General features: G+C 39.1%; 3 protein-coding genes across 7 annotated transcripts; 2 read left to right on the forward strand and 1 right to left on the reverse strand.

Moving 5' to 3' along the window:
- The first annotated feature begins 5980 nt into the window (after nt 1-5980).
- Nucleotides 5981-159794, forward strand: MAPRE2 (microtubule associated protein RP/EB family member 2). Of its 4 annotated transcripts, none has more exons than XM_081262964.1 (8): nt 5981-6055; nt 33765-33826; nt 90880-91007; nt 117849-117994; nt 121267-121480; nt 143184-143323; nt 147949-148107; nt 156696-159794. In XM_081262964.1, exons 3-8 carry the CDS (start codon nt 90887-90889, stop codon nt 156768-156770), a joined length of 855 nt encoding a protein of 284 aa, XP_081119090.1. In that variant the 5' UTR covers nt 5981-6055; nt 33765-33826; nt 90880-90886; the 3' UTR covers nt 156771-159794. The 4 variants fall into 4 exon arrangements, with proteins under 4 accessions (XP_081119090.1, XP_081119089.1, XP_081119088.1 ...); XM_081262963.1 differs by lacking the exon at nt 5981-6055 and adding an exon at nt 7512-7550; XM_081262962.1 differs by lacking the exons at nt 5981-6055; nt 33765-33826 and adding an exon at nt 66038-66297.
- Nucleotides 159795-222525: 62731 nt separating this feature from the next.
- On the forward strand, nt 222526-228633 carry ZNF397 (zinc finger protein 397). 2 transcript variants are annotated; one of them, XM_081262716.1, is made up of 4 exons: nt 222526-222653; nt 224329-224823; nt 225022-225163; nt 226726-228633. In XM_081262716.1, exons 2-4 carry the CDS (start codon nt 224410-224412, stop codon nt 227772-227774), a joined length of 1605 nt encoding a protein of 534 aa, XP_081118842.1. In that variant the 5' UTR covers nt 222526-222653; nt 224329-224409; the 3' UTR covers nt 227775-228633. The 2 variants fall into 2 exon arrangements, with proteins under 2 accessions (XP_081118842.1, XP_081118841.1); XM_081262715.1 differs by lacking the exon at nt 222526-222653 and adding an exon at nt 222660-223225.
- A 2223-nt stretch (nt 228634-230856) lies between these two features.
- ZSCAN30 (zinc finger and SCAN domain containing 30) lies at nt 230857-246630 on the reverse strand. The gene is made up of 4 exons (XM_081262717.1): nt 246583-246630; nt 240314-240824; nt 239899-240037; nt 230857-234639 (listed from the first exon to the last, which is right to left on the reverse strand). Exons 2-4 carry the CDS (start codon nt 240719-240721, stop codon nt 233708-233710), a joined length of 1479 nt encoding a protein of 492 aa, XP_081118843.1. The 5' UTR covers nt 240722-240824; nt 246583-246630; the 3' UTR covers nt 230857-233707.
- Between the last annotated feature and the right edge of the window lie 5229 nt (nt 246631-251859).

Genomic DNA, 251859 nt, shown 5'->3' on the forward strand with positions numbered 1-251859 from the left:
GTGAAAATTTATTAATAGTTATATTATTTGTGCTATCTTCAATTTTAGAAATAATTTGTCCTTTTTGTGAAGCTTAAGTTAATCCAACTAGATAATGTAATACATAAATCCACTTAAGCAAATATATGCAAACTGCTAATAAATTTTAGTTGGCTTTAAGAGAGAATAAAATAGTTAAAGACATCCCTTCCATGTTGGGGATCCTGACTCTTCCCTCAGAATTCCTTGGACCTGGTAAGTACCCCTGTCTGTCTGACACAGAGGTTAAGTAAGGAAGCCAATGTCAATCCATATGTTACTTATTAGTAAAGCCTGGGGCCTTTCAACAAATTATTTAATTATGCCTTCAGAATGTACTGATATAAACACTATGGAATAAATTGATTCTATTCACCTGTTCTGACGAGCATATAAAAAAATATATATCCAACTTATGTCTTGAATATGAGTTTATTTTCAGAGTGTTATAAAATCATAAATACTTCTGTTCACATAATAGCTTTGCATGAATCAAGGTAATATTTTGCTTATTTTGATGTACAGTAAACACTATAGTGTATATCCCAAGATACATAATGTATTAAGCTTAATTTCATGTTTTATCCTATGTTACCTTATGGAGACAGCAGTTTTAGCTAGAAATTGGGACTTGGGTGAGTTATTTAAGCTCTCTTCTGAATTTCATCTATAAAATGATAATACTTTTTTGCTAATTCACAGATATTTGGTCCTTAGAACACATACATGCTTTGAAAGTGGGACTATTTTTATTGTGACACTCCATTAATAGATGCTAGAGTCAATGCAAGGCAATGATCCCTGTGAACCGTCATCTGATGCCACCTTTACCATCCATCTTAATAAACACTATCATATCTTGGTAATGAACAATTCTGTCTCAGTCTAACATGGTATTTCCAATACATTTATAAGTGGTTCACTATAGCATATCTCTTGAGGTTATAATTTATATTTAAAGCAGTATTGCAACTCAGCAAGAACCCAGAGGTAAAAATTAGATAAATGAAAAGGATTTGAGCAAATAATTTACAGCATTAACTGATGAAACCCTACCTTTCCTTTTTAGTTCCTTGCACTAGTTATTTGTGGAAATGTATAATGCAAATTCTCAGACTCCTATCTTTAAAGAAGTGGTCATATTACATAAAAATATTTGGGAATAGTTTTATAAAGAGTTAAATGTTTTAAAAGTGGAGTAGATGTCACTGACATCTGTAGGCTGAGGCAATATAAGTTTTTGAAGATCAAAAATGCTATTCAGTGACCAGTAACATATTATATCTAAATAATATATCTGCATGGCTATTTTAGTCAGCTTATGCAACAAGAACAATTCAGAGAAGAAAAAGTTTATTTGGGCTTGCAGTTACAGAGTCCAAGATCGGCCAACTCCATAGCTCTGAGCCCAACATCATGGTGGAAGGATGTGACAGAGAAAAGCAGTGTAGGACATGGCAATTAGGAAGCAGAGAGAGAGCTTCCTTTGACAGGAAATATTAAGAACAAAAGATGCATCAAGCATCCCTATCACTTAGGAGTTTACATGGGTTTAGCAGCTTTAAGAAACAAGGGGCAGATACTGTATAGATTTATAGATATAGATACAGATAGTTGTCTTACTATATCATAATATAATAGTACATGGGGGGAAATGGCATGGCATGATATTATGGCATGGCAAAAATCAAACCAAAAGGCACACTCCCAGTGACCTACTTCCTCCAGCCACACCCTATCTGCCTACAGTTACCACCCAGTTAATCCCTATTAGTGGATTGAGCTATAAAAGAGGTTAGACCTCTCATATCCTAATTATTTCATCTCTGAATGTTCTTGCATTGTCTCACACATGAGTTTGTGTGGAATACCTCATATCTGAACCATCACAATGGCATTCTAGATTTATAGCATTTATCAATACTTTATTTCTTTTAAGTATGTCAAATGTTAGGAGATGTAAAGCAAGTAGAGTTGACATAACCTCAGCCCTTTGGAAAAAGCTCCCAGTTAATTGAAGATTTTTTTTCACATTGTTATCAGTAATAGCTCCCCTTGTTTGTGGACTGATTTTTACTCACAAAGCAATATTTCAATGTTCTCATGAATATGAAAAGAAATTTCTGTCAAGGGTATAATTCAGATAATGATGAGAAAGCATGAAACAATTTGCTTCTGCTGAATGATTTCATTCTGTCTATGGCCATACCACCCTCAAAGCTTTTGATCTCATCTCAAAGATTTTGTTCTTTGTATACACACATTCACTCCTCAAATAGAGAATGACCACCAGTGTCTTTAAAATTAGAACATTTTCTTTTCTATTTTTTCTTTTTCTTTTTTTTTTTTTTTTTTTTTGGAGAGGTACCAAGGATTGAACCCAGAAGCACTTAACCACTGAGCCACATACCCATCCCTTTTGTTATATTTTAGTTAGAGACAGGGAGGGTCTCGTAAAGTTGTTTGGGGGCTAAGTTGCTGAGGGTGGCTTTGAACTCACAATCCTCCTGCCTCAGCCTCCCCAGCCACCAAGATTACAGGCATGTGCCACCATGAACAGCAAAATGGAGAACATTTTCTTATATTGCTATACCCTTTCTTGTTTAACACTTGGTGTGCTCCCCAGAGAATAATAAAATGGAAGACCTTTCCCAGCAGCTATATCATAGAAGAGCTCAAAGGATCAATGCCTGGAGTAAACTGAGCTTGGATAAGTCATAAAATGACCCTGATAAATTGAAATTTTTTTGCTTTTAAGTGTTTTCTTAATAATATTGCATAATAACAACATTAATGTTTCCCCAAAGATAATACCACCACATGGAATGGTGCATTCCTTGAGCTGATAGTATATGCTTGTCTTAATATAGCTAGACAGTTTTCACTTTAATTTTATCCCTATCCCTCCTACATAAAATGGATTCCTGTGGAAGACATTACTCACACTTACCAAGATTTCTACTTTCCCATTCCTTCTAAGTACATACTTGTTAGACAATGATCCAGTGACTTCCTTTGACCATTGAGATGTGAAAAGTGAACTGTGTCCCTTGTGGGTGGAAGCACTTATGTTTGGTGAGCATTTCTCCATACTTTCTTCCTCTGCAATGGTGCTTCTGTTAGTCAGCTTTTCATTGCTGTGCCCCAAATACCTGACATAAATAAATTAAAGGAGGAAAAATTTATTGTGATGCATGGTCTCAGAAGTTTTAGACTATGGTTGACAGGCAACACTGCTTTGGGCCTGAGATGAACATAACATCATTGCAGGAGGGAAAAGAGTGAGGAAAGTTGCTCAGCCCGTGGTGGCCAGGAATCCGAGAGTAAATAAGGAACCAGAAACAAGATATAGTCCCCAAGGGTATACCCCCAGTGACCAGCTCCCTCCAGCCATGCCCCACCTGCCTATAGTTTTCACCTCCTCCCAGTGGTCCATTCAAATTAATCCATCAAATGGATTAATCCACTGATGAGGTTAGAATCCTCATGATCCAATCTCTTCCCAAAAGTTTCACCCCTGGACTGTACTGTTCTGGGAATCCAGACTTCAACATTCCAGATATAAACCATAACAGTATTCAAGGAGATGTCACAGGAATGAAGCAGGCGAGAATGAAGAGTTCCCTGGAGATTTTACATGAGCAGAAAATTAACTTGGTTTATTAAACCACTGATATTTTGATGGCATTTGTTACTGTGGCATAATTTAGCCTATCCTGACCAATACAATTTCTTACTCAATTCACACTGATCACCATTATGCAGCAGTCCACAGCTGCTGAAGATGACTGTTATACCAGTAAATCATGTTGATACATGGTTGACTCCAGTCACCAAGGAGCAAAGTATTAAAGAAATACTTGAGAATAGCAGGAAGGCAGCTGGGATAAATCATACTGTGTATCCACACTCTTGCCAAGTCCTGGGATTAGCTTGAAGGGCTACTCACAGTCATCTTGGTTTATCACCAAGGAAATATCAGTTTTATGGGAGGAGGGAGTTTAAATAAGACACAGTAAAGGCTAATGGGAAATTCAGTGGAAATGCATAGAAAGTAATTGGAAATGCAAAAAAATGGGACTTAAAAGCAGGTTAAGAAACTGGTATGGATTCAGAAGTAATCTGCACTGACTTTAAAGTTGAACATAAAACATTAATAAAATTTCTGAGGCAAAAAAGCACAGAGGAAAAAATACAAGAAATGAACTTCAGAAAACACTTGTATTTGGGGGTTAAAGAAAGGAGGAAAAGCAAGAAAGGAAGAGATGGAAACTCTAATGACAACACCCATTCATTTTGAGAGCTAAGAATATCATATCTTCATTAATAAATTCATTTAAATTTAAATTTCAAGGTTTTTAATGAGGATAAAAAATGTCCTATTCCTTAACAATCCATTTACTCTCTGATATTAAAATGGATTGCACATCCGGCAGGCAGCTGGACATTATCTGTAATAAAAAGCAAAATGATTTTTAATTCAATGCCTCAGAACCAATTTATCAAGATTTCAAGTAGAAACTGAAGAACTTTTTGGACACATATGATTTTCTCTGCATTACTGTCATGCATTTATTCAACAAATTTGTCCTCTGTGCCTGGCATGCTGTAGGGATTCAGCATTGCTCTTGTGCTAGCTATCTCAGGCCTGTACCCACTTCACACACTGCTCCCCTAACAGGCACTTGGGCTTTGTGCCAGCTTTGTCCCTTCAAGGACAACCTTGAGAATTCTTCTGAACCTGGTAAGTGCACGGGCCACTACACTAGGCACTGTATATGGGTGTTTTCATTTAATCTTAAAGACAATCCTATGAAGTGGGCGTTAGTATCATCCTGATTTTACAGCCTGGGAAGCTTCAAGGTTAAGAAACTTGCCAAAGGTCACACAGCTAGCAAGTGGTGTAGTCATGACTCAAAATAGGGGACCAATGCCAAAGTCTGCTCCCAGCTTTGCTACTGAAAGTTCCAATCCTGGAACTAGCAGCACTGACATTACTCAGGTGTTTGCTGGAAATACAGAATCTCAGGCCTAACCCCAGAGGCACTCAATCAGAATTTGGTTTTAACAAGATCCCCAGGGGATCCCTGTGTAAAGTTTGGGAAGCACCATGTTAAATCACTTCACTATGAAGACTACAGTTTAATAAATACTAGGGGAGATACATCTTTCCCCCTGAGGAATAATTTTGGGGGAAAGGTAAATGTATGCTCTCCAAGGGCTAAAGGAAGGATTCGGAAAACAATGTCTTGTTGTTTCAAACACTGGAGAGTATTAAGAGCAGCAAGGGTCGGGATCACTTCCAAAAGCCGCAGATACTAAGCTGGAGTTTGAAGCCAGAACATTTTCTCAATTCATTTCATTAAAAATAGGTGCTGTTCCAAATGGACAAGTGCCCACATCAGTAATCTTCCGGAGTTAGCTTATCCAGCCCGGATTTTATTTTCTGAATAGAATCCAAATATCAACAGCATCAACAAGCAGATTTGAAAATTCAATAAAAACATACTAATATTAAATCTTCAATCGTGTTATTTAGCTTAGAATTGCTTAGTTTAATTAATGATGTTCACGATATAGCAGTTTGTCCCTCATTATCAGTTCTGCCCCAGACATAAGCGCAAACAGTTGGTGTAAAGAGCAGCTGCACTCCGGTTGATGTGTGGACCCCGGCATGGCATAGCCTTCGCAAGCCCTCTCGGCAAGCCACGCCGGCCTCCTGGCTCAAGATCAGCCCAGTTCTTTTCACCACTGACACCTTCTTCCCTGTCACCAGTTCAGTCTGGCTTCCTAGGGCCTGAACCAGCACTTTCCAGCGAGTCATCTTGGACCTGCGGGTCCTTCCCCAGCTGGGGTCTCCACCTGCACCCACGCCCAGGGGGCGCTGGCTGGACTCTCGAGTGGACTAGCCTGGCCGCGGTGGTGGCAGACGGCTAGTCACGTGCGGCGGTTGGGGCGGAGCGCGCCCGGCCGAGTGGGTGGAGAAAACAAAGCCCCCAGCTGTCAGCAGCAGAAGGAGGCGACCGCGCCGGAGCAGGTGAGTCAAGTGCATTTAAAGCGGTACCGCCCTGGCGCACCCAGACACCCTTTGCCCTGGCTCAGTCCCTCCCAAGCTGGGTTCTAGCCACACCTCCTACCGCCGCCTGGGTCGGCAGCCTGCGGGTTGCACAGCGAGCGGAACTGGGGGTCCCCGAGACCAGTAAGAAGTTGTGCAGGCGTCAGTGTCTTCCCTTCCCGGGTGCAACCCGCGTCGCTCCCGCCGGCGGTCTCTCTTTTGGGGCCCCAGCGCCCCGCACACCAAGAAAGGGGAGGGAATCGGGGCTGCCACGCTGGCAGAAGCAAAGTGGACTAGCTGAGGGGTGAGGGCTGGGGCAGTCCAGGATTAGGGGAGCTGGCGTCGGTGAAGGAGGGGATCCTGCAGGTGCGAGCACGCAGTGAACAGCCTTAGAAGCTGGACAGTTGAGGCGCCGGGGCTGAGAGCTGCAGGGGACGCTGGCAGAAGCTGCGCACTTTGGGACACACCAGGAAGTGCAGCGCACTGGTGCCGTTCGGCTGGGGAGCAACCCTTAGCCCCCAATTCTGCTGTCGCCCCCAGTGCTTCCCCTCCGGACGACAAAAGTCCCATCACTTCTCTGATAGGAGTTCTCGCTCCTGGCACCCGAGACTCAAAGAGCCCTGGTGGGTGGTAAAGGGAGCGGATTATTATTTTGCAGCTAAGTGGTTCTTTTGCAGGGAACACCCCGAGTTAGGGGTGAAACCCACTCTGCTTTGGTAAGAAATTCTTCGGTCTACATTTACAGGGGCTGCGCCAAAGCCAGAAGTCCCACAAAGGGCCAGAAGGAGGGGTGGGCGCATAAAGACCCTCCCCTCTAAACCTGAAGCGTTTGATAATGCAGACCTTTGAGACACCAAAAGAGCTAGTGGTATCTAGTCACCCCATGAGTTACTTTGCCAGTCCAGGGCCGGGGGACGTGGGCGAGGGGTGGGCAGAGCTGAAACCTCGCAGGAAGGGGCGCTGCAGCCATTTGATCAGGAGGAGCCTTTGTCTTAACCTCCAGTCCCCTTCTGCTAGTCCTCGCCGGCCAGTAGCGCGGTGGAGTAATTAATATTCGGAACATTAGTTGTTCCATCACCTCGGCACCAGCCGCCACTGCGATCGTCCCTTCCCTGCGGGTCTTCTCCATCACTTGCTCAGGTCCGATCCTTTTCCAAAAAAAGAAAAGAAAGTGGTCCAGACCCACTAGGAAAAAGAGGTCACTGAAAGCACTATAATGCATTCAATGCAAAAGTAAGGGTTAAGTGTTCAAACCCGGGCCCGCCTGCGCAGGAGGAGTCGCTAGAACTTTCTTGATTAGCATAGTATCTGCCCTGGAGCTGTGCTGCTAGACGGAGGTTCGGTCCCAGACCAGGTGAAGCGTGCAGTCTTGTCTCGATTGAGGTCGGAGTAGCACCTGCTTCTAGAGAGAGGACCCCGTGGTTTACAGCTTTGTGGAGCAGGACACTGTGGGATGAAACAAAACGGAGATCAAAAGGTAACCGAAGAATAGTATCATTTGGTATACTAATTTGGACTCTAAATTTGAGGAAGGTTTTAGCAAGCCAATGGGGGGGTTTTAGCAAGCAAAAGGAGGAGCCCTTGCTCTTGCAAGCGCCCCTCCTGGAAATGCTCCCTTGGGTTGCTGCCTTTCTTGTCTTCCAAACTAAGACATTAGTAAGGGGCTATTGTCAGTAGAGCTTTAAGATAGGAAGGAGCCATGAGCCCATGCAAGGGTTCTTAAACTAAAACTAAATTGACATGTTTCAGACGTATGGGAAAGACCATGGTTCTCCAAACCACTGGTTCCCAAACTTTGCTGTATATTAGAATCACCTGGGGAATTTTGAAAAATCCTGGCGTCTATATCAGCTCTCAAACCATTTAGACCAGACTGGGAGTGAGAACTAAGCATTAGTGAGGGGGGGGGGCGGGGAAGGCCAAAACATTTTAAAACTCCAGGTGATTCCACTGTAACCCAGTTCCATGTAACACACTTTGGGAACCATTGTTGCAAATGCAGAGTTCAATGGCCAGCAGCAGCAAGCATTGCAAGACAAGATGCCAGTTTAACTACTTGAGTGGGTGAGAGAGAAGCAATGAAACTAGGGTGCTGATGAGTAACACCCTGGGACAGGAGACTGTCATCAGGCAGCCTGACTGGTGGTGACACCTACCACATCATTTTTCCCTTACCCACCTAGAGTCTGGTTGTTGTTGGAAAGATCCAAGTTCACTGTCAATGCATGGTTTCTGTGCTGTTGTTAAGGGAACCGGTTAGAAACTTTCATTCCTGTGATGACTCATGTGTAGCAGGCAGCAGGGAAACCCAGCAGAAACAAACCCAGAGCAGCCTGGTGAGTCAGCAGGCTGCAATCCAAAGCCAGTCCGGTGAATAGGAAGCAATTACAGCAAGTTGCTTATTGACACGCACACATGCTGCACTCCATTGAAAGCACATTTTAGTGTCTGATCAGAATCTGCTTGTAAAAACTGCTCCCTTTTTCAACACCCAATCCTCCCTGCTTCATCTAATGCTCTCTGCTTTTAAGAGGAAGATTCAAGCCAAGCCAACTAGACATCTTGTAATTTCCTTTGAGGAAGGCACATTAAAAAATGAAGAAAATGTAAACTGGTTTGGGTTATTTCAGTTATGTGAAGTAGAAAGGGAGAATTTGTAACACATTTTAATACAAAAACGTCAAATATTCTTTGTATGTTCATAGATGATTTAATGGAGCTATTCAACTAGAAAATGGTTATAAAACATTGCATATGGAATTAGTTTGCTATTGACCAAAAATTTCTTGCTTAAAAAAAACTTGTTTAAAGATTCAGTTGAATAAACTTATTATTTTTCCTATTTTTATTACTTTCAGCTTCTTTATCTCTTCCTCTCTTCATTACCATCACTCTATCATTGCCTAAATGCTTTCTTCTGTATCTTTAGCAGTTTTAAAAGAGAACAACAGTGCCCGACACATAGCAAGCTCTCAATATTGTCTGCTATTGAAAATCATTTGAACCTATCTTATAGCACCTATTTGGAATTCTGTTATCTACTAGGGGCCTTCATGTCTGTGTCCCCATAGAACCATGCACAAGACCCCTTGTGATATATATGTTGCTTGTGTGTACTGAAGATTATTCAAAAGAGAGGAAAAACATTGGAAAACAAAGCCTTCTAAGTACATTCAGTTTTATAATTTTCAGACATCCATTCTGGATATGAAGAAAGCAAAATCCTGTTATAATTCTTAAGTGCTATAAAATGATAGTTAATTTAGAGTTCCATTTTTACACAAACTTAGCATTTTGAGTATAACTGATATTTGTTATAACATTTAATCATGCCCTCATGATCAAGGATTCACTTCACAGAACTTCTTTCTCATTATGGAAAAAAGTACATATCCCAACTATGGGTGCCTTGAGGAATTTAGTAGTTTAGGAGTGTTATTGCAGTATAGGTTAATAGTTAAACTGCTTTTATTGGCATCTGCCTTCTGCTCTTATTAAAACAGGACAAGTAGGGACTAGGGAGATAGATCAATGGTAGAACACTTGCCTAGCATGTGCAAGGCCTTGGATTCAATCCCCAGCACAACATCAATAACAATTAAAAAAAAGAAAGTACATTTCAATAACCAGCATATTAAAAAGTGGCAAGTTGGAAGTTAGAAGTTGGCTGTTTCTTGACAAAAAAATAATAATAATAATAAATGTTAATAAGAATTCCCAGAGGAGAAAAATAACAATGTAAATGTATCCATTCTCACATCTGTACAGCTTAGAAAACAGACTGGGGGTACACATATAAAGTTGTTACCCCTTTTGGAGAGGTCTAAGATTTGAAAGGTTAGGTGCAGTCTAGAAAAGCAGGACTGGTAATAGAAACTCGTATCAGTCAGAAGCTCTCCATCAGAGGATGATATGTGCCTAATTCTGTGATATTTACAAATAGCCCAAAGGGGTGGGGCAGAAAGAAAGGGTGTTATCTCAATTTTAGAAGCTCTGAAGTTTTTGAGAACAGATGAGAACCACCCAGTCTCATTACCTTCAATTAATAGAGCCCTTTGGTCTAAACAACTGGGTAAATGATATTCCAAGATAACATAGGGGAAAGTGAAGTGACCATCCAAAGTGGCAATACTGTGGTTAGAATACTAGATTATTGACTTCTTCTCCCATGTCTGTTACATTATATGGGTTTATGTTGTGTCACTTAGAGGTTTTGGCTAGACAAGATCAGTTCTAATTATCTCCTCTTTCCTTAAAATAAGAAAAACTATTCGCATATGTCATATGATTACTGACTTTACTCATAAATAACCTCTGGATTAGGACAACCCCAGTCTGAAACATCTTTAGCTTCTTATCTAGATAACCAAGGTAATATGTTCTTAAATCTTTCCCCAAGTTATAGAAGCATAAACTCTTTTGTTTTAGGGACCCCTAAAGGTTAGTCCCACCATCCAGTGAAATTTAAATGCCTTGTGTAATATCTTCTCTAAGGAGTATTCCAACTTATGCTTGAATGTTTCCCTGTAAACACATTCCAGTCATGGGACATCTCTGCAGAACTTTACTGTTGGAACTTTTGGGAACCGCAAAGAACAATCCAATTCTTCTCCACAATTTACCTGCAAACATCTGAAACATTGAAAGGGTTGTATCTGAGCTCAGTGGAGGAGTACTCACTCATCTGGCATGCTTGAGGCCCTGGGTTCAACCCCCAGCTCTGCAAAAAATAAATGTATTCTTCTTAATCTGAAATAAGAAAAAAAATCTATAGGATTTCAAATCTTAAGTCCACAAAATGTTTGAGGAGTATTCAAAATTATGGTTTGTTATATAAGAGCTTCATAAGATGGAATTACTGGAAAATTTCTTTCCCCAAAATTACTGCTGATGAATTTCATACACAAACATTGACCTTGTATTGAACTGAAACCCAGGGTTTCATCTGTTTCAGGGGTCACCAAACTATGGCCCACCATCTATTTTCATGTGGCTCTCTAGGTAAGGCAGGGTTTTATATTGTTTTAGTCATTAAAAAGAAAATACAAAGAAAAATATTTCGGGACACTTGAAAATTATATGAAATTCAAATTTCTGAGTCCACAATAAATGTTTATTGGGCCACAACCATATTTATTTCTTTACAACTTATCTATGACTGTTTTTGTGCAACTGCAGCAGAATGGAATAGTTGCACCAAAGATTGTTGATCCACAAAGCCTAAAATATTTGCTGAATATTTATGAAAACTTTGCAGGCTTCTAAGTTACTGTGATTCAACATGTTCTGATTTAATATAAGCATTTGCTCACTTAAAGTCTTCATCACTTTTTACCCTTTTAGTGAAGATAAATGTCTTACCAAAGAAATCAACTAAGCACTTATCTTCATCTTCTTCTTGTATATTTACTTAGCAAAACCAGAACATTTCAAAGTAGAATATGGAGTTTAGTGATTTAGTCAACTATAAAACTTCTGAACAAGAACAAGTTCACGATGGCAGAATGCAATACTACCTAGTCATGGTTTCCAGAGTTCTAGAAAATGTGAAAATACATCCTTAAGTGAACATTTAGCAAAAGACACTTCCTATTTCTGCAACCCATGAGGGCATTTGTACACTTACTTATTGTGGTGTGTTAAGGCAATAACTGGGAGATGTCTTCAAATTTAGAAATTTTTCATTGTCACTTTATACACTAAAATTACATTAAAAAACTTGCTTATTTTTAGAAATAGTGCTATTTTTTAAAAAAATATTTATTTATTTATTTTAGTTGTAGTTGGACACAATACCTTTATTTTATTTATTTATATGTGATGCCAAGGATCAAACCCAGGGCCTCACATGCTAAGCAAGTGCTCTACTGCTGAGTCACAACCTCAGCCCATAGCACTACTTTTCTTTTTTTTTCTTTATTAAATTATTCATTTACTCTAATTTGTTGTACACAATGGCAGAATGCAATTCATTTCATATTACACATATAGAGCACAACTTTTCAAGTCACTGGTTGTATACAAAGTATTTTCACTCCATTCATATCTTCATACATGTACTTAGGGTAATGATGTCTAACTCATTCCATTGTCATTCCAACCCCCTTGCCCGCTCCCTTCACTCCCTCCCCTTTACCCTACCCAAAGTTCCTGGATTCCTCCCATGCTCCCCCCCATCACTGTTATGAGTCGGCATCCTCATATCAAAGAAAACATTCAGCCTTTGGTTTTGGGGGATTGGCTTAGTTCACTTAGCATTATATTCTCCAACTCCATCCATTTACCTGCAAATGCCATGATTTTATTCTCTTTTAATGCTGAGTAATGTTCCATTGTGTGTGTATATACCAAAGTTTCCCTATCCATTCATCTACTGAAGGGCATCTGGGTTGGTTCCACAAATTAGCTATTGTGAATTGTGCTGCTATAAACATTGATATGGCTGCATAGTACTACTTTTCTAAAGTATACATTAAACATATATAAGAAGATCTACATATAGTCACTAACATACTACAGGTTAACAGTATGTCATGGGCAATTTAGTTTAAAATTCCCAAATTCAAAAGTAGAAATTCAAATGATAATCTCAAGACTGAAACAATTACTATTAATTAACATTCCAGAAAAATATTTTAAATAATAACTATTTTTATTTATTTTTAGTTGTAGATGGACACTACCTTTATTGTATGTATTTATATGGGGCTGAGGATCGAACCCAGTGCCTCATATGTGCTAGGCAAGTGCTCTACCATTGAGCTACATCCCCAGCCTCAAAGAGTGACTATTGATAGGAACTTTTCTTAATTTTTTATTCTAAGTATCACCTGTCATAAAAGTTCCTTCAGTTGAGAACTTTCTTTTGATGACTCGTTAACGTCATGACTGGGAGTTTGCAAATAAATTTCACTTAAACTAATAGAGCAATTCAAGGATCATCTGGTGTCCCTATAATCCCTTCCAGAATCAGCTCACCTGCAATTTAGAGACTGAAAAAGTGGAAAAAGTTCTTTTTCACTAAATTAAACAACACGTTGTTAATATGTGTTTTGAGGTACTTGATGTTGGCTAAATCATTTCTACAAATAACCATAAATGTGTATAATCCCATTTTAGGACTATTGATAGTAATGACATGTAAATGACTAACTCCTGAGGTGACAACACACTAGCTTTCCTTGATGAGTAACTGAGGGAGGAGGAGAGAAACTGCTGTGCTGATGGGTAAGGAACCAGTCCACATGAAATAATCTAGATCTCCCATTTTTACCAAAAACATTTTGTTTAATAGACTTATGCCATACATGTAGTTTTCTCCAAATTTTTTCTAAAATTAGGAAATAATTCCATTGACCATTTTTGTTAAAGTGGGGAACTTCATAATTGTCGATTGCTTTCCACCGTCTTATAAACACCATGGCAAAAATGACTATTAGTATTTGAAGGAGGTAGAAGAGAAAGAGAATTAGCAAGAAAATGAAGCCATCCCTTTTAATATTACTAGAGTATCTGAAACTATTAATTTGGATGGCATAGACGAAAATGAAATCAGGAATAGTTTATTCTGTTTTAAAATCTGGTGAATCATTAAAAGGGGAGGGGAGGGGAGGGGAAGGGGGATAGTAGAGAATAGGATAAACAGCAGAATACATCAGTCACTAGAATGGCAATATGTAAATCAATGGAAGTGTAACTGATGTGATACAGCAATCGGTATACGGGGTAAAAATGGGAGTTCATAACCCACTTGAATCAAATTGTGAAATATGATATATTAAGAACTTTGTAATGTTTTGAACGACCAACAATAAAAATAAATAAATAAATAAATAAATAAATAAATAAATAAATAAAAATCTGGTGAATTAGCAACTGATAAGCTAGAGATGAGAAAGCACCACAACCACCTAATTTAACTTTCCTCCTTTCAAAGATCATCTCAAATCTGATCAGCTTTGATATTAAAAAAAATATATATTAGGAATGAAGATGTAGCTCAGTGGTAGAGCACTTGTCTAGCACGAACAAGGCTTTGGGTTCAATCCTAGCACTGCAAAAAGAAAAAAATTTCCATGTTTCTAACCAAGAAACCAGTATCTCCTTTTTCCTCCAAGTTTCTTCAGTTCTCCATAAAGTAGAATAGAGGGCACTCAAAAGAAATGCTTCCTTCTTTGCTCCACCTGCCCCTCCCTAGGAACAACCTGTTGGTATAAGTAAGGTTCTCTGTTGGTTTCACTCTCAGCTTGGCTTCAATTCATTTTTTTTCCCTGTGCTGAGGATCAATCCCAGGGCCTTGAACATGACAAATATAACTTTGTAAAAGACTCATATGAGACTAACTTGACAGCCTGTCATAAACAGCATTCTGGCTTGTCCCTGATTAATAACCTATAAATTAGGTGGATCACACTTCCTGGTTTGCAGATCACCAGCTTTGTGCTTCTTTATTTCATATATCATAATTGATATAACAAAATATTTATATGATAAAGCGTATAAATATTGCATTTCTCCATAACTCTAAAACTGGACAACAAGGATAGTGAAATGTGAGGGTCATCATTATGCAAAATACATGTATGAAGATTTGAATTTGGTGTCAACATACCTTATATACAAACAGAAATATGAAAAATTGTGGTATATATGTTTATTAAGAATTGTAATGCAAAAAAAAGAATACATGAATAATGGCATAATTGGGAGTGAACATACTTTATATACAGAGTTACGAAAAATTGTGCTGTATACGGGTAATAATGAGTGTAATGCATTCCACTATTGTCATGTATTTAAAAAATAAATTTAAAAAAACTGGATAATAACTGTCCAGTTTGAGCCTCTGGCAAATTGCAAATTACACTTGTGAAATTTACTTTTTAAATATTTATTTTGCAGGGGGTTACTAGGGATTGAACCCAGGGGTACTTAACCACTGAGCTACACTCCCAGCCCCCATTTTTTATTTTTTATTTGGAGACAGGGTCTTGCTAAGTTGCTTAGGACCTCACTAAGTTGCTAAGGATCATCTTGAACTTGTGATTCTCCTGCCTCAGCCGCCCAAGTCTCTGGGTTTATAGTGTGCACTGCCATGCCCGGCATAAATACTTTTTTTTTTTAAGTAATAGATTATTCTTTATAAGTTTAAACCCTTATTTCTTTATGCCTGCCTGCCTGGGGGTTTTAGAAGTTATTGTATTGTATTGTAGAAAGAATCCTAGAATTAGAGCAGGGCCTTCAAATACCGTGAGTTTTTCTATAGCCAACTGGGTGATTTGAGAGGCATTAGTTAACATCCTTCACCCACATCCTTCAAACTGAGTTACCTGTCTCAAAGGTCAGATAGAGACAATAGAATCATTATCTCGAGAGGCGCTTCAGGATCAAATTATATGTGTGTCTGTTCATAACATGGTCATCAAGTCATTTAGTGATCTGCTTCACATAGAGCTGGCAGTTGACTAAATATTAATGGATGTAACATGCCTAATATGGAAGAAAGGTGATGTTCATCTTAACAGTTGCATCTGTGCACTGGGACAGAATGACAGGGCAGGGCTGGAGGTGTAGCTCAGTGGTAGAGCACTTGCCTAGCACATGTGAAGCCCTGAGCCCGATCCCCAGCAACACAAATCAAGCAAACAAAAAAATACATCTTGCTGGTATGTAGCGCCTCAGAAACTTCAGGTTCTTCCTATAACTGGGGAACAGTGACATGCTCCAGGGCACCAAGCAATGAACTACTTATCAGTTATCAAAAGACACAGTATGTTTTATTTTCTGTCAGAATTCTATACAAACACTCCTTCATTCTTTTCTAAGTTTATTAGCAAGAACAAATAAAATAGCCTTAAAATACATTTTAAGGTAGCTTTTATGACCACATGATTATATAATTGGAATTAATCATTAAGTAGCATTTTTATCTTATCCAAACATATGCCCTCAAATTTGACTTGGCTGTGTGGTCATTTATTTATTAAAAATACCCCAGCACACAGAAAAGAAATTCATTTAACTTTTTTTTTTTTTTGCAGTGGGGGATAGTGGGGATTAAAGTCAGGGGCACTCGACCACCAAGCCACATCCCTAGCCCTATTTTGTTTTTTATTCAGAGACAGAGTCTCACTGAGTTGTTTAGTGCCTCCTCTTTGCTGAGGTTAGCTTTGAACTCGAGATCCTCCTGTCTCAGCCTCTCAAGCTGCTGGGATTACAGACATGTGCAACCATGTTGCCTTTTTGTTGTTTTAATAAACAAAAAATCAATGAAAGTCTGAAAAAGGTGGAAAACAGATGTGAGGGGAAGCTCTGCAATTTTACCGCCCTCATGCAACTATTACAGAAAGTATCTTCACGTTTATGTAGAGCTCTTATTGTCTACATCCACAACAATATTTCACTTAAATGTTCCCTTAGCATTTTAAACATTTCTGTATTCAGCATAGGGTTTCTATGTCTTTCCTGTAGCTTTGCTAGCTTTTCTGCTTGGGATGACTTTCTTCATTAATACAAGCTCAGGCAGGCTCTTATCTCAGCTGTTACTTCCCCTAGGTTCTTGCTACTCAGGAAGTGTGGTCCAGAGACTAATGGCATGAGCTCCACCAGGAGCATCTCGAAAAATGCAGGATCTGGGTCCTCAATCAGAATCTTGCCCTTTCGTGAGCTCCCCAGATGGTCTGTTATCAGAGTTAACGTTGAGAAAGGCTGGCTCTGAAAAGCCTTTCCTAACATTGGCTCTGCCCACTGGGCAGGCAGGCCCACCCTAACCCGTATATAGTAGGTTGCCAGGGACATTTTCTTTTGTGTTTCACGTATTGGTTGCTGGATGTGGTCTGCTCAGCTCCCAATCCCCTAGCCTTAGAACAGTACTTGAGAGGTAAGAGTTCGGTTTGGGGAATTGTTTCCTCATTTTCCCACCTCCTGTTTTGTAGATGAATTATAAATGAAGAGTCCGCTCCTGTGCTAGAAAATGAGGTGCTGGAGTTAGAGTGCAGTTCCTTAGATGTGTGCCCTTCCATTGCTGTTTTTAATGTGGAAAATGTATATGCCTCTCTGCAGATAATATCTGAAAACTCACTGCTAAAACTTTATCACTTCTGCTTAAAATATTTATGCCTGTTAAAATACCAATACCTCTGGGAGGAATTGCACTTTAGGCTTGGTGTGAAGTTTGATCAGTTGGCAGATTTGAGTAAGTGTTCAGGGGAGGAGATAATGGTTATTTCTGTGCCACCGGACAGGAGAAGGTAAAGAACACTAGATTAGAAAAAGATAAATGGCAGAATGCCTGGGAAAAAACTGACAGATGTTAGCTATTTTTGTCTTGAATCATAATATAAGTCCCTTTTTCATTTAAGAAAAGTAAACTAGGTTTTATATTTGTAAAATCTCAGGACATGACTTTGTCACCATGTCCTGACTCTTATCTATAACATTTTATCTAGCCCTGCATTCAATGTGAACCACTCTTGGCAATTTTTTTCCCAAATGTTTGTTTTCAAATTCTAGGAAATCACACCAATTAAAAAAAAAAGTTAATTTAAAAAAATTTAAGTAAAATCATCAGTAACCTGCATTAAAAATAAAATTTTAGGCAGCCAAAATTGACATTTCTAAACTAATATTAAAGCTGAGGCTGGGGATATAGCTCAATTGATAGAGTGCTTGCCTCACATGCCCAAGGCCCTGGGTTCAATCCCCAGCACCACCACCACCACCAAAAAAAAAAAAAAAAAAAAAAAGCATGCCTGAAATCCCAGTGGCTTGGGAGGCTGAGGCAGGAGGATTGCAAGTTCAAAGCCAGCCTCAGCAACTTAGCAAGGCCCTAAGCAACTCAGACACACCCTGTCTCTAAATTTAAAAATATATATATATATATAAAGGGATGGCTAAGCACCTTGGATTCAATCCCTGCTATCCACCCCCCATACACACACACACACACACACACACACACACACACACACACACACCCCACCTGAGACATAGGGAGCTTAATCTTTTTATTGTGGAAGGAGTATTCTGTGAACTTGAGGACAATGAGGGAGGAAGGCAGGCTCAGCTCCTTAGCCCCTGTTTTGAAGTAGTAAGAGGCGGATTAAAGTTTTGGAATCAAGTTGTGCCCAGAAACAAGAAACGTCTGTCTGTCCGACAGGGCTATTGTTTGCCTTCTTTGAAAGGAACGAGAGGCTCCTGGTACTGCTCCCCAACAGCTCTCACAATCAGCCACACAGACTGCAAGACTAAAAGGAGTGTAATTATATTCAAGAATGTGTGGCCTTCTTCCCCCTTTTGGAGTCTAGTGCAGCGCTTGCCCATCACCATGGACACCAGCTGCGGCCGACTTGTGAATGTGAGTGAGGTTCATGTCTTTTGTGGAAGAGTGTATTAGGTTGCCTTTCTGCCCTAAACTGTTTTATCTGAGTGTCTATCTGCAAAGATACCATGCATGGTAATTTGCCCAGAGCTGGAATCTCAGGTGGGGTTTGTAAGAGTCATCTCGACACCTTTAGAGTATACCGATTGAGCAATCTGACGCAAGTGAGGCAGGATGGGCAGAGCAGTCATTGTGTTCTATGCCCTTGTAACATCAAGCTGAGCTCCATTTGAGTCATATTTTCCTGTGGGGATTATAGCCTATCCCAGTGGAAAGAATTTTTAACAATATATTTCTGTGGGGCTTAGTGCTGTTGCAGGGGTTGCTCTTACAATCTGAAAGCTGTGTAAATTTTTTGTTTTTAAATCTTAAAGAATGGCTAATAACCTTGCTTTGTTACTAGCCTGTTTATTATTACCTAGTTAATAATTTTATATGCCTTTGGTGGAGAGACTTTGCACCTTGATTTCTCCATCTGAAAACATATGCAAATGTTTGTTACTAATGATCATGAGTAGGGGCTCTAGAGATTTAAAACTTAACACAGCAGATGAGGGTTGAAGAAATGACAGGGAAAGAGAAAGAAGCAATATGTACCAAAACTTTCAGAAGAAAACAGGAGTTAAGATCAAGAATGGCTGTCCCTAACTACCCTGCTTAGACCAATTTCAAATTTTACTTCTAAACTATGAGCCTCACTCAAAACCTTTTGCAAGTTAGGCATAACATTCTTATTGTCTTATTATTCACAATAAGGCAATTTTGAATGAATTGTCAGGAGACCTGGGGGCTCTAGTTTGTGCTGTGCAAAAAGTGCCATTCAATACAACTTGGTTCACCTTTGACCTCCAGTCTCATCAATAGAATGAGGCTATCATAACTTATCCTCTCTCCACAAAATACCTCAGTGTGCTCTGAAAGGTAGTTGTTCATTCATCTTTCTTATAATAAAATAGACTAGAAAATGCAGTGGGAACTATACATTTTTTTTCCTTTGGAGAATCCAAAAATTTCTTTATATGCATGAGACAAATATGTAGTTTTTGAAAGTCCACTAGAACATTGAATTATTTGGTTAAATTGGATTAGGCAAGGGTACTCACAAGTTTAAATGTCCATTTAACAAATAGAGATTGTCATTACAGCTCCTTAAAATCTGAATCAGTGTGATTTCTGGCAGAGCAGATACATTCTTTAATAGTATCTACTCAGAAACCTTCCTGGGCTCATGCTTTCCTGTCTACATGGTGGTTAACATGGTTCCTATTTCCATTAGTCAGTCTGGGTTGAGAAATGAGGCCGTGTATGCTGGAGGTAATGGAAGACAAGGAAATTGCAGAGCCAGGTCCAGCTTTATGTTGTATGGTGCTGCCTTAAAATACAGGTGGAGGCGAGAGGTTCTGCTTCCCGTGGTTTTCCTGTTGCTTCACAGTCACTGGACATCAGAGCCTGCAGAGACAGACAGAAAATATATGTAAGACACAGGGAGTAAACCAACCTTAGCAAAGCTTTTCTTTTAACCTAATACAAAGACAGTTGTCATTTTCAATATTAGCCAGAAGTAGGACGCATTGCTTCTCTTACTGTCCTCCTACCTGGAAGTTTATGTCCAGCGGCATACCAGGAAGGGATTGTGATAAGCAACTGTGTGGGTCATAGTGTCCTAGCACTCTGAGCTCTGTTGACATACCTCTTTGACACCTTTCTGCTCATGGCAGGAATGATCAGAGCTAGTTGTATTCCACCTGCCTTGAATACCTGACCCAGTGTGTTCTGACAGAGGATCTCATGAAGTCTCTATGTCGTTCTCAGATATATATATGCCTTTCATAATTTATACCAAGTAGAATGAATGTGGTTTAGAGCTGCAAACAATCGTGAAGATCATCTTACTTATTACTATTATTTTCTAGATTTAAAAAAAGCATGGAACTACTATATATACCACTATGCCACCTATACCATTTCTCAGTATTTACCCTGAATAATTAGTCATCTTATTATACATACATACCCATGTTTATAGCAGCACAATTCACAAATGACCAAACTATGGAATCAGCCAAAGTGTCCATCAGCAGATGAATGGATAAAGAAAATGTGGTGTTATATGTATATATGCACCACAATGTCTGTGTGTGTGTGTGCATACACATACACAGCTACAATGAAGTTTTATTTAGCCATAAAGAAAAATTAAGTTCTAGCATTTGCAGGAAAATGGATGGAACTAGAGACCATCATGTTAAGTGAAATAAGTCAATCTCAAAAAGTTAAGATCATATGTTTTCTCTCATATGTAGAAGCTAAAAAGGAAGAGGGAAACAAAGGTGGAGGTGGATATCATAAAAATCAAAGGAACATTAGTAGAAGAAAGAGACCCAGGGAGTGGAGGAATGGAGCGGGGAAATGCTAGGGAGTGATGTTGGCCAAATTATGTTGTTGTTATTGTGTGCATGTATGCTCTAATATGTGCAACTATAATTCACAAGAAGTGGGGAAAATAAAAAATACAAGAACCAGGAACTCCACATTAAAAAAAAAAAAAGACAGCCTTGGAGATTTTCCTACAATAGCTACCTAGTAATTACAAAAGTTTTCAAGTTTTTAGATCATCAATTGTTTTTGGTAGTGTTTGGCAACCCGTTTGAGCTTCCTCTTGGCTCTCAAGTTTGTTTGGGGATGACCAGGGGATGTGTTGGGGATGACCAGGGGATATGTTAGTCATCCCCATGAGGAGCAAAAAAGGATCACCTTGTGGGTTGGGGAAGAGCAAAATATCAAGACAGCAGAAAATCCAGTTTCTCTAGGGTCCAAAATAATCAATAGAAATAAGTTAAACACTGTTAAGTGGAGTGATAACTTCAAAGCATACAATCTCTACAACGATCTTATGAACTCTTGTGAGCTATCAGTCAACAAAAAGCTAAAATAAGAAGTTTCACTTGAGTTCAAAAGATGAAGTGTTGGTTTGGGGGTTCTGGTTTTGTTTATTGCTAGACTGCCAACCTTAGATGGTGAAACGGTGGCTAAACTGTGGTTTACCAAGGCGTCATATGCTATAGGAGGGACAGCAAAGCATCCACAGAGGCCAGTGAGGATCCTGCCCCAGGAACACACTAGGGCCTTTTTCCTCACAGCTATGTCTTCAAGACCTCTGAAAATAAGAATTCCCTCCCATTCTAACTGGGTTTTCCCTGAAGTAGATAATATTTTATTCGTGACCCTTTGACATTCTGTTCCAGTTGCCCAAGGCAATGGGTTTAAATTCAACTGTGTAATAATAATAATAATAATAATAATAATAATAATAATAATAATAATAATAATGTATTTTCCATTTATGTAGAAATTTAGAATTGCTAAAGAATTTTGATTCTCTACAAATAAAACTTTACTGGAAATGATCAAAACTGGAGCCCAGGATTGAAATAGCATTCCCACAGTCACATCATTGGGAAAATCTCAAACATAGGGAATTTTACTGTAGGTCCAATGCTGTTTATACCAGGCAGGTTTACAAATGATAGTTGGATTCACAGGGTGGTCTTCAAAGGTCCTTGTAACCCATAAGGATACTAAATTACATCAGGATCTTAACCTCTAACTACTTCATGTTTCCAATGGAAAGATGCATAATATTTCAAAAACGAGTTGATAAATACAATTTGGGGACATAACCCACCATATCTGAAGATTCCTGTCCTTCCTAATCGCTTCTTTTCTCTCTAGAAATGTGAAATGCACCCAAAGAGGAAATGGTGAATTGTTTAGGAATGTGGTTAGAAAGTGCAGGCAATCTTATAAGTCACTTTGAACCTGGAACTTTTAAGCAGAGTGATGGTCCAAGTGTACTGTACCGTTATGGATGCAAAGTTTCTAAGTTTTTAGTTTATTATTTGCTTCTCACATTTTGAGTCATCTGAACATCCTCCTATCTCAAGTACATTGGATATGTGTGTGATGGCTTCAGCTGACACGGTTGTCTACAAAAAGAAACATCACAGTGGCTTCATTTAGGGTGCTCATGTAATAAGATTCAGAAGTGCCATTCAGGTCAGCAGAAAATAACAAAATTTTATTATAAGCACATCTCTAATGAATTTGCACAGAGTAGTTAATTAAGTTCATATCACCTTGGAAAGAAGAGAACCATTCCTCAGGATCTTGAGCTTTGGCTGAGGACATTACCACTGAAGGGTTATATGTGAAGAGAGAGGAGAGGCCAGAAAATTTTAGGTGAACCAAGGATGGACGTTACCTCCTTAATTTTGGTGTGGGCCATCACTATTTGCAAGGTCTGAGCTATAATTGAGTTTATTTGATTTGAGATCAGCTGAATGGGCCATTTAAGTGCATGTTAGGTTGCCAAAGTAGCAATTTTTGAAAGAGCTCCGATGTAGAAATCAACTCAAGGTGTGGTCCCTAGACCAGCAACATCAGCATCAGAAGTTTTTAAAAAGGCAGAATCTCAGGCCCCACCCCAGCCCTACTGATCACAATATGCATTTTAACAAAATTCCCAAGCAAGTCATAAAGTCTGAAGAGCACTGCAATAGAGGAAACTGAGAAGTAAAATGCTTATTTTCTTTTAATTTTTAGAGTGAGAAAAACATAAATGACTTTCAAACTCTGCATACCACCCAGGATAGTGGCAGTCATAAATCCCTTTTGTTCTTCTCTCCCTGTCACTGTGTCATTGCATCCACAAACTCGGGGTGTAATTATTAACATATGTGCTGTCACCCAACTAGACTTTAAGCTTCTTGAAGGCTGCACTGTGTCCTGTTCACCCTTACAGCCTCAGCATCTGTCATGGCGGTTGGTATTTGACAGGTGTATAAGATGGTGGTACTAAGAGTTCCAGCTGCGAAGTCTGGCAAACCCAAGTTTGAATCCCAGTCCTGCCTGCAGCCTCAGTTCATGCATCTATAAGACAGAAATGGCTGGGGGTGGGTAGTAAATGGGCCAGTGTTTGATGTACTTATCCCAGCACTTGATGCATATCAGCTGTTCATAAGTGATAGCAATTGTTCTTATGTGCTCAGTGAATGGTGAACAAATAGACAAATAGAAACCTCATATAAAAACTTGTAAGAAGTTTTAGCCATAAAGAAAGAAGATCAAAAATGGTATCCTGTTGCTTTAAATATATGAAATTGAGTTTTAATAATATGCAAAGGAAGGTTGATCTACATAAGAGAAGGGAAAAGTAGAATGGGTCAGAATGGATTTTTCACAAATTTTTTTGGTACATATTATACAGAATGATGGGTATCATTGTGACATATTTTTGCATACATAAAAAATGTAAGATCAATTTCATTTCCTAGTACCCCACTATTCTCTCTTCTTCCCTCTAATTCTTTTCCTTCATCCTATTGGTCTCTTAATTTCATTGAGTCCCCTTTTTAACAATATTTTTCTTTCCTGAGTCTGATTTATTCAGCTTAAAATTATGATCTCTAGTTCCACCCATCCTCTAGTAAATAGTATAATTTCATAATTTATGACTGAATAAAACTCCATTGTATACATATATCACATCTTTAATCCATTTATCTGTTGATGGACAATTAGGCTGTTCTATAATTTGGTTATTGTGAATTGTGCTATAATATGTATATTATATGCATATATCTCAAAAAATATGCTGAGTTTATTTCTTTTGAATAAATAACAAAGAATGGTATAGCTGGATCATCTGGGAGATTTATTTTTTAGCTTTTGGAGGAATCTCCATACTGATTTCCATTATTACTATGCTGATTGACATTCCCAGCAACAGAGTGTGAGTCCCTTTTACCCTGCATCCCTTGTCAGCATTTATTGTTATCATATTCTTTATATGGGCTTTCCACTTTCACTGGAGTGAGATGGATTCCTGGTGTTGTTTCGAGTTGCATTTCCCTGATGGCTAAAGTTACTGAAAATGCTTTTCACACAATCATTGGTCATTTGTACTTCCTCTTTTGAGAAATGTCTGTTCAGTTCTTTTGCCCATTTATCTTTTTTTTTTAACATATTGAGTTTTCTGGGTTCTTTATGTAGTCTGGATATTAATCTTTGGTTGCAGTTCTCTTCTGGCAAAGATTTTCTCCTGTTCTGTTGGGTTTTTTTTTCTCTTTACTCTGTTAATTCTTTCCTTTGCTGTGCAGAAGCTTTTTAATTGGATGCCATCCCATTTATTCTTTCCTTTATTTCTTGAGCTCTAGGGATCTTATTCAGGAAGTCTTTGGACCTCTATGTTGAAGTATTTCCCCAATTTTTTTCAGAATGGATTTATAGGAAGAGTATGTGATTTGGAATTGGAAGATCAGTGTCTGGGTCCCAGTTCTGTTCTTTGCTAGCTGCATGATCTCCCTGAGCCTCAGTTTTTTCACCTAAAGGGGGGGATTGATAATCCTCTTTATTTTGTGGAGTTGTGCAGAACATCGTTTTACAGCTTGCTGTGTAGGAAGGCCTGTGCTATTCATGTTTGGATCCCTCCTCTTAGAACAGTGTCTGACTTGTAGGAGGTGCTCAATGATGCTGGTTTGTCCTGCAGGATTAGAGCATGCACTCCCAGATGGGGATGAAAAGTGGCTATTGGAATGGTTTGCGGCCCTCCAAAGCTCCATCCTAACAGACAAAAATCTCATTCCTTGACATTTCATTTCCTGAGAATGGGATGCTGAGGGGGAAGGGACTAAAATGGGGATGGGTAAAGGAGAAAATGATGAAAAAAGGTTTGAAAAATTCTGAATTTGAGGTATGTATCTGCAACTCAGTATACCCGTGAGAGTTCCTAAGGAAAAATCATAACAGAAAGAGAAACTCCTAACTGAAACACAAGCAGAGCAAACCTCCAAAAGAAGTAGCAAAAGAATCAAAATTCTGAGATCTGCATGAGCTGATATATATACAAGAAATCTACAAAGTTCAGAACAACAGCCATACATAATTATGGAAAGAAAAACATTGAAGAAATATTTTCAAATTGGTTACCTTAATCAGATTTCCAATAATGTGTTGATTCCCACCCCCCAAACTTTTCAGAAGTGGATTCTTATACAGGGTAAAGCTTATAGCAGGGACCATAAAAGCAATGTCACTTGTTACATCAGAGTTCTGGGGTCATCATGAGGCCCAAACAGGCAAGAGCTATGCAAACATGCCTACGCCTTTTTTATGAGTTCTGTCCACTTAGTACACTTTCAGTAGACTGCTGAAGATGATAAATAAGAGTGTGAAATGATTTTCACAGAGCATAACACTAAAGGAGGAGGGTCATGTTTTTTGAGGGAGGTCATGAGGTCATAGCCATCCTCAACACAGTGTACTAAAACCTTCTTATCATAGTCAAACTTTATTTTCACCTTTTTAGTATGTTACTGTGTTCCTTCTTCATATGGCCTAAGGAATAATAGACTACCAAGCCAGGACACATGGACAGCAAGGTTTTAGTTTCTACTCTGCCCCAAACACTAAATTTGAATCCTGAGCTCTGAAATTGAACCTGAAATTGAACCTCTCTGTACTACTTTCCTGCTACACAAGCATTCTGCTACATTTCAATATCAATCACACACAGGAAAGGACTATTCTATTTCTCCTGCACTATTTTCAAAGACACATGGTTAAAAATGGATAAAAGGCTAAGCATGATGTATTTTTAAAGTCCACAGAAATATAATGCACATGGTATTATATGTAGTTTGCCGCATGTCATTTTTTTAAAAAAGAATCTTTTATCTTAAACATTACACTTTTTCTTAATTTTAGAAAGGGCAATCTTGAGGTTACAGAGATAGCTCAATGGTAGAGTACTTTCCTAGCATGTGTAAGACCCTGGGTTCAGTCCTCAGCACCACACACAAAATGGCAGGGGGGGGGGCACAATATTAAAAATTATTTTGATTCTGGTTCACATGAGAAGTAGAAGATAGGTAAATGAGGATTCCAAGAAAAGAAGATTAAGCTATGCTTATAGAAAAAGAACTTAATTTATTTTTTATTGTAGATATCATTTTAGGTAGTTTCTTGGGATTATCTTTTATATTTACAGAAACCCAGATCACACAATGGTAAGTTTATAACATAATTATCATTCTCAACATATATCACCCAAATCCTTTTATCAGCAAGCAGTTTTTTAAAAGCCCTTAAATATACAACATGGGTCATTTGGTAATTTGTCTTTCTTAAGGAGAATGAGTCATACCAGACTCAATATCCAAGATTCAGTGTAACTTGACCTCGTTTGCCTGCCAGATACTCTCAGCTGGCTTTGGTTTCCCTGGTGTGTGCTCAGCTCCATGCTTCCCGGCAGCCAGGCCCTGGGTGTCCTTCCACTGCCCCTGGGGAAGGCCGGGAGCCCAAGCCAACACCACTAATTGACACAGAGCCCCGGAGGCAGGGCTTTCTTGATGGCTGATGTGAGTAGGATCAGCTTCAGGATTAATAGCCCACAACATTCTGTTAATGCCTATAAGCAGATTTATTCCTAGAAAGCCCAGACCTCCCACGTTATAGAATATGATCTACAACTGGAGCAGTCCAATACTATGAGGAGTTTGGAATTCAGAATACAGCTCATTTTGAACATCCAAAGATAGTTAACTCCTGAGAGGCAAACCAGGCCCAGGCCCCAGCCTTCTGTGAAGGGTTGGGGAGGTAGTAATGCTGTCTCTTTGTGAAGACCGAGCTCTAACCTCCGTATTGATCAGAAACGTTGTCACCTAGCTACGCCTCAGTGAAGCCAGACTGAGATGTTCTTTCAAAAGCATAGCAGGACTAGAAATATTTTTATCACCATTTTTTTTTCATTCTGATATATCTTTTATGACCCTGTGGTTTTTATGGCTAGACATAGAAGGAACAATCACTTTGGAGGGACTCTCAAGCTAGGACAGATATCCAGCTTCAGTGCCTTGGACATGGGATGCAAGAATTCTGGGTTTGTTCATAGAGAATTTGAAATTTTTTAGAGGATGGACTTTTGTAGAAAAAGATTGTGCTTCATCAAAGACTTCAACCATGTCCTGACTCTTATCATAATAAAGATATTTGGTCTTTTCAATGAAAACAAAAAGGAGTCATAAAAAGCAGCTGGCTTATGGCAGCTCATCTCTGAGGAGCTGCCTAATGCTCAAAACAGCAAAAGATTACAAGTCAGCATGAAGGGACACTATGCAGACTCCCCTTGTTAAAGGTTATGTCCTTATTTATGTGTGTTACAGTTTTTATTTTTGTTAGAATTTTCTCCTTTAAGGTTTTTTATTTTATTTCTATGCAAATAAAATGTGTAAATTATGGAAATTTCTGGGTAGTGTGAACCTGACAATTTTTTGTTTAAAAAATGCAGGGTGTATCAAATTTCTGACTTTGAATTTGAATCAGTATTTTGAATTTTGAGGAAGGAGGTGGGGTGCGGTAAATACAGGAGAAAAATTATTCCAGCAGAGAAGATTCCAAGATAGGTCAGATTGGACAGTGCTGTGCAGTCATTGTTGACAGTAATTTCTTATTGCTAAAATCTCAGGTTAAGATATTTTTCCTTGAATGTGTGCAAAGTGGAACAAGTTCCTGACCCTGTCTTGTCCACTGCCCTGGGGTTTTTGTTTTTGTCTGAAAAAAAAATAGGAAAATAGAAATGCAGTATCTTTCTCAATTCTAGTAGGTATGCAATCTCTTGATTTAAAAAAAACATTATTACATTAACATGTATATTAATATGTAGTTATGAGAAATATTAAGAGCCAATATATTCTTTATCCAGCATCTCCCACCATCACCATGGTAACCTCTTACAAAACTATAATACAAATTCACAATCAGTATATTGACACTTTTACCTTTAAGGATCCAACTGTTTCCATCACCATGAGGAACCCTTATATAACCATGCTCACTTCCTCCAACCTCACCCTCTTTGTCCCCTGGACACCACTTATCTGTGATGCATTTCTATAGTTTCTTGTTGCAAGAATGTATATAATATATAATCTTTGGGGATTGGCTTTGTTCACACAGCATAATTCTCTGGAGGTGCATCCAGATTGTTGTTCCTATCAATAGCTGAAGCCTAAAATTTTACCCATAGCATGTTCAAGGCACTTTAAGTGATCACTAACATTCTCCTTGATGTCCACTGCTCAATTTCAAAATCGTCACCATGTTTCGGTCTTTGTAATGGCAGCTCTCACTTTCAGGTATCAAAATTGATATGAGTAACCTGTTCTGGCTTAATAAATCACTCCAAAATATGGTGGTTGGAAAATGAAAGGGGTGGGGGGGTTGAAGCCATTTTATTAGAGTGGTATTCCATGTGTCTTAGTTCATTTTGTGCTGTCCTAACAATACCTGAGACTGGAGATTTATTTCACATGGTTCTGGAAGCAAGGAAGCCCAAGATTCAGGGGCCCACACCTGGCAAGGACCTTGGTGCTGCATAATCTCTGGTAGAGAGCAGAAGGATGAGAGATTGTGTGTGTGTGTGTGTGTGTGTGTGTGTGTCTGTCTGTCTGTCTGAGACAGACACACAACATAGGCCAAACTCATTCTTTTATGAGGAACCAATAACCTCTTCCCAAGATAATGGCATAATACATTCATGAAGCAATTGAATATCCAGGATTTTTTTGGTTTTGTCTTTAGAAAGCACCACACTGTTTTTCAAAGTAGCTGTACTATTTTACATTCTCACAAGCAAGATGTGAGTTATATAGTTTCATTGAATCTTTATCAGCATTTTGTGGTGTTACTATTTTTTAATCTATTTTGATAAATATAGTGATGTCTTACACTAGTTTCAACTCATTAACCTAATATCTAATGCTGTTGAATGTCGTTTATGTATTTATCTGCTGTCTGCATATCCTAAAACAATTATTTTTTAAAATATGTCATTTGAAACTATTTTCTCCTAGTCTCTATTTTGTATTCATATTACTTCACTTGGGCAAAAGTTCTTAATCTTGAAGGAAATCCAGTTTATCAGTTTTCCATTTTACAGATTATGTTCTGGGTATGAAAAACACTTTGCTATGCCCTGGATTCCAAAGATTTTTCTCCTTATTTTGTTGTTTTCTAAAACATTATAATTTTATAGTTTACATTTAGGTCATGATTCATTTTCAGTTAATTTTTATATCAAAGGGTCAGATTTACAGATAATAGTTGCTGTATTTCTGCCAAGCACCACAGGAAGAAAACTACTGTCTCCCCCAACCCCGCCCACTACCACCTGTAAAAGGCTGAATGGGAAGCCTAGACTTCCATCCTTGCAAAGGTGGCATGATGTGGCCAAGAGAGCAAGTGCTAGGGTCTGAGACTCAATTAAAACCTGTCTCTTTCTAGCTGCATGATATGGGTAAATTGCTCCATTTCTCAGATGCTCAGGTTCTTCATTTATAAGAAGATGGGTTTTTAAAATTTTTATTTATTTTACTTAGGGATATAGAACAGCAGAATGCATTTTGATTCATTGTACACAATTGCAGCACAACTTTTCATTTCTCTGATTGTACATGATGTAGTGATAGACCATATGTGCGGCCATACATGTATCTAGGGTAATAATGTTCATCTCATTCCACCATTCCCTGCCCCCATAACCCTCTCCTCCCTTCTTATCCCTTTGCCCAAAGTTCCTCCATTTTTCTCATGCCCCCCCAGCCATTATGGATCAGCATCTGCTTATCAGAGAAAGCATTCAGCCTTTGGTTTGGGGGGATTGGCTTACTTCATTTAGCATGGTATTCTTCAACTCCATCCATTTACCTGCAAATGCCATGATTTTATTCTCTTTTAATGCTGAGCAATATTCCATTGCATACATATACTACGGTTTCTTTATCCATTCATCTGTTGAAGGGCATTTAGGTTGCTTCCACAGTTTAGCTATTGTGAATTGAGCTGCTATGAACATTGATGTGGCTGTGTTACTATGGTATGCTGATTTTAAGTCCTTTAGGTATAGACCAAGAAATGGGATAGATGGGTCAAATAGTGGTTCCATTCCAAGTTTTCTGGGGCATCACTATACTGCTTTCCAGATTAGTTGTACCAATTTACAGTCCCACCAGCAATGTATGAGTGTAGCTTTTCCCCCAGATCCTCGCCAACAATTTTTCTTGCTTGTTTTGTTGATAACTGCCTTTCTGACTGAGATGAATGGCGTGAGATGAAATCTTAGAGTAGTTTTAATTTGCATCTCTCTAATTACTAGAGATGTTGAACATTTTTTCATACATTTGTTAATCGAATGTATATCTTCTGAGAAGAGTCAGTTCGGCTCCTTGGTCCATTTATTGACTGGGTTGTTTGTTTTTTCGGTGTTAAGTTTTTTGAGTTCTTTATATATCTTGGAGATTGGTGCTCTATCTGACATGCGTGTGGCAAAAATTTGCTCTTAAAATGTAGACTTTCTGTTCACCTCATTGTTTCTTTTGCTGAGAAGAAGCTTCTTAGTTTGAATCCATCTCATTTCTTGATTCTTGATTTTTATTTCTTGCATTTTAGGAGTCTTGTTAAAGACATGAAGAATATTTGGGCCTACTTTTTCCTCTATTAGGCATAGGGTCTCTGATCTAATTCCTAGGTCCTTGACCCACTTTGAGTTGAGTTTTGTGCATAGTGTGAAAGATGGGTTTAGTTTCATTTTATCACATAAGGATTTCCAGTTCTCCCAGCACCATTTGAGGAAGAGGCTATTTCTCCAACGTATGTTTTTGGTGCCTTTGTCTAGTATGAGATAACTGTATTTATGTGGGTTTGTCTCTGTGTTTTCTATTCTGTACCATTGGTCTATATATCCATTTTGGAGATAATACCATGCCATTTTTGTTACTATAGCTTTGTAATAGTTTAAGGTCTGGTATTATGATGGCTCCTGCTTCACTCTTCTTGCTAAGGATAGCTTTGGCTATTCTGGGTATAATAGATATATATAATATTCTGGTAAAATAAGAGTATTTTCCCCCAATGAATTCGTGATTGCTCTATTTCTATAAGGAATGATGTTGTGATTTTTGTAATAAGATGGCTTTGAGGATTAAGTTAAGTATGTGCAATGACTGGTGAAAAAGATGATCCATAAATGATCTAGCTCTTCTCCAAATATATCCATTGCAGTTGCTGAAAAATTAGCTATAGGCTGTTGTGAGAAAACAAAGGGTAATTGCATACAGAAAAGCCTAAATCTGCTAAGGGTTAATTATCTGGTTTATTGAAAATCTAGGAACCTCATACTCCTAACTTGGCCTATACTTTGTGTAGCAACATAACTTCTGGGTACAACTAAAAGAAGGCAGATTCATTCAGTTAAAATTTCTGAAAGATTGGAACACTTAAGACTAGACTCATATGGATGGGAACTGATTTTTTGAAATCTAATTTTTAGTTTATCAGATATCATTAAATTTTGGGAAGATATTAAATGCCCATAAAATTAAATTCTGGTATAAAATATATAAAGAAATTCTACCTGTTTTGTCTAAAGTTAAAAAAATGGAGTTAGTTTTCATAAATTTACTTCTTAGAACCATTTGTGTTAAATCTTCTGGTCTCTAAACAAGTCAAGAAATATAAATTATTTCTGAGCTCCTTAAATACTAAAGGTTGAGGATCCCTCATCTAAAATGTTTGGAAACAGGTGTTTGAAATTTAAAATTATTTGGAATATTTGGAATATTTGCATATATATAATGAGATATTTTAGCAATAGGACCCAAATCTAAACATGAAATTCATTTGTATTTCACCTATACCTTATACACATAGCCCAAGGTTAATTTTATACAATATTTTAAATAATTGTGTGCATTAAAGTTTTATGGTATGTAAATTTCACTGTGGTATCATGTCAGCCCTCAGAGTTCTGTATTTTGGAACTTTTTGGATTTGGGGATTTTGAATTAGGGATGCTCAACCTGAATAACATTAACAATTCAGCTGTCACCTTTACTTTTATTCTCTCAACACTTAACCTTTTGTTGTTGTTGTTGTTGTTGTTTTAACCATCTCTTCTTTTCCTTATTAAAAAAATATATAAAATGCCTCCTACTTCCCTTTAAAAAAAAAAACCTTCTCCCAGCAACATTTCCAGAACTTTGTCTAGAATTAATCATATATAGCTCTGTCACAGATATTTTATTTTTATACAACTGATTTTAAACTATATAAGGCATTTCTCAAATGGTCGTAGACAGAAAATACAGAAGCACAATGTGCAGGATGAGGGCTCAGGTGGAAGGTGGGAAGGGATCATTTCTAATTTGTCTCTTGGGGTGGTGGGAAAGACAGTTCAGGCTCATGCACATATGCGTATCAGGTCATTTTTAGCAGCATCTTGTTGGACCATAAGCAGCCTCTCTGTAACCATCCACCTTTCCTAACACTAGACCCTCAAAGTACAGAGCTCCTGCATTTCTCAGCCTCCAGAATTACATTTTTCCTTCATCAGTTGTATCATTAAGTCAGAACATGTTTTTTAAGAGAATTTTAAAATATTTTTTAGTTTATTTTTTTTATTTTTATTTTTTTTTGGTGGACACATTTTATTTTTATGTGGTGCTGAGGATTGAACCTGCGCCCCCACGCATGCCAGGGGAGCGCGCTACCGCTTAAGCCACATCCCCAGCCCCCAGAACATGTTTTGGAGAGAAATCGTTCATATAAAGAAAGTAAATTTTCTGTCTATATGTTTATTTTGAAGTTAGATCCTGACAATTGTTTTTAATGCTTATCCTGTCAAAATAAAACAAGATCTTTTTTTTGACCAAATCAAGCCCATATTGATACTAAATATAAAACCTGCAAATTAAGTTTGGGGAAGGCAATACTCTGATGTTGACATTTGATATCTCACTAGAGGCACTGCTTTCTGGGTTATCTGCTAATGTGAGTTTCAGCACCTCACATCAGACTTTGGGGTGGGAGTGTTGAAGGTTAAGTATATATGTATACACACACACACACACACACACACACACACACACACACACACATATATATATATATATATATATATATATATATATATATAATGAAATTTCCCCCCAGGACTAACATTACACTAAATCTTCACAAACTATCATTAAATCAACCTAAGAATTGATCTAATGTAGATTGTGAAAATAATTCTATTGTTTGGCAACTTAATTGCTTTTATATGATAGAATCAATGGACTTTGAATATTTGGGGTGTGTTTTTTCTGTAATGTTCTTTTCCATTGCTAGCCACACCCAATGAACTGAATTATAACTCTGTTCCTATGTTTTTATCATATTAAATGATTTCTCTTATTCCTTGCATTTTTACTATCCCAGTGTCCCATTTCCCAGAGGAACCGTTCATCTCAACAGCCAGGGAGAGCGCCTGGATGCTCAAGGTAAGGTTTGAATATAAATTATTTTGCATGACTCCTTGTTTGAAGGTTAAATTAAAGCCAGTAGTATTATTGCCTACATAACATTTATTTTCAATTTCTGGCATACAAATAGACCCAATATTTGAGTAAATATGCTCCACTTAAATATTATTTTTCAAACTATATTCCACTTTGCAACTATACGAAGGGCTAATTAACCACTATTAGCAATTCCTCTTAAACTTTAATTTGCTTGACCATTTTTTTAATTTTGGAGATCTTATTGGTGATAATCAGAGGGGAAGAATATCAAGATACAGTCAAAATGACCTCATGATATTTCAAATTATTAATGAAAAATGATTTTTACTTGATATTGCTGAACAGCAAGGCAACCGCTTTGTTACCTGAGAGAGATCATCTTGTGTCAGGGATGAAGACCCAGAAAGCCCCGCCCCCTGCTTTTTTTTTCCAGTTTGGGATTTGTCTTTGGGAGACAATCATTTGACCTTCAATTATCTCCCACTGGTATAGTCCGTCTCTGTCTAATAATGCCTTAAAGGTTCATCTCCAGCAGCTCTCCAGAACAAAGAAACAATTAACTGAAATTCCACCAGATGGCAATATTTGGAAAGCCATTCAGAGGGATTTCAAAGCTGGGAGCAATTATTGTTCATACAGAGATTAGCCTCATGAAGTTTAATGTGCTAGATTCCATCAAAGGTGCTCTAAACATCTTTCATTTTATTCTTCCTCCCACCACATTGTTATTATTATTTAACTTTAAAGAATAAGGGTGGGGAGTATGTGTTGTTCTTTTGCTTCAAATTCTAGACTGCTAGAAACCTTGTTTTTAAATAATTCTCCAAACATCGTTAGTAAGTATTACAGTCTCAAATCAGTGGATAAGATAACATATTTGCTGTGGTGTGTCATTGTGAGAAATGCTACGGGTGATAGTTATTAAATAACTTGAGAAATCTAAAGTTCTTCCCCAAAGAGTAGCTTTTTAAGAAGTTGCCTTGATATTAAACCAAGAATAACTTGTGGGTACAGAATTCTTATTTGTATTGATTTAGAATGATTCAGGGTTATTTAGATAAGATGAGTAAACTCTTCCCCTTTTTGTTGAATAAAAGTAGAAATCCAAAGCCCTGCATCCTATCCAGTAGCATTCTCCAGGGAGTCAGAGCAGGTTTTAGGGCCTACTTCTCCCTGTCTTCAATGTTGGCATGTTTGAAGAAAAAGTAATAGGAAAAAAGGTAGCTCATCTACATAGGGTGTCCCTTTATAAGTCCCCTTGTATCTGTGGATACAGGATGAATACTTCTTTGTAAACATACAAATAGTAAATATTTCATGCCTTGCAGTCTGTTACAACTATTTAAATCAATATAGGGTGAGAACATCCATAGACAACACATAAATGAATGGGCGTGCTGGGTTCAACCATATTTTATTTGTAGAATCAGACAGTGGGCCATTTTTGGCCCATGGACCAGTTTGCAGACCCTATCAGCTAACAAATTGAGGTGGGTAGAAGATGGTAGAGAACCTAGAAGACATTCCTTTGTTACTTGCTCTCTCTCTCTTTTTTTTTTTTTTTTTTTTTTGCACTTTTCTGCAGAGTTGCGGCTTAACCCTCCCAGAAATTGTCCAAGTTGAGCACCACTTAACTGACATATTTGGGAACAGAAGCATTTTGGATTTCAGGTTGTTTTCAGATTTTGAAACATTTGCACACATAATAAAGATATTTGGGGGATAGAACTCAAGTCTAAACACATTTTTTTTGTTGTTGTTTAATATACACCTTAACATAACCTGAAGGTATTTTTATACAGTGTTTCTAGTGCCTGCATTTGGACTGTGTCTCATCATGTGAGTCAAGCTGGGAATCCTTGTAAATGTCACATCAGAACTCAAAAAGTTTCAGTTTTTTGAGCATTTCAGATTTTAGATTTTTTTGGTTTAGAGATGTTCAGTCTGTTAGTTGATGCTGTCCCCAATCTGCACGGGCAGCTAAACTTAAGGTCACTTGTGTGAATTTCCAGGGACACTTAATAAAATGCAGACACACTTTACCTTTAAACAAGTTTCAGGATGGCTTCTCTGCTATCAGCCTCAGGCTCCCCAAAAAGGAGAGCAAGAAAAAGTCATGAGAGGCTGGCGAGAGAGAGCAAGCATGTTCGGAAGTGGGGCTTTTATTGGGGGGCACTCTTGTTCTTTAGAAAGTTCTATCCAAAAAAGGCCAGAAGAGGTAGAGTTACAAGGGACAGGTGAGTGTAACTCAACCCCAAGGGTGACACCTATATCTGAAGTCATTCCTTTTACTTTTCAAGCTGGGACAATGCCCAAGTCACCACAAAATGTAGTGATTGGTCAGAGCTTCTTGCTTCAGGACTGGAAGGCGTGGGTCATTCAGAGTGGCTCCCCACAAGTTGATAGTTTTCTTGAGTGGGTAATTCCCTCACCAGTTACATAGTTCCTGAGATTTCTTTGCTGGGCCTAGCTACTTCTCATCTAAATCTGTTTCTGCACTGAGTAGCAAGTACCTATTTCTTTATATCTTATGACGTATTTGGGTGTTGCCTGACTCCTGGGGTTAAATACTGAAGCAATGGCTAGTTATTAGTCAATTTAATTTTATGTTTTGGTCTTTGTTAAACAATATAACCATACTGAAGAAAAGTTACCGTTGACTATACCAATTTAAAAAATTACATAATAAAGTTAAAGGGAACTTTTGGGGGAAATAATTTAAACATTACCATCCAAAATAATTTTTCTCCTATTTTTGCCTATTTGCTTTTTCTATAAACATTCTATTTTTCCACAGTGGAAAAACGTTTGTGAACTTTGGATATTACTTGGCATTACTCACAGTGTCTTTCACTTTTGTGGGTCATCAGAACTATAATTAGAATAGTAAAGTAATATTTTATCTTATCAATGCACCAGAACATATATCTTAATTATTACTATCTTACAAATTTTTACTACCAATTTCCATATAGGCTTTGCTGTTGTTTTAGTTGGTTTGATTCATGTCACTTTATCTATTTCCTAAGAACACAAACTCCCAGAGTGTGGAGGACATGGCCACTGAGTTATTATGACTTTTAATCAAAGATAATGTATTTTTCCCAGAAGGAAAAATTTACAAGTGTATGCAGTTCTAGGGTATGAGTGCCAACACAACTTTTATCACAAAGAGCATTTGATTTATTGAATAATACTTATTATGTTTCTACTATCTGCAATGCACTATGCTGATTGTTTGGAAGTGTGTGTATGAGGGCATGACAATGTGCTCATTCCACATTTATTGTGTAATTACTATGAACTAGGTATTATCAGGTCTTGGTGGATACAGGATGAATACAGGAGCAAAATATGGCTTTATTTGACTTTATTGCAGAGCTAAGATTTATATATATATAAAACATAGAAATGAGATGCATCATGGAAGAAATAGTTAAAATATCATGGAAATTTGGGAGGGAGGACTTAAAATATTATGGAGAAGGGTAGAAGAGATGCCATTCACCTCAAATCATGAAGGTAAGTTGGTTTTGGATACTGAGGGTTGATGTTATTTGACCTTCAACTCCATAAACACTGAGTTCCAACTGTTTTCCAAGTTCTTTGCTAACAGCTGGAGATAGAAAGGTGAATAGGACAGAGCTCTTAGTGCATACTGTCCCCTGAAGCAGAGTCTGGAAAATAACTGTGGATGTGATAAGAAGGCTAGTGAGTCTGGCAGAGGATGTATGGGGGTAGCCTGAAATGGGGATTTCCTTTAATGAAGTTCTTTGGTGGCTCTCTTTTGGCATAGTCTTCCTTATCAGGTATTGTCAGAATCTGTGGGAGGGCTGCCTCTGGAAGTGTGCAGGCTGTTGTAGTTAAAGTTGGGATGGCAGTGAGTCCCCTAGTAAGTTCCTTCCTGAGAGTGGACAAAGCTTAGACCCAGGATGACCCAGACAAAGCTTAGACCCAGACCTTCATGCTGGCCTCACCCACTGAGAACTGAAGCAAATCTCTAAGAATTGCAGAGTCTCTGTGTGTTTTGCTTTTCTAACAGTTGCAGTCTGAAATGACCATCTAATCCAAATCACTCATTTTAAAGATGAAACTCCTTGGGGAGGAGAGTTTGACCTTCCTGGGGTCAAACATATGGTGACAGAACCACAGTACAGAACCTTCAGATTGTGATTCTCATAGTTCTATGCTACTGGTTTAATTTTTTTTTCTGCCTCATCTGTACCATACAGGTAATAAGAACCAGATAGAGGATGAGCCTAAGCAATAACTTGTATTTTGCCCATCTCATACTATAGCCAAAATTTTTAATCAGATTTTTAATTTAAATAGTAATGAATTGATGAGTGATGGGAAGAGAAGGAAACTTGGAACACATTCTTAGATCTGCTACTTACCTCCTTCAAATGGCTTCACCCCACTTTCCTTGTCTTCAGAATAGAGACATAATACATCTTGAGTTGTGAGAATAGAGGTAATATAAGTGCTGGCTGTATCAGGGACACTCAGAAAATATTTGTTTTCCACTTTCCTCCTCAGAGCTACCAGTTCTTCATAGAGCTCCATCTGTTTATTAGTGAGGATATCTGATAAAGATTTGAAGTAAACAATGGCGTGAGAGTACATGTATAAAACTCTAGGGCAGAGCTTAATGTTCTCATGTCTGAATTCCATTAATTCTGCTTAGAGAGTCAGATGCTTTTGTTTATGGTTCCTTTCTCCTTCTGTAACTTATATTCTGTGGATGTGTTGGTAGGACTGAAGTATTCATTCATTCATTTTATCTGTGGTTTAAAGTGATTTGTCAAGCATATATAGATGAATTTCTAAGTAAAGAAAATGGCTAAATATTAACAATCACTGAATGTAACTGATGGATATGAATGTGTGCTATACTGTTATACAATTTTTTTATATCCTGGATGTTCAAAATTCCCTAGGTCAAATTTTTTTAAGAATTACATATTAAATATTAATGAAGCTTCTACCATGGTTCCCATTACAGTGCAGGGGGCAGAAGGCACATTGGAGGTTATTCAGGGTCTCAGCCTGCATGAAGCAGGGTCCACTGTAGGAAATATTAATGAATCAAGCAGTTCTATTGTCAGATGCTGAGTGCTGTGGAGGAGAAGGGCAGGATGCTGTGGGAGCCCTGTGCAGGGATAGCCAAGGAAGAACTGGTATGGGAAGGTCAGACGAGGCTTCTGAGTTCATGGACATCAACTCTGAGACTGAAGGGAAGAAGGAGCTAGCCATGTGGTGGAGAGAGTGTATTGCAGAGAAGAGGAAATCATGTGGGTAGAAAAAGCAGCAGCTTCAAAGATCTGGAGAGAAAATATGAGAAGCATAAGGTATGTTGATACAATGGAAAGAAGTTTGGCAAAGAAATGAAGCATCCAGCAAGTGGTAAAAGATAGGGCTGGATGGACAGGAAGGTCCTTTAAGACCCCCTCTCAGGGATAGTGGGAAGCAGTCACCTGGAGCCTGTGGGTTCAGTGACTCCCTAGGAGTTCCACCAGTGGCAGGACTGTGGTGGGCAGATCATTGTGCTGGGTGTCTGGCATGAGAGAGGTTTTTGCTGATATTATTTACTAAGATAGCAAACGTGATGCCATTGATATCCAAGAGGCTGCCTTAGGGATTTGGGATCTAAACCCTAAGAAGTGAAGTATGGTTTTTGGAGTCATCAGCATGTTAGCAGAATGGCATATGTACAGATAAGATTGCCCAAGGAAAGCATAAAATGAGAGTCCAGAGTCCATCCTAAAGATTGCCATCATTTAAATGATAAATTAAGAAAAATGTTCATAGCAGCACTGTTCACATTAGCCAAAATGTGGAAGCAATCCAGGTGTCTTGGACAGATGAATGGATAAACAAAACATGGCACATACAACACTGGACTATTATTCAGCCTTAAAAAGGAAGGGAATTCTGATGTATACTACTCTCAAAGTTCATTAATAGTATAGCAAGTTACATGAAATAAGCCAATTACACACACAAAAAAAGATAGATTCTATGTGATTCCACTTTTACGAGGTACCTAGAGTCGTCAGATTTATAGAGACAGAAAAAATGTTAGTTTCCATGGTGGTGTGGGAGGGGGAAATGGAGATTAAACATTTAGTGTGTAGAGTTTCATTTTAGAAGAATGAGAGTGTTCAGGTCTGGGCAGTGGTGGTTGCTTTATGTGGATGTACTTAAAGCCATAGAATGTATACTTACAAATGGTTATGATGGCAAAATTTTATGTTATGTGTAGTTTATCACAATTTGAGAGAGAGAGAATGAGACTGCTACAGATTAGCTAAAAACAGGAGAAGAACCAGTTGAGTACGTTTTCATGGAAACTGAGGGAAAAGTGTATTGTAAGAATGAGCAAAGAGTCAATACATCCAAATGGTCCACTGAGGGAAAGTGAGATAATGACTAAAAATTTCGATTGATTCAGCAACAAGGAGGTAGCGATTTTGCTGAGGATAATTTCAGTGGCATGATCAGAGTAGAAGCCAGATACAAAATTGAGGGAGAAAGTGAGATGTGGAAAAGGTTGGTTTAGATAACCCTTTAAGGGGTTTGATAAAGATGGAGGGCAGTAGGGACTTTGTGGGAGAAGAGCTGACTCAAGGCCAAAAAGACTGGAGGTCTTCCAATGCTGCTGGGGAGGAGTCAATAGAAAGGACATATAAGGATCTGGCAGAAAGTTACAGACCAGGTCTCTGAGAAGGCTGTGGAAATAGGCAAGAACACACTCCTGCTTTGCCTCAAGCAGGAGAAGAGTATGATGGCTGCCCTTCAAGTAAATGTGTAGGTTTGGGAGTGGGAGTTAGGTTCTGTGCTCATGACTTGAATAGCTTCTGTGAAGTCAGGGAGGCCATCTGCTAAGGGAGGAAAAGGTGATAGGGTTAAGGATAAAAGGAAATGGAAAAGTATTGAAATGGCTGGCTGATGAATAATGACAGCACTGACTGACCAGGGAAACATAGATATGGAAGCATTGAGACCTGCCAGGTTTGGAGGCTTTGAATTTATAGTTATGCTGTTCTTCCAGGCAGCTAATTTTTTTTTCTTCTTTCCAGCCAGGCTCAGCAGTTGACATGAAATACACGTACCTGGCAGATGAAAACCATAAAAAATTTCTTTTGGGGAAACGTGGAAGTACATTTATTGTTTATAAAAAGGGCAATACATTTATTCCAAAGTGGCCTAATTTGGGGGAAAAGACGGCCAGCGTCTCATTGGGGAGTTCTTCTGCCCAAAGGAATCCAAGCAACCCTAAATAGCCACCCTAAATCTTAATATCTCCAATAATTGACAAATAATAAAACACAAACACTCAGTAATATATTTACAAAAGCGAAGCCCCTGATAGATCTAGTCCACATGGGTTCTTGAACTAGACAAAAACAAAATGGCTCTGGTTTATTTATGGGGGCACATCAAAGGCAGGGATAAGGTTTCACAGGCTGTCTTGTAGTCAGCAGGTTGATTGATATCTTGGCAGGTCACACCCATCTCAGGTGCTGTGTGGGGTCTTAGGCAGAGCTTCAGGGGAAAGTTCACCTGAATCAGGCATTCAGTCCCTGTGAGGAGTGCCCCAAGGAGTCCCCAGTACCAGACTTATCCCCTCAGGAGGCTACTATGCACAACATAGTCCACACACAGCCCACAGATGGCTGATGACAACCTAACACTTTACTCAGCCTCAGGGCTAGGTTAAGAGTTGCTGACTGCTTGGTTTATAATGAAGTTAATACTTTTATAAGGATTATAACTAACTCACCTGAGTTTTCTGGCTATATAAATTACTGAAGAGCAGCCTTAAAAATATCTGAACAGATAATTGAGTAGTCTGATGGCATTCTACTACCCCACACACTATCTTCTCACAAACTTTTATCACTTGTCATGGGTACTTGTGGCCCCAGAGGCAACTACCGTGTTGTATAGAGAAATAAAGGTTAACTAAACCTTTGGTAAGTTTAATGCATCATATACCTCTATAGACTTCTGCCTTCCACATAGTATACCAGGATCCATGTGAGTAATTTTTGCTAGCAAGAATTCCACTAAAATTACTGCAGGTGAAATATCAAACTTTTCTTTACAAGTGGGCTATGGTATGTTACTGAAGGCTCACAGACTGGTGCTGGAATGGTTGCATATTTTGAGGCCCCTAATCAATAAATGTTTTCATTTTCCCCACCACACTTCACTTTCTGGCTTTACTTTTCTGGTCTTGAAGATTAACAAGAATAATTCATAAACAAAGATGATAGTCACTAACCTGTCATTCATTTTCCCCATTGGTACCCTAGACTTTCGAGCAGAGTGATTGAATAGGGCTTTCTATAATGATAAACATACTTCGTATCTGTGCCGTCTCATTTGGTAGCCACTAGTCGCAGGTGCCCACTGAGGATACCAAATGTGGCTATGAAATCAAGGAATGACATTTTACATTTTATTTTAATTAAATTCAATGTAAACCACAGGAGGTCAGTGGTTTCTATATTGAACAGCCACTGTAGAAGCCAGATTATATAGAACTGGAATTTTGAACATAGCTTTTGAATATACAATAGAACCATCCCAGGAAGCTCCCTCCTGTCTGATGTGCTCAGAAGTCTGGCCTGGTCGTGTGATCAGCAAGTCGGTAATGGTCGAGAGATTCTGATCAATGTGAGTTTGGGGGAAGGAGTCAGATCTGAAAACCATCTTTAGCCATGGTGCATTCACCTTTGTTTCTTCCTAAACTAACTCCCGAGTCCTGTGCACAAAGGGGAAAATGTGGATGAACAAGCATTATTTGATGCCTACTGCATACTATGCATTTGCTATTTTACATATCTTGTCTCATTAATTCTTCTATGTCCCATATGAAACTTGTTTATGCACCTTACAAATGAGGAAATTGACTTCCAGATAGGTTACTATCTTGTTGTTTAAGACACATAGCTGAGTAAGTTGTAGAATCAGATTAGAACCCAAGCAGGTGTTGGGTTGCTATCTGTACTACTGGTATTCTCAGCTAGATGCTCATACTTAGAACTGCTTAAGAAGTAGAAAACCCCCAGGATTGGACTGGAGGTAGGGTACAGGTAGTGGAATGCAAATAATTTGCTTCTCTGTGTGTGTGTTTTAATTTGAGTTCTCTTAGAAGTTGAACTTGTATTCCTCTCTCCTCTCCCTACTGTTTTCCCTCCCTTCTTCACCACTTGAGTTGTGTTGACTATGTTATCCCTTCATGGAAATGCAATTGTTAATGCCATAGAAAATATACAATTGGGTTAAAATTGCTCAAAACACAAAGACATATTCTAGCATCTTGGTTGCCAGGTAGGCAAAAATCTCAAACCACTTGGTACTTGGATGTGCTTATAATTTATGATAACTATTTATCTGTAGCCATTTAATGAGACATGTTCCAGAATTCAAATGCTGCCCCTGCGCCTTCTCAATGTCTCTTACATGTGTGATATTTTATTCTTCTTTAGTATTTTCAAATTTTTTCACTATGAAAAATGTAGAAATTGTGAAAAGCTTACCATCCTATCCCAAGAAATCATTTGTTGTTTATTGTTTTAATAAATTTTGTTTTGTATATTTAAGGTATACAATCTGATGTTAAAGGTTACATATAGGTAGTCAAAAATTAGTATAATGAAGCAAATCAACATACTTATTATCTCAGTTACCATTTTTTGTTTTGTTTGTTCAATGCTCTTGCAACAAAATCTAGTCATTTAGCATGATTTCCATATATAGTACAATTTTATTACCTAAAGTCCTTTTTTTTTTTTTTTTGGTACCAGGGATTGAACTCGGGGGCTCTTAAACACTGAGCAATATCACCAACTCTTTTTTCATATTTTATTTAGAGACAGGGTCTTACTGAATTGCTTAGGGCCTCACTAAAGTTGCTGAGGATGGCTTTGAACTTGTGATTCTCCTGCCTCAGCCTCCCAAGCCTCTAGGATTACAGGCATGCACCACTGCACCCAGCACCTAAAGTACTCTTGAATATTGGCTCTCTAGAGTTGTTTCCCCTACATATCTGCTACTTGGTATCCTGTTTTATTTTTTCTTTTTCCTTCTAGTCCTCATTCATATAATTTTATGTAATTGTTACCAGACAGTGTACATTTTAGTACTTTGCTCTTTTATTTCATTTTATCTCCAGCAGTTTTCTATGCTGCTGTCTGTATTTGCAATTGTATTTTTAATGCCTGTAACATATCTATAAGGTTATATACCATTATGTATCAAACCTGCCATTGTTACTGTATGAAGTCTATTTTAAAACTAACTTTGGTATGTTTTAAACTTATGGGTTATAACTGACTAAATAATACCCCTGAGGGTGGTCTGAGACTCATGTGTCTCCACATCCCCCTGTGAATGTTTTTTTTTAAACATTTATTTTTTAGTTGTAGGTGGAAACAATACCTTTATTTTTATGTGGTGCTAAGGATCGAACCCAGTGCCTCACACATGCTACGTGAGAGCTCTACCCCGAGCCACCTCCCCAGCCCAGTTTTTATTATACTAAGGAATTCTTAATTGGGTATTACTTTTGATTTTTTAAAAAAATTCTTCACAAGTATAATTTTTATTTTCCAAATACAATGTTCTCAAAAGCAATGGATGATACATTCTATTTTAATTTCCTCTCAGACCGTTGGCATCATCTGATACATACTTTCTGTGTTCTGTATAGTCTGTAAAACCAGCATGGCATCAGGTTGCCTGGTTACTTGTTCTGGGAGTGATACAGATTATCAGCATCCTTTATCTCAAATATCATTCTGCTTAAAATGTGTGCGCTGACGTGTCTGCCTCTGTTCTAAAGTTAGCAGTGCTTCATTCGTCAAGAAAGTAATTCAAATGAATCTAGATTATCAGGCTAATATTCAACTACACTAGGGAGCTTGAGTGGTAAAGGTCAAGATAAGCTTCCTAGTATCTCCCCAAAGGATTTGCTTCTAGGCCTGCAGATTTTTTAATCTTCCAGCCAAACTCTAAACCCTGCTCTAGATGCTGACTTGTTACTCAGTTTTGGTTTTTCAAGGAACAACTACACTCTGTGACTGCTTGTTAGAGTTTCTCCCAGGCACTCTTGTGTTCTCATCATTGTTTTTGCTCTTGGTGAGTGACACATTTCAGGCCTGTGTGAGTTAATGCCCTTCATGCACCATTACTGAACTGAACTGAACCTTTAGCATTCTCTTCCAGTGCTGGGTTTAGAGAAAAGGTTTCCTTGGTTTGTCCAAAAAAAAAAAAAAAAAAAAAAAAAAAAAAAAAAGTTTTGAATGCTTAGAATGTTGTGTAATGACATTATTGTCTCTAGCCAGAAGAACCCTATTTCTATAATAGCATCTTAGGATGAAAATATCCAACCACTCCTGCTTAAGGAAATATTTCCCCTACAATATAAAATGAAATAGTAGCACAGGTACTCACAGCTACTTTATTTATTTAAAAGGCTGCATCTCAAAAAAAATTTTTTTGATGTTTTACTGTATAGTGAGATATCAAAACATGAAGCATTTGTTTTTAAATTTTAATTCCGTTTATGTAAAATTATTTTGAATTACATAAGAATGATAAAGGAGAAAATTCTGATTGGAAAAATTGGCAGTTCTGGTTCAAAGAACAGAATCATTTACCTGGTTCGTATTCACTAGATGCTTTTTTTTTTTTCTTAAAATATTTTTTAAGTTGTCAATGGACCTTTATTTTGTTTATTTATATGTTGTGCTGAAAATCAAATCCAGTGCCTCACACATGCTAGGCAAGCCCTCTACCACTGAGCCACAACCCCAGCTCTCACTAGATGCTTTTAACTGACAGAACTTTGGATATTTTAAGGTGGTCATAAAAGGCTTCAGGAGAAGTCAACTTTGAAAAGTCTACTTCTGTAAAATGGAAAGTTTAAAAAAGAGAGAAAAGACATTCCAGGCGAAGAATGGAGCATAAACCTTCTCAAAGGGTTAGGAAAAGATTGATTTTAATGTAAACAATGGATGATTAGGAGAGAAAGATGAACAAGGGTCAAATTGTGCAGAGGCCCAAATACCAGATGAAGTATGAACTTTATATTTTAGACTTTATATTTTAGGAAATATTGAATATGAGGCAATGTTCTCTAGAAAAAAAAATCAGTGTATAAATGCCACATTTTTTTATCCATTCATCTATTGAAGGACATCTAGGTTGGTTCCACAGTCTAGCTATTGTGAATTGTGCTGCTATAAACATTGATGTGGCTGTGTCCCTGTAGTATGCTCTTTTTAGGTCTTTTGGGTATAGTCTGAGAAGGGAAATAGCTGGGTCAAATGGTGGTTCCATTCCCAGCTTTCCAAGGAATCTCCATACTGCTTTACAAATTGGCTGCACCAATTTGCAGTCCCACCAGCAATGTACGAGTGTACCTCCCCCCCCCCCCCCCCCCCCCCCCCCGCATCCTTGTTGTTCGACTTCATAATAGCTGCCATTCTTACTGGAGTGAGAAGGGCAGCAGAATAAAATAGACACTAGTATTGCTGCATGTATAAACATGGCTGTATAACCAATGTGATTCTGCAACCTGTACACTTGGAAAAATGAGAAATTATACCCCATTCAAATGTATGATATGTCAAGATCATTGTATTGTCATGAGCAACTAATAAAAAAGAAAAAGAAAAAAATCAGTGAGTTTTGGCGATCTAAACAGTTTTGCTACTACCTTCTCTAGTTCTTCAATTAGATTTGATTAATAGTACCTTAATCTAAACAGTTTTGCTACTACCTTCTCTAGTTCTTCAATTAGATTTGCACTATATTCATGTGTGGAAATACCTAATTGAGCCACATAAGCATGTATAATTAAGGCATGTTGGTAATAAAATATTTTTTAAAAAATAAAAAGGGAACCAATCTATGGCAGTTCTGGAAACCTCAATGGGGATCACAAACTAAAAAAAACCTAAAAAAACTTCTAGGAGGGGCTGGGGATACAGCTCAGTTGGTAGAGTGTTTTGACTCGAATGCACAAGACCCTGGGTTCAATCCCCAGCATCATATACACACATACACACACACACAAAAAAAAAATTAGTAAACTTCTAAAAGATGGAAAAGGGATAGGATTATGTGATAAGTTTTAAAAAGAGCAAAAGAAGAACAAATATAGGAAGCAAAAAAAAGGGAACAGCTCATCTAGGTGAAATAAGAGAATAGAAGAAAATAAAAAATTATAATGGTTTCCCTAAATAGATAATGTTTTGCATTCATTAAACTCTACTACTCTTTCCCCCATCAAAATAAGTTGGTCAAAATAAGAAAGTATAAAAGTTCTTGCAAATTAAAATGTAATTATCAAATTAAAAAATCATTAGGACTTCCAGAGTGAAAAAGGTGAAAAAGGTGAAAAAATGGAAAATATGAGAAAAGTATTAAGGGCACAGAAGAAATATCTAGAGGGTTCAGCAGTCTTTAAAAGTTATTAAAAGACATAGCAAACAAAAGCAGAAAGATCAGATTAAAAGAGGCCATTAAATATGGAAGAGGGTAAATTAAAAAAAAAAAACATCTTCCTGGAATTTAAGAAGAGATCTTAGAGCTTCTGTGGTAGAGACTGTAGAACTTCTTTCATAGTCCTGAGGGAAGTGAATAACTTATAGATGAATTCCAGAAAAATATTTTTTAAAAGAAATAAAGGATAGTATTACTACTTGTTAAACTATGAAACTATTGGAAGAACCCAGTTATATAAAAATACAAGAAATTCCAGCCTAAAATTGAGAGTCAATGGCATTATTCCTTGGACTAAGTTAAGAAATATAATTTTAAGAATGTCACTTAAAAGTTGTAATGGTATGTGCTGACATACCAAAGGAATTAGTCCAAATGAAATAATAGGTTCCATGAAGAATGTCTTAAAAAAAATAGCCAAAGCTATTCTAAGCCCCCCAAAAAAAAGCAATGCGAGAGGCATCATGATACCTGAATTCAAATTATACTACAGAGCTATAGTCACAAAAACTGTGTGACACTAGCATAAAAACAGACATAGACCAATGGTACAGAATAGAAGACACAGAGATAAACACAGAGTCATTTGATCATTGACAAAGATACCAGAAACATACATAGGAAAAAGTGGTGTTGGGAAAATTGCTTATCCATGTGGATAAGAATGAAATTAGACCCTTATCTTTCATCCTGCACCAAACTCAACTCAAAATGAATTAAAAACTTCAGAATTAGGTCAGAAACCAAGCAACTCCTAGAAGAAAACATAGGGTCAATAACATAGGGTCAATAACATAGGGTCAATAACATATAGGCACAGGCAATGAGTTTCTCAGTAGGACCCCTGAAGCTCAAGAAATAATTCCAGTAGTTAATAAATGGGTGGTACCAAATTACAAAGCTTCTGCACTGCAAAGGAAATAATTAAGAATGTGAAAAGAGAGCATGAGTATTTTTTAATCATAAGATGATGATATATGTTTCTTCAGCCCCCCCAAAAAAAATAGTTAAAAGCTCTAGGAAAACGAAAATATATATGTCGAGATTCAGATTTACTTAAAATGAAGTATGCTTTTAAATAATTAATGCCATATGTTACAAAGAATCTGTTTGACTTTGATGCTTTTACTATAATATTCTTTTGATTGTGAGACTTAAAATGATAGAATTTTTTCTTCCTTTTGGAAGGTAACACCACATGATTCTTGAAGAATAAGAAATTATGTAGTCATAAATGCTGTTTACTAGATTTCACATTTAGAAGCAATCTATAGACAAAACAAAGACAACTGTAGTCATAGATCAGAATGTAAATGTTAACCTTTTATAAAGGAAATACATATGCTAAAATCACACAAATTAAAAGTAGAGAAGCCTGGGAGGAAACATATAATGGAGAGTCAGTGGCACTGTTCCTTGGAATAAGTCAAGAAATTTTTAAAGAAAGTTTCTTAAAAATCGTAATGGGGTTTCAAAGCCAGTCTCAGCAACTTACTGAGGTCCTAAGGAACTTAGCGAGACCCTGTCTCAAAATAAAATTAAATTTAAAAAAAGGCCTGGTCATGTGGCTCACAGACCCTCTCCTCTGCCCCCCCAAAAAACGTTGTAGTGGTAACTGCTTTAAGGACTAAAAATATTAATAAAAGTGAGAGAAATGGGAAGTAATAAAAGTATGTTAAATTTCTTTCATAATGGGAAATAGATACTATGTTAAAATGTGAAGGATAGATTATATATGAATTTTTTTTAGAGAAACGATTGTAACCATAGAAGAGCTATATACAGAAATAAAGCCCACTAATTCCATAAAATGAGATTAGGGGAAAGGAGACATTTATTTTTCACATTATACATTCTGCTCAGTTTTTAAATATGTGCACATTACCTTTATAAACTACAAAAATTTTTTATATAGGATGACTTGAAAGAAAAGGAGAACAGAGACGGGGACTCTTGGAAGCTATTCTGCTTATCTACGTTTTAGGCATATGAGTCTGGCAGAAACAAGGTTTGGAGTGTTGATTTGGAGGTTTGGTGATTGGATACTTGAACAGGATGAGTTTTATTTAAAAAAAAAGAAAGGAAGGAAGGAAGGAAGGAAGGAAGGAAGGAAGGAAGGAAGGAAGGAAGGAAGGAAGGAAGGAGAAAATAAAAGAAAAGAAAAGAAAGCAGAGTAATTTTTCCAGACTTACTGAGGGGGTGATCTAAACTGAAGTTATTGACAAAATGATGCCCAGAATAATATGTCTATTTTTAAGTTACTGATACCTTACTGTTTCTTAGTAATATTTCTCCAGAAAGGCTGAAAAGTCAAAATGTAGCTAGTAATATTTATAATAATGTCAAACTTTTGTTACAAGAATATGATAGCCCAAATATTTTTATCTAATTACAAGTATTATATATCATAGTATTAACTCATTACACTAAACGTATTATACTAAAGAACCGTCATAGGCCATAGTCAACAAGTTCAATAAGAACAATATCATATTATTTTTGGTCAAATTTTTCATACATAAAACAAAGCATTGCTGCTTTAGGCTCACTCTGTTGGGTATCTTTCAGTAATTTAATTTGTGACACAGGGAAAGTTTCTAGGTTGCATTAGAAGCAGTCACAGGCCAGGTGCAGTCGTGTATGCATGCCTGTAATCCCAGAGGCTCAGGAGGCTGAGGCAGGAGGATTGCAAGTTCAATGCCAGCCTTACCAACTTAGCAAGGCTCTAGGAAACTTAGTAAGACCCTGTCTAGAAATAACAATAACAATAACAATAATAATAATAATAATAATAATAATAATGAAGGGTGCCTGGTAATGTGACTCAGTGGTTAGGTCTCCTTGAGTTCAATCTCTGGTAGCCTTCCCTGCCCCCCCACTCCCCGCAAAAATAGCAGCACTCACAATTCCAGGGCTATGAATATTTGTTTTCAGTTCCACCCTCCTCTGGTACCATCAGCTGAAATTTTTGTAAACTTCCTGGTCTTGGTAACTATTTACTAAAGGTTTTAAAATTCCTAATTTGAACCTGTGAAAAACATAGAGAATCTTTTCCAACCCATTTGTAAGTTTCAGATTCTGTCCTTTTTCTTTTTTTTTTTTTTTTTGAACCTGAACCCAGGGGCACTCTGTTGAGCTATATCCCCATCCCTTTTTATTTTTTATTTTGAGACAGGGTCTTTCTGAGTTACCTAGGACCTTGCTAAGGTCCTAGCTTACTGAGGCTGGCCTCAAACTTGCTATCCTCCTGCCTCAGCCTTTCGAGTCACTGCAGATTACAGGTGTGTACCATCACACCCACCCTCTTCCTTTCATTCACATCCAAATCTCTTCCTCCTCTCATGGAATATCCATTGCAAATATTTGCTGAAAGCCTTTTGACTATAAACACCATGTTTTCTAGAGTGAAACAGAACAAAGCATGTTTTTACAAATAAAAATATTTCAATTCTACTGACAACTATATAACTTGCTTTTCTTCAGCAAACAGAAACAAGAACTCTGAGATTCATAAAACTTACTAAGAGTATCTGCAGAACAGAATCCAAAAGTTCACTTAACCTCCATTTCCCATTTTAGAGAGATTATAATCATGCAGAAATTTGGCTCTCACATTTGCCTACTGATTTTCAAGGGGAATCAAAAAACATCTTTTAAGTAAATTCAGCATGTATCTTTATCCCATATGGATGGCAACATCTCTCTGCTATAGGGTAGTGTCTTTTGCCAGCTAAGTCAATACTTAGAAACTGAAAGAACCAACTGATTCTTTTAGTTTGCTGTAACTTTTTTCCTTCATATTGTGAATGACTACAGTGATGAATTTTAAAGGATGGAAATAAATGATCCTTTTGCCTCAAGGAAGAGGAATGGGAAAAATAAAATATGAAAAGCGATGTGGATTAAATATAAATCTTAGGACTGCATAATTAGGAGACACTAGGGAGTTATTCTTAAGTCGTTTTCGTGAAATCCAGCTTCTCACCTTGATTAGTACTAGCAAGCCATATTTCTTAATCGTAATGTGTCCTTCATAGAATATCTGTACAATGCATGACATAAGCATGGATTTGCAGCTGTTTTATAACCACTGTGAAGTTTTCTGGCTCTGCTCCATGGCACTGTGTCCAAGCTTCGGGAACTCTTCTCAAGTACTGTAGATGAGGGAGGAGGCCACTTGCACAATGATTTACTTTACCCAGAGTCGAGTGTTTTGTGTGCAGAATGTGAGGCTGCTGTTCCACTGGTTATGTCCAAAGTGACCAGCCAAAGAAACGTTTTTTTGAATTTGTCATCCAGCCTCAGAACTTTCCCTCTGTGGAACTTTGGATGTTCTAATCATCAGTAGGAAATAGCAGCGCTAGAATTCTTTATTTCTGCCACCTGATAATTCCCTATGAATTTTTAAACCATTTTAATTTCGCCTTTGATGGCATAATGTGATTGTAGTCAAAGCAGTTGTAAAGATGAGATGTGGTGGTTGAATGTTCCAGACTCTCTGTCCTCATCCTGAAGGGACAGGGACTCTCAGGAAATAACTCATATCCTATTGCATTTATATCATCATCATTCATTTGACTACATTGCTGTCCTCTTCCTAGCTTTTTAATGAAGCAAGCTGAAGTTCTTTCTAAATGGTACTTAGAGGGTTAGCACTCTCACTGGACACCATCCAATAGGATATTGAGATGGACAATATATCTCTATAAAAACTTTTGTGAAGGATTCAAAATAGAGGAAGCCTTTGCTTATCCTGATACTTAGAAGGCAGAATTAATATTTTAGGGTTGGGAGACAACCAAGTGAAATCTCACACTTATGGTAGGGGTTAAATTTCTTAGATTGTATAGGCCTATGTTTTAATCAGTTTTTTTCACTGCTGTGACTAAAAGACCTGTCCAGAACAATTGTAGAGGAGGAAAAGTTCATTTGGGGACTCATGGTTTCAGAGGTCTCAGTCCATGGACAGCTGTGCTGCATTCCTCAGGGCTCCAGGTGAGGCAAAACAACATGGTGGTAGAGTGTGTTGGAAGGAAGTGGCTCACAGGATGATCAGAAAGCAGAGACTCTGCTCACCAGATACCAACCATATACCCCAAGGCATGTCCCCAATGACCCACCTTCTCCAGCCACACCCTACCTACCTTCAGTTACCACTCAATTAATCCTATCAGAGGATTCACTTACTGGTTGTGTTAAGGCCCCCATAACCCAATCATTTCTCCTCTAAACTTTCTTGCATTGTCTCATGTGGGAAGCCATTCTGACACGTGATTGGGTGACTCCCGTTAAGGGCCTGAGGCGCTTTGGCTGTGTGAAGCTTTCCCGACCCTTTCCTGATGAGAGAGCCCATCCGTGTGGGGGTGTGCCTGACCACTGACCCCGGGGACCCAATCACTGACCCTGACCTTGGAGTGCAGCCCCCCCTCAACCTTCATTGGATGGAATTATCCCCTGAATCTCTTGTTCCCCAATAAAAGGCTACTCCCCGGGAGTGTTCACTCTCTCTCTCCTGCTAGCCCTGAGTAATCCTTGCTGCCCTGCTGGGCGGTTAGAGGGGGGAACCAGAGAGGGGAGCCGTCTCGGACCTAGCAATAGAAATAAGGTAACTGAGTCTGTGTGTTTTATTTCCATCTCTTCTAACTAACTTTATGCCTAGAACCTCATTAATGAAACCATTGCGCAGGCCGCGTGGTAGAGTCTCAGACATGAGCTTTTAGGGGCACCTCACATCCAAACCATACAGGGTATAAGTACCAAAAGTGACACTTGGAATTTTTATCCTGAAAGTGATAGGGAACCATTGAAGTATTCTGAAAAAGCAAGGAGAGAAGATAAATCTAGTAGTGAAATGTCAGATTCTTTGAGAAGCAGGAGAGGAAGAAGGAAACTTCTTTTGAGAGACTCCTGAGCTAGGTATGAGGAGGATGTCTGAAGTAGACTGTGATCTGTGGAACAGGGAGAGGAGGGTCATGCATGTTCAGACTCATTTAAAAGAACAGGTGTGGTGATTGAATCAAAAAGCTGGCAGGGAGAGGGAACAGGGTTCTGAGGATTCAATACTGCATGCTGATTATGGGTCCAGCTCAAGTAGGAGATGTGGAAGGGGAGCCAGGTAGGGGAAGGGTTCCTTGTTAAATGTACTGCTTATTGTCCTAATCAATGCCACCAATCTAGCATCTGCCTCTGGCCTGCTTATTGGGTAAGCTAGAGAATGTAGTGATGAATATAGACACCACACGACAGGCCCACATTTCTCCAAGATGCTTCTGGAAACCCAAATGGAGATTTGATGTTTTGAGTTGGTCTCGTGCATCTCTCCCCAGGGAAACTGGCTTAGTCAGCCAGAAACATCTTCTGATATTTTTGTCCCTACCACATGGGGCCAGGTTTGTTCTTTCTGTCTCCCCAGAAATATTTAGTAGCTCTACAGAACAACTGGTGTTGTCCAAAAAGCCTTTCATTTGTGCCCCGCTGTCCCTATGCCATAATGGCCAGGAACCTCTTCGTGACTTTGGCCTCTGGATCTAAAAGGAAACAGGCTCCCTCTACTCTCAAATTCCCAAGCTGACCTGGGGTATGGTTGGGGAATGAGGGAGAGAGCAGGGTCCCTCCTAGGGACACTTAACAGGCCCTAACACCAGTCTCCAACCAATCATGAAGTCTTATGATGGGAACTTTGGATTCTGAGTCTTTGAAGGATTTTAAGCTCTAGATACTTGAAAATCAGATTTTTGAGGCTCACAACTTTTTCTTCCTTGGGTTATTTATTCCCTGCCATGAATAGACTTGTAAAAGTCTGTTTTAAAACTCAATACCTGAATACTGAGTGTTTCCTTTTTCTCTTGCATTTCTGTTTAATCATGTTGAGGACGTGGGAATTGAGAGGGTAGATGTGTGTGTGTGTGTGTGTGTGTGTGTGTGTGTGTGTGTGTGTGTGAATGTATTTTCTAAAGATGGCTTCCATAGGGTCTTCCATTCCACATGTTTCTCTTACAATGTGAGACTGACATTCCTCCTATGTAGGATATAAAGAGAGTCAGTCTGGGTGAACCATTGTAGCTACCTTGATCAGAGATGTTGAAAGCAGTGCTCTGTGATTTCCAAGACTAAGTTTTAAAACTGCCATGCTCTTCTGCCCACTGTTTAGGGGCAATTATACTTGGAATGCAGTTGTTATACTGTGAGGAAATCCAAGTCTCATGGAGAAGGTCTGTACAGGTATTCCAACCATAGCCCCAGCTAAGGTCCCAACCAGAAGATAACATCAGTCACCAGTTATGAGACTGAGGAAGCCTTTAAGATGACTTCAGCAGCAAGTCCCCTTCAGACTACAGTGGCATGAGAGACACAAGTGAGAACCACCTAGCTGAGCCCAGTCAACCTCCAGAATGACAAGAGACAATAATAAACCAATTGCTCTTGTTTTAATCTAAGTTTTGGGGTGATTCATTATGCAATAGAGAACTAACAGGGGGGTGTTGCTGTTATCAATTGCTGCCTAATGGACTACCTCAAACCCATTAACTTAAAATAAACCTTTTGTTGTATCTTTCGGTTTCATGGATCCAAGACTGAGCAAGGTCTTGACTGGGCAGTTATCTCTGATCTGTATAATGTCAACTATGATACTGGGGCTGCAGGAGGTTCTTCAATCGCATCTTTGGAACCTTGATGCTCAGTGTGATCCCTTCCCCTCTGCATGACATCTCATCCTCTAGGAACTTTCCACATGGCTCGTAGTTTTCCATAGCATGGTGGTCCCAGGCCAATCAGAATTCTCTCAAGCAGAATATACCAGCCATTCATTTTAGGTTCTAGGCCAAGAACAGTCAGCATCATCTCTACCAAAATCTATTCTCAAAGCTGCTAGAGGGCCAGCCTAGATTCAAGGGAAAGAGAAATCCAATTTCTTAAAGGGATTGTGGCAAAAAAATGGTGACCACAGGGAACAAAGCAGAGCCTACATTTATATCTTAAAATGTTACTTCCTAAATTTCACACCTCTATTCTATGGATGAAGAAGATGAAACTAAGTTGTATAGTTGACCAAGGTTCTACAACTTCTAAGTACCAGCACCTGAATTCAAATTCAAGTTTGTATCAATCTAAACTGAACTGTTTCTACTTTGCTTTTCTTCTGTGCAAAATATAGTAAGGATACACTTTACATTGTATTTTAAGTCTAAATTACAGTTGTTAATAAGGAAGACTGGATCCTACCCTCTACCCCAAACACACAAGTTGCAGCTCAAATTGTAGAAGATACTAAAGAGATTGGAAATGGCCTGGCTTGGGGGATAGGCCTAGTTCAAAATCAACCCTTAGGGCCAGAAGGATAGAATATTGTAATTGGCAAGCTCAGTTAGAATCACGGGGTTTAAAAAAGCTATTCCATGAAGGAGGACCAGGAAAAATAATATTTACATGCTATTTACCCTGCATGCTGTTACTTCTCATTTATAATGATTCTGTTGCATTCTGGAAGGCTGAAAGGATCCTCCTTGCGAAGATGGGAATTTGGGGTTGGGGAGATGGGTATGAGGACATCTACATGGCTCCCATCAGCCCATCTGCAGACTCACTGTGTCTCCATTAGATGTTAAGGCTGAGGTCCCTTTGGATTTCCTAGGGGTCTGATTCCTTTATATAGAAAGCAAATGGAAGCTTCTTGAAGGTGGCACTGTAAGCGAACCCTTCATGCTCATGTCTTACAGACGTTGAATAAATGGGAATTGAGAACATGAAAATACCTGGCATTCTGAGTGCTAATTAAAGCATTTCCAATGAGGAAACAAAATATAAGCTCTAATTAAAACTTTTTCTTTTGATGGAAATTTAGTCTTTCTTCATGATTTTCAGTTGCATTCCTTTTTTTATTCCCCTAATGAAGTAAGCTGCTTTAATTTTCTTTTTAAGAATTTTATTTGGATGAGGTCAGAAATGGAGGAATTTCTCTTCCATTACTCACACGCCTTCCCAGCTGCTGGCCTCGTGTTCCCTCGACACACTCTAGGGGAGCCATCCGCCAGCCATAGCCCTGCTGTGGTGCACACCAGACTTGACAGAGAACCCCAGACTCTGGAAGCCCCTACTCGCCAGGGTCCCTGATGGCCTGGGTTCTAAGTGACTCTGAAATTCTGGAGGCTCCTTATCCCTGACGGAACAACATTTCCTCTGCCCTTTTCTGGCTTTGTATTAAGGAGTCTCTGCACTCAGTTTGGACTTTTCAATATCAAAGTCAGCACTAAAGCCCAGTGGTTTGGTTGACATTTGAGAACCCCTAAGGAAATCTTCTCTTGGAAGCCTCTGAGTCTTCTGGAAGGGTATTGATCTGTTAATGGTACTTAGCGTCTTGTCTCTTCATTTTTCTTGCCACCCAACAGAGCCCAAGGTGCCTTTGATCCCTTTTTAGGTGTCCTACCCAGTCACATCATCACGATGCATTTTTAATGTGGAAATAAAAGAGGAGAGGAAAGGAATTTCATAAATGTGGACATAGACACATTTTAGTGAGAGCAGTCAAACAGGCATGTCTGTAGCTGGATGGTTGAGCTCCAGCAATCTTGGCATCATGTAAATGAAAACAGATTTTAGCTCTGACTACAAATACAAAAGAAAAAATGCCTGCGTCCCTTCTTCTAGAAGGCATCAAAGAAATGGACCTCGATAGCTGAGGCTTAGAAATAAAATTAATAATCACAGTAAATAAGGGTAAGAAAATTATCTTTCTATCATATATCCTGCTAACCCCAAATCCTTTTATTTCTTCCTTTTCCATCAACATAATTTATAATTCTCCCCTCCACGTCTACTCCCTCACTCTGTGAAGATTGCTCTCCTGGGCAGCCTCCTACCCCTCACTTCTTTCTGTTCCCTGCCTCTCAGCCTTTCCTGGCTTTACCGCCTTGCTCCCTACAGGGAATTGCCTTGGTGTTGTGGCCTCTGGCTTCTTTCCTGCCATCTCCTCTGCCGCCTCCCTACCCAGATTCTGCATTCCTCCTCCCAGGTTAATCAGACTCTAGGAAGGCAGGCTGACTAGCAGAGAATGAAGCCTTTGACTTCTGGCAGGTGCATTCATGCCCAGTTCTGACACTTCCAGGCTAGTGACCTAGCCAAGTTACTTAACTAGTTACTGCCTCTGACAAATGGGACTTAGCATAGCCCCTTTCTCATACATTTCTTTTAGGACTGAGACATCTACTCATTGTAAAGCCTAGCACTGGACCCATAAAATGTGCCCAAATATTAGGTGTTGCTCTTACTGTGATTAGAGAATAGTTCACATCTGTGCCAACACTGCTAACACTACTACAAATGAATGGTTTCTAACTTTGGTTTTCAGCCAAAGTCTTTACAATGGTTTTTTTTTTTTTTTTTTTTCAAAGCCCTACACATTCCTGGTCCTTCTGTAATCTTTCTGACCTCAGCTCCTTCAGACTATCTCTCTGCCCCCTGCAGTGTGCATACATGCAACCCACTCTGCTGCAGACTTCCTTAAACAAGTCATGCTCCCACCTCAGGGCCTTTGAACTGGCTGTCGTCTCTGCCTGGAACATTCTTCTAATATCCACATGGCTGTTTGCTTCACCTCCCTCAGGTCATTGACTCAATTTCACTATTTCAGGAATGTTTACTCTGGCCACTCCATTGAAAATTATAACATCTTTCTGTGCTCCTTGCCTCTCCCTTCCTCAGTTTATTTTTCCTGTAGAATTTGCCACCTTCTGACACACTGTATTTTTAAATTATTTTCTGCCTGTTTCTTCACCCTACTACATACACATGCTTGTATACTCAAGTGTAATGTCCCACAAAAGAAAGGAATTGTCTATTTTGTTCACTTCTGCATCTCCAATGCCTAGAACTAGTTCCAACACATAGTAAGTGCTCAATAAATATTCACTAAATGAATGATGGAACCCTAATGCAAACATTATTACCATAGCAAATCTTTTCCGAGTTTCCCCAAGCATGGTTAATTTCTTTTCTGAATTCCTACGTACATTCTTCAATTATAGCATTTATCACGTTGTGTTTTTATGGAAAACATATTTAAAGCTCTTAAATTTAACCAGATGGTATAATTCAAAAGCACATTTTTATTTCATAGACTGAACTTCACGTAGCCCAGATTTGATTGAATTATTACAAAAATCATAATGCTCAGTGTTTTTAAACTGTTTTTAAAATGCACTCACATTGTGTTCTCTGAGTTATTCCACAAAATTAAATCCAAGATTATGGAAATCTCTAAGAAATAGCAAATTAGAAAATAAATTCCAACATACAGAGAATTTTACCTTATCCAATGGCATGGTCTGTGTTTTGACATGACCAAAACCTTGCTATTTTGCTAGCACTTCAGGAGGAGACTTGCAAAACTCTGCCTCTGAACATATCAGCATAGCTATCTATGTGGCTGATAAAGAATCTCCAAAGTCAGGGAATGTCAAAAGTCAGTCCTGGAAGGATATTCCTGTGTAGATTTTTTTCTGAAGTGGGCCTTCTTCATCTGGGAAAAAAAAAAAACATTATTCATCAATGTTTCTCAAATAAAATGCTATAAATGGAAGAAAGAAAGAAAAAAGCCAGGAAGCATATGTGTCCATAAAATTCTCATTAGATCCAGAGAAAGAACTAGAAAATCATCAGAGGCCTCTGGAATAAAGGTAGTGAGCAAGGATCAATATAAAAATAAAATAAATACATTTATATGACACAGATATAATTTCAGAGCCAATATCACTGACTGGCCAATCATGTCATTCATTGCTGTCATTTTGGATGTGGTGCATATTTTAAACCATTGATTGATAGCCTTTATCTGCCACTTCCCACTGGACATTATCTTAGGACATATGCATGGGAGAAAGGACTTTTCCCAGGGGAGCAGAACTGACTGCTAAGTGGAATCTTCTGTCTGTATTCCGAGGTGATAATGACCTAGGGAAACCTCCATCTGAGGTGGTGTGCCAGCTGTGAATGCCTTTGACAGTGATTATAAGCTTCAGTGAATACACTGTAACCTGGGAAAGGCATTCTTGATGAGTAGGGGCTTCTGGGATGGAACTAGGATTAACATTCAGTCCTGGCTAGTAAATTTCATATCTTTTCTGCTATTATATTTGGATTTCTCCAACGCAAGACAATGTAAAAAAAAATCCCTTTCCTAGATGAACCTTAAGTGTTGGAGAAGTAGAGAGAGAATGATTTCTGCTGACATGCAATTACTGGAGTTCTCTGGCCCAAGTTCTAGAGAAATGTGATTGTGCCATATGCCAGGAACTCTTAAAGTTTAAAATTTAGATTGGGGTCCAGTTTGGTCTTCCATGATTGGACCTGTGTGCTGGGACCTGTTAATGGCTTCCTTTGGGGCTATAGGTCTCATACCTATGGCTCTGTGTCCTCTGGTCTGGTTTCAAAATCCTACTCTGCAAACATCCACTTTAAATATTTTTCTTTTCTTTCTGTGTGTGTGTGTGTGTGTGTGTGTGTGTGTGTGTGTGTGTGTGTGTGTGTTGGATCCTGACCTCATGAGAATAGGGACTGAAAGGTAGGATCAGTTTGTCTACTGCCTAACAGGTGCTTAGTAATTAACATGTTGGCCCTTTCTAATATTGCTGGGAGCATTCCAGTGCAAATACCTGTTGATTTCCATTAGTTGCTGATTCTAGACATGTGACCCATGATTTAGTATCTCCCCCTTCCTTGAATATCTTTAGTCAAAAAATTCTTGATTTTTGCAAAGAATTGGTTTTCCTACTGTCAAAAGATTTCTTTCTTTGGTGATTATCGATGGGTCTGATCTGAAATCAACCTCTTAAAAATATCTTTGAAAAAAACTTATCAAATCGTATAAATACTTCTTTGTTCTTATCTAATTCAAATTTTCAGTGGCATTTGGTCCTAGAAACACCTTGCCCTCCCCACATGCACATGATCCCCCTCCCTCCATGCCTCCCTCCCCTTCCCTGCTCCCTCTCTCTCTTTGTCTCTCTTTCTCTCTCTGAACCTGCTTCTCCCCTGGGTCCACTGAAACCACTCCTTCTTGTGACTTGTTCCCCTAACCAAAAATCTTTCACAGACTCCTTTTGTACATTTCTCTTTTGTCACTCAGCTATTAAAAATTCCATCCCAGGTCTTTTCTTTCTTCCTGAATGAGAGTAGCCACAGATTCAGTGATCAATTATGAGATAATTACCTCCAAATAATATATATCTCCAACACATCTAATAAGTTCAATGCCCCTGTATTTCCTTATTCAAGGAATATTTAATGATCACTTTCTACATGTGAAGCCCATTGGCCACTAGGATTTCCTATTGGCATTTCTCTATGTCCCAAATACATGAGAACCCTTCTTCCAAAAGAACAATTCAATCTGTATTCCTAAGCTTAATAAATGGTACTATTATCTACTTGGTCAACCAAGCAATATACTTGGGATCCATTTAAGATATCACTTTCTCCTTCAGTACCCATGGTTAACTGCCACCCACTGCCATCCCCACATGCAGTCAGTCCTAACAGCTATGTGCTCTGACTATCTCAAATTTGTACTTTCTTCTTCACCCCCTTGACCTCCATCTTGGTTTAGGTCTCCATCAGTTTTTGAGTTACTTTAATCTTCAATTTTTTTTCCACACTTCTGCCAGCATCAAACCTGATTGATGCATAAATTTCACCATTAATTTCTCTTCCTGCAACACTTTTGTTTCTAGATCATCTTCAGAATTAAGGTCAAGTTCCTTAGCTTGGCCATAAGACCTTTCTCCCCAACATTGTTACTTACTGCATACTCTGCTTCCTGTCCATGCCGAACAGCCTACTGGTTCCAGTCACACCCTTTCCTACCTCTATATCTGGGCATATCTGGTCTATCTTTCCTCTGCACTGTCATTCCTCTTTAAAAGTGGCATTGTAGCCTAGTGGATAAACATGAAATTTTGGGCAAGAGTCTCTGATATCCAGTCTTGGACAAATTTCTTCTCTTCTTTAAGCTTTAATTTTATCCTTTTGGTTGCTGAAAGAATCAAATCTGATATGGTTGAATAAATGAATGAATTATGTATTTATTTAATGCCTGCTACCTGCCAGGCCCTGTTCCAGTAACTGAAGATACAACAGTGAACAAAACCGTTGAAGCCCCTTCCCTAAGGGAATTTATATTCTATCTATTGCATAAGAAGTGAACAAGAAAGGTTACTGTTATTACTCATCCAAAGTGGTATCATCTATCTGGGGGAACATGTCAGACTAATCCCAATTTCCATTTGGACATTGACACTCATTTTCCATGGTCCTGTACTACCATATATGATATCATTATTATAGCACTTGTAATCATTAGAATTGCCAGTTATTTTTACCTTACTCACCCACAACCCTGGAAGTGGTCAGAGCCTGAGATTATTTTTTGTTTGTTTTACTAGCTCTGAATACATAAGAAAGCCAGTTATAAGTGTTAAGTAATGAATGAACATTTTTGGGTATGCCCAACATATTATTTTAAAATAATAACATCTACTACTAATGAGAATTTGCTGCGTGCCAGCTGCTGCTAAGAGCCTAAAATGCACTATGTAACTAACCCCACAGCAGAACTATGAAACCAGTATTAATACACCTACTTTATAGATGAAGAAACTAAATTTTTGAGATGCAAAATAACTTGCCCAAATCACACAGTCAGGGAGTGGTGAGGTCAAGCCCAGGACCAGGGTATACTTAAGTCAGAGTTCCTGTTTTAATCATGATACAATCATGGGCAATTGGAGATGTAGGACAATGGTTTACAAACAATTTTAAGTAAACCTGTGTGCATAAAACAAAGGTTGAAAACACAGACATGCAATGAGGTTTTAGCTACCCCTTGGCCTCTACCGTAACCTCTGTAACTTCTTCACCCTGCCGGTGGCCAGAGAACCAGAAGCAATTTAAGACTGTCCAGTTCTCAGTGTTACAGCCTCTTCCAATTTTGTCCATCTTTGGATGAACCTCTCTTAGGTGAATATTTTGCCTCTAGATGTCTGTCCTTTTATAGCTCCTCTACAAGATGGGTCTGGAGGACTGAATAGGGACGTGGGGCTTATAGAAACACAAAAGGTAAGGGAGAGTAGGGGCCTCCTAGTCTCATGCTGGTTCTTAGGTTTGCAATGTGAGTGTGCAGAGGAGAAGCTATTCTGACCCCCTTCAGGAGCATTCTGTTGGGGCTCTGTGCTACACTCTTGAGCTGCAGTGTCTTCCTGCACAGGCCTAGCAGTGTGTAACTTCCTCAGAGATGGCTATTTCTCTTTTTTTCAGCTCTGACTGCAAAGTTTCACCCTATGGACCTAGGTTAAAATATCCCTTTGCCTCTGTTGTAATGAAGCCCCCACTGCCACCACCACTGTCATAAACTCAGCTCTCTGATAGCACCATCCATTCAACCTCCTACTTATCCCCTACTGGGCAGACAGAAACTTCTAGATACCTGCCACAGGTCATGCTTCTCCACTTCAGAGTCAAACTCAAACCTACTCTCTTCCTCACCATACCAAACCACCATGAACCTGCACCTGGTTGGAGAAGAGAGGTCTGTACTATGAGGGCTGTACATTGTTAGGAAAGATGGGAGGGGGGGGTCTTACTGTAATGGGCTGCAGCTAACTTGGGGAGGGAGAGAGTTGCTGACCCATTTTTTTCAAGGTGGTTGTTTCCTAGATTCTCAAATATGGAAATGAGGTAAAAGAAAGCCCTTAGTTTTGGCTTGGCATTCAGCCTATTTTTTTTTTTTTTTTATCCCCAGCCCTATTTTGTATTTTCAGAGACTGGGTTTCACTGAGTTGCTTATTAGTGTCTTGCCATTGCGGGGGGCTGGCTTTAAACTCTCAATCCTCCTGCCTCAACCTCCTTAGCCACTGGGATTACAGGCATGCACCACTGTGCCCGGCCCAGCCTGTTTTTTTTTTTTTTTTAATTTTTTAATTTTTTAGTTGTAGATGAACACAGTGCCTTCATTTACTTATTTAAATGTAGTACTGAGGATCGAACCCCAGTGCTTCACACATGAGAGTAAAGCACTGTCCCACTGAGTTACAACCCCAGCCCATCTTCAGCCTATTTAATGTCTCCCTTCTAAAGTAAGCCTGGTGGCCTGTAAATGGGAGAACACTACTCTTCTGTATACTCAGTTGGGTCTGGAAAGGATGGGATCCCTCCTCCCCTTTCCTGCCTTTTCTATGCTTTCTATATATCTACACCATCCTCCTTCCCATTCCCAAACTAGAATTTGCCCTCCTCTTTCCCCCTGGGCTGAACTTGAGAATGGCTGCCAGGTAACCTGATTTATGGGGAGAGGAATGAAAACACATCTGTTTAATATTTTCAAATTATTACCCCTGTTACCCCTGCATCTCTGAGGGTAATCATTGGTCTCTGGAGCTCTCTGGGTCCCTTTATAGTAGTGTGGCTCAGAGCAAGCATAGAGGAAGATTTACAAGGGCTCTTAGATACCTCCCTCACCTGAATTAATATCCCTCCCTTTCAGCCTATCAACCAGATTCTTGGCCATCATCTCTACTTTCATGAGCAGCCTAGAAATAAAGTGGGGGTATTCACTCCACAAAATTAGTGGGTATAATTAATGAACTATAATGAATTCTGACAGATTTAGTCCTTATGATAACATTAGTTATGTCCAATATATTACTTAAATAGGGGATCATGGAAAAGTTAGCCAAAGATTCCTAATCGAGAAGGCATACCCAAACATGTTGAATATTTGATTTGTAGACTCTGCCTTTCAACTTTAAACTGTCCCCCCAAAAGGGGAAGCTTTTGTGAAAGAGAACCAATTAGTAAGGAAATTGACAACAGTGGTAACAGAAATAGTAAGAGGAAGCATGGTTGTCTGCAGTAGTGAGTGCATTCTGTGCCCCTTTAGCTCATTGTGCAATGTGAGACTTGGTATGTATCTCTTGTATTTAGATTTTTATTTGGGTACCTTGTTAAGTCTTAGGTCAGACTGGATCCTGATTGTATGAGAAGTAAAAAAAATTCTCATGTAAATGGGGATGTGCATGAAGGAATCAACTTGTGCACTGTGAACTAACTGGAGAAGCAGAATAAAATTATTAAAATAATAGCCTAAAAGGAGAGAATAAAATAGAAATAAAAGGGGCCCCCCTTGTTTGAAATTATCATTACCATCTGGTTTGTGAAACATTTGATTCCAATTCCAGAAGCTTGATACCAGAAATAACTTATAACCAGGGACATATGCCGGAGAATTGTCAGGAATGACAGAGTTTTTACTTGTTTTTAATATCTGTATCACAAAATAATGAAGCTGATGAAAGTCTACAATATTGGGGAGGAATGAACCATACATATCCTAGGACTTTCTGCCATACACATTCTTGCTGTGTCTTTCATACCCAAATTCTTCTTCCCTTTGCACCCCATGAAAGTTAAAACCCACTTCTGATAAGTAGATAATTCTTCGGACTCTCTTCTCTGGAGGAAAGTACTGGACACATTTGGGGTCTATTCAAAATCTACAATCCATGGATTTTGCACAATACTTTGCAGTGCTATCACAGCTGTCTTTCACAGTGGTCATATTGGGTGTGATTCTTGATTCTTACCTCAATATATAATATTGGAGTAAACATAATAGACAGATCACTACTATTTAGTCCTATAAGATTAAAAGAAAAAAGCATGTCACTTTTAAGTTCCAATTCACCCCTTCCTATATGACCTTCAGCAATTTACTTAAATCCCACTAGTTTATTCATTTTAAAAAATGGCTAAAATTAATACTATCTTACTCATGGACAATGCATTGGAAAACAACATTTCAATGACACAGAGCAGCTTGAATGTTAAGAGCTTCCAAATACTAAATGAGGTGATCGCTTATTTAATTCACATGGAAATAAAATAAATGGCATAGAATCAATGATCTGTAGCAGAAGGCAGTCTAAAGAATTTGAATTTGAGGGTCCTGGGTAACTGTGATCTTAAAAAACAGTGGTTATTTTTAAAAACCCTTTTTAGGGATTCTTTATACAAAGAATCTCGTAATTTATGATCTTTGATCCTCACATCATTAAAGGCTACATTGATTAGAAGGAAATACAACTTATTAGGCTTTCAGATTTTTTGCTTGAGGTGGTTGCTGCTTTGAAGAGTAAGGGAGGAACCTAGACATTTTTTAACCCCTCTAGTCGGAAGGATACCTTTTCTCGAAGCTGGCCACTAGATCTTTTTTGGATTTTTTCCTGAAACATGCCCAAGTTTAGTTCTGATGGCTTAAGAACTTGGTATTGAAGGAGTTAAAGGGTCTCCCACACCCCTTTGCATGAATCCTTCTTTTGTGTACACAGCTGCAGTCGGAGCACGGGTCGGAAAGGAAATGGTTAGAGGAAGAGCTGGTTTTCAGACAAGGCGAGTCTGCGAGGGGGGCTGCGGGGTGGCCTGGGGTTTTACATGCCAGATGTAGGCCTGCCCCGGTGCCTGCCAGGAGCGGCTGGCGTGGTCACGCCGCGGCCCTGTGTGAATTGAGGCGAGGTGATGAGTTAGCGGGTTGCTATGGCGACCGGCCGGTCACGTGACCCGGGTGCTGTGCCGGCGCTCTGACGTCAGCGGCCGGGAGGGCGGGACGCAGGAGGGCGGGGCGGGGCGGGAGCTGAGCGGGGAGAAGCGGGCGAGCAGGCGGCAGGCACGGTCCGTGTGCTGAGCAGGCGAGCGAGCGGGAAGACGCAGCCACCTTCCTCACCAGCCAGCCCACAGCGGTTTGTTCCCTTACTTGGGAGTGCGCCAATGCCTGGGCCGACCCAAACCCTGTCCCCAAATGGCGAGAACAACAACGACATCATCCAGGATAACGGGACCATCATTCCTTTCCGGAAGCACACAGTGCGCGGGGAGCGTTCCTACAGGTAATGGGGCTGGCACCAGGGCAGCGCCGGGGCCGGGGACCCTGGCTGGGAAGCAAGGAAATCCGGCCGTTATATAATGGAACAGATACTGCCCGCCACCCGGGCTGCAGACGTGCGTTTGTGAAGGCGGTTGCAATCATTTGGTATCTGTTTTCGTGTGTCATGTTGGGTATGCATCGAGGCTTCACGATTGCAGATGGGAAGCATTTTGTGAATAGGTTGGCTGCCTGCAAGGGGTCTCCCTCCATCTCTTCCCTTCCACATTGATAAAAATGCATGCTATTTCCCCCCCTTCTCCAAAGGGAGACGGGCTGTAGCACTTCCTTTCCTCTTTCCTTTTTAGATTTTAAAGGAGCCATTAGGTAGCGGTGCCTAAAGGCAGAAAACAAATGGGTGGGTGTCGAGAGGAAAACGTTTGTGCTTAACCTGGAGAGTGTGCGGGAAAGATGGAATCCTCTAGATTAAGCTGCAGTCTGTGATGTTAAACCGCCAGATTGATGGAGCTTTGTAAGAATTCTGCTCGCTGATTGGTGCAAGGATTGACAGCAGAGGTCACAGTGTCAGACATTCACCAAAATTTTCTCCATGGAACCCTAGGTTTATTAGAAAGAGACTAGACTGCAATGAATCTGAAAAAAATGTGGGCGCTGTTATGTATTTTCCTAGGAGTTTATGGCCTCCGCATGGGTGGGGGAGCCCTTCCTTCTTATTGACAGTAGAAAGGTAATTCCTGGTATTTTGCTGAGGTCTGATTTGAGGATGGGAATGATCTTGGTCATTGTATTGTGAGCCTTTTGATTAATGAGCTTGCCTGTATGGTTGGCATCGTTTTTACATTAACATATCTGGCAATATGTTCCCGTAGATAAGCTCATTAAAATTGTTTGCATTGTTTGATAAGGATAACAATGTAATGGAGAATGCAGCTAGGGTCTTAGGCAGCTCAAGGCCAGACTTAAAGAGAGACTGATAGCTTCAGTCATATTTCCTCAGAAGTTCTTTTGTACTGGGTTAGTTATTTTTAAATGTTACCTTGATAACCGCTAACAATGCTTTTGCTTTGAAGCAGAGCACACATACCTCTAAAGCGCATCCTCTCAGCTAGAGAGCAACAGGAAATAACTCTTTTTAAAAAAAGACTTCATCTAAACATTCAGATGGTTTTACAAATGGAATATTCGGTGTATTTGAACATTGTGTATCATAAAATAGGGTCAAAAGCACCCCACTCCCTTTCTGTTTTACCAAAGATATATACTGTTTGTTGACTCAAAGAAAAAATTATAAGCAACCTTTGCCCTGTCATCTCTGGCAGTTACATAAGTACTTGGAGTTAATTTTGGCTGTGCCCATGAGGTCACCCAAATCCCATGCCTTATGGTTCCAATGAACGTGTTGACATGGTATCCTTACAGATTTCAATGCTTGTTATTCTTTTACTGTAAACCAAAATTGGTCCAAAACTTCTAGGACTCTCCTTTTACAGATCCAGTGGTTGGGATGTTGGGCACCTTCTTACCTTTCTTCTCTGTGAATATCCCAAAGCCTAAAAATTGAATTTAAAAACAAAAACTTTCATGTGCATTTAAAAACACAATCATTTAAAGTTGTCTTATAAGTAATAAATTTGATGAAGCCCTCACTTCTTAAATGATTTAATTCCTGCTATGTTGGTAGCAGTTGCTTTTTAAGATGGGGTTCCAATTTTACCACGTGGGCCAAAGGAAGTTGCCTAGTTGGGTTTTATTACTCATATGAACTAATTTGAAGTGGCAATGGAAAATCACTTGACAGAAAGGTTAAATGTAACCTTCTTGTGATAAATTATTGCTTAATAATACAATTGCATTTACTTCTTTAATTCAATCTGTTAATGATTTCCATTTCCTGAATTATTTCCATTTTGCTTGATGTGTCCCAATAACAGTATCTGAGATTATATAAAAAACAAAACTAAGTTTTAATTATGACTGATTGAGCAGATTCTTAAATCAGAGCATCATTGCATTTGTATTTTATATAATAGGGTTACTGGATGCTATAGCAAGAGATGCTATAAGTTAAATGAAGATGGAAGCCTCCAAAATTGCATTTGTATTGTTATTCAAAGGGTGCGCTTGGAGACAAATACACTGGAGAATTCTGTATATTTGTTTTCTTCTCTTTCAAAGTGGATGACCAATGTAATATAACTACCACTTATTTTTTTGGAGAGTCATAGGGAAGGAAAAATGTGACACTTTTTTTTTTTTTTTTTTTAATGAAGAAAGCATTCCATCATTATTTTGGCATCCCAAGACTGGAATGATATAGCCATTTATTTGTTGAGGAAACTTGGAAGGCAAGTTGAAAACCATAGTAGAAATTTAGCCAAATAAAAGTTTTACTTTGGCTATAGGCTTGGGATAGCACTCACCAATGAGATGTGCTTGGAAATTCTCTTTGGTGTCGCCAAATTCTGTTTCTTGGCTGCTTTACTAAGTCCTAGGTAGGTTTCCAACAGGCCCTTTATCTTAGGCTTTTTTATCTACCTTTGCTTCTTACATATAAGGATATGCAATCCCATTCTTTGAGATGTTGTGAGGTTGACTTCAAACATTAGAAACAAAGAATCTCTTAAAAGAGCTATGTAAATATGAAAAGAATGCTGTTATTACTGAGAAGTGATTCTTTTAGGTACTCTTGGACAGGAACACACCTTACCTTGCTGGCAGCACAGATGAGAGGAAACGAGAACAGGGCAGTGCCCCTGAGCCCTCATGTTGGACTAGTGGTCACTCTTCTATTTTTATAGCATATGTACCAGATTGTTCACAGGTGAAAGTCGGATATGGTCCCTGACCCAGATCTTGGAACTCAGGTGTCGGTGTAAACAGAACCCATTTTCACAGCTTAGAGTAGAATAGGAGGCAAATCATTAAGGAAGCTAGTGTGCATTTGATGAGAAAAGCAAGTTTCCTTTATAAAATGACTCCTGAATTAGTAATTTCAATGGAAAAGAGCCAAGTGCCAAAATGGCCCAATCCAGTCGAGTGCATATTTTCCCGCTCATGTCCACTGTCATGTTATCACCTTCTCGGTCCCAGCTTCCTCATTGTACTGAGGAGCATTAGAAAGCCATATATTTTAAGAGTTGCTTAAAAAATAAATGTGGTGAGGGGCATCTGAGGCGACACTGTTGAATTCACAGAGTGAATGAGTCGTGCTCTGAGTCTCCCTGGAGAGGATCCTCCCCATAGCTCTGTTTCGTGCAGATGCTAGTTGAAAAGGAGATTTATTAACTGGCCCTCATGGCATCTTTGTTCACATATTCCAGGCTTTTGAGAATGCATGTGTAAGGCTAGAGGACTGTTTTAAAATGGGTGTTTGAACATGTAACTACAATAGCATGTTTTCTGAGTACGTAAGGGGGAAAAAATAAAAAGATTACCTGGCCCCAGGGGATAGACTGTAAAGAATGGCAAAACAAGCTTAAAACGTTGACCTAAAACATCAGGCTATGCCAATAAGAAAAAAAAAATGAGCTGTTTCTAAGGAAGACAGAGAACTGTCATTTGTATAGACATATAAAAGATGGAGGCATGAAAATGTGTTCCACTCACTAGAAGCTATCGTAACGTGGCTTACTTTTACCAGAATATAGATTTCAGATCACGTTCGCCCAAAGCAATAGCTATAGACAGCCAAAGTCTAACTTCACATGCGTCCATTATGTACCTATTAGTACCATCTGGGTTTAATACTGCCAAAGGAGGTTTCGGAAAATATGATTTGGTGTTTAATATTTTTCTTAGTGTTTGTAAAAGTCAGAGAGTTACTTGATGTTTTGCTAGGTGCCCAACTTTGGAACTGCTTTTCAGGGTCCTCGTCAGAGCTTTTGTGAATGGGATGGTCTTTGGTGCACTTGTCCTTGGGGAGAGGTCCACCCCTGCTCTGTAGCTTGTTGTCCTAGTATCTGTTTACAGTGCATGATCTTAGCAGAGCAGTTGTGTGAGATTATACTCTGGAATTAGAAGGTTGATTTCCTTATGCAGCATCTTTTCTGTGTTTATAGGTCTCCTGTCGAAGCTGAAGTAAGTCCTTAGATTAATTAAGTGGACAGAAAATATCAGGTCTAATCTAAATATTCCATTTGGGTCAAAGAATTAATTCAATAAATGTTTGAGAATATACTCTGGCCAAAGTCTGTGCTAGATGCCCCTTAAGGACCTTGAATTCTAGCAAAGTCAGATTTAAACAGCTCATTTTGTGGCAAATTTACATTGCTGTCAATATTTTGCTTAGTGTGATAGCAAAAGTGGTTTGCATTTCCTGTGCTCACAGTGACTCAAAGTAAGTAAAGATATTCTCAAGGAGAGTATGCGGTAGGAAGCTAAAAGTTGGTGTGGGAAAACAAATATATTGGTGAAAAGAGCATAGGCTATAGAATCAGAGTTTTCTCATTGGCCTGGCCAGGTGCATGGTGGACAATGGTGGGGAAAAAAGGCAGGAGCATTGAAAGATAGACTGGGTAGTGGGAGCCTAGAAATAGGAAACTGCAAGTTTATTACCTGATGGATAGGATAATGGGGACAGAGGTGTGTTCTGGAATGGTCTGCTGTTTTGAAATGAGAGTTAAAAGGAAAGTGGAGTCTACCAGTGTTCATCCATTCAGAAGGGCCTGGAATTACTTAGGGAATAAGTAATTCTCACTGGTATTATAAGAGAATTCCAGACCCCTAGTGTGCAGGGATCAGGATAAGGTAGATAGATGGATGTTCCCTGGCTCAGGACATCTCTCCCTGTGTAGAAGGACTTCATAAAGGCACTGGTACTTAGGTCAGACAGTGGCTTTTAAGGGGTGGCTAGTGTGGAACACTTACACTGTTCTGATACTCCCAAACCCAGAAGCAGGGTGTTTGGCACTTCACTTTGAAGGATTATGTCACAGGAGCTACAGATGTGGCTGGTGAAGCTGCTTAGAATTCTCCATAAGACCCTGGGCCAGTTCCTCACAGTTAGAAGGTGTATGACTTTTGCCTTAATGAAGCAAATACAGTTTTGTGAAATGTATCTCCAAAGATATTAATTTATTTTAATGAAAAATAAATCATTAGTAAGGTAAAGATCAAGCAGTGTTTTATAGGCCACTAAGAAATAATTTCTTTATAGATTACTTAAAAAAAATACTTGTACATTTTCAGTTTCAAATCTCCCTAGACTAATCAGGATTTTACTCACTTGAATCAGGACAGACTTGCTTAAAGTATTATTTTGCTTTTGCTTTGTTGTGTTTTTAAAGGATGTTGATGACATATACCTAGAATGATGGAGCTGATGGCTGCTTTTAGTGATGGTATCCTTTAATGCTTAGCTAAAGAAGAAACTTGTTCAGCAAAACCTCAGTCTTTCTATTGTTTCTAGGCCTTGCTTGGTTCTGGCAGGTAAAATGATTCTGCCCATCAAATCTGATTTTGGCCATGATTTTGGAACAGAGAAGGAACAGGCCAAGCGATCTAAGAAGGGGGAGTACAGACATTGTGTGCATAGGGCACATACACCTGTGCACTCGCTGGTGGAAGTCTATAAACTTGTGATCTTTTTTCAGCATGTCATTTTGATAGAGATACTGTACTTCCTAAAGGCCTTGTGGCTTCCTATAGCATTTCATAAGGCAGACCTTGTGCAGATTTGAATTTTAACAGTGCACAGAGTCGATCTTGAAGTTAGTGGCCAGTTTTAGTTATTGCATAGCCTAAAGGGGCAGTGTTCTTCTTGGGAGGCACACTTTAGATTTCTGTAAACCCATTTCATTTTCTTAGGAGTAGTGTTTGTTTTGTTTTGTTTTGCCTTAAAGACATTAATTCCTTGTTCTTAATTTAGTGTTGGCCTACCCTGGCAAAGCCCTGGAAGGTAATTCATCAGAAATGCTACAAGCATTGACATCTCTGGGAGGCTTTCATGTTCACAGTTATTCTCTGATTATAAACAGTGGTATACTTCATTTAAGAGCCCTCCGTGATTCCCAGCAAAGTTTGCATTTGGTGCCCCCACAAATTGGGAGAAAATGGAACTACCAAAATAACAGGGTATACCCCTCCTCCTGCCTTCCATCTACTTCCTTTTCAAAATGACCAAGCATGTTTCAGCTTGCTAAAAATGGGAATTTAAAAAAATTCCCACTGTTGGAGTTTAGACCATTATCGTTATATGTAAAATTCAAACCACAATTGTTCATTCAGCAAACTTAATCGAGTTCCTTCTGTATGCTAGTCCCCATGCTGGGCCCTTGGAATACAAAGAGGAATGCAGAGCCCTTCCTGGAAGGAGCCTCTAGAGGCCTGGGTTCGAGGCAGAGTGCTGGTGGGAGGGGTCTAAGAGGTGGGGTGCCCACACCTGGCCAGACAGTACCCAGAGCCTGTCTGGGTTTTTGGAGTATCGCTGTTGTTGATTCAGAAGTCTTCAGTTGGTGTTCACTTGTCATAATAAAATAACTTTGTGATTACTGTGCCTATACCTGGTAAGGGCAAAATTATCCTCCTTTAATTTTCCAAAAGCTTTCAGAAACAAAGCAGATAAGGATAAACTATGTTTGTGTTGTACACCCTACCATGGCCTCTATATATGTTTTATTAACGTAGACTTGAGGTGCAAATTTGAGCATTGTTGAATGACTTTTGTAGCAGAAAGGTCACATCTCCCTTACAGAAAGTCACTTGAGGTAAAAATAAAAGACTTATCTATTTTGATCCCTCAATTTTTATAATTTTTATGAGATGTGTATTGGCCACCACTAGGTTAAAAATAGTGCATTATTGTTTACTGACTTGTGTGTAAATAGGAAATTGAGACTATCTCCATATTCACTTGATGTACTGCCTAGAGAAACTGAAAACATAGAAACTTATAAAAATGGGAACTGGGCAAATTAGTTGCTAGGTGCCTTTTTATGTGTTCTTTTTTTCCAAAAAGTTGAAGATTATTTATATATATATATGCATTGCCAAATCAATAAGTGACGTGTTATTTAAATTTCAATGAGTTTGAGTTTTAATGAGTTATACATGTTGAACTGTTAGAAAACATCTCAAACTATTCATGGACTTGGGAAATCACATGGAGGATAGTAAACGTTTGCCTAATGCAAGGACCATTCTTACATTAAAGCATCATAAGTCACAGATGAACTGTGCTCTCCCAGCATCTGCCCCGTGCAGCCACTGAGGTTTCACACATCCCTGATGCACATTTTGTTTCCTTCTCCCCAGCTCACACACTGGAGCGGCCTCTGTTGTTTCTGGTGATGTGTCCAGCCTGCTTAGTATGCTCCGTGAATCCTGCTCTAACTGCAAAATAATCCTCTCTGAGGATTATTTTTCAATATCCTCTTTGCAGTTTTATTTTCTTCTCATTTATTGAGCACCTGCTGTTTGTCAGGTAACGTGCAAGGCCTTACCACAGTGAGATTACAGGTAATTGCTATTTTTTAGACACTCTTGACTGCAGCCCCTGCCTCCTGTAACTGGCCTAACCTCCCTTCTTAGTGTAGTTAAGGAGTAGTATTTGCCCTTCGTGTAACCCTCACCCCCAGATCCTGTGATGATGGCCAGGAAACCAGCCATCTGCATTCACCATGCCTCCCCATGGCAGCCTCCTCACCCACCAGGCTGGTAAAGTCTGCATAGACCCCAGGGAGACTGACCAGTTAGGGAAAAACAAAGAGGAGGAGAGCTTCGCATACATTATCCTTGTTGTAAGGACCTGCTCATAGCAACTGTGAAATAGAGACTTGTGCCTGAATGCCTCTTCTAGAAAAGGAGGAAGCAGAAGATGGGGTCACTGGTGAGGGTGGAGGCAGGCACATGCTTCCTGCAAGAGAGTTTCTTGGGATGAATGTGCCAACCTCCCTTCTCCTCATCTCTCTCTTTCTCTTTGTTCCTGGGCAGAGTAAATCTGCCATTCTAACCCTTGTTCTTCACGGAAGGAAGAAAATGATAAGTGCTATGTGAGCCTAGGCAGGGATCTGGTGACAGGAGGAAATGGGACCAAAGAGGCCCTCCCCAGTCTCCTGCTGGGGACTGGAATGCACAGGAAGCAGGTTTGGTGTTTGGAAAGCTGATTTTTCTCTTCCTGGAAGTTGACAGTTAGAATTGTCATCCCACTGACTTTAAGGTGTTCATATTAATTACTCAATTTCCAGCCTGTATGAAGAGCGTCTTCCTCTCACTCCTGTTTGAAGGTGGTTCTGGATGGAAAAGATGGTCTGGAGCATCCAGCACCTCCTTTGCTCTTTCACATGATGACCTAAGATAAGCCTAATTTTCCTGCCATGTATATGGAATAATAACAGCACCAACTTCACATGGTTCTTATGTGGATTAAATGAGATAGAGAATGTAAAATACACCAAGTGGTGTCTGGGTACAAAAGAAATTCCTTAAAGAATGTTAGTATTATTGCTTGTAGTTTAAATTCTACTCTTTTACCCTGTCTTTAAAGTCATCTATGATTTTTGTGTTCTAGTTACCTGATATGATACCTGGCATATAACAAATGTTTATTAAATATCTTGGTCAAATCTGAAAAAATTCAAACATGTTTTATATTGTAGTCTTCCCCCCATCAACTTTGTTAAGAACTGATGTCAGTATTGTAGTAATGCATCCATTTAAAGTGCATGATTCAATGAATTTTGGTATTATATGCCCCCGTGTCATCACCAGTCAGGATATAGAATGTTTCCATCACTCCACCACCCCAAAATTCCTTGTAGCCTTTCTCTGTTCATATCTCCTCTTTCCACAGCCACAGGAACCGCTGACCTGCCTTCTCTCACCACAGATTTGATTCAGTTTTTTTTAAATAAATGAAATCATGCAAAGTTCATGACTGCTTTGACTTGGCTTAATGAGTTTAAGATTCAGACATAGCAATTTTGTCTGCAGTCCGTTACTCTTTATCGCCGAGTAGTATTCCATCGTATGGTAGTGCCATATTTTGTTTATCCATTCAGCAGCTTATGAACATTTGAGTTGTTTCTAGTTTTGAGCAGTTATGAAGAAAGCCTCCATGAATATTCATGGAAAAATCTTTGTGGGGACATGTTTTTGTTTCTCTGGGGTAAATGCCTGAGAGTAGAATGATCGGATGATATGGCTGGTGTTGAATTTAAGAAACTGCAAACAATTGTTCAAAGTGGTTGCGCCATTTTAGAGAGTCCATTCCGTGTCTTTGGCAACACTTGGTATATCAGTGTTTTGACTTTTGACTGTGTTTGTGGGTGTGTAGAGGTATCTCACTGAGATTTTAATTCGTATTTTCCAGATGACTAATGATGTTAGTCACCTCTTTGGTGAAATGTTCAAACCTTTTGCCTATTTAAAAAAAGTTATGTTGTCTTATTGTTATAGGAGGTCTGTAAAAATATATTCTGAATACTATAATAGAGTTTTGAAGTAAATTTTAATATATCTGGGTCTTATATTCTGAACCTGAATATAAACCTTTCCAGAAAAAGGATAGTTACTTCTACCTGGTCTTGTCCACAAAGACCTTTATAGTAATTAGGTCACAGTCTAGTAAGTTCCCTTGTCTGACATGCTTGGGACCAGAAATGTTTCTGATTTGGGAATATTTCCAAAGGTTTTCCTGGCAGAGCCCCTATAATAGATGTTTTGAACATCATATCGATGTTCCAAAAATTGGATGCTTCCTCATTTTTATATTCTGGAGCATTTCAGAGTTTAGGTTTGGGGATAGGGATGCTCAGTCTATACATACTAAACAATTGTAGTAAAATATGCTGCAAAGTAGTAACAAAACAATTATTTTAACTCAGAAAAAAATTATAAGTTCACTTTAAAAGTTTCATATGTAAGTTTTTAATATAGGACCTGGGTTTTCTTTGGGGCTTTGATAAATATGAAACACTCTTTTAATTTTGTGGAGAACGCTATAATTATGTACATGTTCTTTTCTTATTTCATGTCTTCTTGATGCTAGATCAAATGTCCCATTATTAAGTTTAAGAGGAAAATGTGTATAAATTTTTTTTTCTTTAAATGTGACAAGGAACAATTTCATGGTTTTAAAATCTTACCCAGGATAACTAAGCATTGAATGCCCCCTCATTTTTAAATTCTGAGACAGACATGCCCCAAATCTACCTGTTTGCATTCTGTTTAAGTTGGTGGGCTTTTTGTTCTTACAAGAGTCTCTTAGTAGGTTACATGAAAGGATCTACTGAGGGTCCCTGTTATCTTGACAGAGTGGCCTACTTGTTTTCAGAATCTATTTGGGGATCTCTCCAGCAAAATCCCAGTATCTTAACCACATATGTTTCAAAAATCTAAAGATACTGTAAAATGTAAATTCATGTATGATTTCACTAACGGTCTGGACTTACTGAGTAGATTTTGTGCATGTAACTTATTTCCTTTATCATTTATCCATAATGACTGCCAAAACCTTCAGGCCAAACTTCAGGTGAATTACTACCTTCCCTGAAGGCAGCAGTCTCTTGCTCTCCAGACTGGTTGGTGATTTTCTGTGTTCTGGTTGGAACTGAGCAGGCCACAGCCACTTGAGGATCAGAGGAGAGTTGAGACTGTTCTTTTGCTTTAACTGAGGAGGTTCCATGAAAGGAAGCCAAATACTATTAGACAGGACATCCTGTGATTCCCTTAGTTTACGATGTCCAAGGACGGGACTTTTTAAAAATAAGATGATTGCTTGCTTCCTTTCCTGTTAACTAGGGAGCCCCGACTGAGGATGTCCTTTTGGGATTTAGGCTCTCTAGCAAACAACTAACCCCCATAAAATCACTTGAAGACTCATACATTGGAAAAATGTCCATGTCTTTATATGTGAGCCAGTGATCATTTGGTCTGTTAGCATTTAAGCAACCACCAATCCTGTTGTCTTGAAGTAATAATCCAAAAGAAGGGACACGATCAAAGTAAAAGTTCTTGAAATTAACCATGCTAAAATAAAATTCGAGAATTGGGTATATTGTGGCATGCCTACACAATTAAGTACAGTACAAACATGTGAAGAAGATATGAGAAATGTCCACAAATAACAGAAACAATCTGATTGCTTCAAAAGTATGTATGGATTTTCTTAGTCTCCTAGAGCTTCCATGACAAATTTTACAAACTGGGTGGTTTAAAATGCATCCTCTCTGAGTTTGACTAGAAGTCTAAGACCCAAGGTATTGGCAGCGCCATGCTCCCTCTGAGGGCTGGGGAAGAAGCCTGTCTGTCTCTTCCTGCTTCTGCTCCACCATGTGTTTCCTGGCTTGTGGTCTCATCACTCCAGTCCCAACGTTTCATTACCCCACACCTTCTTCCACTTGTGTTTTTACACGGCTGCCTTTCATTAGGACACCCACCCCCATCTAACATGACCTCATCATATAAGTACATCTCTAACAACCCTGTTTTCGAATAAGGTCCTATTCTGAGCTTCTAAGTAGACATGAATTTGGAGGAGATGTTCCTCAGCTCTGTGTATAGCTATATATGTAAGTAATGGGTCCTTTTTTAATATGTGTATATAAAAAATACATACATATACTTCCCTACCACACACACAGGAGAGGTTTAGAAAGAAACAAATGTGTTAGAGTAGTGTAATAATATGGATATTTTTAAATTTTTTTGTATGTTCTACTTTTCCTATAGTGAAAATGCATAATTTTAATATAAAATCTATTTCTTAAAAAATAAAAAGTAGCACCTCAACATGTTTTTTATTTTTAATTTTTTAAAAAAATTTTGGTTGTAGATGGACACAATACATTTTGTGCCAGGCAAGCACTCGACCACTGAGCCACAACCCCAGTGTTTTCTGTTTACCAGCATCCTACCTTGAATTAGTTATTTCTTTGCCTTATCAAAGCATTATGGAGGGCTGGGGATGTGGCTCAAGCGGTAGCGCGCTAGCCTGGCATGCGTGCGGCCCGGGTTTGATCCTCAGCACCACATACCAACAAAGATGTTGTGTCCGCCAAGAACTAAAAAAAAATAAATATTAAAAATTCTCATTCTCTCTCTCTCTCTCTCTCTCTCTCTCTCTCTCTCTCCCTCTCCCCTCTCTCACTCTCTCTTAAAAAAAAAAAAAGCATTATGGAGATAATCTAACCTTAATTTTAAGTAAAAATTAATCCTCTATAGCATATATGCACGTGTAAATATATGTAATGAGTCATTGGATGTATTATGGTATTAAATAAACATTTATCATGCTTACTATTATGATAATTATAGCAATAGCTAAGCCTGGAATAACATAAAGTAAAATAGTATTTGAGACATTGAGTCAACCCGTGTGATATCAAGTTTTTAGTTTAAGTTCAGAAAGCCAAAAAATGGATATGACTGTTACTCAATTGCTGAATGGAAAGCTAATTACTATAATATGATTTAAATACTCTAAGTCAGATTAATCCTAGGAACCTAGAAACGAGACATGGCAACTGGATGGAGGCACTTTACCAGATTTATGAATTTCATCTGTTCAAATTGGCTCAAATACTGAGTACCTTTTAACACACATCCACTCTAGAACGGACTTCATCTGCTCCCTCTGTGTGTTCTTGAGACAGTTTTGTCTATAATATCATCTCTAGCTATGTAGTCAAAGATAGTCTTCTCATAAGTAATTTCCTTTCTCTTAATTATCTTTGAATGTTTTCTTGTCAATTTTCGTCTATCTTTAAGAATCCCAAGTTTAATAAAGCACTGACTTCAGTGGAGACCACTAATCCCCCACATGTTAACTACTGCAGTCTATTAAATGTCGTCCTCTGCTCCCTGAAGTCCTCACACCACAGAGCTGCAGAGTCAAAGGGAGGCTGCAGGGCCAGCTCCTCTCCTTCCACTCCTCCCCAAACCAAGGGTCTTACCGCATGTCCGCCCCACTGTGGTTTCTGTGCTTGATTCAGTTTGAACACGGCACAGTTCTTGAGTGTTCAGTTTCTGCATTTCCCTTTGAGAATTGTAGTGCTTGTACACTAATGCAGGAAGTGTAACTTTTGACCAGTAACAAGACAGTGGGGAGGAGAGCAGATAAGTACTGCAGCTTGAGGCTGTCTGCAAGTATGCATGTGCACTCATTTGTGTATAAACCAATGTTTGTCAGGGGCTGCTACATACTTAAGATGCAAAAATCTATCAGCCTCTATTCTTCATTTCAGCAAAGTAATAGGAAATGAATGTATTGATTTTAAAAAAAGAAAACAACTCTTCTTTCATTCTAGAATACAAAATGGCATCTGGTTTCCTAAACAAGAGTACAAGGGAAACCTAGTGATGAGAAAAGAAGGATGAATTCTAACCCTGGGGTGAAATTATAGAAAGTTAGGGAAAATCTCTGGCTGAGATGAGAGAATCATTTCGTCTGGGAAAGGAACTTTTGGCAATGATGCCTTGGGGAACTAGATATGAAATAACGCTGCTGATTTTTGTTAGTATTTCCCCACAGCTACACCAGTTTGCATGAGCATCACTAATCTTAGCTATAGCAATGATCAGAATTTCCATTTGCTATTCCTCAATATGAAAGAGAACCCATTTTGTAATTTTTTGATTGTTCCATGAGGGTTTGATTCTTAGAAGATGATTCGTACCTTGACAGCTAAAGGTAAGAGTTGAAAAGTTTAATGTTACACTGTTTCCCAATTTGAAATTTTCATTTTGGTTGCATATCAAGTCTACTGTGGAAAGAATTAAGCATAGAGGGTATAGATAGGACTAGGGGGATATGGATGTATTTTACCCAGTTTGGAGACAAAGGTCACTGGAATATTTTTTAACACTGGCCTTCATTTACATCACTTATTAGTAGGTTTAATTTTATTGATACTTCATTTCCACTTCAGAATGTCTTTATGAATTTGAAAGTGAATTTTACCACAATATAAATACAGACCTTTGGATAGGCACCAGTCTGTAAGAGGGGATTTTTTTTTTCCTTTTTCAATGAAATAGATTGGTACATAGGTACCAATCTGAAGTCTTTTATTAGCTTTGAAAAAAATTATAAGTTGTAATATATGTGGTCCCTGTCCACTTTGACTAATCTGCCACGAAAAGCAGATTGGGAGATTTGGGTCCAAAGTATGCAGTAACTAGAAAAGTAAAATGTGGTGATTCCTAAAATATTAGCATGGCTTATATGTTACAGCTGGCAGCTTTTCTGGCCAAAAACTGTTCCCAGCAATGAACTGAGTAACTAGTCCCCCAAATCTCTACATTTTAGGCTTTTCTTCATGGAAATGTATGTTAAAAAATCAACGTGGTTAAAATGTAACATGAAGCCTTGGTAACAATTAAAAAAGGAAAACATGGTTTTATGAGGGGCCACACCTGTGTCCTCATTTGGAGTTCTTTCTCCTTCAATTTACTGTCGTGATGTAATAAAGACAGAGATCAAGGAGGGATTTGGTTGACAGCAAGAATCCTAGAATCAATACCAGACCCAAATCCCATGTCTGCCACTTAATAATCTCAACTGGGCAAGTCATTAAATCTCTCTGACTCTGTCTTTTCCTACATCATGGCCTAACATGCTACCTATTGTGTTGACAAAATGAGAAAGGGCATGTTAACTTGTTGACCCTTGTACCAGGCGTGTGGAAATTTCTCAGGGAATGCTGGCTACTGTGTCATCTAATCTAGTCCTTCTGCTTTACCACTGGAGACAAGGAGGTCTCAAAGAGTGGAGGCGCATGTGTGCAAGTAGACCGACTGCGTGGTGGGAGCTCTGGGACTAGAAGCCAGTGCCCTGGATTCCTGGGGCAGAGGTCCCACAAAGCTGCACAGCAACTAGTAATGAGCCTCTCATATCTGGGTTCCAGTCATAAAAAATGCCACATTACTCACCTTTTTTTTTTTCCCCTAAATGAAGAAACAAAGTCCTTTAATCTACTCAACCCCCAATTTATTCCCTCTGTCTTAGCTCACATGGTGGTCGGGCATGTATTGACACTTGCCCCCATGGTATGACTTTGGGCACTCTGTCTTCTCCCCACAAAACTCTCCCCAACTCACCTTCCTTCAGCACTGATTCAGTTTTGTGTGCCCACTGTGCCAGACATTGCCCTAGAGCCCAGGAGATATATAGTAAATAAAATACGGGTAAAGTACATGTGTTTCCTAGAGCTTGCATTCCAGGGGCTGGAGTGTGTCTGCCCAGATAATAAATAAGGTAATCCCTGATGGTGTTGGTATGAGGAAGGAAAAGACAGTGTGCTGTGGGGATAATCAGAGGAGGCCCTTCCTAGAGTGGGCAGAGAGGGCTTGCTGAGGAGTTGATGTTAGAGCCGGTCCTGAAGCCTGAGATCCCAATGTCAAGTGCCAGAAAGAGGTCTTTTTCTTTGCATGAGCTCTGGAGCACCCAGTTATCCCTAATGATTAAACTTGAAGCTGTCATCCATCGTTTGTTTCTCATTATGAGAGCAGGAAGGTGTTGAAGATGCTGAGTACCTGGGGAGAAGCCAGCACTGCTAAGAGCACAGAACCAGGAGCTGGGTCCACCCCAGGACTTTGCCTCGCAGCAGCCACACGCTTTTCTGCTCTATCTTATGCACCTGATTTTATGCAGTATATTGACTAACAGCTGAACATGGTCACCCACCATGGTGGCACCAGCACCACCCATGTCCTGAAGGGTTGACCTGGGGCCATTCTGGGCGTGGGTGACTTGGGGCCTGACTAGAACTGACTTGGGATCCTGGGAGAGGCTAAAGGTCAGAGTGAGAAGGAACAAGGCCAAGTAGGGCTGGGAAAGTAAACAGAAGGCATATGGTCGTGGAGAAGTGGATGTACTGCAAGCCAAGAGAGGTAGGCGGGGTGCTGAACAGAAGTTGGTGCCCTGAGGAGACCAGCCAAGCCTTGTGGCATGGGAACAAGCTCCGGGTCATTGGAATTATTTTCAGAGCATGGATGAAGCCACCCACTGCTTGAAACAGATGGACATTTAGGCAAATATAATCAGCTGCATTTCTGACCATATGAAGGAAAATATGCCCATTTTGTGTGTGTGCTTGGAACCTTAGCCTTTTACACTCTCGTTATGTTTCATTCATATCCAGGGGACATTATGAATGCCACAAAGAACTTTTTTAGAGTTCCAAAATTCCCTCAATTTGTGGATAAGAGCCAAGTTTCCAGTTCATGTAAGGGCCTTAACTATTGACTTTATACTGAGTTAATAATCAAAACAAACAAAAAAAAATCCACCTATATTTGCTGTCCTGAAAGTTTTATTCTTTTTTACTGCATCAACGAGTAGCCAAACCAAGACTGCATTCAAGGACCCACCTTATGGAAGTACTTAATGAGGTTAATTTAGACAATGAGGAGCTATTTAAAATGAGGTTAGATTTTCAAGTTTTGAAGGAAAATTTTGGAATCTCATTTTGCAGAAAGAAATCTGCATTTTAATCATATTGTTACTTTTTAAAAATTGAATTAGAATGCTTGGTAATGTGACAAGAACTTAATTTGTTTTAAAAAAATAATAGCTAAGGCATCGTGAAAGAGTGGTATTTTTCTGTTTGTCTCTGGTGGGTGGCAGTTATTGAAACTAGGACTTCTGTTTGTCAGACTAAATGGAATTTTGTATCTACATTAAAAGCATTATCATTAAGCATGGATGATAACGAAGTGCACATTAACACTGTAATGATAGGCAGTCTAGAAAAAGAACCTGTCATAGAGCAGGTTACCCAGCCCTCTGATAAAACTGAGGTTTATCTAATTTTTCTCAAAGCAACTAAGCATGAAAGTTCCTTACATTGGTTTTGTTCACTAGTTTTGAATTGCAGATGCTTAATTGTGAGTGAAAAAGTGTATTTTAAAGTCCATGTTTTAATAAAATGTGTATTTTTTCATGGGCAGTGTCCCAGTGTTTCTCTGTCATTCTTCTATGAAGTCCTTACTGTGTTCTGACCTCTGATTCCCCAGGAGGCCCTGCCCAGAGGAGTTAGTGTGGCATTGTCTGTCTAATCCTATCACAGAGCCATGGAGCCCTGTAAAAATAAAATAGATGCAAGTCTGCCCACAGCCGACTTATGTATATTATTACCTGGAGACAAGATGACCTCTCAAATTCCCATCGCAGCCCTTGAATCCTTGCATATATCAATTAGTTCACAAGTGAAATGGAAGCTTTAATACATGAATTTAAATGAGACTTCCCTAGTTTCTATAACCTCTCCAGGGAAATTTTATCTTGAGAAGGTTTGTCTTTCAGTGTTACCCCTTGGACTCTTTACTGCATCCCTGTCTGTCCTCAAGCACTTTCTGTCTGCCCCCACATTTGAGTCACAAATGAGAAAATGATCAATTGAGAATGGTCTGGCAATATTCTTGGCGAAATGTTTAAATCCCACCCCTCGTGGTATCGAGTTTAGAGAATGAATTATGCACAGATGAAAAGCAGGGAAGTTTCTGGTTCAGGGGACACATTTATACTGTCACTCCCTATGGATGCCCAGTTCATTATTAGGGAGGCCTTGGGAGATTGAACATAAGCCTTTTGTTAGAAGGAGCTAGGAAGGAGGCACCAGGCAGGACCTGTGTTGTTCCAAGGCTTTTCAGAGGAAAATTCTCACATTTGAGTTAGACTGAAGCTCTTCATTACCCCTCAGGTTGACAACATATATTCTGAAGCAGAACTTGTCTTTTTGAGAGCAACTCTTGGGGTTTCTTCCTTTGACTCAGTATTTAATCTGTGGATATAAGTGTACTTTTTTTTCCTTAAAATATTTACTTTTTAAATTATTTTAGGAAGATGTCACTTGTAAGATAGGAAATACCCTCTTTTAAATGCTTATAATATTTGTGAATACTTGGAAGGGCTTACAGAATGGCTGTTTCTATTAGAATAATGTAGAAACAGTTCTTTCTCAGTAAAAAGCCATATAGACATATAGACATATAGACATAAAGACATATAGACACCTGAAATAATGTACCTCCCCTTACCTCGTTAGTAGGAACTGGTCAGTTTTGATGATCATAAAACTTTAAACAAAGAACACTCTGTGGGGTGGGAATTAATAGTGTGGCCTTGACCTGGAGGTATGAGTCCAGCGGTTGGTAAAGGAAGGGGATTGCAGGTGCCTCTTCTGTCTTGGCATATGTGGACCCATGGCATGAACAACTGAGATGCTTCAGAAGGAATTCTTGACACCTGGTCAGCCTAATATGGTTTCCAGTGAAGCACTGCTATTTTTAAAAAGAACTTAAGAAACCATGTGGGTTGCAGATTCTTAGAAAACCCTCACAAAGTCCAAGCTCAAAGAAGTGTCTCCCAAGTGAAGGAAAAATAATATTCCTTTGTATTTCTTTTCCAGTGTGCACTTTGTTTCACTTATGTGAAATTGAGTGAAAAGTGTATTGCATGAATTTTTTTTCAGCTGTTGGTGGTGGGTTACCTCTCCCAGTGATGGGAGAACATGCTGAAAATAGAGATTGTTATGAGAGAAGAAAGACAGTGATAAATATGGGTTTTGTCAGTGCAAAATATGTGAATGGAATATCTTGGCATAGAGTGGGCTAAATTTTCAGAACACTTCATATTTAACATGAAGTTTTCAGTTGAATATGGACTCCTTAAGAGAGTGACGTAAAGAAGGTAACTTAAGTCCAAACTGCCTTACAGGTTCAACCTCAGACTGGTTTAAGGTAAATCTAAGCCGAATGGGGCCTCTGTCCAGAGCAGCAGACAGGAGATAACCACACATGGGCTGTTCTTCTGCAGATGGTCATGTCTAAACTTGGCAAGCCTAGCAGACTCAGACTTCAGTTGTTAAAAAAAAAAGTCAAAATCAAAATAGGTTCCACATGCCTCATTCCCAAAATTAATTTCTCAAAGCCTTTTTCTTATATCCACATACCCAAAACAGGTCCAGAGATAGGATCCTGGAATACCTGGCCTATCATCTGCCCCTCTAGGGGGGAAAAAAAAAACCCAAACACTGTATTGTCTTCCAAAAGGAGTGATTAGTGAAAGTTTGAAGGAAGAAAATGAGGAAAAGGGGCCTCCTCCACTTTTGGACAATTGTGATCATCTGTTTGTCTGGGTTGGAGTGGAAAGACAATGAATTACATAAGAAATCATTTCAGTTAGCACACACAGTGCTACTATGACATTTTACGTATTTATCTAATTTTGAAGAGATATTCCTCTGGAGTAAGTCATGAACATTGCCAATTTTTTTTTCTTAGACAAAATTGTAGAATATTTGGCAATTGGGGATAAGGCCCAGGACTGGTAAGGCTGTAGGAGTCATGTTTTGGTTTCCACAGTTTGGGGCTTGCCAAACCCTTATCCAGGCTAACTTTGCTCAGTAGCCTAACTCAAGTCGCTTTGACTCACATAAAATTCCTTTTGTTTTAGTAAGCAGAAATGCAATGTCTAATTTGCTCAATAATTGCTACAAAGCATAAATTTGCTGTGCCTCTCCACCCCACCACCAACAGATGTCGCATACAGGATGAAACTGAGCAAAATCAGCACATTGGTCTTCAGCCTCAGCCTGTCTAAAGCCTATCGGTGGTCACTATTTACACAGGCCAGAATTGTGACTTTGCTTGCTGGAGTTATGAAGAGATTTCTGGTTTTATTTCTCTCTCCAGTTTGCAAAAAAAGCGAAAACCAAAAAAACATATTGCCACCTTCCTGGAAAGGTATTCCAATAGTCACAAAAACTGTGTGTAAATATATTGCAATTTTTAATTTTATTTTCAAGTAGGAATAATGAATGCCCATCCATTTTATAATGCAGTTTAAATACAATATTAAAATATGGTGACTTAGGAACCATAATGCTAAGAGTTTGTCCCCCCATTTATTTACTTTGTGTCATTACTTTGTGTCATTACTCACCACATAATGATCTGGTTAAGATTCTGACCAAAAGCTACAGTGTGAGGACAGAGAAATATTTATGTACCGGAGGCCAGGTGGCAGGTCATTTAAGAAGAAAATGTTGACATGTAAAAGACATGCTGAAGATTCAAACTTGAGAATAAGCCTTACACAGTGCAATGGCTCTTCATTCTGTAGCAGTTGATATCACCTTACTTTTCATAGCCATTCATTTTTCTTGATTGAATCTTTAGAAATTAGTAAATTTAAAAATTAATATTTCAAATCATTATTCTGTTTACCTTCAGTAGGATGTCCAGGTATTTGGAAGTTTTCTCGGGGACTAAGAATCCTGGACTAAAGTTGGGTCTCTCAATTAACTGATTATATGACCTGTTAGGTCATACTCAGCATCCTTATTTGTAAGGGAAGAATATAATTTCTGTCCTGCTTTCCTCCCAGGATTCTTTCAAAGATCAAAATGGGAGCATGGGGGCTGAGCACAGTGGTACATGCCTAGAATCCCAGCCACTACTCCTGAGGCTGAGGTGGGAAAATCCCAAGTTCAAGGCTAGTCTGGGCAATTTAGCAGGAGGTTGTCTTAATAAAAAATAAAAGGGATGGGGATATAACTCAGTACTAGAGTGCTTGCTTGGTATATGTGAGAACCTAGGTTAGATTCCCAGTACTGCAAAAAAAAAAAAAAAAAAAAAAAGCAAGGAATTCTATATCTATACTGTGATGTCCTTGTGTTATCCACACAGTGTTTTTGCAAAGTAAGCATGGAGAGGTGCTGTTATCTTTATTTTGCCACACAGATTAAGACCCAAGAAATTATACTGAACTCTTAGAATTGTAGAGTGAGTGTGTTCATGGAAGGCTAGTGCTGTATTTATTCTCCCTTGCCTGAGTTTAATATTTGGAAAAGTATAAGTTAACTTCCTCGAGCTTTTTAGTCACCTGATAATTTAAGTTTGAATATACTGAAAGTTATACCTGCATAAAAAGAGAGGGCTGAAGGAATTGCAAGGTGCAGGGACATGTGGCAGGCCAGGGACAGGATTCTCTTTACTCTCTGGCTGACACCTGACTTGTTGGAGGTTCAGAAGGGCCCTTCCCCTTCTGTGGAGAGGGCTTCAGACCCAGAGGCCTCAAATCACTAGGCCTGGCATGTTTGGGTGGGAGGCTAGCAAAACAGCCCCAAAGTCAAATGAATGTAAAAGTATCATGTTGAAACTCCGAGAAGATGGATTATAAGAATATTCTAATCAGCATGGGTGGTGAATAGAAATTAACTATATTGATCCCATAACTATTAACTTGAAAAAGGTAACAAAGTCTGTTTATTGTGTTGCCAGTGTTTTGATTTAGGAAATGTTAATACTTGTTAATACTCCTGGCTTTCACTGACTTACCCTCCTCTTGTTCTGTCCTCTAACCTGTTTTTTCCTGCAAGTCCCTACACATGGCGGTCCCCAGTGTGGGTCTCCCAGGGACTGCACCTGTTGACTGGAGAGCAGGCAGTGGTGGAGGTTAGAGTGGCAGTTCTGGTGACTTACTGACCTGAGTTCTGAAGCACAAATCCAGAGCTGTTTTCCTTGTTTGCCAGCTTTTCTTAATGAGCTCCTTGAAGATATACAGTGCCCTTATCTGCCTTTATGAAAGGACAGTTGTCCTTAGGTGAATGTTATCAATAAGACCTGGAGGAACAGGTGATTCATTGACAGACTTCAGCCATTGACTTCTTTCTTCCTTGCTCTCTTGGAGTTTTAAACATTCCCATAACTCTTCCACCTGTCCTTTTGTTGCGTATTTTTCTTCCCCTTTGTAGCCATAGAACGTTTTACTTGGATATAGATTATCTTTCTAAAATAGATCTGAGTTCAGTTCTGCTTTTAAATCATTATGAGCAAACATTTTCTTCTTGAAACTTGGTAGGAAAATCTTCACATCAGCTCCAGTGAAGCTCAGGGGGCAGGTTGGCTGGCAGAACAGGTTTCACTTAAAGCCAGCTTTGAGGAAGAGAGAAGATACTTTTTTTCCCCCCTCATATGTTCATCTTTAGGGACTGGAGTGTGAAGAAAGCTCTTATAAGGAGGTGGGCACAGTGGCACAGAAAAGCAGGAAATATGCATCGGTGGATGCAGCTTGGCTATGTCAATCTGAAGCATGGCCCATTCTCTGTTTCCTGGAGCCCTTCAGGGTCAAGGGGCCCTCAGTCTTCATTCTCAGTATGAAGAGGTTCAGAAGTTAAAGCAATTTGGAGCTTTAAATTTCAAAGGGGATCTGTTTCAAGCTCAATTTGGTTTGGTGCCATCTAACATAATTCTGGGCCTTGACATCTCACCCTCCATCCGAACATTGCCTGGAAGTGCAAAAGGTTCTCATTACTGCACAAGGAAGAAGAGATTAGAAAAGTACATCAACTGCCAACAGTTATGCTGTAGATGAAAACGACGTCAAATAATCCAAAATATTTTATGTTTTGAATTATTTCTCTTAAGGTTTTACATAATTTATATAGATGATAAAAAATTGATTGGATTTTTCAAAAGCAAATGGTTTTATTTAATAAATGATAGACTTAGGAAAATGGTAGACATTATTAACCAAAAATATTTTAAAACCTTTAATAATGGTATGGAAAAGCAGTACTTATGGAATTACATTATCTGTGATTCCAGTGCTATGAAATTTTTCAGGTTTTTAGGAAAAGAGAATTTATAGATAAGGATGCTCCTGAGGATGGGTAGATGGATGCTTATTTGTTTTCATATGTATTTATAATGAAATCTTCATTTAGCACTTTGAAGTAGAAAGCAGATTTCTATTGCTTTAATGAGAGTAAATAACTCCAAGCACAACTGTTTTATAAATATAATGATTTTTGTGTGTAAAACTTAGTCTATAGATACTGATATCCTTTCTAGTCATGATTAAAAATATTATTTATGTCTCTAAATACTATTTGCCGTTGAAAGGAAACAGAGCCCTTGGACAAATGACTGGCTCAAACTGAGGCAGGAAAGATACAAGCTCATTCTGCAAAATCTTGTCATACCAGAAAGCAAGGAAGTTATCAAAGACTCCTAGGATCTTGTCAGAAGAACTTAAAAGCCAACCTGAATATGCTCTTGTAACCCTATATCAATAAAGATATAAATGGACTGAAACATATCAAATAATTTTCAATCGTAAGTTCTTAATTATACTTCAAAACATTAAAACCTCATTGGCCATGTTTGGAGAGTATTAGGGACTACCTCAGTGTTTTGAGAACTGGCAAATAAAGAGACAGATGTCTACTCTTCTTTCCTATATAATCTGAACCTCGGGGTACCTAAGAGGGAAATTTCTCTTTATAGAATTATTCCAGATAAATCAGGAAAGAATGATATATTATCACTTTGAAGTTTCTAATGAACCATTGGATTGAGACAAATGCTAATGGCTCACAGTATAACAGAAAGTCAGATGGTGTGTGCCTCCTAATGGAAGTTCAGACTCTGCATGAACACTAGAGCTTGAGTCAGATCAAGTCTCTAGATCGTGTCAGCAGTTTATAGGAATGCAGAGGACAGAAGAACCTGTCAAGTAGCGTGTTAATGCACACTAGTGGTATGCAGTGAGTGAAGTCCCTATTTGGAAACTACCAAACAACCCAGTTTCTTCAACATAAAAAGCGTTCCAAGGAAAGACTAGAAAGACTAAAGAAGAACCTATAGATAAAAGAAATTTTTAAAAAACGTATCACAGAATAACAGAGTTGAACTTGTTTGAATCCACATCCAAACAAACAGAAAAAAAAATTGTAATGCTTGTTTGATTGTATTAAATAATTATTTTAATTTTAGGTGTGATAATACTATAGAGGTTTGGTATTTTTAATGTCCTTGTCTTTTAGATTCACACACTGAAATATTTACAAGTGAAGTGATATGCTTGGCATTCATTCCAGAATAATTTGGCTTGAGCAGTCAGGGGTGGGATTGTCAGAGGGGAGTTAATGGGATCATAAATGAAACAGGATTGGTCAAGTATTGATGATTGTTGAAGCCAAGAAATAGATACAACTAGTTTGTTTTTCTATTTTTTCTTCTGTGTATATTTGGAATTTCCAAAATAAAAGTTAATGTATATGTGTCATATATATGTATATTTATGTGCACATACATATAATATATATGCACACATATTTTACAAAATTAATGAAAACTGCAAAGTTGTATCCAGGTTTAAATATTAAAAATACTTTGCCCATTCTAACAAATGTATACTCTGGCAAACTCTGAGACACTTAACGTTTGCAAGTACTTGTAGTGAAAATACTATGAAATATATTCAACTAAAAAATTACTTTGCTATACACTGCTATAGACCTTATAACTTCTTAATGATTACACGTAGACTTAAGGTCAAAAGTGAAACTTCAGATTGTGCCCTTAGTTAAGAATCTCAGATCCTGAAGACCTTTTATGTGTAGTTGGGGAAGATGTACAACAACATTGCATGAAAAAAAATATGAACTGTAATCCTAATATGGCAAATATGTAAACTGGAGGGAGAGAAAGCAAAGCTAAAGGGCTTAACCAAAGCAGGACTTTTACATTCCCTAAAGCTCCACTAGGGATCCTCTTCCTGAATAGCTAAGTGTCTTTTATGTTTCTCACTTAACTTTTTCCTTCTAGGTAAATAAACTTGTTTTTGTTTGTTTATTCCTAGTTGGGGAATGGCAGTCAATGTGTATTCTACCTCGATAACCCAAGAGACTATGAGCAGACATGACATCATTGCATGGGTTAATGACATAGTATCTTTAAACTACACAAAAGTGGAGCAGCTTTGTTCAGGTAAGAGAACATCTTTTAAGTATTTGCCTTAAATGTTTACTGTCTTGTGGAATGTGATTTTTATGAACCAAACATGATACATTTGGGGTAGAAGAAACATCTATATCTACTAAAGGGAGGAAACTCAGGTATAGCTAAAGAACATATGGGAGAAAAATATTTATCAGCATCTAAAAGCATAGAACTACCCTGCTGAGTATCATGAGTAGCTTGGTATCTCTAGCTTGGTCTCTATAACAGCTTGCATTTCTGTGACCTACATGCCTGACAAGAACAACTTAGAACAAGGAACGTTCTTTGGAGATCACTATTTCAGAGGTATCTGTGTATAGTCGGCCAAGTCTATTGCTCTGGGCCCAAGGGAAGTGGAAGGGCATGGTGGAGGAAGGCTGCTCACTGTTCATCAGCCTGGAAGCAGAGGGAGAGAAGGGGAAAGGGGCCGCAGGGAAGAACAAGCCTTCCAAGGGTGCCCCTTCGTGTACTTCCTTCAGCCGTGCCCTACCCGCCTATAGTTACGACCCTGTCCTTCAACCAGGATGGACTGATTAGGTTACAGCTTTCACAGTCCAGTCATTTTACCTCCTAGCATTCCTGCATTAATACAGAAGCTTTTGGGGGACACCTTGTATCCAAACCATAATAGTCTTCTAGCCTCTTCTTCATCTTCTGCCTGCTACCCACATTTACTGCTTCAAACAGAGTGAGTTTTGCAACAACCTTCCTTAAAAATCTTCAGGGCTCCACACTGCCCTTCCCACAGGGTAAAATTCAGACTTCACATCACTGATAAAATCCTTTCCCTTCTGGCTGTGACGTACCCATCTTCTTAATTTCATCCATTACATCTTCCCTGCAAAACACTGTTTCACAAAACACTGTTTCCTAAAGACTCCTTCCCTTTGCTATCCAGGACTTTTTTCCATACTCCCTTTGTTAAGAAGGTCTTTCCCCTCCTTTTTGTTTATGATAAAATCTTGTTCACACTTTAAAGTCCAGCTCAACTGCCACCCACTCTGAGAAGCAATACCAGGCTCCACTGTGTTCCTGAAGCATTGTGCCCACCCCTCCAGAATAACACTTGCTGTGTTATAACATCTAACTCCTGCTCAGTCAAGGGAGTTCTTGAGGACAGGCCTGTCTTTTTGTCCAATGCCTGTGACATCCCTTATGCCTGATACCAAGTCAGTCTACAAGAATTAACTGAGTTAAACTTGTTTGGAAAAAAAAATATTTTAAAGATATAGTTTCAATAAGTGGAATCCTGTTGTAAATTAAAGTGAAATGTGTGAAATTCCATGAGACAGATTAGATAACCAAGGAGTCATCAGTTTTAGCTGATGCACTGGTATTGGACATTCTCCTCTTTCCCAGTGGATCATGTGTTAAAAAAAGATTTCATGCAGTGTAATCAGAATTTGGAAAGCCCTCAGTAGTCACTTTCAGATGATATCTGAGTACCACCCACCAGTTTTTGTACTCTCCCTTCTCCAAGTCTGTATTTGATCAGAATATACTAGAGGACTAACTTTCAGTACTCTTGACATCTCTTCCTCTTGATCATTATCCCAACCAGCAGGCAGTGAGGTTGGCTAGATCCTAGGGATTGCCTCATCCACCTATCTGCCTGCACCTCAAATATGAAGCCTTGTGACTTATGAGGTTAGGAGTAGGGACTAATTAACCAGTTCTTTGCCATTCAAAACAAGCTAGAGAAAAAGCAGACTTAGGATGATATACTAAGTAATTAGAGAAGAAGAGGGTAAAGAGGGAGTCCATAATGGCAGGGAGGGTTCCTGCCTTAGGTCCAGCTGCTGCAGTGGGTAATAGCCCATGCCACTTTTATATTGCAGTTGTTTGTGAAGGTGTTCATTTCTCTGCAGTGCCTGACATGTAGCATTCCCTCCGCAATGCTCAGTCTAGAGTGAATGAAAAGCAACTTGCAACACTAGGAAGCAAAGACAAAAATGTGTATCCTACCCACAAAATGGATGTGTTTACATGTGGATAAGGAGAATGGGTTTGGCTAAAGAGACATGAGAAGGAAGGGAATAAGGAAAAGAGTTAGAAAATTTCTACTCATGGGCCTTAAATGTTAAAGGAACCCATAAGGAGCTTCTGATAAAGAGTTCATTAGTAGCAAATGAAATGAGAGCATGTGAGCAATATACATAATCTTTGTAGATCTTTAAAACTTCCCAGATGGCAAATTTAAAAGAATTTCAAAAAGCATGGGTGAAAGATTCTTACACAGTTATCTTAGAGCGTTGAGACGTTTGTCACCCATTTGCAGCTGCATTGCTGCTGTCCAGTGTGGCTTGATGAAAACCTGAGGGTGCCATTTTGATCACTGTTGAACAGTTCAAATTTCCTTTGAGATGACATGCCAGCTACCTAAAGTTACAAGGCTAATGGTTCAGAGAAACAGATTTAAAGCTTCTTTTCTACTCTGGAACATGTTTCTTACCATAAGAAATGTAAACAGATGAACAGGCATGTTCATCTCCAGAGCAGAGAGACAGGTCTTTTATTTCAGGCAGTGGTTTTCTCAGAATATAAACTGTGGACCCAACACACATGTGGTCTTCTGGGGAGCTGCTTAAAATGTGGATTTTTGGGACTCTTCACCTTCAAGTCAGTACCTCTTTCTTAGGCATGAAGCCTAGAAACTTGCATTTTCAAGAGCAACCCAAGGACTTTTGTCTGCAGCCAAGAGCTTGCAATACATTTTTGAGAAACCCCAAACTAAAAGTGAAGTTAAATTATCTAAAAGTTACCTGGCACAGTTCCCTTATTTATTATTTAATCTGTGACTTTTGTCTTCAGCAATGGCATTTAACAGGAGGAAGCTATTGTTCTATTTATTTATTTATGAATTTACTATTTATATCCTTCGTTGTTCTGGAAGACATTCAAGGCAGTGCTCTAAGACTAAGAACAAATCCGTATATTGTTGACCTAAGTGAAGTATCCTCATGAAGTATCCTATATGAATAGTCAATTTGGGGGGGGGGGGTAATATTTTTTTCTTCAGTTTATTTTAATTCCTTTTAACTTACTATATAGGATTTTATTTTAATAGTGTGCTCTGGAAACACATTCACTAAATTCCTTCACATATGTAAACTGATTTTTTTTCCTTGTTCAACATCATTTCATACCCTTTCCTAAAGATTTATGCTCCAATGATAACTCATCCCTTTCGGCTGCTGTTGCATTATACTATTCCCATCTCCCCCCTTATTTTTTTTTTCATTTCCAGTTAAGAGATTTCTCCTCCAGCTCAATATTAAATTATCATCAGCTTTTCTTCTGTTCATAAAGAGCTGGAAAATACTGGCTTACATTGAGTTGTATTGTTTTTCAGAATTTTCTGCCTTTATATAATTATCATTTGTTTCCACATAAGCATTTTTTTAAAACTCTTTAAAGGAAAGATGGTGTAACAAGGTAGAACACTTGGAAACATATTATCATAAGTTACAAAACAAGGAAAATAACTCACTCTTCTATTATTTTATTCCAAAGATATAACCTTATGAACATTTTCTCTGAACGTTAAATCTTGGTTGTATTACATGCATATTTGGTCTGCATTTATTTCCCACGAAAAGGATCCATTAAATTTTGAGTAAAAGCATGGACTGTATAAATGGAGTTTAGAATATCAGTGGATATATACATATCAGTTATATACAAATCGTTGTGGATTCTCATCATGGAATGGAGGATAGAACCACATTATTTGCATTCAGTTGCTTAATAAAATTTATAGGGCTTGAGGGGGATGAGGACACAGATTTTTTTTTTTTAAGTCCCAGCTCAAACCAGTTTAAGAGATGTTTTAGGACATAGTAAAGAGGGTGAATGCACAGTATGGTGCTAAAAGTCCTAAAAACAGCTTTAGCTGATTGTAGATGATAGAAAAGATAGTGGGCAGTATGGAGCAGAAGATGCAAAAGAAATGGAGACAGGAGCCTGATGGGATGGAAGGAAGGACGTCTTTCCCTTTCCTTACCCCTGCCCTCAAATACCAAGCCACCTTTGAAACTTTTTACTGACACCCAATTTTCTGTGTCTGTATCCTCTCCCCTAGGCTGGCTTTAAATAGCAAAGCCAGCATCTCTAGTCCTGACACTCTGCCCTGACTGAGAGAGAGAGAGAGAGAGGGGATCAGGATTTGATTTGGTTTCAATTTGTGCTTCTCCAAATTGGTTCAAGCTTTGTCTTAGACCAAGTTTCTGGTATTTTCTTCTCCAGGAAAGCTTCTGAATCTAGCTGATGATAGAGTGACATTTATGGTTCTAGGTATGTGCGATGGCACTGTGTAAGCGGCTAGGAGGTTCGCACAGGTATGGCCATCAGGCATGCTATGACCTTGGGAACATAGTCCTCTGGGGTTTGTCCTGTTAACAGTCATTGCTGAGCCCAGCAGAGTATTCTTTTGTGTCCGTTTTTGGCTATAGATGTGTGCCTGTTAAATAGGTTGATCCCAGCCTAGCATGGTGTCCCCTGTGTCTCCTCTGTTATGTCCGCAGAGACCTCTGTCAGGAGAACAGGTTAGTGATGAAATCAGCTCAGAAGCTAAATTTAGTAGAGCTGCTCCTGCTGGGTCTCTCATATTGAAACCAACTAAGGTTGTCTGTAAGCCTAAGAGTTTACTCAGCTTTATAAAACCATAGATGGTGATTTTTCTATAAGAAAGTTAAGCCTTCTCAAATTGTGTTGCTGTTGTTAGAGAGGTAATGGCACTAGGGAGTTATTCAGATTTAGAGATACTATGTAGAAGGGTTTTTTTTTGTTTTTGCTGACAACTTTTCTCCATGATTTTATTTGAATTAAGCTAATTTTGAAATCAGTTTCCTTAGTCTCAGCAGACCAAGTAATTGGAAAAGAAGAGAGCCAAAAGTGAGTCTGGTAATGGCAGGAGGGTCCTGCCTCGGGTCCATGCACTGCAGTGGGCAGCATATTCAGGTGTCCACAGGTGCACAGGCTGAAGGCAGGTAATTTTTTGAGCAGAATATAGGTGACTAAGGGTAATTTTCCTTATGAATTTATATATTTACATGTATATTGACACTTGGATACTGAAGATGAATTGGAGTTTTTATTGGGATTTTCTATTTTCTACCTTTTGTAATGCTACACACCATACTAGGGGAAAGTGTGTATGCATTCACCTTCACTTACCAGACTGTCGCCACACATTGTGTCTTCCACACATGGATGATCCAACTTTGCAAACAGTCACACACGCCTTCACTCATTATTGTGTTCAGCTCTAATAACAAACATGTTTCAAGCCCTTCCTCGGGGTAGGCCTTGGGGACCAGGTGATAAGATGTGGCCATTGTCCTGGAAGCCTTCACAGAACTCAAAGGAGGAAATAAGTGAAGGGAAGTGGGGACAGGGGTCAGTGAAAAAAGGACTTTCATTCAGATTTTTGGGAGTGGCTAGGTGCTCCTGGATGACAGAGTGCCAGCATTCAGGAGCCATCTCAGAAATGCTCTTCTTCCGCTGGAGATAGTAAGTATGTAAAGAAAACGTGTTGGGTCTTGAGTTTCTTCTACTGATAGACACAAGTTAGGGTAGCCTTTGTCTTCAGACATGGGGACTCTAGTCGGTAACTAAGGCATTTGTTTTTGTAGATACAGCCCTTAGATAATACGAAGTTGTCTTTTCCAAGTGAAAGGGTTTTCCTGATGATCTCAGCAGAGTAGTATGTGAAAATTGATTTTATTCTACTTATTTGAAGCAACTATGCATACATGTGGGATATTCTCAGGAAACCATAGAACTGCTAACTTCTTTGAGAGGAATGCAACAGATATTTTAAATTCTGTTAACTGCTGGGGTCTCTTAACTGGGTAAGTGTCCTGTGACTGCATTAGCATTTAGGAACAGACTTACAGCTACAACCCAAATCCTGTTCTCCCAGTTTCTGCAGGGGTTCTCCAGTGGTGCAATAAATACCATAAATGAGGGGAAATTATTATTATTTTTTAAAAAAAAAACAGGCTAGGGAAGAAAAACAGGGTAGGGAAAATAGATCACCTGGATTGTAATTATTTTGTTAAAAGTTGGCAGTATATATACTTTTTGTTGTTGTTTTAAATAGTAACACATGACAGTACAAGGATCATGACATATCATACATTTGAATCAAATGGGTTATAATTTCTCATTTTTCTGAGTGTACAGGTTGCAGAATCACATTGGTCATGCAGTCATGTACATACATACAGCAATACTGGTGTCTATTTTATTCTGCTGTCCTTCCTATCCCCCCTTCCCCTCCCCTCCCAAAATCAAGAGCTCATAATCATAATGGACTTAATATAGTTAACAAGAACAAAGCAAATGGGTAACATTATGAGGCCATAAAATGTCGTTGCCTTTGTGTATTCTTAATAAGATTATAAAAATTAATAATTTTAGAAATGTATCCTGTATTTTCATCTCGTATTACTTTCCCTTATCTGGGAAAATTCCCAGAGGACATAGATAACCTGGGGGCTTTTGAATGTATCATGTTGCTAATTCACAAACTCTATGCTCTACCTGCCACAGTAAGTCCCTTGTATTTCTCCTGCCCCTAAACAACGAATGGATGTAATTGTGAGTTTAGAGATGAGAACTGTCAAAGCTTGGGATGGATCATCAAAAGAATGGGGTGGGGGTGCAGTTCAGATGAGGAGGGTACAATGATTCTAGTATCCGAACCTCAGCAGCCCCAGAATGGACTCCTTAACTTCAGAACCTGCAGCTCTGACTCCAGGCTCCAGGGATCTTCCATGCTTCTAAGGTTAAGACTCATCTGTAACTCAATTCTAATTACAGATACCGTTAGAGCCCCTTCTCTTCTGATTTCATCTCTGTTTTATAAGATGCTTACTTTTAAAGCACATGATGGCATGCTTATTTTGAAATCATTATCCGAGATCTATAAAAGCTAGTTTCTCAGCAAGAAAAAAAAATGTATGTTCTAACATATTGAAAGTTATTTTAATTTTTCTCAAGATGTCAGTTACTTCACATGATGGATATGTTCGTTACAAAACATTATTTTGAATTCATATTGCTAATTTTTCTTTCCCTTTCCTCCCTTTCAGTTCAAAACATCTAAAGTCTTTCATAGGAAGAGTGTAAATTTTGGGGAAAATAGTCACTTCCTTTTATAAATGAATTTATGATGACTTAAACACCTCATATGTTTGTCTGAGGAAAGACTTAAGAACTGGAAAAACCTTCAAATGTTTTCAACAGATAAACGAGGATCTTAGTCATGTGTTCCTACCCTTCCTTTGCTAGGGAAGCTAAGGACCTCATTTTTTTCTTTGGGTCTTTGTCCCTTGAATCTAAAACATACATTTTGGAGATTTCACATTTCATCTGAAATAGTCCAAAAACCCAAACCCACTTGTTTTTATAGCTCTGATTATCCTAACCAGGCACACAATACATTCCTTTACACTTAGGGGCATAATGATGTCATAAAACCTCAGTTTTTATTTCTTTCTCTCCACCAACCACTTTCATTGTGCTCTTTATATGTGTTATTTCTTGTAATTCTTAAAACAACCCTATAAGGAAGAAGACTAGGAATGATTTGTTCCTATTTTACGTATGAGGGCAAGAGCTCCCGGAGGCCAGGTGTTCCCAGCCTCTGGCCTTGGAGTTCAACCTGTGCTCTCAGTTCTGTGTATGGCAGCATGCTTGGGGTAGAGGGCTCACTGTGTGTGCCCACATGGATGTATTTCTTATTGTTCTAAGTCCATTTATCAGGAGTCCGTTGAATACAAGAAATAGAGAAGTCCTTGCCCCCATTCTTCACGTACTAATGGTAATTCTTCTAATGACAAGGTCTTGTCTTAATCCTGGTATTACCATACCAGGATTCTAGTTTGGATATGAAGTGTCCCCTAAAGACTCATGTCTCCAAGGCTTGGTCATCAGGACAGCAATGTTCATAGAGCTTTTAGGAAATGGATGGATCATGAAAGCTTTAACCTCATCCATTTGATGGATTAATAATTTGAAGGACTCCTGGGAGGTGGTGTAAACCATAGGCAGATGGGATGTGGTTAGAGGAAGTGGGTTACAGGGGCCATGCCCCTGGGGGCTGTATCTGGTCCCTACCCTCACCCCACCGCTTTTTCCCTGCTGCCATGAGCTGGGCAGCTTTCCCTCTTGTACACCCTTCTGCCATCATGTCGCCTCACCTCAGGCCCAAAGCTATGGAGCCAGCACTCCATGGACTGGAATCTCTGAAACTGTGAGCCAAAGTAAACCTCTCCTCCTTTAAGTTATTTACGTCATGTATTTTGGTGACAGTGACGAAGATGAATAAGAACTCTCAAGATGAACGTGCTTACCAAAGGAAGACACACACTAGTAGAAATACATAGGTGTTTGTTTCTAGTCTTACAAAAATCCTCCTTGTTCCACCCACCATGAGTACAGTGGGAAGGAGCCACTCTTTCTCTCTGCCTACTCTCCTGGCTCCTGCTTCTGCTCTAACTCTAACCCCTTTTCCTCTAAACAAGATGAGGTGGCTCTGGGACTTCACCACTCACCTCAGAAGGACTTGTCATCTCTCAGAATTATTTCTTGCCACAAAGACTAACCAGGAGAATGCACATTCTCCTGGAGATTCACACATGCACATCAATATATGATCTACCACTTGTACCCCAGGAGTGAGGTCCTTATGCTAAACCCAGGCTTGCTCTAACAAATTTAAGAGGACTTCACATTCATATTTCCTCCTTTCTGTGCTATTTGGGGAAATAGACATGTTCTAGAATAATTTGGGTACAAGATTGATCCCCCAGAGGATTTATTCATCAATGTATCATTTGTTTTTCATGTATTTAATTCACTTCAGGAAACTTAAATTGTAGTAGCTATCTTAAAAGGCTCCACTAGCTTCTCCAGGCCCTTCTTTAATATGAAAAGTTGATGTTTTCTTAGTCTTATATATAAAAGGATGTGCTAATGCTGCTACATCTAAGAGAGTCACCCATTTTTCATCTATTTCTTTTTTTAAATATTTTTTTAGTTGTCAATGGACCTTTAATTTATTTATATGCAGTGCTGAGAATCAAACCCAGTGCTTCACACATGCTAGGCAAGTGCTCTACCACTGAGCCACAACCCCAGCCTGCCATTTCTCATCCACTTCTATCCTGTCATTTCCATAGCTTCAGGGTACCATGTTTAAACCTTTTTCACATAGGAATTCTAGAAATGCCAGTGGTTATAGTAGCAGACACTGGTAGCACAGTGGAAAGATGAGTTGGGCACCATCTCTAGTTGTGTTAGTTAGCTTTCTGTCACTATAACAAAATACCTGAGATAATATATAAAGAGGAAAGGTTTATTTTGGCTTACAGTATTAGAGGTTCCCAGTCTATGATAAGTTGGCTCTATTTCTTTTGGCCTGTGGCAAGGCAGCACATCCTAATAGGGGCATGTGGTAGAACAAAACTGTTCAATTCATGGCCAAGAAGCCAAAGAAAAGAGGACAAGGAATGGGCCAGGGTTCTGCCCTCAGAGGTATGCCCCAATCACCTAAGGACATCCCATAAGGACCCAACCCAGAGGTTCTACTATTTCCCAATAGCACCACATTGGGGGCTAAAGCTTTAACATCTGGGTCTGTGGGGGACATTCAAGACCCAAACCATAGTACCAGTCATCAAAACCTATTCACCAACAACCACAAGAACTAATTAGAATGCAAGTCAATCTGTTATTGAGCTCCCAGAGTTGGTATAGTGATTCAGTTCTGTACTGGGAATAAGAAAAGCATCAGAAAGAAGGTGATGATTGGACTAAGCTTTAAAGAACAAGAAGTTTCTATTCAAATGTAAAAGGCAACAAAAAGGACATTTTAGGTAGAAAAATTTGATTAGGGTAGAGAAAAGGTGCAGTGTTTTATGCATGTTAAATGCATGTGTAAGGTGTCTATAATTTATATATGAGGATTCAAGGCAGCCAAAGAAAAATACTGGTGCTTCAAATTCTAAGTATTCCTAGTATTCAATGAAATGAAAGATTATTCCAGTCTAGAAAAAGCTCTTTGTCTTAGCCTTGTTTGGGCCTTTGGCCAAATAGCCATGCAGATTTAGTGAATGGTTAATAAATATTATGAAGTTGAATCCGAGATGTTATTCAAACTAGGTTTTTAATGCAGAATAGGATTCAGGCTGAGAAGAGGAAGATGGTGATTTTAAATAAAGGCACCATTTAGACCATTTTTATGTTGTACACATTGCTTTACTTATCCCTGCAATCAGCAGATATTTACTGGATACTTGGAACGTGTCAGAGGACCAGGAACTAAGGATCAGCAGTATGCATAAAGCAACACAGATTATACCCAGCTGGGACCTGTTCCTTCACTCCCAATGTTCTCATTGAGATGTCTCTATCCAGAGCATTCAAATTCCCTTTTTTCAACTTATGCAAGTACAAAGCAAAGGTAGAATAAGATCCCCAGACAAAAGTAGGCATTTAGCGTGTCTCACGGTTGGACTGTTTGGAACACTAATGAGCATGTGTGCTCAGGATTGTCTGAAATATTAGTAGACCTTTTCACTTCTATACAATAAAGATCATCAAGCTAGCAACCCAAAATTCTGTTGATCTTCAAAAGAAAACATTTACTCTGACCTACTTTTTTTCTGGACTGTTTTTAAATTCATAGTTTATCAGACAAGTAGACACGATGTGGGGAAAAAGAAAGGAAGTGTCAGAAATCTCTGGCAAATGTTTGGGCATGTTGGAATCGCATACCTTAGAGTCACCATCACTCTGCAGATTGGGTTTTTCCCATCCTGAAACCATGACATAATTCTGACAGATAGCAAGTTACCTCTCTTTATTTGTCCCCTCCCTTCCAAGGGTGTGTTCTTCCTCAAGTATTCACACTTAAGCTTTTATGACCAAATTATTTGACAATAAGAAGCATGTAAATATGCCACTAAAGCCAGCTCGATTTCCCAAAGTTTCTTTTCACATTCTCCGGGAGGATGATCATCCTCCACTTTAATTTTTTCTAGATTACATTTCATGACAATTCACGGAAGAACTTTACAGAACTATAGAAGGAACCAAATTTTAATGAAAACGTGTATCAACTTTAAAATTACACATAATTGTGTTAGAATCCACTGTTGTTTTTTTTTTTGAAAAACCGAAAGACCTTTCCCACCTCTTTCTTTTTCCTAAATTATTCCATTCTTCTTTCATTTCTACAGTGTCATATGATTAAATCCCTGAAGCAAATACTGTGTGGTCCTTATACTAATTTGAATTCCTTCTCATACTAGAATTGTGCTTAGAAATCAAAGATTTCTGGGATTTGCCTGGTAAATATAGAGAAAGCAACTCATTACAGAACAGTATTCTGTGGTGTATCGCAGTCTGTGTGAATGTTTTGGGGTAGCTGTTTCCGAGTTCTCTTCTAATTATAGGGGGCTTCCTTTTGTTTGTGCCCTGTCTGCTAGACTTGCTTTGGTCCTAGACCCATTCTCAGGGAGCAGTAGGGAAGAAATACCCTCCTTGGGAAGGAGGCATTTGGGGACATCGTTGGCATGGATAACAGCTTGTAGACTGGATTGGGAGCAGTGGCAAAAGTAAGATGTCCTCACCTGCAAGCCTGAGGGTAGAGGGCAGTGAATCGGCTTAGATCCGGAGAGGAACCCTGAAGCTCCCGGTCCCAGGGACAGTGACCTCTACCACAAAAAAGAAGAGACCTGAAAAAGAGGTTCCTTGTATAGAAGTGGACTGTGGGTTTGTGCTGACCCATTCCTAACCTCTGTACCAAAAGCCTGTCCAGGACCTACCATACCTCTGTCCATACAGCAGCCTGGTGTGTAGAAGTGTTGATAGAATGATGTCAGGAGACATTCCCTAAGAACACAGGAGGAGTGTCTCTGCTTTAGGTTTCTTACCCTTAATTAAATTTGCCCTTAAAATAATTATGTCCTGAAAATTGCAGCTTAAAAATGGCCTTGTGTGGAAACTCTTCTCTAAAGACACTGGTGCTCAGAAGTCAGCATGGGTTCCAAATTAAGCCAAGCTGCTTTTGCATTTGAGCAGTGAGCATGGCTGCAGCCACCTTCCCAGTGTCAACTCCCACAGCCCCCCTGCTTCCAGCCTCCACTTGCACAAATACACCTTACACTAGCTACTCTGCTTGGAATGCCTCCTTTGAAGGCCATCTCAAATGCCGCTTCACCCTGTCTTCCTCCTCACCTTCAACAAGGTGTAAGCTCACCAACTTTTCAATTCGCAGAGCTTTACTGAGTCTTGGACTCACTGAGTACTTTTAGGCCTTGAGTGTTAAGGTCAAGCTCCTTGAGGACCCTAACAATCAGGAAAGTTTGATTTTGCTGTATCTGTTTGATAATATCGATTACTCTTTCTTGGATTTTTCTTAGGCAGCTCTCTGAACTAACTCCTTTAGTATTTGTCTCTGCCACGTAGTTTAATTTAACGTTTACAGTTTTATATTTCTGCTAGTTTTTTCATGTGTATTTCTCTGGCTTCTCAAAACTGAGACTTGGTTCTTTAAGTGTAATATCATATTGATAAGGATTTGATGTTATTTCATTAATTAATAAAGTGACATCCCACTCTGCCACTACAGAGAGCATTTCTTTGAGGTGACCTGTAATCACAAAAATTAGACAGGGACTCTCATGTCCTTTCAGACTTGAGAATTTCTTAATTTAAGTCTTCCTGTTTTACCTAGTCTATCATGTATTTCAGTACTTACGAAAAACTTTATTCATTAAAGTAGAAACGTAATTCAAGTAAATGTGAAAATACACAAGAACCACATGGAGAGAAACTGCCTCCTGATGTCACAACTTTATAGAACTTTCTTTTCTCGTGGCCCTATCAAGAACCCTGAAACCCTTCAGAATGAATTTCACATGTACCTAACTTGTTTTTCATCTGTAATAAAGGCTTTTTCTGTCCCCTTTCCTCCTCTGTCTGGAATGCCAAATTCTAATTTTAGCTCTATTCTCGGACTCTGGCCTCTGGGACATCTTGCTACCAGTTTCAGTATCAGGCTCCCTGGAAGCCAGTGACATTTCGTTCTGTGCACCATGCCTCCCTTCTCCAGGGCCCCTCCTACTTCCTCTTTCTTGACTCCCCTGTAGAAGCCAAATCTAACCTGGGAGGCAGTGTCTGTTAGCTTGCTCAGGTAAAATCTGATGAGCATGTTACCGGAAGGGAAATCAGTGGTGTAGGAACCAGGAGTAAAGCTGAGCGCCTCAAACTTAGCAATGGACAGGAGGCATTCAAACCAGAGAGGTGACTCTTGTCCTGCCCCTTCTTCACTCCGTCACTTGTCTGAATCTTCTTCTCTATTACAAGGTTTGAAGTTTTGTACTCTCTTGCGAAAACACTAAAACACAAGTTTAAGCACTACCACATTACAGGGTGATTACAATTTAGCTGAATAAAACAACTGTAAATAGACCAGTTACATTTCAGTGTTACCAGCAATGTTCTAGTTTTCAGTGCAGAGTTACAATCATTAATTTCTACGAAAATTATTCTCACAAACACCTCTTAAAATATCAACTCTCTGTGCATATTGTATATTTCTATCTGTTATCTCTAATTTATCTTTAAAAATTATTTTTAATAAAAGTATTAATTCCTTAATCTTATTCAAAGGCTGTTTGGCATTTGGGTTTTTACTTCATTGAAATTTCCTTTTAAAAGAGGAAAATATTTTTCGTTCTTCCATGATGTTTCTGAGATGGACTTTTTAATTCAGCTCAGTACATTGATCTTAATACCTGATTAGTTTGTTACTGCAGGTCTTTTACTATTGTTCTGCAAGTCTCTATACAATTCTGATCTAAAGGTAACAACACATTTTTAAAAGTCTTCTTGGTTCTTGAAGGAAGATTGTAAACAGAGGATGCTGATACCAGTTTACTACAGCCATATAAGATTCTTATAAAGGTTTTCTAGCATACAAATTAGTTAAATGCCCTCAGGTTGTTTTTTGTTTTTTTTTTTTTAATCAGATGAAACACAAGTCACATGATTGGATAAGGCCTTTTAATTTATCTCCTGATACTCTTAAAAATTCATCTGCCTGAATAATAGTTGCTAACTTATTGCATTTTCTGTAAAAGGAAAGAGAGGAGAATGTTCCTGGACAGCCCACTGCATGTTGAAGGGGAACGGGTAGGGTGGTTTTTAACACTCTCAGCAATTCACCCAAGCTCCTCTGTCTGCTAGTGGGTATTGACATCTTCTTGCTGGTTAATGCTCCTTTTCCTCTATGTGGGACCATTTGGAACTCCACTTGTCTTGGGGACTTATTTGCAATAGGAATGAAAAGTTTCTGACATAACTTCAAGCCGTGGGATGAAGTGGGAAGCTCAGTTTAGGACCCTGGGAATTCAAAGGAAGAATCTCAGTTGAAACCAGATTTTTGAACTCTTGATCTTTATTTTTGCCTTTGTGACTCTGGGGCAGGTAAGGTAAACAGTGTCCTAAGTTCATGTTAACAGAGTGAAATAATACTGTGTGTAACTGAAGCTGTCAAGCTGCTCCTCAGTGCCAGGAATGTGAAAGATGCCTAGAAAAACAACCTGGAGCTCCTACTTATTTAATTATATTTTTGTTGGATTGTAGTGATAACAGCTGAACTTTGGGATTTTTTGAAGTTCTTTAAAATGTTAATCTTTCAGAGCCATTAAACTCTTTGAAACCTTTGCTTTGTGAAGGTAGATATCTGCTGATATGCTGGGAGTCTGTGACCCTGTGTATTTTGCAACCTCACTTTCCTCCTCAATAAGCCTGATTCCCCTAAGGGGATACTGTCCTCCACGTGAGGTTTGGGCTTTGGCTACATGAGGTTCAGTTCTGCAGGAGCATCAGCACAGGCAGTGACAAGGCTGAATGCAAAAGGAAAGCTGGAATGATTTGGTGATTATGGTGGAAAACAGTATTCTAATACAAAAGATACTTTGAATTGTTAATGTCCAGCTGTTGAAGATGCCAGAAAATATTTATGTCATGACTATGTGAATGTCAGGAGCTCAAAGAGGAGTCGTGAAGATAAAGTGACCAGAACTGTAATCTGGAGAGTGAGTCCCTGGGGACTGCACCTCAACTGCGGCAGCATGCTGGTGTCCCCTTTCATATTAACTATGACAGAAGACGGTGATGGCTAGAATCGAGAGCCCTGGCAAACATCTTAGTCATGAGGATGAAACGTCACTGTCTCCTAATTAGCAGAAACACTGAGGGGCCCTTAAAAGAGAAGTTGGTGACAGAGAATTAGACTATAATCTAATTTTAGAGCTTGGAGCTCTATCTAACCCCGACGTTTTGCAGATGAGAGTACTGTTGACTAAGAAGAGTGTGATGACATGTCACAGCCATTCAGATGGTGAAGGCTCAGATCCAAAGGCCAGTACTCCAGTGATCCTCTCCCATCCTCATTGATATTAGCTGGAGAAAGCACATTTTTACAGATTATTTACCTCTGATTCCTGTAATGAGGACTATGACTGCACAGATGTATCTAGTAAATTAAAGTTGTCATCCTTTTCTTCTAATCCTTCATCAATACCAAATAAGAGGATGGAAAGTGGAAAGTTGTAACTAAATCCCTTGATGATATTGTATAATAGTTCCTTGGCCTGTGAGAAAATCAGATGGGCAATTTGAATAGCTCTTCATGGCAGAACCCAATATGCCTTGATGGGTTCTCCATGGATTATGTCGATTTCTGGAAAAGTACTGAGATTTGTTAGACAGTAGTAAGGTGTGTGGAGAGAGAATATACATATGAGCAGTAAAGTTATGAACATAGAGATAAAATGCTTATTTTACATATATAGATATACACATGTGAATATATATATATATATATGAAAAATGAGATTCATAGATATGTGTGTATATATATGAAAAATGAGATTCTTATAAGTATATACATACCAACACATTAAATCCTAACATTCAGGTAGATCTCTGCTGATATGCTGGGAGTCTGTGACCCTGTGACCCGTGTATTTTGCAACCTCAGGTTAATGATCCAGATTGTACTATGAATGTATAAGATATAACCAACATCCTAACATCAGTCCAAGAGATTCATATGTCCTTTTTCAGTTTTCTTTGTAATTCCTTTTTGAATTATAATCTGGAAAAATTTCCAAACTCTCATTAAACCTTTGAATTTTCACTTGTATTTGCCCATAAGCAGCACAGAGAAAAACAAAACCCTTTATAAAATTGAAGTTCAGGTCAAGAGTTGAAAATCCACTCTCCTGTTTATTACCTGGATGACTTTCTGAGCCTTTTTCCCAAGTTTTTAAAACAGGATAATGCAATAAAATTATCCTCCAAGGATATCGTGGGGTCTAGAATGATAAAAATAGAAGTGAAAGCTCTAACCGATTTTATACGAATTTGAGTGTTTTTGGTTTTTTGCATTTCTCATAATAAATTTATTATTGTTGAGTGATGTTTTCTTTTGTCTGAAAACTTAAAAATATTCACTTTCTGATATTCCTCTACTGTTAAAGTCCCAGAATCTAATGAAAATGAGTGTCATCTTGACTTTTTCATCATCTGCTAGACTGAAATCATGTACTCCCAAATCTGCTATGTGAGTGTTCATTTGAGTTTTGCCTCCCTCATACAGTTACCCCAACTGTTCATTGTGTTCCTGCCCCCAAACTTGTTAGCCCCATTGTGTCACTTTTGATGTGTACAAGTTCTTAGGGCTTTAGGCACAGACATAGCATGGCACTGTAGAACGAATAGCTTCCTGTTTTTCTCTGTGCTTATTTTCAGAATCTTGTCACTTTCATAGCTACAGGAGTAGCACCTTGAGCTGATGAGCTCAGAGTGTAGCCCATCATAGTCAGCCTTCTTATAAACACAGTATCTTCCCATTTGGATTGTTTTGAGTGCATTATCTTATATTGATTAGTCTTTTGAAGCTTGTCTCACATTTCTGCAGACTCAGGCTCCAGAGTGGTTCTTAGTTTAGGGTTTTTGATTTTTAATTATACCCCTATCAAATCTTAAAAGAATTTATAGCAACTGTTCTTATAATGCATCTTACTTGGGAGGTTTTTAACATTAGGGTTTGCTATTTACCAGCCCTTGTTGAGGTTCAGCTGCTACAACTGCTGACCTTCATTCATTAACCAGATATTTATTTATGCCAGGTACTGTACTAAATGCTTAGGTACAAAGGGGACCGAGATAGATGGGGTGCAAGAACTCTTGAAACTCACATTCCATAGAAGATAAACCACAAACCAATATATGTATGAACAGTAAAATGCCAAACATGAAACAGAACGAGGAGGCAAGGAGAGACTGGAAGGCCACTTCAGATGGCATGTTAAGGGAGGGCTTCTCTCAGGAAGTGGCAACTGAACTTTGATCTGAATGGCAAGAAGGAAGTAACCATGTGACATTCCAGATGAGACAGTGTGTAAAGGTCCTAATGCAGGAGCAGATCTGAAGTGTTCAGGCACAGCAGGGAAGCCAGTGTCAAAGGAGCTTCCTTGAGGGAAGTTGAGCAAGAGGCCTAATCACAGGGCACTGTAAACCAGGGAAGGAGTCTGAACTGTGTAGTGGTTTCACAGAAAATGACCATGGTGTTCTTAGCAGGAGAGTTACATGATCAGAGCGAAGGCAGCGTTAGCGCAGTATGATGAAAGTGGGATCCGTGCAAAACATAGATCACGTTATTCCCAGGATAATGAAGTAACTCCAAAATTTGTATACTTACTGATGCACAAACTGATTTGTGACTGAGACTTTTTGGACAAAGGCAGTGCATCCTCAGTTTTCTAGTTAGTTGGCACCTATTTTGTCTGATTAAGGAAAAAATTGTGGAATTTGAAGAATGAAGAAATGGTCAAAGAGCCAAATACTAGGAAGACATTGAGTAAGATGAAGACAGAAAGTGGGTAATTTGATAACAGAGATGAGATGCTATGGATGATCTTGACCAGAATGTGGTAAGGTGCATGACAATTGAATTGATACTGAATTGAGTTGGATGGCAGATGATGCAATGTAAGCAGGGACAGTTTTGTCCAGAAGCGTTGCTGTGAAAAGGAGATAAATAATATAAGAACTGAAGGATAATGAGGGGTTGAGGAAAGTATTTTTGTTTTACTTTGTCAGAATCAAATGATACCATGGCATTTTTGCAGGCTTTATGGATAGTCTATACAGAGGGAAATTCACATGGTGAGAGAGTGAGGGCAATTGCAGGGATTGGTAATGAGAAGGTAAGAGGAGATGTTATCCAGAGGGTTGATAGCAACCCAGAATACTTTGATAACAACCAATCTCAGACATTTCCCTTAAAAGATCTATGGAACCAGAAGCTGAAAATGCCCAAATGCACATACCCAGAAGCAATAGCAACAGGCCTTCAGCATAGTCCCAAAGATCAGTAGGATATTTCTTAAAAATTCTCTGGGACTTCTTTAACTCTAGAGAAGATGACATATACAACAACACTTAAATACATAATATGCCCTTCAGTGGAAATGCCAATGTGATCTGCCCTTTCTGCATTGCTTCTTAAGTAATAGCTATGCAGTTTTAAATGAAAGTGTCACAGTTCAGATTTTAAACCTAAAGGAACCATGCTGAGAAAAAAATTAGGACACAAAAATTAGGAGTCTTACTTATAAAAGAATCACAAAGTATTTATGAATCTGAACCAATTCTATAGTGAAAACTGAGCAAGCATCACAAAGTAGGACTTACTCCAGGAATCCAAAGAAGATTTAGAATTGGGACATCATGAATTTCACTGATCATATTAATAAATCAGAGGAGAAAAGTGTTTTTATTATCTCCACGGCTGTTGAAAGGATAATAAGATTCAGTATCCCTTCCTGATAAGAAAGACTCTTAGTAAAACATAAAAGACTATTTCCTTAGTATCAAAAATCCGTGGCCAATAACAGACTTAGAGGAAGAACACCAGATATTCTCATTAAAGAAAAGAAGTGTGAATATATAAATATACACATATACATATCATATGTGCAACAGATACATCATTTTTTACATTATGATTTATCCCTAAAAAGAAAAAACATCTGAAAATTAATTAGAACTCGTAAATTATGAAATAAATGTTTAAAAAATCAGTTTACAGTAACCTAGATGAAATGGACAAATACCTAGAATGATGTAAACTGCTGAAATTGACTCAGTAAAAAAGAAATAAAAATTTGTAATAGACCTATATAACAAGAGATTGAATTAGTAGTTACAACAGTAACCACAGCCCAGTGCAGTTGGTACACACTTACAAACCCGGTGGCTCAGGAGGCTGAGACATGAGGATCGAAAGTTCAAAGCCAGATGAGCCTCAGCAATTTAGTGAGGCCCTAAGCAACTTAGCGAGACCCTTTCTCAACATAAAAAGTACTGGGGATGGGCCATGCATGGGTTCGGTGCACCTATAATCCCAGCAGGGAGACTCAGGCAGGAAGATGGAGAATTCAAAGCCAGCCTCAGCAACATCAAGGTGCTAAGCAACTCAGTGAGACCCTGTCTCTAAATAAAATACAAAATATGGCTGAGGATGTGGCTCAGCGGTCAAGTGCCCCTGAGTTCAATCCCTGGTACCACCCCCGCCACACACACACACACACACACACACACACACACACACACAAAAGGGCTGGGAATGTGGCTCAGTGGTTAAGTGCCCCTGTGTTCAATACCAAGTAAAAGTAACAACAGCTCTCCAAAAGAAAAGCTCAGGTCTAGAAGATAACTTGAATGGGTGAGTTGTACTTAGTATTAAAAGAAAATTTAATAACCAGTCCTTGAAAAACTTCCACAAAATAGAAGCAGAGAGAATACCTTCCAGCTCATTCTGTGAATTCAGTAATGCTCTGATACACAACCAGAGATATCACAAGAAAACTACAAAGCAGTTATCTCTTATGAATATAGACCAAAAAATTTCTCAATGAATTATTAGTGGAATAATTCAGGAGCATATAAAAAGGATTCTACAACCTGATCAAATGGAACTAATGCAAGTTGGTTTGATGAAAATCAACCATCATAACACATTACATCTGTAGAATAAAGGACAGAAGCCACAGGACAATCTCAGATTCAGAAAAAAACATTTGACTAAATCCAAATGCTAAAACCAATTAGCAATAGAAGAGAACTTTCTCAATCTGATAAAGCTATGAATAACCTACTATTAACAAAATACTTGGTGGTAAAAAATTAAATGCTTTTTCCCTTAAAACCAGGGAAAAGACAAGGGCACCCACTTTTGCCACTTCAATTTATAATTGTACTGGAGTTTCTAGCCAGAGAAACTAGGCAAGGAAAAGAAGCAATACGCATTAGAACTAATGAGTTAATTAAGATTGCATGATATAAGATCAGTATCCAGAAACCAGTTGTATTTTCACATAATAAGGAACAATCTAAAAACAAAATTATGAATACACATCCACTTATACTAACATCAAAGAGAACAACACACAAGGACTGCATTTTAACAAGAGAAGATTATTTGTGCACTGAAAACTATAAAGCATTGTTGAAAGAACAAATAGAAAGACATCCCACATTTATGGATTGAAAGACGATGTTTTTTAGAGGGCAGTACTTGCCCTGATCTACAGATACAGTGCAATTCCTATCAAAAATCTTAGCTGCCCTTTTTATAGGAATTGAGTCGTATGAAAATGCAGGGGATCCAGACTAGCTGAAACAATCTCAAAGAAGGAGAACAAAGCTGAAGGATTAGTTTTCATTTCAAGACTTACTACAGTGGCATAGCAATCAAGACAACGTGTAACTGGCATAAGGACAAGTAGAGAGAATTGAATTGAAATTCCAGAAAAAATATAGCTAATTGATTTTCAACAAGAGTGCCAAGATAATTAAAGGGAGATAGGATAGTCTTTTAAAAAAAATAATGAGGGCTGGGGATGTAGTTCAAGGGGTGGCGCCCTCGCCTGGCATTCGCAGGGCGCTGGGTTCGATCCTCACCACCACATAAAAATAAAATAAAGATGTTGTGTCCACCAAAAATTAAAAAATAAATATTAAAAAAATTCTCTCTCTCTAAAAATAAAAAATAAAAAAATGATACTGACAGAACAATACAAATATAGTAAATATAAATAATATACTATAAACATGATTAAATGGTATAATAAATATAAATAAGGGAAGTTGGACTCAATCTCATATCATATACAAGAGTTGACTGGAAATGGATCATAGACTTAAATATAAGAAATAAAACTGGGCTGGGGATGTGGCTCAAGCGGTAGCGTGCTCGCCTGGCATGCGTGAGGCCCGGGATCGATCCTCAGCACCACATACAAACAAAGATAGTGTGTCCGCCGAAAACTAAAAAAATATATATATATTAAAAAATCCTCCCTCCCTCTCTCTCTCTCTCTCTCTCTCTCTCTCTCTCTCTCTCTCTCTCTCTGTCTCTTAAAAAAAAGAAATAAAACTATACAATTTTTGGAAGAAAGTGTAAGTGTATATCTTCACAACCTTGGATTAAGAAGTGATTTCTTTCTAGATAGGGCAGAGGGGTGGGAGGGAAAGGAAGGGGACAGGGGATTAGCAAGGATGGTGGAATGTGATGGACATCATTATCCAAAGTACATGTATGGAAGGGCTGGGGATGTGGCTCAAGTGGTAGCACCCTCACCTGGCCTGCGTGTGGCCCGGGTTCGATCCTCAGCACCACATACAAATAAAGATGTGTCCACCGAAAACTAAAAAAAAAAAAACCTTAAAACTCTCTCTCTCTCTCTCTCTCTCTCTCTAAAAAAAAAGAATTGTTTACAAAGTACATGTATGAAGACACGAATTGGTGTCAACATACTTTATATACAACCAGAGACATGAAAAATTATGCTGTATAAGTATAATAAGAATTGTAATGCATTCCACTCTCATTTATTTTTTAAAAAATCATTTTTTAAGAAATCAATTTCTTAGATATGACAATAAAAATACAAGTGAGGGCTGGGGATATAGCTCAGTGGTAGAGTTCTTGCCTCACATGCACAAGGCCCTGGGTTTGATCCCCGGCACCACCAAAAAAAGAAAAAAACAAAACAAAGCACAAGTGATAAAAGAAAAGATTAGGCAAATTGGATTTATTCAAAATTATCTTGGTCCTCAAAGGATACTATCAAGAAAGTGAATCCACAGGAGAGAATGAATATCTGTGAATCATATATTGAGAAGATATCCAGACTATAAAAAGAATTTTTACAACTCAGTAATAAAAAGGCAATTCAATTTAAACATGGGCAAAGAATTTGCACAGACATTTCTCCAAAGAAGTTACACAGTTGGCCAAAAAAACACAAGTAAAAGGTACTCAGTATCATTACTGATTAAGGAAATCAATCTACAACAACAGTGAGATACCACTTCATATCCACTAGGATCGCTAGAATAAAAATAACAGATGTCACAGCTGTGGAAAAATTGAAGTTCTCATACATTGCTGGTTGGAAAATAAAATAGTACACCTGCTTTAGGAAACAGTTTGGCAGTTCTTCAAAATGTTTAGTACAGAGATATCATATGACCCAGCAGTACCCACTTCTAGGTATATGGCTGAGATATACCTACAAATTCCACCAAGAATTTATCCATGAATGTTCATAATAGCATTACTTAAAATAGTCCAAAAGTGAAAGCTACCCAGATATCTATCCACTGATGAATAGATCAATAAATTCTGTGATATTTATGTAATGGAATCATTTATACATATTATTATTCAACTATAAAAAGAAATTTCTCTTCATGCCACAACATTCATAAACTATGTTTTCTTTCCTGAGTGAAAGAAAACAAATACAATGTTGACATATTATTCCATTTATATGAAATCTGTAGAATACGCAAATGTGTAGAGACAGGAAAGAGATTAGTGATTGCCAGGGCAGAAGGGAAGGAGAGAATATAGAGAGGCTGCTAATGGGCATGAAGTTTCTTTTAGTGGTAATGAAAAGCTTCTAGAATTAGACAGTGAGTAATGGATGTACAAGTCATTGAATATATTAAAATTCACTGAATTATATACTTTTAAAGCTTAAACTTCACAGTTTATGGATTTCAGTAAAGCTGTTATTAAATAGCAAGCAAATTACTTATGTGTTTAAAAAGCTATTATTTTCTATGTGCCATGGATAACAAATTAAAGATTACAATGGAAAGAATAAATGTATGATGAAATTTAAGAAAGCCTTGAGAAAGAGGAGAAATTTATACTACAGATAGTAATACAACGTATAGAATTTAAATAAGAGTTTAGAGCTATCACAGGAACATACCAAAAAACTAAGTCAAGAAATAGTCCCAATCTCACGTATTAGGAAAGTAATACATACAGAGCCACATCAATGTTTATAACAGTTCAATTCACAATAGCTAAGCTATGGAACCAACCCTAGATGCCCTTCAACAGATCAATGGATAAAGAAACTGTGGCATATATACACAATGGAATATTGCTCAGCATTAAAAGAGAATAAAATTATGGCATTTGAAGGTAAATGGATGGAGTTGGAGAATATCATGCTAAACAAAGTAAGTCAATCCTAAAAAAACAAATGCCAAATGTTCTCTCTGATAAGTGGATGTTGATCCATAATGGGGGGGGGGGGGAAGGAGAGGGCCATGGGGAGAATGGAAGAACTTTGATTGGGCAAAAGGGAGGAAGGAAAGGGGAAGGGATATGAGGGCAGGAAAGATGGTGTAATGAGATTAACATGTGGTGTGATTCTACATTGTGTACAACCAGAGAAATGAAAAATTGTGCTTCATTTGTGTACAATGAATCAAAATGTATCCTGCTATTATGTATAACTAATTAGAACATTTTTTAAAGTAATGTATAGTACAGTATGGATGGATAGTGCTCCTCATCAGTGAGGCAAGTGGATATTACCTTTATATGATGGTGGTTGGGCTGGGATTGTGGTTCAGTGGCAGAGTGCTTGCCTCACATGTGTGAGGCACTGGGTTCAGTCCTCAGCACCACATTAAAATAAGTAAGTAAGTAAGTAAATAAATAAATAAATAAATAAATAAAATGTTTTTTAAAATGATGGTGGTTAACACCTACCTGGTTTTATCAGTTGGCATTTGGGTTGAAATAGCAGAAATTAATCATGATCGGATTAAGCAGAAGAGAGATTGGGTAGCTCAGAGTCAGAGGAAAGCCAGGCCCAGAAGATGAGGGAAGCAAAGGATGCTAAGGAGCTGGGAATGCAACCTTCTTTGTGCCACAGGAATAAGATGGTTAGCATGTCCCTATTCTGCTTTCCCTGCTCAGGACTCTAGACACACCACTGCCACCATGAGTAGTTCTATTTGTCTCTGTGTATTTCTATCACTCCTTCCACAAGAGACCTAGGCAAAAACATCCAAGGCAGAGCCCTGGTCATGGGCCTGTGTCCTTATTGCTGGATCAGGAAAGGGAGGCCTGCCCACTTTCAGCTTCTGTGGGACCTCTCCCTAGGTAGGAAGGTGCCCAAATGCAGGGGAGCCAAAAGTGACAGATTTCCACTAACATTTTGGATGACTAAAATTAGAATCATACTTTATATCATAGACCAAAATAAATTTCACTTGGATTCAGAATTTAAATGTAGAACTTAAGATCATAAAAGTACTTAAACTACATATGAATATTTATATAATCGTGGTTTGGGAAAGTTGCTATGCATGATATAAATATCAGAAAGCCATTAAAAATATTGATAGAGAATATTCAATGACCCAGAAAGGGAATCATGATTTGTATAGTTAAAAATGTACATAAAAATGATATATGATTACATTCTAAAGTATTATCACACTTAAAAAAAAATAACCTCTGCCCAATGATTAGATACACCATCCAGTGTATCTCTTGGATGGTCATCTTAAAATTGATTTTTTTCTTCCTTCCCTCTCTCTATTGATTATTTTTTCTATAATCTGGATTTTCTTTTTAAATTTGAAAGATCAGTGATTTGGTTGGTTGGTTTGTGAGAATATAGAATATCTGGGTCTCCATAGGTAAATTCTATGCTAAACACTATAAAAGTGAAAATAACTTACAGAGCGGGTAAAGGCAGTTAGTTCAACATTCCCACCTATGTAAAGTTAAAGTGGCTATTGGAATTTGCTCCATCTGGTGGTACTTTAGAAGGCAGACTGAATAATTGGATTATAACTATAGGAATGGTCCCCATGTCATGATCTTTCTTTTTCTACCTCCAATGTTTTGGGGTTTGGTTTGTTATATTCTGTTTCTAAGAGAACCCACCTGCTTGACAGGAAACTGACTCGTTGGTATTCAGGGTGTTGGCATCTATGGAGAGCCAGATGCAGGCACTCTGGAGATTTGATTATGGCCTGCATTTCATCCCTTTATGCTTTTTCCTACAAAATACGAGTTGCCCAACATTTCCTGTTCTACAACCCTAGATTGTGGTCTTGTTCCCACGTATCTGGGATTCCTGTCTCAGTAAAGGATGCTCCACATCTGTTTGGCAGGAGAGACAGAGTGGGTCTTTGCCATCTGAAGGCAAATCACTCACATAGAAGGTAGTATCCTTTCAGAAGCCTTGATGTTGTTAAAGGATAAGGGAGGCCATTCATGTTCCAGAAAGTCTGTCAGCTGTACATTATAGAAACAGACCAAGAGATCTGGAGATAGCAAAGAAAGAATGAACTTAAAAATGGCTACTTATGGGGTTGGGGCTGTAGCTCAGTGGTAGAGCACTTGCCTACCATGCAGGAGGCACTGGGTTTAATCCACAGCACCACATAAAAATAAAAGTATTGTGTCCATCCACAATCAAAATATATTTTTTAAAATGGCCACTTGTTCAAAGTCTTGCCATTCAATTGCTTTTCTTTCTTGTAAAAGAAAAAAAATCATTCTGACTTTGAATTTCTTTAGCTAAATGCCGTTCGTCTTTTGCTATTAAGAAGAGATGTACAAGTAAACATGCTCTTGCTGGTATTTTCTAATTGAGACTCATGTTCTAAGAGTTCCTCATATTAAAAAAAAAAAAAACTTTTCCTATGACTATTTTGTCAGGGGACTCATTGAACATTTCTGTCATGTTTATTTCTCAGTCATAAACAGCATGACTCTGAATTTCTGTAAGTCTCAAGGTACCCCTGTCTTCATCTTTCATGTTAATATGGGCACCCTGTTGATTGGTATACAACTGTTTGGGGCATTCAATGGCTTAGTGAGGCATTTTTCATCCCTGTTATTTTGCAATATGGCTATAGAACAACTTCAGCATATGTATATTTTTTGAGCTATGCATTTTGTAAAACTTCTGTAGAATTTTTTGTTCTTTTTCCTCTTTTTTGATGACATTGATTAGGTAATATCTAAACAGGGGGGAAGTATGTTCCTTTTCTCTGGTGGAAGCTAGGAGGAGTTACTCTTAGGCTGGCTTCCTCTTGACTTCAGTGTATGAGGTTGTCCCCCTTGGTCTTGGGCCCCTGATGCTCTGGTACATGCAGTGTAGCACACAGGGTGAGGAATGGGGAAGTGGCAGGCACTTCATCACTGAGGCAATATCCTGTCCCCCTAGCACCTAGTCCCTGTGGACAGAGAAGTGTAAGTGTAGTGATTAGAAGGACACACATGGCCATGTAGGCTCTGCTTTCAATGATGGTACCTACAAGCATGTTCACTTTCTTGCTTACCAATCCTTTGTCACATCTGGGTACAGCCAGTCTCACTTATATACTTTTCTTGTCTCTTTCTAGGAGCAGCCTATTGCCAGTTCATGGATATGCTTTTTCCAGGCTGCATTAGTTTGAAGAAAGTAAAATTTCAAGCGAAGTTGGAGCATGAGTATATTCACAATTTTAAACTTCTGCAAGCATCATTTAAGCGAATGAATGTCGATAAGGTAGGAGACTCACTTGTACCTCTATAAAATGCACTGTCTTTTCCTTAATGTTGTTTTTGACTAGAAAGAACAAAAATCTGAGAACGTATCAATAGGATATATGTCTTGCTACCTTGACAAGTTGGGATCTATGCATAGTGTAAAGCATCAGTCCAACTTTGTATGTTTGTATGAGGTTTTAATTTCAAAAGGTTGTCTAAACTTGTAACCATTGGACTAAAAACTCTCACAGGAACCACAGATGTTAAAATTGTTATAAGGTTATGTTTTTGTTTGCCAGATGTTTCTGTGGTTGTGCATCTTATTCCTTTGGAAAAATAAGTTACAGTGGGAATACCATGGGTTTGAATCTCAGCTCCATGACTTGAGCAAATTATTTAAATTCTTTCAGCCTGATTTTACCCATCTATAAAATGGAACTAGAAACCTCACACCCATATTTATAGTTAAAATAAGAGAATGCATGCAAAAAGTATTCAGCATAGTATATGCCCTCAGATTCTTGGTGTCCATAAATTTTCCTTTTCCCCCCTTTGAATTATAATTTATTCCTAAAATGATACACAAAGATACTGAGTACTGTTTTCCTTATTAAGAGACTATTGCTAAAACCTTATTTTTCTGTATGTTTACTGTTATTCAAAACATATTTAATTCATGTCCTATACTTAGGGTATATCTCTTAGGATGGTTAAGCTTAGAAAAAATGAATTTTTGAAAAAGGGAATAGAGATTAACCAACATGGGAGAAATGGAAAACTTTTCTTTGCATAAATAGTAATAATAAATAAGCTATGGCAATAAAAAATAAAATAACTTATGAATTATAATAAATTATGAATTATAAGAGAAGATAGAACTTTAAAGAGTTTGAACTATATATATTTAATTAAATATAATTAATCTCTTTCTAAGTAAAATAGCATTCTTAATCAAAATGTTAAAAAATATGGCTTCTTGTTTTCTCATAATTTTTATTTCAAAATATACACTCTGTAACATTTTAACCTTTTGGAGTATTTTCAACCTACTTTATATCCTTTGCAGTGGTTAATTTCCAATTAGTTCTTTCCAAAGATATTTAAAACCAAAGCTATATAGGTTCTCCTTACTTATATAAGTTAATAATGCCACTTGTGTGATCTTCATTAATTTTTTAAGCTATGCTGCTACAGTCAATGAAAAAAAAAACCAAAATATCTGTCCAAGGTTTATTGATGGAACCTGCTATATATCAAATAGTGGGCCCATATCTCTCTAGAAGTTTGCAGAGAATGGATGAGAAGTTGTTAAGAATGTCCTAGAAAAATTCTTACAGTGGAAGAAGACTGGAATTGATGGACTTGTTAGACTTTCTAGTTTTAACATGTCATAATTTGATTAAAAAAAAAAAAAAGTCCTATGAGGGACGGTGTTATGTACCCCTGTTATGCCTATCACAGTGCACCAGTATATCAGAAGGTGCTGAGCAAAGTTTTGTTTACAACCTCAGATTTCGAACTTATGCCCCTGAAACTTTTCATTTTGGCAGAAAATGCAAACTGAAGTCAATAGAATTAAGGGCCTTCTTTTAACCACTAATATACCACCATCACATAAAACTATAAATTTGCACGTCTGGCAACAAAGTACAGTAGGGTGTTAACTAAAGACCTTAGCTGTAAGAAGTCTCTTTCTAATAATCCATATTCCCATGAACAAAACTTTGAAACTCATACATAAATAAAAGGTAAAAATTCAGCAAACTGTCATGTGTAGAACCAAAAGAAGTGAGAAGAGAACAAATTGGCACCAAAATCTGTGGTACCAGGAGCTGAAAGTTTGCTTCTCTTTCATCTTTCTGCATTGGGCTTAGTTTCAATTTTAGCTGCATAAGTTTTTTTTTTTGAAAAATTTATTACAATGATTTTGTTTTAGAGAGTAACCTAAAATGCTTATTGCTTTTTTCTTTTAGTTGTCATTATGTTTAAGGTCTTTTTGTTTCCCCCTTCCCTTTGCATTGCTGTGGATGCACCCAGGGCTTTGAAAACTCCAGGCAAGTGCCCTACCACTGAGCTACACCTCTAGCCTTTTTATTTTTTATTTTGAGACAAGGTCTCACTGAGTTACTGAGGCTCGTCTCGAACTCAGAATCCTCCTGCCTAGTCACGACATTTTTTTTTATTAGATTGTTGGTGGTATATAGTTCTGAGGTGGCAAAGCCTTTCTGAAGGTTTAATTTGTACAGCTTCCATTTGTATTGTCACACACTGAAGCCATGTTTTTTTGCACTGGGTTTCTGCCTGAATCACTTGATTATCTGTGCCCCCCCCCACACACACACACACGCAATATCTAACTCATACCATGTCACTTTCTTGTGGGTCGCCCTCACCTAACATCACCACCTGGAGATATAGAAAGTAAAATCTATTGATGGCTCAGTTTGGAGAACTTGGTACCTTTCCACTGAAGCAGAGCTAAGCAATAAACTCCGTGTTTTCCTTATTATGATTCCAAAGGTGCCTGTAGGGCCCTCAGTGGGGAGTACTGTTGACTCTTTAGGTTGCAGTAGGAAAGGTTACCCCATGAAAAACTGACCTTCCTGCCTCGGAAGCCAATGTGTGTGCTATGCACCTCCTCCTTCCGTGACCCCCTTAATCAACCTCCATCTCTTTTCCCTCAGACTCCCATGAAACATTAGCTATGCTCCTGGGTAACCTGTGCACTACCAGGCCTTGTATTGTGGTTAGCTATTTTCATACTAGTCTCTTTCTACATTGTAAATGAGCTCTGAGAAAAAACTCATTTTGTTTCATATGAACCTTTAGATTAGTGTCCATTTTTATTGACTTGAATCTTATTAATTTGCATGCTCTACTGACTATAATCTTCATAAGAATTAATACCAACACAATTGGGCCAAATGTTACAAAGAAATGGGAAAGCTCATCAATCTTGACAGCACAACATCCCAGGCCTATGATTTTAGGGGAGATGCTTTGACATTAAATATCCTATAAGAGACATCAGCCCCTCTTGACTGTCCTTCTTTTGTCTGCTTTGTTCAGAAGTATTAAGTATTTCACGAGAACCAGCTGTTGTTTTAAATAAGTTCTTTAATATGATGAGTTTTATGTTAATTCTAGAATACAGCTGGCTGAGCTGGCAGGGAGAGATCAGTGGTCATGAATTGCAGGCAAATAGGAAATGGTTGCATTTGGGGAACACTTCAGATGGACTGAATACCAACAAAGCTGAGCTTCCAGGCTCACAGTGATTCTATATTGCAGGTAATCCCAGTGGAGAAGCTAGTGAAAGGACGTTTCCAGGACAACCTGGATTTTATTCAGTGGTTTAAGAAATTTTATGATGCTAACTACGATGGGAAGGAGTACGATCCTGTGGAGGCACGACAAGGGCAAGATGCAATTCCTCCCCCTGACCCTGGTGAACAGATCTTCAACCTGCCCAAGAAGTCTCATCATGCGAACTCCCCCACTGCAGGTACTGTCACAACAAAACTGGAGATTCACTCTTACCTCAGAAAATGGCTCAGACCCTCCTGGGCTTTACTGTGTGTTTGTGATTGATTTGTCCCAGCAGTCAATATTTTAATGCTTTGGATGATTTTTTTAGCATTGACTTACTGACTGCATTTACCTTCCTCTGACCCATCTGTCATAAGTCTAATGATCTTGATTTAAGCTATTAAAAAGCAGAGTCATGTTATATCACTGAAGTGTGTGGTATTAAAACAATGCTCTAGGGTATAGATTTCTTTTTTTAAATTTGAAGTAGTCTGTTTAGATTTAGAATTAAACACTTTTACTGCTTAATTTTTGGCCGTACAGATCACAGTGTGAACTGATTTATACTGTTATATGTGGATCCTCATCTCTAATTCTTCAGAGGAAATTTTTGAATGCTGCAACTATCTCCTGCAGACGTAGTGCCAATTTTTACTGATAATGTAAAACAACACTTCATTTTTATCCACCTTTGTCCAAAAGTGAAGTCATTCACCATGATTAGCAGAAACTTAAGTTTTTTTTTTAAACTTTTGTTCATGTAAACCTTTTTAAAATTTTATAAATATCCTTGACATAAAAAGACTTTGCCAAGCAAAACGTGTTCTTGTAAAATTGGGTCATTATCATTAGCTCCAGTTGGGTAGTGAACAGTGAAACAGTGATACCCTTAGAAGCCATTTGTTTCCATGCCAGTGTGGAACCTGGTGTTCAGATGTGTGAAATCTGTGACCTTAATTTTGTAAATAATTCAGATTCCTTAGTTATGGCCAACGCCCATCAGAGTGGATTAGAAATTGTTAGCAGTTCTAGGGATGTGGTAGTAGCCCTGTAATCACACTTTCTCTCACTGTGAAGAAGGCTTTTTATTTGTTTTCCTTATTTCTGAATTCATGACTATATTCCAGGTAAACCAAGACCTTTGGAAATCTGTCATTATTCTGTTAGTATTTTAAATCTTTTATTTTAAAAAATATTTTTAAAGATAACATTATTAATATGCATATTTCCCTGTATATTAGTTGAATTCTTATTCATCTGGATCAAAGTAGTGGTAAGGAAGAGGAATAGACAACTTTGGAGATATTTAGGGGGTAAAATAGACTGGATATTGTTAATGGATTGATACTGGGGTTAAAGAGAGAAGGGTGTCAACCATGACCTCTTGATGGAGGGCCTTATTCAGGAAGGGTTGCTAGAGGACCAGATTTAAAAGAAATTGTAAGTTTGTTTTCAATGTACTGAGTTTGAGATTCTCTTGGAATATCCAGCAAGAAATCTAAATAGGCAGAATATTTTTTGGCGGGGAGCGGTATGTGTGTGTGTGTGTGTGTGTGTGTGTGTGTGTGTGTGTGTGTGTGTTTCTGGAGCTTAAAAGAAGTATGGGTTAGAGGTGAACATTTGTGAGTCTTCCATATATCTATGCAGTAAAATCTGGATGTAAATACACAGTGATAGAGGGTAAAAGGGCCTTGAAGAACTCTTGATGTTTAATGGTTGAGTAGAGGAGGAAGAGCGTGCATGGGACACAAAGAAGATGCAGAAAGATTGTAGGAAACTAGAGAGTGAGTGGTTGTGTTGGGGAAGGAGAAAGAAGGGAGCAGAAGAATCAACAGTATCTAAATCTTCTAAGAAGTCAAAATGAGGCCTGATATTGGATCACTCAACTTGGAGGTCATTCACTGGAATAGTAGAACAAGGACTGGATTAAAGAATCCAGAGAAGTTGAGACATTATCAAAGTCCATCCTTGGAGCCATACAGTAGATGAGTTATATAGATTAGGAAAACTAAACACAGATCTTTGAGAACACATACATATATGAGGGAAGAAAGAATCAGCAGCTGAGAAAAAGGTGAAAATGAAGAAAACCAGGAGAACTCAACAGTAGGAAATTTCTAGAAAGAGGGTCACCAACAGTGCTGAATATTAATTATGGAAACATCAAATAGGGTAAAGCCTGAAAATAGGCCAAGGAGGTCAGACTCCTCGGAGGTGATTAATAGTCCTTCAGAGAACTAGTCCAGTAAGACAGATTCACCAAGGGCATGTGGAGTGTGTAGGTGAGCTGGAAGAGTAGATTTACCTTCAACAAATCTGTCAGGAAGAAAAACACTAAGGGAAATAAAAACATTTGGTTGTTGTAGGAAAAAGAGCTGATGGCAGCTTCATGAAGTAAGATTGGAGGTAGAATGGTGTTCCTTTTTTCTTGTTTTTGTTTGCTTTAAGGATAAAACAAAATGGTCATATTGATGAGAGAAGGATCCATGGAAAAGGAATAATTGAAAATAGTAAAAGAGAGAAATTGGAGAAGCATGGCCCTGAGGCTGGAAGGAGAAAAATAAGATCAAGGGCATAGATAGAAGGGCTAAAGGGAAAGGGAAGATTTATTTTTCTGGAGCAGAAGTGATGGAAGAGGTCAGATAAAAATTAAGCCACAGGGGTTTGGGAAATAAGCATTCATGCAGTTCAGACAGACCACATACTTTTTTTTTGACCTTTTATTCTGATTTGTTCTATATGACAGTAGAATGCATTACAATTCATATTACTCATATAGAGCACAATTTTTCATATCTCTGGTTGTACACAAAGTATATTCACACCATTCGTGTCTTCATACATGTACTTAGGGTAATGATATCCATCTCATTCCACCATCTTTTCTTGGCCATCTACTTGTGTCAGTAACTTTCATCAGCCTAGAAGATGGAGTGGAGAAAGGGGGTGGTGTGTACTTCCCAGAGTCTGCAATTCAGGAGGCACATGGAGTGGGAGGACAAGGAGGTGAGAAAATCAAGGGTGGCTGGTATTTCTCCTCTTAATGTCATTTCCTATAGCTGTTAGTGATGGACAGATTGGTCTTGAAATGCAACTGCCATTTTTTTTTCACATTTTTAATAGTGGAATTGGATAGACCTCCGAATATTTTTCTTCCACAATCATAATGTGTCCTTAATTTTTTTTTTTTTTTTTTTTTTTTGCCTTGGCTCCAACACTCCTACTCCCCAAACACAACTGTCATTATGCCGCCTTGGCCTCGTTTTCTAGGAATTCCCTTGCTTGTCTCACAAAAGCCACAGAGAAACTTGTGCCATTTTGATAGAATATCCATAAACTTGAAGGAGAAGTATATGTTTTCCAGAGCTTAACTTCTCAGGTGACAACACTCAGGAAACATATGAAAGTCAACAGATAATAAATTCGGGTTTTAATGTTCCAGAAGGCAGTAATTCCTGAGACTATGTTCCTAATAACTTGACCATGTTTACCTCTTTGATCTTAATCAGGGAGAAAGGATATTTTTTTCTGGAATCAAATTAATTATTACCTTTTTAATAAAATATGTTCTGACTATGGGGCAGTTTGGAAAGTAAAATTATACTGAGAGAAAATTATAGCCAAGTATACATAAGATGTAAAACATTACTTTCCCAAGCTATAATAGGAGAAAGGCTCCCATAAATGCATTAAGACCTCATTTTTCTAGAAGTCATGTATCCAGATATTGGGAACACAGCCAAGAAAATATAAGCCAAAATGTCTTTCTCAGAGTCAGAATAGGTGTTATAAAATCTGTGCTGTGAAATTCACACACTTTGCTCATGAGCGAGTTTCTAGGATACTTTTCCAGTCTCTTTGCTCTTTCTTAATTTAGAAATAGCTATAATAAACATGAGGATATGGTTTCTCAGCACATAAGGTATTAGGGCAGGAGTACATAGGCACCAAGAGAGAGCACAAACAACAATAAGAGAAGATCCAGAAATCTTAAAACCTTACTAAAGAGCCTAGTAGTCTAGGATCTTTATTTAAAAATTGCCTCTGTGACACCACAGATCTCATGGGTCCCTTCAAAGTCTTAGGATTCTGTTATAATTCTCTTTATAATATTGACCCTGAATCATTTTCCCCATGAGCTATTTGTACAGACTCTAAACTGGTCCTCCTTCCTCTGGTCTAAAACCATAGGTCTGATTTTTGTCCATTCACAATTTAGGATAAATTAAAGTGCTTGATGAGATGAGATTCAGCTATCTCAGAAATTCACAGTGGTGCCAAGTCAGGAACATTTAGCAGTAATTCTGTTCCCAAAACCTTGGTCATTTCTTAATTATTTGCATTAATGGAAACAAGCCATGGATGATAAAATTGAAAACAGGAACCGGTCCTCAATTATTATTATTTTTTTTTTTTTGGCTTTGGAATACTTGATTGATTTTGCAGTGGATTTATCTCTTCCCCCAAATAGTTCCTTGGGCTAATATTAAAATTAGTTTGCATGCCCTGACTATTACAAATGAATAGCAATAAGTGGAAGCTTCAAAGCATCTTATATGACAGAGAGACTACATTAGAGTGGAAAAAGAGATTGTGGGAAGGATTAGCCATACATGATAATTGAGAGTACTCTGTCTACATAAGCAAGGGGAAAAAAATGTGCTTTTACATCATCCAGATGGCTTATATAACCCCACTCCAGAGGAGATTTGTTTGTGCATCAAGTAAATTCCAGATACTTAGTGCATTCTGTTTTTGTGTGAACATGCTTGATTTTTCTGCCGTAAAATCTTTTCTTCTATGGATTCAGAGAAGCCATAGAATAGTTTGGTGTCTGAGTATAGTAGGGTGACTTTATTGTAAGCAACTTGAACATCAGCAGAGGTGTCATAGGAGGGTAGATGGCCTCCAGGTAAGTTTTATTTTGTGTGTTTTCGGAGGAGTTGCTTCTTGAGTTGGTTTTGATCTGTCAGCCAAGAGCATACATTAAAATGTACATTTTTATAATAATAAAGTGCATACATCATAGTGAATCATGATGTTTATAAATTTATTGCTCTAAGCCATATCTGCAACTTGAGATAGCTGTCTAGGGAGATGAGTTTTTATGTGTGAGCACTTACTAAACTTAAAAGAAAATTCAAAATTATGGTTTCTATAGCAACTACAGCTTAGACACATTGCAAATTCACATACATTAATGCATTAAAATCAAACACCCATATATAAATATAGTGTGATGAATTTAGAGTTGCTATGGGAGTTAAGTCTGAGCTTTCTCTTTTCCTTAGAGACTTCAGTGTTTCAGCCTTGAAATCAGGTTAATGGAAATGCTTGAAAAGTAGTTTCTAAAAGAAAACAACTAATAGAACAAAGTATTTGAACAATCATAATTAAATTCCTAAATGTAAATTTAAATAAATCCTGTGTTTTTCAAAAATGATCCTGGCTGTAGCTCAGGGGCGGAGTGCTTGCCTAACATGCGTGAGGCACTGGGTTTGATCCTCAGCACCACATAAAAATAAACAAAATAAAGGCATTCTATCCATTAAGAAAAAACAAGATACTGAATATTTGAATACTCTGAATTACCTTTGATTTTGGATTCTCCAAGACTAGTCATACAGTCTAAAAATGTAACCATGTTTGTTCATTTATTTTTTAGCAGTGTATAAGCATTCGTAGAGCACCTACAATCTAAATAAGCATCACTACTCACCTTCATTTGAGAAAGCAAATTTGGCTTTACTTTTTTGTGTTTTTAAGAAAGGCATTGAAATATAGCAGTAAGGGTGGGTTTTATCATCATTCTAATCTTGTCTTTGTGTCTCAAAATATTGTCTCTCACCAGGTATGGTAGTGTACACCGTTAATTCCATCAGCTGGTGAGGATGAGGCAGGAAGATTGCCAAATTTAAAGCCAGCCTCGGCAACTTAGCAAGGCCCTAAGCAACTAAATGAGACTCTGTCTCAAAATAAAATATAAAAAGAGTGGGTATGTGATAAAGTGCCCCTGGGTTCAATCCCTGGTACCAGAGAGAGAGAGAGAGAGAGAGATTCTCTCTTGGTCAGTGTACCACATGCATTTGAAAAGAATATGTGCTCTATAGTTGTCATATAATGTTCAGAAATAAAGATGGTTGATAGTGTTTTTCAGATTCTGTGTGTTTGATGAAGGGTTTTGTTTTGTTTTGTTTGTCTAGTTCTAATAATGGCTACAAAGATAATGTTAATTCTTCATGCACTGATTGATTGTGGAATTGTCTGTTTCTTCCATTCTCCCAATTTTGTGTTCCTGTTTTTTGTAAGGTTCTGTTACTAAATACATACACATTTACAATTGTAATCCTATTTAATTGACCTTTTTATTTCTTTGAAAATAATTTTTGTCTTTAAGTGTATTTTATCTGATGATAATAGAACCACTCCAACTTTCTTATACCTACTGTTTGCATGATGTCTTTTTCTCTAATAGACTAACTTTCTACCTATCTTGTGTTTGCATTTAAATTATGTTTCTTATAGACAGCATATAAGTGGGTCTTGCTTTTCTATTCATTGTGGTATGGTAGTCTTTGCCTTTTAATTAGACTATTAAGTGTATTGATACTTAGGGTAATTATTGATTTGTTTGGATTTATGTCTACCAAATTACTATTTGTTTTTTTTTTTTTTTTTTTTTTTTGCTGTTTCTCCTTTCCTGTTAGCTTCTGGATTTTTAAATACTTAGAGTTTTATTTTAATTTATCTAGTGTCTTTCTAACTATACCTTTTTGCATTAATTTTTTGTGGTTGCTCTCAGGATTATATGTATTCATATCTTTTCACAGCATACTTAAAATGAACATTGTAGCCCTTATGTAAAATATGGAAACTTTGCAAACCCCCTCCCCACTGTCCTTTGTTTTGGTTATTCTATGTATTACATCTACATTCATTATAAACCTCACAAGACAATCTTATGACTTCTACTTTACATTCACATTGTCCAGTACACAGTGTCTTTTGAGTACTTGAGACGTCCTGCATATATAAAATTCATGCTGGGTTTAGAAGACTTAAAAAAAAGGAAAAAAAAATATATATATATATATCTAGTAACTTCATACTGATTCCATGTAGGAATTATATTGTAGATATGTATTTTTCATATGTTAAAATTGATCTTTTTTAACTTTTTGATGTGACCACTGGAAAATTTTAAATGATATTGTTCACACACTTCTAGTAGGCAGTGCTGCTTTAAACAGTCATATGTATTATAAAGAAATAAGAGGAAAAAATAGCCTGTTTTTCATATAGTTACCATTTCTCATTTTTTCATTTCTGAACGTATGAGACCCCTATTGGTTTCAGTTCTCTTTAGACTGAAAAACATTTAATATTTCTTATAGTACAGGTTCAGTGGTAACAAATTTGTTTTTAGATTTGCTTTTTCTGTCACTGTCTAAATTTTCCACTCATTCTTAAGGAATATTTCTACTAGATAAAGAATTTAAACCAGACATACTTTCTTTTTTCTTGAAGCACCTTAAAGATATTATTCACGCTGATAGCCTCCAAACGTAAGCCATCCTTCTTTTCCTGTACATAATATGTCATTTTCTCTGGGTATAGTCAACTTTTTCTCTTTATTGTGTTTCAGAGTTCAGTAAGCTTTCTGAATCCATAATCTGTCTGGGGGAAATTTTCAGCATTATTTTTTCAAATATGTTCTTAGCTTTCTTCTTTACATCTAATTTTCCTAGAACTTCATTTACCTATAGGTTAGATCTGTTGAAATTATACCACAGTTTTCTGAAGCAGTGTTGACTTCCTCCCCAGTTTTTGTTTTCTGTTGATGTATCTTCAAGTTTATCCTCTCCACCCTATGGCATCTCCATTCTGGTATTGAGTACAGTACTCATTTTAGCTATTGTATTTCTCAGTTTTTAACTGTTTTCTTTTAAGGCCAAGAATGTAGATCAGTGGTAAAGCACTTGCCTGGCATGTGTGAAACTCTGGGTTCAATCCCAGCACCACAAAAAAATAGGTCAGTCTTTAATTTTTCTTGTTTATCTTTCTCTGCTGAGTTTGCCTACCTTTTCATTTGTTATGAGCATATTTTCCTTTCATTCACTGAGCATACTTATGGTCATTGCTTCAAAGCTATTGTCGGCTTACTCCACCATCCTGGCCACCTTGTGGTGGGCATCTGCTGATTGTATTTTCCTTTGAGAATACATCATATTGTCCTGACTCTCCATATGTTGGAATAATTTTGGATTATGTCCTAGATATTGTGAATACTAAAGCTTCAAAGGATGTTGATGTTTTAACAGGGACTTACTTTGATTAGAGTCTAAGGGGGTATACTCAAGAAGTTAAATACCACTCAAGAGGTCCTAACCTTGACCTCCAGCCTGTGCCTTTGTGTAGAATTTCCTTGGTCTTATTTTTGCCAAGAAGCAAGTCTCTATTTACCTTTGGAGAAACTCCCTCTTTTAACCACTGATATTGGTCTCACCACAGAGTCATCATTTACTCTAAGAAATACGTTTTCCCTTATCTGCTCTTTACTGGGGTAGTTCATAATAGCATGTGACTTCCCAGAGACCGGTAGGGTAGGCAAAGGCACCCTTGTTGTCCTTTCATGATGAGATCATCAAGATGAGTCATTCCCGTATATTTTACAACTTCCCAGCAAGGTACTTGCTTGATACTATCTCCTAGTCCCAGTCACCTAACAACATACCCTCCTGCTTACTACCTACTTACTGCCAGGATCGAATATTCCATTCTCAGAGATAAAGCAATATCATCCCAGTCCAAGGAAGAGATACGTTTCTTTCCAGCACCATAATTAACAAGGCATCTTTTTGAACAGAGGTTATGTAGAATGATGTTTGTGTCTTTTCACTCAGTGCCTGTCCCATGTCAGCATTTGTGTCCCTTAGGCCTACTCATATTAAGAAACTGTCCCATTGCTAAACTGCATACCACTTAGTAGCTGCTCCCTTAGCTACATCAAGACCTGGAGAAGATGTTAAGAATCACTTTAATGGCCCCAATAATTAAATTCTTAGAGGAGACTCCCTTTTCCCCAGAAGAAGAGAGATATGGTGGTTTTGTTCTTTCAGTTGCCTATCATTTGTACAATATATGAGGAACACTGATAAGCATCAGGATACTTTCTTTTTTTTTTTTTTAAGAGAGAGTGAGAGAGGAGAAAGAGAGAGAGAGAGAGAGAGAATTTTTAATATTTATTTTTTAGTTCTCGGCGGACACAACATCTCTGTTGGTATGTGGTGCTGAGGATTGAACCCGGGCCGCACGCATGCCAGACGAGCACGCTACTGCTTGAGCCACACCTCCAGCCCCAGCATCAGGATACTTTCGTTGCAAAGAATAATTGAGCCTACATTTTCCTACTGTCATAATCTATTTGAGCCGTTGTAACAAAATATCATAAATCAGCAGATTCAGTGTCTGGTGAGGACATGTTTCTCGTAGACATTTCTTGTACAGGGCACCTTTATATTGTGTTCTCAAGTGGTAAAAAAGGGAAACTCCCCAAGGCTCTTTGTCAGAGCACTTAATCCATTCCCCAGGGCTGCCGGGAGGACCCAATTGCCTCTGAACGACCCACCTCTTGAAATCATCACATCAGAGATCTGGCTGCAACATGGGAGTTTGGGGCAACACAAGCATTCAGACCATAGCACCTACCTGTAATGGTGGCAAAACCACAGCATAAAATGTGAACAGTGCTCTGTCTTACCACCATCCTAAATATCTGTGAGTTTGGTGTTTTTTTGTTTTTTAGTTTTTAAAAATATTTATTTTTTATTTGTAATTGGACACAATACCTTTATTTTATTCATATATTTTTATGTGGTGCTGAGGATCAAACCCAGGGTCTCGCATGTGCAAGGCGAATGTTCTACCGCTGAGCCACAACCCCATCCCCGAGTTTGGTGTTTGGGGCACAGAGAAGAGCAAAGAAGCAAGAATAATTCAGGATTTTCAAATAGGAATCTCCTGGGAGAGTCTTTGAAAGAGCCATGCATTTTTCATTTGTATTCCAATTTGGTTGCCTACTGAGACAGCATTTTTAACAGATGCTACTAATTCATTTTATGATTTTTAATTATTTTGACTTACTAGAATCAAAGTATGTGCATAGTTTTCTTTAAAACTAGAATTTTGTGAAGCCTAGAGATCAAAACCTATGAAATGCTGTGCTGTTATTGTTTCACTCTTAAAATCTAAATCTAATATGAATAGAATTTTTCATGAAACTTAGGGGAAAGGAAAACATTTAAAATGTACAGGAAATCAGTAATACTAGCAAATATTTATTGAGCACATACTAAGTTCCAACTATTATTCTAAGCACTTGATTGGTGTATTAGTTCAATTTAGCTTTACCACAATCCTAAAAGATACAATTATAATTTTAGAATCTAGAAAACTAAGGGCCCGAGGGGTTCAGTGATTTACCAGGGTAACTAAAAGTAGGGTATTCAAAATTTGAAGCCTAATACTGATTCCAGAGCCCACACCATTTGATTATATTGCCTCTCAAATATGACAAATACTCTTATTTTCTCCCTGCACTGTATTGAACCACAGTAAATTTTCACAAACTGAATTCAAATTGCAGGGTGCAAAGAGGGAATGAAAAGCACTCAATGTTACTGATCCTTGAAACAGCAGAGCACACACACTGCTATTGGTGTGGCATTTACCTTTTGTAAAATAAATTTTTAAAGTTTGAAAACGTTCCCATTCATCCTCTCAATAGGATTTGGAATGAGAAAGAGTTGCTGTATTTTATCTACATTTATAAATGAAGGAAATGTGAAGCTACTTGTTCCAGGTCTCTTATCAGCCCTAAAGCAGAAATGTGGATAAAGCCCAGAAGGCTGAGCCCCAGATTAGTAGGATTACTAATCTCTGGTTTCTTAATCCTTCAATTCATATATTTCTCTGGACAAATGGTCCGAGGGATTTCAAAGTGAAGAGTAAGCCCCTGAGACAAATTTGGCATTATTTCCTGATTCCTCACACAGCTCTCTGCTGAGAGGGCTGATGGCTTCCATTGTTGTCCCCTCTGCACTGGGGGAAGCAGTGGCTCTAGTCCGTTTAGAGCAGCATGGGTCCTTTCACAACAGGCCCTGGGTCATTCTTACATAGCCGCTCCCTGGGTATGAAATGTTTGCTGACTCAGCAGCTCAACCCATTGTCCTGGCTGGGTCAGCCCTCTTCTCTAAAAGGTACAATAAGTTGCTGTTTTGCTTTTCAGCTTGACAGGAAACCTTGTCACTTCTCAAAAGAAACTAATACAATAGTCACTCTCAGTTTCCTTGAGCAGAATATCACAGATTGCCCAAGAACCTATTTTTCTTTATTATCAATGCCTTTCTTTGTCACTTGGTATTTTGGGCAGAATATAAAACAGTTCTGACCTGAGGAATTGTCTGGAATTTCTTTGAATTGGATAAACTAAACGGTAAGCCAGTTCTGCCCTGCTGACCCAGAGGCTCTCATGTGCTGTCTGTCTGTCAAGTTGATTTAACTGGAATCACTGACAGTGTTCATTTGGATCGTGCCACCCTATGGCTGGTTTTGAAGTCTCTCCAGCCATCTCCATCACCTGAGAAGCACCTTGCACCGTAACACTGTCACAGCACACTACATAGGAGCTCAGAAAATATTTGTTAGAAGGATAAATGTGTCCTACTTCTTGGTTTTCCTTGTCCTTTTTGTGAAAACTTTACTTGAATTCTCATTCGTTCATTTAGTCTCCCAACAATGTTTGTTGTGGCCTGCAAGGAATTCTGGAGACTGGTAAGCATAGGAAGGCTACCTAAACTTGTCTTGCATAATCTCTTGAGGTTTCTGGGGAAAGTGAAGTTCAGCTAAGACTTAAGGAATGAGTAGAAGTTAGCCAGATAAAGGGTGTGGTGACAAGCATTCCAGACAGAAAAAAAACAATGTGGAACTCAAGAGAATGTGCTCTGTTCAGTGAAGTGCATGTTGTTCTGTGTGGATGTTTTGAGATACTGGGCTGCAGAGTCAAACAGGACCCTTGTTATTACCTTAAAAGGAACAGAGAATCACAAACTTAGCAGCACAAAACAACATACATGTGTTCACAAATAATAAAGCCCAGGCAGAGCTTAGCTGGGCTTTCTGCATTAGGGTCTCACCAAGCTGCAAGTGTCCACCGGGGCTCTGGTCTCATCAGAGGCTCGACTAGTTAAGATTCACTTCCAGGCTCCCAAATACTTGACAGTTTCCTTGCAGCTATAGGATCAGGGCTTTCATTTCTTGCTGGAAGCTACTCTCAATACCTAGAGACTACTCCTCCCTCCTTGCAATTGGGCTTTCTGACAGAGTGCTTACCTTGTGGCAGCTGCTTCTTCAAGGCTAGTGGAGAAGGTCTCACCAGCATGTTCACCAGCAAGACACAGGCGTGTGTATCGTAACATGCTGGTGTGAGTGGCTTCCCACCACCTCTGTTGTGTAGAACCAGTCACAGGTTCCCACACACCCCCTCCAGGAGAGACTATTATACAAATATGTTAAGACCAGGAAGCAGAGGTCATTGGAATGGGGTGGGGGGAGTCACTTTAGAGTCTGTTGGTCACAGAGGTTTACAGAGTTTATAGTGGAGACTGTTGAAGGTCTTTAAAAGCTTTAAGCAGGAATTTGTTCCACCTTATAGAGAAGGCATTAGAAGGGGTACACTTACAATTCAGAAGACTAGCTAGCCACCTAGGAGAGGTGGCCTAAGTGAAGGTGGTAGCCAGGTGGATTATGAAGGTATGATCACAGCTTGATGATTATGGGAAGTAGGGGACAGGAGGAGACCAAGGACAAAAGATCCACTCATGCCCAGCTGGGCTGTTGGTTGGGGAAGCAGAGAACTCAGGAAAAGGAGCATTTTCTATAGGTAAAGGAGAGCGGATGACTCTAGTGGCCCTGCTCCCAGCTCTCACTTCCAGTTCTGATTTGCTGTGTGGGCGCAGACCATGATTGTGTGCTGGGACGGTTGGTGCCGCTGGAGCACAACACCATCAGAACAGGGGCATTGCGTGTCGACAGGCACTCTGACTGAGGTTAAAGGACTATATGTCATAAAGTAATCAAGTACTTGGGCTCCCTCAAAATGCCCCTCTTGTTTGGTAAGCTTCTTGCTCACGTGAGTGCTACATGCCAGAGGTGGCACCAGGGTGGCAGCTTCGTGGCAGTACCTGTGTGTGTCTGTTCTCCGTGGGCTGCTCAGTATGCCGGGCTGTGATTCCACCATAAAAAGGCAAAGGGCTCCTGATCTCACTGTTAGGATTTGAGATGTGGGTTTTAGTGAGTTAAAGGGATCCTCACCATTTCTGTTGCTGAGAACAATTAAAAATCAGATTCTAAACTCCGGCAGTCATTAGATTTGGTATGTAATATGTTTCAGATCTACTTAATTTTCTATCAAAGTGCAAAGAGGCATGATAATCCAGTAGTTGATTGAAAAAAAAAACACACCAGATTGAAATAACTATTTAAGAGTCAGAATTTTTAAGATCGAAGCCTTTCTAAAATGTGCTTTCCTGAATTTTTTTTCCCCCTATGAAAAATTCTCTGAAACCAGAGTGACTCAAGTAGAGCCTGGAAAATACTGGAGAATCACATGATGGCTAAAAATAAGCACATCATCCCCAGCAGGGACAGTAAGCAGGGCAGAAGTAACTCAGTACGTGAGCGCTTCCATTTGCTGTCCATCGTAGGACCTGGTCAGCCTAGAGGGTCCAGAGGGTCCCCAGAGCTCTGCTGGCTCTGCAGCAGCAGCCACACCCTCCAGAGGCCCCTGGCCTGCAGCATGCCCTGCTGCTGGGCTCTCACGGGGCAAGCCCTTTTATTGTGCTGTGCGATGACCCCTGAGCGCTGGCTGGGAGGGACACAGGCTGACTCATAGCTCTTAGCCCTGCCTGTTTTTCCTTCAGCCCTCCCCTTGGAATCAATGGCAAATGCTATTGATTGCAGAAAATGTCTTCTTTGTTTTCTCTTGTTAACATTGCAACACAGAGACTGTAAAATTGATGGGCATTTGGTGGCTATTCTGTGGGGGTATACAATAGGGTTTTTTAAAACCATCACAACTTTACCAAAAACAAAACTCATCCTGTGCAGACCCAGAGGACTGACTGCAGCAGCCTCCTACCTGGCCTTTCTTTCTTCCTCTACCCTCGCAGTCTGTACTCCACCTGGCAGGCAGAGTGAGCCTCTTCAAACCAGCTCAGGGCATGTCTCTCTGCACTGGCACCTGACAGTAGCCTGTGAGGTACATTGTGACCTGGCCCTGCAGCCAGGTATGTCTCTGCCTGCATGATGTGTGCCCTCTCTGCTCCTGGCCTGGCTCCTGAACAGGTGAGGCAGAATCCTGATACTATCTTTAGGTCTTTCCTTCACTTGGACTACTGTGCACCTGGCTGTCACTTCCCTTACCTCCCTCAATTCTTGGTTCAGATCTAACGTCCTCATCACACCCTTGAAGACCTAAGGATTACTCTTGCCTCTGTCCTGTCCCTTGTAGTGATCCTGGAGTTGGTATAAGAGCTGTTGGCCTCTGTGACGAGTGAGACTTTGAAGCCAGGGTGATCCTGTCTAGTGCCTCTCACTTCCTTGCTAGGCTGCTAAAACACTTCCACCCAGAGAAGCACCTGACATTACCTTGCTGGTGCTAGGTGCTCCTGATTTCCATTCTGAGCAGACTCACATGAATGTGGCCTGTGGAAGCCCCTCAGATCTGAGTGAGTGGTTGAAACTGAAGACCAAGGTCCCATGTAAAATCACCTCCTACCCACTCCATCCTGACTCTCCTTACCCTACCCTGCTCCGTTTTCTGCTTTTCCCTTTCCCAAAGCACTGTTTTCTTCTTTTCTCTGTCACTTATTAATTTATTGTGTTTTGTTTATTGTCTCCATCCCCCTGTTAGAACATGAATTCCACATGAATGGGCATCTTTTATGCTTACTTCATTATTTTATCCCCAGTGCCTATTAACTTGCCAGATATATAGTAGGGGTTTGATCAATATTTGTCATATGAATGAACGAACAAACTAACAAACAAAGTAATTTAAGAAGGAGCACAGAGACTTGAGCTAGAGCAACCACTGATTTTTAGTACTATCAAAGAGTACATGGAGTGGGGGATCCTAGGCCCTGGAGCCCACTGATAGGTTATAGGTTCATCAGTTTTTATGAAGTTTTGTGTTTGTTCTTTAATAAAAGTCAATCTCGTTTCCTTATTAGCAGTTTTGTTTTTATTTTGCTAGTGTCTAGAACTGGGAAGCCAGTGTTCTTTTGCATCATTTGTTGAATCAAGTCTCTTTTGCTAAGTGAGAATAGTGATAGGGCCAACATTTATTGAGCACTTACTTACTATGTGCCAGGTTTTTGTAAAAGACTTTCCCAAGTAATTCCTCCAAAGTTTGGGGAGCAGACACTATTTGTTATTCCTATCATAAACCTAAAGTAAGCAGGATGGCAACAAAAGTCAGCCCACTCAGCAAACAACAGAGCCAGGATTCCTGTGGAGGCCTCAGGGCAGAGCCCCACTCTTACCCACTCTCCTGCCTCCCTGGAGGTGGGTTGAAGGAGTTCAGTCCCATGCCAGGTCTTCATCCCCACTTCAATGTTGTTCATGGCTCATGCTTGCTGTGCGGAGCCAGCCCAAGCTGCCCACTTTTATGAGCTGACACTAAAGTAGTAAAAAAGAATAGCCAGACTTTGCCATTGGCTGCATAGGTAAGGACAGAGCCATAGGGCCATGAACTGCTAATTTCAAAATAAAAGAAATGCCCTCTTAATGATCTTCTGAACCAGGATCCTGGAACCCTTTTAAAGCTCCATTAGGACCAAACTCTGGCCATGAAGTCGGGTTTTGTGTGTGTGTGTGTTTTGTTTTTTGGTTTTTGCCTTCAGAGCAGATCACAGAGTATTCAAAATGAAGGTCTAGAGCCATTTTTTAAGGAAAGACTCAAGTCTTTATTATGTCAATTTACAGTAATGAGAATTGTGTAGAAATTGTCACTCATATGCAGTCTGATGGCTCTGATGTCAGTCACTAAGTAAGTCCCCATAAGTTCTCTTCTTGTGGAAACTCTCTTCTCATCAGTCTGGCCCAGATGCTTTTCCCCAGTTTCAGTTCTGTGGGGTTTCAATGAACAAGAAGGGGGTGGGGGTGGAGTGGGGGAGAGGAACAGTCTCTCAAAGCAGACAAGTTGAGGATGACCAGAAGAGCAGTGGCTTCCTGCATGCGCACGCGCTCATGTTTTTAATGTCTCTGTGGTTCTTGTCAACAGTATTAATGTCATATTTTTAGCTCTTCTGTTTATGATTTTGGCAAAAGGAACCTAGTAAATTATGTGAGAATTTCTAAATTCTATCAGAGTTAAAACCAAGTACAGTGCTTTTATTTACTTCACCCTTCTGAATCCATTGAGCCTCATCAGCCCAAAATGTAGCCTTTTCCATAAACATGAAGCAAACTACTAATTATTGACATTAGACACAGCGATCCTTGGGCTTCACTAAGGCAGTGAGTCAGACCACTCACTCGGCTGTTTTTTTACAACTATGGTTAAAATGCCTTAGAATCATATTTATGCACCAAATCCTAAAGGCATTAATTAAGACACGACTGCTCAGAGACTGGCCATGTAAATCGTGTCCATATCCAGTGGGTAAATTCAGAGAATTACAGGGACTTTTACAAATTTATGTCTATTTTCCTCTGCTTCTGAAACTCCTTTTTATTTTGAAAGGGAAAATTGAGGAGGGAGAGAGAAGCTTGAGGGCAAAACAATTGCTTATAAAACGGGGCTACCACTAATTATGTTATCAGGACATCATCAAATGCAGCTTGAAAAAAAAATTGAAATGTTTGATAACTGGAAAAAAAATCTAAATCCGTATTGTACCCAGAGTAGCTGCCCTCTCTAAAAAATATTACATAAATTATATCAATATATTTGTGTTATTTAAATTATCTAAATGGTTTTATGCATAAGCACCATTTAGGAAAGAGGCATGGGAAGGCACAGAAATAAGCAGGATCCCTGGGAGAGCGGGGCATTCTGGGAAGCAAGAAGGCAGCTACTGAGGACTTCCGTCTCTAAAACCAGTGTTGGACGCTATACAGGACATTATTGTGTCACTTCGAAATACTGGAATATAAACACTAGCTTATATAAAATACACACTAGCTTTTATAAAAGCATGATATCAATGTTAAACTTACTGACATTGATAAACTTTCTAATAACACTTTATAATAGTGGCCCAGGTAAATGGGAAAAGACTACCTGGCCCCTGAAGCTAGATATTCTTCAGAGTGTGATTATTTGAAAAGAGATAGCAGGACCTATACAGCAGATTAAAACAGTAAATATAAGGAGGTCAAAAGATTTCATTTTGATTTTTTTACAGTTAGCATTTCTTTGTGTTAATTATGTGACAACCGGAGGGGTAAGTTACTTCCATGTCAAATGGTAGCTTGTGATGTTTGAAGGGCTCCCTTTCATTCTTCTGAAGATGAGCTTTGGGTTTAACCCTGAATTCTTTAAAAAAAAAAAAAAAGAAAGAAAGAATTTTTCCTGTTTATTCAGAAGACATAAATGTGTAATTAGCTAGTGCCATATCCTCACTTATCATTTATTTCCCTCGATTAGTTTCTTTCCAACATAATCAGAATTTCCAAGCCCCCCTAATTTTAAATGTCAGATACTCATTACTTAAAGTTATTAAATTTTTCCTCCTTGTGTTCATCCTGCATCGTGTCACCATGCAGGACACTGAAGGCTGTTCCTCCATCCCTGTGAGTAAGGTGGTAGAGCAGTGAGAACACCCAGGCAGACTTAATGCCCTCCTTCTCATTTTAGGGCATCTGTAAGGGGCATCCACATGGGCCAGTGTGACAGATCCGAGGCCCTGAGCCCCAGCTGAGCGTATGAGATCTGAGAAACAGATGACATTTTTAAAAAATATTTTTTAGTTGTAGATGTACACAGTGCCTTTATTTATTTATTTATTTTTAATGTAGTGCTAAGGATCAAACCCAGTACCTCAGGGCATGTCTGCACTGGCACCTGACAGTAGCCTGTGAGGTCCATTGTGACCTACCTGGCCCTGCAGCCAGGTATGTCTCTGCCTGCATGAGGTGTGTCCTCTGTGCTCCTGGCCTGGCTCCTGAACAGGTGAGGCAGAATCCTGGTACTACCTTTAGGTCTTACCTTCACTTGGACCCTGTGCACCTGGCCATCAGGTGGCCGCCTTCCACGTGCTCGGCAAGTGCTCTACAACTGAGCTGCAATCCCAGCCCCGCAGATGACATTTGAAGGCCTAGACTCTGGAACTGCAGCAGCTGAGAAAGTTAGACCCACACAAATTATATTGAGTTGGGCTCTGTCCATAGCAGGGATGTGCTTCCTCATGGAAGTTTCCCTGTGAGGCTGTGTGGCAGGAACAGCACGAGCATCAGTAACTACAGCAGCCCCACCTGTGTAGAGTGTGTCACCCCTGTCCCTGTCTCACCAGCCAGCTTCCTCCACTCACCTGATAATGGCCATGCCTGGAGATTGGCCTGCCATGATCCCTTCTTCTCTCCAAATAGTTCAGTTTTCTTCAAGCTGCATTAGATATCCTGAAAACATAAGATAGCCCTGTTTTCCAAGCATTCTGCTTCTGATTCTTCCCTATTTTTAAGGCAGAGTATAAGAACATGAGTGAGTCTCATGACCAAGCTTGGTCATTGCAGCCAGCCACACCAGAGTCACTGACCTGCTCATGAAGAACTTCCCAGAGTGAGGAGCGTGTCACATGCTTGAGGGAAGCTCCTTCCTTCCATGGGCTCTTTCCCTCAGAAGAGGGTAGTGAGTGTAGCAGAGATGGGGACAGCCCAGCACAAACTACTTGCCTGCTCCCTCCTAGAGCACCAGCCCTCCCAGCCCATCTTCCTGATTCCCCATGTGAGGGGCCTGCATAAAAACCCAAGGTGATCTTGAAAGGAAATCAAGGAAGGGATCTCTGTCAGAGGCTGGCACCTCTGGTTTGGTTTTCTTTGTGTATTTCTGGCTCTTCCAACTCCTCCAGCTTTCATGGTATCTTTAGCTGGAGTGATACCTCTGCTAGGAGTCATTTAGCAGATTCTAAAACCATTATGGAGTGTGTCTGGGTCAGACATTGGCCAGGGGATGTGGAGTGGACAGCAAACAGATGGAACACCTGCATCGTGGAGTGTGCCTGGTGGGAGAAGTGAGCATCAGAGAACAATTATACCATGGTGGTTGGTGTGACCTCTGGGGAAGGAGTTCTGGGCACTGTGGTAGCCCAGAGGAAGCAACCTCTAAGCCGAGACCTCAAGGGTGGTACATCTAGTCATTCAAAGTAGGTGGGGAGGGAACAGGAGGCAGGGGCTTTCATCAGAGGGAACACAGCCCAAATCACACTGGACCATTCTGGGGTCAGAACACTGCCTTGTTCCCAAGAGGGTTGGGGGTGCCATGCCTGGGAATTCTTAGGTGAGCTTCTGGAGAGCAGAGGCTATATCTTAGTCATTTTAGAAATGTCCATAACATGGCCTTTGATGGGCACTTAATAAATACGTATTTATTAAAAGAAGGTATTGGTCATAGGTGTTGGCAGTACTTGCTCTTAGACTGTTTTTATATTAAGTGGGATGTATTGCTCATAAGAAGGAACCAGAAGTGCCCTCACCCACTCCTAGTCTGGTGGCTGCCTTCTAAGGGCCTCTGGCCCAGTCATACTGTCCTGCTTCCTGTGCCTGTCCCTCCACATTGTTTGCTTTACCCAGTCGGTTGGAGAACCTACGCAGTGGAAGACAGAAGTAATGTTCCAGGAATGTTCTGTGTGGGCTCCTACAGAGAAGAGGGGTCCTTGCAGCTGTTGCAGCTGTGTTTCAGTAACTAACAAACCACAAGTTCTCTAGACTCCTTGGGACACCCTCATGTACAGGTGAGGTTTCCAGGTCCCTGTGGATTGACCCTTTAAATACGTACACTTCCTTAAGTCATTCCCAATTTAATATTTTTATTTTAAAGTGTATTGGCCATTTTCCGGTGTTTTCAAAGAAGAATCTTCATTTTTTCCTTTGGAACAGAGGGGTGGTATTTGAAAGCTATAATACTGAGGTGCTTCTCAAGGGTGTGTGTGTAACTTGCATCTGTAACTAATGACTCCAGGCACCTGAAGACACAAAAATAAAAATTTTATAGTCTTCCTGTTGGCTACTTTGTAATTAGGGTATTGGTTGAAACTTGTAACTGTTGTCACATACCTGCTTTTATGACCTCTTGTGTTTTTCTAATCTGTTAGAAAATAGAAAAATCGGAAACTGTGAAGTTGGAAATAAACTGTAAAATTGAAAACCACATAATCACGTTTTATTTGCTCATTCATGTATTTATTTAGACATTTGTTCCTTCACCAAATGTGTGTTCAGCCAAGTGTTGTGTGATGCACTGGGGTGGCAAAGATTAAACAAAACATGTTCCTTGCCCTTCAAGAGCCTTCTAGAAGGGAAGGGTGTAGAGGACTATGGTGGCAAATGGGGCAGGGGAGCACACAGGAGGGACACCTACCCCAGTGGAGTGGTGAAAACCAGAGCTGCCCTCTCCCTGTTCAGAATAAAAGGGAAGGGGACTGAATCCCCAGAAATGATCCAGAAGTTCTTAACCCGTGAGCACAACAGCTTCTCTGCATGTACCTTGTACTTCCCTGTTGGCTACAGCCATTCCCATGTCTGTGCCATGTTCTAGACTGAGTCCACTATGAGCTGATCACAAGACAGGCAAGGTCTTCCTGATGTGATACTCGGGGGTCACTTGGATAAGGTACTGACCCCCAGAACTTCCCACTGTAAAGGGCACAGTCCCCTTTTGTAGTAAATAATTTAAATGATAATACCTTGATATGTGGGAATGTCTTGGTCCCTAAAAGTCTCTCATCTGGACAAGTCTTTTGGAGTTAGCTATGGACGTTACAAAATTGTGATTTTCTATTTCTAATGTTTTTTTTTCCTACTTTACTGATGGTGTTCTGTAAAGATCTTATTCTTTGTCTTCCTTTCTTCTCCCTCCCATTATGAACTGAGGAGTTCTTGTGTATGTAATGTATTACAGTGAGTTACCGCCATTATTCTTCAAACTGCCTCAGTGTGGCCATGTGGGACTCCTTCAGGTTGGTCCCTGGATCCTTGTGATAATAATCCTTGAGCACATTCTTGTTTTTTGGTACAGGGTGTCCTAGGCTCAGCTTGTGCATTTCCTGCCTCACCCCTGGATCAGCCATTTCTCAAGAAGCCTTTTGTTGCAGAATAATATTTAGAAATTAAGATTTGGGCATCAGGGTACTCATTGCTAGGAAGATGCCATTGCTTCTAGACTCTTTCGATGACTGAAGCTAGGGGATATTTTAAAAGAGAAATGTTTGTATTCATGTTTCTTCTTTTTCGATGTTTCTTCCAAAGTGTTAATCTGATGTAGGCCCTTGGTCAGAAACTCAAGGTAGTAATTTCAGATTTTCTAAAACCTTTTCTTTTTAAAAAATTGGAGTTCTTTTGTAACTATTATTCTTATCTCTGGAGAGAGAAGGACCTAGAACATACATCCCTTGTTACTTGGAAAAGAAACTGTTCTCATAAAAATTAAATAAGTTGCCCAAGACCATGACACTGTGGATTCATTTTGTGTACTTGTGAGCATTTTTGTAGCCCTTTTATAATGGGAAGGGATCGCTGCAACCCTTTTGCTTTTTAGTGCACTTGGTTTGTATCTAAAACAAGATATCTAAAAATCATGTTTAATATTGCCAATGTTTATAATTTGCTCTGATTGCTTTCAGGTGCAGCTAAATCAAGTCCAGCATCTAAACCGGGATCCACACCTTCTCGCCCCTCCTCTGCCAAAAGGGCTTCCTCCAGTGGCTCAGCATCCAAATCTGATAAAGATTTAGAAACACAGGTCATACAGCTTAATGAGCAGGTAACTCCTATCTCTGGATCCAGTGACATGTGTACGGGGCAGGGAGACAGACCCTGACTGGCCTTAGGCAAGGAAGGGATGGTGAGGCAGAATCAGTGTTGTCAAGCAAGAATAAAAGGAATTGCTTAGGAAGGTAAAATTAGTAGCTTATGATGAATAGCAGATGTTAGTCATAAATTTCAAAGCTTTACATTAAGAGAGGGCAGATGACTCAGCCTTGCTCCTCCTCCCCTATGCCTCAGTGGCCATCCCGAGCTCCAGGCTGAGTAATCCTAGTATAGACATGGCCTACCCTGCCCACTTATGGCCAATCTAGACAGTGTTAAAGGCTACTCCAGTGTGTGGTTGTCTCCCTCGCACCACCTCCCTTGCCTGTCCATCCATCCTTCCCTCTTTTCTTTCAGCAATTATTCATTGAACCTTTTTTTATGTGACAGATACTGTACTTAGTGCTAGTAATTTAATGGTAGCAAGATTAGGTTCATTTTCTTTTCTCAGAACATACAACAGTTGCACACAGTAGTATCCTACTTAAGCAAAATAAAAAAAACTCCACTCTTGGGGATGGGGTGCAGCTCAGCTGTAGAGCACCTGCCTGGCATGCCTGAGGCCCTGGGATTGATCTCCAGCACCTGAAAAAAAACAAGTCTTTCCACAGTGGCAGGTGTTGGATGCCACAGAAACACTGAAATCAAAACTGGGGGAATCTGAAAGGCTGTAGCTGTGTTTTAAGTCTAACTTTTCTTCTTAGCCTACAGCTCTTCACAAATTAAATAAATCTACTTCTGCTGACTGTGAAATTTCCGGTATAAAAATTTAAGTATGTAGCCAGGCATGGTGGCGCACACCTGTAATCCCAACGGCTTGGGAGGCTGAGGCAGGAGGATCGTGAGTTCAAAGCCGGCCTCACTGGTGAGGCTCTGAGCAACTCAATGAGACCCTGTCTCTAAATAAAATACAAAAACAGGGCTGGGGATGTGGCTCAGTGGTCGAGTGCCCTTATTCAATCTCCAGTAACAAAAAAAATTAACAAAAACCACTTAAGAATGCTTTCTAACTAGCACTAACCAACTTTGCCTTAGATTATAAGTAGTTTAAAGGTAATAAAACAACAGGGAGTGAAGGACTCCCTGCAGAAGCCGGGACCTTGGCAGCTTTCTTCCAGCCCCTCCACCATGGCAAGAGGAACCTTGACTCCAGGTCCTCAGGCGGTTCCCAGCCGTGTCCCAAGCCAGTTTCCAGTGATTAATCTTTTTCTTGATGAGCCAGCAAGAGTCTGGAAACTATTTTGAGGTAATTGTATATTTGCAATCAAGATTTTAGTTTAAAAAAGCAGGCAGTTGCTTAACTAGAGTGCTTCTGTACAAGTCCAATCACTTCAAGGAAAAACTCTAAGTCATCTGGGAGGTAGGACTTTGACCTAAAAACTGTGGAATGTTCTAGACATTTGCTTATTCTCAGTTTGTGCCTCGGGACAGTTTCCAGTGGTAACTTCTTCAGGTAAAAGACAGTAAAGTCAGCAGTGATGAGCTCCAGGCCACACACAAGCAACTCAGCCTGAACCTCGAGAGAACTGGGCTTGGGTACTTTGGATTTATTACTCTTTTCTCCTAAGGAACACAGATTTTTTTGCTTTGCCATCTTGCATTCTTTGTGACTCCTCTCCTCCCTAACTTCTCCTCCCACCACATCCAGGCCTCCAACCCCCAGAGCAAATTCTGACCACGTGGAAGCCTCAGGGTCCTTCCTTTCCTCCCTGTCCCTCACAGCCTTGACCAGCCAAACCACTTCTTCTCCTTGGATCTGACACTAGGCTCCTAATAGCTCTCAAATCACACAAAGAGACTCTCATTCCTAGACCCCCATTCCCAGATCCCCAAACTGCCTCAGCTAAACTGTCCTGCCATTCAATATGCCACTCCAGAGTGGCCAGAGGGAGAAAAGAGAGAACCGTATGCCACTCCGTACACCACCTTTCCTTCCCCTTGTTATAGCTCTTAACTTCCTCCTAAGAAGCCTCGCTCCCACTTCTTGCCCCCTATTGCCTTCATGATGAGGAGGACCAGGCCTGGCCCCCCTGGCCCTCAGAGGTAAGGTAGGACACACCCTAAATTGGGATACCTTCTAGATGTTTCCCGAGCACTTATTTCACCAGTGATCTGATTGCTCCCTCCTTTGGGTGTCCGTGAAGCCTACAGGAACCCCCTCCCCACAAGCCTGGTGGCAGCCCCACAGGCAGACAGGGTTGGAACTGAGAGCACCTGGGACAAGGAGAGACCAAGTTGGAAATGCCTGGGCAAAAGGGTGAATTACGACATTAATAGAGAAAGTGACAAATGTCGTAAACTAAGAATTTTCATGTACTTGGCCTCATGCCTTTATTCAGGCAATATCCCATGATAAATTATAAAAGTAACACTGTGCTAGACAGCTCCAGTGATAGAAATGAATCAAAAGATGTCAGAGAGGAAAAGCCATAAATAAAATAATTAGGAACTCTTCTGGACAGTGGGTGAGCCAACAGGAAGTAGGTTGGAATCAGGGACTGCTGGCAGGAGAGGGTGGGCATAGCCCAGGCAGAGACCGTGGCTGTCACATGGACTGCAAGGCGTGGGAGGACCTGCAATCTGTGGACACACTAAGGGGAGTTGGGAAAATTGTGAAAAGAAAACTTTCCCACCATCGACCTCCCCCATGTCATATGGCATCCCACCACGTGTGGGGATCAGACTGGTTTTGGTCTCTGTGAGCAGGCCTGTGAAAATGGAATTTCAGTTGCCAATTGCTCTTTCATCATATAACCCAGCTGCTGGGAGATTTTACTAAGGAATGTATATAGCCAAGTACTGCTCACCTAGTACCCATGGAGTGCCACAGAGCCTGACTCAGGCTAAGTATTTCTACAGAAGCCACAGCTATTTTCTTACTATGCAAAACCACACCATGCTCAGGATGTAGACAGACTTAGTTTTCATGGGTTGACTGTGTTCTTGTCTGAAATGGAGCTAGTGAGTGGGGGTACCCCTGAATTACCACAGGTCCATCTGTGGCACCAGCCCAGAGCTGAGATGCATTCTATGGCTGAGCCCAGAGAAGGGGTTGGTTTGTTTAAAACAGGAAAGTATTGCTAGAACAAACTTTTTTTCTAATATTTAGACTGGTTACCTTCAGTTTTTGCAAATGTCCCAAATATACTATTAGCAGAAATGAGAGTTAAAAGTTAGTGAATGGAACCTTCACAGCTTTGTCAGTAGGTACAGAGCAGCCTCAGTGAGGTTAACGTTCAGGGGCCATATTCCTAAGACTTCTAGGTGGATCCGAGTTTACATAAATATAGATGAACAAAGGATAAATATATATATGTGTGTGTGTGTATGTGTGTATATATGTACATGTGTGTATATATAATCTAGATAGATAGATAGATTGATTGATTGATTGATTAATTGATTATAAGAGACCAGGAACAGAGTGATAGTTTGAGCCTGTAAATAGCTGCTGCACCTGGAGGAAGGTGGCGGCCTGAGATTTGAAACCTGATCTTTTCCTAACCCCTTTGACATTTCTTCACCCCCAGGTGCCTGCATTGTTGAGCCATGCATAGACCTTGGGTTCCTCCCCATTGTTGGCCATTATATAATGTGCATAGCACTGGAAGGTCCTTGTACCAGTGTCAAAGGGAATAAAGAGGAAGTGAGAGCTAGTTAGGTGAGGGAATGGTGCTTCTGTCCCTTGCCACCTTCAGTGATTCACCCAAAGCCAGAACCAGAGAAGACAGATCCACACAGCCCGGCTGAGACTCCTCCAGTTTTCCTTGGGCACCAAGACCCACTTCCTCAGAGTATTTATCCAGTTTGGCTCAATCTCATTTTGAACCATACTCAACAACTCTCTTGTCTCTCCGTTCCTCCATTCTCCCATTCTCTATCCCTTTATGGGGGGAGTGTTTTTGTCTGTCTGGGCTGCTACAACCAAATACCATAAACTGTGCATGACACGTATAAACAACAAATTTATTTCTTAACGATTCTGTCAGTTGGGAAGTCCAAGATGAAGGTGTCAGGAGATAAGTGTGAGGTGAGGGCCCATTTCTCATGGATGGCACCTTCTTGTTGCATCTTCACATGCTGGAAGGATTAATGCTCTCCTTTGGACCTCTTTCAGTAGGGCACTAATCCCTTTGTGACGGCTCCATCCTTTTGACCTTGTCACCTTCCAGAAGCCTCACCTCCTGATACCTTCACACTGGGCATTGGGATGTCAACATGTGAATTTGGAGGGAGACACAAACTTGCAGATCAGAGCAGCATGCTAGGGGAAAGACGCCATTCAGCCCATGTTAGCAGGAGAGGAAAGGTTCCCACAGCCTAGCTGAAACCGCAGGCAGAGGATCACTCTGACCCTGGTTAATAAACACCAAGTTGATGGAAGGGAATGAGCAGTGTGCTTCTGAGATTGGACATTTTGGCCCAGGCTTGGGCTCAGGTGACAGACCTGTTGCTCTTCTCTCAGACTTGCACATTGGTTATTTCTGTCTCTTTACATGTTTTGGGTCCCCGTATATAGGCATAGTTGGTCACTTATTATTGTATATTTTGGGGTTCTCCACCCTCACTCTCTTGCAGGTACATTCATTAAAACTTGCCCTTGAAGGTGTGGAAAAGGAAAGAGATTTCTACTTTGGGAAGTTGAGAGAGATTGAGCTACTCTGCCAAGAACATGGGCAGGAAAACGATGACCTCGTGCAGCGACTAATGGAAGTACTCTATGCTTCAGAAGAACACGTAAGTGCCAGGAGCTCTCAGCCCCTGCATCTGAAATGACTCTCCTGGTCAAACTGCAATGGATCCGCCTGCCTTAGAGTGCTTCCCTAAGACCTCAGTGAGAATTATAGCTCAATTAATGCACTTGATCTTCCCAGAAGAATACGCACCATGATCCACTGACCCATGCCTGTGGAATATGTGTCCAAAAGTTAATCTGAGAAGAGATGAGTGCATAGTGAGGCCTAGGAGTGGGGAGGCAGCGAGAAAAACAGCCATACCCCAAGAGAGAGTGTGAGAACCTGAGCAGTAAGAATTTGTAGAAGGGCTCCTATTTCCTCATGAAAGATCACAGTACGGTTAAAGGAAAATATAATGTAGGTCCCCATAAAGCCTATGGGTTTTTGTCATAGCTAGTTGCCCTGGTTACTCATCATCAGGGTAGAGCAAAACTGCAGAATGGCCCTTTGTTGAAAAGACTTCTAGAAGGCCTCCTTTGTAGGGAAGGACCTGCCACCAGGGTTGCTGTTCATGAGCAGATGTGCTGAGGGAGACCCACAGTGTGGTTCTGCCAGGGTGACAAAAAGCAGGAGCAAGGAGAATGGTGATGTCACAAAGCCAGGAGGGGAGGGGGCGGGACAAGTGGCAGAGACTGGGGAGAGTCCCCCTAGTCGCCTGTGCCTGGAGGAAGAGGCCCAGCACCCAGGGGCAGAAGTGAGAGTCCAGTGGAGCTTGACTTGCCACCAAGCTGAACTGTGGAGGGCCAGGAGGATTGGGGCTCCGAGCGTCTGAGGCTGGGTTGAAGCTGGTGCAAGCGTTCTGGTCTCTGACTTGCAGGCCTGTAGGTGTGCAAAGAGCACTGTGGTGGGTCACAAGTGTGTGAGCATTACTACAGCCACCAGCAGGCTTACTTTGTCTTATTTCAGCTGAATGCCCAGCAAATAATTACTCCCTTTATGACTTAAAATCCTAGCAATGAAACTTTCCTGAACTGGAAAAACTCTGCTCAGATTTGGGGGTTCTCCACTATTGTTTTCATTTCCCCTGATATTTTGTTTTAAACTTCTTTCTTGGTGGCCAGTAGCTTAGAATGCAGATTTTTGAAGCCCTGGGAATCTGCCTAGTTGGGCCCCCAGAGGACATGATGGTTGAGGACATGTGGTTCTGAGTGTTTTCATATCTGATGGAAATAGCGAGAGGCTAGTCTGCTGTGTGTCTGTGACCACAGGTGGCATGGACATAATGTTCTGTGTGTTCTGAGTGCTTTGTAGTTTGTCGGGGACTAGGTGGATTATGGTTATTGTCTTCACACACTCATTTGAGGCTAAATCCGATGAGGTCTGCGCATACTGCGGCCGAGCAGGAGCTGCTGTCTGTGGTAGTGGCCTGCTGGCTAGAGGAGAACCCGCACATGGGCCTGGGTCTCTCCAGTAGGAGAGAGAACCTGATTCTAAGCCAGATCTTGTCCCAGGAGGGAGGAGTTCTTGTACAGGAGCATTGAGACATGAGCTCCAGATGAAGAGCTGAATTCCTAGCTAAGGAGATGGAGGCCAGCCTCCCACAAGAGCCCTTGCTTCCTGGGTGTGATTTCAGGGAGTGTTGCTCAGATGACCACCCTCTGGTTGGTTCTGCCATTTCCATCACCCACACCCACACCCCACAACACTCCCTGGCTACCCGCTGCATTCACAGAGCTGTGTTTGCAGTGTGTGGACGGTCAGGATGCAGACACCTAGGAGAGCAGTGTTTTAAAGCCTCATCAGTCATTAAGACTGAGTCTGTCAGGTCCTTTTCCCAAGCACCTTGGATGGGGCTGGATGGAAGAGGGCCCAGGGCTTTATATCTATTAGTTTATTAGCTCCTTTAGTTCTCTTGATAATCTTATTACATAGTCATTGTCATCATTCCATTTCATAGATGAGGGGAAACTAAGGCAGCAGAGGTCTTTCCCAAGTTCATGAGCAGGTAGTCAGAATCTTGAGTTCTTATTCTCCCTTCTCCAAGCCTGAACCATGTTTTTTGGCTGTCTTGGGTGGGTTACTTTTTGTTTTGGTTTGGTTTTGGTGCTGGGGATTCAGCCCAGGAGGCACATGCATGCTAACTAAGCACTTGCTCTACCACTGAGCTACCCCTTCACCCCTTTTAAGTGGGATTGTGACAGTAGCAATAGTGAAGAGTTAGTGCATATTTAGCATGTGCTAAATATTATGTTCATGTTCTGTATACATTTTTCACCCTAACCATATATCTATGCAGCAAGTACTGTTACTTACTTGGCATTTCACAGATGAAATTATTTGCTCAGCAACTCCAGTTAGTAGCACAAGATTTGAACCCAGGTTTATGTACTTAAGAGCCCCAAATCTTTAGGACTGTTACCTCCCTCTCAGCATATTGGATGCCATGGGGCAGGAAGAAGTCAAAGTAGTGCCACTTGGGGAAACCTCAAAATAGCCTGTCTACTTAAATCTTCAGTCAAGCACGCTCTGAGTGTGTAGGAGGAAGTAGTCAGACGCCTCCCTGGATTTCTCCAGATAACTCCCTAGTTTCATTTTTGTTAAATGAGACTCCAAAAGTCTTATCTCTGCCTCCTTCTCTGGGCATACATCCATTTAAGTCCGTGGAGAACTTCTGTTTTCTTCCGACTAATGGGTACTTTTCCCAAACCACCTTTGTGTCATCTCTGGCAGCTGCTCTCTTCAAATAGAAATGTGGTGAGGAAGGAGAGAAGAGAGACATTGGCATTACCACTTAAGTGTATGCTAAGAACTATCCAAAATCCAGGAAGAGATTTACTTAGAGTAACCAGGCAATTTAAATCTGTAAGAGAATATAGACTTGAACTACGTGCATGGGTTACCAAAGCAAAATCTTTATGTACAGTTGCTGGCTTAATTTTTCTGGTTCCAGTATATATTTCATTGCAACTTTGTGTCTGGAAAACCCATAGAAACATGTCAGGCTATACTGAGATTTCTGTGGAAAATAAGGGTTTTGACTTGCAGTATGCTAGGTGTCCATGTTTAGACTGTGGCAAGACCAAGGTTTGATTTGGTTTGGTTTTCTCTTTCCACATTTTTTATTGGTACATTGTAGTTGTGCATAATAAAGGATTTGTTAATTTGTTCATACATGCACACAATGTAACAAAATAATTTGGCTAATATCAGTCCTCACTGCTTACCCCCTCCCTTCCCCTCCTCCCACCCCTTCATCCCTTTCTTCTACCCTCTCCTTTTGATTTTCATAAGATCCCCCCTACCTCCCATCTTTTCCTTTTTCCTCTCTAGCTTCCACATATGAGAGAAAACATAAGACCCTTAATCTTCTGAATCTGGCTTATTTTGCTTAATATGATGGTCTCTGGTTTCAGCCATTTTTCTACAAATACTATAATTTCATTTTTCTTTATGGCTGAACAAAACTCTGTTGTGTGTATACACACATTCTTTTCCTTATCCATTCACTCATGAATGCACACCTAGGCTGGTGCTATAGTTTGACTATTGTGGATTGTGCTGCTGTGACCGTGGGTGTGCATGTATCACTATAGTACGAGGACTTCAGTTCTTTAGGATGAAGAGTGAGGAGTGAGATGCTAAATACTGAGGAGGGAAACCAAGGTTTTTTAAACTTTAGTTTCTGAATAGGAAGGGAAGACTGCTGTGCCTGGACTGTGTGCTGAACACTTTCTGTGGACTCTGCCGACTTTGAGCACAGACATGTACACATGGCTCTGCTTACAGAGGTGTACGTAAGAACTTCGGGAGCCATAGGTGGACTCTCCTTCCTGCATCCCCTGCCTGAGGCTCAAGAAACTGTCCAATACACCTCAAAACCTTCAAGGTTTGCCTTCCTCCCTGAGGCTGATGAGTCCTGCCTCTGGGACAGCCTCCCAGAAGCACCATCAGTCTCTGCACTGGGGCATGAGCCTTAAGAAAGCTTTGACCCCTGGCCACTGCCCATGTGGGTCATTGTCTGCAAAGACATTACTTTTGAACAAGTGGCTGTGATGCTACTTCTGTCAACTCCCTGAATTGTCCTTTTGCCCCATTGTCTTGCTCCTGATACTGTGTCCTGTTTTTAGACTATTTCCATACCTGGGTGGTGAATAGGTCACACTCACATGCAAGTCCGATATGCATGATATCTGGGAGAAAATGTCAGTACTTTGTCAGAAAGTGTCAGTACTGAGATGATGGATTATACAAATCTGAAATGACAGAGGCTTCTGGTTGGCTGCCTTTTCCTCCTGAAGATAAGGGAGGTGCTGAAGAATTAAAGGCTAGACAGTTGGGTGTGCTCTCCAATTTCAGGTAGGTGTATTTGCTGGAAGGGGAATCTCTTCCACTAAGTGATGACTGGCTTCTGATTCTTATAGTCAAGCAATCCCAGAATATAATGTTTGGAAGGTAGAAAAATCTAGCTAGAAGTTTTGAGCAGGGGAGTCAACAGGTAATTCATTTCCCAGGTGTAGAAACCCTATGGAAGTTTTCAGAGCAGATTGCCAGCCAGTTGTCCAGTGCCTCTCTGTCACATTGTCATTATCTTTTCCCTCTGTATTTAACTTGGGCCCACAGGTATGTGAGCTGAATCATTGGCTATCTGCTCCCTTATGGATTTTGACAGCCAAGGTGCAATAGCTTATAAATAGCTGCTTATCTCCTGAGGTACTGTCATGGAAGCCACTTTAAAAATGACCTAAAGACTTTCTTTCTCCTCAGCAGTGTTTTGATACAGGCAGTGTTTCTGTCACTACAGAGTCTGTGCATTCCACTGGATAAAGCAATGGCTGTGAAGGAAAAACACACAACCCCTCCCACAGAAGAGCCCACAGTCCCTGGAAGGAAGACAGGGACACAACTAACTAGAATCTGTGCCTGATTATAATAAATGTGATAACAGAGACATAAGTCAAGTTGTGGGGAGTACACAGAAACAGCCTGGAGGGCCCAGCAAAGATGTCACAGTGAAAATGGCTTTTGTTGGATGTTCAAGGATGGCTAGGAATATCAAGTTAATAAAGCTAAGGTAGGGTGTATTTACGGCAGAGGGAACTTGGATTAAAACAGGGAGGAAAGAAGAGCCAACCAAGGCTGCCATGAGGAGTGAGTGGGAGATAAGGCCGAGCACCACCCCCCGCCACATTTGGAAGCAGGAGCTTCTGGGTGAGCCTCCTTCCTCCTCTGCCCCCATTCTCCTCCCACAGTGGCCAAGACCCTTCTTCAATACTTCCTTCCAACTTCTCTAACCCTTACAATAAGAATAAAAAAATTTAACTTCACTCACAGTTCACTTAGAGAGATGTAATGGATTGAAAGGAAATATCAGAATTGAGCAGGTGTCACTTCAGTTCATTGGCTCCATATTTGACATAGGTTTTGCCTGAGCATCTACTTAACATGTGGATTTAAAGTCTTCATTTTTATATGGATCAAAGAAAAAGGTCTTTTGTTTTTCCTCCTGGGAACCTATGAAAGTGCACAAAAGGATGGGCAAGCTCAGGTGTGATATGTAGTATTTCAGAATTATAGATGTGTTCTGCCAAACTTTCCAGTTTCCTTAACTCGCACCCCAAGCATTAGCAACCCATTGATAATTTGGAAGATTTGCTCTTTATTGCCTGATAAGCATGATCTGGGGTCCTTGGTTCCTGCAGATATTTGCTATCACAAGCAGTTTCCTGTGGCTAGGACTTGAGCCTGGTGCTCTAGGGAGCTGCCCTTGCCATATGGGAACCACAGAACCATAGACAAGGGCATGGACCCACCCCCCCTTCTTTAACATGTTTGGGAAGAATGCCTGCAGAGGGGCCTCATGGGTGGGTTCTTAGTCCTGTAGCTTGTTAACAGATTTAACAATTCCTTGAATCCAGGTCTTCCAAATTGCAGTTCTTAGTTAACTCCATTATCCCACAGTTAACTCCCAACTGTGACGAGCTTTTCTCTAAAATGTAAAACAGATCCTCATTTCTGAGATCTTCCCCTCATCAGTGTAACATGCACAAACACAATTATGTAAGAAAAGCATGCTTTAGACCAGCCGAAGTTAGAGCGATATAGTATGGAAGACACCACACTAGATTCAAGAGTTAGGAAGAATGAAACGACATCCCTCACCCAGGGCAGTCTCTGAGCCAGGGTGGAAAGGAAGACGGCCATCCTGTAGAAGCACACACAGGTCTGGCTCCCACAAGCCCTCTAACAGAAGCAGAAACAAGGTTTCAAAAGCTTGGAGAGAGGAGCTGTTACTGTGGCGTGGTGGCAGGGAGAGAGGTTTCAGGGAGGAGCCGCATTTTCAGAAAGTGGAGGAGCCCGTGGCAGAATAGCCACTGGGAGTTCCCAGGCACCATGTCTATAAACAACCCACTAGCATGTCTCCTTCATGAGGAGAGCGCCTGCTCCAAGACCAGTGCCTGTTTTCTATTTTGTGCCACCCCATCATAAAATAGCCTCCTATTCCTCATGAGAAGACCACCCTCACCCGTGCCAAGCAGTGGGCAAAGCCAGCAGTAGAGAATACTGCCAGGATATAGCCACAGCATGCCCAGGGGCCCCTGGGATCGCCTGACACTACAGATTCAGGACTCTGCTCTCCAAGATCAGAGAGCATCTGCAGTTAAGGAATCCAAGTGTGAGGATCAGAAAAACAGAAGTGGTCAGAGAGGAGGATATTGGGCCTTACCCTTGGTGGCACACTCTACGGTGGTACCCAGGTATGGTTAGGGTTAAGGGAGAGTTCACCTTTACCAAATAATGTGCCCATTGTCACAGAGTTAAAGAGACATTACTAAATGTAATCCCAGGTTTTTAATACAATGATGTCACTTTCAACTGTTGGTTGTCACAGAAAGGGGTTTTTTTTTCCTTAATTATTTGTGCTTAATATATTCCAAAGAGTTGTCCCACAAAAGAAATCATAATCACAGCTCATATTTACTGTCTACTAAATACTCCTTCGTTGGGTTCGATTAATCCATTGATTCACTGATCAGTGAAACACTGAAAACTCTGCTACGTGAGTACCCCCATCCCTGTCTTAGACAAGAAACTGAGGCACAGAGCAGTTGCAATATATTTACAAAGTCTCACAGCTGGTAAATAGCTCCAGAGTCTCATGCCTTTACATTATACAGCCTTTCAGAAAAGACTCAGCATGTGATCTTGGCTGATAGTCTGGTGGTCTTGGTCATCTATACTTGAATCCTCTGAAACCTTCCTCTTGCCACAACACATATTGCCTTCTGTACTGACTGAGAGGTGACATAGTCGAATGAGCCCCTACTCCTGACCTCAGAATCTCAGGATGTAGTGGATGAGGCCGAAAAATTCAAGACAAGATTACAAGTCGGTTTCATAGCACAGGAAGAGCAGAGTGCTGCAGGAGAAGGAAGAGAGATCATTTTGGCTCAGGGTACTGGAAAGAGGACCACACTCTATTTGAATTGGTTCTCAACAGTTTTGTCCTGAGCTACAGGGAATACGGGTCAGATAGGAAGGGGGTGGGTGGTTTGATGGTTCAGGAGTCGGTGTGCCAGGTGTGAGAAGACCTGAGCACATCTCTGTGTGCTGGCACACATGCCACACTGTACCATAAAACCGTGTGCCATTATTGAGGGGGCAGTTAGCTGCTGTTGGTTAGCTTTACTCCTTCAGCTTGGATAATAAAGAGCTAGTTAATTCTTAATGAGGTCAAAAATTGAAAGAATTTGTATCTGTGGTTTAGTTGGTAACCATGATACACTTCACCGGGTTAGACAAATGAATAAATAGACATTGGAAACCAAGTAGAGAAACACAGAGAATAGAAAGTAAGCAAAGATCTCAACCACCCTGAACAGATATCCCAAAGTCCTTGAGCCAAAGCTCCTAAGCTCTCTGCTAAGTGGGGTCTATTTGCCAGGGGCAGCCCATGAAACATGGCTGCTACCATTTCCTTCCCCTCAGAAACTCAAACAGGTTTACTTTTGCTGGTATCTCAGCCCACATCAGATTAGTAACCTATTGTAACAAAAAGGTCTGGCTTCAGGCAGACAAGAAGAAGGAAAGCAGGGAAGGAAACCGGAAGTGGATCAGAAGCACCACATCCTGGACCATTAGTGTAGGGGCAACCGTCCTACACAGGCCTAGGATGCTGTTTTATGTTCATTGTGGTCATCATGATGCTGTAGAGTCATTGTGTTTAGTTGACTCTCTTACAAAAGGTAGGAAAGTGGGGCTGGGGTTGTAGCTCAGTGGTAGAGCACCTGCCTAGCACCTGTGAGGCACTGGGTTCGATCCTCAGGACCACATAAAAATAAAGAGATTGTATCCATCTACAACTAAAAAACTAGGAAAGTATGTGATGTGTTCTCTGAAGTTTTCCTTCTAAAACAGTTGGAAGAAAATTTGGGGGCTCAAAGCCTAGCGATTGTGCTTTCTAGAATGACCCTTCTTTGATGGCCCTGCATGCATGTTGACCACTGGGATCTGGGAAACCTGGAGGGTTGTGTCCAAGCCTGGTGTTCTCTGCAGCCCGAAGATAACACACTGCACAGTGACCATGGGCTGGGATCCCTCAGGGCCTCAGACCATAAATTATCTCAGCTGAAACTTCTCCCTGCCTCACAGGAGGGCCACACAGAAGAGCCGGAAGCCGAGGAGCAAGCCCATGACCAGCAGCCCCAGCAGCAGGAAGAGTACTGACCCGTCTCAGCAGCTCTTGACACTTCCATTGTGCGTGGGAACTTTTCTTCTGGAGAATTGGAACACGTGCAGCCTCAAGCTCAACAGAAACCAGTTGTTCCCAGTCTGCCGTTACCATCAATGCACTGTTGCGTATGCCAGCCACTGCGCTTGGTTCCCATTTCCTTTGCCAAGATGCATTAGCTGACGGTCATTCTGGCCGCCTACCTGAGAGATCATAGGGTCACATACCTTCAACTTCACCATTTGGCTGCTTGAGATTGGTTCTGCTCTTTTCCTCGTTTCTTTCCAGAACAACTTTCCCTACCCCAAAACCACTTCCACCACCACCACCCCTTTTTATCCTGGTGTGAAACAATGGTAATTTGATATATGGTATTTATATTGGCATTTCTCAACCCAGTGTCACTAGATGTCACACGCATTTGTGGTGCTTTGATGTTTGCAAGTCTAACTTCTGAACATAAATTTGGTCAAAGAATTGGAACAAAGGGAAACAGATACTTGATATGAAAGCCATAATGACAGTGACTTGTGTCATGAGGGGAAACATAGGGTCAGTTTCTCCCTCTTGTCACACACTAAAGGGAAAAAAATGGATTCAAAACTCAGACTTCAGGGCCCAGCAGTGTTCATAGAGCAGCATGTTAGACAACCACACAGTATGTTGTTAGTTTTGAAAGACATTTACTCAAGGAAAACACCATCTCAACTTTGCCCTCTCTCCACGTACCCCTCCCCTCCCACCCTCCTCCCCTGGTTCCCATGTTATTTTCTTTCTCAGGGTCCTCTTTGGTGGGCAGCCACTCTCCCAAGATGTTGTCATCAGTATCTGCAGTCCACAGGGGGTCTTGGTAGGTGCAGGTCCTCCTGGCTGGTCCCTCTTCCTCCTCGTGTGGCTTTCAGCCCAAATCCTGTCATCCACACTAAGAGATCCCTACTAAAGGATAACTTCAAGTGTGCAGCCCAAGCTCCAGGGTTCTGCATCATATTGCACACTGGCTGGAAGGCTGGAAGTGAAGACCTAATTAATAGGCGCATAATTCCAAGGGAGAATCCTGGTTCTGCAGTCTGGTGTTGACACTGGAATAACAGCACAGAAAAACCTATGACTCTCAATATCTTCTGGAATAAGGAATTTCCCCTCTTTAACACAAGGGCCCTCCTTGTCATTGACATTTGCTAAACCATGGCAATTCATAAACAGAGAAACATTAATGAATTAAAAGCATTCCTTATTTTTTTAACTAATATTTGCACATTTTCTTAGTCTCTTTCCAAATCTTTGCCTCCCCCCTCCCACACACACACCTTTTGACAGATGGTATCCCTTCCTGGATCATTCAGTTTCACTTAATTTCTAAATTTAGGTTGACTTTCACTTGTTATTTGACTTAGCAGGTGCATCAACAACAAAATGTGCCCACCCCACTTTCCGCTTAACTGAAAAGCTTAAAATAAATTTCTGAATTGTGTATCAAGCTTTGAAATTTCTTTATTAAGTGATGAAATACCAACTCTAAATTCTGGCATTCAAGCTTGGCACCAAAAGAAGTCTTTCCAAAATAAATCTTTTGCAGCAAAGTGGTATTTATTGAGTTCTATGTGGAAAAGATGGCTTGTATTTTTGAGATTATTACAACACACTGTGCAGAATTGGACAGATGTTTTGTGGTGTTTGGTTTCCCTTTCTTCTCTCTCCTGCTCACTCTGCACACAGCGGCAGCTCATTTCTCTGAGGCTGGAAAGCCTGGCTCCTGGCAGTGACATCCTCCCTCACCTGGTTACAGGTAGTGGCTGTGCTATACACAGTATCTTTGCTTAACAGTGTGTTGCCCTCCTGAACCCGTTGTACTCGCTGATGTTTTACAAATAGCTCTTGTAAAGAGGCACAATAAATAACTCCTTGCAGATACTTCCGTGGTTCCTAGGTCGCCATTCATCTTCCCCAACATCTCAGTAGTACCCAGTGCCAGGTGGTTCATGACCATGCTCCTGTCACGTAGATATACATGAATGTGTACCAGAGTGTCAGGATCCAGTCTTCTCCAGAACCACTTGTTACTGTATAATTTCCACAAACCTCCCTGATGACTCTTGCTGGAACCACTCTTGTTCTCTCCAGCTCCCCAACCTTCTCGGCTAGAGACATGTTAGCCTGTAAAGAATACCATAATCCATTCTTCCTGATGATTTGGGGCAGATTATTCATTCATTTAGAAATGATTAGCCATAGATTCTCTGTCCCCATCTTAAACATCTTCTGTTGTGCTTTGCCCGGATGATGTCCCAGATGCTTTGGGGAATCTTTAACAGCTGTGTTTTGGAGTCGGTCTTGGGCCGCAACCCCAGCCTCTGTATGACCACCACTTGTTTCTTTCATCCTGTTATTCAGGACATGGGTTCCTCCGCGCCCCACCCCCAGTAGCATGTCATCATTGCTAGGCAGAGAGGTATTCCTTGCTGTGTGCCCTGCTGCTTCCTCTCAGGAAGATGGATTTCTTTCCTCGTCCCCCCTCTCACCCACTGTTGGCTGGTTATAGCACTTCCCATTGCTGCTGTCAGATTGGAAGTGATTGAAGCAGGGGGCAAAGAGAAAGCTCATGCTCATTCTAAGCAGAAAAGAAGCAGGAAAAAAAAAAAAGACAAGACAAACACCCTGTTGACCCGAGAGAAGTAAACTCCAGAAGGGAACCAAGAATTCCTCCCTTCCCTGGTGAGTATTTCCATTATTCCGTTAAGGTTTAATATGCATTCAGATTACTTTTACTAAATAGTACACCATAAAGCTTTTGTTATATATTAAATGTAAACTGAAAGGAATGTAAACATATGTATTGTTAATTATAAATATAGATAAGTAATGACATAATAGATGAAAAAGTCTTATTCAGATGTATCACATTCATTTTACATTACCCACCTATTGTCGCATGGTAGAATAGTTTTTTGTCTCTGAATATGTGAATAACTTGACTTGCGTTGATCTTTTTACATATTTAATAAAAAAAGTATATGTCAAAATCTGCCTGGATTTATAAATTCTTTACTTTTATACCAAAGATCCCTTTTCAGTGCTTTTCAGAGCATGCGTATGTGGGAGATTTACCCGCAGTTGTTATGATTTACCACAGGAAAAGAAGGTGTCTTTGTATTTATTATGACTAATTATTTCACCAGAATTACAAGTTTATATTTGATATGACATCTGTAATACCTTTTTAAAAACTTTACCAAAAAATATAAACATAAAATGTTCCCTTGGGGAAGATTCCACTTGCAACCAAACAAAATCCTAGCTCCGGCAGACCCAGCCTCTTCCATCTGGACAAGACTGGCCTGGGCAAATAGACTTGGAGAAGCAGGCAGATGTTTCTGAGTAAAGCTTTGTGGCAAAACTATTTAGTTGACAAAAACTCTTTGAATGCGTGTGTTTTGTTGCCCCCTGTTTGTTGAATTTAAAGGGTGATGATTTGATTTAAAGGGTGAATGATAATTTAAAGGGTAATTATCAACATAAGCTCTCCATGGAATTCAAAACCTACAGACACAGGAGTGGGTGAAAAAAAAAAAAAGAATGTATTAAAATTGGCCCAGTGTGCCACCTGCGGAGACTGTGGAACAGTTGAGCATCTTTTGAAGACCTTGGAGCCTGCAAGTGACTTGAGGGGCCACCAATACCCTTTTCACCCTGAAAGATGTCAGCTTTGCCTAAACTGTTTTCAAGCACCACCTAGAGGCCAGTTGTGTTCCTATACTATCTTTTGGCAACTCCTCCATTCACTTGCCTTTAGGCACTTTTAAGAGTGGGAAAAATAATCTGAGACAAACATACTACTCTTCTTTGCCATCCACATCCATTTGTCCCCAGGGTACATTGGTGACAGAAGCCTGCAAGCCTTTGCCTGGGTTATGAAAAACTCATGCTCAAAGCACACGTGTTTTTCATTTACTTCATCAACACTGGTACTTTAAACACTGGATCTTAGACTTTTGTGCATAAATAGTCAAAAGTATACAGAGTTGAGCTTATTCCAAAGGTATGTTGGTAGACTCTAGGAAACCTGTCACTGTTGGTTCAAATGTGATAAAATAACATGAGTGTTAGTTTTTCATCACTGTGACCGGAATACCTGATGAGAACAACTTAGAGGAGGAAAGAATCATTTTTGGCTCACTGTTTCAGAGGATTCAATTCATGGCACCTGGGCAACAGAACAAGATAGGGGGTTGGGATAGCTACAGTTCCCCACATCTTACCCCCAGTGACTTCCTCCAGCCTTGCCCCACCAGCCTATAGTTTTTACCACGTCCCAGTAGTCTTCACAGTATTCATCCATTAAATGGATTAATCCACTGATGCAGTCAGAGCCCTCATGATCCAGTCTTTTCACCTCTGAACAAGGCTGCATTGCCTAACACTTAAGTTTTGGAGGGTCGTTCTTGAACCAAACCATAACAACATGCTTGTTCCATTTGACTAAATCTGAGATCATCTCTAAAATGCTACTGATACTACGGGAAAGCTTCTAAGTCCAGAGACAAAATAAACAATTGTGGAATCCCACTGTTTGAATTATAAAATGCCAATTGGTTTTCTAAACACATACAACTTAGTGTGTTTCTTCCTTCTGACTGTGAGAACACAATTACTGTGATCATGAAGGCTGCTACCACTAGTAAACATCATTGACCCATTTATTTTCTCAGCACTAAGGCAATTCTGCCCAATTGCACAAGTGTTGGATCAGAGTATCTCCTTGGATGTCTAACAACCTGTTTCACTGAACTGTGAACTCATAAAGGATGTTCTTAAAAGAACTTTGACTTGATTTGATAAAGAGAAGCAAAGCCTAAAGAGAAAATTCACTGATTCCTGGAGGACCCTCATGTGGCACCAGGACTTGGGGGGTCACAAGACTGCCCAAGGCCAGACCTCTGGGCTGTCTCTCAGACCTCATGTCTGTACAGGTGGGTGTACATAGAAAGTGCACTGTGGAGGCTGAGTTTGCATCTGTGCTGTGTGTAAGGGGTATGAGCAGAATGGAAGGCCCAACTGAAGGTAATTTATTGGATTTTTTTTCTCTCCAATGAAAGAAAATGTTAAACATTCAGCTTGCCAACTTTTTATTTTTTGAACAGTTTTCTTGTGACCCCTTTATCAAAACTGGGTCTAAATTCAGTGTTTTTAAAGGGTTATGACACATTACTGTTCTTTTAAATTTTTTATTTTCAGTAGTAACTAATCCCAGGACCTCAATGTATTCTTTTCCAGAAAATAAAGTTACACACACACTTCCTTCTGAACAGCAAATTCCCCTGATCTCTTTACCCTGTGGCATTTCTTTAGGTCTTGAAGGTTATCTGTACAAAATTAAAATTTTTTGAAGCTATGTTTCTCTTAGTCAGTAAAAGGTTTTGGTCAACACTAAAATCAATCTTTATTTAGAAAATAATCAAAAGTTCCCATAAATATGTTCAGAATTTTATTCTGACCCAAATTCATGGCTTTCTAGGATGCTCTCTTCCAATCTGACACGGATGACCACCTACAGGAACAGCTTTTTAATAGCTTGAAAGATTTTTCAGAAAAAGACCCCAGAAAATGAGTTTATAACTTAATTCTTACAGGCTGAGTTGTGTCAAGATAAGCGCTGAGGTCTCCTTCTGTGGCAGACATAGAAGTTGTCATCACCTGAGCTTAGAAAGCAAATGTGAAGTGCACGCCTGTAATCCCAGCAGTTGGGAGGCTGAAGCAGGAGAATTGCAAGTTTAAAGCCAGCCTCAGCAACAGTGAGGCAGGAAGCAACTCAGTGAGAACCTGACTCTAAATAAAATACAAAATAGAGCTGAGGATGTAGCTCAGTGGTTGAGTGCTCCTGAGTTCCATCCCCAGTACCCACCCACCCACCCACCCAAAAAAAAAAAAAAAAGAAATGGAAATTCTTCCTGGGAAATTTTTCAATGTTTCTTGAGACAGTGGTTTTGAAATCTCACAAGATGCTGCCCCATCATACCTAAGAGATCATCACAACATCCACAGTTTTGTTTAGTTTCACTTTTTCTACAAATTTGGATTCCACTAAGTTAGAATGAGAAGCATTCCTTTTAAACCAAAAATGTAACCAGCACAGAGTGGATGGCTATTTTTGTCACAGTCATGGTAAATATAAGTTGTCTTTTTTGAAAAAACAATGATGGAAATCAAGAGGCAAATCAGTTACACAGTTATGGCTCCACAGTTTTTACTGAGCAAAAACTAAAGTTGTAGATGACGCCTAGTTAAAGCACATGATTTTGATTTCTAGTAGCCAGTTTACATTCAACTTGAAAACTACCTTGAACTGTAGTACTCGCAGTACATAGCAGTATGAGCTTCATCTGGCTGCTAAGAAGAGAATGGTGGTCACAACCTATCATGCTTCTGTTCAACACACTGCTTTCCAGGCTGCTATGAGCGTGTCTTGCATCATTTTCTTGTATGTGTGTGTGCTCTATGCTGCATTCCACAAAGCAGGGGGTAAAAAGATGAATCTATGCACAAAACCACCCCCAAATTAATGGGTGTTCTTGTAGCATTAAACTGATGACAAGGTTTTGGAAACCTAGAATGAGGCTCCTCCACGATTGTACCTATCAAAGTTGGAGCTATGCAACTCTGCACAAGCTGCTCCCCTTCACTAGGAGTCCTGTTACGTAGTTTTCCTTCTGTAGGAAAGAAAGAAAGAAGATCCCTACATCCGTCAAGTCACTTGTTCCTGTTTCAAAAATAGCCTAGAGGAGACCTGATCATATCATTAGTCCCAGACATGGCCTAGTAAGGACAGCCCTTACATAATGAGGTTAGTGTGAGGCAGGAACTACTTGCTCCCTTTGTGGGACAGGCAAGGTGAGAGGCTAGGCCCCAGGGGAGGGGATGAGGCAGAGACTAGAGGGACCATTGCAGGATGACCACACCATCCACACAAGAGAGAGGCTCCAAGCATCTTCCCGTTGTGCAAGAGTCCTCGGTCTTTTGGCCTATTGCCATTACTTCTCTGGAGAAGTCATGCCCTGGAGACCAGAGAACAGACTGGCTGCTGCTTTACAGAAAGGTGTTCTTTCATGGTCCCTTCTTCACTGAAAAAGATGTTCAAGTGTCGAACTCAATTGGCTTCCCAAGAAAGAGGAGAGGGAAATCACCATATGCAGCCTTCCTTTATAACTAACATTTAGTAAAGCTGCTAATACTACTTAAGAAAGACCCCAACAAAAATTTAAGCTAAAAGCCCCAGTGGTCGGGAAGAGTGAATATTTTTTTTTAATTCTCCAATTTAGCTGTTTCTAAAAGCAGAGCACCAACTCAAGAACTCTTTCCCAGACATTATTACTGTATGTGTGTATGTGACTATATGACCAAGGTGATTCTACAATATGTATACTCAGAAAAATGAGAAACTATATCCCATCTATGTATGTTAAAGTGTATAAGTGCATTCTACTGTCATGTATAACTAATTAAAACAAATAATAAAAAAAGAACTTTTTCCTCCTAAAATATATCACTATCCTTAAGTTATCCTAATGGAACTCTACAGAAAGAGACATCCTGGATCCATTAAGTTTAGGTTACCTGCTTTAGTCTAAAAAAGTAAACTAAAGCCATTTTTTTAGGCACTTAATTACATGTAAAGGAATCAGAACAAAGAAATTAGGAAGGAGGGAAAAGATAAAGACAGTAGCCTTACACAATCTTCTTGACTCTCCTAGGACTAAAGGGATCACAAAGTTACCTCTGAACTTCCTGGTAGCCAACATGGAGAGGAACAAAATCATGACTCAAGTTTAAATGCCTTCAGATAAAGACAAGTCATTTACATAGAGGTGCAAATACTTAGGCCTGGGAGAAATTTGTGCATGGCTCCTCCTAGGTAGAAACCAAATGAGGTAGGGAACATTAACAACATATCACAGCACATAAAGTGACAGTCTATTAGGCCCTCTTCCCGCTATCCCTGGGGACATCATGCTCAGGTACAGTTCAGTAAAAGCAGTCTACCAGAGACCAAAGCTGTACAGGTAACAGCACCCAGGGCAAGGCTGCATCCTAGGATAAAGGTACAGTATAAGAGGGTGGTGGGAAGACAAGCTCTGCTTCTTTAGTATGGATTCAGGTGGACACTGGCAGAGGGTGACCCTCTCCTGCCTGACGAGTGAGTACTAGAGGGCAGATGCTGAAGGTTATTGACCAAGACTCAAGCTCGGTCAGCAAATCTAGGGTGGGGCTGCTCTCAGGTGACAGTGGGAATCCTTACCAGAAAGCACTGCCCCCTCATGGGGACCCAGAGGCCAGCCAGGAGAAGGGGCACAGCTTTCCCCAGAAGTATAGTAAGAGCAAGACTTAAGTGAATTTATTTTTTCTAGTTTAGTTTTTAATTTATCCTCGGCAATTTACCAAGAGGAAAATTTTCAGTGAAGATTACAAAACTATTGGCTTTCCTTCCTGTCACCCTCAAAATTATCCTGGAGAAATTCCACTGACAATTGGTTTGTTTTTCAAGTCAAAACATAAGTCTGGAGAGGAAAAGGGGATAATATTTTAATAAAAGTTTTACTATATCTATAAAACCCTTTGGTCACAAAATGGTTTCACACATGATAATCATGTAGAGGAGAAAGAGAATAAGCTTTGAAAATTATCTGAACCAGATTCAAATCCCAGCTATTGTGACTTCTAGCTATGTGATATTAAATAAATTTCAAATCAGTTCTTAGCTTCCCTTGCCTCATCTGAATATATAGATCATACCTACCTTGCAAAATTGTTTTGAAAAATAAATAGAAGTTATGTATATAGAATACCTTGCACATAGTAGAGAATTACTAAATGATGACTATTATTACTAATTTTGGTTTTAATAGCCGTCCTATGAGGAAAGTGATATTATTAACATTGCTCTGATGTTAGACACTTCAATACTGCTCCTGCTCCCAGCACTGCTGCAGAAGGAGTGGCCCTCGTCATCATGCATTACATGATCCAGAGCAAGCCTCATTACCCAGAGGATGTCAGTATTTAGGTGTGTGCCTGGCCTCAGAGGATGCAGACAATGCAGAGAGAGGGGGACCACAAGGAAAGTTGATGGCATGCTGATGTTAAACATAAGCTGTTGCTCTGAAATAGAAAAAAATGATGAAAGTACCCAATGAAATAGAGAGCAGACACTCAGGAAAGAACCAAGGAATATTTTAGCTAAGACTTTCTCAGATTCAGTTGCTTAGTTTTAAGAGGCCACATGTATGTGTAAGAGGTAACTTAAGCGGTAACTTAACTGCATCTCTCTTCCTTGCAGTCCAAGACATTCTCATGAGATTAGGATCTTGAAAGGGAATAACTTGTCCAAGTTTATAGAACAGAAGGGATCTTCAGGACAGTTCAGTGCCAAGCCCAGCTGAGCTCCTGGCTGACAGCCAGCTTACCTACCAGCTCTGTATGAGAAGAAGCCGTCCTAGTTTCCACCTCCTTGAGTCTTCATAGGACTGTGAGCATTCATCCATCAGACAGCAGCCACAGCAGAGACCCCAGGAACTGTGCAGCTATTCCATAGGATCATGAGAGAGAGTAATAAATTGGCTTAAGTCACAAAGTTAAGGACAACATGTTACACTGCAATAGATAAGGGGGACAATATAGATGATGGACAGATTTTATCTTGTACAGGCATTATGCAAAAAAGAATGTAAACCGAGACACGTTTCTACTAGAGCAGTTGTAGAATAATTTGGACACATCTCTTTGGTAAATTTCATAAGATGTAAATGTAAAATGAGGGAATTTGACTAGGTGATTTCTCAGACCCCTTCGAAGTCTTACAGATTCTGATTCTCAATAAACTGCACTGAATTCTGATTCTTAATAAATTGCATAACAAAAAAATATGGACCCTAAGAGAGAGTTCCAGTGGATAAAGGTGGGGGGTGCATTCAAGTAAAACTATTATTTGATAGATTCCCGCTTCCAAGCATATAGTAGATCTCAAAAAAAAATGTCATTTGAATTGAAATGTCACTTTCATGGGTACTTCAATTTACTTTGTTTTTTTCAGTTATTTGATCTGAGGTCACTTCCTATGCAAATGATAGGAAGAAGAGGAGTCATAAACACTGATAGGCCCAAAGTGAATTTTCAACATGAATTTATTTTAAAAGGTGGGGAGGGACTTGGTTATATTTTGTTCCATCACTCTCCTTTTACACTTATACCCAAATCTCCAAAGCTTTCCAGCCAAAGTTTCCTTTTAACCAACCTGCCATCTCTTAGCCCTCCCAGAGCTGTTGAGCAGGGGGCAGCCACAGATAAGTCATGTGTTACATACCACACTCACATTTTGCATCACCACCTTTCCACCAGAAGGACCTGTCTCCACAACATTTAGGGCCCCCTTTCTTTTTTTTTACTCACTCCCCACAAAAAAAAAAAAAAAAAAAAAAAAAAAAAAAAACATATATTTACCACACACACACTTGTCATAGCCTGGCACAGTTTTTGAAGCAGTAGATGGGACAAGTGTTAATTTGTTCAGCTTCTCCAAAGGTCCTGCAGTGGCAGGAGGACCACAGAGCCAGGAGAAACAGAGCCAATGAAAGAGCTCTGATGTCACTTATCTGGCCAACATCACTCTGCACAACATCACTCTGGTGGCGTAGGCAAAAAGACTCATTAAAAGTCACCATTATCTATAAGCTTCCCTTTCTTCCTGCCCTGACCTCTCTCCCAAACTTCCATCTCCTGAAAATGCCTTCTTTGTATTGAGTACTAGAAAACCTGGGCTCTTTCCAGAGGGGAGGTTGTGGGAAATGCTTCCTTTGGACAGATTTCTTCTTTGCTTGTGATTTAAAAAACAGCTCAGGAGTAATTTAAAACACATATTTTACTGGACATACTGTTCACTTTCAACACAGAAATCAGACTACATTCTTTTCTCTGTATTACCAACTTCTGAATATCCAAGGAGGAAACCTAGCCATTGCCTCATTCATCAGGGTAATGGCTCCCAATTGCCTGGTGAAACCTATAGCTCACTCTGTTTTAACCACCTTTGATGACAAGCAGTGGCAAAGATGGTTATTTTTATGGTTTTAATGTGCCCCCCCAAAAGCATATGTTGTAAACTTAATCCCCAGTGCAAAAGTGTTGGGAGGTTGGACCAAATGAGAGGTGTTTAGGTCATGAGGGTGGAGCCCTCAAATGGATTCATGCTGATTATAAAAGGCTTTGAAACTGCGAGTTTGATTTCTTGCTTTCTTATACCTATGTGAAGTCTTCTGCCATGGGATGACACAGCCAGATGCATGTCCCCTTAACCTTGGACTTCCCAGCCTCTGGAACTATAAGTAATAAATCTCTGATCTAAATTAATTACCCAGTCCCAAATATTCTGTTTTAGCAGACTAAGACAAAGACCCAGTAGGTGGTCAGTTCCCTAACACTTTTCGCAGTGATTCTTCTCCTAGCACAGTTAGATAAAGCCATCCTTGAAGCCTGGCAGATTATTGAGTTATTAATTGAAACTTATTCAGTTTCCTTATCTGGAACAGAAATAATAACAGTTGCACAATTGTATGTCCACAATGTAGTATGTAAGAGACACTCATTAAGTAATAGTTATATACATGAGCATTCAGCATAGTGTATGACTACCTATACATATTTATTAGTGAAATTATTTGGCTAATTTCTAACTTTTCACAACCAGATGCAATGCACCATAACCAAATAGACTGTTTGGCTCCCCATCCTAATCTAGACCTAGAACAATAACTGATACAATGAAGGTTCACAGTACACTTATTAATGAATTAAAAGTATTTATATATAATGCAGTTATGAAGATTTAATAAAATAATTATGAAAGAGTTTAACAGTGTGCCTTGTTTTTGTCAGCTTTTATGTCTCTGTGACCAAAAAACCTGACAAGAACAATTAAAAGGAGAGGCTTATCTTGGCTCATTTCAGAGGTTCAGTCCAGGGTCAGCTGACTCCATAACTCCAGCCCAAGGTGAGGTGGAACATAGTGGCAGAATGGCACAGTAGAAGAAAACACTCAGGACATGGCAACAAAGAAGCAGAGAGAGAGAGAGAGAGAGAGAGAGAGAGAGCTCTGCTCACCAGGGACAACATACAAACCCCTGAGATTAGCTGTGGAGGGTGGATTTGATACTGTTTCTCTGAATCCATCCCTGAGACAAAGTGTGATGTGAAAGGGAGATACTTTGTACTTTCTAGAGAAAGAGACAGCCATTCAGAGATAGTGTCTACACATGTGCTCCTTTTTAGATCCCCACAACTACCATTTTCAATACTAATTGTAAATTCCTGCCTCCCCTCCTGACAGTTCACCTACCTGCCATACACTTAACTCTGCTGACTTATGTTCAGTCTCCAGAAGAGCAAGGACTTCCACAATTAATTGATAGGTAATAAGCCTCCTGCTCAACCCTAAGCAAGAGAAATCTTTGGATCTACACATTCTATATTGTTTCTTTTGACAGAAATGGAACTGGAGATTGTTATTGATTCTTGGTCACCTACAGTGTCTTAGAAGAGACCTGTGTTACAACAGGTTTTTCTTGAAGGCCATTATTTCTTAACACATTATATCATGATTACTGATGTTGAAGCCTGTGGTCACACTATGTTCTAATTTAGGGGTGAGACCATTTTCATTCTTCCACATCCCCAGCATCTAGCAATGTTGAATACATGGCAAAACTCAGTTTACCAAATAAAAATAAAAGAAAGGAGGGAAAGATACAGTGATAGAATTCAACATCAGAGTTATTTCCTATAGATACCTTTTGCCCTCCTATAACACAGAGAATAAAATTTAATTTTATATTAGAGAAAATTACAGTTTAGGAGATCAGAACGAGAGAGATGAAAACAGAATTTGAGAAAAAAAAACAGAAATGTAACCTGACTCTCATAAGAATAGAAACTTAACATCATGAGTTTTAAAAAACTACCACTCTATCATATATTGAATTCCACCAATAATTATTAGATACTAATTATATAATAACAGTTCATTTTAAACGTTTCTTACACAAGCCTCAAAACCAAAACTAAAAGACTATGAACAATTTTTTTTAAAAAGTAGAGTTAGAAAAATAATTAAAAGGGCTAGAGATATAGCTCAAGGATACAGCATTTGCCTAGCATGAGTGAGGCCCTGGGTTCAATTCCCAGTACTGCCAAAAAATAAAAAATAAAAAAATTTAGAAACCTTCTGCACAAATGATTCTCAAAATGTGATCCCCAAGACCTTGGGGATCCCCAGAAGCCTGTTACTGAGTCCTTGGAATCAAAACTGTCTTCATGATGACACTAAGATATTATTTGCTTTTTTCATTCTTATTCTTCCACTGGTATACAATGGATCTTTCCCAAGTTTACATGGGGTGTGGTATTGAGAAACTGATGTGACTCCATTTTTGAGAAACCAGCCTCTACCTCAGAGCAAAGCCTGTCCAAGGAAGGGGGCATGACCCTTGTCCTTGGGAAAAAACCCACAGAGCACTCCTAAGCACATACCTATCCTGCTAAGTTGTTTATCTACAAATAACAGGAGAGATCTGCAGCGCCAGGTGTCCCTGACTCAGTTAGGCTAGGTGAGGACCCCTAGCAACCACCAATCAGCATGAGACAGGGAAAATACCTGGGATGCCAGATGATCCCCCAGTTGTTTATGGTTGATAACATGTTGGGAAACCATGTAGTGCAGCATGTACTCCCCTCGTGGTTTAAACCAATCAGTTCAAATGAATCCCCCTATTGTACTAACCAATCACCCCTACTCAACTTGTTCTGGCCAGTGAATGTGCTAATCAATGTTAAGAGTTATTGTTTGATTTTCCCATGGTATGGAATGATTTGCTGTGTGTTGTTGTGACACATAGAGTATCCCCCAAAAACCTATAAAATCTCACTGAACAAAGGATCAGGACTCACTCCCTGGGACCGTTGCATCAGAAACGGTTGTGAGTCCAGACTCGAGCTTGCAATAAAGACTCTTGTGTGATTGCATCGGATTTGGCTCCTGGAGGTCTATTGGGGTCCCACGAATCTGGCATTACCGTATCACAGCAGACAGAATGCAGAAGTAGATACTATAGTCCAACTGGAAGGAGGCAGTGTTTCTGGTAATTACGAACAAGCAGGTTGAGATTGAGGAAGAGTTGAATGCTATTGGATGGCAGGTACTGAAAATGGAGATGTCCTGCAGACATTTGGAAATATGAATTGCAGTGGAGGTGAATGGTCAGAACAAATCACACAGATGTGAAGTTTAGCCCTCAGTAGCAACATGAAGCATCCCAAATGTGAGTAGGTCCTCAAAAATAAGTGAATGTGGAACATGAAACTGTTTTTCCAACAAGAACCTGGGAGAAGGGATACCTTTTGGAGTGGGAGATGTTAGGAAAGGCCCACTCAGGAACCAGAATAATGCAGCCTGAAGAGTATCTTAGCATGACAAAGCCATTGTATGGGTGGAAGGTAGAAGGAAGAACAAAAGAGGGAAAGAAGAAAAACCAGAGGGATAGCTTTGAGGAGGATTGACTGGTCAACAACATCAACTCCACAGAATAGTCAGAAGTGATAAATTCTGAAAAGTTAATGGATTTGACAAGAATTGGGTCATTGTTTGCCTTAAAAGAGAATTTTTAGTAAAAAAAAAATGCATGTAAAAAACAACACACAAAAACTTCATGGTGAAAAAATTCTCAAAGTCAAAGGAAGGAAATAAAAAGGATGAGAGAAAGAAAAGAAAATTCAGCAACAATATCTATTTAAGCCAAGATCACCTATATACAGGCATGAAGGAAATTCTCAAAGTCCCCAAGAGCCACTGACAGCGCTAAATAAAGTGAAGGCTGGTAGGTACCAGGACCACAGGTGCTGATCTTCAAACCACCCTGCCCATAAGACTGTTTCCTGGCCCATCAAAATGAAATCCTAAGGAATCTACATTAGAAAATATTAGGGTTATGAGGTAAAAGTTTAAGAGATATATTCTGATCAGATGTTATTTAAAAGGAAATACATAGATTTGAATAGACTTTCTTCTGGCTATGGAGTATAAATAACAAATCCAAGTAGCAGAATTTCATATAGGAAAAGGAATTGCTATGACAACTACAACTCAGCCTCCACAGAAAATATAAATAGGAACCAGAATGAGAAAATTATAGAGAAATGTGATTTTCTCCGATTTAGAAACAATTTCAACTATAATTCTTTAATTCTTTATTATTCTTGCTTGTTTGGCTCTGGAATGAGAACATGAAAATACCTCTCAATTTCAATAACTTTTTTGTATTACAAACTAAAGAGCAGACCATCATTTATTAAAATCAATCTGAAAACCCAGACCATCTAGAGACAAGACTCGCTCCATTAAAATACCCTTCTTGCCTCCACTATTAACTTCTGATATTTAAAGAATCACACAACATTAAAGAATAGACTTCATTAAGCGCTTTATATTGCAGGTCAAATAGTGAAGGCAACACAACAGGGAATGTAAAATCACTGCTTCTTTCACTGCCAGATCATAAAGCTTCAAATCAGTTGTAAGGACCCAAGTTTTTTTTACCTCTTCCCTAGGATTTACGTTTAACTAAATTCCTGACTCCTTCTATTAGGTTGCTGTTTATTTAGTTAGTGAGTAAAGGTAGACCAGGGCAGGGTTCCATATCCTCAGCTCCTCTTGGGATAAACAAGGTATTTTCTGGAGCCCAGTCTTCTAAAGCTAGAACAATGAGACCCACAAGCCCAGTTCAGTATCCAGTGATTTGATCTTAGGTAGAGTGCATTTGCCTTAAGATATTTTCATTGCAAAGTAAGTAGGCTGGTTACATAGAGATCTGCAATTAGCTGGTCTTCAAAGCCTATCTAGGGCCCTTAAGAGTTCTGCTCCTTCCTGCCCTTGAATACTCACTAGCTCACTCCAGCATCCTCAGATACCTTGTGGTAACCTTATACCCAGCTTTTTTTTTCTCTCTGTGCTCCATCTTACTTCTCATCTGTCTGGCACCCCACTAGAGCTTCAGCCTGGATGCTGTCTTTAATCTGCCATGTCTCTGTGCTCTGCAGCCCAAGGGCCAAGCCAGCCCTGCCCTTCCCCTAAATCCATATCTACCTTCAGACATTGCAATCTTTTGGCACTCCGAGCAATGTCTTTGCAGGGCCAGGTGATCTGAACATGGAACAGATCTAACTACTGTTCTCTGACAGTACTGAGCTTCCTCCTGTTCCACCCAAATCCTTTTCCAGGAAAGTGACATTACTGAGATCTTATGATCCCATTCACACAGGAGAAAGCAACACAGAAAGGAATATAAATCGTCTAGGTTGCCAGCTAGAAAGTAAGGAGAGGAAACGAGAAGGTAGGAGACACCAAAGAGAACAAAACATCATAAAAACTATCTTTCTTTAAGGTCTTCTCCTGCTAGGCCTTACACGTACACACACACACACACACACACACACACACTGCACAAACACACATAAAATGCCTATTAGAAGATTTTCTAGTGATTATGCTAACTCTAAGAAGTCCAATATTCTTTCATCTTTGCTATACAGAAGTATTTGAGCTAAATGTTATCTTTTAAAAACATCAATATCCTGTTAAGCATACTCTGGTTTCCCTGCCTCTCGGCTGTTTCTCCTCCCACCTCTGATCTTCTACCACCCACTAAACAAGAGACAAGCCCATAACATAGATGAGAAACGAGGGTGCAAGAAGTTCTGGTGTTGCCTTTAATCTACTTCACTGTTGTTTGTGCCCCAGGCCCAGCTGAGAACAGTGATCTCTCTTAGGAAAGATGTCTCTCTAGACACAGGACCTTGGTCAAGGAGAATTTCACCATGTCCATTTCTTTTTCCAAAAAAAAAAAAATCTAAGAAATTGGAAACTGCCATAAAAGTAGGGAGTTTCACAGTTGAACTGCAAATTCAGACTATTCTGAATCAATAGCCCTTACTCTTTCCTCTAATACCTTCTATTTTACCTTTTTTGGGTTAACTTTACTTGTAAAGTCTGTGCATAGTCTGCATAAAGGCAAAAATGCATAAAGACTTATAATGGCAGCCTAAAGGGAAAAAATAGATATAAAGATTTATTATAATTCCACAATGATAAGTTGTACTAAAGTAAAAATAATAGAAACATTGTACTGTCATATTATAAAATTATATAGTTCTTTACCCCAGATACATTAATTGTTGCCTGTACTTGTAGTAGAACCACTAACATAAAAATTGGTGGTAGTGTTATTATAGTCCATATATGTTATTTTAGAATGCCAGCTAGCACAGGTTGTTTGAGTTTTTTTAGACCAGATGCCCGGCATTTCTAATGAGCACATGATAGAAATTTTAAATTTCAAAGAAAATGTCAACGTCAAAACAATAAATTATTTTAAATATTCCTCCCACATAATGCTGATTCTATATGCCATGACCAAGTGTTCACATGCAATCATCAACAAGTTCACTGGCACACAGTGGACCAGATGTGATAAATCCCAAATGACTAATTCAATAATCAAGCTCTTCAGGCAATGTCCATCCTTAAAGGACTGAATTAAATGCACTAATAGAGCAACTACTGCACTAATAGAGCATCTAGGAGTGACAAAAGGCTGTGGAAGTCATATAGGACAATTTTCCATCCAGTGCATGAGTCTAAGATCCTCACCATGTAGTCACCTGGATGCATGCCAGAGTGATGCCAGTTACCTGGATGTACTGACCAATAACTCACTACATCCCAGGAGTGGCCACCATTCCATCTTGGACAGCCCTGACTGTTTCATGACTAGTTATAACTGCCAGAGTAAACAAATCAGTGATTGATCTGAGGATACGATATGTGTTTATTTTCCTCAGTAACACAAATAAACAAGAATGTCTGCAATCAAGTAAAGCTAAAGGGCGTACAAACATAATTTGTTTAGACTAGTTGAAGCAGATTAGGTCACAAGGCCAGCAAAGAAACAATGCATAAATCATATAAACAGGCACACATTTTACATTCACACTGTGCTGTGTGTTTTCCCTTTAAATAAAACACAAATACCCCCCCACACACACACACACACCCACACCCTTTTTAGATGTGAATTCAATACTGATAGGTTCATGGAGCATTTTGGCCAAAGGAGCTGGGTTACAGAGTCATGGATATACTGGATCCTCCTCCCACTAGCTGACCTAGAAAGAGGTATATTACAGTATGGAGCTAAAACTGAGCAATGTGAAAGTTGCTGCACTATTCAGATGATTTGTGAAATTCTCTGAAATAGTGCAAACAAAATAGAGAACTAGCTTTTATGTAGAAAATAAATGCACTGTGAACTTAAAATGTGTTAATAGATGATATCTCACCCATGCTACAGACATGCAGGTAATGAACTGACACTTATACTAGTCAAAACAAGAACAGTTAGGAAGACTATTTTTTTAGCTTATAAATGACTAATTCTTCATCTTTCATATTTTTGTTTATTTTTCCACATCTTTTCTCAGAGGGAAGGTTTTTCCCTCAAACAGTGGAACAGATTAAGGGTTTATAATCTAAGTAAATAACCTAAATATATCTTTTCTCCGTGTACATACACAAGATTACAACTTGTATGCTCTGAGTTTATTGAACACTACAGTTAGACTGTTTCCCATTAAAAGAGAAGGGGAGTAGGGCAGAAATTCAATAAATGTTCAAGTAAAATATAGCCATCCTAACATCTGTGTCATATTAGAGGAGACACAAGACAAAACATTGACTCTTGAGGTTAAATCTAAATTTCCTGCTGTAGTTCTGAAAGAGCTTGAGCGTCTAGATCAAAAAAGCAACAAAGAAAATGGAACCCAAAGGTATTAAAGCATGTTTCAAAAGCTATTAAATGCTGACAGTTCTTTCTTTCTTTTTTTAATATATTTTAGTTGTAGATAGACACAATACCTTTATTTATTTGTTTTTATTTTTATGTGATGCCTGGGATCAAACCCAGTGCCTCACACATGCTCGGCAAGTACTCTACCACTGAGCCACAACCCTGGCCCCTGACAGTTATTTCTATCAAACACTAAAATTCTATCATAGAATAAAGTCCAGATCTCAAAAAAAAAAAAAAAAAATCAGCAAGAATTCTGCACAATGCTCAAGACTTTTTTGTTAAGTTAGGAAAGACACACCTGGGGTCTGTATGTCTTAGGAAGTAGCAAAGTACCTCTGACTTACCTCTCTATGGAATGTTACTGAATTTCCTCATCTTCCTCTCTAGTAGTTTGTGGGGTTTTCTGGGTTTTTTGTTTGTTTGTTTGTTGTTTTGTTGTTATTTTGTTTTGTTTTGTTGTTTTGTATGAGGATTGAACCCAGAAATGTTTTACCACTAAGCTATCTCCCCAGCTCTATTTATCTATTTACTTATTTTAACTTTGAGGCAGGGTTTCTGAGTTTGGTCTTGAACTTGTAATCCTCCTGCCTCAGCCTCCTGAGTCATATTACAGGCATGTGTCACCATGACTGGCCTCTCTAGCATATTCTTACATCACTCTTAAATTTTAAAAGATAGTATTTCACTCTGTTTTTAGAATCAATCAGTCTTTAATTTCATAACCCACACTGCAAAAAGAAAACCCAAGCCTTTGATGGAATAAAGGGCAAAAAGCAAGAAATCTCACAGAAAAAAAATAACTAAAAAAACATGTGGTCAGAACCAGGACTCAGGGGACTGTCCTCAAGTCTATAGTTGGGAGCCTGCAACCTCTTCCTTATCAAGCTTTTAAGGAAGTAATGCTAATCTTCTGTGTAGGTATATGGAAGCTTATGTAAAATGCTGGCATTGACCAAAAGTATACACACAAGTGTGTACGCCTGCACACACAGATACACAGATGAAGAGTTGGTTATTTTGAACAACTTGGAATGAAAAATCCACTCTAACAAAATTCTATCATAGAATAAAGTCCAGATCTCCAAATCTTATACATTAGAAAAACTTTCTGAGAATCTCATAAAGATTCTGGTTGAATTAAAGAATGGAGATTAGGAAAGGTTTATGATAAAGTCATTTTAGACAAGCCTTACTATCAATTTATTATTTCAGTATCTAAGAAATCTAGATTCTATGTTTGATTTTCAAATTTTTATTAACCTTCTATTATAGTCCCCCAAATCCTGTTATTCTTTAAACAACACTAGTTAATCCTACTCATCTCCTTGGTTAGCTTCTGCCCTTGATGTTGAAAGGTCTCTGGACTCAGCTCTTGGTTCCCTTCTCTGTCATGACTGGCCCCTTTGGAGAGCTCATCCAAGCTACATATGCCAGGGACTCCCAAATTTACATTTTCATTTTAGACTCTCTCCTAAATGCTAGGCTGCTATCAACTGCCCATTTAATATCTCCAATTGTATATCTAATAGGCATCTCAAGGTTAACAGGTCCCAAATTGAACTCCTGATTTCTGCCTACCCCATCCCATGATGTCCCTACAGGCTTCCAGTTCTCAGCTGATGACAACTCCATCTTCAAGTTGCTCAAGACAAAAACCTTAGTGTCACATTTGATTCTCATTCCACATTCAATCCACGGGGGGTGGGGGGAAACTATATTGGTATAAGAACATCATCAAGAAAATAGCATATCCAGAATCTAATCCATTCCCTATCACTTTCATAGCCATTATCCTAATGAAGGTTCATTATTTCTCACCTGGGTTACCCCAATGGCTTCCTAAATGGTCTCTATCATTTTATTTTTGCCTCCCAGAGATCCTCACTTTAAACACCAGTGATACTATGCCATTCCTCTGCTTGAACTCTGCCGTGACTCCCCATTTCACTCAGATACAAACAAAAGTCTCACAATGGCCATATTTCCAACTTCTTCCCCTTGGTCAACTTGCTCCTATCAAAATGACCACCTGCCTATTCCTACCGTGTAGGCACATTCCTCCCTCAGACCCTCTGTATAGGTGTTTCTCTTTTCCCAGAATGCTTTTTCCGCACACTACTCTCACCTCCTTTAAGTCTTTGCTTCACTGTCCCCTTCTTAGTGAGGCCTGTCATGAATACCCACTTAGAATTGCAACTGCCCTCCCTCTAGTGTTCCCATTCTGGTTTTCTCTCCTACCATACATTATCTTCCCCCTCTAAAGTACTTATCACCTTCTGACATACTGTCTCCTTTACTGATGTTCTGTCTCCTCCCAACACACACACACACACACACACACACACACACACACACAGAATGTAAGCTCCATGAGGGCAGTGATATTTTTGTTCGCTGATATATTCCAAGTGCCTATAAGATAGTCATAGAGTTGACATTTACATATTTATTGGTTAAAGTCTACCACCCCACCAGTTTGTCCAACCTATTGTCCTAAATTTTGTGTCATTATTTGCTTTTGAGGGACTTTTTTCCTTGCCCTCTCTTCTATGAAGAGAGGCAATATAAGTACCTCTCCTCCTCCCTTCAAAACAAAATAACTCAACTCTTCCAACTATGTCTCCTCTGGACATTTATACACTTAATAAATAATTTTGCCAGTGCTTTGTTTGTCAATTCTGTAAATGTAAATTCATACATACATAAAACTAAACTTCAATTCTTTATCCTGAAATAAATATCATTTTTAATAATTTGCTGCCTTTAAAATATTATACTATTATTTAAGTAAATGATACAGTAAGAATGTTTAGTTACTCCTCTCTGCATATGATGAAACAAACAAAATGCAGGAAGTACCATGTATCAAGGGCATTTTTAAACTTGGAAGAACTATGGTCATTGGAATTTTTGAATGTTTCATATCTTCAAGAGATGGATCTAGAGAATAATATCAGAGAGTTCCTTGGCTATAGGACAAATACTGAGAGGCTTATAAATATTCTTTTTTGAGAAGCTCAAACCCAATTTTATGGGTTGAATTGTGTCCCCCAAAAAAAGATATGTTGAAGTCCTAACTCCTACTGTCTCAGAATGTAACATTTTGATTAAAAAAAGAGAGATAGTCAAGTTAATATAAGGTCATTAGGGTGGACCCTGATCCAATAGGAGTAGTGTTTTTGGAAAAAGGGGTAATTTGGACATAGAAACAGACAGATACACAGTGGGAAGACGATATAAAGACACACAGAGAAGACCATGTGAGAACTGGAGCTAAGGAGCGCCTCTGACTACCAGAAGCAAGGAGAGGGGCATAGAGCAGAAACTTCCTCAGCACCTTCAGAGGGAACATGGCCTTGCTGACACCTTGATTTCAATTTCTGGGCTCCAAAACTATAGAGCAATGAAATTCTGTTGTTTTTAAGCCACACAGTTTATGTATCCTTATGATAGCTGCCCTAAGAAACTAATATACTCATTGTGTATGCAATCCATTGAGCTGAGCCTGGTTAGACACCTACATTTTGAAGTTATTCAGTTTGCAACAGGTTCCATGCAACTGAGGTTCTTTGACCAATTGTCTTTATCTGAAACGACTTGGTAATTATTACTTTACAACCATTTCATTGATAAAATATATCTTTGGGAACAAGAGAATTGTCTTTCCCAGATACTCCAAGAGAGTATCATTCAATGCCCTTTCATTTCTCCAGGCAGGCTAGCCTACAAAGCTGAAAGTCAGGAAATATTCTGTACTATCAATTAGCAAGAATATAATTGAACTGGATTTACATAAGGGGAGAAAATTTGGAAAAATCATTCAATGTTTCCAATTATGACTAAATTCAATCTACTTGGTTCAAATTTTAGGAAAAAAAAAGTCAAGTTTGAATTACCTGGACCAACAGCCTACAATCCCTATCAATATACAATTAAATTGTATATTTGGCAACATGGTCCAAACCATATTCTAAAAGGGAAAAACACAGGAGCTATTGTTTTAAAGTTAATGCTTCTTTTTCCTCTACTGCAATGTTAATAGGTCTAAAAAAGAGAGAATAAAATGAAGTTTAAACATGTCTGTCAGATATTGGATATTTTCCAGTAAATGAAGAATCACAATTAGTAAATCAGATCACAAATGAATTATTAACATTGCAAATTTAAAAATAATTCTAACATCTATTAAGCCATTTTATTAAAATGCCAGATGTTTTCTAGATAATAATCTGTAACCAACATAAAAATTCTCCAAGGAAGACTTTACCCTCCATTTTAGTAAGGGGAAAATATAGTTCAACAAAGGTAAGTGGCAGAACAGAAAATCTCCTCCTAATAGAAGAAAAAGTAGGCCCAAATATCTATCATATCAGCTTAGGACTTGACTTCCTTAACAATATTCCTAAAGTGCAAGAAGTAAAATCAAGAATCAATAAATGGTATGGAATCAAACTAAAAAGCTCCTCCACAGCAAAGAAACAATCAATAACAAAATGAAGAGAGAGCCTACAGAATGGGAGAAAATCACATGCACTTCAGATAAAGTATTAATTTCCAGGATATAAAAACTCAACACCACACACACACACACAAACAAATAGCCCAATCAATAAATGGGGTAAGGAATTGAACAGACACTTCTCAGAAGAAGAAATACATTTGATCAACAAATACATGAAAAAGTATTCAATATCTCTAGCAATTAGAGAAATGCAAATTAAAACTACACTGAGATTCCATCTCACTCCAGTCAGAAAGGCAATTATCAAGAATATAAGCAACAATAAATGTTGGCAAGATGTAGGGGGAAAGGTATACTCATACATTGCTGGTGGGAATGCAAATTGGTGCAACCATTCTGGAAAGCAGTATGGAGATTCCTCGGAAAATTTGAAGTTTGCCCCAGTTATCCCATTTCTTGGTTTTTACCCAAAGAACTTAAAATCAGCATACTACAGTGATAAAGCTACATCAATGTTTACAGCAGGTCAATTCACAGTAGCTGAGCTATGGAACCAACCAGGAGCTCTTCAATAGATGAATGGATAAAGAAAATGTGGTATATATACACAATGGACTATTACTCAGCCTTAAAGAAGAATGAAATGATAGTATTTGCAGGTAACTGGATGGAGCTGGAGAATATCATGCTAAGCAAAATAAGCCAGTCCCCAAAAAACAAAGCCCCAATGTTTTCTCTGATATGCACATGTTAATTCACAATAATGAGGGGGCGCTAGGGAAGAATAGAGTTACTTTGGATTAGACAGAGGGGACTGAAGGAAGAGGAGGGGTAAGGAGGTAAGAAATATAGTAGAATGAATTGGACATTATTACCCTATATGTGTATATGATTACACAACCAATGTAACTCTACATCATGTACAACCAGAAGAATGAGAAGTTCATACACTTCATTTATGTATGATGTGCCAAAATGTATTCTACTGTCATGTATAACTAATTAGAACCAATGGTGGGGGGAGCTAAGAGGCAGAATTAGGATTTAAACCCAGACCCTCCAGGTTGCAAATTAAGCCACCCAACAGTTAGCATTACAAACAGCCATTCTCAGTACTTTCCAGAACTTTATTTATATTCATCTTTAAATTTCTGAGTTTTATGAATTGGTATTGCTGTGATCCTGTGTCACATATGACAGAACAAGAGCTCAAAAATGATAAGGGACTTGCCAAGGTCTCACAGTTAGTGGACTACGGAACTGTAATCAAATTCCAAAGCTTTTCCTCTCAGTAATAGAAATAACTTCCCTCATTGAACATTGTTCCAAGCTATTTAGAACCATTAATAATCCATCCTAAAGGTGGAAATCCTTATCCTCATTTCCAATATAAGGAAAATGAACTTAAGAGAGAACTAAATTTTTTTGTGTCCCAGAGTTTTTGAGTAGCAGCGCTGGAATGCAAGCCAGGTCTGTGTATGACAAGCCCGCATGCCTTCTACTGCCCAGCCTGCCTTACCCAGGTCATTGTCTCTCAAGACACGAGGCTCACCTTCAAGGACTTATTAGATCAAAGGAGAGCATTTGAGGTAGCATCAAAGATAAAGTAAAACAATTCATGACACATTAACAAGAGGAACCAATACAAGTCCAAGGTAGCAAAACCCAAGTTCACATCGCCATTGCACGGAGCAGCAAGCGTTCTCCGAGTTCCAAATAATTATGGTTTTAATTTGATTTATATTAGTTTAAATTAATTAATTTATGTATTTATTTACATAAATGGAAACCCCAGCAGGAGGAGGGACAAATACATTGCAAGGAATGAGCTAGGTTTTGAGTAAGAAAAACCAATATGGGGAATTTCTGTTGTATTCATTTTAGTTCATTTTCAGAGGCTCATCCCTCCCTGTAGCCCCACACACAATCCCCAGGTGTGAGAGAATTCCCCTGCCACTAGCTGAAATGCTGACTTGACAGGACAGGAGAAGGAGGTTCCTTTTAAATTCAAGCTATTAACCCACGATTTCTTCTCCCATGGATGAAAACTTGAAGTCCCTTTACCACAAAGGTAAAAAGGAAAATAAATTCACAGGACAATACAATTAAGCGTTACAAAGTGCTTCTGCCTGCATTTTCTCATTGGATCTTCACATCAGCTATGGGAGATAGATGAAGTCTACATGTAATCCTCATCTTATTGACAATAAAAGTAAAATCCAACTAAGTCACTTATTCAAGATGATAGAGCCAGTAAAATATAGACTATAATTCAGTCAGCTATCCTGTTGCTAAATTTCAGGTTCTCTTCACTCAGCACATGTCCTAAACTCCTTAAGAAGTACCAATTATCAGGCTGGGGATATAGCTCAGTTGGTAGAGTGCTTGCCTTGCATGCACAAGGCCCTGGGTTCTAATCCCCAGCACCACAAAAAAAGAAAAACAAAGAAATACCCATCATTGTTTTATTGTTTGGGGAACTAATTTTACCTAGAGCTCCATCTGCTACCACTACATATGCCAGTCTCTCCTTCCCGTTACCCACCCCCTGCCCTTTGTTGTGGGCTTCCCAGTCCCTTTACTTCCATCCAAACCCTCAACAAGCATAATCATAATGCAAACAGGCAACTACTGTTGCTGTCATGGCATGGATCTAGGATGTCCCCCAAAGTCTCATATGTTCAGACATGGGGATTTGGGGAAGTGGTTGAACCATGAGGACTCTGACCTCATCAGTGGATTAATTCACTGATGGCTGAATGGACTATTGGGAGGTGAGACCTAGTTGAAGGGAGTGGGTCCCTGGATGTGTGTCCTTGAGGTCTATATCTTGTCCCTGACCCTTCCTCTCAATCTCTCTGCTTCCTGGCTGCCATGAGCTGAGCAGCTCTACTCTGCATAATATTCTGCCTCACTGGGGTCCAAAGCAATGGAGACCACTGACCATGGACTGAGCCCTTTGAAATCCTGAGCCAAAATAAATCTTCCCTCCTCTAAGCTATTCTTGTTAGGTATTTTGAATATCTTCTTCAAGATCACAGGGTCAGTAAAACGTAGGCTACAATGAATTTCTGATTAACACAACTGATATATGACTATAGCAGCAAACTAATAAAAGTATTGATGCTACAAATGATAATAATCATTTATTCAGTTCTGATTTATGTCAGGTATTTTACACATCTAACCCTCTCCAAAACCTTACAAAAAAGGCTACCACAATTCTGAAACACAAAAAGCTCTGAAATCCCAAATGTTATTCCCTAAGTATATAGCGAATTCTTTTTATAAAACATTTTTTGTTGTCAATATTTATTTTTTTATTTATAGTGCTGAGAATTAAACCCAGTGCCTCACACATGCTAGCTCCACCAAATTTTGTATGTTGAAACCATAGCAGAGTAACTAAAAAAAAAAAAAAAATCTCCTAGACCATATGGCTTCACTGGCAGATTTTACCAAATATCTAAGGAAGAAAAAAACAATTCTATGTAAACTTTTCTGGAAAGTTGAAAATCCTTTCAAACTCATTCTATCAGATCATCATTATCCTAATGTGAAAACCAGACTGTGATGTTGGAATCAAGGAAAAATACAGAACGAATATCCCTCAAGAAAAGAGATGCAAAAATTCTTTAAATTTTTAGCAAATAAAAATTAACATATTAAAGGGATAAAATATATCATAACCAAGTAGGCATTCTCTCAGAATACAAGGTTGATTTAACTGTTAGATATAAATCAATATGGGCTGGGGTTGTAGCTCAGTGGTAGAGCTCTTGCCTTCTATGTGTGAGGTACTGGGTTCAATCCTCAGTACCACGTAAAAATAAATAAAATAAAGGTATTGTGTCCATCTACAACTAAAAAATATTTAAAAATAAAATAAAATAATTAATAAATGTAAGCCAGGCATAGTGGTGCACACCTGTAATTCCAGCAGCTCAGGAGGCTGAGTCAGGAGGATCACAAGTTCAAAGCCAGCTTCCCAGTAACATAGTGGGCCCTCAACAACTCAGTGAGACCCCATCTCTAAATAAAATACAAACAAGAGCTGGGATGTGGCTCAGTGATGAAGTGCCCTTGAGTTCAATCCCCAGTACCAAAACTAAATACATAAATAAATAAACATAATACACCACATTAATAAACCCAGCCACCAATGGGCAAATTTTGCACCAGGTAGCAAATGGCTTTGATGCCTAGATGAGGTTTTGGTAGCCCTGTCCCTAGGCAGTCTTGTGCTTCCTCGAGACACTAAACATTCTGCTGTAGTTGCGTCAAATCACACAGAACCATCATTACAAGCTTATTTGTAATGAGCTCTCATTACCAACACTCCTACTAAGCTATATACTCTACAAGTTCAGATTATTGATTTTTTTTCTCAATGCCTGGTGAGGTGTCTTTGGTGCCCAGGACTCAGCAGGTGCTCATGACAAGTGGATCTGAAGTGTGAGACTCCTTAATTTCCCCCAAAGACTTCAAGCCTGGGAATAAGCTGTAGGAAGAGAACAAGTGGCAGGAATAGGAAGATCCACAGGTCTCCTATGTAGAAGAGCATCAGGCAGAGTTTCTGCTTTCTTGCTTCTAAGGTCATTCTGTTACAGAAGAGGGCTGCCTAGGAGTATGATACATTCTGTTCAAGCCCAGAAGTATCACACTGCACCACAAGGCCTCTAGAGCCCAAAACTGGACCTCCTCTATCTGACTACCCACTCCAGACTCCCACGAGCATCAGACCTATCACCATCCCACAAACCACTGTGGTCTTCTTCATTTCCTGACTCTGCACAGCAGAATCACCTCCAGTCAGCTGGCTGAACCAGAACCAGGTCTTTCAGGACTCTTTACCTCAATCATTCCACTTTCAGTCATGTCCTTTAGATTCCAATTCTGTCATCACTCAGCACTGTCTACTCTGCCCAGAAACCCTTCCCTGACCCCTGGAGGACTGACACGCCCCTCTTCCTGCCTTCCCGAGACATACCTGGGTCATATCCAGTGTCCCACTGGACTTGAAGTCACCTTAGATCCTGGACCACATCTTAGTACACAGACTAAATGACAGTTTGTGCAGAAATGATTATTAAATCAATGAGAACAAATGATCCCACAGCCATTGTAAGCCCTGCCCCCAGCCAGTACTTCCTAACCCTTTCTTTTAACATACTGCCTTTTAACATAGCGTAAATTAACCTATTTCTTTTATTTAGTATCTCTTCTTCCTCAACACCCCTTTCAATGTAAACTCCAGGACAAAAGTATACCAAATGTATAGACTAGCACCTAGCACTTAGTAGGCACTTACTAAACATGAACAACGAGCCTGCTGCTTAGCTAGGTTCAGGTGGCCAAGGCATTTTCTCAGCCATGATTCTCCTAGCTCCCTAGCACTACAACCTCCTTCATTGCCATCTTCTCTCACACAGGACACACTTTCCTCATTTTCCTGGACAATAGTTTATTTTAGGGCAGCTGCTGCAACAGCTACCAAAGGAAACACTTCCCATCTTAACATCTGGAATACTCACTTAGAAAGCATTTGAACCCTTATGTGCCAGAAAAAAATTACCTTTTAAATTTTTTATGGTCCAGTAGTAAAATCACCAGAAAATACTATTTTCAAAAGGCATATAATGAGGGATCAGTTGGTGCTTGAAAATTCAAATGCTTTCAAATTTTAATATTTAAAAAACTTAGTTTCAGGAAATATTAAACTTTGCGTTTTTTCCTAAACCAGTGATAGAAAAATCATCTTTGTTTTTATAATAACAAATCAAGGTTAGGAGCTACATATAGTCAACGAAATCATGACATCTTTTATGTTATCCTAATTATGTTCTGTTAAGTTTTTAAAATTCATGTGGAGTCTGAAAGTTCACACAAATGATTTATTCATGAAGTTCTACATGGAAGAGATAAAAAACTAGAGTGCTTTTAAGCACTTACCATGTGGCAGACACTTTAGCTATGTCCTGCTGTTTATTCTCATGACCTTGGGATATTGGCCTGACTAGACCCATTTCAGAGTTGGAAAAAACTCCAAATCAGATTAATTGAGTAATTCTTGAAATATTTAACCAAAAACAAGGTCTGAAATTAATCTGGAAAATAATTAACAAGATTTGACAAAACTAAATGATGGGTAAATGAATGTTCTGGTGATAAAGAAAGATGAGTCACCCCTAGGCAGCCAGGAAAAGGGTCTCTGAAAAGAGAGGAAGAAAGGATGGGGGGGTCAAACTTCTAACCCCAGCTGGTCCTAAGGACAGTTCCTTAACAGCCCCTAGACACAACCAACCACAAAAGTTACTTTCTCTTGCATCAACAGACCCTCACCCCTATTTGCACTAAAAATAAACACTTGGAAATCGCTTTTCTCAGATTTGCTGAAGAAGACAAGGGGGGATGAAAGGGATAGTTGATTTGCCCCCTTCTGAATCCTATATTTATATGTCATCCCACCCATCACCTACAGGGTCAGATAAAGCCCATAAAAACCCCTAGACAACAGACACCCACTGGCAGCTGTCTCTTGGGACCCTTCCCTTTCAGAGGCTATATCTTCCTTCGATTACTCTAATAAATCCTGTTACTTTGCCCTCATCTTTTATGTTCATGAATTTCATTCTTTGCATTCACAAGACAAAGAATCCACCTATCCATGCTTCCATGTTATACTAGTATATAATTCTAGGTGAGTTTAAGATATTTAAGAATAAAATAATGATGGCAATAATTTGTCCATAATACAGTGCTAATTGGGGACAGGGCCCGGATTCAAATTCAAATCTGTCTGATAAGAAAATTCATATTTGTCCTACAATATTCTGCTGCCTCCTTAAAATGGAAACTTATATGTGCTTTAACCAGTATATAACCAAGTTAAAAGACCTGCAAGGTAAGTGTAACTCATCACCAAAGAGAATTATTATTAGCTGTACTAATAATACAAATGAAAAATACTTGTATTATATTTCATAAATTAGTTCATATACCACCTCCTCCCCATTGTTTTTGAGATGATTAACCCTGGGCCAGGATATTTGTAAACTTACCCCCATTCCTAAAAAGCATTTTAGGATATAGCCTATAGGCTTAGAACAATCCTCTCTTTCTTGCAACCCAAGAGAATTAAACATAAGGAGCACTAAATTCAGGAAATATTATGAACAAAGAAGGGAAAGTAAGCAAACTAAAGAGAGTAGATGGTTAGGAGGTAACTGTGAGTGAGTTCTGGAAGAAGAATGGGAGAGAATTGTGAGACTCCGGGGATAAGAACAGGAGAGAGTGGGAGAGAAATGGTTATATTTAAAAAGGAAGCACAAAAAAATAGGCAAGATATGGTTAAATTCTGGAGATGGAGAAAGACAAAAGAGGACATAAAAGGAATATAGAACAAGAAAAAATAAAATTAGAGGAAAAATAGAGACAAAGGAATAGATAAAATGAATGACATGAAAATAAAAATTAAAAATTAAAGAAAAAATAGAGACAAAGAAATAGGTGAAATGAATGACATGTAGGAAGGCAGACACCGCCTTCTCGTCGTTTTATAAATTAGTTCCATGCCCTGCCTGGTGGGGTTTTCCCTCCCTTTCCTGACATTAACAGGATCAGCAACTTTGAGTGATACATTTTGCAATAGCAGCGTAATAAATTGAAAGCATCAGTGAGCAAACAGACCCCTCAGAATGATAATTAAGCTCTGAGGAATGCAAATTGAATTCCCCCATGACATAATACTCAGAAATGTGGCACATGGCACTGAAACATGATTTTGGTCTGGAACCATTTTCAGTGAGCCTCCAGACCGCAGGATGCTGTTACTGATTTTTTTTCTCCCATCCTTAGTCCACCAAGCTGAAGATTGGAATCCAACTCCATCTTTACTACTGAACAAGCAGGAGGAATCTTCATGAGCATACCCGTAACCCCACATGCACCCACCCCAGCAGCACTTATCCCCACAATGAGCTGAGTGTCACCTCTTATCAGCTGCAGCACATCAGCGTCAAGGTACACTGTGCCAAAAGTGGTTTTCTCTCTGTGTTTCAGCGAATTTTAAAAATCACATTTATAATGTACGATGTCAGATCCTTATTAAACCTGCAGCTGAAATAGATTTTTCTTCCACACTCAGTAGATTCCTTTCTTGTAAATAAATATTTCTTTCTAAAAAGGTGAAAGTAAAAATCCATAAAGCTGTAGAAGGAGATTTAGTAAAAGTATTATCTTCATTTGCCCAATTAAGCACTTGTTCTTCAAATGGGGATTAGTTAAAAATTAAAATAAAAAATACAGAAAAAAAAAGGGAATTTTTTTAGAAGTTTTAGATCAATTGCAGTTAGATTGATTCCATAAGGATTTAGGTTAAATCTTTAATGTGTGCCTACTTCTATCCGGGCTCTTTGGCCTGTCTATACAGCGCTCTAATTAACACTTCAACCACATACCACATGATCCACTAAGGTAAAAATAACCTTTATGTATAGGCAGTTCCTAAAGAAAAGTGGCATGGACATAGAAGAGTAAGCCCAACTCATCCACTCTGCCATTATTTCAACCTCCTATCACTGAAAACAACCAACTGCCAACTTCCCACCATGGCCCTGGGAACTACCTGAAGATGTACAATCAACAGAGTCCCTGATCTTCATTCCTCATCCCCTGTCCTCCCTCTCTGCAGCCCCGACAACACTGCAGCCTCCCTTGGCAGGCCCCACCCCTCTCTACAACGGACTGAGTAGCACCTGAATGGGACATGCTGGTGGGGAACCCTGAGGGCTGCACCCTACCAAGAGTCAGGGGAGGAGCAGATGCTGGCATCCTACTATGGACTGGGAAGCACTGAATTTGAATTCCAGTCCTCCAATTACTATTTATGTGGCTATGGACAATTTATTTAACCTCCTGAACCTTCAGTGTCCTTACTCTTAAAATGGGGACAAGATCTGCTTTACTCACAAGAAATAAAATCAAGAATTAATAGATGAGATAATAAATGATCCCTGGCCTGAAAGAGAGGAGATATGGACCCAGACATGGCTCTGCTAGAAAACCCTAAGCAAGTCTCTTGGCCTCTCTGATCCACCATACAATTAAGTGGTTTTATTAACTCAAAGATCTCTGAAGACCCTTCAACTACAAGTAAACCGTGAAACATTGTTCAATTGCACAGATGCTAAAAAAGCTTTAAGAAGCCCAACTGGGAACAGAACTGACATTATAACCTTGTTTATATGGAAAAATGAGTTCTGAGCATTGACAACTGGCTTACAAGTGAACTTCTGGAACAAAATAAATTCACAATTTGAAAACTGAGTCACTATGATATATTTCAACAACAACAAAAAAAAATTTTGGTGAAGTTAGGAAATATCTCCCATGGTTTTCTAGAGTTGATTTTTTACAAGATTTGTGCCTGGACTCTGAATGAGGTACAGGTTGCTCTCCAGTTTTCAGCTAATCAAACCATCACCATTTCTAAAGACAAAACTATTTCCCCTCTGACACAAAGGTGTGTATGTGTGTGTGTGTGTGTGCATTTGTGTGACACAGTTTTATTTAAAATCTGATACCATATGTAATTCTTATATGTTATAAAAAGCATATTGAATTCTTAGAGAAAGACTTTGAAATAGCCAAACACTTTTATTGCTAATCTTTATTTTCTTTTTCACATCACTCTGGCAATAACTGTTTAAAGTAAAAAGGGAAAGTGTGGTATATCCCTTACGCAGTTTCAATAAAGGCAATGAATAACTAACACTCTCCAAAATTAAACAATAAAATTAAGAGACAATACCCCTCACTTGTCCTCCCCAAAGCAGGGAATGCACGGATACACAAAGGTATCTTTGGGTAGTATAAGGGAGTGTAGAGAGCCCCTGGAGTTTTATTTCCATAAAAGTTTGGAATTTATACAAAAATTTATACTTATCAACCTCTTAATAGGGGATAGCTCAAATGAAGACAGAATAGCATCCCCAGGAACCTGATGTTAAAACCTCACATAGGGTAGCTCCCATCTAACTTCTGAACACCAGTTTGAATGCTGCCTCCATTCTACAGATAGGTTCTCTTTACTCAAGGAGATCTGACAAAAGAAGGCCCTCTTGTCACAAAGGCAAATAAAGAGACCTCAATATTACAACACTGGGAAATCATTTATTGACACCATCGCCAATCCATGCCCTTCAAGGTCCAAAAGATCCCATGCTCTTCCTGCTCCCCAATCTCAGCAAAAACTTCTACTCCACAGGACAAGTGCCCTGCATATTCATGACACCCCATCGTGGCCCAGTGGATCACAACTTACTGAGTGGAAGTGGCACCGAATTTATCATCAAAAAAGAAAAGGTTGTAATGACTGTACATGTAGATACAAATGTAATGGTTTTAATACAAAGACTAAATGCTGCTTCCAATGAGACTTCATAGCTGTTTGTTTTTTAACCTAAAGTAATGTGATGACAAAATTAAACTTAATTCTTTTCTTTTTAATTTTTTTTTAGTTGTAGATGGACACAATACCTTTATTTTATTTGTTTATTTTTATGTGGTGCCAGGGATCGAACCCAGTGCCTCACACATGCTAGGCAAGCGCTCTACCACTGAGCCACAACCCCAGCCCCATAAACTTAATTCTTAATTGTTCCAGAAACAGGAAACATTCTCTATAGAACACTACTTGAAGTAATGAAACCAATGCCTCGCAGACACATAGAAATTCCAATATTCTTTTTATAATCTATAGTTTGTTTCTCTATACTAGATTTTTTCTTCTTTTTTTTTTCTTTTTTTTTCCAGATTTTATTCCAGAAAGGATTTGTAATAATCACAATGCTTCATTATCATGAATAAAGACTCAGTATGGTTTTTTTTTTCTCAAATGCCATGGAGTTTGCTCTTTAGGGTGAAACTACTCTGACACTGGCATTTCCTGGCATCTCTGACAGTAACTGAAGTCAGGCAAAGGTGTTAACAAACAAACCAGGGTTGGGAATCTCTGGATTGACTGCCTCTCCACCAATGATGAACAGGTAAGAATATGTCAATTATATCATTCCAAACCATAGGAAAGGAAGTATCAAATTCAATGGCTACATTGATCAAATTTCAGTGGGGGTCATTTTCTTATTAAAAGAAGGGAGGCTCAAACTAAAAAGAGACACAGGAAGGATCTGATGCTTCTAATGGAAAAATGGAAAGTATGTTCAATAAGGAGCTAAAATGCAGTGGTAGAGGGTAAATGATAAAAAAAAATAACCACAACACAGGAAATCACAATTATGAAGACATGTTACTCTAAGAAATTCTCTCACAATCTGCCTTCTACAGTGAATGAAGCTATTAACACTGTTAAGAAGTTAATGCTTCTCCCATTCAACAAAAATCACATGTTCTACTCATTTGTGTTTTATTATGAGGCATGCAGATGTTTTTTCAAAGACTATTTTAAGAAATCACTCTTACAAACAAAAGTAAAATGAGTTTTCCATAGGTAAGCTTCAGAAAAAAATTCTCACACAAGGGCTGAGGATGTAGCTCAATGGTAGTTCACTTGTCTGGGATCCCCAGTACCTCAAAAAAATTCTTTTTAAAATATTATAAAAATCACAGTTTCTCAGGAACTATCTGAGGCTTCAGGAAGTTAATGTATTAAAGTATTTAGTGGCATTTTGTATCTCATAGACTTTCTAGAAGTTATTATTATTAGATAAGAGATATTAACATTATCCTCTGACAACATGAGGTATTCATATAAAATTAAAAATTTTTTAAAGGTAAGATGTATTTTGCAATGGGATTTTTTTAATTGTTAGACATCTGTTAGGAATTAGATTGGGGCTTCTGAGATCAATATGACCAGGTACAATGCTGGGCCAAGTGACAGTACGAGATGTTGCCTCCCCTCTGCAAGAGATCAAAACAGCCCCCAGAGGATCTTCATCTTCATCAAAAGATCTTTGAAAGATCAAGACCTGAGCAGGTATCCATTAAAAATATGGTTTTGGAGAATTAAATGATATGATGATGATAATGATACCAATGGAATAGCTAGCACTTATTGATCGTTTCTCTGAGTGAAGCATCATACCAAGGCCTTTATGTAAATTGATTCATTTAATTCTCACAACAACTCTCTAGGATAGGATCATTAACGAATTTTACACATTAGGCAATAGGCTTATAATGAAAGGATAACTTTTCCCAGGTACACAGCTGAGGAACAGCATTGCCCCGGGACACAAATTCAATAGGGTCATTGTGCTAACCTCTTCCTTTGCCCCTCCATATAGGGAGCAACGGCCAGGCCAGCATCTCATTGTGGGGGGTCCCTCTTCCTGCTGAGGAGGGTGAAGCCACCTGAGAACTTAAAGCATAAAATAATTAGTGAAGAACAAAAGACAAGAGAGTCAGAAATGCATTTACAAAAGCAGAGCCTCTGTTAGATCCAGTCCATATAAAAGCTGAACTAGACAAAGGAAAGATGGCTCCAGTGGTTTATTTAAGGGAGTACATCAAAGGCAGGGATAAGATTTCAAGAGCAGAGTCGTGCTTCCTGATGTCTTGCAGTCAGCAGGTTGATTGGCGTCTTGGCAGGTTACACCCATCTCAAGTGCTTGTGGGACATGGCAGAGTGGGATAGAAATTCACAATGTGTCAGGGCACATTAACCAGAGGAAAAGTCCACAGGTCATTCCCAGACACCAGATGTTCATATCTACCAGGCTCGATGCATGCTGACCCATACACAGCCCATGGTGGTTCACGACACCTCCAGATACCCAATTTGATAACATCAGGTTAAGTCAAGCCTATATGTCAACTGGAAAAGAACTGGTAGAAGGAAAGTCTTCAAATTAATTTAAAGGTATCAAGAAACATGCAGCTACTCAGGAATGTACTGATAATGTGCAGTTCATTCTTCCCCCTAATCTCTGTGCCAGGTGGTGGACCCCTATGAAGTGAATCCTTGGGCATCCTTGCCTTCTAGATTCCAATTGTTTGGACCAATGGGAGCTGAGGCAGAAGATGAGGGAGGAATCAAAGAATGGGTGCTTAGTTCCTGGGCTTTGTTCCTGTAGTCACTTCAAGTTGTCCATGTTCCTCAACTGAAGATCACTGCTTTTCTCAGGATGGCATTCTCTATATAACTGTCCTCCTCAGAGTTCAGGGATCCAGTTCCCCATCCCTTCATCCCTTCAAGCCAGAGACAATAACATTTATATTGTTGCTACGTCTGAGGTACTGAACTATCTGATGTGATTTCTCTCTACTCTTGTGATATACACTCCCTGTTTTAAATCCTCCATGAAGTACCTGATTCGAATATACCAGTTGATCCCTGCTGGGACCCTAACTAGTATAGTCTGCTTTCAAAAATCATGCTTTCAACCACCAGGTTAAACTACCTCCAAAATTACTTGAGACTCTCAGGTTTTTACACTCTAGGGTAAATTTAACACAGTGTTAACTTATTCAGCTCTGCAAGGTCTCCTGAAATTCAAGTTAAATTGTTTCCTTTACTCTCCCCCTTGCTACTTTAGTTCTTTCTATATCATGTTACATTCATATTATAGTTTAAAACTTAGTATAAATATTAATAAATACTTATGAAATCAATCATTGCCAATGAAGTTTGATCTCTCAAAAACTGCATGCTTGGGGCTTGGGGTTGTGGCTCAGCGGTTAGAGTGCTTGTCTAGCGTGCATGAGGCACTGGGTTCAATCCTCAGCACCACATAAAAATAAAAAAATAAAGATATTGTGCCCACCTCTAACTAAAAAGTAAATGTTTAAAAAACTACATACTTTGGGGGTCTCAACTGTCTAGAACTTAGTTTTGTTTCTTTTATGAGAATCTGAGAAGTAGAATAAAGATTCCTATGCATATTTCCATTCAACACTTTTAAAACATTGACTTGCAAGGTATTCTCCAGTGTCTCTTTCTCTTCTTACAAGGACACTTAAGACCACATTTAACCTTAATTACTTCTTTAAAGGTCCTAACTCCAAGTACCATGACATTCTAAGGTTTCAGGGGTGGAGAGGTTAGGATTTCAACAGATGAATTTTGGAGGATACAATTCAATCCATAACAGACATATCATAGACTTTGTGGGTTTCACCTTTTTATTATTGTTACAATGATGCAACAACTATCCTCGTCCATGTATCTTTATACATATGTGAGTATATCTGCAGAATAAACTCCTAGAATTATTGAGTCAAGATAACATTTACATATCTATCACCAAATTGATCCCCAAAAGTTCTGTCAAATTTAAACTTCCACCAACAGTGTATGACAGCAGTCATTTCCTTTTATATTCAATACAAGCCCTATCATGAAACTATTTTCATTTTTGCCAATCTGCAGATTTAAAAATGTCTTATTTTGATCTGCTTTTAATTATAGGTAAGATTGTTTATACAGTATATATTTTCATAAGATGATTTCATTCTTTCTTCATACCTGCTATCACATTTAGTGATTAAAAGATTACACTCTATATGTTACTTTAAGGAATCAAAAATTTTAAATATCTTTGTTCAAATATTATAGGTAAGTATTAAAATCGTGGTTCCAATATATCTAAGCCAGTATAAAGAAGCATGACCTCACATGCTTTGCATAGAGACTGTTGTAAGTAAGTACTGCTGAATAAAACTGCTCACTGATTTGCAATCCATCAGCAATACTAATAAAAACAAGCTTCTATTTATCCATATACTGTTGAGTGGCTGTGTGTCTCTTGATAACTTGAAATTAATGTAAAAACTTTTTCCTCTACTGATGCTTTTCCAGTTGACATGGTAGGCATGACCTAGCCTGGTGTTTTCAAACTGTGTTGAAAGAAACAGTTGTTTTTCATTTTAAACTTACCTAGAAACATTTGGTAAATAAATCATATTTCCTTTATAATCTCAGACTAGTGTAGACTCAATGGGTCTTGTATATCACTGTATCTTTAGTGTGTCTGCAAGACATAGCCCCAGAGCAGCCTCCAGAGAGGAAATGGGCATGCAGTAGGATCAAGGACAGGTTCAAGTGAAGAGGCAAGATGGGAAGAAATGACTATATTTGCTATGGAAAACAACATTTTTTAAAAAATATTTTTTAGTTGTCAATAGATTTATTTATTTATTTATTTATTTATTTATTTATTTATGCTGAGAATCAAACCCAGTGCCTCACACATGCTGGGCAAATGCACTATCACTGAGCCACAGCCAACAGCCCCAAGAAAACATTATAAAAGAAAAATTTCCTTCAGGACTTTGGAATGAATGCATTTTCTAGGATGTGGGCCCCATAGTGAGGGAGAAGATCATTTTCATATTTAATAGAACTGGCCTGGGGATGTGGCTCAAGTCGTAGCGTGCTCGCCTGGCATGCGGGCAGCCCGGGTTCGATCCTCAGTACCACATACAAAGAAAGATGTTGTGTCTGCCAAAAACTAAAAAATAAATAAATATTAAAATAAATAAATGTTTAAAAAAATAGAACTGTCCATGTTTCCCAAGTGCCTGCTAATAGCAACAGTAATATTTATGAGTAAATACACCAGTCAATTCTGTCTTCCACATGTAAATCTGAAAGTGCATATTAAGATTGCCATGTTTCAGGATTTCATCATGTTTTTGGCAAGGATCTGCACACATAAGGAGACCTTTTGTTAAACCACATAACTCTGATCTTGTTTATGAGCTCTAAAATTAAATTATCTTACATAAATGCTCAGAAGGTAATTTTCATATTAGCCTGAATGGTCCATAGTATCACCACAAAAGATCCAGTCACAATTCATTCTGTGACATTGGGCAGCCTGTCAGCTTCATTGGTGGTACAATGTACTGCTTCGTGGGAGTTTCATGACCTACAGACTCTCACGAATTTGGGGAAGGAAAGAATAACTGGAAGCACTTTTGCCAGATTTGTGGCAAAAAGCATTTACTATTGACTAGAGGAAATTTATCAATGCAAAAGAACGAAGACTATAGTGCAGAGCCTGCAAACGTTTTCCATAAAGGGCCAAATAGTACATATTTGAGATTTTGCAGGCCATGTGGTCTAGCTTTACAGCAACTACCAAACTGTGCTTCTGTATCATGAAAATGCCCATAGACAATGCATCAATGAATACTCATGGCTGTGTTCCAATAAAACTTTATTTACATAAAAGGGATGGCAGGCCAGATTTGGCCTGTGGGCCACAGTTTACCAACCCCTCCTCTAGACTATATTGATGCCTCTCATTTTCTGGGCATTTCTTTTATAAACATACATAATCCCTATGTGCCAGACCCTACTAGGCTTTTAAAAAATAGTGTATTTGATCCTCAAAATCCCTCAGCTATGATTGTCTTCCCCCATTTTACAGATGACAAAACAAAGACACAAAGAAGCTGAGTGAACTTTTCCAAGATTGTACAACTAATAAGGGTAGAGCTAGAGTTCAAACCCATGCAACTGTTATGAAAATTGTCATAATTCAGGTAGAATTAATGACTAACGAGATAAAAACATGAAAGTTTCCACTCTGTGAGGACACAGCTAGAAGGTACCAACTATGAACCAAAAAAATGGCTTTCTCTGGACACCAAATCTACTGCCACCTTGATCATGGACCTCCCAGTCTCCAGCACCACGAGATATAAATTGTTGTTGTTTACAAACTAAACAAAGAAAAAGAAAGAAAGAAAAATTTAACCCAAGGTTTTCTTATAACACAAAATTATGGGTCATCTGGATGAAAAGGGATGGTGTTTATCCCTGTAAATAATGGAATACTATATGAGGTTTGGAATTATCTCTTTATAAGCCTGAGTAAAGCAAACAGATCCAGATTGTTGGTGTTCTGACAGTATTAAGGAGAGGACTTTAATTTTAAGTTGCTGCTTGCCTAACATTGTGCATGATGATTTTGTTTTTCCTCACCATCCATCCCATCATACCAGCTGGGTTTTTCTTTTGATCAAAACATACCTCTTTTCATAGGATTAAAACCATCACCATCCCATATAATTAAGGAAGAAAGTAAACTGAACATTCCCTTTTGGAACATGGAAACTCCCTGAAATTGCCAAAAAGAATTTGAAATGCTTTAAGATTGAGATTATATACTCACTCAAATCAGCTCTTTCAAATCAGCAATCATAAATTACTAGCTTTGTGCAAGGATTTAGATCATAAGTACAACTAGAAAAGAGGTTATTCTCTGAAAGAGCCCCTGGGAAAGGGAAGTGAGTGTTTTCACAATCTCATACAAGTCCATAAACTTTTGTATGGCCTTACTGCAGAGAAAAAGAAAACCTACTGTTTCTATTTGTTCAAATGCTTCAGCTTTCATGTCCTGTGAGAACAGAGAATGCTTGACCCTGGGCAGTGGGGTGCTCAAATCTTATGCAGGACATTTTGTGTTAAAAAAAAAAAAAACATATATTGTCATGCAACCGTGTCTTGTTACTTATTAGGAAATGCCCTATGGCATTGTGACCTGGATCTCTAATAAGCCCTAAAGTTTTTGTTGATGGGAAATATCTTAAAGGAGTAACATGGGAGCCCTACTGTATGCCAGACTCTGTGCTAGGAAATGTAATATAAATTATTACATTAAGAAATAGCTGGGCTGGGGTTGTGGGTCAGCAGTAGAGCAAGTTCGAGGCCCTGGGTTCAATCCTCAGCACCACATAAAAATAAATAAATAAAATAAAGGCATTGTGTCCAACTACAACTAAAAAATAAATATAAAAAAAAGAAATAGCTAACTTACAATGTTAGTTTCTGTCCTCAAGTATTGAAGACAGCATGCTGAGGATCATTTAAAATATTTTCTCCTTTAATTGCTGTTTCAAAAACTTTGGGAAAGTATTTCTTTCTTTTATACTAACAACTTCACTTAAAGCAGGCAAAGAAATCTTTCTCCTGATTGAGGTCAAGTATTGGGACTGCCCGTTTTACAGCTGCCTAAGAGCAGTAGAACCTCTGCAGCACTTTCAGTTATCCCTCCTTTCCATCTCCCAGTCCCCATTACCAAGTAATGGCTGTTTCAATATGAGGACTCTTGTGTGTTCATGACTGTGATAAATGAGGCGTGGCCGAAGTGGCTTTGCAAGCAGCCATAATATACCCTGGAGAAGTCATTTACATAATTAAATATTGCAGCATCTGAACATGGAACAGTGTGAGACCCACCCCTGCATCTGAGGCACTCCGAAACAGTGCCAGCCACTTCCTGGAGCTGCCCAGTTAGATGGCACCTCAAGCCTTGCTTCTCCACCTTGCCCTCCCATCTACCTGGAGAGCTGCTTCAAACACAACGAGCTGCCCTCACTTCACATTTCTCACCTTGATTTTGCTAAGAACTCACTTTTCTTGACTTAAACTAATTTAATCTTTTTGTTGTTTTTCTGTGTAATCTCAATCTTTTAATCTTTTGTTGTTTACTGTGTTGAGATTGGCTGTCTTTGCTTACTGTTTTAAGTTTTGAAATAAACAATATGGTGGTTTGGGGGCTGGGAATATAACTCAGTTGGTAGAGTGCTTGCCTTGCATGCATAAGGCCCTGGGTTTGATCCCCAGCACCAAAAGAAAAAAAAAAAAAGAAAAAAAAAAGAAAGAAAGAAAGAAAAAGAAAAAGAAAGGAATTTTGACTATCATCATTTACTGAACACCTATTAGCCAAGTATCACACTGTTTGCTCTATTTAGAAAATTGTTATTTCCTTTACACAAATAATTCCATTTTCCTCATATAATCCTCATAGCTACCTCATGAGGTACATATTACTATCCCTATTGGACAGAAGATGAATCTGAGTATTATCAGTTCAGTTAGAAATGGGTAGGATAGTGATAATGACTCAAATCCAAGTTTTGACTCCCAAAACATACTGTTCTTAACCATTAAGCCATACTGCCCACTGGGTAGCCAACATAAAATGGTGCATAAATGTATCCTCATAAATTATCTCCAACTATATATTTAAATTATGTCTTTTTTAAAATCATTTTTTGTAAAGCTAAATTTAGGCTCTGTGGATGCCACAGAGAATTTAACAAATGCTCTGGATCCTCCACTCAGGGGAAAAAGCACACTCCATATATTTAACAGATCCGACAGCTGCCAACTTTAAGAGTGTCTTCCTGATAATTCCAACTCCTCAGTCACAGGCTAACGTTGCCAGTCACCTCTCTGCAGAGATTACTAGCAAGCCCTCGTTTCTGTGCTTTTACTTTCTACTGAAGTGAAATGTAGCATTTCCATTACTGCATCCTGGCCATGATGCAGGGAAATGACTCACAATAGTCTCTCGTATTGCTGAATCCCCATGTCTTCAACAGTGACGTTAAAGGTGGTGTGACCTTTTAACCCCATCAACCTCAGAGTTGTGTGTTGTTTTGCTATTGCTGGTACATTTTCCCTCCTGTTGAAACAGCCTTGATTTGTATATTACAACATATTAACAAGGCACAATTCATTTTCCTAGCATAGTAACATTCAGAGAAAAGGGTTGGACCACAAGGCATAATCAAAATACTTAGGAGAAGCTAGATATAAAAGGCAGTCTAGAATTGTATGGTAGTTAAGAGTCCAAGCTTTGGACTAAGGTGCTACAGCTTCAAGTCTGAGTTCTGTCACATACTTTCTGTGTACCTTGAATAATTTATCTTTCTCTGAGTTTCTTAATCTGCAAAATGGGGAATGATAGGATACCATACATCCTGCATGGTGTGAGTTGGTGTTAATGATATTAGATGAGAAACTCAGAAATCTTGATACTGGATAATGAGTACTATTTTTATATTATTTTTAATATTTATTTTTTTAGGTGTAGATGGACACAACACAATGCCTTTATTTTTATGTGGTGCTGAGGATCAAACCCAGCTCCCGCCCACACTAGGTGAGTGCTCTAGTGCTGAGCCACAATCCCAGCCCCTATTATTTTTAATAATTTTCAATGCACTGTTCTCTGGTATAATTTAACAAAAAGATATTTAGGCCAGTAGACAGTTTCTACACATATTTATCATTGGTAAAAACAACATGTAGAATTAAACTATGGACTTTTGCCCATACTTAAATGGAAATCCAATCAATTGAATTTCTGATTTTTAAGGAATTTGGGTAATAAAAATGCTTAAAGATGAAATTATATGACTTTAATAATTTGGAAATATTTTTCTGTCCTTAGGAGTATACTGATATATCTTAATCATTATTATATAATAGACAAGCATATGTATAGGGTAAGAGGGGTTATCATTTGATAAAATACCATTTATTCTTTTACTATAGTAAAATATTCTCTGATGTATGCTTTTATTAAGATGTCATCTGGAAGATTTATTTTTAAGTGATATTGAGACTTTAATGGGTTCTCAACGGATGCTTACAGAATGAAAGGCCATGTAGAAAACAATAAATGGCAGACAGTGCCTGAGCACCTTTATGCATTCTCTCTCGTTATTTCTCATAATTTCTAGCAGGATAAAGATTATATGTCTACGTTATGTTTGAATGACTACATGTTAGAAAATTTAATTTCTTTTTTATTTTTATTTTTTTTAGTTGTAGATAGACACAATACCTTTATCTTATTTATTTATTTTTACATGATGCTGAGGATCGAACCCAGTCCCTCACACGTGCGAGGCAAGCTGAGAAGCCGAGGCAGGAGGATCTCAAGTTCAAAGCCAGGTTCAGCAACTTAGTGAGACTGTATATCTAAATAAAATACAAAAAAGAACTGGGGATGTGGCTCAATGGTTGAGTGCTTCTCAGTTCAAACCCAAGTACCAAAAAAAAAAAAAAAAGAACAGGTACACAGAACATGCTCTCTCTTGGGAAAAAAAAAGGGAAATTTAAAATTTAAAACATAGAAGGTAAAAATTTAGTAAAACTCTGCTCTAAGGTAATCATTTAATTAAAAAATGCAACACATTTTCTGGCTTGTAATGTGGCTTGTAATGTAGCTGCCAACCCAAACTAATTAAAACATCAGTTGCAAACATAACTTGGCAATTTACTTACTTACTAATTTGAATAAAGCATCACAGAGGGCACATGAAAATTTATGCATAAATCAAGAGAATTTCTCTAATTTTAATGAGTCATTTTTTTTAGGAGATAAGCCATAGCTAAAAGTTAGTTTATATGCCAATTAAGGAAGCTATAATCATAAACAATTTGCCTGTGCCTGGAATAAAATTTAATAAATCTAGGATGATTTTCGTTTCATCTGTGCAAAGAAAATAGTAGTAACTTATTTATGTAATTATTACCAAGAAATTTGAAGGAAAGTATTCAAATTTAAGAACTAGAGTGCAACTTTAGCATCAACTGGCACTCTAATATGAACTAAAAATTCAGGCACATATTGAATTAGTAGTAAGTACTACTAATGAGGAATAGGTGCCAATTTAGCCCTTGAAAATATCACCTCTAGAGCCAATAAGGCCAACGAAAGCTAAAGATTTATGGGTTTTGCAAAACCTCATAGAATAAAAAGAATAAATAAATTTAGTAAAACTCATTGATTTCATCACCTTTTATGTTAGTTAGCTTTTCATTGCTGTAACTAAAATACCTGACAAGAACTACTTAAAGGAGGAAAAGGTTTTTTGGTTCATGGTTTCGGAGATTTCGCCCACAGTCGCTGACTCCATTGCTCTGGGCCCCAGGTGAGGCTGCACATCATGGTGGAAAGGCGAGACTAAAGGAAACTGCTCAGAATACGGTGGTGGGAAACAGAGAGATGGAAGGGGAAGGGGCTGCAGGAAAATGAAGACTTCCAGGGCAATGTCCAGTGACCACCTCCTCCAGCCACACCCCACCAGCTTGCAGTTACTATCCATGGACTGATGAGGTCACAGCTCACCAACCTAATGATTTTACCTCTAAATATTCCTGCATTAACACAGGAACTTTGGGAGGACACCTCATATCCAAATCACAACATCTTTACAACCCAGGCTTCTCAAAATGGTGCCAGATCCCCTTTGTTGTGTAAGTAGCTGAACTTAATTTTTCTACTAGGATCAAATTGTTATCAAAACCCAGAAGTATAGGCACAAAAGGAAGTACAATGTCTAAAGATAAAAATATGCAAGTCTGTTATAAAAGCCAAAAATAGCACCTAAGTGCTTTCTTTTATTCATGAGACAGTGTCGGAAATTACTGACAGAAACGAACCAGTTAGGAAATCTCAGCCAAAGCCAAAGATTTCTCTAGAATTCAGTCTTCTCTCTTGAGTGTAACTTTATTATGCAGCCTAATAGTGAAGTTCAGAAACCAAGTATTTTTTATAATTTTATGATAATGTACAGACCTAATCAATGCTATAAAAATTGACCGTGTTCATAGAAACAAAATCACAGTACTCTGCCTCTGAATATAACAGAGACAATGGAAACCTGTGACCTGAGCAGTGTGGTTAAGTAGCACCAGAATTCAACAACATAGGAAGAGATTATGAGAGCTCAAGAAACTTCTCATGGATGCTTAAGCATTCATTTTTTCAATTCTTTATTTTTTCCTTAAATGTCCTAAATTATAAATGCACTAAAGAAAATTTAAGAAATAAAAAAAATCACTATTATCTCTGCTACCTTAATTATCATTCATAATATTCCCAGATAGTCCTTTTTTTCAGATATACAAAACTCCTTACTTTACTTCAGTAGGAATATATCACATGCAACAGGCATGTACAGACATAATCATTGCTACAAAAACTTGCTTTTTTTCACCTAAAATGTTTCTTCAAGAGGATTTTATATTGTATGTAGACCTGTTTCATTCTTTCTAAGCTACATGGTATTTCAATGTGTGGATATAATATGATTAATTTACCCATTCCCTACAGAATAACAATCATTTATAATTTTTGTTATTATAAATAATACTGCAACAAGCATTGTAGCACTTAAATCTTAATTTAAGTCAGGCAAAGTGGCTCATGCCTGAAATTCCAGCATCTAGGGAGGCTGAGGCAGGAGGATCATGAGTTCAAATCCAGCTTCAGCAACAGTGAGGCACTAAGTAACTGAGAACCTATCTCTAAATAAAATACAAAAAAGGCAAGGGGGTGGGGATGTGGCTCAGTTGTCAAGTGCCCCTGAGTTTGATCTCTGGTGGTACCCAAAAAAGAAAATTTGTAATTCAGATATGCATTTATATTGATGGGATAAAGTCCTAGAAGTGGATTGTCTTTAGTTGAGGTTTTATGTAATTAAAGCGATAATGACCATTCAATTTTGCAGCCTGGATATTTTACATTCTACACAGTAAACATTTTCCATGTTGCTATATATCCTCCAAGTTAAAGTTTTAATGGTTTACCATTTCTTATCCAAGTGATATACCTACGCTTTCCTCTGTTATTGGATAGTTTAACTGCTTCTTATCACTTGCTTCCATAATGAATGCAGGGACCATTCATTCTCAGACCTTGGATCTTGCCCTAGGCCTTACTCGAACCCTCCTTTCACTGAATTACTTTTCACAGAGAAAAGTATCTTTATTCTAGAACATGCTTCATGTTCCTATGACTCTCAAATTTCCTAAATTGGGCGCCTCCGCGCTCCCACCACCGCCGCCACAGGCCCGCCGGAGCCGGAGCCGGAGGGAGCGGAACAGCCCCGCACCCCGACCGCCGCCGCCGGCGCCTCGGACCGGGCCGCGCCAAAGCCGCGTCCCGCCTCGTGCGAGGAGGAGGAGGGCGCGTCGCCGACGTGGGACCTGGACCTGCCGAGTCCGAGCAGTCCGCGGCGCCCGCGCCGAGCGGCCCCCGCCGCTCGAGCACCCCCAAGGTCCCTGGGCGGCTGAGTGTGGTTTCGCCGCTGCCAGGCCCGCACCGCCGGAGCCCCGCGGAGCCGATGCCTGGGACGGAGCCTAGGCCTGTGATTGAAAACATCAAGTCATGAGCCAAGGTGGAGGGAATCCATCACGACTTCAGCGCGAGCAGTAAGGCTGCAGCCCCAGGTGCACGGCTCTATCGGCCCCATCTCCTTCTCCTCTCCGCCTCTCCGCCTTGCTTCTCCCCAGCTGTCTCTCCTCCCAAGCTCAGTCTCTAAATCTAGATTTCAATTTCTTTCCCCCACCCCGCCCGCTCTCCCGCGTGTCCGGTACCCGGCCCCCGCAGCCCGAGGCGCCACCTCCCCTCCCCCAACCCGCACCCCCTCTCCGGGGGTCCCGAAGGCCGCTGCCGCCGCCGCTGCTGCCACCGCCTCCCACAGAGCATCATAGAGCAGACTCTTCACCGCGCGAATGAGCTGCCGAATTAAATGAAACAGCTGATAAGATGAGAGACAATTTAAAATCCAAGTGAACCGAGAACACGCACTGAGCCCTGATCCGCTGAATTCAAACTCCCGGTCACCTGCTTCCCGCAGACAAACAGCTATGACTCGGCATTAATCCATCCGGCTGAAACAACTGGTCAGCCCTTCTCATCATACGAAGGTAAATGCCTACCGAGCCTTCATAAGTAGTGGCCACAGGTTTGAAACGGGGCTTGGGAGAGACAGTAAGGACCCACCCGTTGCATTGGTAGTCCAGCAAAGGGAAACAACGTCATCAGACTGCTGTGGAGGAGATAACTTCGTTGAAACCAACAGCTACAGGTGTGTGATCCCACAGCCTTCCCTCTCCACACATCGGGAAAACCTTAAGGGCCACTCCCAGCTCTCCCGCAAGGGCCCCTCCCAGCTCTCCCACGAGTGCTACAGCCAGGCCGAGGGAGTCAGAGGTGGTGCGGGTCCCCGCGGCGCGGATCTACCGCTCCCACCAGGGCTGACTGCTGAGGTCTCTTGCACCAGCTACGGGGAAGTGGATACAGGAGGGCAAGTAAAATCCGCTGAGGATTCTCAGCCCCAAGCTCTACAAACTTAGGGTCTGAGGGAATGGCAAACTGGAAGAGTGTGCCCAGTCGTTCATGAAAACAGGGCTCCCGGGAGCAGCAGACCTGGCTTGTAGCCAGTATTGTGGTGAGAGGGGCATGGCTAGAGAAAAAGTGGGAAGTGACTAGACACAAGAGGAGGCCCTAGACACTCAGGATTGGAGACTCGCCCAGTCTGGGAGGAGCTGCTGCACAGTGATTGGTTCCCGCGTATCGACAGGAGAAACTTGGCCTGGTGGACAAAGTGCCACCTACTGGAAGAGAAGTTAATCAAACTCTAAGACGGCATTTATTAGGTTTTTTTTTTTTTTTTTGATTTAGGTTTTTCTTTCAGTTTCATTTTTTTCTTTCTTGTTGTTTAATTAATTTTTTTTTTACAAAATATTTTTTTAAAAACTTTTTTTTGCTACTAATTTTAATTTAAATTTTTTTAATTATTTTTTTTAATTATTATTATTTTTTTTTTAATTTTTTTTCTTTTTTAGTTCCTATTTTTTTCTTCTTTAGTCTTTTCATTTCTCTTATCCCCCCTTTCCTTGAATTCTACCTGCCTACTCTCATTCTCTTTAGTGACTTCACCCCTTCCCTTCAAATACCTTTCCTCCCAAACATCAAATTAATTTATAGGAGTAAACAGTAACCCAGCAGTCAAACAGAACAAGAAGTAACATGAGCAGCTTCAAAAAACAAGGAAGAAAAGGACTACAAACAATGCAGGACAGCCTAAATATTCAGGAGGTCGTGGAGTCATCAGAAAAATGGTCATATAAAGAACTCAAGGAACACCTTAGACAGATGGAATGGAACCTTAAGGAGGATACAAGACAGCAAATTCAAGCAGCGAAAGAACACATTCAGAATGAATTTCATAAACAGATAAAAGAAGAAGTTAAGCATCTCTATCAGGAGATAGAGATTATAAAAAATAATCAAACAATAATTCTAGAAATGAAGGAAACGATAAACCAAATTAAAAACTCAATTGAGAGTATCACTAACAGAGTGGAGCAAGTAGAAACCAGAACGTCAGATAATGAAGACAAAATATACCATCTTGAAAAGAGTCTAGCCAACTCAGAAAGGCTGGTAAAAAATCACGAGACAAACATCCAAGAGTTATGGGATAACATGAAGAAACCAAACTTACGAGTCATCGGGATAGAAGAAGGTACAGAGATTCAAACCAAGGGAATGAGTAACCTGCTGGATGAAATAATTACAGAAAACTTCCCAGAAATAAAAAAGGAAACAGATATACAAATTGAAGATGCATACAGGACACGGAGCACACAAAATCACAGTAGACCAACGCCAAGACACATTGTTATGAAGATATCCAATATACAGAACAAAGAGAAAATATTAAAAGCTACAAGAGAAAGGAGACAGATTACATTTAGGGGTAAACCAATACGGTTAACAACGGATTTTTCAGCACAGACACTGAAAGCAAGAAGGTCATGGAACAATGTATTTCAAACACTGAAAGACAATGGATGCCAACCAAGAATCCTGTATCCAGCAAAATTAAGCTTCAGGTATGACAACGAAATAAAAATCTTTCATGATAAACAAAAGTTAAAAGAATTTGCAGCCAGAAAACCAGCATTGCAAAGCATTTTGAGCAAAACACTACATGAAGAAGAAATGAAAAACAATAACCAAAACCATCAGTGGGAAGTGCCTCAGTAAAGACAGAGGGCGAGGGGAAAGACAACCATGGTGAAACAAACTAAAATTTTTTTTTTTAAAAAAAAGGATAAACAATCAATCATGGATGGAAGTTCAAACCATATATCAATAGTAACTCTGAATGTTAATGGCTTAAACTCTCCAATAAAGCGACATAGGCTGGTATCATGGATTAAAAAAACAAATCCAACAATATGCTGCCTCCAGGAGACACATCTGATTGGAGAAGACATACACAGGCTAAAGGTGAAAGGATGGGAAAAAATATACCACGCACACGGTCCTCGCAAGCAAGCAGGGGTGGCCATCCTCATATCGAATAAAATCGACTTCAAGACTAAGTTAATCAAAAGGGATACAGAAGGTCATTATATACTGTTAAAAGGAACCATTCACCAACAAGACATAACAATTATCAATATTTACGCACCAAATAATGGTGCTGCGACATTCATAAAAAAAATTATTCTCAAATTCAAGAATCAAATAGACCACAACACAATAATTATGGGAGACTTCAACACACCACTCTCACCATTGGACAGATCCTCCAAACAAAAGTTGAATAAAGAAACTATAGATCTCAATACCACAATCAATAACCTAGACTTAACTGACTTATATAGAATATATCAACCATCATCAAATGGCTATACTTTTTTCTCAGCAGCACATGGATCCTTCTCAAAAATAGACCATATATTATGCCATAGGGCAACCCTCAGTAAATATAAAGGGGTGGAGATAATACCATGCATTTTATCTGATCATAATGGAATGAAACTGGAAATCAGTGATAAAAGAAGGAAGGAAAAATCCTACATCACATGGAAAATGAACAATATATTACTGAATGATCAATGGGTTACAGAAGACATAAAGGAGGAAATCAAAAAATTCTTAGAGATAAACGAAAATACAGACACAACATATCGGAATCTATGGGACACAATGAAAGCAGTTTTAAGAGGAAAATTCATCGCCTGGTGGTCATTCCTCAAAAAAAGAAGAAACCAACAAATAAATGAGCATGAAAGGCAATTTGAAATTGCCAAAGAGCAGTGGATGGGAACAAGCCAAATTCACTTCTGATTCTACCCTAGCAAAACCTAGGAAAGCAGGGGGCAATGTACTTCTGGCTTTTCCGTCTTCAGAAGCACCTCTTCTGGGGCTGGGGTATGGCTCAGTGGTAGAGCACTCTCCTTGCACATGCAAGGCCCTGGGTTTGATCCTCAGCACCACATATAAATAAATAACATAAAGTTAAAAAAAAAGAAGCACCCCTCCCTATTCCCATATTCTATCCTGCCACATTCTAGAAGTATTCTCCTATAGCTTTGTTACATTTATATCTTTAGTACATCCCCCACATTTGTATTTGTACAAGCAAAGCAAAGAATTGCACACCAAACTGTTCACTGGTTATATAAATTTTGCCTTTATCAATGGATCCAGTATAATATATATGTATGCTACTTCTACGTTGCTTAATAAAAGGAAAAAAAGGAATACTGTCTATCTTTCAAAAATAGTAAATGCAAACATGACCATATTTGCTGCCAAACCGAAAAAGGTAATAATATAATTCATTTGGGAGTATTCAAATGTAATTAACAAAAGCCAAGTATCAATTCAGGTTCTAAATATCCGGTCCTCATAAACCTTAAAATAACAACAATATTTTTCTTTTCTCTCAAATGGTTTAACCAAATGGAAGAACAAAAAACTCATATTCCTTTCAAGATAAAATTAAACTTAGTCTAATTAGTAAAAGAGGCCAGACCAAACAGTGATAACCAAAGGGAAAACACACACACACACACACACACACACACAATTAAGCAAGCAGATGGTCACTTGCAATTCAATGAACAGACACTTTTTGATTTGAATTGATGGCACAGCTAGGAAGGTCTTTAGTTTAAGCTCTTCCCTTGAGAAGCCTTGGTGGCTGGACTCCAATGATTAAAGCCCTTCTCTTCCCAGAATGAGCTTCCATAACTCATAAAAAGCCTCATGCTTATATCAGGCAAGCACAGACCAGGGATGTCCTTCAGATGGCATGCTAACTTACTCTTGACTTTTCATCTTGTAAAGATCCTTTTTTAAAAACAAAAATAGAAGCAATCATATCTTGCTTAAATAATTTTCAATAAATGCCTAAGTCAATGCCAGCAAAAAATTTGTTAACAGCCATATGAAGATAGAATCAGGGCTCAGGACAAAAACCAGATGAAAATGAGTGAACTCAGGAAAGAAAAACAGAGCACTGATTAAAGAAGGTGACAAAAGCATGCTCCCATGTATTTCTCAATTTGGTTTAAAATGCACTCACCCTGTACCACTCATGATCATCTCTAAAAGGCCTTTCCTAGTGAAATGTCCATCCAATTCAAAAAGTGTCTATTTATTAAGTTTCAAGTAGCTATTGTACACAGAAAAAGATCTCAAATAAAACCATAGATGTTTCTGGCAAGATATAAGTAAAACACATACATCTTTATCTTTTCATGGAAACATCTACAAAAACAAGATGAAGAGACAGATTTGTATAGAGGGGATTATGACTCAGTCTAGTTATGAGTTTTTCAAGGAGCTAAAGCTCAAAAAGTATAAATAAAATAATAAATAAAATAATAAAAACTGGTGGTATAAAATATCAGTCTCAGGTTACTGCCATAATCTCTTGGTTTGTGTTTTTGTTTTATGCTTTCTTTTTCTAGCTTAAAAATTTATATATATATATTTCTTTGTATTAAGCCCCTTAAAATCCAGAGTTTCCCAAATACTATTTTCCTCACTAAATATCCCTATCACTAGCAGAAAATTCTAAATTAAAGATTTACAAATTAAAATACAAACTTCTTTTTAACAAATAACTTTACAAACATGTTAAACAGGAAAAGGAAGTTAGAGTTAGAAATTGGGAGGATATAAGAATTTTTGCTTCTAAAGGATTGAATATGACTGCCAACAATTTCGTGGTTTTAGCTTCTTTCAAAAGGAAGAATGTGATAATAGCTCCTGGGTGGAATAATGTTGGCTGGACTTGATTAAATCTATGCTTAAAACTTATAGAGAACAGCTTGGACTACAGAGTGTGTGTGTATGTGTGTGTGTGTGTGTATGTGTGTGTGTGTGTGTGTGTGTGTTTAAAGAAATAGCATTGCATTTCATGTTACTGTGGCCTTGCCAGATTCAGGGCCTTTTGGGAGTCTGGCACTAGATTAGACACTAACAAAGCAAGCTGTAATACCCTGGGTAATATGAGTTACATAACTCCAATCGACTGCAATGAGTGTGTGTCTCACTAAAGCTCTGCACGTGTAATTTTAGAAAGGAGTCCTAAATAACTGTAACTTCCTTTCCCTTCACAAAGGGCTATTTTATTCTGATCCCAGAAAGTAATCAGTTCAAAAAGAAAAAGTAACAGTGGATACATTCAGCTGGTATATTTGTATGTGTTCTATTGTCTTTTTATTTTGGTAAATAAATCATTTTACATTCTCTGGAAAAGCATTTAGATTTTGATTCCAGTATCTAAAAATTCACTTTTGATATTTTTCAAGTGACTTCAGAACATATGATTTTAATACCACTGGAGATAAATCTAAAATACTTGAAACCAATCAACTGTATGTTGGAGAGCTCCTTGACTGTTATCCAAATCTGAATACACATACTACTAAATATTTACAATTATTCCATGGCTTTCTGATTCTAGAACAATACAGAGTAAATGCTTTCCTCCCGATTCGTCCTGTTATGTACAGCTAAAAATCCCTGTACATTATATATAAAACACACAAAAATAATTTGTAAGAATAAAGAAAAGGCCAACTGGCTTTGGACCTCCAGATCTAAGAAAGATTCAATGACAAGTGCTTTGGATTTTCTTTTTGCTTCTTTATACAGACTTGGAGCTTAAAAAGCCAGCAACTCAAAAACATCAGTAAGCACAAACAACAACAACAACAACATCTCTAAAGAAAAGCAAGCCTCCTCCAGTCAAAGGACCTAGAAAGACAGCTCAACAGGAGAGAAAGCTTTTTCTAGACAATCACTACTTTACTCAAACTAAAAGTAAAATGGTGATCCCATCCTCATTAGCAATGCCACATTACATTAAATAAATATAAAATATAAGATAGATAAAAATGTAGGAAGTTGGGCTGGGCATGTGGCTCAAGCGGTAGCATGCGTGCAGCCCGGGTTCAATCCCCAGCACACATACAAACAAAGATGTTGTGTCCGCCAAAAACTGAAAAATAAATACTGAAATTCTCTTTCTCTCTCTCTCTCTTAAAAAAATGTAGGTAGTCTATTTGCAGTGGAGAAGTGGTGACTCTTGCAGTAGAAAGGTGATTAGTGGAAAAATAACAAACATCTACAGTTTATTACAGTAATAATCTAAAGTTTGTGAGAAAGATTCTAACAGCCTTTGTGTACCTGTGTATATGTGGATTTGTCCATTTGTTAATTTGTTTTATTAATTTATGCATTCCATACTGGACACTTGCCCTCTCATTGTAAAGAAAATCAATTTAAAAATAGAAGGGGCAAGGCGCAGTGGCACACACTTGCAATCCCAGCAGCTTGGGAGGCTGAGATAGGAGGATCACGAGTTCAAAGTCAGCCTCAGCAAAAGCAAGGCACTAAGCAACTGAGTGAGATCCTGTCTCTAAATAAAATAAAAAATAGGGCTGGGGATGTGGCTCAGTGGTTGAGTCCCCCTGAGTTCAATCCTTGGTACCAAAAAAAAAAAAAAGAAAGAAAAAGAAAAGCAGAAGGGAATCATATTCTCAAAACTTATAAACCTACAGAGATGAAAATCAGTTTACAGAACATTAACTTAAAGTATAATACAGCATTATCATATTATTGGCAAGTGATCATAAAAAGCAAAAGTAATCATTCCTAAGACACTGACTACTAAATCCAGAGAGATTATAAACATACACATTTTCATTGTGAAAGCTTTCTGTCCAAGCTTTAGTTATTAAATGATTTTCATCTTAACAATAGAAAGAACACAGTTTTATAATTTAATTATTTTTCCTTAAGGGAAGAAAGAGAAGAGAAATTTACAATGGATAACTTATATTGTATGTAGAAATCTGACAACATAAAACTGGAATTTAAATTTTCATGAACTTTATAAATTTAAGTCTATATTTGTCAACTAAGAATCCAGTGTACCTATTAAAGAATATTAATATTAATTTACTTTGTCTTTTAATTTCCATAATCCATATTGGGGTTTAGAGTTCTTTCTCCATGTTCCCAAAGCATTCTCCATATACTGTACTTTTCTTCTTATGTTCTAGAACTCTGTTGATGAGCTCTTGTCTCATCCTCTACATGGATTTCCAGAGGGCAGGACCCTGTGTCTTTTATTTACAGAAATCATAGAACCTAGTAGAGTGCCTGGATCATTGGTGCTTAATAAATATTTTTAATTTAATTAAGTCTCAAAAATTAAGAGCTGGTGTTGGGGACATAGCTCAGTTGGGAGAATGCTTGCCTCACATGCACAAGCCTCTGGTTCAATCCCAGCACCACAGAAAAAAAAAATTAAGAGCTATAGCTGATATTTTACATATCAATGACCTTTTAAATATCCAACATTTTTATTTAGACCTAAGTCATATAGTTTCTATGTATGCCATCACTTAAAAAGCAAATTTACAAGACTAAATAAGCATTAGAAAAATTGGATCTTAAGAAATTCACTATAAATTTCTAGCAAACAAATTCTCCAAGGCTAATTTCCTTTATCTGTTTGTATAACTGAGAAGTAGCTGTGATCAAGTTTAATCTTTCACAGTATCTTTGCATTCAAGTCATCTATAGAAAGTATTCAAGGGGCTAAGGTTGTGGCTCAGTATTAGAGCACTTGCATATGTGAGGCACTGGGTTCAATTCTCAGCACTGCATATAAATACATGAATAAAATAAAGATCTGTCAACAACTAAAAAATAAATTTAAAAAAGGAAGGCATTCGGGGGCTACGGCTGGGCCCAGTCGTAGAGTACTTGCCTTGCATGTGTGAGGCACTGGGTTTGATCCTTAGAACCACATAAAATAAATTAACAAAATAAAGATAGTTTGTCCATCTAAAAGTTAAATAAATAAATATATATATATATGTGTGTGTGTGTGTGTGTGTGTGTGTGTGTGTATGTGTGTGTGTGTATATACACACACACACACATAGATACATAAATTATAAAAAAGAAACTATTTGAGATTATCTGGTTCCTTGTGATGTTACATGACTTTTCTTCACAATTTAAATATTAATAAATTTTTTACACAGTGAATTCCTATTTTCCACATTCAAAATGTGTTACTTGTTTAGAATGAAAAATTATACTGCAGCCTCCTTCAGGAACCTTTCAAACTGTCTTGCTTTATATGACCAGATGGTGGCAGCAGATTCCATGGAAATGTTTCAAGATTCCTGTGACTTTCTTCAGAACAGTCACAGAATTCCTGGACTGTGGAATGTAGGGTAAAAAAAAAAAAAAAAAAAAAAAAAAAAAAAAAAAAAGATTTACTCTTTTGGCTCCAGCCAAACTGAATTTCCAGGACAGTAGAGGTTTCAACCACGTTACAAGGAGATCCAGTGTCATGACCATTGTTAATTACCATTTGCTTACTAACTTATAACAGGTATAATACAACACAAGACAACAAGGTCCCTGACACACCAGAGAAAAGGGGTAAAAGAACCAGGGGCCCTTCAGAAAATGAGTAATTTAAAAATGCTTAAGTAATCTGAACACTTCTCATTGGCACAATTAATGACATTTCAAGGTAATAAACATTGTTACAAAATGCAATATATTTTTGCTGTTTTAATACTGATTCTTCACATACAACTATTACTAACATAGAGACTAATAATTAAAATGCAATCAAGTACAAAAACTAACAATTATTTTTTTGGTCAACTAATTTGCTCATTCGTTGTATAAGTAAATTATTCAGTAAAAATGGAAAAATGTATCCAATGACATGTACTTCTGTTTAGACTGACAGTCAACATTTTCATACAATTTATTATACCTGTAAGTGTATCCTTTGACAGACTAAAACATATTGATAAAATTTTGGACAACTTAAATAAACAATGTTGTTTATTTGGTTTGATTAGATTCAGTCATTAGCAGAATGCATTCATTTGTATATTTCCCTAATATTTGATTCTGCTAGGTTGTCATGCTTACATAAACAAACTGTTAGTTGATAGTGTAAGAGTCCTTCATTTTCAATCTCTGAGAGATCCTGATATGCTTTTTATTTAAAGGGTTGTTGGATTCTTACTTCTCATGTAGTTTCCTAGGAAACTGAGAAACCAGTTGCTATTTAAAAACAAAACTAAACTGACAAGTCTAGTCAGTTTTATTTATTCATTTTGGTACCATGGATTAAATCCAGGGATGTTTAACCACTGAGCCATGTTCTGAGCTCCTCCCCACTCTTTTTTAATTTGAAACAGGGTTTTACTAAGTTGTTCAGAGCCTCCCTAAGTTGCTGAGTCTGGCTTTGAACTTGCAATCCTCCTGCCTTTAATAGCTAAAAACAAAGAAGTTATTAAAGACAATATTCAGAGGGAAGTCAAGGAAATTAGAATAGAACAGGATGAGAAGAATAGGTAAAGAGGGTGGTTCAACCAAGGAATCCTCACTAGTTTTTGTAGTTATTTGATTGTATTACAATTAGTAGTATCTAGGTAAATAATTTAGTTATATGTAAAGGGTTAATATAATAAACAGTAAAAATACACACATATTAATTATATTGCCAAATTGCAAATAATTTATTTGAAACTTATTTAAAATTATATAGGGCATTATTAACCACTAAACTTAGAAATGTGTCAAGGTTATGACTTCTTATTTCAAATAGAAGTTCATGACTGGTGATATATCATCTTGTCATCTATAGTCAGCTAGTGTTCACTGATGGCTTTATGGCAGCCCAGCACTAGAAGATGTACAGTCATTTAACATCTCTCCAACTCTACTATGTAGTTCACTTAGTGAGTGTGTTCGACCAATTATTAGATCTTTCTGTGCCTCAACTATATGTAAGCAGTCTGGAGATTTGTTCAACATTTGTCAAATGTCATAATGATAATGATGATGCTGGCTTGGTTTTCTGAAAAAAAAAACAAAGAAAATTTAGCAGATAAAGAACATTTCTTAAAAAAAAAAGTAATAACTATACTTTAAGGAATTTTTCTACAAACAAGTATTGTTAATTTTTAAATAAGTCAGAGGAGCAAATCATCAACAGCATTTCCTGGGCAGCTGAGAATGAGGAAGATTTCACAAGGAAAATAACATATAAGCTGGTCTTGAAAAATGCTGAAGATTTCAACCAAAAGCAAAAATGTTGTTAAAGACAATATTCAGAGTGAAGACAAGGAAGTTGGATAGGGCAGGATGAGAAAAAATAGTATATGAACTTTGGTGCTTGAGGATACAGAGTGGATAATAGTTGTGGGCCAGAAGGAGAAAGATGTTGGATGATTTGGTAAGTGTATTTGCCCTCTGTTCTGTGGACCCAGCAAGTCAGCTGTTTATTGTTTGGATGTGAAATGTCCTCCAAAGCTCATGTGTGAAACAATGCCAGAAGGTTTAGAGGAGAAATGATTGAGTTATGAGAGCCTTAACCTCATCAGTGGATTAATCTCATGATGGGATTAACTGAGTGGCAACTGAAGGCATGTAGAGTATGGCTGGAAGAGGTGGGTCATCCAGGGTGTGCCTCTGGGGCATATATTTTGTATCTGATGAGTAGAGTCTCTCTCTCTCTCTCTCTCTCTCTCTCTCTCTCTCTCTCTCTCTCTCTCTCTTTCTCTCTCCTGTCTGATCATCATGTGAGCCACTTCCCTCCACCACACTTTTTCACCAGGATGTTCTGCCTCACCTTGAACCCTGAGGAATGATTGAGCTAGCGGTCTATGGATAGAGCTCTGAAACCATGAGCCCCCAAATAAACTTTACCTCATGTCAGGTCTTTTAGTCACAGCAACGGAAAAAGCTGACTAAAACAGCAGCAAAGATTTACAGCGTGATTACAAAATCAGATTCATGTTAAGACTCTGGCAGCAATCTGAGAGGTGTATTGGAATAAGAGGAGTGGTAAGTGAAAAGGTGACCAATTCAAAAGCTAATATGATAAAGATAATAAAGACCTGAACTGAAACAGTAGAAAGAAAAAGAAAAAAATGAGCTATTTTAAATGATGCTTCAATAGAACCAGAGATAAACTTAATCAACAATTTTTTTCTAGTTCCATATACTGGCTCTTAGTCTTGACACTGCACAGCAAAAAGTCAATAAAGTAAGTTAATTGTTCTATTATAATAACTATATAATGATAATTATAATTCATGATTAATAATAAAATTTAACATGGATGAATGTATTCAAATTGGATTTGGCTGTGTGAATGTTGAGATGCTGTTGGACTATCCAAAAGACACATTTATACAAGTGAGAAATAAAGATTTGAGGCCAAGTAAACAAGTCAGGGATGGAAATATGTACACATAAAAGAGTGAATCACTCCTCCAGAGGAGAAATAGAGAGTATGGAGAAATAGACAAGCTTAGTAGAAATTTAGATAAAGCAATTAGGTAATAAAGAGGATACAGCTATGAAGTAAAGATGTAGACAAAGAGGAAGAGAAAAATATAGAAACAAAAACAGACAGCAGTGAAAAATGCTTGCATTCAAGAAGAATACAGACTGAAATGTCTGCGGCTGGGGTTGTAGCTCAGCAGTAGAACATTCGCCTAGCATATGCAAGGCCCTGAGTTTGATCCTCAGCACCACATAAAAATAAATAAAATAAAGGTATGGCATTCAACTACAACAAAAAAATAAATATTAAAAAAGACTGAAATGTTATTATTTTCAAAGGTTCCACTTCAGTTGAACGGTAAGAAGATACTAGATTGTATGAGGTTGAGCAGTAAATAAGTATCCTGATTCTTATATTTCTATAATTTCCAAAAGTCATGCCCCAGTGTAAGAATAAATTATAGCTTTAAAAGAATCCAATACACCCTTTCAAAAGTCTTGGAAATGTGTGAAACATTTAGAATGTGAAAAAATACGATTTTGGCTCTTATAGAGGTAAGCATCAGCTATCTAAAATGTTACATACACACCTCATTTCCCTAACAGCAATGCCCAAATATATTCAATTTTTAATGTTTGTTTTTATACTGAACTTAATGCATAAACACAAACAATAGAGAACTCAGTAAACCACCACACCTAGTGTGAAATAAATCTAAGAATGTATCACATGAGCAAATTCAAAGGCGTTCTTTGACATTGAAGCATAGAGAAACAATTCAGTAAACCAGGCCTTTGTTTACTGTCTTGGATCCTACAAATAAGCATTGTTTTATTCTGTTAATACATCTGTTATCTGTTTCTAAAAGATAAGAGTTAAATTTGTAACATCATGATAACAGTAATAGAATACAGTATTATACTCAACTATTATTGATACTCTACAATTTTACAATTGAATATTTGAGATCTTGGAGTCAAGGGATCATACTAATGGCAAAGTCAAAGGATCATGCTAATGGCTCACTCAAGGTTGTTTGCAGATCCACTATTCCAATGTTTTTTCAGGAACTGGGAGTTTTATTGTAGACCTCAAAACGGGCTTCAACAAGTGTGTTTTGCTTTCTGCCTATCAGGGGATATCTCCACTTAGCTACTTTCCATCCCTACAGTACTAAAAGCTTTATCCCCAGTTTCTTACTTTCCCTTCCCAATCCCCCTCTCTCCTTCTCCTCCTTATTCTTCTCCAAGAAAGGGGTCTTGTGTGGTGTACCATGCCTCCCATCCTCTAAAAAATCATAATAAACTCTTCTCTCACAGGTAGTTGTTTTTGGGTCTATATTGCTAAACTTGATTAAACAAATCCTGAGTGAGTTCATATTAAAATAGTCTTGGTATTAAAAATTGTCTTATATACTTGAAAGATTCTTTGAATCTTTCAAATACTTCTGCTCATTTTAGCACCAATTTTTTGTCTTATATATATGTATATGTGAACTCTTTCATTCTTTCATCCAAATACCTATATAATACTAGGCTGCAGTGCTCAGATAACAATGGAAAACAAAATGTCTGCTCTCATGAAGTTTATACTCCAGAAATCACACTAGTAAGAGAGGTGAGGGAGAATATCTTTTATTTCATTTGAATCTCCACTTTTCTTCCCAGTTCCTCACATGTATACTAAGGCTCCACAATATTTGTTGAATGAAGAAATGATCATTTCCCTTACATGTGCAGAAGCCTTTCTCCATCCTTTATTATTGATAGCAGCTTTTAATCAAAACATTTTCAATGGGCTTATATCACCTGATGAAGACCATAAAAGCACTTTTGAATGATATAGTAATTCTCTCAAATGGATGTTACCAAATGAAGAGCCTTATTCACCAATCATCAGCAATGCCTAGGGCAGACTTTACCTAACAATTATCAAAACCCATCATTAAAAAACAGAAACAATTATTAAGAGTATGTGAAGGGGAAAAAAACCAAAATAATATTTTTCTACCTTTAATTCAACAATTTATGAAACAAAAATTTTCACATTAAAACAGTCTATGTAAGATAAAGGGATGAAATGTTAAGGAACAATTTTTTTTCCCACTGGGGATTAAACTCCGGAGTGCTTTTACCACTGAGTTACACTGCTGGTTAGTTTTTATATATTTATATATATAATATTTTATTTATATATATTTATTTTTAAAATAAAATATGTATATTTTATTTTGAGACATTCACAATAAGTTGCTGGGGCTATTTTTGAACTTGTGATCCTCTTGCCTTAGTCTCCTGAGTCATTGGGATTATAGGTATATGCCACCACACCTAGCAAGAAATGATTTTTGAGGGCACTGATGTAATTGAGAACACAGAAAGTTAAGCCACATAAGTGCAAAATTGCTGGCTAAGACTGCACATGGTATTCAGTTGCTATCCCCAAACAGACTATTAGCTCTAAATCTCCAGTCTAGATCTCTTGCAAATAAGTAATTGATTTATGTTTTAACTACATATACCATATTATAAGGAATGATTAGAATCTGAATTTTTTCCTAGTGTCTCATTTATTACCTAAAGAGAATCAGATTATCTCTCTTTTTTTGAGAGAGAGAGAGAGAGAGAGAGAGAAAGAGAATTTTTAATATTTATTTTTTAGTTTTCGGCGAACACAACATCTTTGTTTTTGTATGTGGTGCTGAGGAGCGCACTACCGCTTGAGCCACATCCCCAGCCCCAGATTATCTCTTAAATAGATACTACCATTGCTTGCTGAACATTCATTGATTTATCCCCCTTTTCTACTATTGGGGCAAGCCCCAAATGGCTATTGTTAGGCTCCCTCACTGAATCTTCCAGTGGGCTGTTATGTTTTATGTTAAGTTTTTAGTATGCCAAGGCCATGAATCAGGTAAGTTATGGTTAATGTGTAGTCAAGATCAGAAACATTCTGATTCAGTATACCTGTACTCGAGGTCATAAACATTTGCTTGTGAGCATGTGTGCACTGATATAACCAGTTGGAGATGTTACTTCTTTGTTTGAACTGTATTGCAATAATGGGGCTAAATGGAACTGACTGGGGCAAAATGGAACTGGCTGGGGCTAAAGCTGAAGTTGAAGGAGTCTGGAGGCTGTTACCATCTCTGACTAAAGCATGTCTAATATCCTAACTGCATCTTGTATCTCTCCCACCTGCTGGGATCATGAATCTGTTTCCTGGGTCTAAGCCCTGGCATGACATCTACATTTTAATCATAATAAAATTTCACATACCCTCCCCAAAAGTCTGTGCCCTTAAGGAGAGGCTGACTTGCTCCTTAGTTCTGCGATGTGATCTTAATTGGTCTAAGCCCATTATGGAGGCCTTACCCACCTTACCTAGGCCTAGGCAATTTAGCTAATGAAATATGAGAGGAAAATCTGCTGTGGAAATACGGTTTCCTTAGTCTTAAAAGGGAGCAGAAGAAAAAGATGACCCTTTTTCTGCCTCAGCATCTTTAATCAGGAACTGAGAGAGCTACTTTAGTACTATAAAGGACACAAGACACACTTAAACCAACACACTTAAAGTTGGAAGAACAGGGTTGGGGATAGAACTCAGTTGGTAGAGTGTTTTCCTTTCCTTGCATGCACAAGGCCCTGGGTTCTAGTGCCCAGCACTACACACACACACACACACACACACACACACACACGGCAGAACAAAAAGAAGGAACCTGGATCCTTGATATATTGTCAAGACACTGAATTAACCAACCCTAGGAATGGCCTTACCTCCACTACATATACTTATGTAGAATTTTTTTTAAAGGTTAAACAATACAGATATTTAGTAGAGTTTCCATTATTTCAGCTGAAAGCATTTAAACTGATAAAACGCTCAATAATTTCATTCCTCAAGAGTAGCTTCTCAATATAACAAGGTATGGTACATTGGATGCTAAAATAAGTGCCACAATTTCTTCTTAAACTCAAGCTAACTGCTCCTCCCATTGAATGATGGACACTATTTCCTCTTTCCATGAATCTAGTCCTATCAAGGCAATACAGTGGTGGATTATAATTTGAGTTCCAGATCTAGTCTTTGAAACAAGTAGGATCTTCCCTTCCTCCTTGACTCTCTAGGAGGCCAGCTTAGGCTAAGAAATCTTAAGCTAAACTCCTGAATAATGTATGACAGACTAGATACCTGAAGAGAAGCACTGGGGAGAAGAATCAGGTAGCTCTAGCGAAAATGCAGCAACAAGATCCCAGCAACATAAGATCCATCTTGGACCTTCCAGGCCCATTAAGCCACCATATCTTGACACCTCATAAAGCAGAGACTAGCAATCTCTACTAAACACTGCCTGAATTCCTGGCCACACATTGTGAGCAATAAAACATCTGCTATTCATAGTCTCTAATCTTGGAGTTGCATATAGATGTAGTGGCATATAGATAACTGAAACACAAACTAGCAGTATTTTCTTGCTTTTTAAAATAGCTGTTGTTGATACCGCCAGTTACTGGTGACAAGTTCTGCTTCCTCAAATGTTGAAGTTTGAACATTAGAAGAGCATGCCGAGGCAAGCAATGTAAAATATAAAGTAGGGTTTATTTAAAAAGGGGTAACACAGACTTTTCCCCTCGAATGAGAGGGAAGAGGGCCATAGCTGTATCCTGGTATCCTAAGAAGCGAGGTTCTGAGCCCTTTTTTTATGTCCTAGGCTTCCTTTGTTCTCCTGCCCTCTTCCCCTTATCTGTCTCCTGCCTGAGAATGTGACTAGGCTTGGGAATGCTCTGTGGGTTGACCAAAATGTGGGAATCAGGTGGGCTGAAGGGGGAAGGGTAGGACGGAGCTGCCAAGGACACAGTAATTATAGCTTCCTACAGGGAGGCACAATTCCTGGGACCTCCAACCCTACCAACAGGTTGGAGCAGAAGAAAGGGCTTGGAAGAAATTAACATTTCAATCCATCAGGGGACAGTCTCCAACTTGCCAGACTCAATCAAAATTGGCCTCCTGGATCCAACCTGACTCCATTTACCTATCTATACTGACTGCCTGTCTAATTCTGGCTTCAATTTCACAGTGATTGAGATTATTTATTAATTTAGTGCTGAATGCTAAAGAACCTTTGTTTCCAAATAGCTTTGGTTCAAGTGTGTTAGATCATAAAGGAGACTTAATATTCTATGTATATATCACATTATTATTCTCCTTTTAACTAACATTTACAAATAATTACAAATAAGTAAAAAAAAAACCAATGAATTAATAGTCTCAAAAACAATAATCCCCACAAATAGAGGAAAACACTAACACCTTAATTTCAAAAACAGGGAAAGTCATTTCTCTGAACCATAAACATGAGAAGGAAATTTGGGGAGGGGGGTATTGGGGTGCACTGGGGATTGAACCCAGGAGCGCTTAACCACTGAACTATATCCTCAGCTCTTTCTATTTTTTGAGACAGGGTCTCTCTAAGTTGCTTAGGGCCTCACTAAATTGCTGAAGCTGCTTTGCCCTTCCCATGTTGCTGCCTCAACCTCTCGAATCTCTGGGATTTCAGGCGTGCACTACCCCACACGGTGAGAAGGACTAACCTCAAGCTCACAAAGTGAAGACATGAGGCATCATTTTTCACCTACTAAATTGCCTATTTTCTTTTTAATAGCAAGATTAATGCCAGCTTTTAAAAAAGGGAGGGAAAGCCCGCACTGGAGACGGTAGCCTGGGACCTGAGTCTTTAAAGTTTGGGGACTTGAGTGTAGCCCACAGAGCTGTTGCAAGGCTGGTATGGCACGCTTAAAGAGCAATATAAGTGATTGTTACTTTTTGTTCTGCTCATTCATCCATCCGTTTACTTTTGTCAGAGATCATGGAAAAGAAGTGGAAAATCAGTTCTTTTCTACAGGAAAATCTGCATACTTTGCTAGAAAATTGGGAGTGAGAAGAATCGGAAATGACGTCACACCCACTACAATCGGGGAGCGGGAAGACCGGGTTCAAGCAAGCAAAAGCGGCCTCAGAAAAGGAGGCCACCTACGGTCCGCTCAACCTCGTCGGCATCTCGGTTCTGCCAGCCCAGCGAACCCTGAGCAAAGGCGGTGGGAGGAACAGAACCTGCGGCTCTGATTGGCTACCCTCAAGCAAGGGGCGGGGCGGACGGAAGCTCCCGGGGGCGAGCGAGCGGAAGGCCGAGATGCAGATTTCCGGTCTTTGTGGCTCCCCGCTCTGGGTCGAAGCTTGTGCCCTGGCGGCTCCTGGGCTTCGCGGTGAGGGACACGGGCCCCAAGGCGGAGGGAGGGTAGGGCTGGCGCCCTATTTGGGTGCTAGGGCAAGATGGAGGCGTTCCGCTCTTCGGCTTGCCCACCCCCAGGTCAGGGCAAAGACTCCGAGAGTCCTGGGGAGGCAGCAGAGGCCAGCACTCAAGCTCCTTCCTGCCTGCCAGCGGAAAGCACAGTTGCGCCTCCACCTCCGTGACTTCGCAAATGCTGTGGTTTAACATGGGATATAAAGAATAGGAGGGCTGAGTGCAGCCGGGCTGGTTGGTAAACCAGAGATTCATAATCTGTATATTCTAATTAGTTTCTAAACTTTCCGTAATATTAATCATTTTTACTGGTCCTTCTGAATGAACATAAAAAGCGTACGCTTCTGTGGCTATCCTTCCCATCCGGAAATCAGATAGTGTTTGGTCTATATCTCAAAACTTGGTATATAATTGTTACTATGTTTCGTTTATTTTTAAATTTTTGCTCCCAGAATAACCTTAAGCTTTTTGACAGCTGAGCCTGATCTTTTTTGCATCTTTTGTGTCTGTATCTGTCATGTTTTTGAACTCATGGTAAGCATTTTACAGTTCTATCTTTGTTGATTCCTCAATAGATTCATGAACTAAAACCTTTTTAACCCAATGCCACCTCAGGACAGAGCCTGTAATAAGTGCTTCAGTGTTTGGTAAAGAAATTAAGTGAATAAATGTGATCAAATGGAAAATATCCTGTAATATTTTTAAAATATTTATTTAGTTGTAAATGAACACACAGTATCTTTACTTACTTTTATGTGGTGCTGAGGATTGAACCCAGTGCCTCACACATTCGAGGCAAGCACTTAACCGCTGAGCTACAGCCTTAGCCCCCTGTAATATTTTTATTTAACTCAACTCATGTTTAATCTGAATTTTTGAATATGTGCTATTACTACCTTAAATGAAAATCAGCATTACCTGCTATAGATAGAAGCTAGCTAAAAATAAAAAGTCAGCATCACCAGCTGGGGTTGTGGCTCTGTGGTGGAGTGCTCACCTAGTGCCTGTGAGACACTGGGTTCAATCCTCAGAACCACATATAAATAAATACAATAAAGGTATTATGTTCATCTACAAATAAAATTTTTTTAATTAAATTCTACCTAGATGTTATTACCCTTGGAAGTCAGTCTGAGGTCTATATTTTATTTTTAAAAGTAAGTAAGTTTTATATACATGTTAAAGACAAATTTCCCTCCTTTGTGTAATCATGATTGAGAGGGAATTGAAAAGGAAGTATTTATCTCACTGTGTGAGTCATGTTAATGTTTCATTCTTTTGCTTCTAAAAATTTTAACAGTATGGGCTGGAGTTGTGGTTCAGCAGTAGACTGCTGACCTAGCACATTCGGGGTGCTGGGTTCAATCCTCAGCACCACATAAAAATAAAATAAAGGTATTGCATCCAACTACAACTAAAACAAAATTTAAAAAAATTAACAGTAGTAGAAATTCTAGAGAGTAGGAGACACTGAGATGTAATGATTTTTTAATGATTTTTAATTGATCATTCTATTGTTGCTTATTAGACTCAAACCTGTTCCCTTTAAATGTTCTTTGAGTTATTGATCTATATTATTACAACTTCCTGAGACTTTTTTCCCTACCATAAGTTAACTGTGATTTTATATCCTTTAGGAAAGAAGAGATTACCCCCCAAATCTCTCACACACAGAACCTGGTTGTACTGAGGTTCTTGCTAAGCTGTTTAATTCCAGAATGGCTGTGGATTCCAGAGCAATTTCAACTCAGATACCTCAGGATCATCAGGAACAAGAATTAATACTAGTGAAAATAGAAGATAGCTTTTCTTGGGGTCAGAAATTTAAACAGAATGGGAGTATCCAATCCTGCCAAGAATTGTTTCGACAGCAGTTCAGAAAGTTTTGTTACCATGAGACACCTGGGCCCCGGGAAGCTCTGGGCCGACTCCAGGAGCTTTGCTATCAGTGGCTAATGCCAGAATTGCACACAAAGGAGCAGATCTTAGAACTTCTGGTGCTGGAGCAGTTTCTGAGCATCCTACCTGAGGAGCTGCAAATCTGGGTTCAGCAACATAGTCCAAGAACTGGGGAGGAAGCTGTGACCCTGTTGGAAGATTTGGAAAGAGAATTTGATGATCCAGTGCAGCAGGTGGGAACAGACAGAAGTCATGTGCTGTGGGAAATGGAATTTACAGCCTGGAGCATGTAGTGTCATAACAGTAGGATAAAAAGTTACATATCTCTTGAACCATAACCCTGAAGTATATCAGAGCTCTGCCTCTACTCTCACAAGGTCTGTTTTCCTAGAGATTTTGCCACAAAGCTAACCATATTTTACTAATTTCAGGTCCCAGCTAATCCACAGGGACCAACAGTGCCATGGAAGGATTTGACATGTCTAGCAGCATCCCAAGAGTCAACAAACATTCAGCTCCAACCTTTAAAGACACAACTGAAATCTTGGAAACCCTGCCTTTCCCCTAAACGTGGTGAGGAATAGGAACTTGTCTGGGAACTCATCAAACTTCCAACACATGAGCATCACTGCTGTTATTCTAAACCAGTGGTGCTCACTTTAGGAGCTTTGTATTCAGTAATGCACATGAATTTCAGTCAGCCCTCCTTGTGTCCATTTCCTTATCATTCATTCATTCATTCAAACTTTATAGAGTGCTGATACATGTCTAGTACTATGGTAGGTACCGAGTCTTACTTCCAAGGAGCTTTCAGGTCTAGGTGGGTGGTGGATGAACAAAAAGACATTTCTAGTATAGTAAGTTATGGACTAAAAGTAGACACTGGGTACTATGGGAGCACCAAAAAAAAAATGGCACCTAATCTTAAAGGTTCAAGGAACACTTCCTGGAGAAAATCATCTAAGCTAAGATTTGAACTATGTGTAGAAGAAAGCCAGGCAAATAGGCAGAAGGATAAGTGTCCCAAGCAAAGGCCTCAGTCTTGAAGGTGAGAGAACAGAACTCATCCTAGAAAGAGTAGAATTCAGTTTGACTTGCGAAGAGAATTAACAAGGGAGGAGTGTTGAGAAAAAATAGAGAAGAAAATGGGATTCACATATACAGTTTCTTAAATAGAGGGGTACAGTTGAAAGGTGTTGGAGGAAGGAGAGCCATGGTTGAATTTGTAATGTAGAATTTAGCTTTAGGGTAGAGAATGGATTTGAGGGAAGCAAGACTAGAGGCCTGTTAGAGTCTTCTAATCCAAGTGGCTAAAGTAAATAAATCATGTGTTATGGTGAGGCATAGGGAAGACCAAAACTGAAAACTGTTCTTCAACACTAAAATTGCATTGCAGTTTCTGGTCATTGTTTAAAAGCAGAGTATGAGAGAGGAGTTGAAGGTGTTTCAGTCTTGATTTACCTGGGTAATAGTGGTACTGTGTTTTAACTGGGAAAACAAGCAAATATATCTGATGATATACTTGGTTTGGAGCATTTGAATACTTAGGAAATAAGCACAAAATGGATTGGGATATGAGGAGGCATTAACTTACAATATAAGTAGCAAATGTAGCCTAGGGGATAGAGAGCTTGTAGAGTAAGGATACATTAGAATCCAGGAAACAAAAAAAGAACTGAAAGAAGGAACACTGGTGTTTGAGTTATTAGCCTAGAATCTGAAAAGGAATAGTCCGAGAACTCAAGTCAAATATGACTGGAAGGAAATGTCTCTAAAAGGCAGATGTGGTCCTTAGTATCAATGCTACAGAGATGCTGACTAAATAAGACCCTAAAATTACCTATTGATTTATGTAGGTATCAAGTTTGTGACCTTGATGAGAATAGTGTCAGTGGAAGTGGTGAGTATGAGCAATTAGGTAAGGCAGAAACTAGATTGCAAAATGGAGATGAGAACATGTCAAGAAATATACTGTGAGTTAGAATGAGGTTTCTTGACAATGTAAGCAAGGAAGAGACATGGACAGTGACATCTTTGTAGGTAGACCCTTCAATTTTCTTTCATAGAAAATGAATATAGAGAGTGAATGGAAAACTTTAATGTGTTTTTTGTTTGTTTGCTGTTTATCATTTCAGATTGTGAGAACAAAGAAACAACAACACAGGACATTTCAGGAGAAAATTCACAGGGACTCTCTCAGGAACCTTCATTTGGAGTGGTTAGTGAGCGTGAAAGCAATTTAGACTGGCAACAAGGAAGTGCTATGGGGCAGAAATTAAGAAGATCCTCTCCACACGGGAGTAGTTTTAGGCAGGTGATTTTCACACACAAATCTTTAGGAAAGAGAGACCATCATGATGAGCCTCAAAGATGCTTGATTCTAAGTACAAACTCTATAACAAGTCAGAAAGTTCCTTCAGAAGAGAGACCTTATAGATGTGATGTGTGTGGGCACAGTTTCAAGCAGCATTCATCTTTAACACAACATCAGAGAATCCATACTGGAGAAAAGCCCTATAAATGTAACCAGTGTGGGAAGGCCTTTAGTTTAAGGTCATATCTGATTATTCATCAAAGAATTCATAGTGGTGAGAAAGCATATGAATGTAGTGAATGTGGAAAAGCCTTCAATCAAAGCTCAGCCCTCATTAGACACCGGAAAATTCACACTGGTGAGAAAGCTTGTAAATGTAATGAGTGTGGTAAAGCCTTCAGTCAAAGTTCATATCTTATTATACATCAAAGAATTCACACTGGTGAGAAGCCGTATGAGTGTAATGAGTGTGGGAAAACCTTTAGCCAGAGCTCCAAGCTTATTAGACATCAGCGAATTCATACAGGAGAGAGACCGTATGAGTGTAATGAATGTGGGAAAGCTTTCAGGCAGAGCTCAGAACTGATTACCCACCAGAGAATACATAGTGGGGAGAAACCCTATGAATGTAATGAATGTGGAAAAGCCTTCAGTCTGAGCTCAAACCTCATCAGACATCAGCGAATTCACAGTGGAGAGGAACCTTATCAGTGTAATGAATGTGGCAAAACCTTCAAAAGGAGCTCAGCCCTTGTTCAGCATCAGAAAATCCATTCTGGGGATGAAGCTTATATATGTAATGAATGTGGGAAGGCTTTCAGGCACAGATCAGTCCTTATTCGCCATCAGAGAGTCCACACTGTAAAGTAACTTGTGAATACAATGAATATTATAAATGCTTCAGTAAGATTTTTTATCTTTGTTAGAAGTGGTTTTTCTTGGAGCAAAACTCCATAAAGGTTAACTACTAGGTCTTGAGTCATTCTAAGGCTTTATGCAATACTACACATTGCTAGTGCAAATTGTTCCTTAAAAGCTTTTTCCTGTGACTAATGAAAGCAGAGGATGGAAGAATTATTACTTCCAGCTTTTCGCTTACTGTTAAAAATACTCAGGAAATATGAAAAGCAGGAATGTGACATTGAAACCTCATTTTCTATGAGAATGTCTTGAAAGGGGTTAGGGACCCAGGCTCAGTCACTGCATCTGATTGTCACTGTGCCCCCACTTTGGGAGAGAGTGGACAGCATAAGGGACTGTTTGTCTCAGGAAATCAAAATTTCTTATTAAATCAGAACTGACAGCAGAAAAAAAAAAAAGTAGGGAAAGTTTTATCAGTGTTGAGTCCAGGGCAGGTCAGAAATTAGATATGCATGAGAAGAAATAATACAAATTAATGTATCCAACAATTTATTTTGTTTTTGAGAATTTTCTTTGTACTTGAGACTTGAGATGCAATGGAAGATCAGGCATAATCTCTGTCATGTAATGGGCAAGGCAGTCAATCATGTAGTAGCACCATGGTGTGGTCAGTGCTATGTAACTCAAGGAGCTCTCAACTTTGGGTAAGGGAATAGGGGAAATGACATGAAAGATGAAAGGACTTAGCCAGCGGGGAGTGTTCATAGTAAAAGGAGCAACAGGTAAAGGCCAATGAAGCCTTTTCTGTTGAGCTCTTTTGAAGTGGAGTCATGTCCATAAGAAGTGTGGGTAGAACCAGTCTCTGAAATATAGTGCCTAATGCAATATATGAGTCAATCGAGAAATTTCTGTTTAAAAAGGAAAATCCTAGAATACTTGGACAACAGAGGAGTGAGTAGCTTTGTCTTGGTTGATATGACCCAAGAGAAAGGGCTAATATGTGGTTTTCTTGCCCAACCTACAGGCTAGGCTAGAATTTCTATGGAGGAAGTGGAGGTTAAGAAAGAGCCTTGGTAAATGTTAAGATTCTGACTCCCTCTCCTAGGTATGAGGACACCTTTGTTACAGTATTGGAATTGTTGTCAGGTTAATCCCCAAGTCCCTGAGTTGGAATCTGCCAAATCATTCATTTTCAAAGCTCTGTCCTTATAGTTCTAGTATACTTCCTTGGACTTGGGTGCTCAAAAAATATGTTAGTTGCTGGGTCTGTGACTTACTCTCCAGACACCTCATGTGTGATATTTCATAGCTTTTGCAAAGGGAAATGACAACAAGTAACAACTGTGATCAGTCAAGACTCCCCCTCTTCTGAGGAACCTAGCACAAAGAAGCTGGTATTTACTATAGTAAAGTGGAAAGTTGTACAGGTTAATCAGCAACAGAAGTGTGGTTTCTGCCCACACTTCTTATAGACATGACCCCATTCAAAAGACCTAACAGGATAGAGGAACAACATACCAAAAACAGATGTGTGTGGAAATCCTCTAGAATCTTGTGACTAGAAAAAGAATTCTAGTGAGAAGCAAAGAGAATTAATGCTCCTATTAGAATATAAGTAGGCATGTGGTAACTAGTAAGAATGACAGCACACCTAACATCCATTTTTAAAGAATATGAGAAAATGGAAGAATGATATGAGTTGGAAATATGGTAAGATGTAACAATACATGGTGAGAGCTGCTCAATTCATTTTCCTCTTTTTCCACAAAGAAATACTCAAACTGACAAGGAAAAGACATTAAATAGGAATTGATATAGAGCAGAAGGAAAAAATACTCTAGAGAGCTCTTACATGTAAGAAATGTAATAGGTATTTGCTAAGGGCTCTGTATGTATACATTATTTATTTCTCATTATAGCCCATGTTTTATTTTAGGCAGATGAAGTGAAGGCTAAAGGTCATGTCTAGAAGGTAGAACTCATAACCCTATGTAAAATCACTGTGCTATCTTCCCATGAAAAACTTCTAGTTGAAAAACTAGCATTAAAATAGGAAAATCACAAAAGTGCCAAGGGACAACACATGTATGTCAATCTCATAAAATGTTCATTGAAGTAATTGATATGGCACTTCCAAAATTGATAAGCGATTCAGGGAAATTGGGATTCTATTGCTGGTGTCACGAGAGTAGACAATATCTTAGCAATCACTACCGGAAGCCTTAAGCATTGCCTTTGGACTTTGAAATTCTATCTGAAAATAAATATACTTCAGAAACCATCATGAATGTACAAAATCTTAAAAGCTGTTAAAATTTGTTGATTAATATTGAAATAAAGCATTCATGATAGATTGTTAAATATTACAATTGTACTGTATGACCCCATGTAAAAAATATATTTATGCATTAAAAATACTAGAAATGTGCAATCCCAGTGGTTGTCTCTGGGTTGGTGAGGTTATAGGAAATTTATGTTTTCTTGTGATTTTATATATTCAAATTTTTCTGCACTATTTAAGGCTAGAGGACAGGATAGGAGGGTGTAGCTCAGTGGTAGAACACATACTTATTAACATGCACAAGACACTGTTTGATCCCCAGCACCGAAAAACTCGAAAGGAAAAAAATTAGGAAAACTCAAAAAGAAGTGCAGGATATTGGGGAAATATTACGAAAAAATACTTGCTTTCCACAGCATTTGTCCTTTCTAAATCTCAAGTTTGTTAGCAAAATTAACTTATCCTTGGTTTTATCACTGATTTTTTTTTAAATGGCAGACTTACCCATTTTACATTATATACATATAAACAAGTCCTCTTAAAATTCTAAATCCTGTACAAATAGAAGCCATTCCCTAAAGACTTACGCTTGAAAAAGGGAGTAGCCAGCCAGGCTCAGTGGTACTCACCTGTAATCCCAGCAGTTTGGGAGGCTGAGACAGGAGAATTGCGAGTTCAAAGCCAGCCTCAGCAACTATGAGGCACTAAGCAACTCAGTGAGACCCTATCTACTACAAAATAGGGCTGGGGATGTGGCCTCAGTGGTCGCGTCCCCCTGAGTTCAATCATTGGTACCAAAAAATATATGCATATAAAAAAGCAGTAGCCTTGTGGTCAAGACCTTTGGTTGTTGGTGTTAAAGGAGCTGAAGAAGATAATCCCACAGTTGAAGAAGCTTCAACATTTCTGTTTATTTAAAGAGGAACTGTTAATAAGCTATTAAAGGGAAAATTTTTTTCTTTCACTAGCCTTTTCTGGGAAAGAAAAATAATGTTCCCCCTGCTCATGGCTGTCTTGTTTCTCTTGCACTAGAAGCAGTCTGGAGGGGAAAATGTCTGCCTTAAGTGGATTAAAAACAGAAAATGTACAATTGAGGCAGAGTATATTAATATTGGTTTCCTGCCTTCCCTTTCTCCCTCAGTTTCATAGACAACAACTAATGGTTGTCTGGAAGGATTGGAAATTTGAGCCTTGGCCATGGTCTCTCTAAACTTAGATTTCTATTGTAGACCTGCTGAGTGAGAAGAAGGACATGATAGTCTCCCAGGTCCTTGGTCCTACCCAGCAGTTAATGTTGAGGATTCTAACCTGGTGTGTATACCACCACCACCACCACCACCACCCCCTAAGAAAAGGAAGAGTCTTAATTCTAATGGACTAGGAGATGCCTGTGTTTAAAGAGATTCCCTAGTAGTCTCATTCTCATGGTCCTTCAACACCACCACCAGATGTCACCTCTTATGACTTTGCCAGTGAACTGCAATCATAGAGACCAGATAGTTTCCTGACACTTTTTGGCCCAGAATATAAAAATTGAGAATACCAATTCCATGAATTATTCCCACAACCTCTTTATCTCCTATCTTCCACTCCTGTTAGTGTTCTCCCTATTTCTGAATGAATAATTTCAAAGCAAAACTTTAAAACTCAAATTTTATTACATCTTGCTTTACATTCTCATACTGAACAGTTAAAGGGTATACTCAACATATAAATGTTAAAATTAGTAAATTTTATTTACAATATTTTTGCCAAGAATGTTAGGATTGGAGAAGAAAACACAAAGTACTCTAAAATGTTAAGTGTTTCTTTGGGTAAAGGGATTGTGGGTAATTTATATGTTCTGTATTATCAGCATTTACAATAAGGAAAAGCCATCAAATGCTGTTTAAAACATTAAATCATTTGATTGTCACCTATAGGAAAAGGCAACTCACTATCCCATGTGAAGGATCCCTTTAATCTTATGGTTGATCTCACTCAATGACAACTGCGTAAACTTTGGGCACAAAGATCCTTCCCAATTTCATCTCTATTACCCACAGTAACTATGAACATCAAATCTTCAAAAATGTTTTTAAGGGCCAGGCATGGTGGTGCACACCTGTAATCCCAGTAGCTCAGAAGGCGGAGGCAGGAGGATTGCGAGTTCAAAGCCAGCAATTTAGCAAGAAGCTAAGCAACTCAGTGAAACACTGTCTAATAAAATATAAAATAGGGCTAGGGATGTGGCTCAGTGGTCTACTGCCCCTGAGTTTAATCCTTAGTACCCAAAAAAGAAAAAAGTTATTAAGTATTAATTGCCCTCAACAATTGTAGGTTAATTAAAACTGCCAAAGTAAAAATTAGGAAAATATAATTTTGAGGAATCTGGTTAATTTAACAAATATTTATTGCCCTCAAGTGGCTTAGAGTTTACAGAGCTGGTGCTGAGGGTAAGAGTAAGGGAATGAAGAATATAGGGTCTGGGAAGGCAAACTTCTCATTTCTGGGTCCCTGGAAGTTTCCCATTTCCTGAGATCCAGGGTCATGAAACACACACTCTAGACCTCACTGTCCCTATAGCCTCCAATGTATATTCTTTATTTGGTGTGCGTCATGCCTGTTTCCATAAGATGTACCAGTCTTCTACTACCCTCATTCTGAGTACTTGAAAATGTAATAGGTTATAAGTTCTGTATAGTGATTATAAATAGAGAAAATCCAACACATATCTTCTAGGCACATGTCCTGGCTTCTTAGCCACATGTCCTGCCAGACTATGACAAATAATTCCTGCTAAGTGAAGAGTCCTGATGTCTCCAGATTCTCTTCTTTTCATGCCTTATATGTCCTATAACCTCTGCCTTCTTCTGCCCTTGACCTGGCTAATTTCTACAGTTTAGGTCTCAACTGAGATGTTAGCACATCCAAGAAGTCTTTAGAGATCAGGTAAGGTAGCCCTGCCATGTACTCCAGAAACACCCTGGATCTATCCTATCAAAGTACTTATTGCACTTTACTTACTTATTTAGTAAATATGTATATTCCATTAACCCTTAACTCTGGGACAGCAATGACCATATCTGTCCCAAATAGCTAAACACAGCAGGTGCTTAATTAAAAAGCAAACCTGAATTGGCCTTGTAGGAAGCATAGGGCTGTGGAGAGAAATGGGAAGTGGGAACAATGAACCACCATTCCTCAGATAATATTAAACTGCCTTGGATCTTGTTAAAACAAGCCAGGGCATAATTCAACATTTCCCATACAAGTCAACATTTCAGGTAATTCTTAGTACATGCCTTCACCTACCAAATGCACAAACGCTGAGCAGGGATCTTATCCTTGCCATCATGTAAGGAGCTCTTTTAGGTACATAATTCTGGACTTGCACGGTGGCAGTTATATTTGGGTTGGTGAGGTAAAGGTGGTATTGATGAGAGACTTCATGCAGATAAAGTTAGGCATTTCTAGAGAATACTCAAAAGACCTGATTTTTTTTTTTTAATCTTTCCACTTAACACTTAACAATCGTAACAATCATGTGGATCTCCTCTTACAGAACTGAACTGGGCTGGAAGGACAGACACCCTACTCTCAGGAAAATTCTATCTTCTGTTGAGTCTCATCCTCAAAGTGAATTTTTTGCATTTCACAATTATACAACTCTTACTCAGACTTAAACTCTGGTGTGTGTCCTTTGATGCTGCATAAGACCAGATCTATGTCTAAATGTTTTCCTACATTCACTACATTCATAAGGTTTCTCCCCAGTGTGGATTCTCTGGTGCTGGGTAAGGGCTGAGCTCTGATTAAAGGATTTTCCACATTCATTACACTCATAAGGTTTCTCTCCAGTGTGAATTCTTTGATGCTCAATAAGGATAGAGTTCCTACCAAAAGCCTTACCACATTCAATACATTCATAGCCTTTATCACCAGTGTGAATTTTCTTATGCTGAATAAGGGCTGAGCTCCGGCTGAAAGCTTTCCCACATTCCCCACACTCATAAGGTTTCTCTCCTGTGTGAATTCTCCGATGCCTAATGAGCTCTGAGCTGCCCCTGAAAGCTTTTCCACATTCACAACATTCATATGGTTTTTCACCACTGTGTATTCTCTGATGTCTAACAAGGTCTGAGCTCAAACTGAAGGCTTTGCCACATTCTTTACATGCATAAGGTCTCTCTCCAGTATGAATTCTCTGATGTCTAATCAGCTTTGAGCTCTGGCAAAAGGCTTTCCCACAGTCAAAGCACTCATAGAGCTTGTCCCCTGTGTGAATTCTCTGTGGTGTAATATCATTTGAGTTCATATTGAGATTTCCTTCAATTCCATGACATTCAGGGAAACACTGCTCTGTGGGGATTTTCTTGTTGAACATTGCCAGGCTGTACTGTCTTTCCTGGGAAGGGACCTGACTCATTTTGTTCATTGTAGCACTTCCCCTTTGCTTCTCAGAGTTGTCCAGACCGTCCAAAGCTTCTTCAACTATCTGTACTGAAGCAATTTCCCCAAGAAGTCTTCCTGGAGATATCATAGCAGTTGAGGCTACACATTCAATAATTTCTTGCTTTGCTGTCAACATTTTGTCAGCTACCATCTTGCCATCTAAAAGTGTGAATAGAAAATGCAAGTGTCATTTACTCTCCATGCTGAAAGAAAGGAAATTATTGTAGTAAGAGCAGAAAATAAAACAAATGAAATAGGTATTTTCTTATTAGGAGAAAAATTTATTAAAACTAGCTTCCTAATCTAGGAAAATTCAGTGAAGTGGCCTGGAGTAGTGGGAGGTGACCCCCTGAAAGTCAAGTAGACAGACAAGGAGAGTTAATATTGGAAAGGAGTGACAATGAACTAGGAAAGCCCTTAGTTAGAGGTGATAAATAGGAGTATCAGTGAGAAATTATAAAGCTAGGAGATGATTCTGGAGTAGAGAAGAATGTATTTTAGGTAATGCAGGAAAGGAAAAGATATGATGCAGAATAATCAGGGTAAAGATGTCTGAGTCTTAAATCAATGGTACTTCTAGCAAAGTAAGAGAGCAGGAGATATGAGTATAAAATGCTTAGGAGGTTAGTATTGAACAAAGGTAGCTGGAAAAGAACTAGAAAGCATGAAGGCAATAGCAGATTCTAGCAGGTTTCAAATGGAACAAATAAAAAACAAGCAATATAATAAGATATACAAAGCATGAGAAAGGAATGTATCGGGGTTCCTGACTCATTCTGGGGTTAGGTGGGAGCCTTAGGGGTCCATCTTTTCAAGTGTAAGGGATCAAAGAAGGTCGATGGAAACAATTGGCAAATGTGACTTCCTGATCCAAACCCAGTTCTCATACAACATGCTCCTCTTTTTTTCTAGATTTCTTGTAACTTACAACAGAAACGGGTGATATCAATTGAATTATTTCTAGAACTCTGAAGTTGCTCTCATCCTCCCAAAGTCCTCTAAACTTATATACATTTTACAGATCAGGAAGCTGAGGCTCAGAAAGAGTATGAAAGGCTATAGAATTAATAATTGGTAGAGTGAGAATTCAAACAAATCTGCTTAAACTCAAAGTTTTCAGTTTTCTCTGAGTTATCTGCCTTCCCTTTGGAAAGAAGCAGGACTGTAGCTGAACTAAAAAAATAATTTAAAACTCATTTTTTCTTTGGAAAAGTTATGTTTTTGTATGAAAACAAGTCTTTCGTTTTATATTCTTTGAGAAAGAAGTAATAGGTTTCTCTGTTAGAATAGCTCTTTCCTTTATCACACCTGCTACCTGTTCAGTGACATGTTTGGTATAAAATCCTTTTAACTAAGAATGTGACCTCTGATTGCTCAATGACAGATGCTTTTAGCCTTAATGTTCTTTAGATTATGTTGCACTGCCAATGCAGACCTCACTACTAGTTTGATGTCTCTTGCCCTTGGCTGCAGTGAGTGTTGGTTCCTCCTATGGTCTGAATATCCTTTTCCCCCAAAAATTCATATGCTGAAATCCTAACTCCCAAAGTGATGGTATTAGCAGGTGGAATCTTTTGGGAGATGATTAGGTCATGGAGGCAGAGCCCTCATAAATGTAACTAGTGCCCTTAAACAACAGGTCCAACAAAGCTCATTGGCTCCTTCTACCATGTAAGTACACAGGTGCAATCTATGAGAGAATGGCTTTCCACCAAACACCAAATATGCTGGCACCTTGATCATGAACTTCCTAGCCTCTGGAACTGTGAAAAATAAATTTCTGCTGTTTATAAGCTAGTCAGTTTATGACATTGTGGAACAGCAGCCAGAACTGACAACTCTAGCCAGGTGTGGTGGTGCATACCTCTAATCTCAACTATTGGGAGGCAGGAAAATGGCAAGCTTGGGCAACTTAGTAAGACCCTGACTCAAAATTAAACAAAAAGATTGGGAGAGTAGTTCAGGAGTAGGGCATTTACATGAGGGCCTGTGTTCAATTTCCAGTACTATTGAGAAAAACAAAGACAACTCCTAATCTTCCACAACGGCCCCCTTCTTTGGAGAATTGCCCTGGATGATGAAAGCCACTAGCCCAGGAAACTATTTCACCCTCACTGCCTCCACTGCATCAAAAGAGCAACTCTGCAATGCAATCATGCTCTTAAGGCTCCAGAACCTTTCCAAGGATTCAACCAAGATTAGGTTTTACCTGAGACTATATCATTCCTTGCTCAGTTCCCTTCCTAATTCTGTAAACCCTCTATTAAGATTTTTCCCAAAGAACATGTCCTTAATAAATTACCTGCATCCATATCTCCACCACCAATTCTTCTTCTAACAAGACATACTGTTAGGCTAGTAAAGAGCCTACAAGAAAATTATAACCCAAGGTTGTAAAAAAAAAAAGGCATGGTGACTCTTATATCAAGGCAGATCCTTCCAGTAATATAAACTTTATGACTTAGGTGAAAATATGGATTATTCACATTAATTCTTCAGACATCAGCATAAAGTGATTTATCAGGAACCTAGTCAAGTCCATCCAAGACCACACACTTGGACACCAGGCATAAATGAGGATGAGAAATTTTGCTAAGTCCAAAAATGTCTAAAAGACAATCACTATTGCTGATAATGTGATTGAATCTATAACATAATGTCATTGTGAAGTGAAAAACAATGAAATAAAGTGTAACAGATAAGAGTTGGGGAGAAAACTCTACTTTAAATCTACATTTTAAAGTAATCAGATCCTCACTAAAATATTTTATTTTGTCTTTATCCCTGAACCTCAAGAGAATGTGGAGAATTTGAAACATGACCAGAGAAATGTGTCAAAATAAACAGAGACAAAGAACACAGGAGTCAGAGACAGTGAGAGGCTTAGTTAGACAAAGGTCAAAGGTCATTTTACTTATTCAAGTACAAGTGTTTTATGAAAGCTCTGCTAAACAAACAAAAGGAACCAAATTGAGGCTAGGAATATTTCATATTGACTTGGGAAATAACTTTAATATTAGTATGCTAGGCTTCTATAAAAAAATATACCACAAAAATAGGCTTAAAGAAGAGGAATTTATTTTCTTACAGTTCTAGAGGCTAGAAGTCCAAAATCAAGTATCAGAAGTTTTGGTTTCTTTCCAAGTCAATCTCTCCTCGGCTTATAGATGGCCATCTTCTTGCTTATTCTCATGTGGTCATCGCAGTCTGTGTTGTTTGTGTACTAATTTCCTCTTATAAGGTCACCAGTTATATTGCATTAGAGCCCATTTAATAACCTCATTTAACCTCTTTAAAGGCCTTATCTCCAAAAAATACAATTATATCATAAGGTACTGGGACTCAGGGCTTCAATATATGAATTTTGGAAATATATAATTTGTCCCTTTAAAAATGCTAATAAGAAAAATCCCAAAAGCACTTAAGGAATTATAGTGGAGTCTCTGGCCCCTGAGACCTTAAATAATCTACCCTAAATGATTCAGACAATATATATTTTGAATACCTTTGGCCTCCAAGGGTTGATGTCTTGGGAGCTTGGTTCCCAGTGCCGTGATGCAGGAACTGATGGGATCTTTAAGAGATGGAGCTCAGTGGGTGGTCCCTAGAAGCCTGTCCTGGAAATGGATAAGGTATTTCTCATGGGACCCTGGTGAGTTCTTGTGAGAGGATAGAAAAGCCTGAGTCTGACCTTTGAGTCACTTTCACTGCTTCATGTGATCACTTGCTCCTGCATGCTCTCCTATCATGTCACTGCCATGATGCAACACAGCAGAACTGAGCCAATGCAGGTGACATGTACTTGAAGCTCCCAAACTGTGAGCTAAATAACTTCTTATCTTTATAAAGTTAGCTGTCCCATGTATTACATTATAGTGCTGAAAAACCAATTATAATCCATTTAGCTGTTTAAGATAGGTGATTTGATCATTTTTTTAAAATGCATTTTAATGTAGCTCCTACTTGATGCAAAGGATACTTAAGAGGGTAGTATCAGGGTCTGATGCATGGGGGAAGGTTGAGAGGCAGTTTTCAAGGACACTTCATTGGATTAATAGAATTGATTACTTTGGTGAATTGCTAAGGTTCAGGATCTGACCTTGAAGTTTGTGTCATCACATGCCTCTCAATCAACACACTAGGTATGGATTTCCCTCTTGGAGTAGAATCTTATAAACCAAGTTCATGAAACCGAGCAATAAGGCCATCATGAAAATTACTATGTAATCATCATACAAAACAGAGTGAATTAATGCATTTTTATTATAGCTAAGTTTCATAGGAAGTTAATAAGATTGCTTGATGAAGATGAAATCAGAATGATAATGAAAGTCTAATGACAACAAAGTAATAAGCTGATGTAGCTGGTGCCCCTAGGGATGATGTTGCCTTAATCAAAGTCCTTTTTGTACTAATTCTCAGCACCCATGACATCTATCAATTTATTGCCTCCTAATTTAAAATCTACCCTTCATTGTACTATCTGCAATACTGGCATCAAGCTGACATGATATGGGTTTTAATAGTATACAGGGCTAGAGGGCCAGTGGAGGAGGAAGGAACTTTTCTTTTTTGATCTGGTGTGCTCTCTCGGTTTCTGCAGTGTGGGGGACAACCAGCAGTGCATACCCCAATGAGTTTCAGAGGCACTGCCCCCCTCAGCAGCTTCCTGCAAATTCTGTGCCATGTCACTTCCCCATTGGAGGCTTCTGGCACCCATAGGGTAGCTCCTCAGTGAGTGTGACCAGCTGGGCACTTCATTGAACATCTCCAACTAGTGGGTCATGGCTGTTACCTCTCCAGAGAGATCTGGACTTCAGCCCTGGCAGATGGGGGAAAGACAGCACCCTCTTGCAGATACGTTCCTTCCTTGGGCATTCTGCCTTAAGCCGAGAGCCCCCCCCCACCCACCCAATGCCTTACTCCTGCCAATTTAGAGTTTTAGTATTTAGTTATACCACTTAATGGTTAATGCTAGTTACAGTCCATAATTCTTTTATTTATTTATTTATTTATTTATTTATTTTAATTTATTATATATTACAGCAGAATATATTCATTGTAAAACAGTTCATAATTCTTAATGTTAAACTTTCTGTGTTCAAGTTTCTGTTACTGATACAGTATTCATCTTCATCTTAGAATTTGCCTTGTTAATGGGATTCAAGTATTATTTTAAAAACAGAATATTAGTCTTTGAACATTATGGTATTATAGAGAATTTATTAAAGACCTTTGTTTTTAACCCAAGTTAAAACAATAATGCAGAGCCAATGGAAGAGTATTTCAAGGCAAATGGGGGTTCTTTCCACAATACTTAGTGACAGCTGCAAGTGACTGTTATTAAGTAAAATGCACCATGGAACACTTGATCGCCCTTACCTCATCCTCAACCCCAAAAGGGTTAAAGATCCTCACCTCTCTCGTGGAAATCTTGGGGCTCCTGAGTCTCACTCTTGCATTGGCTCTCCAAAGACCGCAACGAGTGACTTAGAGACTTCAGAACTCCTGTGCATGTTGTGTTCTTCCAGATCATTTTCTGGCCACGAGCAGAGTCCTAGAAGTAATCAAGTACTAGCACTGTGATTCTAAGGAAGCACAAGAGGAAACTCCCTAGAACAACAGGGCTAAACAGAAGGAATCAGAAACCTATTCAGATGATCAGTGAGAAAACAACAGGTCTAAAAATCCTAATGACATGAACCAATGAGTGAATAATTAATATGGTATAAAATAGAAATTGGATAATTCCATGAGGAGTCAATGCGACTCATAACAGCTTCCCCATTAACTTGCAATAGTCAAGCAAACAAACAAAACACCTACTTCTTACCTGTTGCCTTGATTCATTGAGTTCTTTCTCCAACTCTTCCAGCAGAGTCACAGCTTCTTCTCCATTATCTGGCCCCTGTTCTCGCACCCAGGCCTGCAGTTCCTCAGGCAGGATGGCCAGGAACTGCTCCAGCACCAACAGCTCCAATATCTGCTCCTTAGAGTGTGCCTCCGGTTTCAGCCACCGAGAGCAAAGCTCCTTGAGCTGGCTCATAGCTTCTCTGGGCCCACTGGAGTCAGAATAACTAAACTGCCTGAAACGCAGGCGGAAGACCTCCTGGCTCTGGGAGTTCCTCTGAAGGCCAAAGTCCTGCCCCCAAACATAATTCTCTTCTTCAACCTTCACAATTATAAGTCCTTCTTGTTCTTTTGGAGCATGGTAAGCCAATGCTGTGATCTCTTCTGACATTCTGGGAATAGACAGTCTGAAAAAGCTGTCCAGCTGAGGCAGAGAAGAGATGGAAACTTGTATCTGAGGAATTCCTTCTGAATTCCAACTCTTCAGGGAGGCCCTGAAGTGGATAGTGCTGGTGTTATACAAGCAAACCATATGCTTGGAATGTAAATACAGGTTTTTGAAGGCCAGTTGCCAGGGAATATAGCACTATAAAGAAAATTTACTAAAAGGGAGCTTCCATATAAATAATACATCTATAGATGATTCAAGAATTTTTGGGGATGTGAAACAAAACTTTAATATAGTCAAAACCAATTTGACCTTTGGGAATAATGTTATGCACAAAATTAGGGATAATTAATAGTGTTATATAAAGATAATCCTAATTGTGGCCATTCTCCAAATTAGACTACTGAGAATCATAAGCTGACCAAAGGCATACAGCCAGTGAGCAGAGCACTGGGCTCTGCAATCAAAGTAGTTAACTTCCCAAAGAAAGGAACTCACACTTCATAAGTACCTACTATGGGCCAGGTAGTTTACAAATTCTATTTTATTGGGGCATGACAGTAACACTATGTGATATTTTGATCCCCATGTTTTACAGATGATGAAAGCTTCTTGAAAGTTAATGAATTTTCCCAAGGTCCCAAACCAGTCAAGACATGACCTCAGGGTTGCCTGGCCTCAAGAACTTCTCCTTTTTATTTCAGAATTGGTTAATGCCCAGGACAACCTTGATTGTTACTATAAACTAGGAATAATGATGAAAAGATTAGAAAGGAGTTATGAAGAATGGCTATACATGTACAAACAAGGAAAAGTTATTCTTGAATTTGTCACAAGATTCTGAAACAGCACAAGGAAAAGAGAAAGAGATTCCTTCATCCATTTTTTCAACAAATACTTGAACATTAACTATGTGCTAGCAGGCATACTAAACAGGAGTCTCAAGATAATGAGTTCTGTCTGCAAGGACTCAGTTTATTTAGTATGTGAAATTGACAGGTAAATACAGATTGATAAATCTAAAGATGATGAGCACAAGAGAAAGATCATTGACCAAGCCCATGGAGAGAGGGGAGAAATGTGAGAAGATGTGGCCTATTGAAGAAATGAAAATGGTTTAGGGAGGCCAGACTAATGGTTGTCACCTCTGGCTATGTCTTAGTATAGAGGCACCATGAGAGATTCATGGAGTCAGAATCTCCAGGGATGGGGCTTAAGTGAGTGTCCCCAAGTGCTTCTAATAGGTAGAAGCCTGGTTAAGAATAATGTTCCAGAGCCTGGGGTACAATTAAGGAGAAGAGATAACTATAGGGGAACAGCCAAGCCCTCCAGGGTCCAAGGAGTTGATCCCTCATGGCCACAGGAAGGGCTGGAGGATTTATGTGCCCACAAAGAGAGAGAAGAGATGAGTAAAGGTTTGTTGCAACTATTTAGACTATGGGAGTCAAAAAATATAAAGATAGGACACACTGAATAAGGGTTTGGAAGAAAGGGGAATCTAGAAGGACTCAGGTTTCTGGCTATGCCTGGTGACTGGAGGTTGCTGGTGTCATTTGCTGAGCTATTCACTAAGAAAGTTATGTCTGAGGTACCAACAAAGCAGCATTTCCTAAACTATACTTTACCAGATATTAACAGGTGCTTCAAATACACCAAAACACAGTAGAAACTTGGGGATGTTTTTCTTAATTTTTTGCAGAAGAAAAATAATAAATATTTTTTTAGTTCTTATTATGTGATAATTGTAATTTAAGAAATCATAAGGTTAAAAAATAAACAAAAAGGAATCACATGATGCTGCACTGTCAGACCTGTGTACATAGCATTTACCAAGGGCTGCATCACATCTATGTATCCTTAGTGACTATTAGTTTCTGTTATGTCTCTTGCCTTCTTTTTTCAATGTTTGTGGTATTATTCAATTTTATTATAAATATTATGCCTCACCAACTCATCTTCCATGGGTGTGTGGCTGAAGGAAGGATATAAACTCCTCCATCTCCTTCATAGGTCCACCCCCTCTAAATCAGAATTCTCTAAGATTAGTCCTAAATTCTCCCCTTTTTTAACTCTCCACTTTCCTCCAAGGCTACCTAACCCTCACCTTTGTTTACCATCTTCTAGTATAGACCTCCTATCTGAGCTCCAGACCTATTTACCCACAGTTCTTCACTCCCACCATAACTCCTCTTGAATTTCTCAAATGCATATCAAATAGTACATTCATAAACAACTCATGATTTCTCCCATATCAAATCTGCTCTCTTCCATTGGTTCCCTTTCAGGTAACAGGAATATCTTACCTGGCTGTATAGCCAGAAATCATCCATAACAAAATTCTTTTTTTTACTTCCTTCCTTTATTTAATGCATATTAGCCTACTGATTTCATTGCCTGTCTGCCCATCCTAAACTCTGCCACCACCATATTCATCCTAACTGTCCCATCTGTCATACTTTACAATAACTTATCTACTGACTTCCTCAATGCACTGTATCCCCATTACTCTATTAATCTACATTGTAACCAGAGTTATCTTTTCAAATTGCAGATCTGATCTGTTCTTATAACCAGTTTTATTTTGTTTTTAATGATTTTAAACAAAAATAAACTAGTATTTCTCACAGTATTGTTTATTGATCAAGTTTAACTATTAGTTTCAACTTTTTAAAGAAAATTTTGTAGTTATAGATGGACAGCATGCCTTTATTTCATTTGTTTATTTTTATGTGATGCTAAAGATTGAACCCAGTGCCTCACACATGCTAGGCAAGTGCTCTGCCACTGAACTACAGCCCCAGGCCCTAGTTTCAACTTTTGATCCTTAATGTGGTTGTGATCTTTTATCAGTTGGGCTGGAGATTTGAAGGTTCCAGTGGAGAAGGTTTCCAAGGGGTATTACTCACTGTCTAGCAACTGATTGTGGCTAATATCAGGAAGCTTGGCTGGGGCTATTAATAGGAATGCTTACACATTTTCTCTCCGTGTGCCCCTGACCAGTTTTTTTTGTTGTTGTTGTTTATTTGTTTTTTAATAAAAGCAATGTACTTTTAGTCAAGGTAAAGCTCTCTTTGACTGCACTCATTGAATTTATCTGGAATTCACTAAAGCATAATCAGAATCTCCTAGATGAGGTCCCAACAATTATATTTGTAATATATTCTGCAAGTGATTCTGATGTACAACCAGGGGTTAAGAACCCTGGATTAGTCAAGGAGACACAGGAGACAAAGTTTAAAAACATTTCTTTCCCTCAAAGCACTTTTTTCACTTTGTCAGTGCATATACTTTAGTGGGATCATTTGGTTAATACCTGTTTATCTATGACTTCACTGTAAGGTACATCAACATTTTTGCTCACTATTGTATCTCCATCACTCAACCCAATGCATAACTCATAACACCTTCTATCTATATAAAAGAATGAACTGGAAAATTCAAAGAGGTAGTGGTCAACATTGTCAAGTGCCTAATATGGACTGAAAATTGTTCCCACAGCATTTCTCGTATCTGCCATAGCAAAGTGATCTTGCTCACAGAAAGAGCACCAGTTTCAGGGATGATGGTATAGCTCAGTGGTAAAGTGCTTGCCTGGCATGTGTAAGGCCCTGGGTTCAGTACCCAGTATGAGCTGGAGACCAGCTTTGAAGTCACACGACCCAATTTAGACTCATGATACAGTCTCTAACTAGTTGTCCAACATCATTCACCAAATGAATCCTTCTGAAATCCCATTTCCTCTCCTAAACATGGAATTAATAATGTAACATTGCAGAGCTATAGGAACTGGAAACAACAAAAAAGTATCTGAGTATGTGGGCTGGTGTATAAAACATGTCTTTTTATTATGATGCTTTGGCATCTGGGTATTTAATGATACTGGGGAGACTGTTCCTCCCAGGACTAGCCAATCCCTAGAGATAGTAAACAACTCACCTATGAGCATACCTTCTAAATGAAACCAACAGTTCCAGAGCCCCACCACCTTATCTAAAGGGCTCTCATACTCAAGGCCATCACTCCCCTCTACTCACATTTCAGGATCAAGTATCAAACAACTAGGAAGAACCCCTCTCCCGAGAGGTCACTAAAATTATCCAAATCAGCCAATCCTACCCTTGCTTACCCTGTCTTGATGGTTTCTTCCCATTGAACCCACAAAACAGGCTCTTGCCCATTTCCCCTCACTCCCTCTGCCTCTTGACCAATTGGCAGAGGAATTCCACATGCTTCCCTGTAAGGCATGCCCCCTTTTCTTGAAAACCATAACAAAGTACATTTTCAAAGGCAATCATCTTCTGATCTGTGGTCCTCACTAAACCTGAACAATAAAATATACATTTAAAAAAAATGAGTAGGTACCCAAGACATCACAGATAAGGGTAAATTCCACATCACAAAGTATGGGTTACAGAATAGACTTTATTGGGGAAAATTTGCCAGCCAGCAGTTGGTAAAAGAAAGTATAGGTCCACTGATTCTCCCATCATCCCACCGAGAGGAAGTTTGGAAAAAGGTGTTCTAGTGTTTCAGGGGAGAGCTTCTGCTACCTTCTTATGGTGCAAATTTGAGAAAGCAGTCTTGTCAGTGGGGGTAGAAACCAACTGTTTCTCATCAGAATTCTGGATTTAGGTATTTATGCAGCTGTCTAGCAAACCAGCTTTCTAGTACCTGGTGTGTGTGTGTGTGTGTGTGTGGTGTTTGGTGGGTGGGTGGAGCCTTGGGGAGGTGGGAACACTGAGCTTGCCTATAGCCCCTTCCTCTGGAAGAAGGCATTTCCCTCCCTGGCAATCCTGCTTGCTGAGGCCTTCGGTTCTACAATGTATCTGCTTTCTAATGTAATGCATTACAATGAATCTATTTATAATCACTCAATTGTAACAGAAAACACCAATTGAAACTTTATTAGACTCCAGCATTATCTACCTTTTAAGTGTCTTAATTCATTTCATCTTCACAGCATTCTATGGTGTACATTCAACTGTTTGAAGAGCAACAGAACATATGAAATAATTTATCCTAGGCTATATGGCTTCTACGTGATATGGTCTGATTGTTTTGAAATCAACTCATCTGACACCAGGGTACATCCTCTTGGATGCCTACTCTGAGGAAGTATTGTTTCATAAATGCATTCTCCCACCAAATCAAAACGCCCTTTAGAAAAGGGCCTGCATTTTCCCACATACTTATTTAAAATATTTATCAAGGGGCTGGGGATGTGGCTTAGTGGTAGAGTACTTGTTTGAAATGCATGAGGCCCTGCCTGGATTCGATCCCTAGAACCACAAATCAATTAAGTATAAAAGTAGAAATATTTATTGAGTGCCTATCTGTGCACTGAGCAAAAAAGGTATCAAGACAGTGTCTTTGCCATCACATAACTTAAAAATAGCGAGAGGCGCACGTTAAACAGAAAGCACACTTAATTACCCAACTTAATTGTGATGAAAACTACGAAGGGGAAAGTGGAAGGTGTTCCGGAAGTGTCTGACAGGATCACACCCAGACTGGGAAGCCAGGACGGATGGCTGAGACCTAAAAGCTCGCTTTGGCCGCCCGAGAAGTGGCAGTAAGGAACCCATCAGCGCCAAGTCCACCTCTTAAACCAGCAGCCGGGCACACAGGAGGCTCGTTAAGTGCTGGAGGAGTCAGTGACCGGTGAATGAGCGGTGGAAAAGATGAAAGGATGCGCTGACCGACCGGCCAACTGACAGCTAACCTCGAGGGGCGGGCCCTGGTACAGCCGCCGGCTCTACGGAGGCAAGCCGCGGGAGCCCAGGTAAAGCGGCGGGGAGGACTGAGGCCGGACAGGGGCGGGTTGGGAAGCACCTGGGGCCACGCTGCCAGACCTCCCCACTCACCCTTCGCTCTGCCGGCTGCGGGCACCGACCCCAAGGAGGGAGAAAGAAGGCCTCGCGCTGCTTGCTTACCGGAAGTGCGAGCGGGCGCGCCCCTCTAGGAAGACCGGAGGACTGCACCTCCGTGGTCCACACGCCTCTCCGCGCAGGACTAGTGTCCTGAGAAAAGGAGATGGTTTTGAACTCTTGATAAAAGTGTAATCAGAAGTTACAGTTGGAGCAGACCTTGAGGGTTGAATCAGGTTAGTGACTGGAAGAAAGCCATAGGTTTTCAAGGCATGTTCTGTATCCGTAGTGTCCTAAACGGAAGTCATTAGCCACGTGAGGCTCTAACTTGAAATATGGCTGGTGAGACTGACAAATGAGTTTTCGTCTTATTTAATTTGAATTGAACACATTTAAATTACTGCATGTGATTACTGGCTACCATATGAGACAGCAAAATCCCAGTGAGTAAAATGGGATAAAAGATTTTTAATGAAGTAGATCAAATAAATAAGGAGTGCCAATAAAAGACTGTAAAATTGCCTTCCATTTTAAAAGTCCATAAAGTTTATACACAGAACATATTCAATTTGTTCATTCCCTTGAGGGAACTAGCAACACATTTATTGGTCTATAAATACCTAATTTTGTCACGGAAGAAGAGATGTCTCGGCAGAAGGGTGTGAGGAGTTCCCAGAGAGAAGAGGGAACTTGACCCAGAACCAGTCTGGGGTTCTTGACCAACATGATGGGAAAGAATTTCAGCACATGCGGATCAAAGGCATAGACAGAGCTAGTAGATACATATGGAGGGTGGAGGATAAACTCAAAATAGAGATTCCTTTGGGGTAAAAGCAAGGAATATGAACTCAAGGGAGAATGCAGGCTATCTCCTGAGGGAGAGACAGCCACCTTTGGTGTGCCGTGCTGATAAGAGGGCCGGTGCTTGAGGGTGGATAAGAGGTGCAGGCAGAGTGGAACTCCACAATTTCATCAGTTTTTCCTGGGGCTGAGATTGTGGCTCAGCAGTAGAGTGCTCGCCTAGCACATGTGAGGCCCTGGGTTCGATCCTCAGCACCACATAATAATGAAATAAAGATAATGTGTCTAACTAAACTAAAAAATAATAATAATAATAAAAAAAACATGGACACCTGAGGAACTTCGTGTCCTAGGGCCTAAACATGGACGTGCACCTGAGGCACTTCCAGATCCGGGTGCCTAAATATGGACGTGCACCTTTGGAACTTCCGGATCCGGGGGCCTAAACAGGGAGGACTGAGGAACTTCCGGATCCAAGACCCCAAAGATGGATGTGCATCTGAGGAACTTCTGGATCCAGGGGTCTAAACATGGACACCTGAGGAACTTCTGGTCCTAGGGCCTAAACATGGGCGTGCACCTCAGGCACGTGCACCTCAGGCACTTCTGGATCCGGGTGCCTAAACATAGATGTCTGAGGAACTTCCGGATCCAGGGGCCTAAACATGGACACTTGAGGCACTTCCAGATCCGAGGACCTAAACATGGACGTGTCTCTGGTACTTCTGGGTCCTTGTGCCTATAAAGGGGAGGGCGTGACTCTCAGAAGGGATGTGGTACATGAAGAGGAGCGGAGCATGCGGCCTGTTGGGAGGCTGACTCAGCTGTCGCACCCTGAGCTTGAATGTGACAGTGGCCTCACTTCCCGGCCTTCCCTTGGGTGTCACTTCCTCCCCTTCCAGGCGGTGCCGGGAAGGAAGTGAGACCAGGCACAGGGGCCAGGCCCTGAGGAGAGACACCGTCTTTCTCCTCGCTTAGCCAGGCGCCCAGCCTGGCTGGGGACAGGGACGTCTTGTGACACTAGCTGCCTCCTGCATCCCTGCCCCAGGACCTCAGGGACACAGGCAAGGACAGTCCTTGATTCTCCCCTTGCCGCTGACCCTCAGTCCCGGGGTCTGCCGAGGGAGAGCTCTGTCTCCCAGAGGGTCAGGGGGCCCCTGTGACATGCTGCTCCTTACTCACCATCATTCTGGGTGAGCACAGGTCAGGACACCAGAAGCTACTGAGAGTGACATCTCCTAGATGGGTGGCTGGGGACTTTGCCTCTGTCCCCAGGCCTTGGACATTGGATGATCCCCCCCAGAGACAGAAAATAACCCCACACTGCCCAAGACTTATTTTTAAGCTTTGGGTTCTGAAATTTTCCTGCTGCCACCTTCTTTGTGAAGCCAGTTTTTCAACAGAGACAATATTCCAGGGGCAGGGGGCGGGGGACAACAACATGGAGTTAATCAAACCAAACTGACACATCTGGTCCTCCAAGAGAAATTTGGATTGGAGGGAGAACAGCTATTCTCAACTGGTGAAATAGTGAAGTTCCCTTGTCCTTATTTTGTGTAAGAAAAATTAATAATCTGATGTTAACTCATCAAATTATTTTGATGAGTGCTTGACTCACAGGAAAACTGATTCTGTTTTATGGAATGAAGTGTTACCTGATTTTAAAATTAAAAATGAAGCCAATTAGGATTGTTAAATATATATATTACAAGAAAACTACAGGCCAATATTCCTCATAAACATGTAAGACTTATAAACAAAATTTTAGCAATTCAACCTCACCAATATATAAAAAAAAGGATAATATGTCATGACCAAGCAGGGATTAATATATGAATGCAAGTTTTGTTTAACTTCAAAAATCAATGTATGTAAGGGCTGGGCATGTAGCTCAGTGGTAGAGCACATGCCTAGCATGCACAGGCACAGGCTGAATTTTATCCCCAGTACGGAAGAAAGGAAGGAAGGGAGGGAGGGAGGGAGGAAGGAAGGAAGGAAGGAAGGAAATAAATTAGGGATTCAGCTTGATCTATGCAGCCCCTTTGAGTTGTAATTGCCATGACTTCCCCTGAGTAACCCTGGTCTGTTTTCCCTGAATAGTTTCCCAGCATACTATAATTTTTTACAAAAACACTAAAGGAATATGTGGAGCTTTATGACTGGTCCCTGGTGCCATCAGTGCCAGAGATGTGCCTGATATCTTTGTTATTGGTTTAAGATGAACCAGGTACATTTTGATTTTAAACAAAGTCACTTTGACCATAGTCCCCTCCCTCCAAACCAAATTACAGGTAGCCACCATTCTTGCAGCCACCCAAGATATGCTTCTGTCAGTAGATACCCCAGTAAACTGCACTCTATGATCCTGGATATGTCTGCCTCTTTTTTAGTTTCATAGAGCCAGTTCTCATACACTGGGAACAGTGCTTTCTACAAAGGTGAATTGCCATACTAGCAAGCTAAAAATGAAAAACATATTGTCTTCTTAAAAGATATTTAAAAATCCACCAAACAGTCGTGATATAAATTCTCAATAAACTAGAAATAGAAAATAACTTCCTCAATATGATAAATGATATCTACCAAAAAGTTACATCTAAGATATTCATTCTCTCCAAATTGATCTCTAAATGCAATTCAATCTCAATCAAAATTCCAGGAGTTTTTTTTTTTTTTTCAGAAATTGGCAAGCTGATTTGGAAATTTATATAGAAATGCATTGGAGTTAGAACAGATAAAACAAAAACATTAGAAGTCTCACACTACCTGATTTGAGCCTTATTATAAAGCTACTGTAATGAAAAGTGTATCATCATGGGCCTAGGGGCATAGCACATTGGTAGAGTACTTGCCTAAGACCCTGAGTTTGATCCCCCAGCAACAGAGAGGAGGAATGGGGAAAAGAAAGGAGAAGAGAATTTTTCCACAAAGGTTCAGTGGAAATTCAGAGGAGAAAGAAAAGTGCAGAACAATTGAATATCCACATATAATAAAAGAAACTTTGCCCCAAATCTCAGAGTATGTTTACCATAAAATTAATTCTGGGCTGGCATGGTGACATGTGCCTGTAATCCCAGTGACTCAGAAGGCTAAGGCAGGAGGATTTCAAGTTCAAAGTCAGTGTCAGCAATTTATCAAGGCCCTAAGCAACTTACCAAGACCCTGTCCCAAAACAAAAAAATAAAAAAGGGTTGGGGATATAGCTCATTGGTAAAGCACCCCTGGGTTCAATCTCCAGTATAAAAAAAAAAAAAAAAAAAGAATCATAGGCCCAAATGTAAAACCTAAAACTCCAAATAATTTCTGAAAGACAAAATATAAGAAAATCTTGTGACTTAGGTTAATTTGTAAAGATTTCTTACATACAACAACAAAAACATCATCCATAAAAGAACTAAACTATAAATTATATTCTTAAACAAAATTTAAAACTTCTGCCTTCAAACAACAATTAAGAGAAAGAAAAACAAATTCATGATATATTTGTATAGCATTCGGACAAAATATTTATACAGACACTTCACCAAAGGAAGATACACAGGTGGCATATAAGCAAATGAAACAATGCTACCTATCATTAGTTGTTAGGGGAATGCAAATTAAAACCATGGTGAGATACAGAGAGTTGGTAAAGATGTGGAGAAACTGGAACTCTCAACCATAGCTGGTAGGAAAAGCAAAACTACACAGCCATTCTGTAAAAACAGTGTGGCAATTTCTTGAAATGTTAAACATACACTTGGGGGAAGGGGGAAGCAGATGTCCATATAAACTTCTTTTTAAAAAGGACTCGTAATATTTTTATACCTTTATTTTATTTATTGATTTTTATGTGGTTCTGAGGATTGAACCCAGGGCCTCACACGTGCTAGGCAAGGCTCTACCGCTGAGCTCAACCCCAGCCCCTCCATATAAACTTGTACATGAATGTTCATGGCAGCTTTATTTGTGATGGGGAAAAAAAAATAGAAAACCCAAACGCCCATCAACTGGTGGGCTAATGGATAAACAAACTGTGATATATATACACACAATAAAATTTTATTCAGCAACAGTGAATTATTGATACAGCAATATAGATAAGGTCAGTATAATAATGCTCAGTGAAAGAAGTCTACCCCTCCCCAAAAAGTACATTCTAAATGATTCCATTTAAATAAATTTCTACGTTTACAAAACTTAGAATCTAAAAAATCTATAGTAACAGAAGACTGATCATTACTGGTAGGAGATGAGAATGATAGCCTGCTGGCGGTAGGAAACTTCTGTAGTTGTCAGATGTGTTCACTGTTTTGATTGTGATGATGGTTTCACAGCCTTACACATATCAGAAATCATCTTTCTCTCTCTCCCTCGCTCCCTCTTTTTCTTTCTCCTCCTCTTCCACCTAGCCCTCCTCCCCTCTTTCTCTTTCTTACCTGGGGATTGAACTCAGGGGCACTCAACCATTGAGCCACATTCCCAGCCCTTTTT

The sequence above is a fragment of the Spermophilus citellus genome, assembly GCF_964194105.1.
Source record: "Spermophilus citellus genome assembly, chromosome: 12".
NCBI classification, from domain to species: domain Eukaryota; kingdom Metazoa; phylum Chordata; class Mammalia; order Rodentia; family Sciuridae; genus Spermophilus; species Spermophilus citellus.

What these genes read in the sequence shown, in the direction of transcription:
- ZNF397 (XM_081262715.1), top strand. An exon ending in TTGATGATCCAGTGCAGCAG is followed by an intron (nt 224,824 to 225,021) that starts GTGGGAACAGAC and finishes TACTAATTTCAG; the next exon opens with GTCCCAGCTAATCCACAGGG. An exon ending in CTGCCTTTCCCCTAAACGTG is followed by an intron (nt 225,164 to 226,725) that starts GTGAGGAATAGG and finishes TTATCATTTCAG; the next exon opens with ATTGTGAGAACAAAGAAACA.
- ZSCAN30 (XM_081262717.1), bottom strand. Translation starts at nt 240,721, where the DNA reads ATGTCAGAAGAGATCACAGCATTGGCTTACCATGCTCCAAAAGAACAA. An exon ending in TCAATGAATCAAGGCAACAG is followed by an intron (nt 240,038 to 240,313) that starts GTAAGAAGTAGG and finishes GATTACTTCTAG; the next exon opens with GACTCTGCTCGTGGCCAGAA. An exon ending in CCAAGATTTCCACGAGAGAG is followed by an intron (nt 234,640 to 239,898) that starts GTGAGGATCTTT and finishes TCACACTTTTAG; the next exon opens with ATGGCAAGATGGTAGCTGAC.
- MAPRE2 (XM_081262962.1), top strand. Translation starts at nt 66,179, where the DNA reads ATGCCTGGGCCGACCCAAACCCTGTCCCCAAATGGCGAGAACAACAAC. An exon ending in TGCGAACTCCCCCACTGCAG is followed by an intron (nt 121,481 to 143,183) that starts GTACTGTCACAA and finishes GATTGCTTTCAG; the next exon opens with GTGCAGCTAAATCAAGTCCA. An exon ending in TCATACAGCTTAATGAGCAG is followed by an intron (nt 143,324 to 147,948) that starts GTAACTCCTATC and finishes ACTCTCTTGCAG; the next exon opens with GTACATTCATTAAAACTTGC.